The following is a 243,901-nucleotide window of genomic DNA, read 5'->3' as shown; positions in this document are numbered from 1 at the left end:
TTCCTACATCTGCCTTAGCTGTGGGCTTCCAATAACGCTGTGCCCCTCCACACAGATGGTTGGGAAGGGTGAAGAGCTGCATAGTTTTGCTAATTGAATACCAAGGCACATGTCCCCATCTGTACCCCAGCAATGCTCTGAGACAGAGAGGGAAAGTCCTGCTTCCATGGGAGTGAGATGGCCTCAGTTTTTCTCAGCAAAATGGCTTGAGAATAACTGCAACACAGCTGGACATTGCCCCTGGGAGCTGTGATGGGGATTCAATACAGTGGCAGTGTTTCAAAAGAAGCTCTAGGCAGTCTGGGTCTTCTCCTGTTCAAGACCATTCACGTCTTGGTTTTGGGGTATCAATGGCAGCCAAACTCTCTAAGCTTTTTTAAGGGTCATTTGTTTTCTTTCAGCCCACATTCCTTCCCCAGGCTCAGCTGACTCATGTAGCTTTCCATCAAGCTCAAACCTCTTGTGCTACGATGCTGCAGGATCCCTGCTCTTGCTGAGGACCACTTTGTCCTTAGCAGGTGTGAGTAGGAAAAGATGGCTGACAGCCCAGGTCCTTACAGCCAGGCTTGGTTTTGAGAGGGAAGCAGCCACAGGAATGTGTCTCTTGCTGTCCCACTCAATGATCTCCCATGGCCCAACATCACTGGCCTTGGATTTCCCCATTCTGCTTTCAAACCCTTGGTTTATTGCTGCTCTTGTCACCTCCTGGACTCTGCCTCCTGCCGAGACTTGTTCCAAGAGCTCCCAAAGCTGTCTCTGCCCGGGCTGCCAGAGTGTTTTCAGAGCAGGCAAATGCAAAAAGGCAGCTCTAGGTGTCCTTCCTGCCCAGGACAGTACAACTTCTGGTGATCCCCAGGCCCTTTCTCACATTTTCTCCCTGCCTTGCACCTAGTTCTCTGGCAAATGGCACCTCACAAGGGAAGGCAACCTGCAGAGAAGCAGACCTGTGGTGAGCCCAGCTGCCATGTGAGCACCCCAAGAAGGGAGAGATGTCTTGGCAGGGGTAGTGGGGAAGCAGAGTTCATTAATTTTTTTACACTCATTTTCGGGAATTAATTTGTAGAAATTATTTTGCCTCGGGTGGGAGGCATTTCCCTCCACTGCAGTTCACTGCTTGCTTGGGAGATCCTAGTGCTGCTCCTCCACACAGGGAGACAGGCAGGCACAAATGTATGCATACACAGGCACATGTATGCATGCCATACCCTGCTGAGGAAGGAAGCCCTTTCAGAGGTAGGAAAGGAGCTCTGAGGAGTGTGTCACATGGTGCTACCATCAAAAGTACCCAAAGGGTTGCATGCCCATCTTGCAGGCACCAGGCAGGATCTTTAGCCAATACAGAGCCCTAGTCCCACTTTTCCCTCAGCTGTCTACCCTCCCATGCTGGCTTCATCACTCCTTCTCTCACCTCCTTTTCTTCAAAGTAATCTGCTGTGGATGTTGACACCCCTGTGGTCTGGCCACAGCCTTCCCTGCTGCTGCTGCTGTTCTGAGTATCCCTGCAGCTCCATGAATGTCTGTTGGCACTAGCAGCATCTCAAGCCAGAAGAAGACAAGTTTCTGGGGTGTGGTGGAAGTATCCTTTCAGAATGGCCGTGGTGAACTCAGTCTGTAGGCCTCTGCCAAGGCAAGAAAAATTCCCTACCAAGCCAAATAAATAGTTAAGTCTGGAAGCTGTAACAGGAATGTACAATTGTCGTAGGAACTTGTACAAGAACACAAAATTGTACGGATGTCTCTAAAGAGGCAGTGATTGACCTCTGGCAAAGGGTTTGCTTGGATAAAAGAAAGAGGAAACCACTTACCAAACTGGGTTTGGTGTGAGAATCAAACCCTGCGGGTGGGCCTGGAACCTCCACACAGACTTTGAGGAGTAGGCTTGATTTGTGGGATGTGCAACAGAAGACGTCTCATGTGAGGAGACATGGAAATTTCCAAGTAATGGCTGTGCTGCCAATGTGAATGGTCTTGGGTAACTGAAAGAAATGGAGAAAAAAAAGGAAAATACTCTCGCTTCAAGAATAGCAGAATTTGCAAAATCTTCTAGAGGTTTCTACACGTTTTTATTCTTTTTTCCAGATTCACTTCAGGGGAGTATCATCTTGTATGTCACCCCAAAGTCCCTTCAGTACTGCTGGCTTTTGCCTGTCCCTTGTCACTGCCAATGGGCCACAGATCATACGGAACACATAACAGCAGGTTTTATCTCTGGGGAGGCATTAATTTGACTCTCCTCTTCCTAGCTTATCTTTAAAACAGAATAAGATATTTAAATGTATTTATCCCTTTGCCAAGGTGGGTAGCATGCTCTGGGGATGGATGGATGGATGGATGGATGGATGGATGGATGGATGGATGGATGGATGGATGGATGGATGGATAATACTGTTGCATAAGCTTTGTGTGCTTAGAAAATCAGACAAAAAGATTTTATTTTCTAAGAGGACATATTCCATTAAATTACCAAGCCAAATTTTCATCTTATTGGAGGAAGTTTCGGCAACACCAATTAGTAATAATAACCAGAAATACCTTTCTTTGGTCAAATATCATTGCTGCTGCTGGATTCCCCATCAGCTGTGCTTTCAGACATCTGAGAAACAATTAAATTCCCATTTGTACTGGTGGCCTCATAAATCGATGAGCAGCCAAATGCTACCACTAAGGACAAGAACCACAGCAATAATCTGCAGGAGGTTGTGACTGAGGAGGCACATAAGTGTGCCGCTGGCTCTTGTTTTGGGTCTGAGGGTGGCTGCAAGACACTGGCAGGAATGGAAACAGGGCAAAGGCCACTCCAGAAGCTCTGTGAAAGGACCCGTGGAGCAGTTGAGGGAATACTCCTGGGGCCGAGGGAGAGATGGTGATTTGACATGCACAGAAAACCCCTTTACCTGGCTCCTTGTAATGAGCAGGGCTGTATCAGAGGTCTGAATGTCTAAAAAGATTCTTCAGGGTCTTGAACTGCCAGAAAAGCTGTACCTACAAGTAACACCTCAGCAGTGTTGCTCTAGAGTTCACTTTGGGCCCAATGACACACCTCTCTAGAGAGGTCCCATTGGAGACAGGAGTAGAATTAGAGGTTTTAAAAGAGACATTTACATACTTTAGTGCCAGCAGAAGCACCTGAGCACTGCAGAAAGGCAAAGGGGGTCATGGGAAGATATAAGAATTGGTTGCTTAAAAAAACCCAATTCTTTCCAATAAAAATGTAAAAGGAGGGAGAGTATGGACTAAGGCAAATGTTGAAGGACCCACAATCCTCCCCTCAGGACTGCTGAATACACTCCTTGGGCAAATGTACTGAGAAGTTCAGCCAGCACAGCTGGGTACTGTGGGTAGCTGCCGCAATAGACCTGCAGAAAATACAGTGAAGTTAGCCCTGGTGTCTGCCAGTTAAATTGGTATTCCTAGAGCCTGGCCTTTTCCATCACATTAGGTGTATCCTTTTGTGTGCCATCCACTTAGGGCCAGTATAAGTTGGCTATGGCTGGTTGAGTCTGTGAGAAAATGTGCTGTTAAGGGCTGACTGGGCTTCTGAGTGATGGCTGGAGGAGAGCTGCCAGCACCTCCACTGAAATGGGATCACAAAAACAATAAAAACACATCTGATCTGACAACAGTGCAGCTAGCACAAGTGATGCAATCTGTGGACATGCCTGCATCTTTCCAGAGACAGCATTTCAACTTCATTCACTAAAGCAGCTCAAATGCTCTGCTCTCCATGGCAGGGACAGGGGGGCAGACAGACATTCCCTACTGCTATGACTTTACTCCATATTACAGTTTCTGATTCCCTGGGGCTTGAAGACAGGATAGTGTTGATGTAGCCAGCTAGTGATGTTACCCAAGCTCTTCTCGTGGGCAGGAGCTCATTGTTCAGGGATTCTGAATCAAGAGGGACATACAGTGTTGGTAGGAGACTCTGTGGATCTGGATGAGATGTGTATCTTCTCACTCTCTTCTCACTCTCAGATCTCGAGACAAAAATTTACAGATGTCCGTTGCAGAATTATTACTCAAACTTCTAGGTGGCAATTTAGATGATCTTTAATGTACTTTCCAAGCCAAACCATTCCACGATTCTATGAATTTTCTCTGAATGAATGTTTTTATTTTCTGAAGCCATAAATGCCAGTCATTTGCTGCAGCAGCTGCTGTGAAGTTCTTGGGTGCCTCCAGACATGTGGTCAGATGTTTGTTCAGCTTTCATAACAAGTTTGAGCCTGGGACAAAACCAGGGGGTCCAGCTGCACCTGGCACTGGACAGCTACCATGTTCCAAGTCACTTTCCCTTGCCAGCCTGTGATAAGAAGCAAAACTAGGCATATATGATAGTAGCTATCCCAAACATCAATTATGCCTGGCATGACTGAGTGACTCCAGACTTCCAGAATGGACTTGGAAGATTTCAGAAAGGGACGTAGATCTCTTGGCTGGCAGGCTGTGCTCCAGGAATGAGAGATGTGATCATGTCTCTTGCTCACAGGAGCCAGAATGCACTGACCATCTTCAGATTCTGCTGGCTCCAGCTTTGGATGGGTGGAGAGCACTGTAATAGCCCAGGGTTAGTATGGGACTGTTCTCCCTTAATGGCTTCACCACTCATGGTTGTGACTGGCTCAAAATCTGAAGAGGTTGTATCATAATTACAAATTCTACTAAACCAACTATTGTGTGATTTCTGAGCCTGATTAGATTGAGATCTAGATCACGAGGCTTCTCCAGCTAAACTGAAATTCTCAACCACCCAACCTGGCTAGGTAATTCTTTCCTTTTGGTTTCTATTGGGTTAAATCAAATGCATTTCCTTATGGAACCAAACACCATGCATGGTTCTGCTGGCCCGTGTCCAATTGCTGTGGCTCACAGACCATTGTAGGAATACCTGGTTTCTACCAACTCACACTTGCACTGTAAGGCTGAGCCTGGCAAAACGGACAAGAACAAACTGAGAAATAAAGGCACTTCTGTTGAAATACCACACTCAGAAAAAGAAAAGACCGCAGCACACGTAAGATGCTACTTCCCACACCAGGTTCTGAAAAAGAGTATCAGACCTTTATCCTCCTGTCTCTAGTCCTTTTCTCCATGCTAAAAATTTCACTGACAGGAGAGGAGGGGCTTTGTGTGCTCAAGATCTTACTTAACCAGCTGTTACCAGGGTATTTGCAGGGTTCATGAACTCTCTTCCCGTACATCTCTGCTCTAAGAGGAGGCTGTTTGCTTTCTGGTAAAATTCTGTGCCACTTAAGAAGAAAAATCCTATATTTTGGGGATGATAAACACTTTATAGGTAAGAAACCTTGTGCTGTTATCAACATTAACTTAGGAGGGACACACAGTAATTGTTGCATCACATACAAATAATGTCACTATCTTCATCTCAGCTAAAAAGTTAGCAGGCAGATGCAGACAGCATGTGTATCTCCCCGTAGCAGCCTGCACATCTTGGAGCTCCTTAGAGCCTTCCAAGAACTCTTCAGAGGATCTCTCTCCTGTTGTGTTTACAGCCCACGTGTACCCCAAACAGCGCACACTTGCTTTTTTTCCCCTACAAACACATGTATTTGTTATAACACCTTGGGAAGGAAAAGGGTGCTGCCTTTGCAAAGTTAGATAACTGGCCCAGTTCTTTGCTGCCGGATTGGCTGGGAGAGGCCCTGTAAAACCACGCTGGCCAGGCGCCCGGCCCAGCCCTGCAAGGCTGCAAGCTATTTCCACAATTGGCCACTTCAGAGTGGGAGAGGGGGAGGTGAAGACAGCTAGGCAAGCTGCATCTCTGCCAGGCTGCTCTCCTTCCTCCTTGTTTTTTCTCAACCAGAGTAGTTCGGCAAGCCCGCTCTGGGTGCCTCCGAGCCTGTCTAGAAACGCTCAGGAGAGTGGGGTGTAACGTTGGTGGCCAGGCACCTGGCCCTCCCTTACCCCTGCTGGCACAGTCTCAGGACAGGACATGTCAAGCTGCAACACCCCTGGGGGCCCCACTGCCCTGGACTTTCCGGAAGTCCTGAAGTCCCTACTGGAGTATTCCTTGCCCTGGACCAACAAGATGACAGGTAGGATTGAGGAAATATATACTAGGGGCTCTGTTTTGATTTCTCCTTCCCCTCCTTCATTTGCAAGAGGAGAAAGGGGCAGATCTTGTTTGCTGCAAGCCCTTTAAGGGTGTGTTTCCCAAAGTGTCCAAGTCAGACAGAGAGTTCTGGCACTGTGCAGGTTGTGCAGCTAGGAGGAAAAACGGCAGCAATGGATTGATTACAAAATCAGTCAAGAGTGCTGAGCTCCTGTGCTCAGCTACTTCTTGGAAAACCTCAAAGATTAATGCACAGAAAAGGCTTGGGCACAAATCTTCATGCTCGCATAGAAGTGATTTCCAGGATTGCCATTCATTGTTGTCCTATGGTTAATAACCACTAAACCTCCAGATATTGCCTCTTCCCAGACTCAGACTGTCCAGAGAGCCCAGCCTGCTTGGGGCAGCCTGATTCTGTGCAAACTTTGTTTGATACTGCAATTGTTTATTTGTGAAAAGCTGGGGTAGAGAATACGGTAAATGCTGCATTTTCTTTGCAAGAGCACTTCTGTACTCCTAGGCTTTCTCACTCTCTGCACAGCATCCTAGGAGACAAATGGAAAGGACCCAGGAGGTTATTTAGTTTGGGCTTTTGCTGTGCTGAACACTTTGCTCATGCTGCACTGATGGCTTTTCTAATGCTGGGTCTGCTCCAAGCACCCATCACACAGCTTGAGTACTCTATGATTTTGGATAGGATGCTACACACCCTTGACAAGCTGTTTTTGGTTGTTGTGTTTTAATGTTTGCTGCTGAGCACTGGGGAGGTATGTGGGAACAACTCAGCACAACAAGCCTATGTCCGGGCATGAGCGAGTTGAGCTCACAGAAACAAACATGCACAGAGCTCGCTCTTCTCTAGGGAGTTGCTACCAGGACAGCCAGGCAGCTCTGCAGTGTTGAGGGGCAGCAGGACCCAGGAACAGAAAAGCCAGACACACTGTGGAGAAGGACCCTGCTCTCGCTCCAGGGTCAATGGGAGAAAAGGCTGCTGCTGTGACAGTAAAGCATTCATGTCAGGAAAGGCAGCTGCCTACACCTGCTGCAATACAGTGAGCCCTATGGCACATGCACAGCTCCCTGTGGGAAAGGGAAATAGCACAAGGGGGAACTGCCCCACCCCTAAGGGGCTCGTTTTGTCACATTGCTCTGCTGCTGCCTCCTGTGAGCTCTCTCTTCTTTGCTGAGACTGCCCATGAACGGATGTGTTTACATACCACACCGTATGAAGTCCCACTGTTTGTGTGGACCACGGCATGTTTTCCCAGCTGACAGTACCCAGGTAGAAAGTGGAACTGTCTGGGAGGAGGCAGTAACAGCCAAGGGCAGCTTGTGGTGCAGAGCCTTGCTGTGGCTAAACTGAGTTTGGCTGCTTTTCTGGGATCTCTGTTCTCCACAGCCAAGTGGATTCAATTAATCCAAGGGAGGAGTGCTGGCAAGACCTATCTGTTTAGAGTAGGGGGTAGAGGAGAGATCAATGATTTGAAGAGAGAATAATTTACTCTTAACTCAATGTGACTTATTTGGCAGCTGAGAGTGCTGTTTTGTGGCAGCTTTCTTCCTCAGCTCCAGGACCACCCTGCCTCTCTGCATCACTTCCCATACTCCTCAGAACTGTCTTTATTATGCTGCCTTCCTCTCCAGTCCAGCATTCCCATCGTGGCCCTCTTCCCACAGAGCTCAGTTCTCTCCTCCTGGCTCTCCATACTTGGACAGCACACATCTGGATTTGCTAGCTTTCAGGCCTCTCTCTCTGAAATTCTCTATTCTGCTATTCAAACCTCTCAGTGGGGCTTGCTGTACATCTCCCCCTCCTCACACCTTGTGCCCAGCAGTGAGCTGCTTGCTGCTTGCCTCTCTCCCTGCTGCACCCCAGAATGGGCTGTTCTGTATCCTCTGGCCTTGACAAGACTCTCGGCAGTAACAGCCAAGGCCTCTGCATTCCTCTCTTCACGTCTCACTGTCCTCCACACTTCCTTCTCAGCTGCAGAGTGAAAGCCAATGTAAAAATCCCAGGCAGATGCCAGCTTAACTGAGAAGGCACAGCTTGTGGTACATTGCCTGCTTTCTGTTGGCAATTCCTTGAGCACCTAATCCCCAGATGCAGTGAGGAAAAGCTCTCAGGGCAGCCTCCCTCCTAGCTGGCAGGGCACTGCTAATGCTGGAGCAGGGTGATGTGAGGCAACCCACAGGAATGTTCCTCAGGAACTCCCTCCCTCCTGCCTTTGGGAAAAGCAGCTAACACTGTATCATCTAGACCCTCTCTAAGTAAAGTCACAACTGATGGTGGTGCATAAGAACAAACCTTAGCATAGTGGGGCACGGGTGGAAATGTGCTGAAGGAAGAACATTGTCAATCTAAAGGGAAAAATCCTGGAGCAAAAGCTGCTGAGTGGTTTTAATAACATTCCCTCATACAGACATTGCCCAGCAAAGCCACTGCCATTGAGCTCTGCAGGGGTGATGTGCACAGACCCTGTTCCTTGAAGGAGTGTTGTACAGTACTGAGGCACAGCATCATCCTAGGGGGCCACCAGCGTTAACAACAATGGAACAAAGTGACCATGAGAGCCACAACTGAAGGGGAAGCCTGCAGCCTGCCCCACTTTGGCTGCATCCACTTGCCTAAAAGCTGCTCCTTTGTGACCTCACTTGGCTGTGTTCTCTATCTACCACCTATCAGTAGCTGTTTCCTAGACAAAAGCACCACTGCGGGCTTGCTGCCCCTTGCCAAGCTGTGTGTGCTGCTTCTCTCGTGTGTGGTCTGACATCTGTGTCTCATTACCCTCTGTGAAGTGGCATCTCCTTTTCACACATGTGCCTTTTCTTCCTGCCAGCTGAGCTTGGCAAGGCGGAGGGAGTCTGTGGAGGGCACGTAGCGGCCCTGGAGCACACTGGGCAGTGGAGCATGACCAGCTCTGCCTGCTTCTTGCAACTGGATTTATCAGCCTTGATAAATGATGCATTAACCTGCGCCATTCCAGCCTATATTAACAAGGTATCCTTTTCCAAGCTTCCCGCTGGGCAGCACGTGTGCAGGAGTTGCATCGGGAATCCCACCCGTTCCCTGTGAAGGAGGGAGCAGATTTGGCTTCCCACACCACGCAAGAGAAGTAGCTGCTGGGTAGGGCAGCTCCACATCTGGACATGTCCCCTGGTCCTCATTGCAGTAAGACAATGCAGGAAAACATCTTTCCTGTGTGACTTCAAATCCATTCCTTTTCCTGGGGCATGTGAGGAAGAGTTTACACTCGATTTTTTTGTCACAAAGACCATCAGGGTTTATTAATAAGGATCAAGTAAAATTGTGCCTTGCCAATTAAATTTAATGTCAGAGGTTTGTGGCGGGGAAGTTCGACCAAGCAGATGCCCAACTGCCTACCTGAGAGGAAGATGTCTTTTTTCTGCTGGCACATATGGGAACGCCTCTGCTCTCGCTCCCGCGGCTCTGTTGGATGCAGACGGGCCGGTCCCAGCGGAGGGAAGGGGAAACCCTTCCCTTTCCCGGCTCGCAGCACTGCATAGTAGCTTCGCTGCAGCCCATCCTACCGAGGCAAGAGCAGCCACTGCTGACAGAAGAAGCCTGTGGCTGCAGAATCTGACACTTCTGCGGATTTATTCATTCTGTGGGAGATGCTCCTCAGTATCCATCTGTGCTCTCGGGAACGAAATTGGCAATATTTGCTCCCTTCGTGTGTTCAGAAGCTTAAATCCCATCACGGCATCCCTGCTTCTAGAGCAAGGGGGCCGCTTGGAGAATCACAAGAATTTCTTGTGATCATGACTATTTGGAAAGGCAGCCTTTCCTCCCTTCCCCCAGCAGCCCGCCCATGCCGGCACTGCAGTGAAGTCCCTCTCCCTGCCCGTGTTATGTAGGGCACGCCGCTGCGGGCATCGTGTGGGACGGAGGGAGATTAAATCCAGGGCACGCGCGAAAGGTGATTTCGGGATCCTGAACGAGGATATGCAAGGGCGAGCTAGAGCGCTGGTGCCGGGACAGGGCGGGGAGGGGGTTGCCAGGCGTCGCGCTGCCGGGACGGCCCTCACGGACCCCGGGTCGGTAGCGGCCCCCTCAGGCGCTGCCGTGCACGCGCGAACAGTCGGGCGCGCGGCGGGCGAGCGCGCGCGCCGCGGCAGGCGGGCAGCGCTCCCCCGCCGCCCACGCGCGCGCGGCCTCCCCCCGCCTCCTCCGCCTCCTGACGGTGACGCAGCGCCCGCGGGAGGAGCGGGGAGGGGGCGTGGCTCCGAATGCTAATGAGCCCGCTGAGGCCCCGCCCCTGCACGTGCCCTGGCGGGAGGGGGGCGCGTGCCCGCGCCGGCCGCGGGGAGGGCAGGGCGAGGAAGGCGGGGCCTGTCCGTGCGGGGCCACCCCCCTCGGAAGGCACGGGCCAATCCCAGGGCGCGGAGAAGCCGGGCCGGGGCGGCTCATGAATACTGAAGCACGCGCCGGGCGTCAGCCAGCCGCGCCTGCGCCGTTCGCTCAGCGCTTCGCCGCCGCCGGGTCCCGGGGAGCCGTCGCAGCCCCGCGCCGCTGGTGACCGCTGACAGCCCGCCCGTCCGCGGGGAGTATGCCCGGCCGCGCCGCGCACCAGGAGGCGGCGGCGGCGGCGGCGGCGGCGGGAGGACCAGAGCCCACTGCAGCCGGGGGGAGCGCGGGGGCCGCCGCGCAGCAGGAGCGGCGGGGCCTGGCGGGCGCGTTCCCGCTGGTGCTGAAGAAGCTGATGGAGAACCCGCCGCGGGAGGCGCGCCTGGGTGAGCGTGGGGGGGGGCGGCGGGAGCGCGCGGCGCCCCCCAGTTATCCACCCCCACCGCCCCCTTCCCGCCCCGTGGCTCGGAGGGCGGGACCCGCCGGGTCACGGCGGGACTGGCCGCGGGGGGAGCACCCGCGGGAGAGGCCGTACGCCCCGGCCCTCTCCCTCCTCCCCGTCCCTCCCTCCCTCCCTCCGCCCCCCTGGCCGGCCGAGCCAAGAGCCGGCAGCACGGGATCGTCCCCGCCTCCCGGAGATTGTCCTCTCCGGAGCGTGTAGGTGCCTGCGCTGGGCAGAACCGAGCGCTGCGGGAGCGAGGGGTGCGCAGGAGCCCAGACGCGACACACTGCTTTCAGCCCCTCGGCTCTCTGGAACCTCCCCCGCCTGTAGACGCGTAGCTGGGATCAGCAGTGAGAAGGTTTCGAGGCTTGCTTGACCTTAATTGCTGGGAAGTTGCCCGATGACACGAGTAAACAGCAGATCCCCTCAGATTAGGTTCGGTGATAATCCATAAGGGTATGAGTGACTGCCTGCACATGCGGTCCTGCATGGGCTGGAGCTGCCTTTCTGCCACTGGTGATGCGGACAGCAGCTGTGTAAATAACACTGCTAGTGCTTATAGTCTTCGGTGCTGATGGCACACTTCTTTTTTTTTCTTGTTTTTTTTTCCTGCTCATCTGGCAGTATTTTTGCCTTTCTGAGTATCTGTTTCATTTCGAGGAAAGCTCAGGATTATCTGCACTGTTATAATGCCCAGTGTACTGGTGTATAATAAAAGAAGTCCTTACACTTACTAATTTTGAGATTAAAAATATTTTTTTGGAACAGTGGACAACATCGAGGGTAAACCACAGCATAAGCAAGGTTCGCAAGATTGTTGGCAGTGAGGTTCCTACCTACCTTGCATGTCTAATATTGCACAATACCTTATAAATCCATTTTGTGATTCTGGAGACTATATTTTTTTCCTTTCTGCTAAAAATAAAATAAAGTCAGCTTCTGATAAAGGTTTTAGTTATGTTGCTATGGTGCAGGATGCTGCAGCACACAGAATCTTGAATCTACAAAATCATGGGATTTCTTAAGATATTTCTGCACCCAGTCCTTTTTAAAGACATTAGTGCCAGCAGGAGCAATTTCGGTTCATGTGTATCATGCTGATAAGGATTTAGTGACTGTCTTGGGGGTGATTTTTGTGTTCAGAATCATGTGATGTGGCCTATGGAGATGTAAAATTCTGAAATTAATACGATTGTGAGGTAGTGCATTTTTCTAAAATTAGGAACATTTGATACTAGATTGATTACTAGATGACCCCATTCCAGCTCATTAAGGTGTTCGGCTGGAGCCTCTAAAGCTTGCTAGTGAGTCCATTTCATCTTGATTATCCCTCTCCATTCATGGTGTGATAAAGTTCAAGTTGTTCTTGTTCTTAACATTTCTCCATAGATTTCCTTAGTTCACATTGTTCTGTTTCACTTCACACTTTGTAGAACTTGTTGCTTTCTGTTTATTTTGGTCTCTGATACTTTTCTTGTTTGCCTATTCAAGACAACAGAAAGAATGCCTTCATTTTCAGCAGGTACTTCCAAATTACAAAAGGCTTGTCAGTAGACTTGTGACTCAACTGTCTTCAGATGATCCTTGATTATTTTCTCTTCTTTTAACAGTGATACACTCAAAATGTTAAAAAATTACTCATTCACTTAATCCAGTGGTACAGGTTCAGCAAACTTTCTTAGAAAAGACCCTGCACTTTTGTCTGGAATGCCTATTCACAAAAACACAATTTTCTGTCTTATTCTTTAAGAAATTATATCAGTTAGCTGCAGTGTTTGTCCATTTATAGTCTCTGCAAGCTACCTGTGGCTTTTCCAACCACTGTGGGTAATTTGACTACCCAGTCAAAGCAAGCATCTTTCTAATCCTCCTGAGCAACAGAGGAGGGAGGTGAGGCAGTTCCAGCAGAATGCCATCCCCTAGAACGCTGTGCCATGTACCAGGTAAGCTCACCAGCCTTGCTGGGAGTTGTTGTTGTGTATGTTGTAAGGATTAAATAAATTAAAATAATGATATTTTTATAAAAAGGAAAAGTCCTGTGGGTTAGGGAAGGCACTTAATATTCTGGAGCAGGAGTGTAGGTCTCTTCCATTAGTAACAGAGCTGCTGCATACTCTCCAAAGGATGCCTTAATCACCAGTTGCATGCTGCTGTGGCAGGAGGAATGCCTCAGCAAACATCACAGTAATGGGCATTAGGGATACAGAACCCTACAACCTGCCTTGTTCCATCCTCACAAGTGGGACTAAAGATTTATGGAGCAATCAGCCTATATATATATAGACATAGTGGTTTCAGTATAATTTGATGGGTTTTTTTGTTGGTGAACAAGAGGAAGTTTGTCAAATAAGTATTTTTTTCTGTTTGTGGCTGGGATAGCTCTTGACAGCATGGTGGCCAAAATCTTTTGGTTGGTTTTTGGTTTGGTTGATTTTGAGGAAGAAACAGGACAGGAAATAAAGCTCTTTTCAGGCTGCTGCTTTTGGTTAAAACAGCCGTATTTCCAATAGTTCAGTAACTGGAATTGTTCACTTAAGTCACTGAGCATAAATTGGTGTCCTCACTGTTAACAGCAGATGTACAGCCCAGTTAATAGGTCACGGTAGCAGAATGAGGGGGCTAAATCGGACATGAGCCATCATCTGCAGAAGTACAGTCCAGATTTATCAGGGTGACCTTGAATTGCTGCAAATGGAGCCTCTTAGGATACTGCAGCTCTACTGTCAGGTAATACCTGTTTACACTATAAATATCTTAAGAGAATTAATCTCTCAGGTCCCTGTGCTGAGGTAGGCAGAAACTTCCGCCTCAAGATGCAAGAAGTTAATTAGTGTTCATTAGATATTGTGCACCCAAGCAGGATTTTGTGTGGCAGAAATGAAGATTAAATGAATTGAAAGAAAGCCTGTGGGAAAACATCAATGCAGTAATGATCATACGTAGGTTTTACCATGTTATCTATCACCTTTGAAATAGATGGGTTCCCAAAATGTGTGTTAACTTCTGCTATTTTGTTTCAGATACTGTTAGAAGTGAGGGAGGAGAGAGAGACAGCATAACTAAACAAAGACAGCGCTGGGGGCCTTGCTAAGTTGTCAACTTGTAGCAAAAGGACAAAAAATTTTGGATGCTTTTCTCACATGGAGGAAGGATCTAATCTGGTGTGAGCCAGGGGCAGTCACAAGAGGAAATTGGAGGAACCACAGTTTTTCCAGGTTACTGCAGGACAGCAGGATGATCATGCATATCCAAAAGGCATTAAAAAAATCTGAGAAGAGCCACATATTCCAGCAGTGTAGTCTTTTTAGCATCTTCCTTCTGAAAAATATTTTTAAGCTTTATATTCAGTCTAACAATCACTTAATGGTTTTTTTACCCTCCTCTCTTGTTGCAAAACAAAAGTACTGCTGGTTCGTATTAAAACTAACATAATGTATAATGGGCTACTGTTATTTTCAAGAGTAAAGAACTTTTATTTTTTTTAGTTGACATTTGGACTTGACATTTCACAAGTTTTTTATCATGTTAATTAAAAATAGTTATTTACAAAGAATTCATTATTGTTGCTTGAATTTGTTTTGGTACTATCATCCACAACATCCAGTGCAAATCTGAATTTGGTTGTGCTGGGAATGTTGGGGAATACACAATCTCTATTCACAGGTGAAATGTTGGTTCCAATTTGGCAGGATGTGCTCCAGTAGTAAGGGAAATTCTCCTTATATGTAGAGTAGATGCTGTTTCTTTACTGGGTTCAAGTAGGAACTGTTTAGAAACATTCTCATTATTTGCATAATTACTGTTAACCTACCTGTTTGCTTTGCCTAGGCAAAAGGTAGGAAAGTTGCAAAACTCCCTGCAAAAAGGAGTTTATAGCAGGAATAGGAGCTGGGTGGCAGTTCAGAGGCAGCAGTGTGAAGTGGCAAGGAGAAGACCAAAAGCTGCAAGGTGATGTTACCAAAGCTTAGGTCCAGGAGCCACTGGTCTGAATTTAATGTGTCCTTTAGGTACTTGCTCTTGGTCCCAAGCAAGTGGCTGGTGAATAGTTTCTCAGCTGCTTGGTTTAAAATCAGTAACTTCTTTTGTATAAAATATTCAGAATACGGTAGATAATTTACTTTGTGTGGCAGCACTGTTCTCTAAGCCATAAAAAGCTCTTTCAGTCTCAGTTCCACACCAGCTAAGGCAACAGCGGAAGGAATGCCACTTCTATCAATAGGTTTTATATAAAAAGGCTTTTCTGATTTAGAGCCGAGTTTCACCCCCACTTCCACCCCCAATAAAGAAAAATGCTCCTTTAGCATATTGTAGCCAGTCTAGAAAACCCTAATGCCAAAATTAGTGCATTTGATTCGGCTGATCTCTGTTAATACTGGAGCTCCAAACTGGCCCAATGTATGTCCTTGGAGTCTCTGTTCTATTGAACTGAGTATTTGTTGGCGTCCGTGGTAATGCTCAGTTTCCAGGTGATTAGGGTACAACTGGTGACCATGCCTTCCTTTTGACAGCAGTGCTGGCTCAATGCTGGCAGTACTAGCACTGCTTCTGGAATGCCTCCTTCACTGCTGATAGAACTGCATGGCTGCATGGAGAAATGGATCAGGAAAATGACTTGGATTTAATTTTTTTTTCTGCCAGCTTATTTTTATCTCTTAAATTATGTAATTATTCCATAACATGAGTTTTCTGCTTGGATTCTGTCCCAGACAATTGTTAAGATTCAGTAGCTATGGGGAACATAGAAACAGCCATTTTTCTGTAATATGTGCACTGTAGCACAGTAAATGGAGAAAAATTCATCAGTCTCTTGTGACTTGGGGGTGGGATGTGGGAGTGTGCCTTATTAGACATCTCCCCAAAGAGTGAAAATTGTATGTAGATACTCTGAGCTATCTATAGTGAGCAGCATTTGGAGCTATTGCTTTCTGTGGACATGCTGAGTCATTTCAGAGAGAAGTGCTTCTAAAATGCTGAACAACAGGCATCCAGGTCTCTGGTGTCCTATGGACCTTTTGACTGATTTTCAGACATAATCTGAAAACCCATATTCCTCTCCCGTTGGTATTTTAATTGTTGTTCTGCACATTCCTTCTTTGTGCATAGAATAAGCTATTCCGCTTCCTCAGAATTTTCTTAATGGTTTCCCACGTAACCCTGCTTAGGGACAGTCACTTTTGGTTTTTTTCTGAGATGGATATATGAAAACCAGGCTGTTCTGCAGTGACTGGTTAATAAGCCCCATGCAGCACTTCCTCACACTTCGGTAAGTTATCACAGCAAAGATGCTGGTCTGCAAGACTGCTCAGCTGTCTGTGGTCTAGCCATCACAGGGGGCTAGACTGTTTCATACGTAAATGTTGCTTTTCAACATCTGGTTTTCCAGATCATCTCATGAGGCAGAACCATGAGCTTACTGAATTTCCTTTCGTGGGGATTTTTTTGACTCTTAAACCTTGAGTCTCTCCTGTGTTTCGGCTTGTACAGTGACCTACTTGTATCTTTCAGATAAAGAGAAGGAGAAAATAAAGCTTGAAGAAGATGAGGCAGCAGCTGCCAGCACTATGGCAGTCTCGGCTTCCCTCATGCCACCCATTTGGGACAAAACTATTCCTTATGATGGCGAGTCTTTCCACCTGGAGTACATGGATCTGGATGAGTTCCTGCTGGAGAATGGAATTCCTTCCAGCCCTACTCACCTGGATTTGAACCAGAATCCACTCTTGCCTGTGGCTGAGCTGGAAGGGAAGGAATCTGCCGGTGCTTCCACTGGTTCTCCTGCATCATCCTCTTCCACTGCAGTTTACCAGCAATCTGAAGCAGCCTCCAGCACAGGTAGATGGAATAATATGGGTCTCTGAGGGACTTCTGTTGTTCTCATATTAAGAGGTGCCTCTTTAGATCAAAGAGGAGACATGCTAAACTGTCAGTGTTTGCTGTGGCAGATTAAATGATACAAACATGCTCGATGTAGAGCCTTAGTTCATGTATCAATTCATGTAGATGCTGCCTCTCCTTCCGCTCTTCCCATCCTGTGAAGAATGAGTGTCTATCAATGTGTAGTCTGTCTATCAGTGTACAGTCTGTTTTGATTTTGAAATTATAAGAGCTGAAACATGAACATAAAGTATTTGCTTTCTTGCTATTGCTAATGTAGTGAGAAGCTGGACATGTTGAGAAAATACTGTCTCAGGTTATTTTACAACAGATTTGATAGCTTGTCACAAGTCATTTTTACTACCTTGGTCTGCTTGGGTGAACTTATGTGAACTTAAAGTACCTCAAATAACAGTGTTAAATAGAAAAACAATGAAGCAGTCTTTTTTGTGGTAGCCTGGGAAATGTGAAAACAGACACTAGGAAAAGGTGTTTTAATGATGCAGTTTGATGTTCTGTGGCGCTTTGAAGTGGGAGTGGAGTAACAAAAAAACAAAACTCTGCTTAAATGGTACTAGGAAACTTCATTTGTAGTATGGAGATCTTCTCTATTAAAGAATTCAGCTGTTCAGTTTGCCCTAGATTTCGAGTTTAAACATGATAGCCATCACCGTACTATTTTATGAGCAAGCTTTACAGAAAGCATTTTGCTCTGGATCTCTTTTGTGAATCTGTGGGAAAGATAACATGAAACTCATAGGGTGTAGCTTTTTTCGAGGAGGTATATGCAAAACTTATTGATCACTACTGCACATTGCAGTGGCATGCAGTTTTGCAACTCACGTATATGAAGTTTTGTAAACAATAGATTAATATGATAAAATTCATATGAACACTTCCGATGTCAGACATTCTGTTGGGGCATTTGTTTCGATGTGGCAAATAAGAAGAATACAGTTGCATTTGTAACAAATGCTCCTTTATTTAGTCTGTTGTTTGGAAGTCTACTTGTCTGACCTTTGAAGGTCCTAGGGACTGGGGTCTTTGGGCAGGCTTGTTTCTGTAAGGATTTGTATAATACAAAACTCAGGCTGATATAAGTTTATCCCTTCTTACTGCTGTTGAAGATGTTTTTTATGTGTGCAAAGCATGTAACTTTTGCCAAGGATCTGTTAACTCCTGTCCTGCATCTGTCTACTCATGTCTGTTAGTCTGGCATACGTTCCTAGAGTTATATTACAGACTGGACTGTGAACTCTTTCTCTGTACCAGCAGCTGTACAGCACCCACCACACCTCAGGGAAGCACCAGCTATTGCTATTGAGTATTTCTCACAACAGGACAGTAAAGTTGGCTTCTCTCTTGAGTCTCTTCATCCTGCTGAATATATTGTAATTTCTCCTGTTGTTGCCAGAGTCCCCACCACAAAATGAGAGAAATACACCCAGTCCCATTGATCCTGACTGCGTAGAAGTTGAGGTGAATTTTAACCCCGACCCTGCTGATTTAGTGCTGTCCAGTGTGCCTGGTGGCGAGCTCTTCAATCCTCGCAAACACAAGTTTACTGAAGAGGACCTGAAACCACAACCTATGATTAAAAAAGCCAAGAAGGTTTTTGTCCCAGATGAGCAAAAGGTAACAGATTTATTGCTGCAAACTCTTCTAGGCCTTGATAAGAGTTTCTGACTCTTTGTTCAAACACTTTGACATACAGAGCTAATGCAGTTTACCTACATGATTGGGCAGAAGCACTGCCAAGAATAGAATTGGCAAGCCAGCTGCTGTGCTTGCTGTTTTGCAGGTTTTGGTATCATGAGCTAATTACTGGCAAGGAGCAACTGATCATGCTATATACAGAAATTAGAAGAACTATCAAGTCAAATCCTCATCACCTGCACTTTTGAAGGCCGTTGTCTATATTTGCCCAGTATTGTGTCCAATGTGGATTTAAGCAACCCAGACAACAGAACAGGTGGTTTTATGTAAAAGTTCACTCCTAATTGAAAACTAAGTAAAGGAAGCATTTCAGTTGGACAGTTTCTTAATACCCAAGTCTCTAAATCTCCTTAGTTCTAGCAATGCACTTGGTTTATCCTAAAAGAAGACTTGTGTAAAGATGAATCTTATAGTACTGCATGGTCTCTATTTTGATGTCAGAGCCCTGCAGACCTATGGAGGAGATTCCTCAATGTAGCAGTCACTGTGAATATCATTGTACAATAAAGAGGTGTCTCCGAAACAGTTGTCAGTTTGGCATCTTTTTTTTACTACAGGATGAAAAATACTGGACAAGGCGAAAGAAGAACAATGTGGCAGCAAAGCGTTCCCGTGATGCTCGGCGACTAAAGGAGAATCAGATCACAATTCGGGCGGCCTTTCTTGAGAAAGAAAATACAGCCCTGAGGACGGAGGTGGCAGAGCTGCGCAAGGAAGTGGGACGATGCAAGAACATTGTTTCTAAATACGAGACCAGATACGGACCCTTGTAAGCACACCCTTTTCCTTGTTAGGGCACTTTGTTTTAGCCTCTTAGACTTCTCTGCCTTCTGTAGAGACTCCCAGAAATAAAGTTTATGGAGGCTTTGCCATTTTGCATCTACACTAGAAAAAAACCAACAAAACACAGACAAACCCTGTTACTGTTGGCACAACTCGTTCCAGGCCCTTTCCTGATAAATCTGTTGTCCAAAATCTTAGTGTCCATATTTACAACCCTGTTTTCAACACCGATAAAACATTTTCTGATTTCATACAATTGAACAGATTCACCTGTCTGGAGGAATAAATGTGGATCCCTCCAGATTGGACAGAGCTTTTGCTATCTGTTCTAACCTTAATTTTTAAGTGGAGAAAGAGCCTAGGAGACTCTTCTCTCTCTCTCTCTCTATTTTTTTTTAATTTAATTTTCAAACTCTTGCTCTTTTCTCCTCTCCATTCCACCTCCCAGTAAAAGTGTAAAACATAATTTTAGGATATAAGTAGATGTTGCTGGGCAGCATCATGAAATTGTTTCCTCTCCCATTCAGAGGCACTAGAAAGTATCTGTTGTATAGAACTCTGTTCCTGTTGAAGAGGAATAGGGGAACCTTTAGGGACAGGAAGACAGGAAAATATTAAATCTCTTGTAAAAACAGAAGTATTGCGAGGTTCATCTATTAATGTTATGCAGAGTGGAGTCAGTGCAGTTTTTATTACAATACTGTCTAAATCTCTTGATAGGTTCTAATCCTGGATCACTTGCAGAAAGCAAGGAGAGAGAACAGTAGTGAATCACTCGCTTTACATATGTGGACAAAATCATTTGATGTGGGTTCTAGATTGTATTTCTACCACCACTCCTTTTTTTCCTTAGAGGGTCTTCCCTCTTGAACTGCTGATAAAGCAGCATGTTGCACTTAACTGAGAAGTAAGGGAGATTTAAAAAAAGAGGTCTGGCTCATCAGGCTGAACCTTGAGTCCCAGCTGTTAAAAAATGGCCAGCACCTTAAGCTTTGAAAGAAGGGGCTTTTTAAAACAAGTAAACAAGCCACTGCTATTTTACTGCACCTTACCTGTTGTGCAAGAGATTGAGAAAGAGTTTTGGTCCTTGGTCTCATGAACACACTATGGGATAAGCTACACCCACTATAAACACAAACAGTTTACCTCACTGTCTCCTGTGCAGCAGTATATCTGGTCTCTCCGTACTTGCTGGTTCTATCTCCAGCATGTTTCCTGACAGAAAATTAGCACACAAGACTTGCCCTCTTGGAAGTAATCCATTCTCAGCACCAAGCACTGCTTCATCAATATATGGTGTTAAAAGAAAAAATATGCTGTGTGTGATGTTGAGACCTTCTGCACGACCTACAACTGCAAGAACTAGAAGCTTTACCAGAAGTATATGTCTAGAAGTCCTCTTAACAAGAGAAGCTGTGTTAAGATAGTGGCTGTGTCAGAACTCTTAGGCTATACTTCCTGGGATAATATTTATATTAAGGAGTAAATGTGAGATGATGATGTTGAGGGTAGTTGCAGTTCCTTTACTGAAATCTGAAAGTATATTTTAAAAGCATTGAGGTTTATTTTCTATGCTAAAGACTAGCTTGTATTTTAAACATAATGTGGAAATCATGAGTTTAGAGCAATTTTGTGTTGATTTCTTAAGGAAGTGGAGAAGCAGGCTAATCCACAGTACTTAATGTATGCTTTGAACTATACCTCCCCCCTCTGTTATGCTCTTAATTTGACTAGAGTGGCTCTTGATGTGGTGTTGGTCTAATTTCTTTCAAACGTACTAAAAATTGTCACCCTTTCAGCAGGGGTTTTTTCTTTCACAGGGTGGTTTGTGGTGGTGATGGTGGGAAGTATGTTATAAATAAATTGTCACACTTAACACTTTGCTTTGTTTAAAGTGACTTATCTGATTCCGAGTGATGCAACTTTAAAGACTTTTAAAAACAAAGAAACTAAAAAGCACACATGAATCGCCAGTCTTCAGAGTGAGCAGTGAAATCTATGAGGTGTCCCAACACAAACAACTGATGATGACCCTGCCTGCCTCCTTGCCTGCAAGTACCCCATCTGACTACCCAGGGCTGGGCATGATGAAAAGTGCAAAGTCTCCTTAATTCTGTATATGGCTTTCTTATCTGTCTTTCTCACTGTAACTATGAACTACAATAAGCTTACCTACTGGGGTTTTGTCAAGACACTCAAAGTTCATGTCTCAAAGTCTGTTGACAGCCTGTGTGGTGAATAGTGACTCTTCGTTTTGGCACTCGAGTGGAAGAAGAGAGGGAGTTTTAAATGAAAGTGTCTGTATATATAAAGAACTGCTATATTTTAAGACTCTTTTCCCTGCAGTATAATGAATTTTATTTAATACTGCAGCTCACTTCTGGTGCAGTGTAGCGTATTGTGGAGTACTGTGAGTGCAGAACTAAAGACACCAGGAAGACAGCGGCCTATAATGTGTGAGACTTCAGTGCAGAAGATTACAGCAGATGTTCTGAAATAACCCAGAGAGCACCACAGTATGCCATACAGAGAGTAATAAACCTCTATCAAATGACCCATGTAATAGTAAACGAAGTCGGTTGCTTTCCTGCTCCACAGCTACACTGCTGTAACCTGCCTTTTCCTTTATTTCGTTTATGAGCCTCACTTTCTTTTATGGTATCTTGCTGAAACAGGATCTATTCTTCTGCTAATGACTTAGCAATCATGGGAAAGGTGCTATTCTGAGCTGCTGATCTCCAAATCTTTTGGCTGTCTGAAACTACCAAATGAGTATTAGCTCCAAGAAAGCAATGGCTCTTAGTTGCCATATTACCATTTTCTGTCTCTTGAGTGCAGGACAGCTGCGGTGCTGAAGGTGAAAAACAGCCAATGATATCCCACAGTTACCATGGGCAGCTTCAGTGTAAGGACCCTTGTGCCGGTGTGGGAGGGTAGATAAAAGCTTGGACGGATTGTGGAGATGTTTATTGTGTTTAGAAGATAGAGGAAGTAGGTGGAAGTTCCGTTGTAAGAATTTCATCAGTGTAACAGGAATCTGCTCTTATATTAAGGGAGGTTTAGAGCTAAATCTATGTGGGAAGAACAAGAGTACTTACTTGCTAGGAAAGGAGTACAGGGCCATGCTTGTAGCCAAAATGGAGCTTGTAAGACAGGAGTGTGTTCATGCCTGGAGATTGATGAATAGCATACACCTCAAGAAAAATAATCTTGAAAGCTTTCTGAAGCACAAGTGCCAAAATTATGAGGCATGACTAGTTACCAGCATAGCTCATTGCTATCATATTGAACAATTATTTTGACTTTGTGTTTACCCAAGAGATTCCACCCCTAATTTCAGAGCAGAAATGCAAAAAAGAAAAATGTGAGACGCAATGGCTAATATTGTAAGCTTAATAAAAAAACCAAAATACATTCAAAAGCCAGGATTCATAACTAGTGTTTGACAGCATAACCTTTGTACAGAGCTTATATATTAAATGTAGTTTTTGACCTATCATTTTTAATGGATGATGTACTGAAGTCAAGAAAGTGTTTTTAACTTTTTCCTGGTTACCAAAATATACCTATGAGTGTATAATTATAATTTGGGATTATAAACTCTGAGATAATCATGGGATATTTTTATCAAATAGATTAATATCTTAGTTCCATGCTGCTGAAATGGCAGCATATATCTCTACCTGTATTGAGTATTGCTGATTTGGATATTTCCGGTATGTACCGGTTTTTGCTTTATTTTAGTGATAAAGGCCCAAACCAGCAACAAAACAAACAACCATGACAGCATGTAAATGTAGCAACTTTTTAAATTTATAATTTCTAAAATTTTAGTTAGCACTGGCTGTTCTTAAATGTCATGCTTCCTGTTTAGATCACAAAGCCAAAAGCTAAATAACTGGGTAAGGAGTTGCTTCATTTGAATCCTACTGTGCTTAGGAATATCTTTTAAATACTTACATATTGTGTACAGGGTTTGGTTTTGCAGTATGTCAGGACATTTTGACAGCAAAATATTCAATCAGTGAGATTAGCATGTGCAATTGTATTGTTTTGTTTCTGTTATCTTAGAAGCTTACACAATGGAAATTAACAGTGAATGTTCATTAGAGCTTTCTTTCAGAGAAGACTGTTAGCGAACATTTGTGCTTCCCTGTAGGACAATGCAGATTTGCACAATCTGTGATTCATGTGTCTACGGGTTGCAAAACTGGAAAATCGCACTTTAGGGTGAGTGCAGCTCAACTTTTGTAGCTGAAGAAGTTGTTGTTATTAAGAAGCAGTATATTCAAAGATAGATGGGAAGGTAGTAACTATTTAAAGGAGTGCAGATGTTGCCAGACAAAAAATACTGTGCAATGCTGAATTCTTTTCTCAGTTTTTGCAGTCTCAGGAAGTTAAGTTTATTGCTCCAGAGCTCTCTGCTCCTCTCGGAATGATTCACTATATCATTTTGGTTCTTTGACTAGGATGACAATCCTATCTGTAAGTGATAACTTGGGTATGTTTTCTTAGTGATCATAAGAAGACCAATATTCTTTTAGCTTGATTTGAGTATTAAAAGATGCTGAATTGACACTGTTAGGGTTTGAGGTTCTCTAGCCTTGGAACATACTCTGTAGAGGCCATAAGTGTGCCTGATGCCAACCTACCCCATTCCAGCCACAAAGGGACCATCTCCAAGTGGAGAGAATAAAGGGCATGTGCACCTTTCAGCATCACTGCAGGGATTGCCAGGAAAGAGAGCAGTTTATGACAGAGCTATACTTTCATTAGGAAGTGGATTGACACCACATGGTCATTTCATAGTACTAACTTTGAAAATACATAAACTGTGGATGAGATTTGTGGACAGTGAATGTTGTTTTACTCTACAGAGGACAGCAGCTATGAATAAATGATGCGCAATATTTAATACAGTATTGCTTTCATACATGATGATCTAATCTACATGTAGTGGGTTTGTATCTAAAAATTCCAAGGAGCTTAATCTTTCACCTGTTGCCAAAATCTGCTCCCACTGAAGCTAGTAACAAAGATGTCATTATCTCCCACAGGAAAAAAGTCTTTACTCTTATGTGGTTATTGTGAAGTTTTAGCAAGTGCTGGAGTCATGGGTATCTTTGCTTTACTCTGAAGCATTTTGTGTTTGGATCAGGTGGATACATCTCAGATTGCAGGTGTAGTGTTGGTAAACTGGTCCTGATAGTTTTGATATTCAGATAATCTGAATTCTGCTATTTTTTTGGTTTATAGTAGTGTACTATAAATTTGTGTTGGTTGGGTTGTTTGGTTTTTTGCTAAGCGGCTTTTTGCAGTAACATTTTATGTCTTCTCTGACAATTCTCCATTTCCTTACTGTGCTGTTTGAAAGCCCAAGGTATTCTAACTAGAAATCACTTTCAGCATTATCTGCGGGCCTGCTACTAATTGTGCCTAATCAGTTTCAAGGTGGGAGGTGCAGTGGAAGGCCAGCAGCTTTGGGAATGCTGTAATAAAACCATTTATGCAGAAAAAAAGAATATTTTGTAGATAATAAAAATAATGGACCTGCACAGAGGAGACTGTTGCTGCTTCAATATTGTAAGCCACCTGAGCATAAAAGGGCTTTGGTTCTTGTGATCAGGTGCTTTCATTTTTAGTGAGAGAGAAAGTATTTCAGACCTTTATAAAATCCAGATAGGCTTTTGTTTGCCCTTCTAGTTTTAGCTGCTAAGCTAAGCTGCTAAGCACAAGATGAGAAATACAAATTTATCTTAATGCATAAATCTCATGTTTTTGGCAACATACACCTAAATCCATAAAGAGCAAAATAATTTGTTAGTGCTAACATTCTGCCTTTGCAGCACTACAAGACTCTGACTGGCTTTCTAGATGTTCAGATAATTACTCTGGTCTGTATATCTGCCACTGTAACATGGTGAAGATAGATAAACTCACAAATGAAGACTGGGAGAAAGGTAGAAAGAATAGGCTTAACTAAATATCTGTGAAGATGCTAACAAAATGCTAATTGAGAATTACAATGATATAACTCATGATAATGCAAATTGACATACAGATGTAATTTATTAATTTGATAGTCTGCTATCCCTCATTAGTCACTTTTGGAACGCAAACTTCTTCAAGTTCAGATACCTACAGGGAAAAAGGAATCCTTTGAGGAAGATGCATATAGAGACAGACATAGATACTTGGCAAGGAGAGCAAAGAATGAAAGAGGAAGAGAAGAGTAATGCAAGAGTCTGACCTGAGTGAGATTGCTAAAACTAACACCTCACTGTTTACAATTCTAGGCCAATTTGGATCCCCTCAGTTCAGCATCATACTGAAGATAAGTACTTGTTTAGGTCTTGGGAATCTCCTTGTCTTGGTCCTACTTCCACAGTCCAGAAGGAAGTGAAAGGAATATACAGATAGGGAGGAGAGTTACTGCAGATAGGCATGAAAAAATAGCTGTTGCTTCAGCTAAGTGTGCTGTTGCGCTGGGACTTGACCTGCTAACGTGAACTGGTCAGTGCTGTCTCATGAGGACATGAGACATGACCTCATGAGACATGAGGCTATCTGAGGCCCCAGTCTTTTAAGGCCTCAATTCTGCTGTCATGTCTTCATGGGAAGAGCTCTATATCTGTAGAGAACCATGTGGACTTCACAGGACCTGTTCTTGAATGTGAAGCTCTGCCCAGGCAGTCAGCTGCAGAATTGTGTCCTTAATACACTATCCAGTTGTAGCTATAGGGCTGTTGATATTAAGTGTCATTTGGGTGCCTGTTATATAGCCAAAACCCTTGTTACTTCATTTTCCTAACTAAGGCATGAGCAGAAGCCCTTTGCTGTACAACATCTGTAAAAACTTAAAAATGTACTTCACATACGTCTAGTAAATTAAGGCATGTGATTTTGGTCTGTGGGTCTCAACAAACCTTGCTCGTGTACCTTGCCTGAATGTTTTCCTAGATCTGCAGCTACGTTTCAGTGAGAAGGGATGGTGGGATTTGTTTTCCCGAGGGGGCACAATAGCAGCTCTCACCTGTCACATGTGGTGACCGCTCGCTACTGGCCAGGATCAGGGATGGATGCATCCTCCGCACTTTTATGTGAAGTTGTCTGAAATATGGTGATTAACATGATTATTGGAATACTGTATTTTGTATAACTTAGAACATGTAAATACACTTTTAAAACTAATCTGTTCTATGAAGTAATAAATAAGTGCTTCCATTGTAATATCTGAATATTGTTAATGCTTCATGTAGCTTGATTTGGGATTCTTTCTTTCCTAGAGAACTACCGAAATCAAAACAAAGATTGATGTTGTGGAATTCTAGTCTAGTTGTGATGCTTTTTATCAACAAAAATGTTTTAAAAATAATAATGAGCTACTTAAGCAGAGAAACTAAGATTTTGAGGGAACTGATTCTCTTCCAGTCTTTCTTTAACAGTAGTCACTGATTACATTCATATTTGTACTCTTCCCATCCTGATAGCTGGACAGTTGATTTGTTTGTGAGTAGCATTTGGAAAGTAGCAATATCAAATTATTTGTAAACTTTGGTGACTGAGGAAAACTAAAGCTGGGTGGGCTTTGTTGGGTGTTTTTTTAACTATTCTCTCTTTTGGCTCAAACAGATCTGTCTCCACCCTTCAGCCAGACTGCAGCAAGTTGCAGTGCCACAGTGAGTGACTGTTACTGAAGCTCATTTGTGACCTAGATAGTGTACATCTTTATTAGTTTCATTATGTGCATAGATGACACAGGTTTCCTGTTGTAGTGTGGAGAGAGACAGTGATTAATGACTTGTGGTTTTGTTGAGTACATGTTCACAGGATGCTGCACAGCTGGACCTTTCATCAGCTTTCATGACCTTTTCTATCTTTTGTTAAAAAGAAAAAAATAGAAAACAGTGGAGTGAGAATCACGAGCAGTCTGCTAGAAAATCTGAACGCTTGGGTTTTGAGGAGGAGGTGAGATTAATCCATCAGCCTTCATATAAAGAGATTAGCCTGTGATGATACTTTCTCCAGCCATAATTTAACTTTGTCTTTAATGCTGTACTGGAGCAGTCTCCGCTCTGGTAATAGTTGTGTCTGCAGTGTTCCATAAATGACAAAGCCACAGCTTTCGTAGTGGGCAGAGACAATGGCATCTCTTTTAATTTTCTTCTATTTTTTTTCCTCCTCTCTCAGTGTCTCTAGGCTGTAAAATAGCTACGAAACAGCTAAGCAAATGTGCAAGTTATTCTGAAAACTCTGTTATTGTAAACCTTTTTCAGACACATACAGTTTTTAACTAAATAATTTGAGGGAACTCCTATCTGCTAGATTTGGCCTGAAATTCTGTTGCCTCTTGGATAAAAGTATTTTTTTTTGTCTTCAGATGTGACACTGATCTGTCCCATTCGTTCAGTGGGATGGAAGATAAAACTGCACAGTATTTATATAAGATATAAATCTGATCTTAGTTTTACTGTGTGTTAAGTTGTTTAATCTCTTGGAAGTCTACTCCTTGAATTCCTGTATATGTAGCTGCTTTTTGAAGCAGTCCATCAAGTGCATTTGAGATCATCGACTGAAAAATTCCACAGAAGTGAAAGAGATAATAAAGCTTGTAAAGCGGCTGGGTGAAACTGTATTGCCATAAATGGTTTTAATTTATATATGAATCTTCTGTCCCAAACTGCTTATTTTGTACATAAACCTAAACACTCCTGGCAGCTGATGGGTGAAAATAAAGGTGCTTAAACAGCAATCTAATGAGGAAAGGGCATTTCACTATTACAGAGTTGGTATTATTTTATATTTCCATTTATTACACTTTTTTAAATGTATAAACCACAGATTTGAATTCTCAAAGTCTTCGGCTTGGATTTTGTGAGTAGTTTAAATCCTCTCACCTCTCTGCTCGTAACTGGTTTTTAAGAAAAAGAAAAGCTTTTGTTTAAAATGTAAAATTTTGACTGTATTAAATTCTGTTAGTACCCTTCCTTTTTAAGAAATAAAATGTATATTCCACTATGCTGAGATCCAGTAATTTTGTTCTCTAGACAGCATACTGTGTGGTGTACAGCTCCACTCCCAGCATTACATCTGCAATTTGCAGTGAAGTTGGTAGACACTAAAGCAGCTGATCACCTTTTGGGAGCAGGTTCTTGCTGTGCATTTCCCATGTGTTAAGTGTGCTGGTAATAGGTATACAGTTCTCTGCTTTTACTTTCTAGATTAACTGATTTCAAAAGCATTGCAAGGTTTTGTGTTTGTCTTGCAGTGACTCTTGGTTGAACTCTCTCAGGTAGGGGGAGAAATCTGAGAACAAGTCAGCCACAGACACTTGGACTGTGCTTTGTCTGTTACGAGAACATCCACAAAGTTATCAGAATTTTACTTTTTTTCATGGGAAGAAGTAAGGTTCTGAATAAGTAAGTTTTGTCCATGAGGACAGCTTTCTCTGCACATTGCCATTCTTTCTTTTTTTAACTAAACCTCAGTTAGTTGGTTGGTTGATTTGTTGAGGGTTTTGGTTGGTTAATTGTTTTTTTCATTGGTGGTGGTTGGGATTTTTTGTTTTTGTTCTCCAAAAGCTGGTAATTGAAGATCAGCCTGGTAAGAAATTTATGTCTTCTATATATTCACTGCATCTCACACATGCTTTCAAGGTAGACAAGATCACTGGTGCTTCAGTATAACCTCTAAATAAACTGCAGTAAGGATCTTTGTTACATCTTCACTTTTGTAAAAGGGATCTTGTATGATTAGTGATGGAGGGTGATAGCAAGGAACAAACTAAATGTCAGTGAGTTGTTTATCTCTGGCTGTCTTCCAGGGTCATGGCAGGATTAGTGACACAGGCAATTTGTTTATGAAAGCAAAAAACCTTCCTCTTTAGAGGGAGGGGCCTGACCTCCACCACATACCAAAGGCCAAGGACTTGACATAGTCAATCCAAGGATTTGCCCTAGAAACTGAGTGCATGCAAGGCTGTGCTGGATGTATCCTTCTAGTGTTACATGGCCTTAACATAGTGGAGGATATTTGGCATTTTTTCCCTGTTGGGAGGGATATCAGCTGGCAGCAGCACCAATATCTGTTACACTGCCTTCTTTTCAGGGAGCTTGAATGTTCTCTTGGGTGGGTGGGGAGTGAGTTTATAAATGTACTAACTCTGCACATTATATTACTAGTTCCCTTTGGGAAATGTTGCAGCTATTAGTGATGTGAAAAATGGCAACTGCTTAGTCAGCCTCCTTCTTGTTGTGTGTCGGGAAGATCCGCTGCTCTTGGGACTTTGGATACACTGGTACTCACTTTTGCCCCTGCTGGCTACACCAGGTCCACAGAAGAACAGAAAGGATGCATCTGCAGCACTCTGTAATGGCAGTGGAATGCTGTGGTTGAGAAATGTGCAAGAGCTGCATCCAGCAAGCACCTTGGAGTTTTTGCTTGCTCTTGGCTGTGGTTGTTGGCTGGACATGACCATTGAGAAAATGTGTCTTAGGCTTCTGAGGAAACTGAGAGCGAACTGACAATAAGAGAGTAAAGCCAGAAGCTGATGGTATAGCTATGATAGACTTGTGCTTAGGGGGGTGAGGTGTCCCTGGGAAATAATTGCAAAAGAGTAATATGGGACTAGCCTTCCTCCCATAAGGAAAGGAGAGGAGGTGAAAGAGACTGGCTTGGGAGGTAGAGTGGAAAGTTGCTGGCATTATTCCAGCTGTGGCAAGAGGCGAGTTCATGTACCTTAACCCTCTGTGCCTGATCACAGTTTTTATGATCAATACTGGCTCTTGTATGCTTTATTCCTGAAATATGCTTCCAGCTTGCAAGACCAGGCTCAGCACCCGCCCTACCCGCGGCTAAAGGCTGGAGCAGCAAGGCTTTGAGCCAGACCCACGTGTAAATTCCACGGTGGCAGTGAGGGCAGCAGGGCCCCCCCGCCCAGATTTTGTGCTGTGGCTGCGCCTTGTGCCGCGGCGCTGCTCAACCCACCTGTGCTGGAGAAGGCCGCGGGTGGCTCCCACGCAGCCGCTGCTTCAGCCTTCGTTGTCTGCTGGTGCATTCATTTTATCCTGCTGATTGCTTATTTGTTCCTAAAGCTTTAGAGGGTGTAAAATGTAAAATACATAATTTGAGGAGAAGTAACCTCATTTTCCCCTAAGTTCGCATACTGCCTCAGTCCATCAAGCCATGGTTGCTCCGCGTCCTGCTCGCTGCTTGCAGCCCCGGATAAGCTGCCGTTCCAAATCTTTATCCTGAAGGAAAGGCTAGCCTCATCAAGTCCTAAGACGGCAGTCGTACTGCAGGGCCCATCCCGTGCTGTGACACGGCCTGGGGGCGCGGGCAGGGAGCGCCCGCCGTCCCCTCACGGCCCCCGCGCCGCCTCAAATGGCGGCCGGGCCGCGCCCTCCCTCCCGCGGCGCCGCGAGGTGGCGCTGCCGCAGCGCGCACCGCCCCGTCCGGGCCGCGCCCGCCCCAGGGCCCGGCGGGGCCGGCGCCGCTCGCGTGGAGCTCGGCAGGGTGAGGAGCGGCCTCGGCCTCTGCTACGGCACCTGCCGGGCTCCGACAGCTCTCCGCAGTCCTCTGAGATGACTCCCCGCAGCCCTCACCGTGGCTCCTGCGTCAGGGCAGGTGTGCCCCGCAGCCCCCGCACTGAGGGGGACAAGGAGCAGGGAAAATAGCAGGTCGCGAAGGCTGAGGGTCTTGTGACAGTGCGGGCTCCCTACGGCGCTGAAACATTGGACTGAAACTTTGGGCTCTTTTGAGCCTGCCCGAGTCAAGACATTCGGGGACCATCCAAGGAACATCCTCACTGCCTAAAGGCACCCTCTCCCTTGCTGTGGGCAAGGTCCACAGAAACCTAAGAATGCGAACGGCAGCAGGAGTGAGTGGGAGAGAGTTGAAGTGTCTCTAGTGTTCCCCAAGCTCCTGCAACAAGGGAAAATGCAGCCAAGGAATCCCAGAACGGCATTGCCTGCCGTGGTGAACACCTCAAGCTCCCCAGGTTGCCACAGCACACCAAGCCCGAGGGAAATGCTTCCCGAGCCCTAGAGCTGGCTTTGTCCTGAGACTGAGCAAGGCAAACCAGCACACCCAAAGCGTAACTAAGAGCAGCGGGAGTGACCCTGTTCTCCTCTCTGCCTCACCCCAGCCCTGTGGCTACTGTGGCCAGAGAGGTTACAGGAATGAAGGAAATTAATTTCCTAAAAACCCAGAAGGAAAAGAGGTGACCTCTTTCTTGCCTCTTTAAAGATCTGAGAGGACCCTGAAGAACGAAATTAATGATATGTAACCAACCTACAGAGGATGCAACACACTGCAGTTTCAGCTCTGTACCAATACCTCTGGGGACCAGTTTGGGAACATCATTGCAGGCTTCATTTCAGACCTGTGTATGGCTCATTCTGGGCTCCCTTCTCTCCTGCCATGCAGTGACTACAAGCCTGCTGAGTCTCTTACCAAATTAGGCTTCTTCTGCCCACCTTCCAGCCTGACAGGCTGTCACAGAAGTTTATACCATGGCTGGCTAGGAACTTCTTTCTAATTTTAAGTCTAAATGTATTTATGATCTAGATGAGCTTTTAAGAGAACAAATTAGACTTTTGCCCTAGCGTATCTTTTTGATGCATGGATGCTGTCCCCTCTCAAACTCACCTGTTTTAGATTAAACAAGCTCCACACTCAAAATGGCCACTCACAAGCCTGCTCTGTACCTGCTACAAGTCAGCTCCATCTTTCCCGTGGAGGGGTGTCTAGAGCAGCGTCTGCAATGCCAGGTGAAGAAGTACCTGACATTTGCTTGTCTCTCCAGGTAATTCTTTGACAGGCAATTCCTTGAACCAAGTGTCTTTATTCAGAGCCAAATTGGCAGCACATGGGCAGTATCCACCCCCTGCCTTCCTTCTTCCAATGCTTCAACTTGAGGGGTGCCTTGTTTGCAGCATTCTGGGGCAAAACTTCTGGTTTTTGCAACTCTCCCTGTGACTGTCAGAGCCCCTTTCTTAGACAGCTCCTCACCCATTTTGCCTCTTCCCTACTGGTCCCTGTGCCAGCAGGACTCAGTGGGAGTATGGGACAATTATGCAGGCCCCTGCTCCTGACCATCTGTCTCTTGCCCTCACTCTGAGGGACAGGGTGGTGCTGAGGGATCATGTTTCTGCAGTAGAAGGTAGGTTTTTCCCCCTCCAGATCCCTACTGCTCTTCTCCAAGGAATCATGATAACCCTGTGGCTCAAGGAGGAGGGAATGACCTTTCTAAAGTTACAGAGAGAGGCTGGGGGAAAGAAAGGAACACTGCTGGTCCTGCCGACAAGCAGGGCTCTGAGAGGTGAAGGAGAGGATATCAGGGGATTGTTGATGGCCAAGGAAGGCTGGAAGAGGACATGTCCTTTGGGTACCACCAGCACTGTGCTGAGGTGCCACGTGTCCCTCTGTGGCAGTACAAAGAATTGCTCAGGACCTGTTCAGCAGAACCCAGCAGGACCAGTTGCCCCCATGGGCTGGACATCCACACAGCCTGGCTGAGGCTGTAGGGAACAGGGCTGGAGAAGGAGGGCAGGGGAAGGTTTAAAAATAGTTCCCTTCTCATTTTTGCAGCTGTCATTCATGGCGCACAAGCCAGCCCGAGGCCTCCCAGCTCCCATCCACATTACGCCTTACATAATGGGAGACACGCGGGCATTGCTTCGGGCCGGGAACAGGCATCAGGCTGGGAACAGGCAGGGACATGACATTTACGCTACTCTGCCAAAGCCGATGAGCAGCTCCAGGGTGTCCAGGCCCTGAAAACAGCCTGTAGGTTGGGGAAGGCAGCTCGTGTGGCTGTCAAGGGCAACCCAGCCACAGCCACAGCCACAGCCACAGCCACAGCCACAGCCACAGCCACAGCCTGGAGAGGAGGCGAGGGAGAACAGGATGCAACCTAGGATGAAGGCTGGCCTCAGTATGGGCTGCTGGCAAAAAGCTGGTCCAACCTGCCAAGCCACTGTGGTGCTTCTGGAGCAAACAGCTGTGGGAAGGGTTGGAGGCTGTGGGGAGGTCTGTGGGAAACACCACAGTAGGTCCTGAGGGGTGACTGTCTGCCAGAGGGGAAGATGTGGCCCCAGGCAGCAGACAAGGAGGGAGGGGTGCAGGGATGGCATCGAGAAGCAGAGAACAGGGATTGCAGAGCGGCCCTTCAGGGAGAGGAGCTGGAAAAGAAGTGCAGAAAGTGTGGGAGGATAGGTCTGGGGGAGGAGGAAAAGGACAGACAATGAAGGATAGGACAGTGCTGAGAGGAGCTGGTGTGAGAAGGGGGCCGAGTGGATGGCGAGAGTTTTGAGAGGGAGGCAGGGTGGGAAGGGCAGTGCTGGAACTGTTGGAGGCTGGGGAAATGGAGAATGATTGAAGTACTAGAGGGAAAGGTGAAGGTCCACTAGAACCACCAGAACTGCCTATCCTTTTCTGCTCTCTAGGTGCTATAGGACAAATGTTGCAAAGGGCAAAAGAGCATTCCACGTCCTCCCATGTCAGCCACACTGGGCTCAGGCACTGCTCCCGCATGCTTTTTCCCTACCCCTCCCAAGCCTCCTCAGTATGGAAAACTGCTAACTCAGGGAAATTCCAGAGACAAGGGGCTGCACATGTGGCAGCAGGTCAGGAGGACAGAGCTGGGTAGGCCACTGCTCTGCACCTGTGTGCCTCAGCCTCCCAGCCTACCTCATTTAGAAACGCTTCCATCCCTCCCACCTTCTGGCCAGGAACTGAGCCATATGTCTGCTCACTGTAGGATCCTCTCTTCTTCCAAAGATCACCGGCTTTCATGTTTTATATGCCAGCAGCCAGACTGCCTTGGGTAAGGCATGAGTCACTGTGGTGTGGTTATTTAAAGTGCGTCTCCTTAGCGCCAGCCACGTGCCTGTGCTGTGCAGGCTGAGAAGGAACGCGCTGCTGGACCCCAGAGTTTGCACACAGAGGGCCAACTGCTGAAAGAAAGGCTGAGACTGGGTTAGCTTCTCCCAGAGCAAAGGGAAACCTTGACATTTCTCAGCAGTCCCGTCAGTGGGGAGAACAATGCGGCTCATCTTAGTCTCAAACCTCACTGGGCTATTTCCACATGCACAAATCAACTATACTTCACAGGAGGTGACTGTATTGCCCAGGGACTCGGCAGATCTGGGGCTGGTTTGGCAGCTGTGCAGTCACCTGCTGCACAAGAGGCATGACCTGGACTCGCCAGGATGGTGCCAGGATGGTGCTTGGGTTCTCCTGATGCTGGAGAAGAAGATGGAGTCCAATCCTGACATTTCAAGCATCTAAGGACTTCTAAGAATTGTTGGGGAAACGGATGCCTTAGCTAGTAAATATTTACGGCATATTCTAACTCCTTGCTTCTGTTTTCCATTAGGACTGACATCCCAGAGCAGTGAGTAAGTCCCACTGTATGTCCTCCCTGGCTCTGCATCATTCATCTGGACCCGCTGCAAGGCTGCTGGCCTGTGAATGAGCCCAGGCATGGGGAAGCTCATTCTCCCCCTGCATCCCACTGGCACCACCTGAGATCCTGAGCACACATTGTGCTTAGGCCAAGCCTTGCCATCGAGGAGAGGTGGTAAATAACAGTCAGCCTTGGCAGGAGGTTTGAGGAGCTGCTGCTGGCCAAGCTGAGGCAAGACTGGGCATTTTCAGTGTATGGAAAAGGAGGTGTCTCTGTTGAGTGTGATATCTGTGTTGGCAGTCAGCACAAGGAGCTGAGAGAGCTGAGCAGAGTTTTGCAGAGGCACCACATGCAGGCCAGATAGACAGAAGATCTGAGTTCCTTCACACAAGTGATTTTCTCTGGCCCAGAGCAGAGACTGCACCTCTGCTCTCCCAGTCTGGGGCAGCGAAAGCTCAGAGCTGTTGTCGCTGGTTGCAGGGCACTGACATGCCAGGATGTGTCTGCATCTTTCTCTTCCTTTGGACCAGGTCCTCCAGGATCAAAACAGCTCTTGCCCAAAGCCTGGCTGCTTCTGCTGCCTCTTATGCAGGCCTGGACTCACAATTAGCCTTTCAGGGAGGGTCTTTTCACAGGGGTGAGATGCCTTGTTGAGCCCATGCAAGATCGCTTTTTCTCTCCTGTAACATATGTCATTTAGATTCACAGTATCACAGAATGTATCAGGGAAGGTATTTGTGGTAATTGCTCACTAGGCATTTTCAGAAGAAGCCGGGCTCATCTCTTCCAAGACAGCAAAAGCAGGAGAGAAATGTGCCAGGTATGGGAGCTGTTGTCCTCTTCACACCCAGGTCCTTCCTGCCTCCCTCCTCTGGCCTGTTGGAAGGCTGCTCTCTCTTCCATCTGTCTCCTTGTGTTACCCTTTGCTTTCCCCTGCCTCCATCTCCTTTGCTTGGCTAGACTTCCTACTGATGATATTGTTACTCTAATCTTAAGCATGCCACACTGAACTACGAGCCTATTTGCAAGCTGAGACACCTTAGGCCTACCTGGTATTAGGCCAGAAAAAACTGTTGTTGTTGGAATTGGCACCAATCACTTGGAAGCCAGCAGTGGAAGGCTCTGACCCTGATGCCCAGTTTGGATGGTGGACAGCCTTGAGCAGCGTTGAGGCAGGATGCTGCCCTGATACCTTGACAACAATGTGTCCAATTAAGCCCTGTGGTATTTTTATAATAGCAGAGCTGTGAATTGCAGCTTCCCAGCTAAATTGCGCTTGAGTAATGGTCTCATGACTTGACTATCTCCACAACATTTTAATTAGTCACTTCTGTCTTCCCTACCACGGCATGGTATTAGTACAAAATTATTGTTATTAGTACAAAATGGCTGCCGTGACACCCACTGTCACACAGCTCTTTTCAAGATGGGGCTGTATTTCAGCAGCAGTGGGTATTTTTGGAGCCACTGGGGGAAAGAAGCATCAATAGAATGGATGAAGACCCAAGAGCAGACTTTTGCACTTCTTTTCTTTGCAGCCCACTGAGGGCCTGACACCCAAGGGCAGTAATGCTCTCACAGAAGTCAGCTCTAATACTGAGTGCAGCAGAAGAGGAAACTGGTCCTGGGGAAGGATGGCAAAGACAGGAGCTTGGGATGGAAAAGATTCAGATTCAGAGGATCCATGTATCCTGATTCCTCAAGCATAAGCAAGCCGAGCTGGACCTATATTCCTGCTTTATGCAGAGCCCTGAAAGGAGCAGTTTGTACTTGCAGGGTAACACAGTATGGTGATCATAAAAACCTGCCTCCCATTTTGGCTTGAGCAATTATCCATACTCAATGTTTCCATTAGTAAGAGAACTGAATGATGGCATTAGGTAGTTTGACATAATCCTGTTTGCCTACAAAGAAGGTAAAAACTCCTGCTTCTGTAAGCACAGCAGGAGTCAAACTGCATCAACAGCTTCTTTGGTCATAGCTCTAAGCCTCTTTTTAACCAGTTCTTCACCCTGCTTGGAGAAAGCTCCTCAAGCTCTTGCTGCATGTCAAGTTGCACGTTCTTCACTGCACAGCCTGTATGCTTCTGGACAGTTTCCACCACCACTCTTCAGCCTCCTCTCCTCTCCTCTCCTCTCCTCTCCTCTCCTCTCCTCTCCTCTCCTCTCCTCTCCTCTCCTCTCCTCTCCTCTCCTCTCCTCTCCTCTCCTCTCCTCTCCTCTCCTCTCCTCTCCTCTCCTCTCCTCTCCTCTCCTCTCCTCTCCTCTCCTCTCCTCTCCTCTCCTCTCCTCTCCTCTCCTCTCCTCTCCTCTCCTCTCCTCTCCTCTCCTCTCCTCTCCTCTCCTCTCCTCTCCTCTCCTCTCCTCTCCTCTCCTCTCCTCTCCTCTCCTCCACCTTCCTTCTATAGCTTTGTTTTGGGATCAGTAATTCCCAAGTGCCTCAGGCCATTTGTGGTAGACACACAGTGCAGGAATTTGGTAAAACAGAACTTCTTTTATCAGACAATGACATTTATTCCCCTCTATCATCATGTTGCATCAACATGAGTGGTGTGTAAATGCTCTGTTGCCACTTTGCGTCTGATTAAACACCTTTGGGGTTTAATGAGTTTTCTTCCTGCTGTAAACCAGTGGCCATGCTATGGTCATTGCTATAATCCCAAAATAATTTTGGACATCCTGGGAGGGGTGGCAGAGCCAAATGCAGCTGTAGCATCCTTCAGAGGTTAAAGGTTGTTTTGGAGACTTCCACAAAGAACACACCTTGCAAAACCCATCATCCCAGCTGGTCAGCAAAGACTGGTCTCAACAAGCTGCTCCAAAAGTGCTCCCCTCATCTCCAGCCACGCTTCTGCAATCCACACATCTGCCACCTGCTCCATCATTAGCTCTTGGGCTGCAGCCAAAGACTGTGGCAACACCTGAGCTACTAATTGGGCTATTGCATCAGTGGTAGCAGAGCAGGGATGCTGCTGCCAGCCAAGCCAGCTGCTCCAGGATGGGCCAGTGTGCAGCCAGCGCTCCCACTGTGCAACTCAGCCACCAGCTCCTGCAGCCACCTGCTGAGGCTAATGTTTTTGGAAATACTGTTTCGCTGCATGGAGGACAGCTGTTGCCAGACAGGCAGGGCATATGTGGGAAGTGGAGAAGACCAAGAAGAGCTGTAGGGGGAGGAAAAAAGGGAATCACCTGCTTACGGATGAATGGCACAAGGGGGATGGGTACAGCAGGAGGCAAAGGGAGAGATAGGGCTGCTCGGTGATGGCAGAACTCTCCCTAACACCCTACTGCTGGCTGCTGTGTGCTCCTAGGATCAGGATACATCATTTAAGAAAAATAATCCCTTGGAGCAAGGAAGACAGAGAAGTGAGGGAGAGGAGAAGGCTAAGCTTTTGAAGAAGAATGCTTCCCAAGTTCCCCAAGTGGATGAGCTCCTACCTGGGGAATGTAGCACCCAAAGCGACATTAGCTGGTGTCATATCCAGAGGGCTGGGAAGCCTTTCCATACCCTTGGGGTCTTCCTATAACTTTTGGCAGCATGTGCATGTAACAGCAAACATTACAGGGGTGCAGTTGCATCTGTTCACCTTCCTTTCTACTCTATCTGCTGAACAGATCCACAAAGCAGAGCAGACACACTCAACTGTGAGCCAGTTTGAGTGTTTAATTCTGTGAGGTCAGACCTACTTTGCTTGGCAAGGTGTGAAGAGGCCAGCATTCACCCAGCACGAGTGAATGCTCTGGCAGGGCAGGCTCCAGGCAGGAGTGAAGACAGCTGCACCCCTGGGTAAGAGGCTTTTAAATGTTTGCGAGGTGGATAGCCACAGCCCTGCAGCCTTTGCTGGTGGAAGAGCCTAGAAAGCCAACCCATGTCACCACCAAGATGAGTAAGTGCCAATTACCAGTTACCTGCCAAGTGCCAATTACCTCTAGGAGGAGCAATTACTGCTTCCCCCACCAGTATTTGCAGGTAAAGGGAGTGGCCTCACCAGGCACGGGAGTAAAAGAAAAGCTCTCTGAGCATTTGGCTGGCAGGGGAGCAGCACAGCCTGAAGTGGAAACCCCTTTGTGCCTGCAGACCTTGCAGGGAGAGAGGATAACATTAAATACAGTGAAATAAATGGGGGGGGGGGGGGGGGGCTTGCTAATTGTACCTTCCTCAACAGAATTGTATCACAGAAAAATATTTGGGAAGGGTTTGTTGGGGGTTTTTGTGAGGTCAGAGCCAGCTCCCTGTACGCAATTCTGCCAAGGTTAACAAGCGTCACTGGATAGAATCGTTGGATTTTTGTCAACCAGGCAAACACAGTGACACCCCTTCCCTTTGCCCTTTTACCTCCCAGCTGTGGAAGCCAAAAGACACATCCAGCCATTCGTGGGAAGCTTTATCACACCACTGAGGTGACACGGTCTTCCTCCAGTATAGTGCTGTGATCTGGCTTCTGTGGCTTCCTCATGGGGTCCACTCCCACCAACTCTTGCAGCCTTTTGAGGGCAGAGCAGCTCTGGAGAAGATACTTGTGCAACTTTGTAGCACATTCCAGCTACGTTAAAAGAAGCTATCCAGCTCCAACCAGTTCTGGACTATGAAGCTCTACTGGCCAGGCAAGGCAAGGGTCACTATACAGTTACTAACACAGACCTACACTTCCTAATTATGCTTTGAAGACTGCTATTGTGGCCCTCAGATGGTCTCACTCAACCATGTCGTTCCACTTTCCAGGAAAGCTCCATCACAGGTAAAGATCAATCAGGTGGTGCTGGAAAACCCACAGGTGTTAGCAGTTACTCTGTGCAGTCATAAGATTAAAGAGTTCAGCCTAAGGCACCCCACAATATAAAACACTGGAGTCAAGTTTGGATGGACTCGGGTCCTTTCTTAGCGTTTTAAGGTACACACTGGGAAGCCTGGAGTTGTTTCTTTAAAAATATAAAGTAGAAAAATCTTTTCAGCTGTGAAGTTGTCTGTGTGTTCACATAAAGATGTGGTTAGTGGCTTTCTCCTGCAGTAAATACTGGCCTCCTATGACTGATGGAGTACCTGCTGGTTGTTACATGCTGCATTATTCTCTGCTGGCGATGGAGCTCTTGTAGCCTCCACTGTCACCTCTGTAACCATTGACTTTGGGAAGGTTTCTACTTAAGTTCTGTGACTGGTCAAAAAATTTCCATAACAAGTATCTCCATGAAAGAAAATTCGATTTTTCAAAGAGCACTGTACCTTTGGAGAAGACAATAATTCCAAGATAAATCAAAATTTATCAAAATAAAATAATCTTTCTCTAGCTGGTTTTGACTGGTTACTCTCAATGGTCAAGCCTCTCATATGAAGAAACAAGTGATGATGTCTCTCTTGCATGGTTTCATACACTCGATCTGTGGTGCGATTTATAATTCAGACCATAAGAAATTTTCTTTGTTTATGTTTCTAAAAACCAGTAATTTGTGGTTCCCTGTGCTGATGTGTTAGCACTTAGACTGTGGGTTATAGCATCCAATGCCTTGTCCAACAGTGACAGCTTACACTGCTCTCCTCAGCAGTGCAGATCACCTGCAGCTCTGCCTTGGAGCATCATAGCCCACCTGTGTTCATTCTGGTCTTAGATCCTATTTTGTCTGGGTTTGTCAAGCCCTTTCCTCAGTGATGGCTGGCAGCAGCATGGCTAGAAGGAATAAGCTGCCCTTCCCCAGCATGTCTCCGTCTCATCGCTTTGCATCACCTCCTTTCCCATTCAGGGTAGCTCCTGGCACTGGAAGATCAGCATGAGGCAGCAGAAGAGATCACTGGTTGCTGGCCCGGTGCTTGTACTCCCTGTGAGTGCGGTGAAGCCATGGCCTCTCCCCAAACCTCGCCAACTCCATGTCTGTGCTGGAGGCAAGGGCAGTACTGTGACTCATGGCCCCCCTGTGAGATCTAGCCAGGTCCCTAGAGGGGAAACACTGTGCCAGAACCAGCCCAAATTTAGAGTTAGAGGGGGATAATGTATGAGAGCGTGACAAGCAGGGAGCCAGGTGAGGATGGGGAGGCTTTGCTTGGCCGTGCTTGCAAGGAAGGAAGCCCAGGCAGCTGCTGCCCATGTTGGGTCACTGGGAACATGCACCTTTTCACCACATAGGGATGGGAAGAGGAGAATTCCTGCCTCCCTTGCCTCCCTGTGACATCAGCACTTGTGTGTAAATACCTCAGATATCCCTGGGGTGCTGTCCTCCTTCTCTCTTCTCCTCAGTCCTTCCTTGGCTCATGTTTGTGGTCTTCCAGACACCACTGCTTCTCTTTTCCCCGTGTTCTCCACTGTGCTGCCAGTCTGTCCCCACAAGGATGCCAACCCCAGTTCTCCCCTGGCAGATTAGATCTCTGTGGTTCCCCTCAATTTTTCTGTGTGCCCCTCACTTGCCCAGCGCATTGTGCAAGTGCTGCCAGTTTGGATGTTGTGGGGACGTCTGGAGTGTTGTCCTGGCTGCAGCTCAGCAGCACAGCAATGCTGGGCACAGGCAGGGACAGAGGATGACCTCGGTAGATTTTGGAAAGGCGCCCGAGGCCTGCTGTGACGCTGCTCATGCCTCTGAGGGAGCCTGCAGCAGCACATGTTGACACTGAACGCGACTGCAGGAAGATCAGGAAATGTAAGAACTCCTGTTGCTGAGGGAAGCTGGACTTAGTCCTTGCGTGAATTTGCTGAGCTCTGCAGCCAAGGCCCGTGAAAGAAGCATTTCCTGCTGCAGCAACATTGCCCATTGCCCTCCCTACATCTTGTGTGGGTAATTTCAGGTTCATTTTTGTCTGATGAAAACCCCAGCTGCACCTTCTGCAAGCAGTTTCTGGCTGATTCACTAGAAGGAAAACTTTGTCCTTGATGGAAACACCCTGCCAAGTGGGAGGGACACACTCCCTCCTGAGGATCTGCTTCCTTCAGCAGTCAAACTGTGCCAGCAGTGTGAGGCCAACAAAAATAAGCACAAATGCCCCCCCTACCCCCCAGTTAGGACTCAGCAGCTGCAGAATACCATGGGGACTACTCTTGCCTTCTCAGCATTCAGTGAAGAGCGAGAAAGTTCCCCCCACACTTTCACCTGTACCATTCCCTGTCCCTCCTCAAGGAAAAGAGGCAAAATTTAATCCTGACCCTCTTTTCCTACCTCACTCCTGTGCCTTCTGAGGGCTTCTTAGGGAACAAAAAAGAACACATTTCTTCCTGACATATGCATGTACCATGCTGGAGTCACTTGGCCATACACAAATTCTGCCCTTCACTGACCAGTACAAAAGCACCATGTATGACAGGCAGGGCTTATCCTTCACTGGAGTGTCTTAGGAATGGACGGTGAAAGGTTCATTATCCATCAGCTTTATAAAAATATCAAGTTTCTGGAGGTGACAACACAGGCAACAGTGGGGGGACACTGGAAGAACAGCTCTGCAAGGCTGAAGGTGAACATGCTCCCAGCTGTGTTTGAATTGGAGCCCTGCCACAGAAACCAAAGGAAAAAGCGCAAGGTTTTGGAGGTGGCTAACCTTGGCCACAGCCTGAAGCTGGGCTGGTACCTGAGGACACATGTGGGGTGGAAAGACCTGTCTGGCCCTTTGCAACCATGGCATCAACCTTGCCCCTCACACCCGCTGAGGCCACGGGCAGTGCTGTGGCTGCAGCCATGTGAGTATGGAGCAGGTGGCATTGGCAGGAAAACTCCTCAGGGATGCCAAGGACTCAGCGGGTCCTGGCCCCCCCACTAGTGGTGTTTTTCCACCTCTCAGTCCTGGCATGTCGGCAAGTGCTGGGACACGGGGAGGCACCCACTGTTGGCAGCGCTCATGCCATGTGTTATTCAATCCCAATAATCCCAAGTCTCCAGGAGGCTCTGGGGTAGCACGAGATGGTCTCCTGTTGAACGAAACTTGGGCTATTTTGCTGGACTAGCTATTTGCTGAATTTTAAACACAGTCCAGAGAATGGCTTTTCATGCTTGCATAAGGCTTTCCTCCAGGCACCAGCCCCTTCCTACTCCCCAAACAGCCCAATTCGAGTCAGACACTGCGGCTGCTGTTGCTGTCACAGACTAAAAAGCCCAAGGCTGAAGTGTGGCATTTTCTACCGGAGCTGTCTCCTCCTTTCAGGCAGGAGCCTGCCTTCTTGGTGACTCAAGTTGCAAGTTTCCTTCTTAATAACTGAGTCTCCTATGACGAGTGTCTAAACAACACCCCCACGCCCCTCGCTTTGGAGGTTTCAGGAGACAAGTCCCATCTTGTTGCCATGCCTTGCTAGAGCAAGCTGCTCTGGGACCGACTCGGTCACTGTCCAAACATCCAGCAAAATCCCACACCCAGGCACTACCCCACACTGGCACAACACAGGGCTCCAGCAGCTCCCCTTTGAAGGCTGATAGAAGGCAGACCCTCTCCCTGCACACTGCACTACATAAGGTTCAGCTCCCTACACTCTTCACGCTCCCTGAGACAGCACAGTGACAAAATACCTCGAGAGTATACTAAACCTCTCCCCTAATACCTGCCCAAGCTGTGCAGCTATCAGCTGTAAATCAACTCCGGGCCCTACCTGTGCCCAAAAAGGGAAAGGTTCCATGCCTCCCTACGTCACAGCTGAGCAAATGAAGGACAAGGATCAGGAAGGCACATAGTCGCCTTCGATTTTCTGTTTCCAGAAACATGTCTAAGGGCAAGCATTTGTGCGTGCTTTAGATAAATGATTACAAGGGGTTTGAGACACAAAGGGGAAAAGATATTTTGTTGCCTAGTGGAGTGTGACAGTCACGCGGCACACAGTAGGCATGAGCAGCAGCCCAACTCCTGGGGCTGGCAAAACCAAGGGCACAGCGAGCTCTCCCAGGAAGAAATTTAGGCTAAAGGGACTGAGGAGGCACGAGTAAGGATGCTAGTGGGAGTCAGCTCCAGTTCCTTGTTTGGTTTTCTCAAGGACATTCAGAGCAGCTCCCTTCAACAGCTTTTTAAGGAGGTGGCATAGGGAACTTGAGGCACCCATCAAGCAGGAGTGTGATAGGGCTGAGGAAGCTGGGTCATGCAGCCAGTGGCACATGTGGGGCACAACAGGCATTTCAGCACCTTCCTCAGCCATCTCATCTCCTTTTGCTAAAAAGGAGATGCTCTATTGAACAGAAATTCTGACTGAAACTGAGCAGTGAGAGTTTACAAAGAGAAACAAAATCAGACCACTATCATTGCTGCATGTTCTCATATCCAACCTCAAGCCCACCCCACTATGGGAAGTCTCCTTGGGTGAGCACTCACAGCAGGGAGGGTAGAGCCTGCACACATACCTTGATGCTCCGTTTGCTTATCAAGTACCCCAGCCACTCTAGGATAAACACAAACTGGTTTGTGCAGATGAGAAAGAAATCAACCTAAAAATCAGCACCTCTCTGCAGGAAGCACTGCCATGGGGAGCTTCAACCACCCCATGTAGTGACACCAGAGGGCACCTAACCTGGCCTTGTAAGTGATGGTCCTAATGAGCTGCCACAGAATTTGGGCATTTTAGGAACGCTGCTGCTTGACTGAAGGCTCCCAAAGCACCTCCCTTTCCCCCAGGGAGGGCAGCCAGCTCTCCTCCTCCTGCTCCAGGGAGCTGAATCATGCCAGGACCAGGGATGGCCAGGCACATCACCACTTTTTCCTATGTACTGCTATTCTTGGCAGCAGGAGAGGTCACTGAGACAGCTGTCCTGGCCATGTTGCACAATCCTGGGCATCACCAAGCTATTCCTAATGCTGTGAAACCAGGACTCTGCCTGCAAGGCTGACACTGAGCACCAGTTTATCCAAAGGCAGCTGTATCCCTCCTTACCCAAAACCAGGAATGTCCAAGGCGTTCTCTGCACTGAGCACACACCACACAACAAACGGTTATTATATCATGCTTTTAATACAAACTTAAAAAAATCTGGAACAATAGAAACTGTACAGATTTGATCAACCTTTTTGTGGGTTTTTTTGTTTGTTTTTAACTAAATCTCTAGACACACCAATATCCCGTTCCAAAATATTGCACAACATTCTGAATACAAAACTCTGATTGTATTCCTCCTTCGCTAAAGAAAAAAAAAAAAGAAGGAAAAAAAAAAGAAAAAGACAGAAACCCCCTGGTTCCCTCTCTCAGTAGTCCCCTTCTCCAAAAAACTCCAAGCAGAGCACACACAGAAACCCTCCACTCGGAGACATACAGACTTCTGTCCTCTTTCACTCCTCTCCCACAAGGCAACTGTCAATTCACTCCTTGGAGAGGGGCGGGAGGAAAGGGAGGCTGAGTGGGGAGAAAGGAATCTTCACCACTTCTTTTTTTTTAAAGTTTTTTCCTGAAAAAATATTTTCTCTCCTCTTTTTAAGAAAAAATCTTGAAAAGAAAAAAATTACATTTTTTTTACGTTAGAAATATACATATATTATATATACCTCTTACATTTTACAAATGTAGCAAATTATTCAATACAAACGGACATCAACAAAAAGAACATAAACCCATAAAAAATAAAAGTTAAAAAAAAAAATCTTCTCTCTTATCTTCCTAAGAAACCAGGTAAATTAGTGCAGGTTTTTAAAAAATAAAATTGAAGCTGAACGCCTACATCCAAGACTAGAAAAGACCTGAAAAGGCCATTAGTTTCCATTGCTGCCTGATGCTGGAGGAACATTTCTGAAGCACACTTTTTTCCTTTTAAGATGCAAAGAGGTTGGTCCCTCTTCTTTTCCTCCTTCCACTCACACCACTATTTTTAAAGCAGGTATAATACGTGTGGCAGGGCAAAGCAGCATCAAAGCTTCACACACATAAGCAGGTGGACAGGGAACATCCCCACTTCTTCCCTCCCTCCCTGTGCTGGAGAGCATGCTGTCTCACGGCAGTGGCTCGCAGGTGGCTTTGCCAGGTGTGGAGACAGTGGGGGGCAACTGGACCAGACCCTGCCATCAGGGGCTGAGCACCCCTCTGAGTCCCGTGCAGCATGTGGGGTGGCACCCAGCAGCACCCTGTTGAGGAGAAGGACTCCATGGCAGTGGTAGCATCCATTAAAAGCAGTGGGTTCAAAGGAAAGAAAGGGAAAAGCAACAGCTGGGCCATTCTTCATCAACTTGTCCTAGTCTGGAAACCTGCAGGGTTGAGGTTGTAGGCACCAGCTTTGGGGAAACTGGCTGGGCTCTGCTCTCCTCACCCACCTGCTGCATTGGTCATAGCTCAATAGCAAGCAGCCTGCTTGGGACCCCGTGCTGGGCACAAGGTCAGGACCATGCGCCCCATCACCCATCGAGGGGAAGGGTGCACTGGAAACTCTCCTTGGAGAGCTCTGGGCAGAGACAGTCTCCCTGGGACAGCCCATTACCTTCTGTAAACGTTCACTGGCAACACAACTACAAAAGGGCTGGAGTGCCTCCATCTCAGGGAAGGGAGCAGGAAAAGCACATGGCCAAGCTCATCTCACCTGAAAGAGAGATTTCTTGAAAGAGCACATTGGTTCCACAAGTGCAGGAGGAGTGGATTTCAGACTGTGCTCCAAGAAGCATCATTAGAAGAAAACCAAACCTCAAGTTTGGGAAGCAGCAAAAGCTTATTTTTCATTTAAACTGAGAACATCAAAGACTGGAGTTTCATCATCTCCATCTCTCTCCTCTTTTCACACTTCCATGCTCACACAGCGGCCTCCAAGGAGACCTCCCTTCCCACCTAGAAAGCCTCCACCCTTCCTGGACATGAAGCAGCCCTCCTTTGGCTCTCTGTGAAGGCGGGTTTTGGAGTTGTCAACACAGAAGGGATCAGAAGCTGAACAGCCACTACTGCCCGACTGCAGCACATCATCCTGGAGAAAGCTGCAGAGTCCCAGATTCCATCCCCGCTGTGAAGAGGCACTATACATTCACAGGCTGAGATGACCACTTGCCTTTGGAGAACCCATCACAGCTCTGCCCTAAGCTTGCTGCTGTCCATGCTGATGTGATCTGGCTGGAATGAGGAATTTATGATAGGTGCTTCCTTTTCTCACTGGATCAGCCACCTCCTCATGCTTCTCCAGAAAGGCAAGAGAAGGGATTTACTCGGGTGCATGCCTGGCTAAAAGCATAATCCCTTATGCTACCACTCAAGACAGCAGCTTCAACAACATCACCTTATCTTCCTGAAAAGTTGTGCTGCCTCACTAACTAAAAAGGAAGGAATTTCCTCTCTGAGACAAGAAGATAAATTCACAGCACATAATGAGAACTCTGACCTCTGAGGCCACCCCAAGTGAATGCTGGCCCCTGCTGCTGGGGAGAACATCTGGGAAGTGGGGGCAGAATCCAATTGGGGTCCAGCTGGTTCAGTGCCTCCTCCCCCAAGCTACAGAGAGAGGCAGATGGTGTTTCTACACCACAGGGCCTGTCATCCAGACTGACTGGTCAGCCCTGAGAGAGCATAAAAAGGACCTCTTGCTCAGGTACAGAAAGGTCCAATAACCAGAGCCACTAAGCTCAAAGCACTGTCTCCCCGTAGCCACAGCTGGAAGTGCAGATGAGGAAGGGAGCAGGAAGAAGCCAATTCACAGTAATGCTCTGCCCTGACTGTGACGTGCTGGGAGATGGTCAAGGAGAAGAGTTGGTGCTTTTCAGCACACAGTCAGAACAGCTGATGCCAGCTTGGGCTGGAGCCACAACAGCATAATGGTCTGCGCCCGTGGGCACAGGCGACGTTCTCCGTCTGCATGCTGAGCTCTAACAGAAAAAGCAAGCTCACCCACCCATTCTGGCTAGCATGCAACAAGAGAGTGTGTGTGTCCCCACCAACACTGACTCATCCTCTTCTTGCCCCTCCTCCAGCACGGTAGTATGAAGATGACATCCCTACACCCAGGTGGAAGGGCCCTGTGTCCAACATGGGGCAGGGGGTGGTGCAGGGAATCGGGAGCATTGTGACCTACAGTTGCACCAGTCTTGGGCTGGGGGAAGGGGGAACACAAACAAAAAGCCCAAGACTTATTTTAAGGAGTAAAAAAGTGAGTAGGAAAAAAGCACAGGTACTGAGTTAAAAAACAATTCAGTGCTTCAGGAGCATTACCAGCACAGCGCAACAACACTGAGCTCTCTCTTTTCCCAAGAACCTATATTTGTAAGGTTTTAATATTTTTTGTATATTTCTATTTTTCTTTTCTCTCCCTCTTGTTTGTTTTGTTCTTGTTTCCCCCCTCCCTCCCTGCCCCAAAATACTCTCCTTCCTTTATATTCAGTTGGCTAGGACGACGGGCTGGAACGACTGGCTAGGATACTGCATGGCATTCAGGTTGTAGCTGAGTCCTTCCACGAAGGGAGACTTCTCCAAAAAGAGGCTATTGGTGCTGCCACTGAAGACCTGAGCCATATCAAAGGTACCACCTGTGCTGGCATTGAACTGCGATGCTGGCGGGATGCTGCTGGCCTGGCTCTCACTGGCAACACCATCGAAGAAGAGACTGCTGGCTCCCGGCGAGGCGCCACTGTAAACGAACTCCTTGGCATTGGGGGAGAGCTGTGACTGTGGGGCTTGGCTCCCAGCGCTCCCGACGAAGTTCAGAGAGTGCATAGACAGGGAGAGGCCCTTGTGCTTCAGCAGGTTGGTGGTGGGAGACCTGACCATTCTTGGCTGCTGCACAGCCCCTGCTCCACCACCCCCTCCTCCGGCTCCTCCACCCTTCTTCATCTTGGTCGAGCCGAACTTGGTGGCAGCAAAGGTGGCAGTGGTGAAAGTGATGGGCTGCGCAGAGCGAGGGATGAAGGTGGGGCTGGGTGACTGGCCAAAGGAGGGGGATGGAGAGTTGGACAGCGAGTTGTCCTGGCTGCCGATAGGGACAAATACCTGGGCGTCGGGGTTGAAGCTGCTCTTGATTTCTTTGTCCAGCTCTGTGGCACTGCAGCCCTCACTGTCATCTAGGTAGAGAACCTTAACAGAGCCCTTCTCACCGATCTGGTAGGAAACCTCAAAAGGATCAATCCAGACACTCAGCTCTTCTGGCACATTGGCACGCACATCCTCCACAGCCAGCCCGCTCCGCTTGGCCGCCAACTCCACCACCGGATCCACTGTCTCCCCTATATGAACACAGCGATAGCCAGATCCCTTCAGAGGTTTCTCTGGGTACCAGTGACCTTCATACTTCTTCTTCAGTAGGCGCTCTAGCTCCTCACCAAACAGGTCTGCCCGCCTCCGAGGAAGCTTGTTGTACAGGTATGAGATGATGAAGTTAAGAGCAACTTTGATCTCCAGATGCATACTCTCTTCCCAGCAAGCAAGTCAGAGCAGTGTATTAAAAGTGACAAAATGACAGAAACATAGACAAGTTTTGACTCCAAAGAGACCTAGGGAAAGAGAGAAAAGGATGGATGAAGACTAGAGAAGACATCAACTCTCCACCTGTTGAGATAAACAACTGTGCCTTTTAATGAACAAAGCAGAATGAGCAGTTTGCACAAATACTAACAAGTAATGCTCTCTAGTACAGTCACCACAAATCTACTGGTCCTCAAAACAGAGGGATGCCGATAAGGAGAACTCTCCCTGCACCTCTTTCAAAAGAAATAAGGGTGTAGCCACTACCCGCACACAAGTACGTACATCACACTCGCCTCACTGCCAAGCACTGCTGCTGTAACCTGGCAGGCCACTCTCTGCTCTGGCAGAGCTCTGTCAGCACAGCTAACACGCCTCTCCTGCCCTGGCACTTGGCTGCTTCCAGCATGGCTCACCTGCACCAGCCTCTCCAGAGCACAAGTGCAGCACCTAAACAGCCTCGTGACTTGCTCAGCAGCTTTGTGCAGAGACCTGCTCACACTCAAGACAGCAGGGCCAACCTCTCCTCCGGCAGGCTAGGTGGTTGTGCCGGGTGCCACGTCCTGCTGGCACAAGCGCAGAAGGGACGAGAAGGAGCGAGGGAGGGTGCCGGGGCACCAGCTGCCAGCCCATGTTTACTATCCCCTTGACTGGCAGGCACATTTCTTATTAAGTGTACCCAACCGAGACTTTGCCTAGCTACAAGCATAAAATCTCAGTTTAAGTCTGCTGAGGGGGGGAGAATGAGACAGTAAATGTGCATAGGGTCTCAAAATACACGCATGCCAACAGCCTGTCCTATACAGTCCACATCACTTATCCCTGCACAGAGGAAAAATGAGCTCTCTGCCAAGATCAGGTACCTACTTAATAAAAACTGAAATTGCTTGCCAAAGACTGAAGTAATCCTCCCTCCTCTCTTTCTCTCTGCCTTGTGAGGAAGTCTCTGAAATGGAGAGAACCCACAAAAGCACAATGCAAAACCACAACACTCAACTCTCCCATTATACACAGATTAGCAAACAAAGTTTGTCTGGGTACAAAAAAAAAAAACAACCCAAACCAGGTACGTCAGCAATGCACTCTGTCACTCATCCAAAGAAGACGAATACCACAGATATTTTAAGAGGAAGCACACTTCTAGTAGCCTCCACACCTCTCCAGGGGAAAGAAGAATATCCAGTTTTTAATTGGCAGCTTAGTCAGAGGCCGCTCTGTCTTCAGCTGCCCTCACCTTGCTCAAAGAGATACACTGTGTTCAATCGTCTTCCTAAAATGGGCTTTAGGGATATTCTTGCACAGCACTCAAGCCAATGTTTACGATGTGTGACAATTATCTGAGGGTGGAGTACAAACATACGTAGTCAGCATTCCCCTGAAAAATCCCAGCAGCACAACCAGGTATCCATGCTGGCCTAAGTCAGAAGGAATTGAAAAACTGACCAGACTTGTTTGCTTGGTCTAGTTTAGTGGACAGGAAGGATCAAATAGTTTTAAAGAAGCCCTCAAATATTTTGAAGCTTTACTGCAAAAGGGGATGCAGATTCTATGCTTTTTCTGTACTACTCCATGTTCAGAGAAGCTCAGCTTTAGGAGATGGTAACCAGAAACAGACCCCATACCTCCAATCTGCCAACAAAGAGGCCAGTTCTGGAAGGAATCCCCTTTGGGTTTGACTCAGCAACATAAAAACACACAGGAACAAGGGAGAGGAAAAGAAGTCTTGCCTTTAAAACCTGCTTTAAGGAATTACTGTAATGTAACAAACTTTGATAGGTCACTGCAACCTGACCAAGTCAAAGTAAGAACAGAAAAACACCAAAGAAATAAGCAACCACAGTTTTTCTAAGAACAGTGAAGAAGAAGCCATTTTCAGAAGGCAAAAGTCCTGGCACAGAGACAGAGCCTTTTCCACAGAAATTAAGTATGAAGCAAACTCCAAAAGAGCACACCTAAACCCTAACAAGAGCTTGTATAGACTATACTACCTCAAGGGAGAATTAAATGGAATTTAGCTTTGAGATATTTAAAAGAGAGGACACCTTGGGATCCCAGCAAGTTAAGCAGGAAGAGAACAGCGAGTCTGTAAGTTTTTTATCTTGTGATAAATTCTATTCTGGATCCAAAATCGATTAAGAAATCAGATACTAAAGACTGGGAAAGGAAGAGTGCTCAAAATTTGTTAACATCCTCTTTGCTATACAAATGTCTCAATATACATTGAGGACCCCAGTTCTTCATCAACTTTTTGCAGAAAGCAGTGAAAAGGGACAATTACACATTATCTCCTTTTTTCCTAAAAAGAGAATAGTCTGTACCTTGCTTATGAAAAAGGTAAGTTAATTAGCCTAATAACACCAACAGCTGCCAAGGTAGTGGCATACAACCGACACCTGCCGAAGGCACAAAAAAGATTCACTGGCTCCTCAGGTTGTTGACATGGCAAGATGCACTCCAGTAGGATTCCCTCAATTTCTTTCTACTGCACTGAAATGTGATAAGATAATTAAAAAAAAAAAAACATTAAAAACCCCCAAACCCACCAAAATCCAGCTGAAGCAGCATGGATCTGAGAGAAGAAACTACTGAATATCAATTGTAAGAGGTGTTCTGAGCAGTCTTCCAAAAAGGCCAGCATTTTCAAAGTAAAGGCCTGCTGTACATGGGCAGAACACTGGGGTGCTGGCAGGGAACAAAGAGCTGTTTCTCTGCTCTGCAGAGGGAAGGCAGGAGCCCCCTCAGACTCCCCGTTTATCGGTAGGCTGAAGGGGAGAGGCCAGACCATCACTAACAACAGAGAAGAGCGAACACGTGAACGATTCCCTCTCCCGCAGGCTACACGGACAGATGGGTGGTGGGTGACCTTGTGGGCATCCCCCTTCGAGCTCCCGAAGGAGGCCTGGACTGGGCTGGCCGCCTCCTCGGGACTTAAACAGACGGCTTCCACGGCGGTCCCACAGCCGGACACACCCGTCTGGAACGAGAGCCCTTCTCAGCACACCACCAAGGGCAGAGAAGAGGCTCCCCCGCGCTAGACGAACGGCCCGCGGGGACGAGCCCCGTCCTCCCCTCCATCCCCAGCAGCGCGGCCATCCCCGGTGCCCGGCCGGCCCCGGCACGCCGGGAGCTGTAGTCCTCGCCCCCCCTCCCCGCCCCGCGACCTACTTCTCCCTGGACTGCGGCTCCCGGCGCGCCCCGCGCCCGGCCCGGCGCGTCCCCCGGCGGGGCAGGGCACAAAATTTTCCAGTGCACATGCGCGCTGGGGCCCGCCCGCCCTTCCCGGCGCTGCCCACGGCCGGGAACACGCCCCGCGGCCCGGGACCGCCGGGCAGCCGCCCCCTTCTCCCCTTCCCTTCCCCTCCCTCCCTCTCGGCAGGGACGAGCAGCCGCGTCCCCACCCCGCAGCTGCTTCCACCCCGCGGCTGCGGGACGGAGCCCGGGAGGCCAGAAGCCCAATATCCTTCTGTCCCTCTCCCCCGCCCCCCGCTGCTTGTCCCCTTCGCCCCAGTGAGGCACGCGAGGTCGCAAACAAGGTTTCCAACAGAGCGGCCGGATGGATGGGGATATGTCAACAAGGGCGAGCTCCTGGCCCCGCACACCCAGCGGGGCACGGCAGATCGGGGTGACCGAGGGAAATGGGGGGGGGGGGGGGGCGGGGGGGCAGCCCAGCCCAGCCCCGACAGCGCCTTTGTTGTCGCCAGGCTTCCCCCCCTCGGAGCTCGTCGTGCACGAAAGCGAACACCCCGCCGACATCCCCCTTTGCCGGGAACCCAGGCTGCCCATCGCCGCCCTCGGGCCCAGCCTGCCTTTTTTGGGGCTGCTAGGACTGGGGCTGAGCCGCATCCCGCTCCCGCCCCCCCCCCCTTCCCCCCCCGCCCCTCAAACTGGGCTGTAGGGACATGTGAAAATGGTGAATTAGAGCACTGCAAAGCGTTCCCGACCCAGTGACTTTCACCCCCATTCTTCTCTCCTGAAGCCCCATTAATCCCCCCAGGGACCATAGCCGCACAGTGACTCCACGGACGGGCAGATCGCTGCCCCTGGTGGGGAGAGGGACGATAAGCTCCCTCAGACCGAGCCCACAAAGAGGACGCGCGCTAGAGGGGTCCCGGCCTAAGAAGGGGTGTGGGGAAGGGAAGCATCCCCGGCCCCACTTACTTCGTCCTCGGCTCCAGGGCCGGCGGCTGCTGGCGGCTGTCGCGGGGGCTGAGGGCGCTGCCGGCGGGTTTTTGCTGTGCCCCGGATCTTCTGTCCCCTCCCTCCCTTGTCCCCGACGGCGCGGGGCGGGCCCGGTGCTGTGGTGTGGATGCCGCTTCTGTACCCCCAGAGCCGCCCGCGCCCTGGCCCCGAGTGAGCCAACTCACGGCAAACTTTCACCCTTAGCAACCTCTCGGCGCACGGATCTGCTCCCGCCCCGCGTGATGCGGCCGCGGGGGGCGGGCCGGGACTACTTCCCCCTCCCGTCGCCGGCCGCAGCGCCCCGGAATGGACGGGGGGGGGGGGCAGGCCGGCGAAGCCCCCTCTACTGCCCCCCGGGCTCCGGGAGTATCTCGGATCCGAGCTCAAGGGAAGGAGGGAGGGGACCGCGGTCTTAGCAAGGATTGACCTGAGGATTCCCCCAAGCGGCTTAGCTTGAGGCGACGGGGGGCTTGGGAATCGAACGGAGCGCGGAGGGACGGGACCGGCCGGTGTGGCCCCCGCGCACCGTGGGTACGGCCAAGCCCCAGCTCAGTGACAAGGCCAGTCCCGGGACTGCCGAAGGGGTCATTCCTCGCACAGCCCAAGCACGCCTGCGAAGACCCCCGTGGTGGAGCCCTCCGTCCCGCTACAGTGTAGGAGCTCGGGGAGACATGCCCACGAGCAATTCCAGCTCCCTCCATCGTTGCAAACCCCTCGGAATCCTTGGTCCCCGAAGCGGCCGGGAAGCCCGGGGGTCTGCAAGCACATCTCCCGGGGAACAACGGGGCAAGGCCAAACCAGGCGAGGGGTGTCACCGTGGGGAGGACAGGAGCAGCACGGCCACATCCGCGGCCCCGAGACAGGGACAGAGACCCCGCCCCCGGCACGGGCTCCCCGCCTATCGGACTATTTGTCACCGCACGCCTGTGTCCCTCCGCCTCCAACAGAGCAGAGCCGGCCCCGCCGCGGCGGGGACGAGAGACCCGCAAGGTGCGCTAGCGCCGGCCGTGCTAAAAATAACTGCAGCGTGTTAGCAACAGCCTTCCCATTGGCTGGCCAGGCCCGGCGGCGCCTTCGGATTGGAGCTCTGCCCCAGCCAGTAAACCGAAGGGGGTGTGTGCGGTGGGTGCTGCCAGGCGCGGCGCGGAGGCTGCCGGGAGATGTAGTCACCGGGGCGGCCGCGGCCTGTCCCGTTTCGGGCGCTCGCCCCGCACTGCGGGGCATTCGCGGGTTTGGACACGGCTTAGGGTTACAGACGGTCCTGGGGAAAGACAACCACGGTGACGGCCATCCCTGGGACCACTGGCCGATGGCGGCACCTCCATCGCCAAAGGCTGAGCTGTACCGCCCACCGGCAAGCTGAAGGCACTCTCAGCAAGCACACAAACAGATCCGCATCCTTTATTTCAAAGCAGACCCATTACTAGTTCCAGGAAAATGAAGAAAATGCCTACAGGCATCCCCAGGCCGTGTATGTTACAGTCCAAGATCACACCACCACCCACCCACACCACTTGGAAAAGCTGCTTACTGTCCACGCATAAAAGCAGCTTTTTGACCAAAGTAACTCTCCAAACTAGTGGAAGGGACACCAAGAACAGCGTTTCCAGGCTCTCCCAGCCACGTGACCTGCAGCGCTGACACAAGAAGTGGGTGACACAGGCATTACCACATCCCTTTTGCAGCACGGGTAGCTGGCCTGGCAACCATCTCTCCCAAGTGCAAAAATACAAAGTTCATCTCTTGCCCCATTCCCACAACAGTCCTCGGCTTCCTTCTGGGTAGGTTTGTCCTCCCTCATTCAAGAACATTTTACCCCAGGTACTGCCTTTGCCACAGAAGAGCATTTCTTTTGAGGCCAGGCAACTCCATGTGTTAAGAAATCTATTAATGTTCCTTCCCAGCCACAGCAAGCCAGCCTTGCTCATTTTCCCACTGGTTACAGAAAAAACAATAACTTTTGAAGTTGGTTTTTCTTCTGCAGGGGAAGGGGAAAGAGAAGGGTAAGATTTATGAGAGCTATTATGAGCAGCCTTATTTTCGTCACTCCTACTTTAAAAAGAATTTAGTTACAAAAGAACACCTTTCTTTTTTTTTTTTTTCAATTATTCCCTTGCTTTGCTGGAAACAAAATCATACTGTCAGCCACAGATCAGGAAATTAAAATGACTGAGCTATTTTTAGCATCATTAAGTATAAAAAGGCAATTACATTTCTAAAATTCTATTATTGTTATAATAAGGTGTTACTAAGAGGGTGTCACTAAGAGGGTGTCACATATTAGGGCTCTTTAAAATACCTGTGCTTTGACCAAGCTCTTTTAATTATGGCGTCGCCCTTGTACACATGCAGGCAGAGGAATTCTGTCACAGTATCTGCTCCTGCATTCTCAGCCATTTGGCTATTACGTCAAAGCAAAGCTCCTGTGTCACATGTGCATAGGGAGGGGAGCAATTGCCAAGCCACTGGGACAGAGCTCGTTTGGTTGGGTTATTTAATACCAAAGAAGGGGAGTCAGTATAATTAGGCATAATTAATATCGCCATACCCTGAATCCTCTGTACATTCAATTCAGATGACACCCCCAAGGAAATGAAAAATTCTTTCCTGCTATTGAAAGAGGCAAATATCTCCAGCTGATGCTGTAATGAGAAAATAACAGCTCCTGTGCAGATAAGGTTTCAGAAGCGAGATTTTGTCCATGCAGCTCCCACAGGAAAAGCTCACAGGCAGATTCCAGACCTCCACCTACCTTTTTTTTTTTTGTTTTGTCTCTTTTTAAAGAAAAGCAATGCTTGAGGCTCAAGGGCTTTGTCAAGACAAGGTCTAGGTGGTTGAGGGAACTGGATGTATGTTACAGAGCTATTTGCTGAGCTCAGCTGTAGTTGTGGCTGGCAGTTGGTCTGAAGGGGTGTGTAACAGTAACACCTACTTTTCAGAACACAGCAATGCCTTGTTAGTATTGGCAACAGAGTCCAATTTCTTAACAGGCCAAAAGGTCCCATGTTCTCTCCTTCAATGTAAATATTTGAAAAGAAAGGATTTTTTTAAACTTATTAGGCAACATTTCAATTAAAAAAAGGAAAAAATGACACTACCTAGAAAAGTAATGTCAGGAAGACACATTTAGCTCCTTGTATTCGGATTTGAAGACAGCACCCTGGAGGTTCAGCTGCAATGTTGACAAAGCTGTCCCTGTCTCTCCCACCCTCCCCTGCTGTTGCCACGCAAGTACTTCGCAGCTGGCAGCCAGGGAGCCCCTGAATCCGGCTGCATACAACTCCATGAACCGATGAAGTCCTCCCAAAGCTTGGCCTGCACACAGCAGCAGGACGTGTCTTGTCTCATTTTTTCCCCCTGCAGGGAAGCTCGCCCTTTTAGCACGTGCTCTGGTCTCCAGTACTGCAAGGCAATCTCCTTCTCCTGGACAAGTACTTTAAAATCTATTTAGGTGAAAAATAATGCACTTTTCTAAACGGCTTGCCTAGGTATCATCTACTGGTACACAGAAATCATTGCCAAGCAAGCAAGGTTGTGTTTTTCTGGGCTACACAAATGTGTCCATTACCCTTGTCTGAATTAGCAGCTTCAGGGCAATGTCCCATCCATGCTCTGAAAGTACCAGAAAGGCAGTGGCACTGAACTGATCTGCGCACCAGCAGCATTTGGCATGCTCCCCAGAGCTGTCTGAGCAAACAAGGCAAAGGGGAAAAAGCCTGTCCCTCCCTCTCTCCACCTGCCCAGTGACTCAGAACAACTAGAAATGGCAGCTTAACTCTCAGAATACAGACTGATATATCCAGCAGTCAGCGTGAGGGCATTGGGAGTGCCAACAAAGTGAGTATGCTCAGCTGTTTTTGGGGATGGGGGAAGGGATGGGGACACTGGTACCTCTACAGCAAGCCTTGCCTGGCTGATCTTGCTAAATGACTAGGAACAAGGGGTGGTCTAAAATTAGCTCACCATGGTGTATTGGTTCTGAGACAAAAAAAAAATCCTTACTTCATTTCCCTCTACCTTTACTGAAAAACTTTGTCATCTTCCAAATTTCTGGGAAAGAAAAAAAAAAACGTTTACAAACCTTCTGCATTCCTAGTGAGATAATTTGGGCGGCCTGACTGAGGGCAAGTGATAAATTCTGGTTGAAGTGATAAAGTTCCAGGTACAACAAATCTGCATGCCATGGCCTGCTTTTAAAGATACACAGAATTTAAAATGGCTGTTATCCTACATGGACTTCCCGGACTGCGGAGGCAGTTGCTTATTCCCATAAAACTGTTTTGGGAGAATAGGTTTGCTGTAACCAATGAGCTATATTGCTCTAAAAATCTTGGCAAATGGCATCCATCAGAAGGGGACAGATGTGTAGGGGAACCGTGGTGCAGGGAAGATGACATACTGATACTCTCAGAACTGCAAAAAGCTTGGAAGAGACACCTGACAATTAATAGCTGGTGGCAGGAGAGGGAGGAGCAGCTGAGATAGCTGTAGGGCCAGTGACAGCTACAGCCAGCTGCAGCAGGGAAAAATTACTTTTGAGGGGAGGATAATCACAACTTGTGTGCTTTTCACTTTTATCCAAATGGCCAGAGCAGGTAGAAGAGGTATTTAAGCCAAAGAGTAGTTAGAGGAATTGGTACTAGCCTCAAGGAAATAGCTGAAATTCTGGAAGGGGCACAAACCAAAAAAAGATCTTGGGGCTCAGCACCCCAAGACTGCAAAACACTAACCGTGTTAGTGCAGCACACGCTCTGCTCAGACTACAAGTGCTTGAAGGACTGCAGGGCACACTGAGCCAGGACCCTAATTTAACCATCTGAGGAGTGTACACACCCGTGGGGAACTCAGTTCCCCTCTGCACAAAGGTGCCTGTTCCCAGATCTTTGCTGAGCCAACAGACTGCTTTTAGCCTGTACTGGTATTTGACAAACAAGCAGCCTCTGGTTTCCAGCGCGCACACGGCCAATAGCCCAGAACACAATAGTTGGTTTCCCGTTACAGCAGGGAAGGCTTTAACTTATTCACAAGAACAGGATAGCGAGTCAAATAGCTTAGTAGGTTTTAGAAAGGGATTGGATGCTTGCATGGTGAAACAACATCCACAGCCGTATTAGCCGGGATAAGGGTTACAAGCTCAGCGATCCTCATGCTACGGGACAAAATGATCAGTGGCTGGGATCACAGGCAGACAAAAGCAACAGCCGTTCCCTGAAGCTCCTTGTGGCAAGGTCACGTGGTTATAAGCAGACACTGTCAGAAACCAGATAACCCATTGTGAAGTGCTAGCTGGGCTAATCCTCCGTGTCCCCAGAAAGCTCCAGAGAGGCTAGGCACAGAATGAACCAAAGAGAAATCCTAGTTGTACAAAAAATAAAAACCCAAAAGAAAAAACTTTATTGGTGTGTATCCTACAGAAATGGTTACAAGAAACGGCCTTGGAGTTATCTATCAAAGAAAACATAGAACAGCTGTGCTCTCCCTAGGAAGGTACCAGCCATGAACAGGTTCCTTACAAAACAGGGCAGCATTGAAATATACCGGAGGAAGGGAGGAGGGGAGCAGATTGGTGCTCTGTTCTTCAGCACTGATGGATGGGGCAATTTCAAACAACTGAGAGAAGGGCCAGTAAGAATAAGCTCAAGGTGTTTCTCCACATTAAAAACAGCACTTTCCATTTTTACATAGCTCCTCTACGTGTAAATGCTTGCGCACTCTGCGTTGTATAGAGAGCTGGGGCAACTACTAACAGAGCTCCTGCAAAGGCAAGAGACAGTAATCTTCATTTGCCCTCTCTTATCATTGGTTCTGATCAGGTTTCAGTCCCCACTCAGTCTGTTATTTCTCCAACCCCAAGTATATTACTGAATCTGTACTGCTTTAGGAAAATAAAAAAAATCCAACAGTTTTCAATAAGAGTAAAGTCCAAAGACGTTCCAAGACCCTCTTGCCAACCCAACAGGAGGTAGCCATGTACAAACAGGATCACCTCTTCTTGAAGCCATACTTTTTCCTTTCATAGAAAAGATCTGTCTTGGAACTGCCCAGGTTGACGATCTTAGGGCAACCATCTCTCTGTAAGAAAAGAAAATGCAAGTTAGGAAATGGGCAAACACAGAACAACATCACAGTTGTAGTAGGTTCTCAGTTCCCACACTCCTCGCCCCGTCCTCAACATATTTCAAACACCTATACAGACAAATTGCTCTCCAGTGCTGGTCACCAGTAAGACAATGGAACAGAGAAGAGGATGGAAGTCTTTTCAGCATTACTGTAGGACATGCTCTCCCTCAGGGCTGAAATGAAAAACAGCTCATATAACATCAGCCATTTAATGAAAAAGATGCGCTGTGCCTCAAGACTGAATTCTTTCTAAATTAGGATATGCAGGACTTCTAGGGCCCAGAAGAATAACCTTTCCCTCCCTTAGCCAAGAAGAATCTTGCTGCTCTAGATGTCACCAAACCATTCTTGTGTTTAGGAACCCTTCAGCTGTGACAGAACTGAATACTCAGATTTCTTGCATCTTGGATCTGTTACTACAAAGGCTGTAGGGTCAGCTACTCACAGTAGCTACAGATAAGTTCTTGTACCTGAATTCCAGTAGATGGTGAGAAAAAAGCCACAAGAAAAGCAAGGGGAGTAGGGTAGACCCTCCTGAGAAGTGTGGTTGAAAAACCAAATCAGAAATGTGCCTCTTGGTATTCCTGGGAACATTTGCCCATGGGCCACCTGAGCCCAGCATCTGCATAATTGTTTAGGGCAAAACATTATGGCTGGCCACAGCAGCTGCGAGGGGCCCAGCAGGCAGAGGAACACGTGTCCTTGGCTGAAGTGGAAGCCTGAGTGCATTAGATTTAGAAAGTCCCTGGGCAGATGTCAGATGCTGTAGAATCTGCACCCAAGCTGCCCGGCTCCCATGCCAAAGATGGAATCTGGTGGGGAGGACCTGCATGATAGGAATAACAGGAGAGGTGGGGAACAGAAATCATCCCTCCCCCATACACCTGCCACAACCCGTTTCTAGCTACTGTTTCCTTATTTCATTTTGAATCTCAATAGTAGGACTCTTTCAAGCCTTGCCTCCCACAATCCATGGAGTCTGTTCAAATCTTGACAGCCTTATTGCAGGGCTCTGTTCATTTTTCCACCTCCTCCTAAGGACACAGCTCATGAGCACCTTCCTTTCTCCAAGAAAAGATTACTATTTGCAAGCCACAGATGTCCTGGGTGACAAGGTGGGATTCTGGCCCTTACCCACAGATGGAAGTGGGCTGAAACAATATTTCATTCCTTCCCCCACCCGAATAAATGAACCAAGAGTAACCAGGTCCTTAGCTTTGTGCCCAATAGCATTCCACCTCTGCCATCCATCTTATTTGCTTTCTTGCTTCAGTATCTTTTCCAGACTTTCTCTGAGGATGATGAAAGTGCTGTGGCTGAAACCGTGGACTGTTAAAGCTTCAGGTACAGAGCTCTGCCCATTTGTTTTTCTTATTCACATCAGCACCAGATACCATAACTGCGACCAGCAGCAGCACACTTAATTTTTCTCCTTCTGGGTTCCCTACACCTGTGCCAGCACTTTTCAATCCTATAACAAATCATGTCAAATCTGCTCTTTCAGACCTGCAACTTCACATCTGCAATATGTAACATCTGAGTTTTCTGCTATGGAGCAACTTTCTTTACTCACAGCAGCATTCATCCAGATGTCAAAATACCCCAGACCTGTTATTCTCCTTTAGCTCTATGTTTTCTACAGTCTTCCCTGACAGAGCAGCTGGTTATTTCACATCTGAACCAAACATAATCATACAGGTGATCTTAGGTTTTGAAAAACACCTGTTGGGAATCCATGTGAATTGATAAAAATAAAACCAAGCTTATTTTACTCATGACTTATAAAGCCAGGCATCTTCATTCCAAAGGCAAGTGAACAAAACTGTTTCTCACAGCATTTATAAAGTAGGAGGCAGCACCACCATCACAGCTCTTATATCCATATTTAGATACAGAGAAAGATTATGGTCTTGTTAGAGCTAATGACTAAATTCAAATGAGGACCTGCTCTTGCTCTGGATTTGGCTACAGGCCTCTAGAGAAAACAGGCACTGGAGAGAATTAAAGCAGCAACTCACTTAGCTGAGGACACTCCTGTAAATCACTCTGAACCACTTTCCCAGCACGTTCTTCACAGTCATTAGGGTGTGTACGAAATGACATTTGCAAAGCACCAAACAACTTTTACCTAACACTCTCACAGCTACCAGGCCTATATTCTGGGATAGCAGAACTATAAGCATCCTGTTCTTCTTCTTCTTCTGTAAGGTCTTTCTAATGATTTGTTCCAGTTCAAGTCCTGCACTCATTGTGTTGGATTATTAACAAAAGCCTTACAAGGGGTGAACAGCAGCCTCATTTCACATGTGCAGTGGCTTTCAGCACAATATTATAAAAAGATGATAGCTCTGGCTATAGACAAAAGGGATCATTACACCAAAAAGCATTAGCAGAGAGATATGTACAATACAGACCATTCCAGAAAAGAAGAAGAAAATATAAATTGTACGCCATTGAAAATATACAAGAAGCATCAAACTTGTGAAACACAATTACCAGTGGAACCACTGGACATTAAGGACCAACTTTACCTTATTATTCAAAGGAAAACAAAAGTTTTGATTCCACAGGCCTTATAGTACCATATATGCTCTTAATCGGTAGCTCATAATGGACTTCTGGTGAGGAGCTGCTCCTGCCACTGCCTTGCATTGTCTGCAATATTTCTGACCCTAGCGAAACTTAGGCTGGAGCTGTAGTAAGACAATAACCTGAAGCAGTAACAAGCAGTGTGTGGAGAAAATGAACTGTGAGTGCGCAAAACAGTCAGAGATCCTTAGAATGAAGAGAATTACAATACCTCAAAATGTTTTGCAAACAGAGAGACCTATCAACAGGGGAAGAAAGGTCTGAGGTATCGCAAATGAGTGCCAATGTCCCAGCACTAATTTCGGCAGCTCCAAGCTCTTTAAAGGTAAGCATGGCTACTATGTAGCTGGGATGGCAACTTACATCCTTTTCTTGGATGGTGCACTCCTTGCAGTAGTAGGCGTCGGACACTCCCGGCCCTCCGCAGATGACGCACCGGCCCTGGTAGGAGCCGTAGTTACACTCGTCACAGATGCGCACCAGGGTGCAGGGCCGCACGTAGGAGTCGCAGATCACACACTTGCCATCACCTGCAAGCACAGTACAGCCCTTGCTTACAGAATGTCCTTTTTGCCACCCCTACATCAGAGGAAAAGCTTCCTGGTCAAATAAATTTCCTGTACAATCAAAGACAATGCAGCTGAACTGCAGAAATGTGCCTTACAGGCACAGGGCACAGCTTTGTACTGCACACAGACTTGAGAGGAACAAGGGCCGTGGCCTGCAATATTTGAGGGTTTTTTTAAAACTTTGTCAGACATTCACAGTCAGAGAAGAAACACAAAATTACTTCTTTGCTTAGATTGGACCACTACTTTTATTCTACAAGTTTTCTGGACTTATCCACTTGCAAAAGAAAAAAAGCCAGACTGACAGGCTGACAGGACTAGAGTCCTTACCTACACAGAAGCAGCAGTATAAGCTTCTCACACAGTGCCACATCAACAAAAGTCTGCAGTTACTACCCTCAAAGAGATAAGAGATTGTACTCATGGTCTCTTTAATCAAAGAGAATTATCAAAGAGATAAGAGATTGTACTCATGGTCTTTTTAATCCTTCATCTGTGAGAAGGCCAAAAAAAGGGCAAACTGGTATAAGCAGCCATTCCACAAAAGCTGCTCTTGCACTCTCACAAGGAACTGAGTGAAATTCAAGTACTCATATCATACAGGCAAGGAGTCATCAGATGCCAGTGACAGTTTCTTCAGAGCTGCACCTTAACCAAAACACTGACCTACGGATGAAAGGCTTCATGTCCTACTACCAGTTCCCAAGGTGTTTAATCCTGACTCCTCCAAACAGCTTGCCTAACCTGCTCTTAAATCTCAGCTACTACCAATGGGAATCTATTTCACTGTCAGGTGCTCTTGAAAATGATCTTGCTTCAGACTGTCCTCCTACCACTTTACTTATTCTCACGCTATTTTTGAGTCACAAACTACTCATCTCGTTTGCTCTGTTCCCCTGCATGACCTAACAACAGATAACAAGGATCTAACAACCGATCATACTCTTTCTTCCCTTTCACAGCTAAGCATTTATTTCTGTGGGGCTTTTTCCTGCTCTAACTTTAGATGTTTGCCCTCCATTTCTTCTTCTCCTAGATGCCAATGAGAACCTTTCTTGCAGTATGAAGCCAGAATCCAAAAATGCATATTTCCCCCTGCCTTGAAATGATCAGGATGATATTTTGGTATTACAGATTACAAGGATCCAATGAAGCAGTCACTTTAGCTGGCAGCGGGTATTCTAAAACTGCCTTTGTGTGAGAGTCTGTTTGAGCTTGCAACTTTTTAGGTATTCCTGGAGCTACACTTGCAACATTAAGGTAATTGTTCCCTTCTCAAAGAGTGACATCAAGCTTGTGTTAAAGCAAAAACAGATTCCAACCTTCGAATCCAAACTGCATGCTGTAACCACAACACTATGTTCTCAAGCAATTAAATGTGGATTCTATACTTACATTTTTCACAGAGTCTTCCGATTGCTGGAAAAAAAAAAGAAAAAATTATTTGAGGCGGGAGAAAAATCTAAGTAACTACAAGCTTGAATGTCAAATAATTATCTTCTGCAATGAGCAGTCTTTTAAAAAATTAAAGGTTAAACCACAGAAACAGTTTGAGCATAAATACAAACATTCATGATAAACAATATATACCCTCTTGGAAACATTTACCAAGACCAAAGATGCACTATGAATACACAATGACACCCCTGGGCAGTAAGAAAACCTACATTCATCATTCAATTTCAAACACAGCCAGTGTGTCTGACTGAAGGAAATGCTGTACATGAGTCTTGGCACAGCTTTTACAATGGTTTTAGTGGGGAAAAAAAATCAAGTGCTCGTTTAAAGCAGCACAAACACCTTCTTTGCTTTAGAACATGAATGTAGTTAAATGTATCTTAGAAGTCTTGTCACTTGTCTGGGACACTCACAACAATGATGTTAGGAACTTGGATAAATGCCATAAATATCAAGTTTCAAAGACTAGATGTCCACATTCACGAAGACTAAATAGTGATTTGGCTGAAGTCTGAGAGACAAGGGATTTGTCAGAATATGACTTTTCAACATAGACAAATAGAAGCACTATTCTAAAAAGAGATTTCCTATGGACCGTGCAGCTGAATATTTTGCGTTTATGGATCTTGCAGAAAACTGCTCATTAAATTTGCTATTCCAAGGAGTGACAAAAACCTGGAATGGATACCTCAACTTCTAATCTTGTAAAAGAGTTCTTTGAACCTTGCCCAAAGGCTGACTGAGACAGGACAAGGATAAATCCCGTTATCCGTATTACAGTGATAACCCAGAAGATAACTTTTGTCTCCTAGCCAAAAAGATGCTCCCAAACGCTGCTGGATCCGCAACGCGCCGCGGGACATCGAAACAAAATGAAAATAAAAGGAAAGAAAAAGACGGAGGGAGAGAGGGAGGGAAGAGAAGGTGGCGCGCGCCGCCCCTCCTCCTCCTGCCCCGCTTGGCCGGGCCTAACGGCCGCGCGCGCCCAACGCCCGGTAACGGGCCCACACGCGCGCGCCTCCCGCTCGCCCCTCGGCGGGAAAAGGGGCGAAGGAACCCCCCCAATCCTCGTCCCGCCAGCCCCCGGGACTCACCGACACCCGCCTGCTTGCGGCAAAAGATAAGGTCCGGGTGGTGCTTGGCCATGGCGAGGCGATACCCGCCCGGCGCTGCTGCTCTGGCCCTGCGGAGCGCTCACCGCCGCACCGCCCCCGGGTCCTGGCCGGGGTGAGAGCAGCGCCTGCCAAAGCGCCTCCCCCGAGCAGGAAAACGCCGAAGGATGCCGAGATAAACTCTCGCTCCTAAATCCACTCCATCTCTAACCTTCCTCCGCCCAGAACAGCCCCGTGTGGCAGCCGACGACCCTCTCCCTGTCGCGGGTGTCTCCCTGCCAGGACCCTCGCGGCCACGCCCCCGAGCGCGCGCCGGAGATGTCAAAGGGGCCGCGTGACGCCATCGCGGCGCGACTCCATCTTTGTCAGTGAACAAAATGGCGCCGTACTGCGTGCTGGCGGCTCGGCTGAGGGTGAGCGGTGGCGGCGGGCGGGGCAGGCAGCGGGCGGGAAGGGCGGCAGGGATTGTGGCAGGGACAAGATCACTGCCCGCTGGGCGGCTGAGAGGGCGGCCGCTCGTCCTCAACCTCGGAGTCGGGCAGTCCCCGCCTCCGCGTGTAGGTCAGCGTGTCCCCAGTGAGGCCTCACGCCCTGTTTCCATGGCGATGGTGGGGCGGCCGCGGCTTTGGCGGCGGCGGCGTGGCCGCTGCTCGGGCCCTGGGGCATGGCGTCTCCCGCCACCGGGCCCGGCCGGCCGTCAAGGTGAATGCAAGGTGAATGGGGCGGCGGGAACGCGGCCCGCGCCGCCGCCTCCCCCGTCCGCCCGGTCCCCGCCGCGGCGGACTGCAGTCGCTGTCAAAACCCCGGGCCTAGCAGGGCACGGGCCCGGACGGTGAAATAAAAAGTCTTTCCCCGGGGCAGGCATTTTTCTTTCCCTCGTCTTTTATTGCTTCCACTTATGGGCGTGCGGCATCACAAGGTGACTCCTTGTTGTGTGAGTGAGCTGCCTTTTGGCTACTTTGCTTCAAAAATCCTCCTTTTAATACAAAAAGAGGTCCCTGGGTGACAAAGATGCCAGCACCTCTGTATAAATGGGAGCTAGGAAGGCTGAAGAAGCAGGCGGGTCAGGCACACAAATTGCCCTTTTTTCCCGGGGCCATGATACAGTCTTGTCTGTCATGACCTCTAAAACTCACCTTTGCCAGTAATACGATCTTGCCACATAGATTGCCTTCCTTGAGACTTCGTAGTGTATAGTGTCTACTCAGTAATAAAGTTTTCATGATCTTTTAAAGCCTGTAAGGCAAATACCAGGTGCAATTTTCTGTTTAGGGCTGCTAAGGGATAAGGAAGCCTTTGCTCCCATGTGATAAAGACAGGCAGTGTAACTTCTCCATTTGCCACTTGTGACCTTGGCCAATGTATTTCCCTTTCTAAGGGAACTGAAGTAAGAATTTGGTTGGCTTTTAATATTTTGAAAGTCCTTTGTAACTCTTAATTCCAGTTTTGTTATCACTGTCTTACTTTAGAGGTAGATGTTTTAGAAAAGTATAGGGTTTTTAAAATTTAAATGAAAGTTACAGAATACCACCATTTCAGTTAGGTTGGTATATTTATTCTTAGCTGTTAAATAGTTTTTAGTTTGTACTTTGAACAGAAATGACTACTCATAAAATGAAGGCAAACCTTTTATTAAGGTGATTAATTGGTTCTTGTTTTATGGTGTGACATTGCATGAGAACAAGAAGTAAAATTAATTAACAAGCAATAAAATTAATATTGTATGATGCAAAACAAAGGCTGTGCTGGCACAGTCGATATGGGAAATTTAGTATTCCAGGAGGTTGTCGTCTATAATGAGGCCCATATTTCTTTCCCCCCTGTGAAGGACTAAATCTGTGATGGTAATCAAACATGCCTCTAGGTGATGTCTTTAGGAGGCAGGGTTTTTTTGCCCCTGTAGCAGCCTAGAGATTAATGAATGTGAGCATCATCTTGTCAATTACTGTGATAGTGCCAGCATTGACCATGGCACATATTACTATTATTGGTTCTGTTTTCCTCCCATCCTGGAAATGCTTTGGAACTGGAACTGCAGAGAAAGCTTGCCTCTGAGGAAAATAAATTGAAATTAGCCTGATTTGGACTGACTGTCCTACTTAAAGTATACTTCTAATAGCCTCAGAGGGTCAAGATCTCTTTTCTGCCTACCTGAGATAATGCTTTTAGTAGCATTCCATTTTTTGAGCCACACTGGCTGAAGATTGACTGAAAGGCAGGACTGTAAAGCTCTGAACTGCCTTAAATATTGGGTTTGTTGAAGGCATTGTGAGTAAGTACTGAAATTATACATGGGCAGCTTTGTGTATCTGGCAGAAATGTTGGCCAGGGCTAAAATGATCTTCAGAACCATAATTTTGGTTGTTCTTTTGAGGTGGGTGTAGAAAATGAGCCTGCATTTACAATTTGATTATACTGCACAGCTTTTTTTTTTTTTTTTTTAAGGCTGAATCATGGTGAATGTTGAAAACTTGGCCTGTGTTCTTAGATCAGGGAAAATGAGGAGAGATGGTTATTTTCAGTTTCAGCTGGAATTTCTAGGACAGATTTCCTAGATAGGAGTGCACATAACACAGTTGCTACTCTTCTGAGCAGGAGCTTTTGCTCACTGGGCTTGTCCACCTTACTGGCTGCCAAAATGCAAGTTATTTTCTGAATTCAGACTACCCTTGCATCTGGAACATTCACTGTAATGAGCTAAATGGAAAATAGCTACCTTAAAATCTGTAAAGAGCAGTGTTAGCTTCCTTACAGAGATTTCAGAAATAATGACCCATTTATCAGACTTTCTTCTGTCTTTTAAGCAAGCTTTTCACCTCATAAAATACCAGTAGGCTTAGGAGCCCTGTAATGATTACTGCCATTCCTTTTACTGAAATTTGAACAAGGACACTTCAGCTGGAATAAGGGATTCAGTGCCAGGTGAGAGGAGGTCACTTGGCAGCTGTTTGGACAGCCTGGAAATAAACACTTCCTGGATAAAAGGGAAAATTTATAGATTGGTGGCTGCCTAGTTCCTTTGGCTGTTGGGCTCAAGGCACTTCTCACTACTTAGTAAAAAAACACCATGGAAGGCCCCTCAAAGCACTAGTACATTCCCTCTCAGAGAAGAGTGAGAGGAAATGAAGCTGGGAACTGTCAGGCTTCTGACTTTTCCTTAATCCTGCAGTTCTGCCACCACATTTCTGAGGATGCAATAGAAGAAAGGCATGGGGAATGGGCAGGTGTGATGAGTAGATTCTTTATGAAGGGAGATCAGACTTTCAAACCAGGCAGTTTATGCTTGGTGGTGGGTGGTGGTGGAGCCTTAGACTTGCTGGGTGCCAACGTGAGAACAACCATATTGAATCAAGTTAATTCTCAGCAGAAATATGGGGTTAGATTTATATCCTGGTAAAATTAAGATGGCACTTTTTTAATAGGTGTCTTTTAAAATTCATATGTAGAGAAGAATGATTCTCTAGTCTACTGAAGCTGATTGCTCAAGGCATTTACCTTCCCTGGGCCATATTGGCCATTACAGAAACATACCTTCAGTTTTCCAGACTTCTCCAGATCTAGACAGAATCCTTCACCTTAAACATGCTCTCTTCCTGCTTCTGGTAGCTTAAAGCTGTGGTCAGCAGGATTCAGCTACTTCGTATTGCTGGTTTTGCGATTACCAGCTGAACACTGACATAGCATTAGAAAAAATATTTCATCTCCTTGTGCCATTTCATGAAAAGACCCATAGACTCATATGTTCAAACTGAAAAGATTTTACCTGAATTTTGTCTGAAAAGTTTTGTTGTATCTCTTTTTGGAGTGCCCTGCCTCAGCTTTCTATTTTAATCAGCTTTGGTCCCAGGCTAGACTTAAGATGCTATGAAGCCTCTCCTGTTACTTTTATTTGCATATCTGTTCTTCTTTATAATGAATGAAGAAGAAATTACTGCATTAAACCACAATACATTTTCTGGCTTGGGAAAGAGATTGTTTTTCCATGAACAATAGTTAAATAGCTCAGTGTTTTTTTCCCAGCCACTCCAGCAATTGGAGACTTTCACAAAACAGTGAATATCTTGTGAAGTAAAAAGAAAAAAAAAAGGCCAGAACAAAGCAAACATAAAAGTTACGTGGCTGTTAGGTAAAGAGCAGCTTTGCCTAGTTTGTATATTAAACAATAAGAAGCTATGTGGTGTTTGATTTGGTGTGGGTGTTTGTTCTGTTTTGGGGTTTTTTTTTTCGGGTTTTTTTGCTGGTGGAAGAGGGAAGAGTCTTAAGTCTGACACCTGTGACAAGTTCTGGAAGTTCTAAGGTTAAAGTGCAGCACAGTGAAATTTGATGCCTGGGTTTCCCATGCAGTCATGGAGGAGCAGTGCCCTCTTTGTACCACCAGGTTCACTTTCCTCAGATATTCTTTCATGGCAGTGGTGTGTAGCTGCTGCGGGTCTCTACTGCTTCTGCCAAAAGCTCTTTGTACGATGGCGTAGGATAGTTTGGTAAAAATGCAAACTGCACCATTATTGCTAGTGCGCTGAACAGTGTGATCTTGCCTACCTTTCCCAAATTTTTTGTTGCAGAAGATACTAACAAGTGTTATCAAAAGGACAATAAAACAAGAGATTTGGCTAAAAATTGGTGATGTCTCTTTGATCATGATTATTTCAGGCAATCTTTTTAATGCTGGCAACCAGAAAGCTAGAAAAAATATTCACAGGGAAACATTCTGAACAAGGAACATTTACAATCACACATGCAAAAGGAGTGTTTTAGTGTAATACTGCTGCATTTATTAACCTGTACTTATCAAAACTTTGTAACTCTGAAGTAGCGCATGAATAGAAAAAGTGGGATTAAGGTGTAATAGTGGAGGAGGAAGAACTCTGAACTCTTTTCTTCAGTCTTTTTCCAGACTTCTAGTGCTGATGAGTGAGACTTTGAAAGCATGTAAGAAATGCATGTGCCAAATCCTTGGAAGTTTTTATGGAGGCTGCTGTCTTACTCAGTTTTCAAAGCTGTATGAGAGCTTTTAGCCCTGGGCACTGACCTGTCTCTTTCAGGTTAGGTGTTGTAAAGGTGCCTCACCGTAGCTTGCCCTTCTCCTGTGTTCCAGGAAACTGTCTCACTATGGAGGCTGCCAGGTGAAATTTGAGCTTTTTTTTGCACTGGCACTTTCTTCTAATGCATTCAGCTCACAGTATAGTTCACCTGTCATGCAGTTAACTCACCTGTAGGGTAAGTGCAAGGCTTTTTGGAGGTGAAAGATGAGGGTGCCTTTGTGAGGGTGAGGAAAAGAGCACCTGGGTCTGTGCAGCCAGGCTGCTGGATCTGGTGTGCTTTATCCACATCTTGTTTCTCCTGCTCTCTGTTACATTGTAGACCAAGCCTTTACAACAAAGTCTCCTTGTGGAAGTGTAATAAGTTTTGTATCGTTATAGAGGGATGCTGCCAAGGAAACTTAGTGTGTGATGGTGGAACAGAGGCCTGTCCACTCAGACTCATGCTGTATCACCTGCCAGTCCTTCTATGTCAACTCAATGGCAGCAAGCAAATACAAACCTAGGGATAGTTTGCTTTAGAAGCAGCATTGGTTCTTCTCCACCATGACTCTGATGTATCAGGAGTATGGCAAATTGATGTTTTCTTGAGAACTGGCTCAGCATTGCCTGAAAGCAGATTTCTCATTTGAAAGCATAAGGCATCTGGTGCAGCAAATAAAAATGTGGAATAATTTAGTAAATGCTGCCTGTTCTGGGTACTGTGGTGTCTCACTGTTTAAGATAATACGCAGTATTGTGTGCTGAAATGTATTTGAGTGCCTTTAAAAACCTTTAGATTTTTCTGTTCCTTGGTCTGTAAAATACTAGTAACAAGAACTGAAAAACATTTTGATTCTGTAACAATTGATATATTACAGAAATTCACTCTGCAGGGTTCCAGTGCTAATACTCTCCTTTTTTCAGCATGCCTTGAATAGTGGGGTACGACGCTACCATGTTGCTCCTGTCCTGTGCCAGCGGGCCAAGGTGGCCATGAGCCATTTTGAACCTAATGAATACATAAATTATGAAAAGCTGGAGAAGAACATCAACATTGTCCGTAAGAGGTAAGAGTGAAGAAGGGAGGGGATCAGTGTATGGAACTGAGCTCTGCAATGGCAGGAGAGGAAGAAAAAAATGTCATGGGGCCCTGGCACAAGGAGCGTTTACCAGGGAAAGCAGCACTGAACAGAGGCAGTTGTAAATAAATTGAAGCATGGGTTTTAATGTCTCCTCATAATGGTGGGGCACTGTGGGGAGGTTTGAAGGATATCATGAAGCACTGTAGCATGTAGAGAACCAGGCCAGTGCAGAGGAGGTGCTAGAAAGAACTTCATCCTCTTTGTTTAATACCCTTGTTGAGGAGTCTTCACGTTGGCCCTTGCTTCTTTCTGGGGCAGCAGCGTGTGGGCAATGGGTGTCATAGGCTAATGCTCTTTGCACTGTGTTCTGGAGGCATGGAACAAAGGGCTAGGAATTCATAGCATATGTAAACATAGTGACCTTAATCTGCTGATAGAGGCTTGTGTGCCTGCTAATTTGTCATTCCTGCTCCACTTGCTGTGGCAGTGGTTTGTATGACTTGTCCTTCAGTCTTTGTGTCCCTTGCTAAATGCGGTAGCTCTCATTCCAGGGTGGTATGTTGATTTAGTTACTTCTCAGAAGACCTTGCTACATACATAAATAGATTCCTCAGCTGATACAGCTACTGGAAAGGTCTGAGGTCACGAAACTCCACTTAGTTGTATTTGCTGTGGGATCTGGTATTTGTGAATTGAGTCTGACCTCTGTCTCACATCTACTTTTGCTGTCCTGAAGTATGACTCAAGAAGTGAGCAGTCAATGCTTTTTTTACAGTATAGGAAGATTAGACAAGAAAGCATAAAATGACATCAGTTCATATGTTTTTGAACTTTATGAACTGAACTCTTATTTTAGCCATGTGCAAGTTGATATTTTAGTGCTGTAAGAAAGCATGACGGTTTCTGTGTGATAATAGGTCTTAACAGTCTGAGTGATATAGGGAAGCATTCTGTTACGTGCTTAAAAGGGCAAATGTTGAAGTACACAAAATGCAGATACTAAAATTACTCTCCCCAGGCTTGACCGCCCTCTGACCTTGTCTGAGAAGATTGTGTATGGACATCTGGATGACCCAGCAAAACAGGAGATTGAGCGCGGCAAGACCTATCTACGCTTACGGCCAGACCGTGTGGCCATGCAGGATGCCACAGCTCAGATGGCAATGCTTCAGTTCATCAGCAGCGGGCTGCCAAAAGTGGCTGTGCCTTCCACCATCCACTGTGATCACCTCATCGAGGCCCAGTCAGGTGGTGAAAAGGATCTTAAGAGAGCCAAGGTCACTATTGCAGAGACTTCTGTCTGTTTGAAAATGTCCTTCCAATTGAAGGAAGAGCTTATTTTAATTTTTTTCCCAGAAGGACAGCCAGGAATCAGATATGGTAACAAATTGCCTGTGGTGCTCAGATGCAGCGAAGAAACAGACTAAATTGATTTTTGGGAGGTTTTCAGCTCAGATTCATCTATTACATGGTTTAAAGGACCATGAATGTGGGAAAAGCTAGTCTTAAGTTATTAGTGATGGAAGCCCAGATCATGTGTGTTCTGGAGAGAGAAGATATTTCAGCTAAAGGAGAGAAAAAAATTATTTCAAAGCAAAGAAAAAGGAAGTCAGATTACTCTGTTGCAGTATGGCAGTGTGAAAAACTTAATGAACATATGTCTGCATTGCACTGGTGTATCCTGTGAGGGGGAGGCAAGTAGTTACTTTCCCAAACCATTTGCTAGCGATTATCTGAAGAGCAATAACTGAATCATGTGCAGCTTTCACGGCTCATGGGTATAGTATAAATGTGTGTAAAAGTATGGAGGATGTTGAGTTTTATTTGGGAATGTCAAAGTGTTGTTTGTCCAACTGCTGATTCACCATTTTAAAATTTTCTACTCAATTGTTTTACTGCTTATTCCTCCCCAAATGAATTCTGTAATATATAGACATATTTACCTCTGACCAACATACCACAATGCATCTGCCAAGGAAATCTTGTTACTCCAAGTGGACTTAGCCTAAGTCCACTGTCAGAGCCAGGTGGAATTGCACCTTGAATGTTGATACCAGAATTTACAAACAGTAAACAGATGTCAGCTGCATTTTAACATTTTAGTCCACATCTATTCTCAGAAATTTGTGGTGTTGAAGTATCTGCTTTAGGCTGTCTTCAGTGGGCCACAATAAAGGAACTTGCACCCTCAGGAGGGATTTGGGGAGTTCTTGCTCTGCTTGTCACAGTCCTAAGTTGTGCAATTAACAATTTGAGACTTAACTAAATCAGACAGTTTATTTTCTCCCATTCACCTCCTGTTTTCCCCTTTCCTCTATTCCTGCATTTATTCTCAATAGTGCAATTATATTTGCTGCAGCCCTGAATTGTGCTGAGTCCTTTCTTTGCCATCCACTCTGAGCAGAGCAAGTAAAGGTCCTGCCTTCTTCTGACTGTCTTCTGCTGCTGCCAGTTGGCACATAATGAATGCTGGCGGGCCAGAGGGTGGTTTGGATTTACTGGGGGAGGGATGCACAAACAGAGTGGAGTGACCCAACTCCCAGTGGAAAATGAGGCTTAAAGAGCTGCTGCTGCCTCTTGGGAAACTTCAGCAAATGTGTGCTGAGACAATTCTTCAATTATCTCGTTTCCCCTTTCCCTTTATTCTGAAGCTTAGCTGCATGAGAACAGTCTTTAAGAAATTCTCTCCTTCTAGCTTATCTTATCTACTCCAGCACTCTTCTGCCAAGAACTGTTAGGATATAATAGTGTCATACTTCCTTGGCAACCATGGTTTTTCTCACAAGCAATTTTCACGGTGTGACCTCCACTGACAATGGTGACAGTGCAGCAAGAAAGGCAGCATTGTGTGAGTCTAAAGAGGGGAGTTGCTAGAATGACAAATGACACTCACCAACTCCCCTGGCAGTGAAGAACTTCCAGTTCCCTTTCTTAATCTGTAAAAATAAAGCCAGAATATTTATCTAAGGGATTTGAAATATCTCCAAAGCATCTGTATAGGAAAAAGAACACCTGGTAGAGAAGGAAGGAGAGGAATAGGAAGAATAGGAAAAGTAAGCGCACAGCATTTTAAAATGCCTTATTGTCAGGGCTTTCCTTAAATTGTGCTGTTTGGAATTAGAAACTAAAAAAAAGATGCTTTAGTAGAGCTACAAGTGGGATGACATTAAATGGCCTTTTACAACTGTCTGTCAGACAGTCTTAATCTTTACCTTTTGGTTTTAAAAATTATGTATGTACACTTCCTTCTAGCTGCTGCAAAACTGGAAGCAAGCTATAGGCAGGCATGTGAGAGAAGGGAACGGTGTTTGAAGAAGCTTTTGATGTAAGGAAGGACAAAATGTGGTACTAATGATCTGTGCTTCTCTGTGTGAATAGGACATAAACCAGGAGGTGTACAACTTTCTGTCAACGGCTGGTGCCAAGTATGGAGTGGGATTCTGGAAACCTGGGTCAGGAATCATTCACCAGGTAAAGTGAAGTTTGCAGTCTTTGAACATGCAGTGGGTCTTTCACCTTAGGGTGGAGAGGGAGCTCAAGTATAAACTCTCAGAGAATTTCACCGGTTTACGGAAACAACTTGTTTTTCTTGAGGCAGGCGAGGTTTCTTACTTGCTCTCTCTCTCAATTATCTTGACAACAGTGGGGTTTTTTAAAGAGTTATTTTGGTCAAACTGTAACCTGATGTGTGATTAGGTAGTGCCAACAGCATGTCATGTGAATAACAGAAGCTTGAAATACCTTAACTGCTTGTGGGCTGGCTCCTCTATGTACAATTGAGACAGTAAGGTGAGGCCATGAACCTGGCTACATAGAGTTAATGTGAATTGCTTTTGGTGGTAAGGAAAGCAGCCTTGGGAACATATTTTTTTTAGAGGTATTATGTATGCATTTAGTTCTGTAAAACCCAGAAGAGTATATGAGGACACAACAGAGCAGCATACTTCAAGTACTCAAGAGTGGCAACACATAAGGAGTTGCTAGGTGAATTTGAATAAAATGCAAAACATTTTCCAAGTCTGAGATTTTCTTGTTATTACACTTGGATCTAAAAGAGAATATGACCGTCCCAAGGAAATTTACCACTTAATGAGGCTTTTTGTTTTTTTAAAAACCAACACCTTTGTCAGGATGCCCCTAACTTGCTTCTGGTTGGTTTACTTTGAGGGCCCAGTAGTCATTTTTCATTGTTCCTCTGAGTCTCAGGCAGCATAAGTTAAAGAGCAGCATGAAGCAAAAGGCGTGGAGAGAATGGATGACTGGTAAGCATCCTGTCAGCAGGGAACTTGTGACCAGGTGCAGTCAAGAGCTCTCTGCTATGTTTTCTTAGCTATGAAATGAGTTACTAAGACTACCTTAACTTAATGTGATGCAACAGATGAACTGAACTCTTCAAAAGGTTATGGGAACACCTCAGTCATTCCTGTCCTGAAACCACTTGTAACATCTGTCACGCGGCAACATAGCTCCGTGCTGTGGTTACAGTCTTCTTGTGGCTGACTTTCTCTGGCTGGAGGAAACTGGTCCTGTTGAATAGCTTCAGAGTACAACTCTGCCAAAGTGGAGCCTTGAAAGTGACCTTTCTCACACAAATACATTAATGTGGTTACAAGAATATAAAGCTGAAAGTTCTGAAAGCAAAGCCTCAGTCTTTTTTGTAAAAGTCTGCCTAAGTTCTGTTCAAGCTATTCTGTGATGCATGTGCTGTGAGTTCTGTGCTTCCCCTAAAGGCTGTCCTAGTGTTTGTGTGGCACATAGGCAGTGAGAAGTTCATTAGCTTGAGTTCTCTACAGTGTTGCTACCACAGAAATCTCATTTTTTCATCGAAGAATGGTTTTGTAGTTTTGTTAATAGTTGAAAAGTCTTGCATGGAACTGGTAGCAGCACTAAGGGAAGGGCAGCCTCTTGGTGTCTTGGTGAGAAATTTTTCTACATAATTAAGTATTTGCTGGCAGTATGGATTGGAGGACCTGTTGGTATTCTACTGCTATGGGAGTACAAAGGCTACAGAAGGTCTCGTTAGCATTGGATAAGTTAACTGACTTGCTCAGCTGTTATTTAAGGGTATGGAGATTATGGAACAGGTTCTTAAGCCCTAACAAAGGTGACACCTTAGCAAAAGCCTAAACTGGAAGGAAAAAGAGGAGATAGTTTTCTAATTTTTTTATTACCCTGGAATGAGCAAGGATCCTGGGGCTGAGACTTGGTACCTTGTTCTGTCATTACATCCTCCACAAGGAGTTTGAAACAAAAGAGAATTTCCAATCCAAATTCAGTTATTTTCTTCCTACTGAAATCTGGAAGTACAAACTGATCTAAACTCTTGTTCTTGTTTTCTTTCTGCTGTCTTCCCCCTCCTTTCCCACGAAACAAGCAAACAAACAATCAATTTTTATTTTCAGATCATTCTGGAGAACTACTCCTACCCCGGGGTTATGCTGATTGGCACAGATTCACACACCCCCAATGGAGGTGGCCTGGGGGGAATCTGCATCGGTGTGGGTGGAGCTGATGCTGTGGATGTCATGGCAGGAATCCCTTGGGAGCTCAAATGCCCAAAGGTAGGAGCAGAAGGAATACTAAGCTTTGATGCCAAGGGTGAGATATACGATGTGTAAGGAGTACTGATTTTCAAGCACTATGTGTATAAGGCACCAGATACCATTGCAGTGTGACAGGAGAGCTATATACTGTTACCTTTCTGACAGGAAGTGATATCAGTATTTTTTTTTCCCTCATTGATGTTACCCAGGTTATTGGAGTAAAACTGACTGGGAAGCTCTCAGGCTGGACTTCTCCTAAAGACGTGATCCTGAAAGTGGCCGGCATCCTCACTGTCAAGGGTGGAACGGGCGCCATCATTGAATACCATGGGCCGGGTGTGGATTCAATCTCCTGCACAGGTAAGTCAACACAGATCTCTTATCTGAGTGGATTGTTGGTGGAGCTAGGTGTTGAGCTATCTGTGCAGGCTGGGAAGGGAACTAAAGAAGAAGTATTAAATGTTCTCCCTTAGCCTAGCAGTTTGTACGTGGCAAACTGGAAGAGTGGTGTAACAAGATTGCACTCCCTCTCAGTGAAAAAGTGACCTCTCTCTATTAAATCTTCTTGTGATTTTGAGAACATGGAATTGTTAATTGTGAAGAATCCTGTAAGATGATGTGTCAGGATAAGAATAAGGGGAGATGTATTCCAGTGTATACTTAGAGGGTGGAGGTGTCAGCGATAAAGGAATACATTTTCATTTCAACCTAAAATAGGCTGTGAATAGAAAAACAGGTTAATGGGAATATATGTATTACAGCTGCTAAACAAAGAGCAGAGATTCTGAGACCAGAAAGCAGTTTGTAACATGCAGTTTATACTAGCTAATTGTGGATCTTGGGTGCTGAATTTGAACTAGCAAAAATTGCAGTTCTCTGTAATATGCTAGTTAGGACCAAATTGGAAGAAATGTGTCTTCCTTTAGCTTGAAGTGCAGCCTTCAAGCTGGACTTCTGCTCTCAATTTGCATGACTTAGCTACAACTTGGAATACTTGGTTTTACAAACTGATAGCAATGTGGGATTTTTCTTCTGTGAAATCAGAGAAATTTTATATCTGTTTCTAGCTTGTTAAATGTAAAACAGGAGCTTCTACAGCTTTATTGCTGTGTTCTTGAAAGGGATGGTTGATCCCAGTGTTGTGAGTAAATATTTGGGATTTTTTAATTGTATTCTGTCACTGGAAGCATCTTATTCAGTCCATTAAATTTCTCATGAATGCCTGGCTCCTCCAGTAAAGACAAATGGGTAGTAGGGAGGGACGGGACACTCATTGCAGATAGCAGACAGTGCAGTGGTTCCTTTTCATACTGGTGTCTGCAGGTGTCAGTGTAACTTTTGGCTCATTATTTCCACAAGAATCTGATTGCAGGCACTGTATTGATCAGAAACTTAGGGGCCTGACCCAGCCCTTATGTTGTCAGTGTCCTCTCAGCCGTGGCTTTAGGTTTCTGTGGCTGATGCCCTGATCTCTCTTAGCTTTGCCATCTTTTGCATGTACTGACTTTTGGAGACTTGGGTGGCCTTGGACTTTCTCATTTGACCCCGTGGTCTCTTCTCCCACTTCTCTAGGAATGGCAACAATCTGTAACATGGGGGCTGAAATCGGAGCTACCACGTCCATCTTCCCTTACAATGAACGCATGAAGAAATACTTGGGCAAGACTGGGCGAGCTGGTAAGCGGATTTGGAGATTGAAGTGGGTAGAAGTATGGGTTCAACTGAAGATGTATTCTGGGAGCAGTATCCTCCTACAGTGTTGTCTGATGTGAGTTTTGACCTTGTAGTAGTTTTGACCTTTGACCTTTTGATCCTGTAGGTCATCTGCTACAAGTAGGGAGTCTGTAGATGAAGTGGCTGGGGAATTACCCAGTGGACTGCCCTATGTTTAGTTGTTCTAGACTTTTTTTTCTCCTTCATATTTGCTGCACTTTTCAGATCTTCTTTATTTTTATTCCAGATATAGCTGCACTAGCGGATGAATTCAAGCAACACTTGGTACCAGATTCTGGTTGTCACTATGACCAGGTGATAGAAATCAACCTCAGTGAGGTAAGGCTTCCTTTCTTCTTGCTATTTTGAATGCTGTGATGTGATTCTGCTTTGTGTGAACGAGGACCAAGATGGGAGTTGGATGCAACACCCCTGGTGCTGTGCTGGAATATGTAAAATACATTCAGGTCTGCTTCACTGACAGCTTGTGCTCCATTGTTCATATAGGAGAATCCTAGTTAAACAGCTTTCAGATAGAGCTGTGAAAGGAGTTGATTTGCTGCTGTGTTTTGGGGTTATTCTTTGTTACTGTGATTTCTGACTTTGTCACTGTTTCTTAAAGCTGAAACCACATATCAATGGACCTTTCACACCAGACCTGGCGCACCCTGTGTCAGATATTGGGGCTGTGGCAGAAAAGGAGGGCTGGCCTGTTGATATCAGAGTTGGTGGGTAGCATTTGCTCTTTTCTCTGCCTTCATACTTGTGGCATAAACATTGTTATCTTGGGATAAGCTGTTGATCACATAGCTTGGGATCCAGTTTTTCACTGCTGCTGTATATCCTTTGACCTTGGTGCAGTGTCATCTCTTCATGACCAAAGAATATTCTGGGAAAAGTAGTGACCACATTGGGCCAAGTGTGTAGGATGGAGATCCAGGGTAGTAGGAAGGATTTTAATCTCAAGAGGTAGACCAGGTTTTCTTCCATTTTTGAAACTTTGGAATGTTTGGATTGACAGGAATGTTATCTATTGAAAATGGCTTTTGTTAAAAGTCTGTGGCATGGATTTGTCAGGAGCATAATTGTCAGCATTCCCAGCACTTGGCTGTTGAACCCTTGGGACGTAGTAAAGCTAGTACTTGCTGTCCTAAAAAACGGGCTTGGAAATGTATGTACTTGCTTTTGGGATGGTAACTTGTGGGCTGGCTTCTCAGCTGTTGCTCCTGGAGTGGAGGAAGGAATGAAAAGAATGGAAATACATTGTAAAACCATATCCCAGGTGGGAAGTGTATTATATGATAGTGTTACAAATAGGATACAGTTACAGTGGCTGCAACGGACAGAGAATTTTTATTTTGCTGCTCAGCACCAGAATGCTGTCAGGATGGTAAAGCATGTCCTCATGTGGTCTTCTTACTATAACAAAGATATTTTCTTTTCATAATTTCCTCCATTTCTTGCCATCTTGATTTGAAGCTTTTTCTGCCTTTGTGGAACAATACCTCTCTTTGGTTATTTGCTTAACCAAAGTGCAAGTAGGTGACACTCAGGTCTTGTAAAACAATAACCTAGTTAGATTAGACTAGTTACTGGGTAGTGTGTTCTGACTGTGCAACCTCCAGAGCTGGACAAGGGATTGCTTGTGACCACAGTATATTGCTGGGAGGCTTGGCAGTGTTAGTTCCTGAAACCCTTTCAGATTCCTTATCAACAGAAAAGGTGGTTGTCCCTTGTTTGTTCTTCTGGGAGATGGGTCAGGGAGAATCTTCCAAATACCAGAGCTGCAGTAACCACCACCCTGTTTCTGTCAAACACCACAGGCTTGATTGGCAGCTGCACCAACTCCAGCTATGAGGACATGGGACGCTCTGCAGCAGTGGCAAAACAGGCGCTTGCACATGGACTGAAGTGCAAATCCATGTTCACAATCACACCGGGGTCAGAGCAGATCCGTGCCACCATTGAAAGAGACGGTTATGTGAGTATGGCTGCTCTTTGCACTTCCAAACAGAAAGGGTTAAATTCTTCAGGACAGTACTTAGGGGACCAGAGTTAACTTATGGAAACCTCCTAAACTTTGTCTTCACTTATTGCTGGAGGTGCAATTACTGATGTAGTAACTCGTCTTGTTCTACTGTGCCTATGGGTCCTGCCATCATCTTGACAGTGTTTTGACCTGATACCTTTGCTACCTGGGCATGTAACAACAGGATTAGAACTGAACAAAGCTCAGGTAGTTGTCAGGATCTAGGGCCTTGAGGAGATAACAGTATGCATAGCAATGGATGCCTCATGCTCCTGGGATTCTGTTGATGGCCATGGCTGACAAAGGGCTGCAATCCACTTTTATCCCGATATATAAAGAGAGCATGCCCTTTTGTTGGAAGGTGGCTCCCAGTTTAGACCAAACTTACAGCAAAACTCATATTGGCTTTAAAAGGAATGCTTCTGTTGAGGAACCATTACCTACTTTCTTCCTTTTTTCTGTGCAGAAAATGTTGTTTTAATTAGCTTTACTATTTAGTAAATTTTAGATGCTGTCATAGTGTGAGGACCAAGTCTTTACATATGGATATGTCCAGCCAATGCTTGATGGCTCTTCCAACCAAGTCCTACCTTTCAAGTCACACCTTTCTTTACCAGCTACCGCCTCAGTTGAGTTGTTTGCTGAGTAGACTGAGCAGGCACACATACTTCCCTGCACTGTTGCCAGTTTTCTCCTTACATGAACAGGAAGTCCATGGAATATTAATCAGACCAGACACTGCCCTTCAGTCAAATGTCTGTAAGTAGCTGGATTGCTCAAGTTGAAGCAGGCAGAGAATGGGAACATCATGGCAAGTCATCCTGCGCTCTGCCCCAGTCTTAACTTACAGTCTTACTGGGGTCAAACCCCATGTATTTATAAAAATGACTCAAAACTGAAACAAGAAAAGGAATTTTCTCAGGCTTGGTGCTTCCCTGAAAGAGCAACCCCAGAACCTCATTCCAGGCATCCTACAGTAACGAAGTTGTTTTTTGCCCCCAGGCAAAAATCCTGCGAGAAGTTGGAGGGATGGTTCTTGCTAATGCTTGTGGACCATGCATCGGCCAGTGGGACAGGTAAAATGAAAGATGGACCTCACTCTAACTTTGTATCTTTTAGCTCCCAAAATGCTCTGTGAAGCCTGATTTGACTGTAAATACGACACACTGGTAATTAAGTGTTTAAAAACCAACTGGCCATAGCTGTCTGATACTTACTGGAGGAGGCAAAAGGGATTAAAGATTTATATTGAGCCTTTAGGTGAATAAAGACAAACATTCTGGAGGCTTTTTGTAGAAGGCAAAGAATGGGGAGAAAGATTTGCTGTCTGTGAGAGTGGACTGAAGTTTTTATGGTCCTTCTAAAATACAAAAAATTAATTGGTCCAACTTCAGTCATTAGAGTGGCAGGGAGAATAATTCCCAATAGAAGGGATGGGGGAGGCACATTATGTTGCTTTATCATGGCTGACCATGGGATATTCAAAAGCAACGTGCTTAGTTGATTATTGTTTAGACAGTTCAACACTGAACAACATGGGCTGTGAAAACTACTGCAAGAATCAGTGTTTGACTTGGGTTTGCATACATTCATTTTGGGTCTGTGCTTAAGGGAGGAAAACATGTACAGGCACCAGTTTATGTTTCTAAGATAGTGATTGCTGCCAAAACCAAGCTGGGGGATTCTAGCAGTGAGACATCTAGAAGCAGTATTCCATTTGGATCTGATAAGCATGTTTGCTTCTTTCACAGGAAGGATATCAAGAAAGGAGAGAAAAATACAATAGTTACGTCCTACAACCGGAATTTCACAGGCCGCAATGATGCCAATCCAGAGACTCACGCATTTGTGACTTCTCCAGAGGTAAGAAACAGCCAGAGGAAAGGCTGTGGAATAGTTCAGGATGCCTGCAGAAGAGGCCCAGTGTGCCTTGTTTAGTAGCTTAGCTGGTGGCTTTGAAACTTACATGTTGGACTTTCAGATGAAGTGATGGGAGGTAGAATATGCCTTCAAATTTGTAATTTTTGTTTTCTTTCAGATTGTCACAGCCCTGTCCATTGCTGGCACTCTAAAATTTAACCCTGAGACAGATTACTTGACAGGAGCAGATGGGAAGAAGTTTAAACTAGAAGCACCTGATGCAGATGAGCTGCCCAAGCTGGTAACTGCTCTGTCTGTGGGTAGAGGGAGGGAAGTGTTTTATTTATACTGAGGGAACTTACACGTACTTCTTTCTTGGCACATGGTGGTAGAATGGGCACAGTTGGCTGTATTGGCTTGTTCTTCATGTGCTGTTGGGGATGGTTGAAACTGATGATTTTCCTTTCTTCTTTGGAAGGAGTTTGACCCAGGCCAGGACACCTATCAGTACCCTCCCAAGGATGGCAGTGGCCAGCGTGTGGATGTGAGCCCCACCAGTCAGCGTCTCCAGCTTCTTGAGCCCTTTGATAAGTGGGATGGCAAGGATCTAGAAGACATGCTGATCCTTATCAAGGTCAGGAAGAAAGTGGGGAAGCATCAGCTATGACAGGTCTGCTTGAACAGGGCTTTGCACAGCAACTGCTAGAAGCTTTGAATGTACCTTTGAGATACCTGATTCCCTCCCGTACAACCACATTGTTACGGAAAGGGAAGCAAGGGTCTTCCTTTCTTCCAGGTGTTTCCTTCTGATACTTCTTTCTGTTATAACTAAGTGACTCTTCTCCTCTGGGCTAGTGGTTTGCTAGTACCATGCAAAAGCAAGCTTGTTACAGCATGTAATATGATCCTGCCCAAACCATGCAGTCTGCAGAATTTGTCCCAGTTACAGCCTGCAATAGAATGGATGGGTTCTTTATTTAGCATCTCTAATACTGACTGTTCTAAGATGTATTTTGTCTGAAATGAGGTTGGGAACTTCTCATCCATCAGTATGCGTGTTCTCTTCCCACTTTATAGAAAGAGAAATTACTTCACACTTGTTAAACATTGCAATTTGGTCTTTCAATGGAGACATGGGTTTCTCCTCACTGCCTGAGGTGAGTTAACAGATGTAAACTTCAGTTGGTATGGTGAGGGGTTCTGAAATGCAATCCCTTATGAACTGACCTTTGGGAACATTCCCGATTCTCAGTGACAGACTTGGAGGTACTCTCAAGGGCCATACTGCTGTGCAAAAGTTTTTGACACTGGCAATTCCTTTACAAGCACTTTAGAACTTACCAGTTGGAAGGCCATTATCTCTGGTTGGGAATTCTGTTCTTACAAGCTGAGAAGGCTTATGTGCAGTTTGGAAACTTAGAGGGCAACACTTGGCATCTTGATGAAGTTCATCAGCAGGGAGGCTGAGCTGTAGCAGGAAGAGCTTAGGCTTAATTGTTTTTTGTACCTGAACAACCTGCTGCTGAGGGAAGTGAGGACACAGCAGGAGATGTCATGGCTAAGCTAATTTTTGTCATTTACCCTTTGGAAAAGGGATGTTCTTCTTACACAATGCATGCAGAATGACCACTGTGTTCTGCTTTAGAGTGCCTTGATTCTGTAACTGATGTGCTTTTCTGGGGTTTATGCCTTTAAAAAGAGATATGATGATCACAGAATGGGTTAGGTTGGAAGGGACCACAGTGGTCATGTGGTCCAACTTCCCTGCTCAAGCAGGGTCATTCCAGAGCACATGGCACAGGATTGTGTCCAGATGGTTCTTCAGTATCTCCAGTGAGGGAGACTCCACAACCTTTCTGGGCAATCTGTTCCAGTGTGGTGACTGCACAGTAAAGAAGTTCTTCCTCATGTTCAGGTGGAACTTCCTGTGCCTCAGTTTTTGCCCCATTGCCACTTGTCCTATTGCTTGGCACCAATGAGCAGAGCCTGGCTTCACACTCTTGACACCTTCCCTTCAGATACTTATAGATATTGTAAATGAGAGGTCCCGTCTCATTTATCTCTTCTTGAGGCTGAACAGGAGATGCTCCAGCCCTGTAATCACCTTTGTCACCCTCCTCTGAACCTGCTCTAGGAGCTCCACGTCTGTCTTTTACTGGGGAGTCCAGAACTGGACATAGCATTTCAGAAGTGGTCTCACCAGGGCTAAGTGGAGCGATAGGATTACTTCCCTCGACCAGATGACAATGCTCTTCCTAGTGTACCCCAGGATACCATTGGCTTTCTTGGGATACCACACGGGCACACTGCTGGCTCATGGACAGCTTGCTGTCCACCAGGACCCCTAGGTCTTTCTGAACAGAGCTGCTTTCCAGCAGGTCAGCCCTCAGCCTGTGCTGGTGCATGGAGTTATTCTTTCCCAGGTGCAGGACCCCAAACCTGCCCTTGCTGAACTTCAGACAGTTCTCTGCCTACCTCTTTAACCCGTTGAGGTCTTTCTGAAGGGCTGCAGAGCCCTCTGGAGTATTGACCGCTCCTCCCAATTAATGCTTCACAATTAAAAGTGTTGAGGAAGGGTCAAGTACATTACTCCATCCTGAGACATTCTTCTATTATGCTTTAGGTAAAAGGGAAATGCACCACTGATCATATTTCTGCAGCTGGACCATGGCTTAAATTCCGTGGCCATCTGGACAACATCTCCAACAACCTGCTCATTGGTGCTATCAACATTGAAAACGGCAAAGCCAACTCTGTGCGGAACGCATTAACCCAGGAGTTTGGCCCAGTTCCAGACACAGCCCGTTACTACAAGGTAAGATGTTCCCCTAATACATCTATTTTAAGAGGATGTTTACACTTTGGGCAGTCTGTGCCAAAAATAAGGAGCTCACCCTCCTGCTCTCAAGTAACAGCAGCTGCAAATTCATTTGGCATTGAGGCATTTTCTTGGTACTTTCTCTAATGATTGCAGTTCCTGTAGGAGATTCTGTCCCTACCTGTTAAGGGGAAGAAGGAGGAAGATCTTGTGACTCAGAGAGGACCAGAAATCATAGATGAAAGAGGAAGAACTCCTTTAGGCTCTGCATGGGTGTCATCAGACTAACTAGATCTTGCCTCCTGGAGTGCTTTACCTGTGACTAGTTTAATGTTTAAAGAAATTATAGTCTTATCCCCTTTATTCTTTAACACTAGGCTTCAAATCTCAACAAATGTCCTTTACCCTCTGGACAACTTGGCAGTTGTTTCCGATTGGCTCTTTCAGTAGAGAAGTAAAAATTTTCCATATCTCTTCCAGAAGTAAAGCAGAGGTCATGGCTCGTGCAAACACTGGTCTGGCATAACACAATGGAAGGAGAGGTGGCAGGAAAAGGAAGGCAAAGATTTGCTCTGGATCCCAAGAGCAATCCTCCTCAGTCCTTGTCAGCAAGGATGGCAGTGCCTAACTGCTGTGAAGCACTAAATTCCTTTATTTATCTCCTTTCTCAGAACACAAGGGAGTCTTCTGGGAGAAGGTGTCATAGCATAGCAATGTCAGTGAAGTGCTGGAATTAAATGTGTGGGTGGGTATTTCTTGTTAATTCCTCACTTGAATGGCTGCACAAATGTAAATCTGTGTCTTTGCTCGCAGAAAATGGGTGTCAAATGGGCAGTTATTGGGGATGAAAACTATGGTGAGGGGTCAAGCCGGGAGCACGCAGCACTGGAGCCACGCCACTTGGGAGGAAGGGTCATCATCACCAAGAGCTTTGCCAGGATCCATGGTGAGTCAGGCTTCCCCTATGGTGTCTGTAAACAGGATGTGTTTGGTTTGAATGGAAGTGGTGTTTATACCTTGCCCAGGGCTCAACACCTACAGGCATGAACCCTCCCTGCTGACAGATGGCCAGGTCTCTCCTGTCAGGAGTCCTGTTACATACCTAGTTAGATATGCCACAAACAACGGATATGCTGATTTTGCTACCAAGGTAGTAAGTGTTGCTCGAATAGTACTCTGAGAAGTACTGGGCAGCCAGAAGGTAATCCTGCTTCCCTGGAGTGGAATGTTACAAGCATGGTTGGTGGCTTGTTCTCCACAGAAACCAATCTGAAGAAGCAAGGTCTACTGCCTCTCACTTTTGCTGATCCAGCAGACTATAACAAGATTCATCCTGTGGATAAGCTGAGCATTGTGGGATTGAAAGACTTTGCGCCTGGAAAGGTAACTGTCTGGGTGTCTTGCACTTAGGGGCAGGGATGTGCCACTGATGGGGATCAATGGTACCTGTGTACTTGTGAGGCAGCACAGGCACTAATGAGCAGAGCAGCCTGCCAGTCAGGTGAGAGACACAGTGGGCTAGGAGATACAGGGCAGGTCAGAATCAGTGATGTGCTGAACATTTAAGAGAAATCTTTGTGCGATACTCTGAATTCCTGGACTTGTTGACTTAAACATGTGTTCCCTAGAAGGAACTGCAACCTCACTTTTATGTTAAGATCCACCCTGAATTGCAATTTTCCCTTTTCATCCCTTTAAAACCATGTAGAAATTTTCCTGTGAGAAGCTTCAGATAACTTTCCTTGAAAGAGAAAGGAAAATAAAACGGTCTTTTTCCTTTAGCCCCTGAAATGCATCATCAAGCATCCCAATGGAAGCCAAGAAACAATCATGCTGAACCACACCTTCAATGAGTCGCAGATCGAGTGGTTTCAGGCTGGCAGTGCCCTGAACAGAATGAAGGAGCTGCAGCAGAAATCAAGCTAAGTGCGCACAATGCCCCAGTGCACTGGACTCGATTCAGCTTTGGCATTTTCATGAAAGTGCAATTCCATGCCTACTGTTGGAATAAATGTCTGATCAAATGTAACCATAGCTTCCTTTTTGTTATAGTACTTCCTCTTCACTGACACTATGAAAAGGGAGTGCAGCTAGGCTTACTTTTGTCTTTTAAATTCCCCAGCTCCCTTTTTCTATTTTGGCTCAATTTCAGTTTTCCCACAGTTATTTATATTTGGAAATAACCAGCGAAGGTGGGTTTGTCTGCTCAGTTGGTTGTTTTCTGCCCATTCACTTTACTGATGGCTAAAGACTTAAAATGAAAATAAAGAATGTGACCATCTCTTCTGTCATGTGTTATTGTATTCATCATCCTAACCCCTGTCATTGTTGCTGGGAGGGTGGGAAAGAACTTCTTGTAAATCACTGCTATATGGAGATAAAAACCAAATCAAACAATAACTCAGTGTGGTAAAAAAAGAGCCCTCACAACTGTCCTGGACTGTCCTTGACATTAACCTACTGCAGGCAACACTTGTGATTATGACCACCTTCCCCCCTACACTCCTGTCCAGGGCAACAATGCCACTATTGCAACGATGACAAACTTTCAAAGAACACCTGCTGGATCTGCTTTCCCAGCACTGTACACTTAGCTAGTTTCCTAAAGCACAACTTAGAGCAGATGTTGAGGAGTCTCATGAGAACAGCACACAAAACCACATCACCTACCACCTCACTATACTCCTGGGAGACCTGACTCTGTCCAAAAGAAGCTAAAACAGCTACCTGGAGTAGTTGGAGTGTTTTCTTCCCCTTGCCCTGGAACTACCCCATAACAGCCTGTGTGGAAGCTCCTCACTTGTTTCACCCAAATTTCCACCTATACAAAGCTGAGGGGTTTCTGCAAACAGTTGTTTCTACCACAGCTAGATGGTTGTATGTATAAGCACTGCTGCTCTGTAGGTGGCATTCAGTAAGCTTATTGTGTGCACAGATGGACCTCAGTTACTATGTGAACCTAAAGAATTCTAGGCTCCCTTTTAATTAGGGCATTGCACCAGGAATAACAGTTGAGAATTAAGGGGTTCGCTGCAGGGAGGGCGCTGATGACTCAGGCTTTGTTTTCACAGTTGGAGGTTAAGCAGACCCACTATCCCAGGGAATTACAGCTCCTTCCTGCCAAACGTGGCTGGCTTTGTAATTATGTGCAACATCACTCTCTTGGCAATAGGCCCTGCATAGATTTTACTCACTGTTTTGTTCCCTCCTTTCCTTGTACTGCCGTCAGGGAGGGTGATGGCAATTGTTTGTCATTGGCTGTTAGCATAGAGCAAAGCATTAGTCTCAAATCTGTCTGCCTTGAAATCCAAGTAGCTAAACTGCAGGAGGCAAGTGTTTTCTTCCTGCTAGGCAGGAAGCTAATAGTTTCCCCACCAATTGTACAGGAAGGCAGGCTGTGTGGTTTTCACTATTTATTTCACTTACGGTATTAACACTCCCCACAAGCAAGGATTTAGCTTGCTCAGTGCAGCCTTGGTCCATTTCAGTCTATAATTCCATATTTTCAGTCAAACTCCTGCAAAGTTTAGCTCATTTGTGTATAAATACAGCCCACCCAAAAAAGTCATTCCATTCAGCACAATAAGCAGCCTGTAGTTTTCCACAGCAGTCATTTCACTAAGTGAGTTGCTTTTGGGTAAACTCATTCCTGTTCCTTCTGGCTGACTTCATCCATGGGTAAAATTCCCATTCTTAGCAGAACATCACCACCACCTCCCCTGTTCTCCCAGCAGCAGCACTTTCCAGGTCTCCAGAGTACCACACCTCTACTAACTCTAGCCTTTTGCTGTCTCTTCTTCATTTCCTGTCAAAAGAATGACAGATGTCTAATCCTCTGAGATCAAGCTCCCAGCCTATGGAGTGGTACTTCTTGATAAGTATTCTCTTCTGCCTTTACTCACTGAAGTCAACTTCTTCCTTAATTCAGGCAAGCGAAGACCTCCACAGTTTTCCCTCCAGGGCAGGAGACCAAAGCTCCAGCTGAGTTTGTAGCTGCTGTGCTCAAGGCTTTTTGTGCCTGTAAATTCACTTCTGCACATCAGTGAAGATGTTACTTGAAAGCAACTGTCTCTTTGGCAGCTTGGAAGCTGAAGGAAAAACAGAGAATGGCAGGTCTAATTCCTTATTCAGCTTCAGAAGAGCAATGAGCACCAGCAGGGTCCCATTATCCCCCAAAACATCCACCGGAAAGACTTTCTGTGGAGCAGGCTCTGATGGCAGCTAACTGTTTGTCCACCACGATAGGAGGCCCAGGCCAGGCTCGCTGATTGATCCCTGTTCAGAGAGAGAAGACGAGAGCATGCAGTTGTAAACTGCATAGAGAATAGCGGAAAATGCCTAAAAATACAACATCTCTCCCTTTTGAGTTATGGAACACAGCTGCCACTGGTTAAGAGCCACCTTTCTCATGCATTGTACTCAGGTGGGTTTTATGCCAGAACACTGCAAGGAAAGACTGTTCAGCTGCCACATAAACCTTGATGTATTGCTCCCAGCTCTGTACTCTTCATGCATACGCAGTTTGCTTTAAATCAGCCTCCCAGGGGAAACCACCAACAACCACGAAGTGTTCCAGTGAAAACACTCAGAAAACAAAGCAACCACAAGAACAACCTAATTTCTCCCCTTTTCCACTCCTTGCATTTTGTGACTGCTTCACGGTCAGCTTAAAGCAATCAGTTCTTTGGAAAAGGGGTGCTATTTTAGACACTGAATAAACCACAAGACTCACAAGGCTGTAAGAATTAATGCACATAGTTACCACAAGAGTGTAGGGTGCCTCTTTCTTCTGGACTTCTTCTGCAGCATTTGAAGTGGAAGCCTCTGCAGAGCTTGGACCGGTCGGTGATGTATCAACAAATGTCTCATCCACAACTCGGAAGCGGATCTCTTCCCCAATATCCATGTAAAGGTCATGGGCCCCTTCTTCTGTCTCATATTCCCACACCCACACCTGCTCTGCTTCATCACTGGCCAAGGATTAAGGAGGGAAACAGTATTCTGCTTGACAGATCACTTTCTGACAGTTCTGAGAATAGACTGAACTCAAAGCCTTTTCACAGTTATTTCCCAAACTGCCATGTGCTGTCCCAGGTCATCATCTGAGCAGCCCAGGACCCCCATCTTTCTGATTTTCCTGCATCAAGCTGTATGCTGCTGGTCTACACATCCCCCCAAAAAACCCAGAAACAGAAAAATGCCCCAGAGAAGCAAAACTCCTCAGACCCAAGACAACCTCGCCTACCACACGAAAGTACATCAGACGCACATGCATGCAGACATTGCATGATGTGGCAAAACCTGCACTCTGTCTTCAGCCGCAGCCAAGACTGGAGGCAGGGATTACAGCTGGGCAGGGGACACTGCCATTCATTTCTATCAGCGGGCACAACGATCCTGCAAAACCTAATGAGCGTGAGGGCCTGTCTAGCTGTGATAACAGTCTGTGGGACTTGCCCGACAGAAGGGCTTAGCTTCTGCTGCTGAGCACCTTTATTGTTGCAGTAGTGAATGCTTGTTGGGCCAGCACTGCACAATCTTTTGAAATGAAGTAGTAAAGTTATCAAAGGTGATCAAAGGATACAACTTAGCTGGCTGCTGCAGGGATTCTGGTGGGATGACAATATCATCAAAGAATCCAATAGAAACTGCAGAGAAAAGAATTTGGTTACGACTGAAACAATTCTTTGCAAATGATGTTCCACAGCGATTCCTAAAATGCATTTCTAGGCTCATTCTCCTTCCTCTCTCAGGAAGGACACTGAGATTATGCAGGAATTATTCTTTGAGCCACAACGCTCAATTTCAGTTGGCAGCAAAGCAACCAGCCAGCTGAAAGTACATAGAGCAACAGAGGACACAGTCTTCATGCCTGCTGGGAAAGGAAAAGGTTGTTTGGAGCAGGAATGGAAATGAAAGCGTTCCAAGAAATGAGTCAGATGCTATAGAAGTCTGTGACAAAAAAGAGCTTAGAAATCACAGATGTAGTATGTTAAATAAAGACCAATATAAAGTTAGAACAGCCCCTACATCCCCCTTGAGGTTTCATGATGTTACATTTTATCAGGGAATGGGCCATGCCCAAATTCAGCAACAAAGCAGCCAAGGTAACCTTATTGTCCTAATTTAACAACTGAGCAACAGAGCTCCCTTGAATGGAAGACTCCTAAAGGACAGGAAAGCAACTCATCAATTCCATGACTCTGGCAGCACTTTGTGCTCACAAAGACATTTCCCTGACATGTTTTCAGGTATAGGAAACGAACATAAATTTGCACAGCACTATTGGAAAAATACATTAGACCAACACAAGCCAATAGTTCCACTTTGAAAAAAAAAAATTCTGTTAACTGAAGCAAGGAAAGGAATCCAGTCTACACTCCAGACAGGCTTGCCTGTTATTCTTGGGCAAAAGGAAAAGGGAGTGCGGACAAAACCATCAAGATCAGGGGAAGCTGCCAGGCTCAAACTACCAACCATCCTCAGATCAGAGCAGCAGTAGAGGCCTGTAATGGCCATTAACCAGCCCACAGAGAGCATTACGCCAGCTGAATCAGTGTCTCAACAGATCCAAGAACTCTGCAGCTCACGTGTCCCTAATATCAGAAGTTGCGGTTTACCGTGGACGCCATCCTGGCTGCAGCTTTTAATCTGTCCAATCAGAATTTCATCCAGGAAGGGATGGAAGACCACATAGCGGAAATGCACTTAAAAGAAAACAGATCATTAATGTTATGTTCATGTTAGTAAACTACAGTCCTCCCACAGGGTGGCAGCCATTAAAACAAAATCCCACATCCTGTATTGCCCTCAAAAACACCAAGCTTCTTTTACAACTTCTTGATAGGCACTGATTAGATAGAAAAACGAGAATAAGAGTTCTGATTCCTAACTGGTTTGTATAAATTCTGGCAGCAGCTGATCAGCAGTGTCCTGTTCCCAGCTCCTCAGTTTTGCAAGAAGTTCACAGAAAGAAAGTGTAAGATGATAAACATGGAGCATAGCCTCTGATTAAGTTATGATGGAAGCACAACGCTTCACAGTCAAGAGTATCAGCTGAAATTATACCTTCTCATAATACTCCTGCCTTTTGTCTTTGTCTGCAAAGCTGTATTTTCATTACATGAAATATTTTAAATCAAGTATTATCAGATTAAACAAGGTTCTCTAACATAACTGTATTTTTTCTCCAAGCTAGATAAAATGTTTCTAACTAAGCACATGGCATTTACTATTACAAAAATGCTACACTAAGACAATCTCAGGCAAACTATGCTTCTGAGAAATTTAACATCATTTTAGCTGTACCTCCTCAGTGCTCCTCTTTTAAACTAGGTAGTGCATTAAAGAAAGAGTTATTACCAGACACAGTGGGATTTATCAAAGTGCTATCCCAGATTCTGAAAGCAAACTTTTTTTCCGAGCTCAGAGAGAAAAGTTCCCTTCTTTCAGTTCAAGGAGTAATTCTAAGTTGAGAAGCTGAATGGAGATTAAAGCAAGTAAGAAAGCCTGGCATCCTCCTTCAGTATTAGAAAAGCTTTTATTTGCAGGAAATTAGTTTGATTCATTTTTTTCGGAGTTGAAATTTAGACAAGGGGAGGTACATATAGTCAGTGCAGCTCCCTTCTAGCAGGAGATATTTCATGTGCTCAACCTATGTTTCCACACTGTAAACTGAAACTAGAAAAATGCCTCTCTTACCAGTTTAAACTCTCATTTTAACTTAAAAGAAACTCCTTTATGCACTTCCAGTTTTTACTCAGACTTGCCAAGAGTCAAAGTAAAGAAATTAGTAATTTCTTATTAAAAAAATCACTAGAAACGTATGATGAACCAGATCTGTCTAAGTTTCAACAAAAGTGTCACAAAACTTCCAGCTAGTATAAGAACATTAAACGCTGTGCAAATGCTAAATGTAGAAACAGGTTTCTAGCTAGGGAAAATAGGCTTCAAAAAGAAAAAATATCAGAGACATGCAGACATTATTATTATTATTACAACTTATTTTCTGTGTCAGACTTTCAATAATTTTCAACTAAATTAACCCTTTCCTTACCCCACACCTATGGCTCTAATTGTAGAACAGAGATGGGCTGCTGGAAAAGGCAAGGACTGGCTATTTAAAGCTGTATTTGTACCCAAAACTGCAAAGAAAATAAGAGACTTTCACCATGTTCCTCTTGTCCTCCTAATAGGAACAGAGTTAAGGCTGTGAACTTAAAGTTGTTGCTTTCCCTAAGAACTGAACTCAGCTTACATTTCCAAGTCATTAATTAACCTTCTGCAACACAATATAATTGAGGAAAAGCTCTTACCTTTGGTATGTGATGCACCATCGCCAGGAAATATGTATGAATCTTCCAGCTTTGTGATATCATACAGACAGATGCAGAGCCCAACATTGTATACGACCTGATAAAAGAAAAAAAATTTAAGAGCAGTAAATCAAGCAACCCACCAGGTCAAAATCAAGCAAACCATGGAATTCATACATTATGCACACCTTTTCAAAAGGCAGCAACAAAGGGGGGGCAAGATGGAATGGAGGCTGTTTTGGAACACTGCCTTCAACACCACCAGCAGCACAGAACCCCAACCCAAGTGTTGTGGGAGCACATTTTCACTGGCACTGGAAAGAACATTGCTACAAAGAGAAACCCTTGGGGAAATTGTCAGCAGTGAGAGAACTTGAGCCGCCAAGACAGTAAGCAGCTCCTCATCATTCACCAGCCCCACAGCTTGTCCAAATGCTAAACATGCTTTTTGCTAGAGTTATGCTTTCAGAAGGCTCTTCTCTAGGCTTGCCCTTGTCTTATATTATATTTGCTTTGGGGAGACACAAGGCAAATTCTTGGTTTCTCTGCTACTTCTGAGACAGTTTCACTGCCTACAAAATTTGAGGCATCTACCAGTCAGCAGTGGATGAATGAAGACTTGTGCTTTTCATAACCTGCCAGTATAATCTGCTACTCACAACCCTTCAGGTTGCTCTTTTGAGCTCCTTTCATGTTGACAGCTGCATTTTGAGTTTTGCACCGGCCTCGTGTAGAAAGCCATATGCTAATCACAGTCCCAGGGGTGCACAGGGAAACTCTGACCTCCAGGTCCACCAGAAAACACTTTTTATATCCTGCACCAAAGGCCAGCTTCCTACTGCCACCATGTATTTCAACTATTAAGCAAAGACCAAATCAGCTATTAACAGGTTCACTTCTCTTCCAGCATTACTGTTCTACATGTGTTTATATAGTATTTTTTTCTTGAAATTCTCCATTGGATGGATTAGTTTGTATTTGTTTTTCAGGCTGCATTTTGGATTGCTCCTTTTAACACAAACCAGCAGCTGCTCTCACTTCTCTTCCATGCTTCTCTGCTCCATTTGGTGTCTCAGTATCTTCCCACTACAACATCAGCCATTACAAAAATGTCCCCTTTGGGATGATACGTGGCTGTCTCTTTGTCGCAGGGTTGGCCTTCACATCTACACCCACGCACCTCAGTAGGCACAAATAAAAGAAAGAAACGCTCGGGGATGTTGTGATGCTTGCATCAACCTATACGTGACCCACGCTTTACCTTATTGGCCAATTTCTTGTTAAGCTCTTCAGCAATGGACTCGTTCAGTTTCCTTTCAAACTGCCAGGGAGGAATTCTTACAGTGTCAGTCATCTCCACCAGGACAAACATGGTGGCGGGGGGCGAGGAGAGCCTCGGGAATTGGAGCACTGCGACCGGGCCTGGGAAGGCACGCCGAGGTGTGGCGCGGAGCCCGGCGGGGCAGTGTCGCGGCTGTCCCAAAGGAAAAGCGGCCGGGGCCGGGAGCGCCCCCTCACCCTCCTGCCGCACGCGGAGCCCAGCCGCGCCGCGCGCCCCGGCTCGCGCCGCTTCCGGCGCCGCCGCAGCCAATCGCGCTCGGCTGGCGGGTCGCGCGCCCTGATTGACACGGGGCGGGGCGGGGCGGCAGTCGCCGCCATTTTGTCCCTCCTCAGGCGGGGCGGGGCCGGGCTGGGTTGGCCTTGGCGCCCGCTGTCACTGAGCCGGGAAGCGTCCGGGGACCCTCTCGGGGGGCTGGTTTTGGTCATATAAATGTGGAAAGGGGTCAGCACCCGCGCGTCCCCAGGGACGCAGTATCCGCAGGGATGCTGTGTAATTCCGTCCTCCACCTGCGTACCCGGCAGGTGGGTCCCCAGGTGCTTTCTCCCATGCCACAGCTAGAGCAATTCTCAACTGCGATTATTCTCATTTAATTTATCATTTTCGTAAACTTCAAGCCAGATAGGGCAGCAAAGATCACAGAAGCACGGAACAGGTCAGTTAGGAAGGGACCACAATGGCGCATCTGGTCCAACCTCCCTGCTCAAGCAGGGTTGATAAATAACATAGAGAATAGAAATTTTCAGATAGTCTTCTATGTGTCCTATGTAGATAAAGAATGCCTGCTTTTCTAGTGCTTCAGATTGTGTTAGAAAGTTTATTTTCCAGCCGTTTTGGTTTCATGGTCATCCCAGAGCATGTGGCACAGGAATTGCATCCAGAGGGTTCTTGCATTTCCTCTCCACTGAGGAAGACTCCACACCCTCTCTGGACAATCTGTTCCAGTGTGGTCATTGCACAGTTAAAAAGTTCTTCTTCACATTCAGGTGGAACTTCCTGTTCATCAGTTACTGCCCCACTGCCTGTTGTCCCATTCTTTGGCAGCACCAAGAAGAGCCTGGCTCCAACCTCTTGACACCCTTCATGTATGGATACACATTGATGAAGTCCCCTCTCACTCTTCTCAAGCCTGAACAGACCCAGGTCCCTCAGCCCTCCCTCCTAAGAGAAGAGCTCTAGTCCCCCGATTATCCCCGTTGCCTCTGCTGGACCTGCTGCAGGAGCTCCATGTCCCTCTTGTGCTCAGAAGCCCAAAGATGAAAGTCTCTGCCTCTCTGATAGCCATTTCTTCAGCTGTTTGCCCATATCTCCAGCAGGTGGATTTATAATCCTTTTTGCACCTAGAAGTTCCTCACAGCTGTGTCTGCCCAATGCTTAGGTCAAGGTTCTTTTCAGGGACAAACTGCCACCATACAGAGCTGGAATAATTTGTGAGTGTTAATTGCCAAAAAGAAACCGACCCCCATCATGTAATTTTTGAGGCCTCGGTGTGTTCTGCAGTGAGGGAATCAGTGCGAGGGAGAAGCAGCATGAGAGATGCAGAAAACAAGGGGGTGTGCTAACATCTGAGGTTTGTCAGGGAAAATGAAAGGAAGTTGTTTGAAGTGTGTTTAAAAAAAGATCTGCCAGGAAAACCAAACATCCCTGGCTGACAGTGAAAACTGCACTGTCAGCATCATGGCTTTGATGCGAAGGCTAAGTGTGTCATCCCCCAGGCTCCCCCCAGCAGCGCATGGTGGGACAGTAACGAGCAGTTTAGGTAAGAAATCATTAGATGTTGAGCTGTCTGAGAAAGAGGGGGGGAAACAAAGTTGGAAATACCCTGGTTAGGCCTCATTAAGAAGATACCTGTCTTGGACAAGGAGGTGTTGATGTGTTCTCATTTACTGTTTCATCAGGGTCTATTGGGTTGTGAGGTTGTTTATTTTTTTAAAATAAATATGGCTGGTCTGCCCATGTTTGGCATGTGTGTATTAAATAGGGGGCCAGAAACAAGATTCCCCTGTCACCTGGGAAGAGCAGCATTTTTCTTGGAGAAGCATCTACTATCTCAGCAAGGAGCTCTGCTGCCAGCACAGCAGACACTACTGTATCAGAACACTTCAACCCAAATCCCCAGAGTTTCTTGCTCTTCTTGTCCTACTTCAGGGAGTCTTACAAAGGCTCCTTTCTCTCGCACTCCAGTCACGGCTGCGCTAATCTCAGCACAGCACAATTTTACTGGCATGCATGCTGCATCCCTTGCTGTTCTGTCCTGGCCTCATGCAGGTCTGGCAATGCAAGGCTTGACCTTTATCTACTGCAGCTTTTGCAGGTGTCTGTAGCTACTTTTTCAGAAGAGCAAATTGTTCTCAAGCCTGTCCTGATGGCAGGGGAAGAAACAGCTTTGGTATCACACAAGGAAAGAGAACTTAGGCACTGTTGGTTTTGGCAAGGTGGTCACTCTTGATGCTTGTATATAAGAACTGTAGGGTTAAGTGGGACATGCGTTTAGGGAATAGTAGACTGAAATACCTGGGAGAACATGGGAGATGGAGAGAAGTGGATTTGGACAGAGTCATATCATGCTTCTTTTTCTAGCCCATTCTTGAGCTAACATTTTCCATGCTTCCAATAACCATGCCTCATTGGGGGCTTTTGGGTGCCCAATATGAAGCAGGCACATCTCCCTTCAGCCACCCAAAAAACAGCGGTGTGAGCAGCAGGTCTGCAAGACCTCGCTTCATCCTGTCTTGGGCCTAGGACCCAAGTGAAGTGGGTCCTCTATGAGTGAGGTCTTTTGTGTGCTGTAAAGTGCAGGCACCACACAAGATGTGCGGAATCTCTCTCTCCTGTATCAGCTCTGTGATTGCCAACAAAGATTGAATGCTGTGGGCTGCTCCTCAGTAAGGACAATAAGATTCCTCTCCTCTGTGCAGCTGTATATTTTGGTGAAACTTGCAGGTACTTTGGTTTCGGGCTGGGGAAACTGAATTGAAATGTGTGAAGAGAAAGCTGGCGATGACAGTGTCGGATGAGCTTCGCTGCCTCTGGTACCAGGCTACAACCGCTCCAGAGCCAAGTCTGGCTGCCAGTGTTTCAGCCTCCACCAGCAACATCCCAGGCTGTGGGAAATGATTTCCAGTCTCACTTTCTTCAGGTAGCCCCTCCTCAATCCCAAATGATGCGTGCCTGGGCTGTTTACACATGACAGATGTTGCTCTGTTCCCACCTAGGTTATCTCCCTGGAGGAATTCCATATTTCATAAGTGCTGTTTTCAATGTGAAAATACAAACAAAATCCAAATTATGCTCTGTAAAATATGGATGCTGCCTCAACTCAGCTAATGGTAGTGCTCAGAGTTATGCTATATTTATTGCTGCTGCTGAAGTGTCTTGCTGTTGGAGATGATGTGAACAGCTTTGTTTTGCTGAGTTGTCTCCTTTTCTCCCCACAGTACTGACATAGTGAATATCCAGAAATCCACAGTGCCTGTACATACCTTTTTACATATAGCCATAAACTCTTTAGAGTCTCTCTCAGCAGTATTGGGGCTTTTTCAGTATTTCAGAGCATGGCTCTCAGTTGCTGGGTTGGGTTTTTTTTGTTTTGGTTTGCGGTTTTTTTTGTTGTTGGTGGTGGTTTTTTTGGTTTTATTGGTTGGTTGTTTTTTTGGGTTTTTTTTAAGCTTTAGCTGCTGGAATCCAGGGTTTGCAGATGAGTTTTTCTGTCCCTCAGAGAAAATACCAGACATTTCTCATTCTCTTGATTGTACAGGAAAACTGGAAAATAATATTTGAAGTTCCAATCCAGAAGGATTGGAACCTTTAAGGAAAATGTTAGGAGCCCCCAAATTACTTGGTTTAAGATCTCCTCTGTCCCCACATGCCCATGGCTCTTGGAGAAAACTGGCTCAGGGATGCTAAGGGAGGTGAGTGGTAATTTGCATCTCAACTGTTCTGGCCCTCCTTTGATTGACTCCAAAGGAATTATGTATCTTCTCACATAAAAAAAGTCCTCTGCACTCCTGCCTTTGCTTCCATCTCTGCAGGCATCTCTGGCACCCCTACTCCCACTCTCTGTTTGATCAAAGCTTCCCCTCTTCTCCTTTTATCATTTTTAAAGCATGCCTGCTTTAGACTCTCTGCCTCCTCTGCTGCAGCACATGCCCAGAGTCACCTCCCAGCCAAATGTGCTTCGAGTTCCCCGTGCCTTTTCCATCAAGAGCCTTTATGTGGGACAGCCAAAGTAGTCCCCCAAGAAAGGAGAAGTCATCTCAGGAGAAACTCAGAGTGGAGACTGAGAGCTGGCTGCAGACCTCCTTCTCTTCTTTTGCAGATCTCTGAAGAGTAGACTAGAGAGGTAAGATTTGTGATGTGTGTGGGGCATGAATGGGGCTCCTGTTCTGTCATGCAAAACTACTTGAAAAGCCACAAACAGAGCATGATGGGCAATGGCAGAACGCACTGGCACTTGGAGTTTCAGTGCTTCTTGTTGGCCTTGCCGTGAGCTGTTCTCTTCTGCCTATGAAGCTTTTTTTCTGCATTACAATTCATTGACAGGAGAGAGACAAGTGCTTTGTGATCTCATCCCTCTGTCAAAGCCCTTTGGACAGCACCATATAAATACTGGATGGATGGATGGATGGATGGATGGATGGATGGATGGATGGATGGATGGATGGATGGATACAGCCAGGTGGAGCAGTTGTGACCTTGTCTCCTGACTCTGTGCCACTCTTGTGCACCACCCTGTAACCCTGAGGGTTGTTTGTGGAACAGGTCCAGTTGGCATCACCATGTTCAACTACTTAGAATGTATCAAGGAAAGAGTTTAAGGAAACAAAAGCAACCGGTGACCACCTGGATGCCTGTAACAGCTCCCTGCAGCAATGACACTGCATGATGGTTGTTCGGGTTTTTGTAAATTTTATTCCAGGATCACAGGGACTTGCTTGGTAAAGTGCTGATGTCTACTACCTTTTTACTCCTAAATCCCCCCCAAGTTATGCCTACCAGCCTGTTCTTACTAGCCTCCAGTCATGGAGACCCTGGTGCTTGGCCAGGCAATCTACTTGAGTAATTAACTGTCTGTTCTGTTAGAAAGTGTTTCCTAATGTCTAACATCAATCTTACTCTTTGTAATTTAAACCCCATTACTCCTTGCCCTAATTCCCAGTGGCATCAGCAAACGATTCTGCCCTCATCCCACTGCCTTACGCACCAACTAGAGAAAGTCTCAGGCCAATCTATGGCATGGCCTCTGCCCGCCCAGGTGGCTCCCCTGAGCACGGTCACACAAGCACAGGGGAAAACAGAAAGGAAAGATCTTTTGGCACAGTTCGCTGATAGAAATGAGACCCTTAGGAAGCACCTGGATTTGTGATGGCTGGCTGTGAGCCCGAAGGGAGTGGGGCAGTAGGATGGGTTTGTGGCATGTGCCTCCTGTTCTCTCCTACTGCACTGGGGGTGCCTGCAGTACCCAGGGGTGCTTGGGCAGGCGGGAAGACCGGCTGCAGGGCACCAGTGAAACTTGGAAACCTCGCCAGGGGAGAGGTTTCATCCATGGTGAGAGACCCTGTCTACATCCCTGCCTGCAGTGCACACCCCATCCTGCTGTCCCTGCAGCCTGTGGGGCTGCCCCACCTCGTCCGGCTGTGCCACCAATGTACGTCACTTTGCGCAACCGGAGCGATGCAGCCCCCCGGGGCCGATCCTCGTCACCTCCTGCCCCCCATACAGACTTTCTCCTTTAAGCCTAGCTAGCTCAGAAATGACCAGGCTGATCCCTCCCACCTGCCCGCTCCCCCTGGCCCGGCCCTGACGTCAGGGGAAGGCGTGCGGATGCGTGTGTGTTCGAGGCGCACATCATCCACACATCAGATACCGCAGATCCATCAGCCGGCAGGCAGCCAGCCGAGAAAGCCCCCGGAGCTGGGCTGCAGGCGAGACCGCTGCTCCTCGCAAGGCAGCGGAGGAGCGTCCAGCCCCTCCGAGCACCGATGCTCTGCAGAGCGCAGCTCCAGGGAGCCCGTCGCTGCTAAGGAGGTGAGTAAGGGGAGGCACAATGGCCAGACAGCGCTCCCGGGCTATTGTAGCTGGAGATTAAACTTCACGGACCACCTTTTTCTCTGAAACCTGCATTTTTCTTTTGACGGTGGACAGGTGCGAGGATGAAGCGTGACTTCCCACCTCCGGTTTGATTATTCCCCACCAACCTCAGGAACAATAACTCCCCTGGGGGTGGCGGCGGCAATGTTGCACGTCTGCTTTGGCTTGGGGGCAAATAATCCAGGGCTTTACCACGGAGGGCTGAGCTCAGCTGGGATCCAGCTCTCTGATTGCCGAGTGAGCGGGAGGCAATTTGTGAAAAAATCTGACTTATTAAAGTAGGCTGATAGTGATGGGGGCTGGAATTGGGATTTCTTTGGGCTGGCTGCACTATTCCTGCCGATGGCAAGTTAGATCCACAAAGGAGGAAGGAAGGACACAGAAGAAGATGTTTGTGCCAGGTCTTTGAACAGATGCTATGCTAATTAAAAAAAACAAAACAAAAACCATCACAGGAAAGCAAACAAATCTCAAACTTAGCATTTGGAAATGAAGATTATGCATACAAGCTTAAAAGATAAATCAAGCCTCCATGATGGTTTCTCCCTTTGCTTCTCCTTTGCATCTCTCAGCCTTCTTGTTGTCCCTCATGGCCTCCCTGAGAACTGGGCAGCCCAGCTCCCCATAAGGGAGCTTTTTATAATCAATCCATAAAGGTGACATTCATATTTTAGCGCTAAGCATGCTGTATCGTAGGCGAGACTATCTCAGCAAAGATCTCTGGAGTTGGGAGAATGATTGGCTTAGCTGGGGAGGGGATGCTGTCAGTGTGCATTGCCCAAAAACCGCCTAGTTTTATTTTTCCTATAGTAATTTTTTTCTCATCAAATGGGTTTGTAATAGGCAGGGTAGGTGAGAAAATTGCTTTGCTTGGTATTTAACTCTTAACATGATCTGGTAACTAAAAATGGGAGAGGGGGGAGCTGAGAGGCTTTCATTAGCGTCGGACAGAGACAGCATTTATAAAAATCTGCCAGACACAAGGCTGTGAGCCTTCTCTGAGGAAGGAAGGATGGAGAAACATAGCCCAGCCAGCGTTGCGGTGGCCCTGCTCGCGGTAACCCCTGCCTGGAGCCGTCGTCGTTCCCCAGATGGTTCCTGCCCTTCATGGCAGCCCCCCTGGGTTCTCTACTGGTCACTATGTTGTTGGGTCCCTCGGCAGCAGCCGAAAAATGGGATTTTTGTTTTTGAATTGAGCTCTGGGGACACGCTCACGCGTCTGGAGGGGTGTAGCTCTTCTCTGTTTCAGCCTGTGTCTAGACAAGCTAGGTCTGGGGGGGCATCAGCCTCCCTGAGAATGGCAGCGGGCCAGAGCATTGCTTTCTGTGCTCCATAGGGTGAGGAGATGGCTGCTGGCAGCTGGCTGTGGAGATGGGGTGTCTTTTTGACATACGGAGACCTTTTTTCCACTGGGGCAGATTTAGAAGGGTAGTAAACCTGACTCCTGAGCTGGGGCCACCAGCAGTTGCAAGGGATGGAGAAAAGGTGATGATGTCGAGTGGCATGGAAGAGCCCGTGCAGGAGATTGCTGCAAAAGGCAGCCGAAGGAAAATACCTCCAGCTCCTTGGCTGGGGCGCGGGGAGCAATGGCACTCGGGAGAGCCGACTGTGGTGGCAGGCAGCATCCGAGCTGCGGATTTACAAAGAGAAGCGGCAGCGTGAAAGGGAGCTGCCCATAAAGGCGACGGTCTGGCCAACCGAAGGGTCACGTCCAGAGCCGGAGCGTGACGGCCGCCAGCAAAGCGGCCACCCATCCGCCAATCCATCCTGGGCATCCCGGGGGTTCCAGCGGATGGGAAAGAGCACAAAGAAACGCCGCACGGGAGGGCCGACTCACCGAGGGCGATTAAGCTAATTAAATATGTATTCCCCCGCCCGGGCGAGGGAGCGTGAGGATTTTTTTTTTTTTCCGCTGCCACTAATGAACGGGGAGTGGCAGACAGGGGCTGGTGCCTCTTCAAAAGGCTCTTTCCCCCCTTCTAGGGGACCTTGAAAGGCTGTTTAGTTAAACAAGGTCACAGCCAGCACCCAAGTCAATGTGTTTGGCTTTAAAGAAGGGGAAAGAGACAGTGATTTTATTTGATAAACCGCAGACCTTTCAGTCGCTGCCGATGAATGGGGTACTTGGATCTCGAGATAAAAGCTGATGTGTCTACTGCCTGTCTGCCTTAATTGGCCTAGGTTTCCTGCCTCCGCCTGCAAGGGCTTCTGACTGTCAGCTCCGCTTGCTCAGGAGCCTGCCCACCAAAAAATATAAAAGCAAAGCTGGCTTCTGCTGCCAAAGAAGACCCTGTCACCAGAGGGCTCTGGGGTTTGGCTTTGAGATGTTTTTTGGAGGGGGAGGAGGGAAGGTGGACAGGGTAGGAGCTGTTTTTTATAAAGAGCATCCTTCCAGGTGGCCCTGGGTTTGCAGCCACTTGCCTCCTTGGCTCGGAAGACTGTCACCCCGGGAGACCCTCGGAGCAAAGCCACCAAGAGGAGACAGGGAGGAGCGAGGTGGAGGTCCAGCAGTGGCGGAGGAGGGTGGCTATGCTGGAAAGGCTTCCCATGCCCCACGGCAGAGCCGGGCTTCTGCAGTCTCCGCTTGCTTCCTCAAGTGACCCGGATTTTGTCCCTGCACTCTATACGTGCCTGGAGTGGACATAGTGTCGTGGGGTGGTGTCAGCCAGGTCTGGAGAGACCTGAGGTGGGGAGAGATACTCTCATGTCCAGCAGAGATTACTGTGAGCACAGGAGATTGAGGAGAGGGTGAAAATGCCTCTTGTGCCGAGGTACTTCCTCCTTGCCCTCTGCTGGCGCTGCATCACGGAGAAATGGTTGGGGAGAGGATGGTGGGGTGGAGAGCAGAGAGGGAAGGAGGACAGTAGAGGTTTTCCCTGATCTGCATCTGGGCTGGGATGGGAGGAGACACTGGCGAAGATATGCTTGTGTCCCCATTCTTCTCTCAGCCTGCTTTTGCCCTGAGTTTAATTTCCTCAGTCTCTTTGTTTGCAGCAGGGATTTAAATGAAGTGGGAGGTAGGATACGGCCCTGGAGTCCCTCATGTGCCAAAGCTCTTATTCAGTCTCAGCTTCACCAGCACCACCAAAGCCAGGAATTCAGCTGCTGGGCACCAAGGCTGACCAACAAAGCTGGGATGCTTGATCCAGGTGCTGAAGGGGGGCAGAGTGCTGCCGGCTGAGCGAGACAGCCTCGGCATGGCCCCAGGGCAGGGATCTCTGCTCCAGCCCTTGCTCCAAGCAGGAGATAGAGCAGGCAGCTCTGTGACGCGTCCAGGCAGTGCATTTGTGAAGGATGTGGATCCCACAGCCTTGCTGTGCCCTGTCCCTGTGTTTATCCCAGTGAGCTCCCACCCTACACCGGGGCTCCCCCACAGCATCTCCATGGGCCATCCAGAGAACCCTCAGAGTGCCTGTGGGAAATTGCACCTCGCTTGTTCTCCCACAAGGAGCAAGCTCATCACCTGGAGGCAAACAGCAGCCCAGGAGAGCACCCTCTGCTGCTGCCCCCTCTGTCTCAGGAGCAGACCGTCTGCCTCCTCAGCAGTGCCCAGCACGGTCCCATTCTTCACCACCACTCGACCCCTAAAACAGGGAGCCTTCCAGGGCACCTGACCCTCGCTGGTCCCACAGGTTAACCTAGGGCAAACCTGCTCTTGGTTGCCACTTCACCAGCCCACACCGTTTTGTCCCTGCAAGCTCTCCCTCCTGCACCACCCCCTTGCCTCTTATTTTAATTTTGCCTCTGGGAAACTTCAATTTTTCCAGCCCCTTGTGGATGCCAACCAACTCCCTCAGCATACTAATAGTTTGCTCCAAGCATCCTTATTCAGGTTACATACCCTCCATTGTCCCTAAGCTGGTGGGGGAACAGAAAGGCCTCCTCTGTCAGAGAAAGCCTCACAGAGGAGGCGCACCATGGTGAAGCCATTTTCATAGTGACGGCTTCATGATGTGGCAGACAGCTGAGGGCCATTTCCCCCAAATCATCTCACTCCTCCAATCCTGACACCTCCTGGGAAGGTGACAAACCCCGCAACAATGCATGGGGATGACATAACTTTTTGCTGTCCTACAGTGGCCAGGCTGTTCCCCAGCACAGGCAGGGCAGTCAAATGGGGACAGATAGGAGCTGTGAAGCAATTTGGTGTCTGATCTGGCACTGGGGTGTCTTGCTTGGGTGCTCCCTGAGCCTCTCTGAGCTCCTTAGGCATGGAAGAAGGAGATGGTGAGCCTGAGCCTGGGAATGGGAGAAGGAGATGCTGCGCCAGGGTTTGGGAGAAATAGATGCTGAACCTGGGCATAGAGGCAGGAAATGCTGAGCCTGTCAGGCCAGCAGCTGAGCAGCTCCTGTGTGGGGTGGGATGCAGAGCAAAGGCAGATGTGCATGTGTTAGTTGCTGCATAGAGGAGAGGAGCCACTGAAGCACAGGAAGGGTTTGGTGTGGAGGTGGGTGGGGAGCCAGGAAAGGGGAAGATGGTTTGGAGGGGTTTACAGCCACAACTGGAAGTTGTCTCAGAGGGCAGAAGGAATGGGATGGTTTCTGCCTTGGAGTAGGCCTCTAGTTTGGTCCTTACTGCCTGGGCCTGGAGGTGAAGCTCTGCAGGGCTGAGAGGGGGTAGCTGTGAGGAAGCTGGCTAAGGCCCATATGGCAGAATCCAAGCTGGTCTCTCCTTGAAACTTCAACTGCTCTAGAAATCTTTTCCCATGTCCTTGGTGCCTGCTAATTTCAGAGTCAAGGTGACCCCCTTTTGTGCATCCCCCCAGGGCCTTTGTGTCTCAAAAGGCCACAGTGAATCAGAAGAGAAATTAAATATTCTCTGTGTTTCCTGGTGTGTGCAGGTGTTGTCCCAAAAGATGCTGCATGCCCCAGCGGGGTGGAAAAGGGCTGATGGGGGTGCTGGGGAAGGGGATGATAACTCCATGGGATATTGGGTTCCTCAGCTCCAGGTGATGGAAACTCCTGAGCCTGAGGAGCAATGGAAATGGGTGAGCCCCCACCCAGTGCACCCAAAGAAAGGTGCCCTCAAGCATCTCCCTGGCATGGGGCACCCTGGGACAGAGGCACCAGCGTCAGATGCAGCAAACGATTGGAATAAAATCAACAGAGCAAGGCCTTTCTGAGCAAGCCTTTCTGATCACACATCAGAGCATTTGGGAGGCTTAAAAATGCACAGCCCCTCCAATTTCATGCTGAGGTGCTTCAGCAATGACAAGAGTGCCCACAATTGTGATTGCTCCATCTGCAGGCTTTCTGCCCCTTAGGGCTTTAACTCCTTGCAAACGGCATGATGCCTTCAGAAACTGGAGCCTGATGATGGCGGCAGCAGGAGGTTGTGCTTGTCTAGTGGCTCAGCTGAGGTGCCTGAAAGGCATGAGGGCTGCTGGCAGCCTCACCACATTCTCCTGGTGTTCCTTCTTCCTGTGGGAATGTACCTGGATGGGAAGCAGCTGCTGGTTGGGGCTGGGGTTCTGTCCTAAATCCTATGGGGCTGAAGCAACCTCCTGTGCTGAGAAGACCTCAGACCCCTGACCTTGATGTACTGACCTGTTGTCTCAGCCTTTTTTCTTCACTTTTTTATCAGAAATCTCAGAATGGGGGAAGTTCTCAGAGTCTGGGACTAGAGGCCTAGGCATGCTGGCACTGCATTGGCATCCTTCCCAAAATGGTCCCTGCCCGTGGCAGCCCATCCTCCACTACTTCTTTTCCCAGGGTGTGCTTTTTAGTGACTTCATCTCAAACATGTGGGATTATCCTGGCAATTGAAAGGTTGAACAAACCAGGTACTTCCCTTGGGGTTGATTTTCTCGAACATCCCAGATGACTCTAAGCTAGGACAGGCTTCCTGAGGCAATTCCCAGTGCTGGAGGTTGGTGTACAACGCTGAAGGCTGGCAGCGTGCTCCCTGCTCCCACAAATGGCTGGGAGCCAAGGGACAATTCCTGACAGCAAATTGTTCCAGAAGCCTCACAGAAGGCCCTGTAACCCCCAGCCCCTTTTGCTCCCCAGGTGACCAGCAGTAGGCCCATACGACTGGGCATCCTTTCTCCTGCTGCACACCCACCCGATCCCAAAACGGAGGAGCCCACCGACCCCACCATGTCATCGGACCCCAGCGCCCCGCCAGCAGTGCCACCCCTGCACTCCCCCAAGTCGCCGGTGTGGCCCACCTTCCCCTTCCAGCGGGAGGGCAGCCGCATCTGGGAGCGAGGCAACCTCTTGCTACGGGATCTGCCCAGCCCCCTCCCCACCAAGAGGACCAGGACCTACTCGGCGTAAGTACCCGGCGGGTTTGGGACTGTCCAGTTGAGCCGTGGTCACCTGCAGTGCCTGCAGAGCCCTTGGCACCTGGTGCACTTTGCCAACGCCGTGCCCAGCATCACTGCACACACCTGCCCAGAGTGCTGTGGGTGGGTGCCATGCACTTGGCCCGGAACCATCGTGTTCATAGCAAAGATCTCTCCCTGTGCCGCCTCCTGGGCAAGTGCCACCAGTGATAAATCTTCCCTTTCCTCCTGTAGGACAGCGCGTGCCTCCGCTGGCCCCATCTTCAAGGGTGTCTGCAAGCAGTTCTCTCGCTCCCAGGGCCACGGGTTTATCACCCCAGAGAATGGCACTGAGGACATTTTCGTGCATGTGTCTGAGTAAGTCCCAGGGCTGTGCGGTGCCAGAAGACCCCAGGGGAGCGATGCCATCAGCATGGGGCTGGAGACGTGTGGGCTGGGGTGTGGATGTCTCCATGGGGTGGACATGGGTCTCTGCTTGTCCTGTACCCTCCATCACCTGTGGGTTTTATTTTTCAAGGCACAACTGGTGGGTCAGGTTCCTTCCTTCATTCTGGGTGGTCAGGGGCAGGGGTCCATCTCTTGGCTGCCACACTACCACCACCACCTCTCCTTTCCTCTCCTGCAGCATTGAGGGAGAGTACGTCCCAGTGGAGGGGGATGAGGTGACGTACAAGGTCTGCCCCATCCCTCCCAAGAACCAGAAGTTCCAGGCAGTGGAGGTGGTCCTCACCAACCTGGCACCCCACACGAAGCACGAGACATGGTCTGGCCAGATCATCGGCTCCTAGGCGCCCAGGGGGCCGCCAGCCACTCAGCCCCATGGAGCAAGCCTGCCCAGCCGCTCGCAAGGGGTGTGGGGGGAGCCGAGGCAGCGGCGGGGCCGGGGCTGCCCCCAAACATGCAGGCGTTTGCGTTCAGTGTCTTTTATAAGGTTATGGTTTCCTTTCTCTGTGTGTGTTTGTAAGTGTCTGTCTAGGGGACAGGGGAAGCAGAGCCCTCCCTGACTGTCCCCCAGCTCCGGGGCAGCACTGAGCCCCATGTTCCATTACTTGCTCCTGAGGCCATGGGGAACAGAGGAACCAGTCCTACGCCCCAGCCCTCCAGCTCTAGCGGGCTGAAGCAGGTGCTGAGAGCAGGAGAGGGTGGGGAGAGCCTGGGTGGCTCGGCTCATCCTCCTGAACTTCACTCTGGCAAGATGGGCACCCCACTTGGTCCACAGTGGGACGGCAGCAGTGGGACATGTCCTGGTGCAGGGACAACAGGGTGGTGTGGGGTGGCATATCACTGTGCGGGGTCTGGGTGGCTGAGACTCATCCCCATCTCTGGCAGCTCACAGCACCCACCTGAGCCACATCCCTCCACATGATCTCAGGTCAGCAGTGCCACAGGGAGGTGACTGGTCTATAGAAAGCAAAAATTTAGTTTTAAGAGGCAGACAGCTGCTGACAGGGCACCCGGGCTGTACCCGGGCATGGGGCAGGTGGCACTTGGCCCCTCTGTGTTCCCCACTGCTGCTGGGCAGTTACGCACTTTTCTTGGCTCAGTACTGACATGGTTTTGGGGAGACAGACACTTTCTCCTCTTTCTCTTTTCCCCCAGCCCCCTGGGAACCTCCTTCCCACGTATGTGTGTGTGTGTGTGTGTGTGTGTGCGTGCATGTCTGTAGCTTGCTGGGGTGGTGAGGGGCTGAGGGGTCTGAGCAGCCTCGGCCATGGGGCGAGCGCAGCCACCTCTTCCCCAGCCCCTCGGTGTAGGCAGGGTCTTGTATACGAAGCACAAACTTTGTTTTGGTCTTTTCTGCCATACCCTGGCCACGTGGGCTCCCATAGCCCCAGGGAGCAACAGGGCAGAGGGCACTGGGACAGGGACAACATGCACTGGGCTGGTCCTGAGCTCACCCCAGGGAAATGGTGCTGATGCTCCAGGAATTACCAGCATCTTAAGGGGTTCAAAGCAGGGTTGGGGACGGGGGGTGCCAGCAGGTTCCCCTGATCAGGGCAGGAGGTGACAGGCAGCTCCCTTATCACTGTGCCAGCAGGAGCTGCTGGCACTGCTGGTGCTCAGCATGGATGGAGTGGGGTGTTTGCCACCTTTTTTTGCTGCTGCTGTTGCTGACAGGGGTAAATGGGGAGAGAAGCAGAGCAAGGCTGGTGCCGTGCAGGACAAGCTGGGCCGTGCGGATTCGGGAGGACCACCCATACTGGTGTGGGGATTGCCCTGGGACCCTCCGGCCCCTCTCACTGCCAACCTGAAGCCTGGCTCTCCCAGGGGCTGTGGCAACTGTGGCTCAGGCTCTAGCCATCCCCAGGACATGCAGTCAGCTTGGCCAAGGCAAACTGTTGGATTTTTTTTTTTTTAAATAAACTAAAACCCTAGACTTGTTGGTGTTTTTACAACTCTAGTGTGGTTCCGCCTGTCTGACCATGAGTCAACCTTTGTAACATTGGCAATAAACCATTAAAAGTGACTTTCCCATGAGCCCTGCCCATCCTGGCTCTTTGTCCTATGTGCATGTGTCACAGTGATTCTGTCAGGTAAAGTACCTGGAGCACCCAGGAATTTATCAAGACATCAGAATGGACTCACCCACAGTATGTCCCTGTATGTCCCACACTCTGGGCCTGGGATAGGAGGCTGCTGCTCACCCTGAGGGGTGACCAGGAGTGGGACTGGTCTTCCCTGCTGTGGGACTTTGAAGTATGTCTTGCCTGTTGTCTGGCTGCCTTTCACCCCACACAGCCCAGCACAAACCACACACCGCCTCCAACTGCTGCGTGTTGTGGCTTTAATAGGATTGATTTTAATTTCTTTAATATACATACCTATGTATTTAAATATATTTCTCATTTAACAGTTGTCATCAGCCAGATAGGAGCTGCCCATCTCACACTGATATGAATCCATACAGCAGGACAGTCCTGAGCACGGGACCTGCCATGTCTGCTCACTCACATCCATGGGGAGAAATCCCCATTTACGCTGTGGGCACCCACCATGAGAGGAGCATCATGGTAAAGGGGTCTCAGGAACAGCCATGAAATGCCTTTCCTTTCAAAGATGCAAGTCACCCCAAGGCCACCACAATGCCCCACGATGTCAGGGCCAGACCCTGCTCTTCACTCATCACTAGCTCACTAGAGGTCCTTCTGGCTATGAACAGACTTACAGGAAAAATAAACTCCCCAAGACTCACACATAACCTGATCCACAGTGAAACAGAAAGGAAGGAATCACAAAACACATTTCCTCCATGAAGGTTGCAGTGGAGGGCCAAAACCCATGACTGGTGAAAAGGGTATCCTGCATACGAGCTTCTCCAACAGGTCCTCTTCTCCCACACAGAAATCTTCCCTGGGTAGAAAGAGGAATTTGTGGAATTGTTGGGGATATCTGGATGCCAGGCAGACTGCTGTGCTCATGCAAATGTGCTGCATCAGAGATCTGATGTGTTGTAGTTAGGAGGTGCAGTCAGGTGGAGGAGACAGCACCCCACCAGCAATGGTCATACAGTATCCCTGCTCCTGTGGCCAGGCAGCAGTGCCAAGGGCCACCAGGGACTCTGCCCACACCAATGTGGGAGCCCTGCCCTGGGTCTAAAAGCACCAGTGTCTCTCGCCTGAGGAGGATGGTGGTGCCTTGTGTAGGCGGCGGTAGCCAGCTGAGAAACTTCTCTCTGCAGTCCAGCTGCCAGTGGAAAATGGAGAGCCACGATGAGGGAAACTAGGAACAGAAGGAGAGAGAAAACAGGACCAAGAGACGGGGCAGTGCCATACCAGCAAGGACGGGGTGAGGAAGGCTCCTGGAGAACAATGCGGGAGGGTCTGCAGAAACCTCCAACATTCTCCAGGTCCACAAACACCAGATACGTGTACCCTGGGGAGCTACAAGCAGGACATCTCCCTGGAGGGACCCCTGAGCTCCTTTTGAGAACCAAGTTGTGACAAGTGTCAATGCAACTGCCGAGAATAAAAGGACAATGTGATGGAGAAGGTCAATGGCTGTAGGTTTGCAACCCACAAAGATCCAGGGAGAGAAACAGGACATATGACAATTGCACTGGACATCCTGTCTCCCTAAAGGTGAGCTTGTAAACTGAGTGTGTGGGATGAGACGGGGGGAAGAGCCAGCTTTGAGGGCACTGCTGAACAGGTACCTCCAGTAGCTCTATGAACCAGGTATGGCCAGTGTTGGCTCCTGCTGAAAATGTCTCTGGCAGCAGGATGGAAAGCTGAGCACTGGAGAGGGAAGGGGACTTGGTCTGTTACGAATGCCCTGGGTATGGCTTCATAAGGACACATCTGTCTTATGAGGAGAGACCGTGAGAGTTGGGCCTGTTTCGTCTAGAGAAGACTGAGAGAGGATCTCATTAATGCATATAAATATCTCAGAGGCAGATGCCAAGAGGATGGTGCCAAATTCTCTTTGGTGGTGCCCAACAAGATGATGAGCAATGGCCATGAACTATAAAACAGGTGAGGCTCCACTATAACATGAGGAAGAACTTCTTTAAGTTGAGGGTGGCAGAGCACTGGAACAGGCTGCCCAGGGAGACTGGGGAGTTTCCCGTTCTGGAGACATTCAAAACCCACCTGGCCACATTCTTGTTACCTGCTCACAGTGACCATGCCTTGGCAGGAGGGTTGGACTAGATGATTTCAAGAGGTCTCTTCCAACCCTAACAATTCTGTGATGCACAATTCCAACAGGAGTGGGAAGAGCACTGGAAAGCTGCCTACCCCAAAATGTTCCATAGCATGAAGTGCCAGGATCCTCCGGCTGTGCCAGACAAGGTCTGACTTGAAAACAGAGTAATATGGAAAATAAACCCGAGGTGTTTTCTGTAAGCTAAAGAGAAGAATTGTTTTCTTCATGGACCCAAACAAAGCTCAGAGCAGCAGCCCAGTCATGTTAAAGCTATCGTTCCCAGGTCATCTGCAGGGAGGGACTGGCACACTGTGGCAGTGAGGGGAAGGACATAGTGACCTCTCCATTAGAAAGCACAATGGTGCAACAAGCTGGGATCTCAGCTGCTCCCCCTACCATAGGCTTGAAGCAAACAGTCTTTCCGGCCTCCTGCAAAGGAGCAGCTCTGGTGAATGCCTCGAGCCTCAGCAGTCCCAGCCTCTCTGGCCAAGGTGCAAGGGGGAGAGAAAGGTGAGCCACACGTTCCCTCATGCACAAGTGTTAAGAGAAACCGAGTGGAAAAGGAGAGGAGACGGAGTGCAGGACGGATGCACACTCACTCTTTGGCCCTTTCAAATGCTTTCCGACCACAAAAGCATCTGCATCACTAACCACCACAGCTGAGCTGTCGAGAGAAGTTTCTCTGGAGGCGAGGAGGGTCTGGTGCCGTGACCCCACACACGGGGAGTGCTCAGCCAAGGCCCCCTCCTGCCACCCACCCACACTCACGTGTGACATCCTGACCAGCTCTGTCGAGTGTTGTTTTGGTCTACCCTGAGCAGATTCCTCAAATGAAGGTGCTTTTCCTGGTGGGGGGAGAGGGTGGGACCGGGGTAGGGCTGCAGGGACTGGGCAGTCAGCACTCGTTTGCTCTTTCTGGAAAGAAGATTTCGCGGCATCGCTGGACTGTGTCCTGGGGGGACTGGACACTGTGTCCTACAGTGCGGGGATCATCATAGATTTCATAATCGTTCCCTCCCTGCAGGGGAATAGAAAATAGGGACAGCATTAGCAGGGTCTTGCCAGAACAACCTCATCCATAAATCCACATTTTGCTTTGTCCTGTGGGGAGCTGGGCTGGGAGCCAGTGGCTGTGCAGGCAGGGATTTGCAGGCCCAGGGGTCAGAGAGGCTGGGCTGGGAGCTCTGCTTGCTCCCTCCCTCCCTCTTGTCTCCCCCTTCAGTACCAGGGGAGGAGCATAGAAGAGATGGGGAAGGTCACAGATCAGCAGAGCTTGTCCAGGAGTCTGGGTTAACTCCAAACTGCCTGTGGAGGGGCTAGCAGAAGGTGGGATTGGCACATTTGGGGAGCAGAGGCTGCCAGCATCTGGGAAGAGCTGAGTGGATGACCAAGCTGATCTACAGCAGTAAGGAAGTATCATCCCCACTGCTCTAAAGGGAAAGTGAAGTTGTTCTTGCTGTTGAGGAGTCTTCTCCTAAGTGCTGGAGGCTTGTGTTCTGGGTCATGCAGGTCACAGGAGTGGCTGCTGCCCTCCTGAGGGTGCTGGGGCAAAGAAAGCAATGCTGAGGTGGACCTGCTTCCCAGCACAGTGAATCCACGGTGATTTCCCCACAAGCCAGCAGAGCCATTATGAGAGCATCGCAAACCCACAGCACAGGGCAGCATCTTCCCCCCCCCCCCCACAGCATTAAAGGTCTGTGTTGGCACCAGTGGGACCCATGATGGAGCATCAGAAGAAAGCAGCCATGTGTGGGGCGAGGGGGGCATACTCACAGGGGTTGTCTCGTTCCCAAAGAAGTGGATGGTGTCAAATCTCTCGTCGTCGAGCACATTGAGGCAGTAGCGCTTGTCCCAGCCTTCCGGGAAGACATCAAAGCTGATCATGCCACCTGCCAGGAGAAGGAAGGGCATCAGGCAACGATGGACAGGGGATGGACGTCTCGTGGGAGTCCCCACCCCAAACAGCAGCCACAAACACCAGCTCTGCCTTGGTGTTCCTCTTGGCACATGGCTAGGATAATGGCAGAGGCTGTTCCTATGACAACAGGCTGCAGTGACATCAGCATGGCTGGGGTGACATTAGCACAGCTTCCCTGCAGGCAAGCATGAACCATTGTGTTCTTCCCGAGAGAGGCATCTTTTGGGGACAGAGTTTGGGTCATGCCTTGCACCAGCACATTCTGTGTCCCAGTACAAGACAATGACCATGGAGACTGGCACCAAACTCTCTCCCAGGCTCCTGCTAGACATCGCTGGCCCTTCTAACACCACTCTTCTGATGCTTCTTAACTGTGCAGGGACTGGGGTCTCCTGCAGGCTGTCTCTGCACATTGATCAAGGACCTTGCCATGGAGGTACACGAATCCATTGACATAATCAGGGCACGACCCTGACCTGTCACCTCTTGACACAATGAGGATTGTCAACATCTGGAGAGGCACCAATTCACATGTGACCAACAAGCAAGGGAGCTTTCCCAGAGAACATGTATATGGATATGGACACCCACAGCCACCAAAGGTTAACACACTTTCTAGCCCATGCTCTTAGACCAGGCAGAGTTTACCCCAGCAGTTCACTGCCTTTTGGGGGTGCTTGGAGGCAGCACCTTCCTCATCCTCTCAAGTTGCCCCACTGTGTCCACAGGCTACAGAGACCCTTGTCCCAGCACCATGTCAGGAGACATACTCTTCACAAAATAAAGCCTGCAACTTAGGGCACATGTATGTTTAGGTTTCACTCAGAGCCAGAGGATTGAGGATATGGGGATTTGAGCTGGTATGTGTGACCTCCTGCCAGTCAGCTTGTCTTCTCCAGGCAATATACTGGAGTATTCACCAGAAATCCTGAAGTTTCACATTCTCCTCCTTAAATGATAATCCTACCTCTCTAAGGAAGAGGGTGAGTAGATAGGTAATCACAGGGTCAGTTCCTGCTGAAGGAGAGGCATCAACACCCCAGGTTGCTCAGATATGCAAATCCTGATGCCATGTACTCCCCTTCCTGCCTGTTTGGAGTGACCCTATTGGTTTGGGGATCCTGAACCAAACCTCTTTGGAGCCTGAGAAGATGGGGATGGAGCCTATATGTCCACCTCAGAGCAGAGAAACTGGACAGGGCACTGTGATAGGGATGGGAGCAAATGCCCTATGAGCTCAGGGGTGGGGATAGCCTCAGGCTTGCAGCAGGATCTGGCATCAGAGCAGGAGCTAAGCTTGGTGACATCCTCTTGTTTTGCACCCAAAGCCATTTACCTGTAAAAAATACTGCATTTCACTGCATTCTAGCCTTCTAAACAGAGCTGGGCAGCAGGAAGGGGCTCCTGATGCCACCTGGAACAGGTAAGAAATCAAAGGGAGAAGACGTGGTGTGAACCAGCTAGCAGTGTTACTCCCCTAGGTAGAGCAGGGCCCTGGGGAGCTGCAGGGAGACCTCCCACCACCTCTGGCCTTGCATCCTCCACAGCCAAGGAGAAGGCACATGGAGCCAGCCTGGCAGAAGAGCTATGTTTCTGCATGCCCTTTTTTCAGATGCCTGACCTGAGACACCCCATATTTTCTTTGTGGCGGAGCAGGAGGTCCACATCTCCCTTTCATGTTTTTATACAACAGGCCTGGGCTCTTCATGGCAGCTTCCCAAAGCCCAAGGAGACAGGCCCAGAGTCCAGCTCTCACACCTGAGGGCACACAGCTGTGAGGACCTTGTCCTTCTCTGCTGTGACAAATGGTGTGTGCCAGTGCTGTGGGCAGCACAGGATGCCCCTGGCAGGGTGCTAAAGGCAAGCAAAGGCTCTCAGAGAAAAGGTCTTGTAGGATCAGAGGGCGTGGGGTGTCACCCACTGCCTCAGTCTTACCACCCCCTTGCCCTTTGGCTGGGCTGCCATATGGAATGTTCTTATCTCTCACCCCTGAAGAGGATCCTCTTCCAGCATCATCCTCACAACCCACACACCCTCGTTTTCCTCCCTGTCCTGGCCAGACACCCAGGATTGCTCAAGCCCCTCCTTCAGCTCCACACCTTTGGTAAGCTGGCTGTCAGAACCATCCCAAGAAGAAGCCCTACAAAAGCCCATGGCAGGGAGCTGCAATCTTCTGACCCCTTGTCAGCTCTCCTTCCAGGAAGAAAGATGTTTCCCTGGCAGCTAACTGCCCAAGAAAACCCCAGAGCCAAGACATGCATTAGGCTCCTGTCCCATTCCTAGAGAAGAGTCCATGTGCCTGGGGCTCTGCTGGCCCCCCTGCTGCTGATGCTTGAGCCAGAACAGATCCATTGGGCAGCAGTGGGTTCCACTAACTGAGATTAAGGCAGGGATAATGTCAGAGGATGGAAACCTGCCTGTCTGGCCAATTCCCAGGGAGGGAAGTCTGCAGCATGGCCTAGTCTCTGCTTGGATGCACACGTCATGGATGCAAATGTGACTCTCCTGTGGCAGCTCTCCAGGACTAAAAGCTGCTTCTGCTCATCCCAGGGTTTCCAGACACTCAGAGTGAACAGTTGGGATTCCTGCTCCCCTTCACAGAATTTTATGGGAAACATGATAAAGGCAAAGCCAAGGAAGCCCTCCCTGCTCACCTCGAGAGAAACGCAGGCCTTTGCCAGCAAATTCCCTCTGCAAGGCTGCCACAAACTTCTCCCGTATCCGCTCTTTCTGTGGAGGATAAGGAGGAAAGGGAAGAAAAGAGGGTTTGAATAATTAGATGTTGACAGTTTCCCAAAATCCAACATGACTTGTCTGCTGGGCAACTCTGTTCCCTCCCTACCTGCACTGGGCCCCAGTGACATTGCATTTAGCCAGCTTCCACCAGTCCTGCCCAGTGTCCAAGTAGACCACCAGCTCACTCCACTGGGAGGAGCAGATCCCAGATCTTCCTCGGCAATGAAATGCAACTGCTTCTGTTTCCCACAGCCCATTTCATAACCCAAAGCCTCCAGTTTTGCTTAAAACAGCTTGCAAAGACCAGCTGATCCCTCAACCCCAAGAAAGCTCCCCCAGGCAGAAACTGGTATAAGCATGGGCCAAATCCTCTAGAGAACTGCCCAGCAGATCTGCCATGGCCCTCCCAGTTTGGAAAGCCCATTAGTTCCAGCTCTGTTGGGGCTGGGGAAGTAGGAGAGAGAGGACAGCTGCTGGGCCATCTCTGGGTACTGTGAATGAGGAAACATACTGTTAAATAACTGCCTCATTCCCTGGGGCTCTCTCATAGCACAGGGAACCTTGCTGGCCACCCCCTTGCATTGGTGGTCCCCATGGAAATCAAATTTCTTCCATTCATCTGTGTCTTCCCCTGGGTTTCCTGGTTCCCAGTCCTGTCTCCACCTTGTTGCATATGCACAGCTCGAAGCTGGATCTCCCTTCTCCTTGGGGAGGGGGGGAGCATGTAAGACCTGAGATCAGTGGTCATGCAAAACCAGCCAAGAGGAGGTGAGCCTGGCCCTTGTACCTTGTCCAGCTCGGAGAACTCGATTCGCTCCTCCGGGGTGCAGCTCCGACCAATGGGAGAGATGTTCAACATTCCATTGCGAAACTCAATGAAGGTCCCTCTGTGGGTGGGCAAAGGCACAAAGTTACTGGGGCACAGAGAGAAAAACAACCTTTCCAGGAGAATGGCTGCTTAGCGAGGCTCTGCAAGAACATGCAGGAGGAGAGAAGCCATGCCCACTCCTGAGTGTGTCACAACAGGCGCAGATCAGCCATCAACAACTGCTTAGGGAACTCAAATTTTTTATGAAAAGAGGCTGTGACAGACGAGAAATAAGCAGTCCCTCTGTGCCTTGGGGATGAGCTGGAAGCAACGAGCTTAGGGGACATGACAGTTAACATTTTCTAAGGTTGTGATAACTGCAAGGACAGCTATTGCCTGGCCTGGACCAGCTGCCTGATGAGGCTGTGGCACCTTTACTCCATGAGGCTCAAGAAATGCTGTGTGGGCTGGGTGAAGCTGGCAGTACCTTGGAGCAGTGGGATGGTCAGTATAACTCGCTGTTCATGTCCGGCAGCAGGCTGAGGAGCAATCAGGGCCTCCTCAAGGGACACAAATCAGGGTCTTTGTATCTCTCTTTTGACCCCTACACCTTTGACTGCAGCTCTTATCTAAGCCTGCACAGACAGGATCCAGTTCCTGCTTGCCACCCTCACTTTGTGCTGGGGTCACTTCTCAGCCAGTTCCTCAGTGGGGTGGTTGAAAGCACTGAGCTGGCAGAAAACTGCTCCCTTCTTTTCTCTCTGGTAAAAACCCAGCTACTTCTGTTTGCTTATCGAGGGGTCAGACAGCTATCCCAGCACTGGTGGGGCAGAAACAACAGGGGATGGCAGCCCTGCCAGTGTGAAAACACATTGAAATTCTTGAGCTGGAGAGGGAGATCCCCTCCCCTGTCCAGCTGAGGACCCCTGAGCTTATTGTCCCTCCCAGCCCTGCCTGCATTTCTCTGTGATAAATTGCTTACCATCCTCAGTCTGGAGGAAAAGTTCTCCCCCTCCTATCTCCTGACACAGTGAAGAACATCATGGAATGGATATACAGGCATCCATGCCTGCAGCCTGGGAGCAGCATCCCTGAGGCACCGAGGGTCTGGTGGCTCATACCCCAGGCTAGGACTCAGGAGATGTGGGTTAAAGTCCTTGTTTTGTTAGAAATCCCAAAAGCCTAAATCCACAGAGCTACTTTGGAACTGAAACTCTGCTAAGGTTGTTAGGTAACCAGACAGCAATGAGGCAACCAAATAGCCTTGAGGATTCTGGGTCCCAGCCCATGCTTTCAGGGGCCTGTTCTTCCAGCAGTCTTGTTGCAAGGAGCCACCCTAGCCCCTCTCACTGGTCCTTGAACTGCCACATGGTGACTCATATTAAGCAACTAATCTGGATCACAGTTTAGCAACTTCTAACAAGTTAATTTCAACCCAACAGCTCACCTGCTTGGGTTCACTGTACAAACACAGAGGGAGAGCAGGAAAAAAAATCAGCCATGGCAAGGAGAGGGCAGAGCTGCTGCTCCCAACAGCCCTGGGTGGCTCATGTATTCTTGAAACTGTGGTCTGGAAACTGAGGTGAAGTTTGACCCTCCATCCAGGCTGGTTTAACTGCAGGCTGCCTCTGAAAGAGGCCCTCCTGCTCCCCCCTTCCACCATCATGCCATTGGTTCTCTCTCTCTTTCTGTGCTCCCAGAGTGAGCTGATCCAATGGAATGGATCCTTTCTCGTCCTGATAGTGGCCTGGTCTTCCTTCAGCAGAGGTGTACCAACCCAGCTCACCCTCCAGCTGCTGGATCTCAAGGGCAAGAGCAGAGAGGAACACAGGGTAGGGAGCAGAGCAGGGCCAGCCAGCGACACTGGGTTAGAAACAGTGTGAAACTCTGTGCTCAAGGGTTGGACTTCCCATCTTAAGATCCATTGTTTGCCTGGTTGGAAACATATACTACCAGTGATGCCTGATGCCCTGACCAGTAACAAGCTGGTACTATTGTCCTAAATGAGATACACACGGCGGCTGTACCCTGCTCGCCAAGTAGGAAAATCCAAGGAGCAAAAGAGCAGGCATTACGCTAAAGCATAGTGCACACTCTTCAGAACAAAGACACTCCTCCATTATATGCCCAAGGTGCCCAGCTCAGGAAGACAGTGATCCTACACAGTGCCTCTGGATGCTAAGATAAAACCTGGAGCAAGACAAGCTCTGTAGATCAGCTCTTTTTAGGAGAGATCTGAAGCCTAGCTCCCCAGAAATCAGTGCCATGACTTCCACTCGCAAACGCTTGAGCTGTTACCGTTTCTTGGGCAGCTTCAGCAGCGCCATGTAGTTGAGGCAGAAGTTGATCAGATCCTGCAGCAGCTCCTCCCCCAAGTGGTCCTGAATGGCCTGCAGAAAGAGAAGGGCAAGTGAAGATGCTTGACTTCTCATGAAGCCCACCTGGAAGAGGTAGCAAATGGGGAGAAGAGGCTGCTCATCAGCCTGGGTAGGGCAGGAGAGCCATGGCTGCACAGTGAGCTGGACTTACCTGCTTGGAGACCAGCTGCCCATTCTTATATTGCACTGTGCCGTTCTCTGCGAAGACGTAGTCAAACTTATCAATGACTGAGAAGGGAAGAAAAATAGAGGAAACATTACTACTGCCTGGGAAAGGGAGCAAGAAGGACTGGCATCAGGACTGAGTTCCTTAGTACTGTGCTTTCCACAGCTCTTGTGCTCTGCAAAGGGCCACTGGCCATCCTATGCTCCTTGCTTTCCACAAAGTGGATGAGGAGATTATCTTCTGCTCACGGGTGGGGAGGTGACGCATGCAGGGGGAAACGACCTGTCAGAGGTCACGGGCTGAATCAGTTGCAGGACAAAGATAAGGGCTCAAAAATGTTTCAACTACATACGTGCTACTCTGCTCTCTGCTGTGCCCTCCCCGCTGCCAGTCTGCTGGGGTGATGTGGTTATGGGTTATCTAACTCCAGCCTTCCCTGCAACCCAGACACGCAGCACTGGCGACTCAGCAATCAGCCTCAGACGGGAATTTCTCGGCCTCCCTCCACTAACGAAGTGGGAGGCAGAGCTTGGAGCCCTGTGGCGCTTGTCATCCATGCTGGAGATGGAGAACACGGTGGAGGAGGCAGGCGCTGTCCCCTTGCCCTCCCACTCCTTACTCTACCCCATGCCCCCATTGGAACGTGACGAGGAACCTGCGGGAGCCCCACCATGGAGCAGCACGAAGGAGAAAATTGCCTGGGGGACGCGAAGCTGTCAGAGCTCTGAGGTAGCTCGTACAAAACTGACGCTGGAGCCGGCGGCATGGATTGGAGCATCCCTGCCTGCCCTCCACACACGGGGACAGGGAGCCCAGCAGCAGCTCCCGTCCGGGCACGGCCAGCCACTCCAAGGGCAGCCTTGGGGTTGGATTTAGACCACAGGTGACCCCGGGAGACCTCGTCCGCCGCGCTCACCTTCGTCCCCTTCCCCTAGCTGCTCGGCTATCTTGGCATAGTCGGAGCCTCCCACCACGCCGATGTGCACCCTCTCCCGCAGCTCCCGCAGGAACGCGTCCACCTCCGGCTCGATTTTCTGGCGGGGAAGCAGCGGGTGAGGCCGCAGCCGGCAGATCGAGCTCCGCCTCGCCGGCCTCGTCCCCCCCCCGAGCCCCGCGCCCCCGCGCCTCGCTACCTGCCGGGCCGGCGTCAGGGTCCCGTCCACGTCGAAGAGACAGAGCACCCGGCCCCGCGCCGCCGCCATCCCGCCCGGGCTCTGCGGGCTCCGAGGGCGGGGGGCGGGACCGCGGGAGCTGATGGCGGCCGCCCGCCCTCCGGGGCCGCACGGGCGGGACGTGCCGCCCTGCCCGGCACCCCTCGCCTGCTCTCCCGCGTCTCCACGGCCCTCACAAGGACGCAGTAAGGTGCAGGTCTTGAACGGCTTCTCAGCTTCGGCTCTTTCCTTTACACCCTTTTAGAACCCCCTGGAGTCCGGGTGCGTGTGTGGCGCGTCTCTTCACATTGCTGTTATTACTGCAGTGTACCCCGGAACTGAGGGGCTGTGAGTCTGGATCGAGCTACCTAGCAAGCTCAGCTCCTCCGATGGTTTCTGTGTCCTAGTGAAGGGGACAGGAGCAGCACGCACTCTCCTAGTCAGTGCCTCACCTTGCTTTTTCCAGTAGAATGCTGTTAATATTTTTACTGGGGAAGCGAAAATGCCCTCTGCACAAAGCCAGTAGCTTTTGCTTTAACCTGCCTACCACTTACCCCACGAGTCATTTAGGATTTAATTAGACCATCTGGTCAGACCATATTAATATGGCGCCGTATTATGCTAGCATCATGCTGACAGCCCCCCCCCCCCCCCCCCCCCTTTGGTCTCTTACAATAATTCCTGAATTATTTTCCAACCTGAATTATTTTCCAAAATCAAAAACAGCCTATGTGGAACATCCAATGCTTTCTGCTCAATAGTTTGCTTGCATTCTCTTCCCCCAACAGTACTCAGTGTGCTGAGCTAGGTTGGAACTGGGGAGAGATTTATTCTTCTTTTATGGTCTGATTGTTTTTTGCCTCAGTATAATTTGCTCCAGGATGTCATGCAACCTCTTTTCCCAGTTCTCCACCAGATTCCTCTCAAAAGGAAGCATGCAGGTGGCTTCACAGATTCTGTTTTTTCTTCTTGTTCGTGGTTTATGATTTGCCTGCTCCCACTCAGTGGCAAGGGTATGTACAGAAACTATGTTAATAATTTACTTCTGTGCCATTGCCTTGGACAAGGTTTACCAAAATATCCTCAGCTACTTTCTGGGGGAGACATTAGTTGAGTCCACCAGGACAGCTATTTCCATGCTGTTTCTGTGAGTTGCCTCCACAACACAGCAAGTCAAGAAGTCTTGGATGGGTATTACGTGTGTTACTCACCCCAGCATTGGTATTTCTGCAGAGTGCGTGGCCTTCTGGATCAGACCCTGGTTATGGGCTCCCACCTCTGGAAAGGTGGACTCTTTTTCTCATATGCCTGGAAACTCCCAGAATGGTTTCTTAGCATCTAGCTACTCTGTATGCAGTTGGGTGCCAAGTTTTGAATTGAGTTTAGGGTTATGCTCATTCATAGGACTTGTTGAAGTGTGGTTACACATTTATCATCAGTTAATGTGTGGATTCTTACTCCAGAATATGAATCCTTGCAAGAGCGCCTACCATGGCATGCTGATAGGTGAGTAGAGATGCTTTCCTGGATTTGGGTGCTTGAGTGCCAGAAGCCAAGGAACTGTTCTTCCACGCAGCAGAGCCGTGAGCTAATGCCCAGGACCCTCAAAGGACAGCCGTGGGTCAGGGTTTCAGGAATGCAAACCTTTCTGTTTATAAACCATGACATGGTACGAGGAGGACACTTCCCATGTCTGGATGGAAGTGGTGTGGAGTTAGAAAACCTATTGTAGCAGCACTAGGTGCTTCTGTAGCCCAAGCTGCTCCATGGTCTTGTCTCCTGGCTGCTCCTACCTGCAGCTTTCTTGGCTGGGAGAGACCTCTCTCTTCCCTCTTGCACTGACATTACTATGGGCACTCCGAAAGTGGGAGCTGCTCTCCCGAGGCTCAGGTGCATCCCTGCACTGCAAGGCAGCAGTGCCACCTCGGGGCACTTTCCAGAACTGGGAGGTTTGCTAAAATACGGGACAGCGTTCACATTTTTCACACTCCTGCAGTACCATCGGGTTTATGCCACCCAGGAGAACTTCCTGAAACCTGAACTACCTGCTGTGCTTTCTCAGTTTGTCATGCAGCTTTAGGGAGTCTCTTCACACCAGAATGCCCCTTCCAAGAAGCACCTTGGAGGCTATTTGTATCAACTTGGTTTCCCTGGGAGCATAAACCTGCCTTGTGCTGAAGTGCACAGCTGTGGCTGCTCACTCAGCCGGGTTAGCTCTGAGAACAGGGACACTGTGGCTCTTCCTGTTGTTTAATACTTTGCACTCCAACCACCCCGATATATCCACTTAATTATAGGCAGGGAAAGGCCAGGAAATTTTGTTTGAAGTTTAGAAGGCAAGCAGCTTTGAGCGCTGGCTTACACTCTGTCTAGAGCTGCCATTAAGGTCAAGGTTTTCATTTTAGTTTTAAAATTTAATTTAAAAAAAAGTATTAAAAAAATTAAAATAGTTGTTTGCAGGTATTTTATGTGGGGCCAGTACTAGTACTTGGTAGCAAACCAGCACCACGTCTGAAGAACACAGCCAAAATAATCACAATCACACATCTCTGTTACAATCCCCTTCTGTTACAAGACCTCTTCTGTACTGCACTGATACAGACTGTTACACAAACAGCAAACTGTGTGGTTTATCATTTGGATGCCATCAATAAGCATGCAGAAAGCTGAACCAAGCAGAATGAATTTCTTTCCCAGGGCTGAATATTTTAGGCAGTGCTACATAATCCTCCCCAATATCCCAGAGGAAGCTCTAGAGGAACCCGGCCATGAAGTCTACTTCTTACTCTAATTTTTTCCCTTTTTTTCCTTTTTGAAAGTAGCATCAAGGCAGTCAGGAAAATACTTTTTTCCACATTAATTTTCCACATTAGGGCTCTTCTTCAACAGCAGTCCTTAGATGTTTCATACTTGCAGACTTAGGTGACCAAGGGCTGAACAAAACCTGTGCTGACAGAACATCTTCATTCACCTCATCCAAGCTGTGTCAAGCCTCAGGAATATGGTTTTAAATACCATGGTACTTACAGAAGAAAAAATTTCCTAAACTTAAATAAGAGTATTGCATTTGGCCAGTTCAAGCAAAGGGCAGTTGCCACCACTACTTCCAGCACCTGGCACAAGCTGCTTGGACAATTTCTCACACTTCACTTTCTAGGTGGGACCAGAGTGAAGATAATAATGACTTCTGGGCAGCTGCATTGGCTGGGCACATGCATTCAATCAGAAAAATGTGTTGTATTTCTTTTTATTGTAATAGAAAAAAACCCACAAGTAAATCAAAACATCACTTTCTGCCTAAAGACATTATTAACATTTTTAAAATGGCACGGGGGAACCTCAGCAATACAAGACAGATTAGTAAGTGTGGGCAGAAGGGTTCTGTTCCCTTTCAGGAGTTCAGTTTCCCTGCCCCTTTGTCCATCAGCTGGCTGAAGTTCATCATCTATATACATTTACATACACTTCTCAGTCTAGTTTGTTTTCAGCTGGGTGGAACGTTGAGGGCACAGTCCTGCAATTTACACAAAACCATCTTTGGAGAAAACAGGTTTCCTAAGAGTCCTACAGTGTACAGGGATCTCATTACCCAGTAAGACTAAGCAAAGAGGATTCCCCCTTACAGTTATTTTGCCACAAAACACAAGAGGAGGTTCAGAGCCCAGGAGCTCTTTGACTATTGCAAACAATGCAATTTATGGCTGAGTGAAATTTTATCCAGTGACTTTAAAGTAGGAGCGTTATCTCTGCAAAGGGGCTGCTTAGGAGGGGAAAAGGCAGATTGCAAAATGCACGGGGTGAATGTCTTCCTTTTCTTTCCTGCCCTGAGAGGATGCAAAAAGTCCTGAAGTAGGCAGCAAGCAGAAACTAGGCTCAGGACATCCAAAGTGGTGGACATACAGGGCATATCCTCATCATGTGTGTGGGGCAGAAACCATGGCACCAGTGCTTCCATCACAGGTAGCTGTGCCTGAAGTGACAGTTTGCTGAAAGGCAAGCAAGCACAGCTGTGCTGCTTGCAGGTACCAAAGGAGCACACCAGGATGTTGGGCTGCACTGTGTCAGCTCGAGTGTACCTGCTCAATTGAGGAAGCTCTGAGATCTCTAACACAATCTACTGCATTTTGTGGCACAGTCACATGTGCATTGAGATGGAAGGCTGGTTACTCTTCACAAACATGTATGGGAAAAGACTGGAGATAATACATATATTAGACAGGAAGACTAAGCTATGGCTTAGCAAAACCAGACACCAATCCTTCCTCCAGGAGCATCAAAAGGCATCCATAACTGACTTTCATAGAATGTTTTCTGCAAACAGGGTATTTGGAGGAGGAAAGATTGAAAGCTTTTGCATAAAGCCATCTGTAGTAACTGCTACAGTTATCTCTGAGTCCAGTCCATCAAATGAAATACTTAAGGAGAAGTTGATGGCACAAGTTGAGAATGACATGGAAAAAAAGCATCTGGGCTGCAGGAGCCACTGCTGTGCACTGAGAGCAGGTAAACATTAAACAGCAGAATGGCCTGACAATACCCTATTGCCATCTGTGCACCGACTTCACCAGGTGCAGGACAACAGAGTATTTGACAGTGACAAAATTGCAGTTTTCCTCTATTCCAACCCCTCAAAAATACAAACCGTTATAATCCACACAGAGTAACAATGTGATAAATTCATCAGTCTGCATTATTCTGGGAGAAAGAACCCAGTACAGGAAAGACATCTCCTTTAGGTATGTAAGAAGTTTCCAGTGCAGGAAGTTTGAGATGCAGAACTGAACTTGCAGCAATATTTTTCACAACAAAGCACTGGACAAAGGCTGTACATTTGCATAGATGCCTTTTTGGCAGCATCTGGGACGTGCAATCCCCATTTTTGGAGCATCAGCAGTGTTCTGGGGTTTGACTGATGTCTTTCTTATATTCCTTCCTAAACGTAACTGCTACAAAATTGTTCAAGAAAGTAGTGTATATACATGCATGAATAGAAAACATTGTGCCTATTTTTTCATTCCCCTGTTCTTTCCCACTGCAAGTAATTGCAAAGCTCTAAAAATCTTAATCTAGAAGATGCAGTATTGATATAATCAAAAGTTAATCTAAGGACAGGACTGTTTCTGCATTTACCCCAAGAAACTCAGTTGTTCCACAGAAAAGCTTAATTTTACTCTTCCTCATTTTCTTTACAACTGGGGAGACCTAGCACTTATTTCTCTTAAGGAGACCCCTAATGTGTTTGACTGCTTTGGAAAGGGCAGCACTATTAATGAAAGATGGAACTCCTACTGTGTCTGCAATTGGATATTGAAGGCAGAATTGATCCAACTGGTATTATCATGCAGTTGCCATCTACTCCTGCCTCACTGTACCGTAACTCTCCGTAAGGGGGAAAAAAAGAAGGAAACACAGTTCTTATGCATTAACAAGGTTCTGTCTATCTGCTGATAAGTTTATGTGTGAGAAAAGGAAACATTTCACTTCATTTACTTTCACCTGAAATTTGTCTCTACCACTTCTGCTCATGAGATTCTGTTCTTTCAGCTGGTTCTTTCCCATAACTCTTGGATTACATTACAAGGCTCTTGGTAACCTTCAGTTCCAGGTTCCCTCCCACCACAGCAAGTCCCACTGAATTCCAGCTTCTGTGTGAGACACTGACACATGGTTCAGCTTCATCACCTTTCCCATACACCTGTGCCACTGCAAATATTCTAATCAGATGAGTTCAGCTCTTCTCCTGAGCAAATGTCCGTGAAATAAACAGACTAATCCTGGGACACCTTCACTTCCTAGGCTACCAATACTTGCTCTGCTTTTTTTTGCTAGAACTGAGCAAATACCCCATAATAGAGGCAGTGACAAGTCAAAGAGATGCAAGTCTGCAAGGGATGGCCAGGACATCACCTTATTCACTTCAAGTTGTGTAATGGGCCGTTGAATGCTCATGGAATGAATTTCCACTTACCAGCATAGGAGTTATGTAGAAAGTGTCAGCCTACTTGGACAAGACAGCCTTTATAAATTAGTATAATACTATTAGAAATTATGGCAATATTTTTGGTAGCATTGTCGTACATGCACCCTGATAAATTCTCTCCCCAGGAAATTTTAAAACTTGTCTTGTAACTTCTTTAGAGTTAATTCTCATGAGAAATTATAAAATAGAAATCTGGTAGATTCATGTTTAAAAAGGAAGAGGCCTGGTGAGGCTGGGCACACTGGTCACTCCTGTTAGCTCTGTCCATTATGTCTGCTGAAGGTATTTCCTCCAGGTGGCTGGATCTGGATGGAGTCCAGGAGGGGCCTTAAAGCTTGTCCAAAAGGTCTGAGAAGGTAAAGAAATAAACATCTCAAATAGTTTACTTGGTCAACAACTCCCATTTACCACTGAAGTGCACTCTCTTCCTAGAATGCAATCAAACCAGCATTCTAGAAGCAAATTTGAAGAAAAGACTTCCACTACAAACTACAGCAAAGTAATTTAACATATTACTTTACTGTTCAATAACTAAGAAATGTAAACATGATTTTATATAAGGTAGTTCTGAGTCCTAACACGCCTACACTGCTAATGTAATACTGTCTGAAACCAGCTCTCAGTAATTCATTCTACTTAAGTGTGCAAACAAAATCCCTGTTATGCAACTGCAGTCCTCCATTAAGTACATCAATATTGAGGCCTGCCAAAAGAATAGCCTCTACTTACTTAAAAGACAACGGTTCAACACTCCCAGAATAATTTCTGTTTCAATCTTCAGCACCTGGTTTGTCTTTCAGTAAGACTCACTCTGTTACAGACTTTATCTGATTTTGAGAAATCTGAAGTGCTAAGAGTCCAGGGTAGAAGACACATGTCTCACAAATAATGTGCTATACCACTGTTACGAGAACTAAGACCTAAATGATGGAGCTCACATCATCCTACTGGGATCCTCACTAGCTGAGAGTTAAAAAAAAAACCCTAAAACATCTGAATTACCAGGCAGGAATTCTTCATTTCCTTTTTTTCATATCCTCTTTTTCCACTCAATCCTAGCTTTAAAACTGCAGCATTAATTTAAAAATTGTATCTCTACTGCCTCTTCACAAGCAAACAGACACCTCCGCTTCAATTATGGTGCTTACAGAAATGACTTTTAACAGATACTAGTTGTCTACGAGGGAAAAAAACCCTTGCACTGTTTTATGAAACTTTCCAAACTTGTCTGGTCACATATAAGAGGTCATCACAAAATAGCTAGTTTAAGTTAAAGGCAGAAGAACAACCTTCTCCTCTCTTCTTTGGAACACCAGTGCCAGTTAGTACTTGTCATACAGTGTTGCAAGTGTTGATGTAAAGAAAATTTCATCCTTTCCTTAATCTCATGCTGGTTCTCAGACAGATCCATCAGAAACTGGTATTGCTGGCTCTGTCAAATGTTTAAGCATTAGAATGAAGCAGCCACAGAGAGGGGGGGCATCCATACTCACGTGGCAAGAACTTCAGATGGAAGGTCAGTGATGTAGGAAGGGATTTTTTTCCCTGTCAGAAACTGTGCCACTTCATTACTGAAGGTGTTGCAGTTATGTTCAAAGAGGTTATAAGACTCTCCTCTGTGCCACAGAAAAGAAGTTGAAACAAAAAAACCCACAGATTCAGCAATAAATCTTACAAGCAGAAAAACTTACACCCTTAATGAAGAACATCTCCTTACACTAGCACTGCCTTCCCCCAAAGAATTCTAAGGCAAATAGGTAAAATACAGACATCAATTCACCCTCAAATTCAATTGAATCAGGGTAGAAAATGACATCTCTCCACATCCCTGACTTTAATACAACCATTTCTGGGAGAATCGGTCAGGTTTCTTCAATTAAAACCACAGTAGCAGTAACGAGAAATCACAGGAATTATTGACTCTGAGAGACAGCCAGAACACTAAATGTTGTGGTTTCCTATTCTTGTGAGAAGCAAAGTAGACTCTTTAACAGTTAAGACCTTGCTTCTACTCATGTGAAAATTGGCAGCTTTACTACAGTCTCTACCTATGACTCACAGGGCAAACTGCTGTTTACTGAGAGATTTCATTTTCCCTGGTGATTCTCTCATAAGCATTTCAGGCATTATTCGATTTTACAAAAAACATTGTGAAAGACTTCCCAGAAGAATGCTTTCCCAGCCTAGAAAGTGGCTTCTTGTGTGTATTGGTGCATCAGTCCAGTCCATATTTGAAGAATACCAAATGAGAGAGTAAGCAGATAGAAGCTCTGTGAGCTGGGTTGGTTTCATAACACCTTCCTCCATCCTGCACCTTTTTGATATACAGGTTTTCCAGTACAAGCTGTTACTTACCGGAACATAGATTCTCCCAAAGAGGAAAGGTATTCCAGAAAAATTTCTTCAGTGACTTCAGTGTTCCCCAGATCAACAACCGTGTCTGGAGGGCCCAGAAGTGTCCCTCCCTGTAAGAATGAACAGCCAGATGATAATGCCAAATGATTAGGCTGAATTCTTTAGGAGGACTCTACTGAAAAAAGCTATCATGGTTTGTCCAGACACAAAACAAAGAACTTTTGGTATATTTGTCGAGCAAAATTCTGCTTTAGAAGCATGGCCCATCCGTTTTACCTCTCTACGAACAGAAAAGTCTGAGAAAACATCATAGTTTGGGGCTTTTTTCACTCTTGAAAAGTCTGCATGTAATACTTAATGATACAAAATTAGACAAGATGTCACTCTGGCAAAGCAGTTGCAAAAGGTGTTCTGGATAGATAGACTCTACCAGAAGAAGCAACCCTCAACCTGAACTGAGATGGGCTTAAACCCACTGCCCATGCCCCCTTTACCCTCAGTATCCTTGGAAACCATGACAAGCAGCTGGCTTCAGCATCTGTCTGAATTTAGAAGTTTTTTTCTGCTTTTCTAAAAGACAGTAACACAAGCAATTCTGATCAGGTAACCCTATAAAAATTATCAGAAAATTAAGTTTAACTTACAGGTGCACAGCTGGAGATTCCTCCACTGCCATAGAAGAATTCATCCTTATGTACTATTATGGAGGTGTGCCTGCCACGGAGAACAAAAAAAAGTTGAAATAAAGGAAAAAAGTAAATAGCCCAGCACATAAATCACTGATAAATTTATGAACTCAAGGACATAATGAAGGGGATAACTGAAAGAAAAGGTCAATGCGTTTCTGTGAGTGGGAATAGGATCTGCTGGGGCATGAATGGATATGGAAGCAATGATTATCAAGCCTACTGCAATTCTGCAAGCAGTTAGGAAAGAACAGGTTTAGCTAAGAGCCCAGGCATGAGCCTCTGTCAGCTAACGGGCTAAGGGTCAGGTCAGCCCTCAGAGACAGAACGAGCCCTGCTGCTGCACTGACAGAGACTTCTCACCGAAGAAGCTGAGAAGCTGGTCAGACAACCACTGGAGATGGATCAGTAGAGAGGAAAATGAATGGACAAGGGTTTAGGGGTTTTCCTCTAAAAAAAACTCGAACAAGCCCTCTTCATGCATTATCAAAATTCTTGGTATGAATTATAGGAAATTAGGGAATTTTTTTTTGTGTGACTGAATGTAGATACTGCTCCTATATGACAGAAGACTTGATCCTGTAATACCTTCTTCCTACCTACTCTTTTACTCTCATGTTTAGTCCTGCCTGGAATTATAAGACAAAGTGCTTGGGACAAGGATGCTATCTTACCCTTGAAAAACTACATAGGTGCACAAAAACACAGCCACTTCTAACAGCACCCTTTTCCACGGGGTCCACTGAACTTTGAACAGAGTGGTTTAACTAGCACCTGACTGTACATCATCTTACTGTATTCAGGAACAAGAAGTGCCTTGGTCTCTCTTCCACAACAAAATGTTCTTAAGATCTGAAGCATATATAACTACATATTGAAAATACTTCCTACACCAGTGTTTTACACACATTATGCAATTTAAATCTAGTCACTTACCAGATGCCATCCAGCTGTTTCCCTGTATGCAGAGAAAAGAGAGTTATTAGCAATGTATATTCCAGATTTCAGCCTACTTTCTGTCAATCACTTAGGATTAAGTGATTAATGCTTATTATTTCACCATGACAGCAACACCAAAGATTTAATCCAGAGTTGCTCCTAAAAAATCCAGAATATCTCTCAAATTAACTACTCAATCCACACTACTATTGTACTTCTTCCCTCCTGGCAGGCAGAGGTAGCAATGCCATCCAATCTTGCCAGTGCTTACCTTCCTTAGCTGTTTTTCTAAGACCAAGAAAGAAAAGATTTTCCTAAAATTAGAGTCTTCCATCAGGAGCAGAAGAGTTGAATTTGACAGATTTCATTACTGCAGGCAGCTGGCCAGCAGAATGTATTCAGTTCTCTTTTTCAGTAACTGATGAGAGGTCTGACTTAAACATATGACCAGTGGTGGTAGCCTCTATAATGTATTCCACGATTTCCTCCTTTCCCTCCCTCCCCCTGCCCTTAAAATTTAGTTTCAGTGGGAACTGAGGTAGGAAAGTACAACACTGAAATTTATAAAAGTTATAAAACTATGTTTTTTTCAGAACACAGCAGCAAAGACTTGCTTGTCAGGCACCACTACACTGATAATATAATTGTGTCTCAGATAACGTCTCTTTTAAAATGTGTTTCCAGTTCCCAATAAGCAGGAGACCTAAACCTCTCTGTTGTTCATGGTAGATCTCAAGATTAAACCTCTTTCTAAAAGGTCACCTAGAGCTTTTACTGCTCTAGGCTCAATTATTTTATCTATTATAACCTAAAGTCTTGGTCCCTGGTACCCTCCTTTTGGGAGCTTGTAGGGAGCCAGTGCATGCTGTGGGAGATGTGCTATAATTTTATCTCCCAAACAAGGTGCATAACCCCCAAAAGCAGAACAGAAAAACCGCGTGCATACCAACGTTTGGTATTCTCTTGAAACCAAGCACTAGACTGAGTACTCCTCTGCCACAAGAAAAAGCAATCACTAACACATTTTTTTCCACTCAAGTCTGAAGCAAAATAGGTACCTGCTTCAGATGAGGGTCATGGAAGAGTAGAGGCAGGGAAAAGGCTGTTGTGACAGAGACATCAGCTGAGGTGAGCACTCATAGTTTTGAAGCAGGTGGACTGATCTGTCACTCCCATGGATGACAGCCAGGCAGCAACCACATTCCCTGTCAACCCATCGCACAGAAACGTAGGCTTGGAGTAGGATGAACACCAAAAAGAGTGGCAATAATGACAGAAGCCCAACAGTGTATTGCAGTGTCTTAGAAGCATCTCCTGGCCCTTTAGCATGTCCCACTGTTGTGGTATGTGATCCTTTGGCCCTTGTTCCGCATGCTCCCCACGAGGTTTCACCTCGCACTCCAGAGCTGCCAGCCCCCATTGGGCCTTCAGGCTCAGCACCACAGGTAGCACTGGCCTCTGGTTGGCTCTACCCTTTGGCTTTGCCCAGTTAGTGTTCTGTGTATCTATTAACAAATTATTACACATTTGCTCATGATAAATAACTTTTTCACTACAAACTTGAACTTTATCCTTCAGACCAGAGAAACAAAACATTTCAAAGGCAGCACATATTAGAATTATGCCTGTACTTTGCATGCTAAATTGAAAGAACATCTTAGTATTTACTTTCACACATACCTGCAGAAAACAATAACAAAATACTTCCCAGAGAGTCGCCACTTTGTACCTAGATTCTGTAAGCAGGTGAAAGAGCTACAGTAGACATTGACAATGTCACTACCAGGACCTGCTCGTGCAATTACAACACCTACCTGAAAAGATCATTGCAGCAAAAGCTACACAATGGGCCGCTCTAGCAAGGTTGCAGCCCACAGCTCAAGGGAGGTGACTCTATCCTCCAGTTTGACACATCTGGAGTGCTATGTCCACTTTTGGATCCCCACAGTACAGAAGACACTGACATACCAGGCTGGAGCACTTACTGTACTGAAGAAGAGTTGAGAAAACTGGTATGTTCATCCTCAAGAAGAGAAAGCCAAGAGTCTGTATTCCTGTCTACAAGTACCCAACAGGTATAGATGAAAGGGGACCCTTGCTCTACTCAGACAGAAAGGCAACAGGTACTACCTGAAATATGGGAAATTCACAATTCAGTAGGAAGCAGGGAAAACATTTATCATGAAGGTGGTCAAACACTGGGGCAGGAGTCCAGAAAGCACATAGGATTTCAATCCTTGAAGATACTTAGAACTCTGCTGCTGTCCAGAGCCCTGAAGAATTTGTTCTTGTTGGCTCTATCATGAGCAGGACTTCTAGAGGTCCCTTTTCACCAAAGTAATTGTCTAATTTGTACAAAACCCAAGCAGAATTCAGGAACTGGACTTTGCTTTGGACTGCAGTCCAATCTTTACTGCTACACATGAAGTCTGTAGCAGTCCAAAGGCAGCAACTGCCAGGGCAATAACAGAACAGCTTTTGGCAAGTGAAGCTGCCTATCTTCACAAGGCAGGTCTGTCTGTGGCTGCTCAGCTCTGTCAGTTTGTGCCAACACTGATTTGAAAATCTTAATGAAGCTGCAGACCCATTATTTTTCCTTGGCTCCCAGAAGTCATTAACCAAGCTGGCATTGTGGAAAACACACACCAGATCTGCAGCACTGCTGACAATAAGGCATCTGTGGTAGCTCTCCAGCCTGCTGCAGACAAAATATAATCCCTTTATTCCACTGGTAGACTGTGTTTGGTCAGAGGCAGTGCAAGTGTCTTCAATGATAACACTGGGAGAATCCCATGGCTAAGAAACCTGCCATTACTGACCACATATGCATCACCCAGAGACATCCAAGACTGAGAACTTTTGGTAAGCTGCTGCAGTATCCCCGGCGTCACAGCTGGCTGTTGTCATTTCAACTCAAACTGAGCCACAGAGGAAAAAAATCAATGGCCACCAGTTTCTGAGGAACTCAGGCAGTTCCCTTTCTTGCTGCTCAGTAAGAATCTCAGTGTTGTTTGCCTGTCATGTACGAGGTTATATACAGACCTTCACAGACACAATCATCTTCCTCCTGAAGTTTTGCCTCTGATGGGGATCCTCCTCTATGACTCTGCTTGCCCTTTCTCCCAGACTCAGACACTGCATAGAACAGGTGACAGCTCCCCACCACTGCCACCTCCGACAAGCTCAGGTAGAGCAATCAGGGCAGCCCACACTAAGGAGTTCTGTTTTGCCTTCTGCTCGACATTGCCCACTATATGCAAAATATTTTGCCCAGAGCCTCTGTGTGTTGATACACACCACAGCCCCAACAGCATGACCAAGCAAGGCTACAGCATTGAGTGCTAAGACACAAGCTGAATCTGGGTCTTGCAGAAACACTTTCCAATAAAGCTGCTTCTGGCAGCACTGTCCAGCTTAAAAACCAGAAGCTCAAGCTTGCCATGAACCTTCCCAAATAATCCTGCAGTGCAATAGAGCTCACATCCCATAGTCAATTGAGTTGACTGTAAGAAAGGATTGCAAACACTATCCAGGATACTGACAGATAGAATCATGTTTCCTGTTCTTCCACTACTTGCAGTAACACTCCAAACTCCTGTGGTCACTGCAATGTGGGTGCAACTGTGTGCTGGTACTGCCACCAAAACCAAGCCATTTACTCATAACCTGAGGCTGTCTATTACTATTCACAGAAGTCTGATTCTCCAGAAATTTCCATCAGAGCTGCAAAAGCCTTTGCTGCTTTAAATTGCAGGCATTACCCCTCACTCAATACCTACAGTAAAGCTAATCCAAAGGATGTACATGCTTATAATGCAGAACAGGAATGTCCTGATGGGATGATGCTCTTTTGGGCACTTACTGTATCTGAAGGGAGGGTATCAAGAGGATGGATCCAGGTTCTTCTCAGTGGTGACCAGCAATAGGACAAGAGGCAATGGGCAAAAACTGAGGCACAGGAAGAGCCATCTGAACATAAGAAGAACTTCCTTACTGTACAGGTGATGACACACTGGAGTAATTGCCCAGAGAGGTTGTGGGGTTTCTCTCACTGAAGATATTCAAGAACCATCTGGACACAATTCTGTGCAATGTGCCTGGGATGACCCTGCTTACATAGGGAGATTGGACCAGATAACCCACTGTGGTCTCTTCAAACCTTTCCTCTTCTGTGATTCTATTATCCAGGTAAAACAGGGAAACAGCAAGATGCTAACTAGTTTAAATATTTCAAGGGTCGGGGGCTGTTGAACAGGAAAGGTTGGTGCAAATTTAGATGTACACATTTAATCACACAACATTTACTGCATAAGGCCAGGCTATCAGGTATCACAGAAATTGCCTCTGTGCCAGCTCAGCCTGAAGTAAATGTGAAGCAAATCATCTTAGTTTGATCTGCATCCATTCCAAGTTAATGCAAGTCAAGGTACCTTGTTTCTGTCACAGACCATGAACATAGACATGAAAAGCTACTGTGTTATATTTGTGAGAGTTTAGGGGGATAGCCTGTCAGTCTTTGGAAATGTGATCATTATGACCTTTGCATGTTTTTTGCTTGTTTTTGTTTGGGAATGGTTTTGTTTGTTTATTTACTGTTTTCTTTTTTATTTTTCCCTTGCTGATGTGTTTCTGTGGCTCTTTCCTGAAAATACTCACTAGAACCTGGGGGGAGATGTCAATTCAGCATAAATTTGTGTGCTTAAGCATCTCAAAGATTCAATTTGTTTCAATAAGACAGAGTATCATCTAGCAAGTAAACAAGTTTTTATATTTGCTGTTTTATTTTTTTATAACATTCCTAGCTCAAATGTTTTAGTGGTGTTTACATGAGCCAGAAACCTATGAGAAAAATAGAACATAAACAATTCCAGGACCCTCCGCTTAGTCACAGGAACATGGAGAATGAAGTAGTTAAAATAGTTTCTTGTAAAATCAGTTCAGGAGACTGTAATTGTTTGGATATAGGGCTATTTTGAAAGAACAAGCATGCCCATATAATTTTAGAATACAATCAAACGGGATTACTTCCATGCTTAGATTTGTCTGGAAGGCCAAGCACAAGGGAGATTAGATGCTCACCAATCTTTTTTATCATCACAATAATTTATTAATATTGAGGGCCAAATAATGTTGATTATTCCTGTGCATTTTAAATATCAAATGAAAGTAGCACTTGTACATTAATCCAAATTATTATGCTGAAGGGCAGAAGAGTTCTGAGACACGAGGGAAGGAACTGTCTGTGCAGATGGGCACTTAGTTTACCCCATTCGGAATTTAGGCCATCCAACCCTCAGTGCAAGATTTATGCCTGCTGTTGAGCTATTAAGAAATAATAGGAAGCTCAGTATCTTTAACAATGTATCTGTGCTCTGCAATGGATATGCAAGCCCCAGAAGAGCATAAAAGACTCTAAAAAATAAAAGTAGTGAACTGGTCTTCTGTGGAATTGGAAGTATACAATTTGGTCAACCAACGTGGGTATATCTAGCAGCGCATTGCCTTGCATATTGTAATTTCCTTAGGAGAATCCATTAAGATTCCTGCCTTTTTTGAATTGAAAATTACTCTAATTAGGCAAGCACTTCCTTCGATGTGCTATCCAGGGTGCTCAACCAAAGCAAAAAAAAAAAAAAACAAACAAACCAAAAACCCACAAAACCTAACGGAGAGGGAGGAGCCTGCTTCAATTCCCTTCTCCTTTAGGTGCCTAGAGAAAGCCAGAAGCAGGCTATATTGGGGGAGGGTGATGCACGCGATTTTCATGAAATCCCCAGCAAATGCTGGGAGCAAAGCTGATAGAGTATCATGCCGAAGAAATTCAAAACTGTTCAGAACAGATGGAGGAAAAGGAGAGAAATGTGCTGGCCTGGGAAAATGGAACCAAGCAGAAGGCACCTCCTTTCAGCAGTTACCTTTCGCTCCAATTCCCTCTGGGCTGTTAAGTCCCCACAGCTGAATGCACCACTTAAAAATTTCAACCAAAACATACTCCCAGTCCACTCAACGTTAATTTATACTACACTGAGCCAAAGCTACTGTGGTTAACCAAGCTCCCAGCTCACTCTGTGAGTCACAAAAGCAATAACCTCAGTTACAGGACAGGAGAACTTTGAGAGCTGCTAGACATTTTTCTTTAAGCCTATGATGCAATAGGATTTTAATTTTCCTTAAAGACTTCTCTGCCTTTGGACATCTATTTCAAAATCAGCACTGCAAGCTGAACTGTTTTGTTTTCCTCTTTACCCTCCACAGAATCAGGTGGATTATGTTTTCTGTCTCGGCAACAGAAATCTTACTGCATTAAGGTCAACATTTCTTATTATATCATGAAGTTGAACAGACAAATGTAGTCACAGACTGAGAGTGGGGGAGAGAGGACCAACAGTAGCTATGGAGAAGATGCAATGTAGAGCAATATAAAAATTAAATGTACTACTTCTGATACTAAAGGCAATTTAACTACAGTTTTTGGTCATGTATACTTCAGAATATAAATATTCACTAAATTACAAGAAGCTTACAGAAAAGTAAGAAGAATAAAAGCAGTCTGGGTAGAAAAAGAGTAAACTTGCCAAGAAAAAGACTGCCCAAGGGACAGGACTAAGTGACTCTAAAGCCTGTTATGAACTGTGCTAAACATCTCTCCCTTCCAGATTCATCATTAAATGACAACAGAGAGAACTGATACTGAAAAAGTCAGTATAACATTTAGTAGTGAGAGCTGATCCCTGAAGGCTGTGCTGACATAGTCCACAATACCTCTGGACCCTCTTAGCACACCAGAAGACACAGTGCAGTGATGCTCTCGCAGCAGTCAGTCTCATAAGGCAGGATTCATCCCTCTCTGGCAAGGGGAGCAGAGCTGCTGCTTTCAAGCCTGACAGAAATTGATTTTAGCACAATCAATTACCGTATTCATTTTTTTTCTTTCTAAAATAATGTATTTCAGTTTAGGCAATATTACAGAATTATCACTCAAAGCAAATGCATTGTTTCAAACTTGGCATTGGTGAAAAGAATACTGTAAATAGAGATGCCAAGTATAAATCCTTTAAGAAATGCCTTCCTCTTTAATTTCTATGACTTTCCCCGATGACCTACAGTTTATGAACACCACTAAGGAAAGAATTTATGTTGACCTTTCGAAAGTTGATATACAGAGAAATAGCAAGAGTTTTTTTGCTGTTCTTCAAGGAAAGAAAGGTCTATGCATGAGTAAGAGGAGTATTCTCTCAATCACTTGGCTCTTGGGGAGATTTCCAAAATCATCTGTAACAGGCTGAGTGTGAATGCACAGAAGACACAACGGGAGGGAGGGAGGGAGGGAGGGAGGGAAGGAAGGAAGGAAGGAAGGAAGGAAGGAAGGAAGGAAGGAAGGAAGGAAGGAAGGAAGGAAGGAAGGAAGGAAGGAAGGAAGGAAGGAAGGAAGGAAGGAAGGAAGGAAGGAAGGAAGGAAGGAAGGAAGGAAGGAAGGAAGGAAGGAAGGAAGGAAGGAAGGAAGGAAGGAAGATTGTTTTACGGACAATTACATCACTGGATCCACACAATCTCAAATGTTCTGCAGTCTGCATTGTCACTGTGACCACGCGGGCCTAGTTGGCCACATTCCATGAACACATCTGAACTCAGTTACCAGGCAGTACTAGCAAGTAGCACTTCCCCTATTACCCAGAAGTGTTCAGGTTTTTAAGCTTTCCTTTTCACTGCTCAGACTCCCAGAAATTTACCACCAAACTCTATCACACGCACAAAGTTTTCAAGTTGTTGTTTGAACAGATTAGAAAGCATCAAAAAGGAAGTCATGCACTATGTTTTTCTGAGGAAATTCAGAAAGATCCCAAGACCGACTTTATAGGTAAGAAAAGAGCTTTTAAAAAGCCTTTTTGCTTGATCGATGTGAAGATTAGCATGAAGATAATTATAGTGGCAACCTGTCTCTATTACAGTCTTTGCTTGGACCAAAGCTTTGCAGTAAGAGTGGTTAAATTCTACTCAACTCAAACACAGGTAACTCATGCACCCATGTAATGTCAAGATTTATAACTCTTAGCACATGATAAAACATGGTTATTTCACCTGATAGGTGAAAAGCTACTTCCCTAAGGGCTACAAGAGAAGCAACTCTGACCACATAAAAAGTTTTGAGGTTATCCAGTACACAAAACACATACCTCCCAAAGTGGTTGCTGCTGTCTGGCTAAAAGAGCACAACACACATGATCTCTGTACTATTTTCTTCTCAACTTTGCAAACCTATCGTTGACCTGCATGAAACTTCACACAAAGAATTGTCTGGACTTTCATTTTAAGCTTGCAGGAAATCACAGAATCTCCTCAAAGGGCAGATGAGCAAAGTGAATGCCAACAAACTGTAAAACAAGATTACACAGAGCCATCTGTTCAGACACTGAGCCTGTTGAGAAGTCTCATCTCACACAGACTGCTGGTCTGACACGGGCCAGAATCTACTCGTAACAGGTATAAAACACTCTCTTGTTGCATTCCTAATTCACGCTTCCAAAACTTGAAGCAAAACCTGTTTCTTTTCCATCCCAAGTTTCAGGTTCGGTTGTAAACACACAGAGACATACGGCAGACTCCTACAAACTCTCAGGAGAGGGCGGATGGCTGCACATCACTAGCCCAGCCTGGCCTCGCCACAACATGGAGCCGTTCGAACTCAGCAACCATGTAAATAGCAGGCGTCTTTCTTCAGCTCAGCCTTCCTGCCGCGGCGCCACAGCAGCCGGGAAGTCGGAGCTGAGCTGTCCCTCCCTTCAGGGGCCAAGGAACACTTTTAATCTGCCGTTAGTAAATACCACCGCGCAGCGGCAACGGGCAGCTGGGGGAGAAGAGGCTGGACCCAGAGCAGCTGGATCTGCCGCACTGACAAAGCTCGTCCCGCAGACAGCGGGGTCAGGAATCTTGCAGCCAAACCCCGCTGTGTTCCCAAGCGCCCGGCCCCCGGGCCAGCCCGGCACATCCCAAGCCGTGCTGCGCCCGCCGGACACCGCCGCCGCCCGGTGCGCCCTCAGGGAACCTTCCCCGGCGGGCCGCTCCCTCGGGAGAACGATACCGGGCGGGGATCGCCGCCCCCGGGGCAGGACGCGGCGACTTCGGCCCCTTTCCCGGCGCGGCAAAGCCGGGCCTCGGCGGTCAGTGGCGGAACGTGAGCGCCCGGGAGTCGGTGTCCCAGTGCGCCCGCCGTGCTCTTACCCAGCATGAGGGGGCTGAGGCGCCGGGCCATGCCCTTGGACAGGTCGTACACATAGAGCTTCACGGGGTGCAGCGCCAGCGGTTCCTCCATGGGGGCGCGGGCGCGGCCGCCGGGCGGCAGCCGTAGCCCTTGCGGACAAGGCTGAACGGCCCTTCCCTCCGAGAGACAGAGGGGAACGGGAGGAAAGGACGGCCCCGGTGCCGGTCCCCGGCGCAGCGGCCCCAGCCGTGAGGTGACAGACGGGGAGGAAGGGGCGACACTGCCCGAGCGCATGCGCGGCCGCCCCGCGCCTGCCGGGCCGCCCCGTCGCTGCGCGACAGCGCCAGAGGGCGGAGCGACAGCCGGGGGCGGAGTCGGACAAATCCCTCTGTCATTGGCTGAGGCTCAGAGACGCGCTCAGCGCATGAGGAGCTCCCGCCTTCGCTACCCCGTCGCAGCCAATCCATGTGGAGGGGAGGGGCAACTGCCCCGGGTGGGGCGGGGCCCGGCGCGCTCCCGCTCTCGCCATTGGTCAGGGTTGTTACGGGGGCGGGGCGATCCGGTGAGCCGGGCCGTGCGGCGCGGCCGTTGCGTCTGGCGCGAGCCTCCCGAGCCCCTCCGGCGGCGGTGTCGCGAGAGCCATGGCGGGGTGGGGGTCGTTCTACCGGGGCGAGGGAATGGAGGAGGAGGAGGAGGAGCAGGAACAGGAGGAAGGGGCCGAGGCGGTCGGTAAGGGCCCTCCACCCCCTCACAGAGGGCAGCTCGGGGCCCGCTGCTGGCTTTCGAGGCTTCGCGGGAGGAGGGGTCGCTGCTAAAACTGTTTCCCCCCGTTACGTAGCGGACCAGAGGTTTTCGGGCCGGGACAGCCTCATTTTCTTGGTGGATGCCTCCAAGGCCATGTTCGAGTCCGACGGGAATTCAGAGACTCCTTTCGACATGACCATCCAGGTAGGGATGGATAAACTGCTAATGACTTTCACACTCCTTACTGAAAGCTATTTCCTTCTAGTTTTGACCTGTGTGCGTTTTTTTCAGTGCATCCGGAATGTATATACCAGCAAAATTATCAGCAGTGACAGGGACCTGTTAAGTGTTGTGTTCTACGGTACAGAAAACAACAAGAACTCGGCAGATTTCAAGCACGTTTATGTTCTTCAGGAGCTGGACAATCCAGGTAAAGTGGTATGAAGGTTGTGTAAAAAGATGGAGTAAGGAAATCGGTGTAGTAGCATTGTCAATAACTGATCTCTCTAAAATCAGAGAGCTATCAGATAAATTCTTGATACTTGATACTTATCAAATGCACTGTTGGTGGTGGGGATAGATTTAGATATTTATTGAAAGCTTAGAAACTTCATGAGATCCTAGTGTTTTCTTTTAGAGTTGATTCAGATCCTTTTCTATGCCTTTTTTTCTATTTTAATGTGATGGCTTCACTTGCTGTCTGCTAAACCTAAGAGTATCTCAACAGAACTCTTGAATGTCCTTCAGAAAAGTGTGTGTCCATGCTAAGGCGTCATGGATTCCAACTGATGGAGAACATCACAGAATGGCTGAGGTTGGATGGGATTTTGAAGGTCATCTTGTCCAGCCCTCCTGCTCAAACAATGTCAGCTAGAACAGGTGGTTCAATATGGTAGCCTGTTTGGAGTGTTCCATCTTTTATTTCCATATTAAGTTCTGCAGTTCCTGAATTTCACTCTCTTTCATTTTCTTAAGATTACATACCATTTACTTGATAACACGTGCTGATTGCTGAATTGGGAAGGCAGTAGGAGAAGTGCAAAAAATACATGCTAGTGGTGACAGATTGTCTCACAGTTGAGATTCATCTGGGGAAATTTTGTCTACAACTTTTAATAGCAGCCTTTATCTCTGAGGACTTTTGATTATATTTTCTTTTCTAGGGGGTGCAAGTTTAATGACACAGGGACTTCTTGAAAGAATTGTGCCTTGTCCAATTTTCAAAATTCATTAAAATGTAGACCTGACAGGCCTGCCTTAGGTTCTTCTCCCTTTTCTGGCAGACAGTGCATTATAGGTCTTGCTTTTTCATTTTCCTCTTCCTTCCCTGCTTGTCTTTTCTTCCATGTTAGAGGCAGTAGCCTTGCCATATGGATAAAAACAGTGCAGGTGAAAGGTGGGTGTTGTTCTGATGCCTTGAGAGGCTACCTGGAACAGAGACTAGACAGAGTTAAAGGAATAAAGTAGGTATATATTAAAAGCCCTTCAGAGGACACACCTTGGGCAGTACAAGAGCCTGACTGTGGCTCCACCCAAGATGCACGCCTAGTCATGAGTTTTCACACTTTTATAAGTTTTGGTCCATTTACATATTGGGGTTAATTGTCCACTTCAGGTTATGAAGTCCCATCCTCCCAGATTGCTCTTCTCAATTTGCTGTTGTTTACACTTTTTGGGACTGAAGCTGCTATGGTGTCTTGGTTCTCAGGCTGGAAAAGGATTGTTTTGTCTAACTACCCTGTGAAGAGAACTTGCTAACACTTTATATGAAGTTCAGAGTTATATACCAATGCAGTACAGAATCCGGAAAATATGAAAGCTAAAACTTAAGGCATCAGTCAAAAGGAACAGAACTGTGTATTTGCTGCTTCTGGAGAGCAGTGTGCTGAGGAGAAGGAAGAGATGCTATAGGTGGTTATTATAGAGTACATAATTATGAAGATTTACATGAGATGAAAATAAAATAGTAAAGGGAGAGGAAAACATTTTCAAATGAGATTTTGTGAATGCTATAGAGTTTAAGTGAAGGATAAAGGAAGAAACTCTGCAGAATGCAGTGGCTGAATGAAAGCTTGTCTCCCACTGTAGATTAACATGAGAAAACAGAACTTGCTGTTAGACGGGTGGGAAAAGAAGTTGAAGTAAACCTCAGAGCTGCAACAAGGCTGTGGATACCTGGCCTAAATGTTGCTGTGATCTGTAGGCTTCATCTCACCTCTGTGTGGATTATCTCTAACATGAGGGGCGAGGAAGGAGCATGCTATGGAGATGCAGGATGCATTTCAGGCTCCTCTATTTTCTGTGGTGGTACAGCAGTCTGCTGTTCCTCTGCAGCAGGTGCAGTTTGCTGCCTTTGCTGCTGAGCACTTGGCATTCAGTGGAGAGGATTTGCAATACTTTGATCCCTGTCTGTTTCCCTTCCCCACAGAAAGTGCCCACACTGGCCAGGGCATTTTGTGTCCTCTTGGCCCTAGCAGGTGCTTTCAGTGGTAACAGGCGTGTGATATTGCCGATGTTAGGTTATGCTGGACAGTTTTCTCAGCCAGGTGGCACCAGCTACAGAGGTGCTTGGGACCATTCCTTGGATGTCAGCTTCAAGGGACCCCCAGTGCATACTTAGAAGAGTTTGTGGTATTTCTCTCAGTATTTCTAATGCATGTGAATGCTGTCGCCTCTCCAGGTGCAAAGCGTGTTCTAGAGCTGGACCAATACAGGGGAGACGAAGGACGAGCACTTTTCCGGGAGAACTTTGGCCACAACTCTGACTATTCACTGGGTGAAGCTCTCTGGGCCTGCTCGAATCTCTTCAGTGATGTCCGAGTCAGGCTGAGCCATAAGAGGATCATGCTCTTCACCAATGAGGATGACCCTCATGCCAATGACAGTGCTAAAGCCAAGCTGGCCAGGACCAGAGCTGGTGATCTGAGAGACACAGGTCATTATTTCGCCTTTTAATTTTAGACACATTTAACGTGATGAATCTTTGCAGAAGATGTTAACTGCATTGCTAGTTTGTGATGGAAAAAGATGTAAAATCATCAGAACTAGGGAATGTTTCTGAAAGTTTCTAAACTAGAAATTTGGTATCTAATCTAAATTATGTGTTTTCTCATCTGGTATCCAGTAGCTAGCACTTGTTTTCCAGGATCTCTTTCTAGTTTGATAGCATAAATGGGAACATGAGAGGGTCAAGAAAATAAACTTTTTTATTACTGTATCATTTTCCAGGAAGGGAATAGTAATACCAAGTTAACACAAAAGGAAAATTAATGGTTCCATTTTGAATTAGCTGAAAGAAATCAGCCTGAGCTCAGAGAGTAGACAGCATTTGTTCAACTGTGTAGCTGAGGTAATCAGTGTTTTTGGAATTCAGGAGATGTCCTGGATCTAGAAGCTGTGAAGCTTCCTTAATCCATTAGCCCCTATAATTAAAGGAAAGGGGATTTTCTGAACTTGTTATTCTCCTCTATGCCTGAGGTAAGATTATGTTTTATAGGAGCTCATCAGAGCTATTTCATATTCAGTGCTGTCCAGATTCTTAATTAGAGAGGAAACATTTCCTATTCTGCCTTGTTTTGACTGAAGTCAAAGATTGTGTTTTGCCTCTTGCCCTAGAATTGCCCCTTTCTCTAGAATATTTCACACCTGGTAGAATGACAACTTGGAGCTTAGTCTTTCTTAAATTATTTGTGTAGATAGAGAAATCTGAGAGTGCTGAGATATATGCTGATGTAAGAAAAAAGTAGTTTCTGATCCTTTTCCTATCTCTTCCATGGTTTCTAGGTATCATCTTGGACTTGATGCACTTGAAGAAGCCTGGAGGGTTCAATATCTCTTTGTTCTACAGGGATATTATAAATGTAGCAGAGGATGAGGACCTTGGGATCCAACCTAAAGAGTCAGAGAAACTGGAACATCTCATGAAGAAAGTACGAGCAAAGGAGACAAAAAAACGGGCTTTAGTCAGGTTTGTGCCTAGTTATGACACATTATTCACTGGAGGCACCTGATGCTATTTTCAGACTGCATCTCACTTTCCTCTTCTGGGATGATCGGTCTTTAAAGGCATCAGTGCTTACATTCCTCAATCTTAATTCTTTAGTCCAAAATTGGTGTTTCTTCTGTAGTTTCCAAGGGTATTTTTGGATGAGAAGAGCAGAGTGGGTCTCTTTTATCCTCTGTGTGCTCTCTCCTGTATTGAGCTTGGCCAGAAATTATAATTTGTTTAAAAATTACATAATTGCCAAGTACTTACCTAAAAAGCTGCAACATAAAAAATAGTTTATAGTGAAATCTGATTGAAATTAGGCTTTTCTTGCCAATAATAACTTAAAAAAATTCATCTGAATGTGAATGCTAGGTATTTTGGTCTGTTATTAAATAGTGATATATTGCCAGTCTATCTAGGCACTTGGCATGGATTCACACAGCCTTAATATTTCTAATCTCCTACTAAAAGATTAGAGATACTTAAGAGAGATTAAAGGGATCTTGACAAAGCAGATAGAAAGTATTTTTGGAACCACATGCTCCATAACAATTGCTTTTTTAGGGAGCGAGTTCATAGCAGAATGATGTGGAAGCACAGTAAGGGAATGAACTTTAAGGCCTAATGTTTTTTTCCCAGTAAGTATTTATAAAGTATCCCAACCTGAGCTGTTGTCACTGACATTCTTGTTCCTGCTCGCAGCTTTGTTTTCTTTTCTGGGAATGATCCTCAAGTTTTCTAATAGCTGGGGAGGAAGAATCCCATACAGTGATACCTTTTACAAGAGAGGAAGTAGCATTTGTAGTAACTCACTGTTCTGCTCTCATAACTTGAAGAGTACCACTGTTTTTAAAATTTTATATCGAATTTTTTCTCTTAACATCTGATCTATATTTTTTCTTAAATCTTGGCATTATTTTTTCTTAGTGGGGTGTTTTTGTGGGAGAATTTTACCTTCTTCAAAAACAGCTACGAGAATTCATGGACGTCCCAATAAGCATGATTGGGGTACCCAAATGGGGACTTTGTCCTGTACTCTATTTGAACATAGCTGCCCTTCAGTGAAAAAAAAGGTCGAAGAACTATGGTAAATTATTTTTGTTTAGATAACTTTTATGACCAGAAATGATGATATTGCAAGAATATTTTTATGCAAGTGAGATTATATTTCCAAAGATATATGTGATTTTGGGGAAGGAGAACAGAAGGTCAGAGGAAATGATTACATGAAGAGATGATTTTCTTCTGCAGTAGTGATTTTTCAGGAATCTCAAGTCTGTATCTGCTTTTTTACACAGGCTAAATCTTCATCTGAGCAACAATGTGGCGCTTTCTGTTGGTGTTTACAACCTTATTCAAAAAGCTTATAAACCATATCCGGTGAAGCTTTATCGGGAAACAAATGAACCAGTTAAAACCAAAACAAGGATGTTCAGTGGAAAAACAGGCAGCTTGCTCCTGCCCAGTGACACTAAAAGGGCTCAGGTAACATATGATTATGTGCCTGCTTTTTCTTGTCTCTGCAGTGTGTGAGGGAGATGCCAATTCCCTTGCTGCTTTTGTTTGTATTGCACTTTCAAAATGAGATACAGAAATATTTGCATCTGTATGCACCTGGGGACGTGCTGGTTGTGTTTTGAGCTCTGCAGGGTGAGAGTGAGTTGTTTCCCTGGCCTGACTGTCATGGGAAGGCATAGCTGCTGGTGGAAGTGCTGTCAGGAACACAGGTCATTTCTTTCTGTAAGGCAGAACGAGGTTGTCAGAGCCTGACCTCGTGTGACCCTGTGCCATTGCTGCTGCCGTCAACTTTTGATTTGTTAGGAGCAGATTTGGTCCTAACTTGTATGTTGTTAAACATACAGGGGTGAATCACAGGGGAATTGAAGCTGTTTTCCAAACAAAAGGTATGTTACCTTTGGTGTGTTTTGTATAAATTTTTCTTTGTTTTGCCTTCCTGCTTGACAGTTTGGCTGATGTAAATGGAGTGTCACATTCTGATCAGGCATGGGTTTATTTCAAAGCAGGTTACGTAGTTATTAGGTATGCTGTCGCAAGTGCACTTTGTGTCTTCTTCCATGTTAATAGCTCTTAAAGTTATTGTCTTAAAATGAAGTATTAAGTCTATTTATAGTGGATATTAGTTTCTGGAAATAAAGTGTAGTAGATAAACAGAAAGCTGAGCATTAAGCACTGATGTACCTTCAGCAGCTGGACTATAATATGGTTTTGATTTTGTGATGTATGAGTGGTGCTACAGAAACATTGTTTCCCAGTCACTATTTCTGTCAAGAGTAGGTAGCTGACATGCATCTGCTGAAGCAAGCTTACAGTTGGGCAGGACCTCTGGAAAAGTCTGGTCGAGCCTGGCCCAGAGCAAGACTCACAAAACCAGATCAGGTTGCTCAGGATTTCTTTGGGACAACTCTGAAGAACTACAGAGATGAGATGTGACAGCTTCCCTGTATTAGAACTTAGCCATTTTCTTAGAAAAGTGCATTTTGCTTTTGTTCAGGTAGAATTTCCCTTGGATAATGGTCATGGACTGTCAATTGCCATTTCGATGTGCACTACTCATGAGGGTTTACACTGTCTTGTCCATAACCTTCTTTTAAGTAGTGGAACACAGCAATTGCATCCTCTTCCTGCACTTCCTGCCCTGTCCTGCCACCTGGTCCCCATTTTTTTTTATGCTGGCAGCCCTATCATCTGCTCTTCCCTGGTTTAGACATACGGAAAACGCCAGATTGTGCTGGAGAAAGAGGAGACAGAAGAATTAAAACGGTTCGATTCTCCAGGTTTGTTTCTGATTGGCTTCAAACCACTTTCAATGCTCAAACAGCACCACCATATCAGGCCCTCCCAGTTCATCTATCCTGAGGAGTCCCTGGTGAGAGGTAAGCAAAGATGGCAAGAGATTTACCACCTTGCTTTAGTGTAACCATGGTGTGTTTGAGCGGGGATCATTGAGTGTAAAAGCTTTGTCTAACTTAAAAACTTGCTAATGTTAAGAAGAACTGAATTAACTGTTATTGCCCCTCTCAGTCGCAGATATTTCTTGTATTCTTCTATAGCAGAAGAGCCAATTGTGCTTTATGTTTATCCATTGTGACAAGCAGCTAATTAAACCATGCAGACTAGTCACAAAGTACTTGTTTTAGCCATTCATGAAAGAATGATCCTAGAGAGAGAGATCCTAGTAACTGACAAGAAGGCAAAGATGGTTAAAAAAGCCCAAACAAATCCAACTAACAACAAAAAAAGAAAAACCTAAGCCCCAAACCGGGTAAATACTTGCTCTTTTTAAGTCCATATCACCTATGAGTGAAAACATGATACTCAAGAAGTATAGTTGAATTAACAGTGATTTACAGGCTTGTAAAGAGAGAAGGCAAGGACATTTAGAAATGCTTCTTTTTGCCTTTTTTATATGTATACATGTGTCTATTTATCTAGAAATACATCCCGAGCTGCAGTAGTAAGAAAAAGCCTTTAGCTCCTCAGTCTAGCATTGAATGAAGAGAGCTGTGTCTGACTAAAGAAGAACCCTTATGCTTGCTTCTCTAACTGCAGTTTCCTGGCTCAACCACTTTATTTATATATAAATTTTTCCCTGACCACCATGTCTGGTGAAATACACCTGAGGCAAACGTGTGCCTCAGGAAGTGTACTGGAGTTTGAATTCTTAGTGTGTTACTTCCACAGAAGGTCTCTGATGTGCTTCATTGTGATGTCCCACCAAACAGAAACAGACTTTGGCGATAAAATTTCACAGTATTCCATTGCTCAGATGGTAGTGATTTCATTTCTTCCACCAGAACTTGCACTGCTGGTCAGGAGAGACTCACTAACATTGTCCATTTTGAGTCTTCTCCCTTCCAAGATTTGCTTTTTACCTCCACAATAATGCAAGCATTTCAAAGAAGTCACAGGTTTTGAAACTGTAATATTTAGGGTCATATTCCAGAATAAAGGAGCAAAGCTGTCAGTCTGACCAATCCACTCTTTCGTTTGCAGGGAGTACAACGCTGTTTAATGCCCTGTTAATGAAGTGCTCGGAGAGGGAGATGATGATGCTGTGCAGATACACCCCTCGCCGGAACATCCCTCCTCGCTTTGTGGCCCTGGTTCCCCAGGAGGAAGAGCTAGATGAGCAGAAAGTGCAGATAGCCCCTCCAGGTATGGGAAGAGGTGCTGCCTTTCCCTGCATGATTGGATGTAGTCAGTGTAATGGTATCCTGTATTGAGGGAAAATATTCGTAGTGCTACCCCCACTTAAACTTTCCAACATTTCTTTGCTTCAGTTTTGTCAATGTAAGGATCTGATACTGAATCTATTTTTAAAGCCCCAGTTGCATCAGTGTTAGCTCAGGTATGACCTGGCTAGAGTGTTTTCCCTCCCTTCCACCTCTTTCTAACAGATTCAAATAACTGATGTAGAAATTAAATGCCTTTTTTTCCTCTTTGTCCTGTTATACAGAATGTCTTTTCCTGAATTATGTTGTATCCTTGAATACGTTGTAAAGTATTAAATAAATAATCTCACATATAGTGAGCCTCATGCCACGTCAGCTGAGTGGAGAATGATTAGGGAGCACGCTCTGCTGTTTTGCATTTTCTCACCTCTTTAAGTGCAAAAACATCTTCTGGGAGAATGTAAAGTAGGGAGGTAACACTGCTTGTGTACAAATTAAAGTATTTCAGGATAATGTGGGTAATAATTTGATTTTCAAACAAATCTTTTTCAAGCTCATACGCAGTAAGAGGTGGGAGAGGTATACTAGTTGATGTCCTGCATAAAAAGCAAGTCACTGGTATCCAACTGTGAATTTTGTCTGAATGTTTTTCACAAAGTCATTAGTGATGTTGGTAACAAACACTGAGATTGGGATTGAATGTCATGCTATAGGCACCTGGAAGTATTATAGATTGCTCTTGTTAACAACAGAACAGGTAGTTAGTTAGTTTGGAGTCATCAGACTTAGATAATAACCATCTTGATTTCTTCAATAAATTATTTTGAAACCATGCTTCTGTGTAACTGTTGTCTTCCTCCCTCTCTTCTGTATAGGTTTCCACCTGATTTTTCTGCCCTACGCAGATGACGTGCGTAATGTTGATTTTACAGAAAATGTGCCAGCCAGCCAAGAGCAGGTAGACAAAATGAAGGAAATAATTCAGAAGCTGCGGTTCAAATACAGGTACCTGGAGATAAATAGAGTGCAAGGGGTGGCATGGGGAAGAAAGCACAACCATTGCTTGCTCTGTTGTACACGTTGTTCCTGAGATGAGATTTTGATGTATTTTGATAGAAATTGCTTCTCTCTGTAGTAGCTTTGTCCAAACTTTATTCTTAATCATTCTGGATACCCAGGCACCACAATGCTTTATGTAGCACATTCTGGAGTTCTTTGTAGAATTGCTCTTGTTCTCTGTGCTGTTGTTATTTGTTGCAGAGGTATCACATTTTATTGTGGTTCTGCCACTCTACAGCAGATCAGACCCAGATCATTTAAATTAGACCACTTTAGAATGAAGAGTTAGGCCTTTTTTTCATTGTAGCTAGGATAAATTCTATGAAGTACTTTCATGGGAGATTTTTTTCCTAGATACGTGGAAGCCACCATAACTGTTACTAAAGTATAATGCCACATCTCCTTTTGCCTCATACAGCTTTCTAACTCTCACACAGCATTCTTATGTGGTTGATACATGACAGGATAGTGATTCAGCAGGTAAACTGAAAAAAGGAAAAGCAGTTCTGATGCGATAGATTGCTGTGTGGGAAAGAGGGAAGTTTTATTCTGAAATAAGTTGGTGGTAGATCTTAAATGTTTTGTCTGTCTTCTTGGCAGTATGCATTGACATTTTGGGGGATTCTTGACAGGGCTGACAGCTTTGAGAACCCAGTTTTGCAGCAGCACTTCAGGAATTTGGAGGCTTTGGCGCTGGATATGATGGAACCAGAACAAGCTGAGGATCTTACAAGTGAGAACTATTGGCGGGTGAAGGGAGGCAGGGTAGGGGACTCGTGACTTGGTTATAAGTCAAATATGTGCTACTACAAACCCATATGTCTTTTAAGAAATATTTCAGTTGTGTGCAGTTGCACTACGTAGGATTCTGGATGTGTCCATTTTGAAATATTGAAACCTTATTTTCTATTGCTGTCACTTTTAAGGTAAAGAAAAAAATTGCTCACTTTACCATCCAGAATTAAAATTGAAAAGCCTTTTTCCTATGGTGAGAAATGTTTTCTCTGAAATTCCTCTCTTCAAGATTCTCATTAATATTTCAGTGTGATGAATGGACCGAATAAAGAGAGTTATTCTGCGGGGGGCAGTGCTGCCACCTAGTGACTGGGAGAGTTTATCTCTAAGTGTCTTGTGTAATCTCGGAGTGGGTGAGGAGGGAAGGGACCACAGTGCTCATCTGGTCCGACCGCCCTGCTCAAGCAGGGTTGTCCTACAGCACATTGCACAGGCTTAGTTTCAGGTAGTTCTTCAATTATTTCTCCAGTAAGGAATACTCTACAACCTCTGTGGTTGAACTGAAATGGACCTTCTTTCAGTGCTCAGTCACCTTCCCAGTAAAGTTCTTCCTCATGTTCAGGTGGCTCTTCCTGTGCTTCAGTTTCTGCCCATTGCTTCTTGTCTTGTTGCTTGGCATCACCAAGAGCCTGGCACTGTGCTCTTGACATCCTCCCTTCAGATACTTAGATGCACTGATGAGGTTCCCCTTTCAGTCATCTCTTCTGGAGACTGACTAGGCCCAGTTCCTTCAGACTTTACTCATAAAGAAGATGTTCCAGTCCTTTAATCATCTTTGTTGTCTTCTGCTGGACCCATTCCAGGAGCTCCATGTCTCTCTTGTACTGAGGAGCCCAGAACTGGACGCAGCATTCCAGATGTTCAAACTCTTGATATTACCAAGAGCTGTAAATTTCTCATTTGAGAGTATCATAACACAAGTATCTGCATTTTGCATGCTTGCAGGACGCTTGCAGACTAGTTATTACACAAGCACAGTTGTGTCTGATGATGTTACTGAAAAATAGTCAGACTTGTTAGCACCAATGGAGCTTTAAGAAGCAGGTGTTCTTTATTACAGTTGATGCATGAGGGGATATCTCCACCAAAATCGTGCATCTCTAGTACAGAAAAAGCTGTTTATATAGGTTTTCCCAGAAGAAATATACATGTGGTAATCATTTCCCCAGAATTATTAACATGTGTTAGTTCCCTTTTGTGCACATGTTCTTCTGCCCTGGGGGTCTCTCTGGTGGTCATAGACCCTAAAGTTACAACTGAATGCTTGATGAACTGGTGTTATTTCCCAATACAGACTGGAGTTGGCATACCTAGGCTGGCTCATATTTTGTGAGTGCCTTCTTGGTGAATATTTAACATGATCCTGCAAAATAAAGTATTGTGTGATTCCATACACTAATGGTTTTGTAGAATTAATGTTACATTTTTCCCACCAGGTGAGCTGATAGTTCATCTGGCAACAGGGATGGCCTTGTAGACTTTCTTGTGATCACATTGTTTCTCAAAGGGCAAATCTTTTATCTTTTGCCAGTGCCAAAGTCTGAACAGATGAGCCACAGGCTGGGCAACCTCGTGGACGAGTTTAAGCAGCTGGTTTATCCCCCTGGCTACAATCCTGATGGGAAGGCTGTAAAGCGAAAACAAGGTAAGTAATGGTGATGCAGACACAAAACATAATGTTTGTATTCTGTTTAGAAGCTTCTGTGGTTTCAGTTTGTCTCGTAGTTTAAAGAAGCTCCTTGTGCAACAATTCTGCTGATCTCCACAATGAAGTATTATATCCAGTATTGATTCTTAGAGAATAGAGAATATTGTGGTATCCAGTTGGAGAGTTGCTGGAGTGACAAACTGCAGAGTGAAGTATAGGAAATAACATAGGTAAATGACTGCAGAATATGTATATATAATATTAGCAGCTTTCTATTTTACAACCGAATAGTGAGATCACTCATGCTTTCATTTTGTGTTGGTGAGGGAGCAGACTTTTATGCGTGGGCTGTTTAGCAAGTCCAAGTTGGGCATCTTAAGGGCTAAATGTGTAAGTAATGCTGAAGTCCATGTGTAATTTGGGAGTCTATGAAAGACTGCATAAAGTGAGTGTCAGTTAGCTGAGCCTCTGGAATCATTGTATTCTGATGTCTCAACAAGAATCCCTTAGAAGTTTTATTTGGAGGGTGTTGTTTTCATCAGAGCACAAAGTTTCATACTTCAGTTAAGATCACCCCTATCAATGAAATACTGCATGACTTACACAGTGACACCTGTATCTTAAAAGAAAACATGGAAACTAGGTCTGTGAGTGGTTGTTAAAGCACCATGTGCTAATGGCCATTAACTATGGTTAAACATTGATGTCTAATTTCTAAAATTCTAAAATTTTTGTAATCTAAAATGTATCTTTCTAGATTCAGATGGTCAAACTGAGAAGAGGCCCAAGGTAGAAGTCTCAAAAGATGAGCTGCGGAATCATGTGCAGAAGGGCACTCTAGGCAAGTTCACTGTACCTGTCCTGAAGGATGCATGTAGGTTTTTAAGGTTGAGGTGTGGAAGCAAGAAGCAGGAGCTTGTGGATGCTTTAACTGAATACTTTAATGAGCGCTAAGCTGGAGAAGAAGGCCCTGGTTTACTTCTGACTGCTTATAATTTTGATTGGCTTATGTGGGTGCTGTGTCTGTTTAATCTTGCTATGAAAGAGACTGCAACTAAATGTTGCTCTGTCTAGCAGTGGAGAAACTTTTTACTTAGTTGTGAAACATCTCTGCAAAGTTGGATTCTCTTGACAGTTGCTAAAGGCAGAACTAAATTCCCTGTGAACTCAGGTCACCCACTGCATATGGACAGAGTTGTGCCTTGCTGGTTTCTTAATAAAAGTTTGGACCTTTTCCTTTGCAACACTGACTGTGCCGTCTCTGCATTATAAAGGCAGCAGAACTCATTTCAGTGTAAGAAAACACAATCATCTGTGTTAATGGCACCACATGAATTCAAGCAGCAGGTTGAGTCTGTGTCCTAACAGAGGATATAAATATGTATTACTCTCCAAAACAGCCAGTATCAGTACTAGTAATCAAATTGGGTTATTTTCTGCCATCACCATTACAAGCCTTATCAGCAGATCTTAAAAAAATCATTACTGGGAAGCAGTATCCAATCCTTTGGGCAAAAAGTTGGCACTTAACAAATCTGCACACACAGGTCTTCCATTTTTAAATGGTGATAGCAAAAGCTGGTTTAAAAATGGAAAAGAAATTGTGTTCCCTGGAAGGCTGCAAGCATTTATCCCAATTAAATTACTGAGATGGCATAGAGCTTTTCCACCTCTCTAAGTGAGTATGAGTCAGACTATTGTGCAGGCTTCTGTACTCAAATCTGTGCTGTAAAAATAGAAGAATAGCAAGTTATGGAGAGAGCCTTTGTTACATACAGTATTTTTAGTTTTTTAGTCATACTTATGAAGGCTGCAGCTGCGTGTTTTGAGTTTTAGACTTCCATCCCTGCCATGTCCCACCTATCTTGCAGTGCAAGATGACTAAAACCAATAAATAGTTGCTGCTTTTGCTTTAGGAAATTACTAATTAAATAGTGAAAGTCTTAACTTTCTACGGGATACAAACAACCGATACCTGAGGTGTCCATTTTGGTCTGCACAGTGTTTTTAGTGTCCAGAGACTGCTGTGTGGCTCACAAACTGTCCTGTGACCAGTCTGTAGTGTGGCCAGCTGTGACCACCCTTCTGGCACTGTGACTGTCCTAGCTGCTGTGCCAGCATGCTGCTCGCTTCTACCTCCACAATTCCTCCAGAGCAGCTAGCCTGCATTGAGCTCTGCAGTACTGAAACTACAGTACCTGTTACACTTCCAATCAGCCTGGATTAGTTATTTTTAATAAAGATTTGCCTAAGCAATTTATTTTGCCCTTGGGCAAAGAAGTTATTGTAAACGCTTGTCTTAGCAAGGCTTGAAGAGTGGAATAGTGAGACTATCCTGCAATTTTGTGAATTGAATTCTGCAAATACCCATGTTAACGTCTCTCTTGGCTTGGTAACCCTCAGGCACAGTGTTCCAGGCTTTGGATGATTGTATGATTGTGGCAAGTTTGTTCTAGGTTATTAGAGCTGCCTCCTGGCTTTTTTTTTTTTTTTTTTTTTTTTTTTTTTAAATAGCAGGCTATCACATTAAGCAGAAGTTTAAAAGGGATGGGGTGCTTCAGAGCAGAAAAAGACAGTTTTGCTTGCTTAAGTATCCTTTATTTCTGCTCCTTATGTGCTTTCTCTTACATCAGCTGTCTTGGTACAATAGGACAAATCCTTGGCAAAGCTGTACTTCTGAACACAACTAGCTCAACAGTCAGCATCAGTAGAATGGAACAGGAGCTCTTCTAAACCTCATCTAGATAAATGGATTCTGAAGTATTTGTATCATGTTCACCTCAGCAAGGATTATTGGTATCAGCCATTTACAAAAATATACAAACACAGTATCTTCAGTCTTTCTGTGAGCTGACTTCATCTGCTTGGGATGAACTTACTAAAGCTATGAGGTTAGTGCCTCTGTGGAAACATTACAGGAAAATGTATTTTCCCTTCTGCTATTGCACCTCATGGAGTTTCCACAGTTTTGCTTTGGCATCCTGCAATAGAAATATTTGATATTCCGACACAGGGGTTTAAACTTTTCTGATCAGAGCAGAAGTGGATTTATTATACAATATGCATTTAACTAAAAACCAGGTCCATAAAACCACCACTAATCCAGACTGTGGCTGGTGCTCGATGCTGCTTTTCCAGGACATGAGATGATATAGCATTCTCTTCTCTTCTTAGCAGTAGCTAAAAAGCATGGCACTTTTTATAATTAACAGCCAGATGCAGGGTCCTTATCAGCTGCAACAGGCTGCTCTCTGCCATGTGTTTTGTACTTCCCTAGGAAGTCCAACCTTAGTGCTAAGTCCATGCAAAGAAAACTGAGTAGGGAGTACAAATTACTACAATAGCTTTTAGGTAACCTGTGAGCAGTTTAGCTTTATAAGCAGAAACACTCCAGTTAGTTGCAAATACTTCACCAAGGGAATGACAATTCTATTTAGCTTTGCAGCATTTTTATTTTTTTCTTAAAAAGTCAGTATTTAAAAATAATCAAGTTAAGAGAGTTCCCCTTGTGTACTGCTGTAAGATTTCTGTTCCCCATGCATCTCTTACAGAAGTCTCTTGTCTGGTTTCAAAAAGGGCTGTGCTATGTGTGCTGATCTTGGCTCCATCTGCTGCTACACAGTAGGTGCTGCCTGTCTTAGACCCGCCTGTGCTGCTCCATCACTTATTGACTCCAGCAGCCTGAACACAGGGAATCTTTTCCTCAGTAGCCTAAACCGTTCAGAAATGCAGTTACTCACACCTGCTGGAGGCTGAAGCTTAGCAGAAATACTGCAACACAGAGAAAGCTGACAAGTGGGTTGAAAAAGCCCTGAGCAGGCAGACGGGAAGACAAGGGGGGAAATTTTTTTCTGTCCTTTTACACATAAAACAGTTGTACAGTCACTTTTCAAGAAGTAATACAATGAGAATGAATCTGTTGGAGTGGAATAATAGAAAAGTGGGGAGCTAGGAGGCGGAAACACTAATAATTAAGCCATTGTTAAACAAAAATGTGGCATTTTGAAATGAAACACTGATATCAAAACTATCATCTGAACTGAAGCTAAACATTAATTTCCTGTAATTTGCACTTTTCTATTTCACACACACGCTCATGGGCATTTAGACCAACAGTCTTTCTATAGCTTGCTGTACAGACTGGATCTGAGGCTTTAGCTGTGATCCCTCCTTGATGGTGATGGAGCAGGCGATGACAGGCCGGGAAACACCACATGCCCGGCCCAGGGCTTGCTTGGAGCGCACAAACACGTAAGGTACATTCTTGTCCTCGCAGAGAAGAGGGAGGTGCAGGATGATCTCCAAGGGCTCTGCATCTGCTGCCATCACAATGAACTCTGCTATCCCTCTGTTCAGTGTTTTGGTGGCTGAAAAAGAAACTGGAGTCAGTCCAGGTCTTTCGGGAAAGCACATCTAAAGTAAAACAACTTCAGGAGATGTTGAAAGTGGCATCAGTGGGAAGAAGATTATTGCATGGGACATGGATTCTAAGAGGTTACTGAGTTTCTGTCCTCAGGGACTGTGGGTTTTTTACAAGTCTGACTAGGTGAAGGGAGCCACTCTATAAGGAGGTTGCACTAGAGGTACCTTCAAATCCAAATCTTGCATGGTTCTGAACTGTCTAGGTATCTGGTAATCCCAGTGCCACACCACTGAAGCATGCATGATTACAAACTATGCACCAGAAACACAATTTGGGAATCTACCAGAACTGCATATAAATGCTGAAAAGATTACAGCTTAGTTCTGTCCTTGAATATTGTTAAAGCAGGCTTGAAGGAGGAGAAAGGAGACACACACCTGCAATAGCCAGATCTATATGAAATAAGTGATTCACAGCTATAGTGAAAAGACAACCTCTACCTGTGGCATCTCACAAAATCCTTGTTATGACTTATAGCACACTTTTTAACATACAAGTCTCACCTTCATTGGCTCCTTTGCGTAGCTGCTTATAGTTGCAGGATTGCTGCACAAGATCCAGCAGTGTTTTGGTGAGCTGTGCATCAGCCAGCGGGTAAGCTTTGGGATTCACTTCTGCCTCACTCTAAAGGAAAAAGTAAAGAATATTACAATAGGAGCAAAGGAGGCTTTGGTCCAATCAACACTGCACAGGCATCGTGTCCACCACATACATTAATTTCTGGAGTTGTGTCTCATCTGCTCTGCCCATATAGAACAAACACCATTACATTTTACTCCTAAAAGAGTAAGGATTCTTCTTGTATCAAAGTAAAGGGGAAAAGTAAGAAAAACACGCTTCTCATCAAAGAAAAGAGTGTATCTACTCCCAATCTCCACAAACCAGCAGCAGTGCACTTAGTCTTCAGGCGTTTTGTACCACAAAGATTACACAAAATGAAGCACTTCAGTGCACCTTAACAGTGTAAATTAACACACTAAAAAATTTAAGAAATCGCCAGAAGAGCACGTACCAGGGTTATTTCTGTAAAGTAAAGCAGCTACCATAATTAGCTCCTAAACGTTAACACGGGCAGTGGGCTGGCACAGCAGCGAGGTCACAAGCGGTGTTAGCGACCGGCGCTGGCAGAACCGCGGCCTCTCTGGCTCCCAGCACGGCGCGGGGGTGACCCCAGACACCGAGTCCCCCGTCACCGGGTGTCCCCAGGACCGCCATCCCCCTGGGCCTCCTCCCTGCACACGGCCGCACCTCCGCACGGCCTCCACGTGCTGCCCGCCGTGCAGCCGGGACGCGGCCTCCCTCTAGCCCAGGCCCTCCGGAGGAAGAGGAGAAGGAAGAACAGGAGAAGAAGAGGAAGAGGAGAAGAAGGAGGAGGAAGAGGAGGCTGGGGCCCGACGCCACTCACCATGGCTGCGGCGCGGTCGCTGCTCTCCGCCCGAGCGCGCTCTGAGGGAAGAGGCGGGAGCGCCGCTGCGGCCGCCGGAAGGGAGGCGGTGCCGGGGGCGGCTCCGGGGCGGAGCCTCCGTCCCCGCGGTGGGAGGGCCCGCACGGCAGTCCCGGCAGCGGCCGATGGCGGCGGGGGTGGCGGCGCTCTGCGGTGATCATGGGCCGCGCTGGGCGCTGCCGCTCCGGCCGCCGCTCTGCCTCGCCTGCTCCGTGGAGACCCTGGGCGACGGCAGCGCCTCGGTGGGCAGCGCCCGCCCCGCCGCCCCTTCCCGTGTGCGGCTGGGCCGCGGAGCCCCCCCAGCGGGCCCCGCCCCGCCGGCCGGGCTGCCGCTCTGCGGCGCTCGGTTTGGGGCCGGGACCCGGCCGGTGTGGCCTTTGGCCAGCACTGTCACCTCGGCACCCAGGCCCCGGTGGTCCTTTTCCCCTCAGGGTGGTGGGAGCAGCGCGGGGCTCGGGCCCAAGGCCTAACGGGCTGCTGTGTTTGATCGTAGCTGGTGCGCAAGAAGCACGTCCTGTCCCGTCTCCAGGATGCCCTGGCCTGGCAGGCGCTGCCAGTCGTCCAGCTGCTGGCACAAGACGAGAGGGTGTGCATGCATTTAATAGGAACTCTCTTTGGTAAGAGCTCTGCTGAGGCCTGGGGCAGCAGCAGAGAGGAGGCAGTTACCTTTTGTTGAATACCTATGAGACTTCCCCACATTTGAAGCCAAAAATAGAGAGCAGAAGAATAGAGAGCAGAGGTGCCTACCTCCGTACTTTCACCGTTCTTTTAAGTGTGTAATTACTCCCTGCAGAAAGCTGCATGTCACTGATTTAAAATAGGTTAATTAATTTTCTCATTCCCCAAGGTGCAGGATTGGCATGTTCATAAAGCTCTTGCAATTTTCCAAAGTATCTTGACGTATCTGTAAAGTCCTGCAGAATAGGGAGTGCCTGGCATTTTGCTCTTCCCTGAATGCCCTCCATTCTGGTCGTATGCCTCTGGAGTTACATGAAGATTCATGCAGAAATCAAAGTGTGAGCTTAAAAACATGTTGCAGGATTTAATATCAAATATGCAAAACACAAATCTATGTAGTGGGGGTTTTTTACACCATCACTTTACATTTGTAGAAATCTTTGTTAGTGTACAACTAAAGCCTGCTGCTTTCTGGTGAGTCAGGCTCAGCAAAATAGTGTTCAGCAGGATGTCAGAAAGTGTCTTTTCAGTAAATCTCTGATCTTGAACTTCTTTTACTGGTTTCTGTTTGCATAGCAGGGGAATGTCTTTGAAATGTCTAAAATCTTGATGGAGAAGAAATAGTGGTCTAAATGAGGGAACAGTAAAACAAGTGGTTTAGTGTGGCAGAAGTGGGGATCCAAACCATATGATGCTATAGGTTGGAAGGGGCTGGGAAGTAGAGTTTCTTGTCTGCTGGGGTGTAGTAGAGTGAGACTCTGGTTTATTTTGACATACCCAATCTTACACTCTCATTGTAAAATTAACTTGTGAAGTGATGCCTTCAGATTCAGTTTAATGTTGAAATAGTTTCCAGATGATTTAAACCTGGTGCTCAGATTTGGTTTCAGGATTTTCAGTACTATAGAGAGAGAAGACTGACTACTCTTCATAGTAACTGATAAGAAAGGGGGACACAAAGGACAAAACTCAAAGCTGAGCTTTGACTTCCATCATTCCAGAGTGTTGTCGAAGATGTATAATACTGCATACACACAGTGAGATGTGGGGGTGGCAGCAGTTACATATTCCCTGACATAGGTGGAGCCATTGACTTCAACTATAAAGCACATAAAAAATTTGCAAGAGAACCAAGTGTCTCATGTCCCTGTGTCCTGCTTATGGAGGCACCATTTGGAATACTCCTGGAGAGTATCCACCCTCATCTGACAAGTCAGGCTGGCGTGAAACAGGGAAAACAAAAGAGTTCTGAAAAAAACGTTTCATCTCTTTTTAACAAGAAGGGATTACAGCACTGGTGATCAGAAGCAGGAATGAGTTCCATGACCTATTGTGGTTTATCTTGTAGGGATGTTGCATTCTGTGGAAGACAGCAGTGCCCTGAACCTATTAGTTGAAGGTGAGAAACAAATGCCACATATTACTGGCAGTTTGTGAAGGGGAGAATCTTTCTTGTCTGATACCTATAGTGAGATGCTCAGCTTCAACACAGCTTCAGTGGGGAAGACCATCTATATCCATGCAACAAAAATCTCCAATATTGGAGGGCAGGGGAGTGTGTGCATGTTTAAATACTCGACATTTCTCTCACAGGTTGTGTGTGTGTTATGAATTTCGTATCAGATGGGTAACACTGCCTCAACTTTGGCATCTTTGGACCTGACCAAATTGTCAAAGCAAATGGAAATCTATGGGATCTACTGCTTTCTCCTTAGGAGTAAAGGGTGTTTATGATTTAGCTGTGCAGGCTGTAGATTCCTCTTTGTGAGCACTCCCTCATTTGAAAACTGAAGAAAACATCTGCAGGGCTGACAAAGGAATCTCTGTAGTCCAGTTAACCCTGGGCAACTCTGCTGAGTCTAGAGATACCAGCAGTGCAATGATGCATTTAATATCCAGCCATAAAAAGTAAAAGGAGCTATGAAAGCTTCTTCCAGAGGGATTTTAGTTTTCAGACACTTGCTTGAAATGGGATTGAAAAGTGGAGAAGTCTTTCTGTCATGTAACCAGTCTGTTGAGAGATGGATGCTCTCTAACAGAACAATTTTAAATTAGTGTTGCCTAAGTCTTGCAAGTTTTTTTTTTTAAGTTTCTGAGAGTTTGGGGCAAGAAAGTGCTATTAAACCATCTATAAATCACCCATCTCAGACATGCTTCTGCTGAGATATGTAGCTCTGTAGCTGAAGTAGGTCTAGTATTGCCTTGGATATACCAAGAAATGGTGATCCCAAAAGTCTCTGGTATATCTTTTTAGAATGCTTTCCTAGGATACGAATCAAAAGTGTAAGTTTTCCAAATGAGTCATGCCATGACAGCAAGCTACATCCAAGACAGCCTTACCAAATCCTGTGTAGAAATGTGCACAGTGTCTCAGTAAAGGGGCTGTTGCTAAAATTTTATCTGCTGAACATTTAAGTGTGTTCTAAAAGTACTGGAAGAGGAACTTTGCTTCCTGCAGCTGGCCTGCCTGTATATGTGTGGAGGCACAGGCAGCCTGCCAGCATCAGGCAACTCCCTTGTGATTTTGTTAGGGAAACCCCAGGTGATGTGTTGCTACTGCCTGGCAAACATAATTTCTTGCTGGTTCTTTTTATTAGTAGAGAGCTGACAGAGTTCTTAAAGTTTCAGTGAACCAATAATAACAGCACTTACTTGAGGCTGAGAAGGTGAACAGCACCACTCTGGTGACTGGTGCCTTGCTTTCTGGTGAGGTGTATGGGATAACTGCAGTGGGGAGGAATGGCTGATAGACTTCACTTACCTTAGGGACAGTAGCAGCTGATGGAGGAGCTCTGAATGTGAATCTAAGGATCCTCAGCAATTTCAGTTCTGATATCTTATCTGGAAGGATGCATTTTTAAAGGCCAGTTTTCATACAGTAGGAAGCCTGGTCTATTCAATTACCATAGTTTTTTTATGCTTTTAAGCTAGGTATTTTTCCCCTTCCTTTTCTGATTCCTTGTGTTTACTTGCTGTCCTGAGGCTCAGTTTGTCGCTTGCAGCTCATTTCCATGCATGATTTGTAGTGGAGCTGAAGCAGGACTGTTGGAATGATGCCTCAGGGAGCTTGAGCTGGGCTATCAGAAGTAATAGTACTGGGAATGCTGCTGTAACCCTGCTCTCTCAGCACGTCTGTGCTCATTTCATTTCTAAGCTCTTTGCTCACTGGTCTGCTAAAGCCCCGTGGAAGATGGATTGTGAGTGCTCTTGTGTGTGCATTACTGATCCTGTTTTTTCTGTCTAGTTCTGGTGCAGCTTGTTGTGGAACTGAAGTCAGAGCAATACTTACACTGCATTTTGGATGAAAGTCAGAAGGAGGTCAGTGAAGATGAGTTCTCTTCCCCTTCCTTCCAGTCTTTCAGAGATTGAGGAATGAGTGGCCCTGCAAGACTGGGATGTGGCAGTGGGATCACAGAATCTTAGAGTGGTTTGAGTTGGAAGGGACCTTAAAAATCATCTAGTTCCAACCCTCCTGTCATGGGCAGGGACACCTTCCACTAGACAAGGTTGCTCAAAGCCCCATCCAACCTGACCTTGGATGTCCTAATGCCAGTTCCCCAACTGTGATGTAGGCAGTGTTAGTGTCTACCATGGAGTTCTTATGTTGTTCTCATGAAGCCTTGCAGCCATAGGGCTTCATGATACTCTTATGAAGCTGTATGGTTTCTTCAGATACTTGTTTTCCTACTTTACTGTTTCAGTTAAATAAGGAACTTTCCCAACCTGTGCCATGGGCTCTTTCTCTCCTTGTTCCTAAGTTTATGATGGTCCCACAGGGTACAAAAAAAAGGAAAGTAGCAAAAGTGGTGAGAAATTATTCTGTTTCATCTGCTCATTTAAGAGGTGAAGGGGAGAAAGAGGGAAAGGAACAGCAAGTAAGCAATTCCTTGAGTTCATTTAAAGACATTTTGGAGACTTAGTGTGGTATTCCAGGTTTTCCTGTGGTTTATCCTAAGTGGTGAAGAGAAGATGAGTGTCCTCATCAATGAAACATTTTCCTTTTATGTCTCCTCTACAGCTGTGCAAAGCAACTACCATGAGAAGCAGCCTGCCCACATTTTCTCTCCTTGGCAAGCTGGCAGATGCCATCCCAGGCTTTGCTGATATACTTGTGGTAAAGCACAGTGAGTAGTATGTCATGTCCTACTGAAGGGTGGTATTCACAGCTAGGTTGTGGGTCTGCCTCACAGGCAACATACATTTAGGTTTTTTTTTCCTTGATTCAGTGCTTGGGGGTCTGGTGAGCAAGCTGAACTCTTTGTGGAGGGAGCTGGGATGATGGATCTTCATACGGTGAACAGTGAGCTCTGCTAGCTGTTTATTACTGTACCTCTGCTCAGAGGGACAGATGGTGCTGAGCACATCACGTAATTGTGGCATTCATTAACCTGCATACACCAGTCTGTCCAGTAGGCTTGTGCAAGTTTTCAAGGGAAAAAGGTTGGTGCTTTTAAAATGTCAGTGAATGTTTGCTGTTCCTGTTCCTCATACTAGATAATTTGGTGGATCATCTGCTGATGGGCTTGACGTACCCAAATGAAAGTATAAAGGCTGCTGTGTGCTACTTGTATGGCAAGCTGTATTCCTCTCCTGTTGGCACAGAACGGCTCTCAGGACACTTTGAAGAAAGGCTGTATGGTGTCTTCTTGAATACTCTGGAGTGTGCACAGACTAAGGAGCTGCAGGTTAATTGTTTGGGTAAGGCATTGCTAAGAGAAACTGCAAGGTGCAAGGGAAGGCTTAGAATGAGGAAGAAATCCTTGGCTGGCTTAGATGGTCTAATGTGGGTTGTTCCATGGAGGATCTTTATGCTGCTTGTCCAAGGCCGTCAATCCTTTCTGTTACTCCATAACAATGAAATAGCCCAGACCTGCTGCTGAGCACCCCCAGGCCCACATGTTCCCTGATGCCTCACATTTGCCCACCACTGACTAATCTTCAGTCTCTTCAGAGCTTGTGCTCTGGCCTGATCATCCCTCAATGAATGCAAATACTGTACACAGGCAGGTGGGTTTTGTGGAGCAGTGGGATGGAGTCTAAAAAATAGAGTCTTTAGATGTGAGACATCATGTTAATTAGATACAGAGCTAATGTGGAAGTGGCACTTTCTTGCAGTTATCCTTCCAACTGCATGTTTCAGCTGTTGCTGGGGAGCACAATTTCAGCCTTTCTGACATTGCTTGTTTGTAAACCATTCAGGGAATTAATTTTTCTAGAAGGAGTCAAGCAGGAACTGTATTGCTTCTCAGCTTATCTGCTCAACTACTAGAAATAGATTATGATTCCTTTGAAAGTAGAATTCTGTAGCTCAGATGATATCTCTGTGAATTTGTACTGATGTGTACTGATGATTTTCATCAATACCTGTAGCAGTGATCTATACTGTTATACTGAGGGAGTTCTTTGGAGTGTGGGTATCCTGTAGCTGAACACAGCTGTTTCAATAAGAGCCTGTTAAAATAGGGGAAGGTAAGTGCCTGTTCTCTAGGAAGTGTTCTGGGGAAAATGTCTTGTCGTTGGGATCACTGGCTGCTTGGAGAAGAATGAAGGTCAAGAGCTCTCCCAAGGAGCAGTTTAAGGTGTGGTTACTAACAGAAGATAATGCAAGTAAAGGACTCCTGAGATGCACCCATGTACATACATGACTCTGAGAAGGAGCAGGGAGCAGATCAGACCAGCAAAAAGTATCAGCAATAAGGGTTGCTAGACATGGGGGTCATGGCAGTATCTGGGAATACATTGAGAAGAAGCTCCCTAAACTGGAGGTGAGGCCCTCCAGGAGAGGGAAGGAAGTTGGCAACAAGTCTTAGTCTGTAAATACTCGTGTGTTAATATAATCCTCACTGCGCTACTCAGTATGGTGCTCATTCTTGTTCCCCCTTTTTCAGGTTTGCTAAAGGAGCTGCTGAAATCTGATCATTTTGTATCTATTCTTATGAATAATTCAAAGACAGAGGAGGAGACTGAGAACCCTGACTTTTTAGAAGGGGAAAATCCACTGCCACTTATTCTCAAAAAGGTGATTGCTGAAGCAGTAGTGAATTGTTGGTACACACAAATAATTTGCTGTAATGAACCTGTAATGAATTTATCTCAGGCACTGTATATATAAAAAAGCAGAGTGTTCTGTTACCAACACCAGCAATAGAGGCTGCACTGAGAAATGGTGATACCTCTATTGACTGCCTTCTTGTTCTTCCTGCATCCTGGAATGGGGAAAATTTTACTCCTGGCCTTAGCTGATTTTACTCACTTACACATGAGGTCTGATACAGCACATGCAGCACCAGCATGACTAAGCCTGGGGGCAGAACTATTCTTACTCATGATCTACTCTGTTGTGGTTCTCATGTGCTTTTTAGAGTGTCTTTGGTTCAGTGTTTTATCTTACCTTAGCAAGTTTAATCTGTGAAATAAATGCCAAAAGAGAGATCTTAATTTATGGTTTATATTTTAAGAAGTAGAACAAACTGTTTCCCACTCATAGCTGCATAGGTGACTCCCTTTCTCCTTTTGACTTTTGCTCCCCAACAGCTCTTGTTGACCAGAGATGAGATGCTACAGGCAGCGAGTTCTCACTGTATGGCTGCAGTGCTGGTTCACTCTCCTAGCAGATATGCTCCTGCTTTTATCCATGCAGATGTCCCAGGTGAAAAAATGCAGTAGCATCTTATTGTTCATTCCCCAGTATCAAAGCTGCTCCTGGCTGTTTGGTTTAGGAATCAGGCTGGCTCCTTGAAATCCACTGGTGGCATAATGTGGTGGCCATTTTATACTAGGTGATTTTAGGAGTAGAAGGGTGGAGTATGCTTTCTACTGAAAGTTTAGGTGTCACCAGGCAGAACGGAGTTTCCACAGAGAGAATTTGGCCAAATCCTTGTGGTCAAGGTCCTTCTTAAGGACCTTAGATACAAGCCTAAGCAAACTGGGGTTCCATCTCATTCCACTAAATATTGTAAGTTTGCTCAGATTTTGGTTTAGGATTTAGCTTTAGAATGCAGCTATGGGAGATGGTTTATTATTTCTCTGTAATCCCAAAAGACAGAAATACTTTCGTGATACAAATTCTTTGGGAGATGAAAAAGTCATGTGGAAAAAAAGGTCACTGCATCTGTGGTAAAGCTTGCTTTGTGTCTTTTCATCTTTGCCAAAGGCTAGATCCACAATTCAGCTCCTTCCTACTGAGTTTGTGCTGAGATGCCTGCCCGTGGGCCTCTGCTCTCCAGTCACCTCTTTTTGAAGACTAGCATACCCCTGAGCATCTACTCTATTCTCTATTCCTGACGTTCATAGTACAGCCGTTCTCCCTATGGCTGTTGCTGTGTTCTTCCTCCTTCCTCTGCTCTGTTCTAGGAGCAGCTGTGCCATGCTGTGAGCAGCCTGCCTCTTACCAGGGTGACCTTATTTGTGTGTGTGTGTTTGCAGAGTTCCTCTTTGAGTGTCTGTTGAGCAAAAGTGAAATCCTCATCTGGTCAGTGTACTGCTGCCTGCTCCTCCTGACTGAAGAGCGCCTTTTCTTCTCCAAGTGTCACACCGTCTATGGTGAGTCATCAACCTTTCTGACAGAGTGACTGCAGTAATTCTTATGCCTCTAGCTGAATTCCAGTGCTTTACACACAATTACAATTTCCAGTCAGGATGGATAAAGGACTAAAAATAAGTACCTATCAGACATGGTTGTGATGTCCATTGTAGCTTGAATTTATAGTGTCATTGTCCTAATGGGTTTCTGATGAGCATTAATTAATTATAATAACCAGTTATTATGATTGACACTCTCTGAGTTACTATTAAGTATTTTTGTGTATATGCCAAGAGTAGATTTAGGAAGAATGGTTAAAGTCCTTCTGTTCTTTGGGACTTATCTCCATCAGTGAAGGCTGAGGCATGTTTTGAGGAAGCTGAGTGAACACTCAACAGTTTTGGACAGTTGTTTCTGTCAGTAGCTCAGAAGAATAATTGTTCAAATCCTTCTTCCTTTTAAAAATTAATTTTGCTCCCATTCTGGAATCTGAAACATTAAAAGCCTCTCTGTGACTTCTCTGAACGTGTACAGGCATTGAATCTCTGGTGAGGAGTCTCCAAGGTGTCCTGCTGCTGAATAATGTGGAGTTGCACAAACAAGGGCTCCTGCTCTTCACTGAAATACTGAAACGGTAAGGGAGTACCCTGTCAGGCTTGCACAGGCAGAGTTTGGTATCCCAAAATGGAGAGTGTGGGACTTTTGGTTTTTAAGATTTTCTTCCAAGACCAGATACCTACACACAAGAGCTTTTGTGTTTAAAAGATGGTGCTGAACAATCTCATCTCCTTTGTTCTTGCAAAGAAGGGCCTGATGGTTGTTTCTGAATCTCCCAGCTTGTCCTGTCTGTGCCTACATCCACCTCTATATCTTCCTCTTCCTGCTTCCTTGGCAGCTGGGGAGGTGAAATCTATTTTCAGCTGTAGACAGTGCAGGAGAGAAGTCCAGGAAGGTCCAGGCGTATGTGAGCTGGCCAGCTCCTGCTGAGTGTGCCTCTGTGACAAAACAAAGCATGTAAATTCCATGGCCTCTGGTCTTCTATCATCATCTGAACTAAATTCAAACTGCAGAAACAAATTCTAGGCTGAAATATTAATGTCTTCTGTCATTTTTTTCGTCTTGTTTTCTGCTAAGAAATAATATACACTGGCTTGTTTTTCTTCTGTACTTCCTGTTCTTGCCTCTATGATCTTGTTCCAGTCCTGTCATGCTAGTGACAGAGTCTCGTTTTTGCCACTTAGATCCCCCAAGAGAGCCCTTGAGCAGAATTTTGGAAATGTCATAGTCAATTTTGTAGCAAGTGGCAGGGTAAAAAGGAGAAGAAAAAGCAACAGTGCTAGAACAGTGTGATGTTGCCAGTGTGGGATCTGTCAAAAAGAGAAACTAGGATGTGGGGAACACTAATTACAGCATTTATGCTTGTACAACAAAGAGAACACTCTGTGCAGTTACTCTAATTTTCTAGCACACCCATTCTGTTTCTCTCAGCTTTGCCTTAGAAATAATGGGTTTTTTTTAGATATCTCATAGTGGGGAAAAGGATTTTGTGCCGGAGCCTCTCATCTTGGTTTTTGCTTGCAGCTGGATCCTCTTGTGTAAGTCGTCCACACATTCTGGTGAGGTCCACACAGGACGTACTGCTTGCCTTGGCAGTATGTCAGGAGTGTTGGGTAGCTCTCCCTGGAGTGACCTTTGTCTGTCCCATCATAATCCAAGTGGCAGGTGCAGTTTGGGACCCAAAGATGAGAGGTTGTAGGAAGCTGCAAGAGTGCTGCCCTTCACACTATCCCCCCAGGCCCCAAAGATATCACAGTGTACCATATTGAAAGTGGGTTTGTGCATCTTGAATGAGTCAGCAATACTCCTCCATCCCTTCCTCTCTGCATGAGTCAGTGAAGACTTTTTTCTTCCTGATGTGCTTTACTTCAGAAGGCCAGCGATTAAAGGAAGGCAATACAGACGATTAATAGAACTACCCAGTGTAAGTATAAGCAATTTGCAAGGTCAGTGCATCACTTGTGGCTTGGCTTTTGATGCCTGAGTTCCACAAGTTCTTTTCCTTGCCATGCCCACCTCACAGCTTTTTCTCACAGCAGAATGTGAGGTGGCTGCAAAGCTGGGTTCCATCCCACTGAGAGACTAAAAAGAGTGGTTCTTCCTCTGTTCCCTTTTTGCCATGTAACTGGGCTACTGGTGTAATTTCTACTGAAGTTCACTTTGCTTGCTTTCCCATTTGTGCATGAGAGCATGTGCTCCTGGCTTGCTTTAGTCAGGCACGACTGTGAAAATTGAATAACAGGGAATACTTTTGGCTCCCAAATCTGGCTCCTGTCATGCTGTGCTGCTTTTCTTGCTTCACTTTGGAGGGACCCTCTGGCAGGCTGTTAGTGCCTTTTGTCTGCATGTAGCTGCCTATCTTCCCCCTGCCCTCCCAGCTGTACCAGCTTGCCAGGAGCCAAATGAACGCGGTCTGCCATTTACACATCTCTGTCCAATAATGGGATTAATGGCCTGTTGTCCTCCATGCTTTCATGCTGAATGCTCAAAGGTGTTGGGCCACAGATAACCAAAATGCTCACTATCGAGAAAGATTGTCAAAACAGTTGATTGTATTTATTTTCCTGATTACTTTTCAAGTTTGTGAAGGTTCCTGTCCTGGCAGCATCTGGCATTAGGAATGCGTTGAGAAAATCTATTCTCATGGCATTATCCTGTGGACACACACAGTTAGAGAGCTAGGAAATTACAGCTTGGCAATTCCTTTCAGGCCTGGATTTCTTCTGTCTCTCAGGTCCATTCCCAGGCTGACAAGCTGACTACAGCTTCAGTTAAGGGAGGCAGTCTCCCAGAGTGATAACTTGGTGAAAAACAGAAGGGAACTCATAATAAAGATTAACACCTGGTATCTTTCCCATGGTACTTCCGGACATGCTGTCCCAGGGATGTTTGTCCCAGTTGTCCAATGAACCACTGTCCTGTCCTAGCTGCACGTAACACACTTTAAATACAGGCTGTCTGTACAATAAAGTTGGCCTTTTTTCCCCAAAAGAGATCCGTGTGTGTTGCTGTCTTTTCTCTCTCTTTGCAGCACAGTAACCACATTATCCTTATTCTAAGATGGTTTGCTTGGATATTTAAAAATATAAGTTGCTAGATGAACTCACAAATGCCAGAGCAGATGGCCTGAACGTAAAGTCTTAGGCACACAGATCACTGTATTTTGCAAAGCTTGTTTTTCTTGTGCTTTTCATGTCAATGTTATGGAGTAATCACACAGTTATCCTGGCTGTGGGTGTTATATCAGGATTTTGCTTCAGACTGGCTGAAATTTCCTCTTTATAGCAAATCCTCTACCTGCTCAAGTCTGAGAGTACCTCCTTGAGAGCAGCTGGCTCTCAATACTGAAAAACATGGGTGCAATCTCATGGCTCAGCTGTCCATTTGCTGAAATGAGGGAAGGGCACTACAGTTACCTAACTCTGACAACATTCTCCTTGCTTACTTTACTTGTTCTTCACAGGCAACCAATGGAAATCAAATTATTCACAAACCGAGGTGTCTGTATAGAAGCCATTGATGTTTTGATGGAGACAGTGAACTGCCCAGTGCTGGAGGTAGCAGTGGAGGCTGTGAAAGCTGTGGCAGCTTTCCTGAGGTAGGCAGGAATGTATTTGCAGACTTTTCTTCAGATGGATCTGTTGATACCATCTTGGGCTTTGCAGTTCCCCTGTGGCTGTGTGGGTGAATGTGCTCTGCAGTGGGACTTGTGGCTGAGGCAGGCGTGGGTACAGCAGAGCCAGCTTCCCACCCGCCTCAGGAAAGCTGCCAGAGCAGTGAAGCTGTGGCAGGCAGCAAGGACCTAGTGTTCCAGGCAGGCTTGTACAGCAGCTGCTGTGGCTTTGTCACTCTGTGCCCCATCCAGATTGATAAGAATAATAAACATAAGACTCTGGACAGTCGTGGGCTTCCTGACTGTAGTGGAAACAGACAGAGCACTGAGGGTATGTTTGGGCTCTGTGTGGGTGAAGGCACTATTCAGATGTTGTGACCTTACTATGCTCTGCTGGAGAGAAGTGGCAGTGGCCTTTTTCCATCAGAAGAGCAGTTATTTCTGATGGCGTTGCCTTCCTAGTGGAATGTCTCAGCGGGGACTGTGCATCTTGTCTTTTTCTTAAGATTTGTTCCTTCACTTGTTAAGGAAGGACCATCTGAGCTGCCCTCCAGTCCCATATGAAGAGCTGCAGAAGCTTCTGGAGGCAGTGCTGAAGCGATGTGCTGACCTTTCCCCACCACAGAGTAGTAAGAGGCATGCAGTAAGTCAAAAGCTGTTGCTTGTTAGTAGGACTGAGCAGGACAGGGATGATCTTCCTAGGACACTATGTGGATGTTTTATATATGTTCCATGCCTTACTTACATCCCTCGTGGCTGTTTGATTCTCTGCTGTTTCTTTTGATCTTCTTGCTTTGAGATGTACCGGACTCTGAAGCAGATGAAGGTGGATGCTGGTGAATGTTACCTTTCTAAATCAGTGAAGTTCTGTGGAACACCACTTGAGCATGCTGCTCTCTTTATTTGTCCAGTACTCCAAAGTCATTTGAACTTCCCCTTCTTCCCACTCCCACCTTGTAGGCTACATTAGTTAATCTATTTTTTCAGCAGTGAACATTTGTTGTTCTACATTCAGATCAAGAGTGTCATCATATATGCACTGTGATCCCTCAGCAAGGAAGTTGTTAGCCACGATTTGAACTATAAATCCTTTCCTGTTCCTAGTATCTGTTGTTAGTGTGATGTGCTCCTGGGACCTCTGCAGTTCTGAGAAGAGCCCCAGGTGCAGATGGCTAATGAAAAGACAGGGGCTGAGCCTTTTTGCTGTAGCCTTCGAGCCATGTAGATTTAGATTGCATGCCAGTAGTGACAAGAACACCTCAATGCTCAGAGTAGCAGCACTCCAAATTCTTGATGAACTGCTTTTAGACCTAAGTTCTGTGGTACCAAATTAGGCCTTCTCTGCCTGAAGAAGGCAGAAGTGTTTTCTGTCCCATAAGCAGATGTTGGCCAGTCAGTTTGCACACATATAGAGCTAGGTGTTCCTTTCAGAGTTAGGAGCTTCACAAGAAGGAAGTTAGACAGATAGTGAGGATATCCAGGAGAGAAAAGGGGAAATTATGATGCATCTGCCAAGGGTATCTCAGCATGAAATGGAGAAGGAGTTCTGAACTACCAGGCACCAGTGTGTAGCTGTGGCTTCCTCTGCTATTATGGAGAAGACCACCACAACAGATTAAGGCTTAAAGGCAGATTTGGAGTTTCAAGTTGTTCCCAATTTGGGAAAATTATTAACTCTGATGCTTCAATTGGCTTCAGGCTTAACTCAGTGGGATACTGTGTGGGAACAAGAATTAGTACATGGATAGCCGTTTAAAACTCTGAGCCAAAGTAGAAGAACTTCTAAGATTTTATTGTTAAGCAAGGTGCAGAAGTATTCTGTGTTGTCTTAAGAGTGTTTGGAAGAAGAAAAATTTTTAAAAATACAAAGTTTTCTCAGAAGGATTTAAAGCTCCATTAGCTGCAATGCTTAAAACTCAGATTAGATCAAATAATGGTAGTACAGACTCTAAAGGCAGGGCAGTGCAGAATTAGTAACTCTGTAACTCTGTCCTCCCTAGGAAGAGCACACAAGCTGTTTACTTCTGCTCTCTCTGGGGAAAGCACAGTAGTAAAAAAATTGCGTGAAGGAGTGTAGTGAAATCTGTTGTTCCTCCTGCTGCTGGTGTCAGAGGAGAAAGCTATTTTTTTCTGAAAGTGGACATAAGATTTTAAAGACTTCTCTCCTTCAACAGGGCGATCTCCTATTCTCAGTGTCTCAGAGTCACCCGACAAACAGGAATCTTGGTAGAGTTCCTCAGAGACAGGGTCAGTTCTTGCTCAATACCCTGGAAAGTTTCAGAAACGCTTGCAGGTGAGGACAAGTCAGGAAGGTGTGTGGGTGGGTGGTGTGTGTCCATGTCTGTCCATTCTTCTGTCCTTGTGACTGTATTCCTCCAGCCCATCCCACCACAGAAATATCACAAGTGCTTTCGGTGCATGGCACTGCTCAGTGAAACAGCAGAGTGAGGGGTATATATTAATAGTGGAAATTTTGTGACACCTGGATATGTCTCCCATGAAATTTGCTTGGGACCTATCAGTTTATTTCATATCTTTGGGCTTTGAGGAACTGCTTAAAAATTCACCAAAACTGCTGATAATGTAAGAACTATTGGAAGGTATGTGTGAAACCAGATTCCTGTGCTATGTGGTTTCACTGCCAGAGTGGATTAACCATTTAACAAATGTGTATCTGCTCCCGATGCTGGCCTTGGATTTGCTCGTGCCTGTGACCTGTCACCGAAAATGGCTTTATAGGCACCAACTTTCCCTCTTTTGCTGGATTAGAGCTATTTGGCACCCTTAGCTGCACAGCAGACAGTGGTAGATGAGTTTGTGTATGAATCAGGATGATTCAGGATCAGTTTTTAGAGTGGTGGGGCCAAATTAGTTTTTGCCTTGGATCACTTGGGTTGGCTGAGATAATTCAGTCAGAAGCATTCACACCTTTCTGCACTGACCCAGAGTCTTGCAGTGGTGTTAGAGGGCACTCGGGTTCTGTAATGGATTTTATATCAGCTAAATGGTCCCCTGGCTGATTTTCACAAGGTTTGCTATATTGTGCATCAGGCACTCTGGTATGGCTGAAAACCAGTCTTGCCACACCAGAACTTCCCACAGCAGATGCTTTCTTCACAGAAACTAAGTCTTGCTTTCCCAACATGTACTGTTATGCAACCTTAATGACTTTAAATAGCTTCACTCAAGAGGTGAAGCAGATTGTAATTGCCAGATTCCTGTTTCTAACCCATTGAGTGTTTGTGGGTCTTTTATGGTGAAATTGTGATGATAATGTAGTATCTCCCGGCTTCCTTTAGAGAATTGAGGAGGTTTCTTCTTTTCTCTGTTATCCATTGTGTGTTTGTAGGTTAGCAGTGCAATTCCAGGGTGATTTCATGGCCCAGGAGAACGCTTTCACTGCCCCCAACTCTGAGAGAAAAGACACACTAAGCAACTTCTCTGAGTTCCTGTTGAGGATTTGTGACAGTCTCTGCATCCCCATGGTCATGGTAGGATTTCTTTTGATCCTGGTCTGTTCCATGGGTACCTGGAGAGGTGCTTTCAAGCATCTAGAGTGGGTTGCACAAATGGTTTCTTGGGGAAGAGAGCACATCAGATAAACTGAGAACAGCTGTGGCATTGGCCATATTTCCATAGCCAAGTGTGGAATTATATAGTTCATGAAAAATTATATAGTTCATGCACCATAGTGTATGGTTTCAAAGGGTACAGAAATTAATAAAGTTTCCATGTAGATGTCATTGTCTTTCTTCAGACTGTGCAATCACATAGCCTACCTACCATGCTGTGGGATCCATTGCAGCTCCAGATGTTGCAGAAAATGAAGAGTGCCTGAACTGTTGTTTCCCCTTCTGCCACTTTTTCAAAACTTGCCTGTGTCCCAGAGAGCAGCCATGTTTTGCACCTGCAATTTCATTTTTATATTTCTTCCCAGAAGGTACTGATGAGGCTGCCCAGTCTGCACAGCAAGGGCAGTATTAAGCATTGTGCCTCACTAAGGTGACATGATTTAAAAAGTAGCTGTGGAGACTCATGAGTGCTTTAGTGCTCCATACAGGCCTGTCCCCAAGACATTTCAAGCAGAATTGTCAAAACAATGGGACTTTTGTTGTGGTTCCTAACATTTAGAAAAGTTTGCTTGTGCTTTGTGACAGATACAGGTGTATAGATTGTTGCAGTTCTTAGGAGCTTGAAGATGTTTTTGGTTGGTGTTTTTGTAAGCAATCTCTTGGTAGGCAGCTGCAGTGGCACTGCTGTTCTCTTCCCTGACAGGAGGGTGCAGTGCATGTCCAGTTTGGCAAAGCTGGAGTCAGTGTGTGCTGTTTCTTGCTCATTGAACTTGAGTAAAAATTAATGAACTGTGAGAAGATTGTCCTATAACCTTCAACAAGAGTTGAGTCATTCTGTTCTAAACAGTTCAGTATAGAGAGCTCAAATGCCTGTATTTGCCACTGCTCAGTGGAATACTGAAGCCCAGGTGTTAAGTGTTGCTGAAGTCAGCTGCACTTAAACATATGTCCTATGTTGCATAGGAGAATTAGCCATCTGACCTGTAAGAGCAGTAACTTCCAGGGCAATGTGGGCAGTAATGGCAGTCAATGTGCATTAAGGCCTATCTGGTTGACTGCTGGAGTCCAGAAGAAGTTTCTTGTCTGGTGTGATGTCTTGCAGAGTTACCAGCACAGCTCATAGCACTGGCAGGAGGGAGTGTTAGTTGCCTTCAAAGTGCTCTGTGAGCCTGCTCTGCTGCCAGGCATTTTGGTAAAAGAACTGCTACTCCATTTGTTTGGATTTAGAAAGGTGATTTTCTGGGCAGGTAGGAGGCTGGAAGAAGGCTGATGCCTTCAGTGCTTATAGCATCTTGTGCACCTGATCTCTTTGTCTTTCCACAGAGCTATCTGGAAAGGGCTGTGAGCCCATCAGTGACAGAGGTTTTCATCTCAGCACTCAATACCCTCTTTACAGTGGTGCCAAGCATGAGGAATAAGTTCTCCAAGAAGCTGGGTATGAGGGTATTGTGGGATCGTGTTCTCTGTGCTCTTAACTGGTGGAACTTGCTGCTGCTTCATATTACTGAGGCCGTGAGCCTAACATTGAGACTTTATGTGGAGGATTCTATTACGTGTTTATATGAGTAAGAATAGAGTGCATTGTCATGTTCAGCAAGATGGAAAGGTTATTTGGTCTAGCAATGATGATGGGACAGGTTTTATTTTGGATAAGAGTGTTGTGTCAGCTTTATCCTTCCCTCTGGAATAATTCAGAATTGAATTGGCTGTTCCTGTAGACAGGGATTATGCTGGAATTGTAGGTGGGATTTTACTATGTAGAAATCCTGGTTTAGTCTATGTGTGCCTTATTCTTCACACATCAGAGAGGTGATGTAGACAATTCCTCTGTTTTAAACATGTGAAACTGGCAAATCTTCGCTTCTCCTCCTGAGAAAACAAATGAGTCTCAGATACTCCCCTCACAACCAAACTTGGAGTAGTTTACTTAGTTTACTCTGAGAGGCAGCCTAATATATGTATTCTTACTGAGATGGCCTGTCCTCTTCACCAGGCTTGTTTGGAGATGTGTGGGGCTGATTATGGGACCTGCCTACTCTTTTTCTTATCATACATCTTCTGTGCTCCTTTGACTTTTCTGTCTTGCTTTCTGTCCAGCATCCTCGTCCTTCATCCGACTGACACTGGAGCTGAAAGCCAGATTTTGCTCTGTGCAGAGGTATTGTGACATGTGCATTGTAAGTGAGCCAAAAATTTCCAGATGGGAAAGTAGATCATGCCTTATCTAATACACCTGATTAGGCAAGACAAGATGCTGAAAGACTCAAGAATGGTTGTGTCTTACTGAAAAATGTAAATGGTTACTGACAATGGAAGAGCTTGATGTGGGAGAAGGGAGAAGCAGTTTGGTAGGGGGCGGATGGATTTACACAGCATTGTGATAGAGATAAAGCAGCCTGACTTTGGAGTAGTCAGATCAATGGGTGTTCTGAAGAGAAGTACCAGTAGCACCAGTTCCATCTCAGCTCTGGCTTCCTAGGCATATACTACCACTGTTGTTGTTCCTCATGGTGTGATAATGTATTAGAAATGGGGAGGAGGAGGATGACTTCAGTAGCAGGTATTGCAAAGGGTCTCCTGTAGTAGAAGCTATGATTTCTAGGTTGAGGAGTATTTGGGGAGACTCTGTGGGTCTGCAGAGATGTTTTACCTCCTCTTTCCTGTGACTGTACCTCATTAAAAAAGTAAACAAAACACACAGCACTCCTAGTCCAACTTACTAGTGTGGAATTTGAGTGGGGGCATTTGTGCCTGTGAATGGTGTGTGGTGGGAGTGGTTTAGGTCCCCACATAGAGCACTGTGCTGTGCCAAGGATGGTGTGTTACAGATGTCTGGTTATGTCTTGTTCTGCGAGGAAGTGGTTAGAGAGAGAAAAATACCTGGAAATAGCTGTTCTCACCTTTCAGTTAATATTTTGGCATTCTTCAGTGTTCATCTCTGGCAATGTCATTGCTAAAAAAACCTAAGTGTTGTTTGTCAGTGGAGTCACGTATTAAACATCTCCCATTCTCTGCAGTGTTAAGGGTCCTGTCCTTATGTCTTATCCCTGTGTAGACAAGGTGTGATGGTTGTGAGAGAACCCCACTACATTCACATTGGCCCAAAGTATGAACGTGTTCACTGTTGTCAGTGCACACACTCACCACATCTGTGAGCTGACATTCCATTGGGAACTCATTTTTCTGGAAGCCTAGGCTGGCTCCTAGAGTCTTCTAGTGATGGGGCAGATGCTTGTATGTGATCATTCAGTAAAATGAGTTTTTGGCAGACAGTGTGTGATATTAGAAGTAGGAAGAGGATATTTCTAGCCTTTTTTACTGTCTCTTTCTGCTCTTCTTCACAGTAATCCTGTCCTGAATCACACCTGTTCCAGCTTCCTCTGCAGCTTATGCCTGAACCTTTACTCAGCCACAGAGAAGAGGAGAACTTCTCAGGAGGGCAAGTTTGGGGAAAAAGAAAGATCGTTTCATTTAATTTGAATCCCTCCCACCCTCTATTTAGGCAACAGGTGAAAAAAAAACAGAAAAGGAGAAAGGAGAAGGGAAGGGAGGACACACATAGCTTGAGAGATCTCTTCCCCCAGCTTGTTTTTAAGCTGGTCCAGCAAGGACCAGCACAGAAAACACTCAGAAAATGCCTTTTGAAGAGTTTGGGACCCTACATGAAAGAGTGCATTTCATCTGCCTATGGTTTTGTTTACATGGGGACATTTATTAGCACAGCTGTGTATGCTTAATTGAAACAAAATTACTTGCCACATAGTCACTCATATCTGCTGATTAAGGTAATTTTTTCCTCTCTGGCATGCTCTATAAAGCTTTCCTGTCTATACTGAAACTTTCCATAACAGGTAAATCCCAAACAAATGAGACAAAAGTTTCTACATCAGAAAAGCCACTTTTCCCATTGGCAGTGGTTGGTGACCATACAGGCAGCATCAGCAAAGGGCTGGGAATCTCAAACAGAAGTGTCTTTTCATCCTTAAAGTCAGCTTTGTTAAGACAGGTCTCACACCACTATTGATGCCAAATTATAGAGGTGTGCTTGGTGTGTGCAGACTGTGGAGTTGTTCCATAGACATTGCTTATCATTTCCTGCCTGCTTATATTTTTATTTCTAGAGCAAGAGATGTCTGAACTCCTGCTGAAGGGTCTGCCTCAGTTAAACTACACCATTGCTGAAAGCCTTCTCCTCCTGTCTGAAACCCCTGAGCCTTACTTTTTGGATCAGTCTCTTTGCAGCCACCAGCACTGTTTCATACTACTCTTATACTTTGCCTACACCTTTGGGGACAGGTGAGCCAAGAATATACAAAGCAAGTGGGTTTGTGGCCATTACATACCACGTATTGGTGGGTAAAGCATATCTATTGTTACTGTTTTCACTCCCATCTCCTTCAATGCAGGTTTGTTCCAGATGCAGAATTATTTCTAGCTGTAAGAAATTTTCTCCTATCAGCACAGGACCATGGAGACTGTCCCCCTCCACACATACTCAGAGCTGCACTTTACCTCCTTGCTGTCTGTCAAGACAAAGGCAAAGCCCTGGATGTGGTAAAAGATTTCATTCTTACATCTTGGAATCTTTTTGTTGAAACTAAGGTTTCTCTTCACTCACATCAACCTTCTTGCAGAAAGTATTTTGGCATAGATGGTGAACAGTGAATGAGTGAAGACTATGCAGCACATCTACACTCTGGAAAGTTAACTATAAAAAATCCACAGGGGAATATAGATTTGACAGAATAAACTTGTGTATGTGTGGGAAGTGTAATTGCGTTGGATAGGCTGTGAATTCACATACAGAATATAATAAATTTCATAGCTTTGGTCTCCCAAACACATCTCCAGCCTCTGCAGCAGGCTTTCTAGTGTTCCCATATGGCTCTTTGCTGCTGCACAGCTTTGAGCTTGGTATAAAGCCTACAAGTTTCTTAGCCTTTGTGATGCAAATGGGCTTCACAAAATTATATTTAACTGATGCATTTGATTGTCTGCTCAAAAGGCAGTGTGACAATTTCTCATAGTAGTCTCATTGCTTCAGGTGTTTTATATTCAGTATTAGTGATTATTTTGTTCTCTGTCCCACTTCCCCTTTCCCTCATATCAGAGGTCTTTGTCTACAATAAAAAGGATCCTAGATAATCTTCCAGATCTGAGCTTGGTCTATGTCCATTGTCCTCTCCTGCTGAAATTCTTCCTGCGCTACCCTGAACTTATGGGGAGATTTGGACACCAAGTCCTCCAACTCTGGTTTTCCTGGGAAGACTGCAAGCAAACTGAGGCTGAAGAAGCTGATTGTGGCACATCCAGTCAACTGAACACTGCTAACCCATTGCTTCCCATACTGAAGAGCAATTCCAGCATTTTGCTTATTTTACTGGTATGTGGCTTTCACAAGGAAGGGCTGCTGTCCTGGCCATGATTCTCGGGGCTTTTTGGTTCTTAAAGCTTTTAGTGATGTTATGAAGCCAAGGATTTCGATAGAGGGGGCCATGTGTGTATACACAACCTTCCTGCCAGGGAAACCTTATGTGGAAAATGGGACTGTGTGTGTGTGTTATCTCTCTCTGTCATCCATCTACTATGACAGGAAGGGATTCTCTGAGAACTGGCTGGAGGGGGATCTGAAGGGTCCTGCTGATGTATGCCATGAAAAACCCTGCTACTTCCTCTACTCAGGTACACATCTGGGTACTTCAGATTCTTCAGTGCCAGCCTTTGAAGAAGCTGTTTTGCAGATTTGAGGGCAATACTTTGCTGCTGATAGATGAGAAGGGTATGATGAACAGGAACTTTGAAAAAGCAGTGTGCAGAAAACAGGTCTTGAGGACACCGCTTTCTGTTTGAGGTTTTCATTTTGTCATTTTCATTTGTTTGAGGTTTTAACTGGAGACTCTTGTCAGAGAATTTTGAAGTACTCTTGAGTTTTCAGGACTGCAAATAGCATGTTTTATTGCTCTTAAAAGATAAAATAAAAGTCTTGTGACAGGGAAAATTAATCAGTGCAGGAGAGAAAGGGGCCTTGAAGTAGCAGGCTAGTGTGTTTGCCTTTAGCTGGTGTAATGAGTTCTGTTAACCCATGTAATCATGACACAATCTGTGTCCTGATGGCTGCTTAGAGGCCTTTTCTCACTTCCACTGCTCTCACCTTCCTGTCACCTCTCCCCACCAGTGGCCTCTTGTCCCGTGACTGTTGAGCCAGTCACATAGTAAATATTTGCTAACTTTTCCACAGAAGAACATGAGATTTGCCTGTAAGGGCAAAAGCTAAGAGCTGTGATATTTTTTTCTCCAGTCCATTAGAAAGATTAAAACTAACTGTCATTGAGAATGCAAACCCATGTCAGAGATGGTAAATAAGTCAGAGGAAGTAAGGTTTGACTCTGCGTGGGCATCCATTGGGCATTACAAAACGTGGTTGTTCTGATCTAAGAGGCTATGGAGTAAATGTTAATATCTGAGGTTACTGAAATGACTGACAGGAGGGCTCTCATGTAGGGCAGTTCTTTCACAGTTGGGATGATATTGCCGAGTAGGTAACAGCATCCAGGCATTTGATACCATTGCAGAGCATTAGTAGAAGTGATCAATGAGTTTACATATCAGGACAAATTAAGGAGATGAAGTGTCCCATGAGGTTTGTCCACACTATTACCTTTGCAGTAGTTCTGGAACCTGTCACTTTGTAAACTGAAGCAGGTCTGTAAATAAGCAAAACATAAACAGCGTCTCCTTTTGCTGAATGGTACAACAGTCCTGCTTTCCCTTTTCTGTCTTGCCGTCTGCTCTTGCAGAAATAAATCCAGCTCTGTTCCAGTCTTTAAAGTGAGTTGTAATAAATCACAAGCTTTGACAATTCACCTTTCGGTTGTGGAAGAGCATAATCAATCTGAATTTAGGTGGAGTAATAAAACAGTGCAATATGCAGGGATAAATATACTGTCAGATGTAAAGAAAACTTATGAGATGAATAACCTAAGCCTCAGAATGTACTAGTGGAGTGGAAAGGCTTCTGCATGGTACAGTGAAACAAAAATGAATGTCCTTCCAAGGATGACTTATTTGCTTATCTGATTTAACTAATTGTCTGGATTAGATATAACAGATGGTTAGTGACTTCATCTGAGACCTTGAGTTCTGGGTAGGAAGGAACCTATTAACACAATGGTGCATTTGCCAGCACTAGGAAGTCTGTGGCCATTGGTTCATGTCATTTTGTGCTGTGTCTGTTCATCTGGGAGGGAATGTAGTCATGATGACACACTGTCCTGCTTGTCTTCTCCATGCTCCAGGTCTGAGGTGCTCTCTCAGAGAACAGAGACATTAGATTACATTCCTGAATGTCATATGGAGCAGATCTATGTCAAAAGAGATGATTGTGCAGACATCTCCCTGCCCTTTATTTGTGAAGGTCTGTGGTAGAGGCAGGAATTCACTCAGAACTAGAGAGCTTTTTCTGGCACAAACAGCCTGTTCTTACCTTATTTACTTTCCCTGGGTACGGAGTCCCACAGCCATTTCCTCTGCATCATCAAAGTCTGGATGCATTAGTGCTGTGTGATAGGGGAAGGCAGCTGGGAGAGGCAGCAAGCTGTCCAGGCAGTCTGTCAGCTCCGTTGCTGAGACCAGTTTCCTGTTTACCTCTTCAACTCTACCATTTGCAATGCAATAGCCAGGACTACTGCAGGAAGAGAGGAAAAGTAGTGCTGACCTAATGTGCGTTGAGATTGTTATATTATGTCAGCACTACCAGGCATTTTCTGTCTGATATTTATACAACTGCCTCTGTACATGCTGTGCAAGTGAATTGAATGTTACACACCTCAACATGAAGACTATGCCCAAACTAAGGCTGCTGGCTGTGGGATTCAGTTCAGAGACTCCAGACAGAGTCTCGTAGCCAAGAGGCAGGCTTGTGAGTTGTGTACATGACTCTTCCCTTTCCTGTGATTCATTGCTTGCCCAGCTTATGTATGTTTCATGCAGTTTAGTTATGTTACTACTGCACGTACCAGGCTGCCAGCCTTTTGAAAGTTAGGAACTATGGACTGACTCAGAAGCTTGATTTTAGGCAAGCATCTTTAATATGCAAGCAGATTTTCCAAAATAACAAGGAGAGCAGAGGTGCCAGAGGTTCTGTTCTCTTGTTTAGGTCTCACTTGTCTAAAACTGTGACCTTAAATGTATTTTTATATTACAGAGCCAAATCATTCTTTAAATGGGATATTACTCAAAGGTGCCTAACAGACATGAGTCCTTCTGATTTATTCACTTCTCTATTTAATCAGGACATACTTAATCCGAATGGTGCTTTATTCAGTTTTTCCCAAGTTTCCCAAGGCACCAGATTAGCATAATGGTATTAAATAGCAGTGACTTCTGCCTACTCACGATGGAAAGGTAATGTGTGTGTTTGTTCCTTTGCAGGACCTGGTCAGCTCAAGCTCCGTGGAAGTGGCTTGGAAGGTGTTGATGACTCTGAGGACCTTCCTGGAAAGAAATGAGGATGTCCTTGTCTGTGACCTCCTTCGAAGCCGATTTTTACAGATTCTGCAGCAGCTGCTGGTAGAGAGCAGCTCAGCCACCCTACAAGGTGACCCCCACCTCTGTGACTTGCTCTTGATGTAAGAACAACTAGCTGTAGGGACACAGTCTGGGATAAAGTGGTTTTGAACTGCTGATGCAGCTTCAGTACTTACCTGCATGAGGAAATTTATGGACACAACTGTACTAATTTAGTTTCCTTTTTCAGAGATTCATTTTGAAGTGAGAGACTTTTTTCTAATTTAGGTTGTTCTGGCTTCAAACTGTGATTGTTAAACCAAGGCAAGGTTCTTGTATACTGCTGTGAGTGTTCAAATGGAGAGCTATGCTGGTAAATGTTCCTGCTTTAATGGGGGCCCAATTGGTGGCTGAAAGGCATCCTTCTTTTTGCCTCTTTGTGCAAAACAGCTGGGTGTGCCTAAGTATACACAGTTCCCAGGACACAGAGACCAGGAGCAAGGATTGAATCATTCATTATATTGATCCCCAAACAGGGATTGTGGTATCACCAGATCTTACAACTCTGTTAAATCTTTCAAAGGGAGCAAGGCTGTGACTGGTGAAAATCCGTTTTCCCCACTAACCCTGTCTGTGATGTTGGAACGGTTGTCCCACTGTGAAAGGTGCTGTGATAAGCAGTCTGTGATCTTCAACTGAAAGAGGGAGCAGTGCTAGGATGTCCTTGGCTCCTTTAGGATAAGGACTTAGCACAATTTTTACTTGTTCCAGGGGGCCACTGATGCTTTTGACAGCTTTGCTCTGTTTCAAGTGTTTTGTTGTCCAGCAGTTGGGACGGAGACAACAAGAGGGGAGTGGTTTTGCCTGACCTCCAGCAAAGTCAGTACACTGGAGAAGAGGGGCATTGAAAGCAGGAGCATGGTAGAGCATGAGGCTACAAGATCTGCCAGATCTTGTTTGGTATTGTGCACATTTGGACTCGTCTTGTCCCTCTGTCACTGACCTAGGGATGCCAGGAGCTGTGGGGAGGCAAAGTATCCATTTCCTATAGTGGGAGTCAGACCTATTCCTCCAAACCACTGGTGATGGAGGTAGGACACTGAGCTAGAGTAGCTTTTGCAAGGTTTGAGCCGTTCTGCTGCTACTAATATGTGTAGCTCTTCTTCATATTGTATCTTGAACTTGTTAACTGACATCCTGGCAACCCATGCAGAAAGTCAAACACCAGATGTACTCTGGAGATAGACTTCCTTGTCTCCCAGCACACAGGCAGCTCTCTGTGAGGCCTGAGGTAGTTAAGTACAGGGGATCTGCATCTCTATTCAAACAACAGCCTGCTTTTAGACAAGAAAGATGCTCAACAGTGGCACTCCATCAGGAGTACGTTAACATTAAAGACACCCATAAATGTTTCCTCCTCAAAACTGAAAACTAATGAACCTTTGTGAAAATGTTTACTGGAGGTGATAGTTGCTTGCTGTAGGTGTGGCTGCATACAATACAAAATTTTTACCTGTTTACAGCACTGCAAAAAAAGTTAATAGTAGGGAGAGGATTTCTCTGGGGGGTTGGTGGTTTTAGTAATCCCATTTTCTTTACATACAGGCTTGCTGTGTGAAGTTCTCACTTCTGTCTCTGCCCTGCCCTGTGAGATGGGATGGAAAGCATTTTTCCAGTCTTACAAGATAGAGGAGAACAAATGCTGTGCAGCTGCTGTGCTGTTGCTGTCAAAAGTGTGACAGTGATGGTCAAGTGGGCAGGAAGAGAGCAGTCTAGAAAGGGCTAATGACTTCTAGCTTATTAGCAGTATCATTTTCAAAGTGTGAGGAACTACATGGCTCATGATGGGTGTAAATGACCCTAGCCTCTTTTTCCCCTTTCTTTAGTTGCTCCTAAAATGGTGTTCACAGGACTCAGGTGTAACCAAACCAGAGTGGCAGAAAGGGGACCTGATCCAGAAGGGACTATGAGATGAGAATAAAGTTGGGGCTCTGTGTGCGTTTGTGTCCTTATTCTGAAGCCAGAAAATTAACAATTCCTGGCACACTTTAAGGTACAAAAGTTTGGAGTTCACTAAGAAGCTAACCTGTCTGTGCCCTCCTTAGCTAACAGGAACCTGCCTGTTTTGCTGAGCCTTCTTTTCCTGGTGCAGCTGCGGAGCAAGGGCATAAGGGAGCTGGACAGCACAGACTTGAGGCTGCTTCACCAGGGTGAGTATATGCATCCATCGTCTCCCAGGGAAGTAAGTGTTTGTTAATTGCTCCATAAGATGTTTAGGGGCTTGCTCTTTGTCCTTTGAGAGAAGATTGACCTTGCATTATAGTAATGGTTGCTTTGAGATACTTTCGTAGTCAGAGCATTGTAAAGAGTTGTGGTAACTTATTCAGTTAACAAAACCCGGGTTCTCGTCCTCTTGCTTTTACAATACATTTTTTGCCTGAAACCTCACAAGGTGGCTAAAGTATTCCCCTGACCACGATATGATTTCAGGGTCAGTGACTGTTGTTGGTTTGGCACATAACTGCATGGCTGGTGTGCTTCCTGAATTATCCTTTCCTGTCCATCCTTGCTGTAAGTCTTGTGGAGTTCAGGCCACAGTCATGTCCTGTTAATCAGGGACCAGCAGTCTAATGAAACTGGGCTTTCCTTGGATTGTGAATCCAGAGGATATGGCTCTCACCCAGCTGCAGGGCTTGCCCACTTCACCCCAAAGACAGAAGAGCAGGCTATATTTCTTTACTGTACCATAACCTGCTGCCTTGTCTGGTGATCCTCTGGTGTCTGGTGACTTCTGCCTTCTTACTTGGCTATTGGAGGTTCATATAGGCTGTGAGAAAGAATAGATACTAGGAAGAAAATTCAGCTGATCCATCCTCTCATCTCTTCCCTGCTTTGACAAATTAGTCTCTCCAGCAGACTTTGAAGGACTATCCCCTTCAATTTGAAATGTTTCATATCTCAGGGCTGCCTGTGTTGTCTTGTAAAGAAGTGGCATTTCTCAGACATTCATTAACCAAATGAACTGGGGGTGTGGAAGAACCATGGCCTCTTTTTCCCAGCCTTTTTAGCTGCTGTGATTTTAGAACACAGTTTCTCCCAGGAGTCAAAAGCTCCTTTTGCTCTTGCTTTCTGCTTTGTATTTTTCCACACAACTCTCTCCCTACCCCAGCCACCCCATTTATTCCCCCCTTGGCTTCCAGACTGTATTCTCCAGGGGTGGATGTGCAAGACACTCTTCTCTAATGAGGCCTCTTAGATGGAAGGGGCGTGTTGATGCGTGTTTATTGAGAATTGCTTACTCAAATTGTAAGCTCTTCAAAAGATCTCCAATGACAGTTTTGCTGAGCCCTGCAGTCCTGGATTTCCCTCCCTAACTCTTAACTAAACCTTGTTGCTAAGTGTGTAGTGTTTACAACAAACATGACGTTTTATTCCTAGTGTGAGGAAAGTTGGTGAGAGTGGAGGGGCACAGCTCTCCATGGCTTTCCCCAGTCTGGTCACCATGGGAGACAGTCACATCTGTGTTTATGCTTGTTCTAGTACTAGAATCAAACTCACACTGTGGAAACAGATAAGTCACACTGCAGATTTTTTTTGCTGTGGAGACAGATAACCTAAAGTCCATTGCTCTTGGGTTCATTACTGCCCGATGTGATATATGCCCTCTAATATACCCTTTTCAATTTCCCCTCCCCATCATCCTCCACTGCACTGTCCATTCTAAAGCAAACACTGTAGGGCAGATGCCTGTTGCTTTGTCTGTACCATGCTCTGTTTATTTTACTTTGTCTGAATTCCCTCCCCACTGACTGACTTCTTCCATTTGCTGAGGTGCTCTGTTAAGTTGATGTCCTTGTTACACGTGTTCTTTTGTTTCCAGTCAGTAATCTCTGTGGGAAATGCAGCCCAAGGGACACTGACCTCCTGCAGCCATCTTTGAATTTTCTGTACTGGAGCCTTCATCAGACCACACCTTGTAGTCAACAGAGAGGTGAGGGAAGATTGTATTGATTGCTAAGTTAATTTCAGTGAGGTTGTTGCTTGACAATCAGAGACTGTATTCTAACTGTTCAGCAGGTAAGGTGGATGTTTCCCCATCCAGACACAGCATTATAATTAAAGACAATTTCGTACTTTGGATGAGGTTTTTTAGGTTAAGGAGTTTGGTTTGGTTTTGCTGCCTTCTGATGATTCAAGAATTGGCTGCTTGAAAGACAGAATCACCGTATTTTTCTTGTTCATAAACACAGCAGTGAGCCTGTGATGCCTAGCTTGAAATATCCTGGTATTGTCATAGTTCAAAAAATTAAACAATATTAGGGAACAGCTCTAACTGACTTTCCTACTGTGTTGTTAGCTGATTAACTGACTGAGCAGTTGCTTGTGCTCTGGGAGATGAATACCAGTAGCTGGACAGCCTTACTCAGATGAGCTGTGGCAGGTGGGCTACCTGACTGCAGCAGGAGTGTGCTCTGCACTTCTCTTATGCTTGTCAAGCTGGTTTAAGCTGTGCCATCCCATCACCCTCTCTGATTATGTTTCTCCTGTGCAGCAGTGGCTGTGCTGCTCTCCAACGTGTCCTTGCTAGAACTCCTGCAGAAGGTTTTGGAATGCACCTGGCTATGGTCCCCTCCTTCCAGACCTGCCCACCTGTCATCTGAGGATGCCTTGCTGTGCTCTGGATGGCTGTTGGTGGCATCCTTTTTGCTTATTCAGCATCGCTACAATACTGAGGTCAGAACCACTCTATATCTATCTATCTATATATATATATATATATGAAAGTGTTCTGCTTTGGCCTATAATCTGATTGCATCAATTTCTCTTTTGTTATTGTCCGTGAGTTATTCCCTGCTGCACCTCTCCAGCAGGACTGGAAGCTAGCATGTCACTGAAGGTCTGAGACACGAATGATTGAAGAGTTAAAGAAGGGAACAAATCCTGCGGGGAGAAATGCATACCCAGCCTTCCTGATCTAAATCACTTTGCCCTTCAGGACAGAGCAAAATAAATTTTAAAACCTTTCTCAAGGGAAGACTTGGGGTGGAAGGGACAGGTCCCATGTTGTAAACTGCTTTTTTGTTACTAAAATGATCAATAGTGAAATACAACCTATTATTGGCAAGAAAATGTTCAATATTAGCAAGCTCTTATGCATGTGGGCAGTATTCATTGTATTTGATGCTTTGCTGATCAACAAGACATCTAAGCTGGAGTTGTCAGCTAATAATGGAATTACAGCTTTGAAGTAAGCACTTTCCAATGACAATACATGGGAAAATGTTTCCATTTGAACTATCTCTATCTAGCCAGACATCTCCTGATATGGAATTAGAGAGCATGTCATGAATTGTGAGCTCTGCTCTTGCAGTTATGCCCAGCAGAGTATGCTCTTTGGGAGCTGGTACACCTGTTTGCACATGATAAAATCACATTAAGGATATGCATGCATGTGCACAGAAAGTCAAGGATTGGATTTCTGAGGGAAGATATTTTCCAGAAGACCAGCCCAGACAAAGTCTGTGCCCATTACTTCATCAGCATGCAGCCTCTGCTTAGGGCTTAGAGCATGGTACTTGTCAGCTGAGGGAATGCAGCCTGACCCTGCTCTGCGAGCTGCTAAGTACAGCCTGCCTTCTCATTTTTCAAGTCAGGGCTGTGTCTGGTGTTGTGCCAGTCCCAAACGACATTCTAGTGTCAAGTGTCAAGTGTTGAGCTTCATCTTCTGGGAGTGATGCTCTCAGCTCGTATTGATCCTTGAAGTGCAATCATTTAGCAGCTTATAAGCCTGTTGCTTGGTTTTATCAATACCACTGGCTTGATGTGCTATGATATACAACCCAGAAATGTTTTTGCATCAGAGATGAGGAAAGAAACTACAGATACAGCTGGGAAATGGAAACGGTTCAAGACTGCTTCAGTGTTTCTAAGCTTTGGCATTTCTAAGTGTCAGTGTTTCTAATCTGCTGAAGGGGAAGAAGACGAAGAGTCACTTGCTTCTTTCTGCTGTTCAGTGTAGCGGGAGCTGCACAAAGCATCCTGGAGACTCTCCTAAGAGCACCTTTTTGGCTGTGAATGTGAGCTGATGACAGACTGTCTCCCTGAGCCTGCAGTTTTTTTAGAGAAGAACAATGGCTTCAAGAAATGGCCACATTCATCTCAGGCTGATGTTAATAGTGGGGACTTGTCTGGCCATAGCTAACTTACATCTTAACTGTGTTAATGCTGCTGGCTTTACCCTGTGAATAAACAGGGCTTATGGATGGTAGGCTATTAAAGGCTGGCTTGTCAGTTCTAAAATGGGTGCCACTGCCACCATGTTGCAGGAGCTACTCCTAGTTCTCCTGTGGAGTATTTCTCTCTTCAGAAGAGTATTTAAGGGAATCAGCCATGTGATCCTTATGCCTGCCTTCCCATATCAGCTTTCTGGCTTATTGAAGAGTTTGAACCCTTCTAGTGTTCTCTGAGGCTTCATGCCCTTGCTTTTGAATGGCTTTTCTGTGAAGGAAACAATGTATTGCAGATTTCCCTCTCAAGCTGACCTTTCTTGTTTCACCTAGCTGCCAAGTCCCTAAACTCCTCTGCTTCTTTGACCCATGCAGTAGTTCCTATCCCTGGGCTCTCAGTGGGCCCCAGCTCCTGCAGGGAAGGACAACTTCTAGCCACTGCTGGTTTTTGGCTGCCTGGCTCCTCAGTCTTGCTGCCTGGCTCTATGGCTAAGGTAAAGCCATGTTTGGTGGTGGCTGTTCCTGCCACTTCATGTGCTTGGCAGGCTGACAGCCACATGCTAGAGGTCCTGCAGGGAGTAGTGAGAACAAGATAGACAAGGTAGATTGTGGTTTGGAAGCTGTGCAGCTCAGGGAAGCAGTGGTTAGTGAAACGTGAGGGTCCAATGATGTAACTCTCCCTTCTGTGTCAGCCTCCTGAAACCCTGTTGCTGTTCCCTTGGTTTTCAGTGGTCACCATGGGGTAGTGTCTAAGAACTAGAAGTATATAATGGAGCTTTCTATCTGCTCCAAACCAGCACCACTTCTTCTCTTCTATTTAATTCTCTTCTAGGTTCACCAGACACTCTCTGTAGACCTTACAGAAGTCCTGAATGCAGTCATCTTCAGGAATAAGAAGCCAATCCTGCTGTTAGGTATTTTGCATCTGTAGGGAGGATTTGTCTGGAAGCAGCCACTAGTACCATGATACAAACAACAAGGGAAAACTGGTGACTATGGAATGGATTGGTGGGGGTGCTGGAGGGAATCTGGAAACTGTGGTCCATTTAACTTTGTAAATGTGTAACTGGTGGTGAGAAAGGGTGAAAAGGAACTGTCTAAAGTTCTTCTGTGTTTCGGCAGATCTTCCTTGAAGGTTGGTAGTGACATCTGGAACTGAGTGTGAACTGTGTTAGTGTCTCAAAGAAGGAGATGAACAAAGAAACTCATGTTGCCATTCCTGTCTATAGCTGTCAGCAGCTGCCAGACAACTCTGGTGGGCTATTAAGCTCACATTTTCTCTTGTCACCCTCTCCTATGCTTTTGCACAGGCACTAACACACAGGGTAGAGCAGAGAAAAACACTGACATACACTAATAAGCATCTCCCTATCTAGTGAGCATCATGCAGTTCCTGAGAGCTGTCCTGCGACAGAACTTCTCCTCCTCCCTGCTGGTGATTGTTGGCCAAAACAAAGCCCCAGGTGCTACTCAACCACAGCCATCATCACTGCAGGACACTGCCTTGCATCCCCTTGCCATGCAGCAGGTCTTCTCGCTTGTTGTCAGTCTGCAGAACCTTCTGGTGCACGTCCAGTTGCAGGTATATAAAACAGGACTCTTGGAACAACAGTAGTGTTGGGCATCAAGCAGGAACATTAACCTGAGGAGAAACCACGCTGTTGCAGAATCAAAGAGGCTGCCTGTTTGTTTTTTCTCCTGCCTGCATTTTCCACCCTTACAGAGACGTGTGATGAGGAGGAGGGAAAATGCTCTTGCTGCAGTACAGTGCAGTGAGAAAGAAGGTAAATCAAGCTATGCGGTGCTCCCTGCTGTTGAACTGGGTAGCTGAAATTCTGGGTACTGATGACGATTTCTGTCTTCCCATCTCTTTCTCTGCAGGGATGCCACATCCATAGGGACAGATGTGGGAAAAGTATAACAAATTCCAGTCCATCCCCCATGCCCCTGGCAAGGTGCTTTTGGGGGTAGTAAGTGCATGAGCGTACATATAATTTGCTCAAGTGATGCTGGGCTCCAGGGGTAGTACATCAGTTTACATTTAACTCTTAAGCTATGTTGGGCTCCTATCTTTATTCTTTGGAGGCTGTTACTTATTATTTTTTAGTCTCAAAATAAGCAGCCGTACCTCTGTCTGGCTCCTTGATGTGACAGATAATTTGCAGCACATTGCATCCCTTGAAGGAGATGAAAGGTGTTATTTTCCTGTGCTGCATACTCATCTGATCTTGGCACTTTATAAATTTTCCTCTTGCAATAGCTGTTGATTGTTTTTTGTTTTTTTTTCTTGATATTCCAGAAAGACTTGCTGCTCTCTCAGGCAGTGGTTGCCTGCCTAGAAACCTTAGTGGAATACCTGTATGTGAAGAACCATGATGTTGGTAAAGTCTTCATGTTCTTTCTTCTCCTAGTTCCTCTCCTGCACTGATTTTGAGCTGTTTGTTCTCTATCCAGTAGCACTCTGGAGAAAATGCATAATGAGTTTATGCCAAATAAGAAATTTTTTTGGTGTGCCTAAAGTTAATATTGTGCTTTGTGGGATGAGATCACAGTGCCTGGCTCCCCTTCAGGCGTGAACCTTCACTTTGGCTCAGGACACCAAGATGCTTTCCAGAAGGTAAAAAGTAGTTCTCCAACCCTGTAAGAGGGAAAAGTTTAGGAATAGAAGGAGTATAGGAATAGTCTTTGACTTTCAAGCCAATTGTATCAAACCTTTAGATCATAAACGTATGGGAGGGAGGATCTGAACATGATGTGTCTTACAAAAGAACACTGTTGGTCACAATTTGGCTCTGAAGGAAGGCAAGGGAGAACAGAGTACTAGTCAGCCTTAGGGAATGGAAGATGGAAATTCTGGATTTCTGGGCGTGAATTCCAACCTTGGTTTCCAGAGCGCATGCCAGACCTAACATATACAATGTTTTCAGTATAACATAATATGACTGCGTTGTACAACTGGGGGGGAAGAATAGATCCTTCTGCTTATTGGCAGCCTCCTGCCATCAAGTCCAGATGCTGGCTCTGTTCTTAAACCAGAAAGTTCTCTGTACGCTGACCTGTTCACTTCAGTTGTTTAAACACTAATAGAGAAGGGAATGGAGTGAATGAACACCCAGCAAAAGGGACACCGGCAGGAGAGAGGAAGTGGTTGGATAAAGATATAATACTGCAGATGAATGACAGACAGTAGCTGAAGGGAGGCTATTTAAAGGCCGAATTAAGAAAAAAATAAAGTTATGGGGAGGCTCTGCTGATTTGGGATTAAACTAATGAAATGCTGCTGCAGCAACAGCTGAACCTGTCACTTTGGCTGCTGAAGTTCATAACAGCAATAACAAGAGTCTCCTTATTCCAAGCAGAATGAGGGTCATAGCTGTATTTGGCTGAAAGATGCAAGAACGCTGGAAAGAGTGTCCTGGACTCTGCTTCTAGGAGTTGACTCATTGAGGCTTTCTAAAACCCTCTTTTGCTCCAGAGATATTTCCAAATGTGTAGAGCAGGCTCATGCACAGTGCTGGTACTTTCTCATTTTCCCCAGACGAAAGATATCTCCCAAATATTTTACATTATTTTTCAGTGTTGTTTTCCTATAGAAAAGATTTTTGTAATGGCAATAGGGAGGTTACGTGACTGCCAGTGGAAAAGAGACCTTTTTAACACTCTGGTGAGTTGCTACAGTATAACAAGTTATATCAGCTCATCTATTTGTCCATCCCATGCTCCTAACCTGTAAAAAATACAAGGTAATAACATTTTAATTTCAGCATTCAGTGAAAGACTTCATGCCATCACAGACTTATGGCCTTACCTAATATATGTTATTGTGTATGTTCTTTAGTAAGAACGTTTTCTCTACTGACTGCATTGCCACCATCAGCCTGGCTGGTCCCCATAGTCTGTTATCTGATGCAGATCCAGGCTCAGTGTGTTCAGCTTCTGTTATAGGGCTTTCTTCATTACCCAAAGGGTATTCTGCAGCTAAATAAAAACTGAGGTCAGGAGAGTTGTCCTCATACTGAAACTGGAGGGTATTATTTTTAAAACCCCAGGCTAAAGATATTCCTTCACTGTTTTATGACATGCACCCCAGGGGAAGGTTTCTCTTCTTGTACCAGCACAATGATGGACAATATGTATTTTCTGCTTTGAAAAGCTATTAAGCTTTTGTCCTCTTGACTGAACTCTTGTCCAGAGAGTGACAGATTAAAAAGCAAGTAAGAACAGTGCAAAATATCCCCTTAGTGTTTCACGGCATGGGGTTTAGGAGAGAAAATTTGGGGTCAGTATTGAAGACTGTCCTTAGCTGGGTTCAGCCTGTCACTTGGTCAGTTTTACAGCTCTCTTTGATTGACTTCTCCTTCTCTCCCAGCTCTACACGTTGCTTCACAGCCATGGCACCGATTCCTGCTCTTCACACTACTCAGTGGGGGCCAGAAGTCCTTTCTGCAGCCAGAAGTTCTCAGGCTGATGACTTTGGTGAGCAGAAGACGGGTGGGCTGTTCCCCATCTTTCCTAGTATGTTGATACAATGCACATGGGCTGGTTGTTGGTACTTAAACTGCTATGCAACAGAGTTCTGATACTGCTGTGGCTTTGTCTGGGACTATATTCGTGGCCTGTATTGATAATGATACTTTCAAGCGAACTTCTGCACCCTGCAGAAACTGACTGTGGTCAGTGAGCACCTCCTGTTCTTCTGGTGTTGGGAACATTTATTTATATCATCTAGGACCCCTGGGAAGGAGAGGGGGAAACTTGCAGAGGACATGCAACTGCTGTTATCAGTCAGAGATCAAGCTGGCTGCTTGGCATCGCAGCTTGTCTCCTGTCTCAACTGCACAGACCTGACTTTTCAGGGCAGGGAGTTAGTGCAATATACTACTCTGCTCTACGTGGGGTCTGTGGGCTAGAGAGGGAATGTAGTCCTACCCAGCAGAAATACTAAAGATACAGTGGCAGTGAATGAGAAGAAGGGGTTATTAAAGTGAACCTTCACCATCCAAATATAAGATGGATCTGTGAGTATTTGCTGTTCTTATTTCAGTTTTAAAAGGTTACCTCATTTATTTTAGTTTCTTCCCAGCTTAAACCAAAATAAGTCTGGCTATAAATCAGAGCACCATCAACATAGATACTTGCACTGGTTCCATTAGAAGTGGTATAAAAATCAGGTCTGTGGTTAGAGGTGCTGCAGTAATGGTACATAGAAGAGGTCTTTGCAAGTGATGAGTCACTGTTGCACTCTGTGGGTCTTCCACTATTTAATGGCTCTATTTTTTCCTTTGTTCAAGTTTGTGAGATATCAGAGCAACAATATTATTTCTCAAAAAGAAATTAGCCAGATTATTCAGGAGGCAGCAGAAGCCAACATAGCAGAGCTGTCCGAGGCCACATCTTGTGCTCTTCACCTCTTCCTTTCTCAGGTAAGAGAGCAGTGACTGGAAAATGGGAAGGGAATACCCAGGTGTTTCCTTTGGCCTTTGAAGATCTCATTGCTCTGTGTGGAGATGAGGGAGGGAGTATGAAGGGACAAGTCCAACAGTTTTATATTACTCTGGAAATAATTCTTTTTTCTGATGCCTCAGATTCAGAGCAGTCATTACCATGTGGAGCCAGAGCAGTCAGAGATCATTCAGACTTTGCTGGATCGCCTCTTGGGACAGAGGACCACGTGTGTAAAGCATCAGGACATTGTGTATCCTTGGATGGCTGATGTGTGTGACAGGTGTAACACAGGTAGAGCAGATACTTAATCTAATGCTTCTTCTCTTGTTCCAGCTGAAGGCAAACAAAACTGAAAAACTCTGAGTGGTTTCTACACTTGGCTAATTTTGGGATGAAAGACTTCATCATGTCCTAATCTGAGAAAACATTTTGGAAATGAAGAGACAATTGGGATTAAAGATGGGTCTGTGTGCTAGGTTTGCATTCATCTATAAAGCAGAGGTGATCTGATGAAAGGGAAGGAGGCTTGTGAGTCTCTGGCTTCAAAGCAGTGACAATCCCTGTATTGATTTCCCTGGAGGATGAGCGATGAGTTAATCTCTGTTTGCATGCCATCTAGTGCCAGTATGCCCATGAAGTAGTGGAAACCCAAATATGACTCGGGCACTTTCAAAATGCAGAGAGCATTTGGGAACCACTGAGTAGAGTTACCAGATTTTATTCTGTTCAGGCCTAGAGTCTACATCTGTGAACTAAATCCTCTTCTCTGGCGATGGAGGCAGGGGCCACTACTAGATGCCTTGTGGAGAAAGAGGGAACATGCAGTATTTGTTTTTTTCTCAAACTTTTTTTTGCCTTCCTGTTTTCATGACGCTGCATTGCCTCAAACATGTAGCAGTGATAGAAGTGGCCATGGCAGCAATTTCCTGTGGGTGTGGGCACTTCCTTCACTTGTGGGCCACTGTCATCAGCCATGTGTAGGGTACATGGTGGGTGAGGTGTTTATCCTGTGAGGAGTAGCTTGTCCTCATGCTTACCCCAGTGTTATATTACTGCTCCGTTATGGGACACTGAGAGGGCAAGTTGTCCTGGTAGAGGCCATCGAGCTCCACTCCATTTTGTTTCTCTGTACAGGGATGAAGGAATTTGGATGGGAGGTTTTGTTACATTGCTGAAGTTACTTTTCATTTGTGACTTTTTGCATGTATTAAGAAACCTTCAAATCTTGGTGGTTAGAAAGGATCTTAGATGCACTTGAAGTGCAGCAGTGGGGCTACGTGAATAAGATAGTCATGGACATGGAAGACAAAATCCTCAGGTCACAACGGAGTTTTGAATTTTCTTCAGGTTTACCTACACTGATGTTTCTCAGATATGTTGGGAGGATGTTTCTCAGATATGTTGGGAGTCAGGTTCCATGGCTTGGGAAGGGTTGGTTTAGTAATGAAAACCTCTTGTCAGTGATATGTCAGATGTGGGAATTCCATAGGATGCATGCCTTTCCTTTGTTTTCCGCTCATGCTGTCAATGGTAGATGTCTGGGAAGCGTGGCAGTGTCCCTCTCACACATCAGAGATTGAAATGAGACGATACAGTGCGCAGAGCAGAGGAATAAAGCAAGAATGTAGCAGGAGACCCCATCCTTCCATTCATTGCCAGTGAGTAGTAGGGAGAAAATGGACAAAGGAAGTCCCTTGTTGCTCATTTTGAGAAAAAAGTTCGTTGAAATTAAAAAGTTCTGTTAATGAAACGGCTCAGTTTCCCTTCTGTGTGGGATAAGGCTTGGTTGATGCCCTTCATCTATCAGAATACAGGTCTGCCTGGGGAAACGACGTCGTACAGGGATGCTGTGGAAGAGGTGCTCTGCTCACCCGCCTTGGCTGATGGGGCTACGGGATGGTCCCTTTGCTCTGGGCTGGAAGGGGCCGCGGAGCAAGCAGATACGCTCCGTGTCCACGGGGATGAGGAGGCTTCTTCCAGATCACGAGTGACTCCTTCGACTGCAGCCCCAGCCCCCCCTGTCCCGTTGCTTCCAGAACCTCTAAGTGGTCGCCGGTGCGTGGCAGGTGCCGGTGCTGGGGCGGGGCGGGGGCTCAGGAAGTGACACGGCGGGGCGGAGCGGCGGAGCGGCGGCGGCAGCAGCGGCGGCAGCAGCAGCAGCAGCATGGCAGCGCGGCGGGCGTGAGCGCCGGCCTCGGCACCCGGCACTCGGTACCCGGCACCCGGCCCGCAGGTGGGGACCGCCCGCGCCGCCCGGGGCCATCCCCGCCCCGAGAGGCCCAGCGGCGCCGAGGGGAGCTGCTCGGTCGTGGCGGGGCAGGAGGGAAGGGTGGGAGCAGCCCTGGGGCCGCTCCGGGGGACGGGCCGGAGGTGGCTGGTGCTCCCCGAGCGAGACCCAGGAGGGGCCCTCCGTCCCGGGCAGCGGGGGTGGCCGATGAGCGGGGCGGGCAGTGCGGCCCCCTGGGTTAAAGGGCTGAGCCCGACGGGCTCTGCCTGCCATCGCCGCCTGCTCGCCCCGCTCCTCGCCCCGCGCTGGAGCCGCGGGAGGAGCGGAACGCCGCGGCTCCTGGGAGCTGCCGTCCCCCCGAGGGTTCGCACCCTCCCGTGTGCCGCCTGCTACGGCCACTTTACACGGCTCCGGGTGGGTTTCCCGCAGCGGGGCCGGGGTAGGCTCAGCTAAATCCCCTTGCATTCCACCGTCCTTGTGTGATTGCCTTTACTTTCGGCTTGCGGGAGAATCCCCATCTCCCCGTACCAGCGGCCGCCCGAGCTCCTCAGGGTGCCTCTTGAACCCCTCCGACACGACGGGAGGAACGAAGGTGGGCTGGGATGGATCGATTCCTGCTGGAAATCACAGCAGGAAATCGAGGCTCCCAAACCTTGTGGTACGCGAGCTTCTGGGTTTGGTGGTTGGGAGACTTTGGAGACGAGCAGGTGTAAATGGCCAGTGCTGTTTCAAGTGAAGCAGCTCGTCGTGTAAGCCCCATATCGATATGTTCTCCTAGAGGAGTCTGAGCAGCGGTGTTTCACTTCTGAAGCTTTTGGTTCACATGTACGAGGGGATTAATCCGTATCTGGTTGTTGGAGGATCGCCTCGGGAATGGATTCATGGGGCAGAGAGTTTTCATTCCTTGTTTTGCCACAGCATGCTCCTGGTGAAGGATGATGCTTTTCCCCCTATATTTCAGAACCTGTAGAGGGGAAGTAGCGGGGGGGGTCATGCAAACATTTCTGCTGGGAACCGAAGCATTGCAGCATGGCTCTGCCTTGCGAACTCATTAAGTGAATAAATCTCAGGGATGCTTGATTCAGATGGGGCTCCTGCAGGAAAATTTATAAAGTAATTGAAAACATTTTAATGGGAAGTACTAACCATGTATTACATGGCATCTGTGTTGTCATGTCTTTGGAAAAACACATCTAAATTAAGAGGCTGGGAGACAGTGAGACAGACTGGTGGGCTTGCTGCTGAAACAGCCAGCTGGCCAGGGCTGCAAGGCAGTGTTGGTGGAAACTCCTTTCCATCTGTAGCATCAGGCCAAGCCCTGGCTCCCTGGACTGCTCTGGGAGCATCAGGCAGAGCTGTCTTTGGCAGAAATCAATTCAGGGAGGAGCAGGAAGGGAAGAGAGGAGCAGGTCTGCAGTATTTCTGTCTCATCCCTCAGCGGGTGTGAAGACACAAGAGAGAGTTTGTGGAGAAATGATGGAGGAACATCTGCAAGGAGCTTTAATATCTCTGCCATTACATAGTGTGGCCTGGAGAGGAACGAATGTTCTCTGCTGTTAAAATGGGGTGAAATTGCCAGGGCAGTGAAAGGAAATAAATCTAGGTGGTCCCACATGGCATCAGCAGTCCCAGGTTCCCTATGGGTGAGAGAAACAACTGGGCCCTGCTTCATTTTCACGGCATGTTTTAGCCCTGATGGACAATGGCAAATAAATAGCTTTGATGTGAGAACGAGTGCCAGCAGATCAGATGAAAAGGTGATGGGCTTCCAGTGTGGCATGGTTCTCCAGTCCTCTACTTCTGACCTTGTCCCATGGGACAATCTTTAGGGCTGGTGTAGGAGAATCTGAATACATTTTCATTGGAAACATTGACCATCTCTACCCCAGCATCTGCTGTTGTGTCTCTGAAGAAGGTCATCACTGTTCCGAGACTCAGAAACAGCCAGCCAGCCAGGCTCGTGGACCTTGTGCTGCAGCAACTGGCTGGTCAGTAGCTGGTTCAGCCAAAGAGCTGTGCTTTGCTCTGCTGCTGCCTTGAACAGGGCTTTTTGCAGCTCATCTTTCCCCTTGTAGCACCTGTGGAACATCCTCTGGCTACCCAACTCCAATGTTGGAAATACGGAATACAGCAGCTGCTGACCTAACCAGGCATGCTGGGACTGCCACAGGCAGCATGCAGAGCTGTTGTGGGCAGCATTTCTGCTCTTTGCCTTCCAGCCTGGTCTGGAGGCCACTGGCTACCTCTTTCCAGTTCTCCATGAGCATGGCAAATAGCCAGCCTAGTCCTTATGATGGTGTGTCTGATCTGAGGGGCAAACAGGAGTCTGGGTCCTCAGGGCAGTCACTCTTTGTGCTTTTGCATTGCTGCACTTCCTCCCCGAGAGCTTGGGAGGTAGAGAGCAGCTGTGGGGGGCTCTGCAGAGGAGAGACCTGTGCCATCTCACTGAGCCAGGCCCTGGGTCCTTGGTCATGGCTTTTGGCAGGGTGAAGCAGTCTCTTGAAAGCTGACCAGGCTGGTCAACAGAACATCTGTTTGCCTGGGCTGGAGGATTTTCCTTACAGCCTTGGCTTGTTGGTGTGCTTTGTGGCATTCAGGATGGCTGGAAAATGGCTTAAGCCTCACACCACATTGGGAAGAGGGGACAGATCCCAAGCCTGGAATGGGGATTTGTGCTGCTCTCCTGGCTCTGCACCGTGTCAGAAACATGGGGCATGTTACTGAGCCCACACCAGAGGTGGCCAGGTCTTCTTCAATAATTCTGGTTGTATTTACTCTGGTCTGTTCCTTTCCAGGGGTGTTGCCTTTTACAAAGCAAAACAGCAAAATATTTCAGAGGGTTTCCCATGTTTGTCTGACACTGTTCCCCTGCCTTTGCCAGGGGTGTGAAGATGCTTGGCTTGGCTTCGGCAGGAGGTGCATGCTGATCCTTGCAGGGCTGGGAGAGCTGCTGGTGCTTGCGTCTTTCATGGGCTTGGAGTTGAAGAAATTATATTTGTTTAAAAAAGAAAAGCAGCAAGAAAAAAACAAGAAGGGATTTGGTTTTGTTTCAGTGTTATGGCGTTACAGAGACAGGTTTGGCTGGGCAGGCAAAAAGACTCAAGAGGGCAAGAGGACTCAAGGCTGTTCTGCCTCGCAAACCCAGAAAAAAAGCTAGCTGTTATTTTTGGAAGAAGCAGTAGAACTTAATTTTTCTGCCGGGTCAATGCTGGGTCAGATGCCTGGGGGCTGGCAGTGCAGGCAGGTAGAGAGAAGAGGGAGACCAGGGCTTCACTTACAGGGGAGAGCAGGCTGGCTGCAGCATCACCATGTAGCCCTACTCTGGCCACTGTGTCCCTCAGACCCCTCATGGGGACAAGGGAGAGGTGGTCAGTGTTTCATCGGTCCCTGTCATTGTGTGACTTCTGGTAAGTCTCCTCACTGATCATTGGTTTTGTTGGTCTGTTTTCTTCCAGGCTGCAGAGGCCAACATGGATTTTCTCATCATCTGCCCCTTTCTACTGGCATTGCTGCTTTCCCAGGGCAGCTTCACAGACCTGGAGAAACAGAGAGTAGACTCTGGCTTGGAAATCTGTATCCTCTTCAGCCTGCCCCTCGTGAGCACGTATGCACTAATGGCTATGGAGGCTGGACGGAGTGCATGCACAGGGAAAGGGTCAGAGACGATGGAAAGGGGCACAAGGAAGTGGTAAAGAGAGGATCCAGAAGCACTGGGAAGTTGCTGCTTTGTCCTTCTGCAGATGGGCTTTAGCCAAGCTGCTAGGTTTGCTAAGCAAATGCCTGGCTTGGTGTAGGAGCAGAAATGGCAGTGATGCCTGGTGTTCCTTCTGCTCCATTGTGCTGGACACTGAGCATATTTCCCAGTCTGCTGTTGGAATGGGCATTGCCAGCCAGAAGGCAAAGCATACCTCCACGTCTCAGTGCTTTGCAGTCACCAACTGGGATGGTGGAAGAGGACTCCTGGGCTTGTGGCACTTGGTCTCCTCTGTACCACAGGCACTTTTTGCCCATGAGGAGGTGGGCTAATGCAAGCCTTTCTTAGCCCACAGCAGTAACCCCGTGTGAACAGGCAAAGTATGCAAAGATAATGAGAATGTGGAGACACCCGGGGAAGGTGGCAGTTCGTGTTCCTCTCCAGCCCAGCAGCCAGAACATCAGCCAGAATATGGACTGGCAAGTAGAAAGTACCCCACAAGCTCTCAGCGTTGCTAAGGGCCCTGCTGGGGTGTTTGGGCAAAGGGTTCACTGGAAATCTGTGTTCCATCCTGGGTCAGGTGCTTCCCCTCAGACACCGCATGGAGAACTAGGGGGGCTGGGATGGTGACAGGGGCTCGGTGGAGGGGGAGGAGCAGCAGTGTGGTGGGAGAGTATCAACAGTGCCCTTGACAGTGGTACAGATAAGAAGCTGTTTGAGGTGAAGCGCAAGGACCAGATGAATGCTCTGAAGAACTTGATTGAGCTCAATGACGTCAACCAGCAGTACAAAATCATTGACATCATGCTCAAAGGACTCTTCAAAGTAAGCCACAGTGCAGGCTGCACTCTCAGCCCACAAGGGTGGGCAGAAATTAGAAGGGCTGGGGGCTTCTGTGGAGGATGTGGCAGGTGAGCTTTAGGACCTGAAGGAAGGATGCCATGGGGTTTCAAAGTGGGGCAGCTGTAGCAGCACCTCCAGGGTGCAGGACAGGGCTGGCAGGACAGGGCAGTAACCAAGGGCTCTGGCAGGTGCTGGAGGACTCCCGTGCTGTGCTCATCGCTGCTGATGTGCCTCCTGATGGGCCCTTCCCTCAGGATGAGAAGATAAAGGATGGTAGGTCCTCTCTGGTTTTTACCCCCTTCCTTTTTCTGGTGCTCTGGCGCACCACAGATATTCTTCTGGGATCAGTGCTGGGGTAGGTACAAAACCCCTGTGTATCCAGACCAGAGCTGGGCTGCTCCCTGTCTGTTGGGGAACCCTATTGCTTCCCCTCTGACTAGTTCATAGGGGGACTCTATTAGTTTGCCCTCAGCCTGTGCTGACGGGGCTGGTGGCTGTCCCCACAGCATATTCCCACGTGGTAGAGAACACTGCTTTCTTCGGAGACGTCGTTCTGCGCTTCCCCAAGATTGTGCACCACTACTTTGACCGCAACTCCAACTGGAACAGCCTCATCCGCTGGGGCATCGGTTTCTGCAACCTGACGGGTGTGTTCGAGCAGGGACCCCACTCCCAGGTCCTGCGGCTGGTATGGCTCTTTGTCCCCCCTGCCATGACCCCTCCGCTGCTAGGCTGGGGGAGGTGAGGGTTTTGGTGTAAAAGGAAGGCAGGGTCCCCCGTGTCTGGGGACTGTCCTTGAGCTGAGGGATGGGGGAAGAGTAGAGAGCGTAGATGGGACTGGTGGGAGAGCAGGGGACCCTGGTCACACAGTTGGGGGATGCGAGTGGGAGGCACCACTCCCCAGTGAGGTCTCTCCTTTGCTCTGCAGATGGCTCAGGAGCTAGGAATCAGTGAGAAATCTCCCGATTACCGCAATCCCTTTAAAACGGACCAGTCAGAGGTAAGATGGCAATGCTGCCAGCTTGCCTCATGGGCTTCCCCATCCATGTTGCAGCTCCAGGCAGCTGCATCCAGGGGAATGGAATGGGTGGCTTGTGGGAAATGGCCAAAAGCCCCTGTCACTAAGTAGGCATGTCTGAAACACAAACACTGAATTCCCCATCTGTGGTCTACTTTGGGCACCTGGTGCCCTCTCTTCCCTTCTGTGGCTACCTGCCTTGTGGTCAACACTGCCTCCTGCTGCAACTGTGCTCAAAGCTCCCTGGACTGTGAGGCTTGTGCGTTGGCTTTGGTGGGTTTGGAGGGGTTGTGCCTCTGAGAGGCTCATGCTGACCCCTTGCTGTCAACCCACAGTTTTTCCCCAGTGCTGACACCTTTCAGAAGGCGCTGCGGGATGAAGAGAAGAGGAGGAAGAAGGAAGAGAAGCGGAAGGAGATCCGCAAGGGCCCACGCATCTCCCGCTCACAGTCGGAGCTGTAGCATGCTGGGACTTGGTGCCTTGCAGTGGGGGTGACACCACTGGGACACAGAGTGGCTTGCTCCCTTCTCAGCAGCCTTGGGCCGGTGCCTGGCCATTCCCTTTCCATTTGTGCTGTGGTTTTTGTTTTGTTGCCTTTAGTTTTTGTTCAGTGGAGGTTGGGTGGTGGTGCTGGTGGGTTGCCCCAAAGGGGCTAAATTGGGATACCCTTTCCACAGAGGTAAAGCACAGACATGACAGCACCAGGGCCATCCGCTGTTCAGGATGTTGCTGCCTGTGGGGAAGTAAGGTGTGGGGACATGCCTCTGGTAGAGCCCAGGGATCCCTCTTCACTGCAGCACACCCAATGCTGAACGTGCCTTCTCCAGCACGGGTGGGCTGGGGAGTGCGTCACACCAAACAGCCTCATGAGCAATGCTGCTTCTCTCAGTTTTGCTTTTCGTTTTGTTAAACGGGTGATCTCATTGGCACCCCCCACTGGGCTCTACCTGGTTTCTGCACAGCTGCTACCTCTGCCAGATCAGACCTCCCCTTTTCCCAGCGGCTGTTTTACCGAGCAACACGCGTTTCATTGTCCAGACGTAGTTGAAAATGCCGATGGCAGCTGTTCCTGGCCGATGGCAACCCGTGGCCACCGCAGGTCGTTCCCACAGAGAGGCAAATGCCCGGTGAATTTTTGGACAGGAGGAATTTCGGTACTTGGCCTCTTTGGAGCCAGTGGGCGGCTGTAGTGCAAGCAGTGCTGATGCTGAAGATGCTGGGGAACCAGCCCTGAACCCCTGAGAGCCTGTCGTGCAGCCCATGCCCCGTCCCTTCTCTCTGGGGCTCGTCCTCTCTAAATGAGTTCCCGAAGCCCCTTGTCAGGGGACAGCCAGATGAGGGCATGTGGTGATAGCAGGGCCAGAGTAGGGAGGGACCCAACCGAGTGGCTGCGACCCTCCACCGGGTGTCTGGGCTGCCGTGGGGGCAGAGGTGAGGGGTTGGCCCCAGTACCCGGCACGGCCACCCTGTGATTCCTCTCCCCTGTGCTGATGGCCTCGAACCAGAGCAGGCTTTTGCAGAGGGACCTTCCCCAGGAGCGGGTGCTCCGTGCCGGGCTGGCGGCATCGCAGCCTTTGAGGAAAGGGAAACGTCCCGAATTTTTTAACAGCAGAGCCAAATCCCTCCAGTGGGGGGAGGGGATGGCAATGGGCGCATTTGGTTGTTCTTGAATAAAATTGACTTTATTATTTTTTTTTTTAAGTAGAAGATTCCTGGCTCTTGCTCCCGTTGCTGGCGGGAGCGGGTGTGCGCCAGAGAGCGTCGAGGCGGCCCCTCAGGAGGTGAGGGTCCGTGGGCGCCGCGGAGGGAAGGACAAACCCCGTGCGCTCTCCACCGCCGTGCAGCTGGCCTTTCCGCCGTGCATCCCGGGGCGCGAGCCGTGCCCCGGCCGCGTTTCCCGTGGGCGGTGGCGGTGCCGCCCCCTCATGAATATTCGGGGAGCGGGGGCGGGGCGGGCTATGCTAATGGCAGCTGCTGATCGCTGACGCGCCATCACACCACGCGCCGCCGCGGCCGCCCATTGGCCGGGGGCGACCTGGTCTCATTGACAACAAACCGCGGGGGGCGCGCGCGCCGGGGCCGCGGGGGCGGGGCCGCGGGCCGGCCCAAGATGGCGCGGGGTCGGCGGCGCCCGCCGGCAGCGACAGCCGCCTCTGCCTGAGCGCCCGGGGCGGCGGCGGGCCCTGCGCCATGGAGGGCGGCGAGCTGGCCGCCGAGAGCATGGACACCCTGACTGAGCTGGGCGACGAGCTCACCCTGGGCGACATCGACGGTAGGCGCCGCGGGAAGGAGCGGGGGGGTGGGGTGGAGACGGCGCGCGTGGGCTCCCCACGCGTGTTGGGGAGAGCGCTCGGGTCTGCCCGCGCGGGCCCGCGGCTGCTGGGGAAGGAGGCGTGGGTGAGCGGTCCTTGGATCGTGCTTCTGGAGTGTTCAGGGTGGGTGCGCTTCCCATGCGGTACGGGATTCCCCCGTCCCGGGTGGGTACGGGCGGGGGCGCGGAGCGCGTCCCGCCGGGCAGCGCTCGCCTGCCGAGCGGCCACGCCGTGCCGGGGGAGCGCTTCTGAGCGACTTTGGTGCGGCTGCCGCACGCCTGGATCGAGGCCGTAGCCGCAGGAAGGCGGTGGGGATATCGGGGAGCGAGCCGCCCAGCCCAGCCTTCCTTCCCCCGGTGTCCGGCGCGGGCAGGGTTTGGGGAAAGTGCTGACCGTGTCCCCTTGCTCCTGCCGCAGACCCGCGGAGCTGCCCGCGTTCCCCTCGTATTCCTCTTGGCTCTCTTAGAGTAGCTGCTAAACGATGGCTGAAGCTGTGCCTCCACCAGTGCCCGTGAGAGGCCGAGCCTCCGAGCCCTCCTGCATCGAAACAGCTCGAACTGCTTAAATTTCCCATTTTCCCTGTCATCCTAAAACTTTGCTGCATCGCTGGCACAGCTCAGACCTGTGAGAAAGCCCTTGTTTTCCATCGAAGTGCAGCAAAATGAAGCGCTTGCGTGTGACGCCTATTTTATGTATATTTTTGGCGACACCAAGAAGCTCTTATAAACCCCATTTAAAATGACATTTCTCGGTGTGGTCTGTGCTGTAGGCTGGTGGAGATGAGTTTCTGCTTTAACTCATTGCTCTGCTGGGCTGTAATCCCAAACAGAGCTCAGTTTTGGCAGTGTCCAAAATATCCTTGTTTAGCGGCTAGGAGATAAAATTTTATCAGTACTTTTAGATTTCTACTTGACACTGATTTGCCACATAGCTTGGGATAAAATTTATAGTCCTTTTTTTTCTTTTGTCATGAAAGAGGAATATACCTTATGAGAGTGCAATGGGCTTAGTTATTGCTCTTAAAGTTTGATAGTGCACATTGAAGGTGGTGTTTGCTGTTGTTCAAGCACCACGTAATTAGTTCTCAGGTTCCACACGGAAACTGAGACGAATTGAACCCAGCAATGGCTCTGAACCGAGGTGTGCCCTGGGAGGTGTGATTCAGAACGATGAGTAACTTAGGAAAACGAGCTTCACTTTCCTCCCCACCTCCAGGGGCAGATTTTCCTGGGGAAGGCAGGGAGAAGATACATGACAATCCTGCTTTTTTTGTGCTCCAGCATGGATTCATCTCAGGATTTGAAATTTTGCAAGGATTTTCATTTGTTTTTTAAATCCTCTTCTGGGTGTTCCTCTCCCGTTCAGTCTGAGGGGCTCCTCACTGCCTGTTGTGTGGATTTTGATTCTTTGTGGTGGACGTGCTCTGGGATGTCAGTGCTCACTGGGTTCATACTTCAAGACATGGCACAAGGGTGGCCAGGGGGCCCCAGTGCTGATCCCAAAGTCTCTGCCCCAGCACAAGCTCCTCCACCAGCCGTGGGCATCTTCCTGCTGGCAGGGCACTGCTGGGTAACATCGGAGCATGAGGGTTTGAGTCGGCTGGAGGTCGAAGCACATCAGGGTTGAGGACAGAGAGGTTGTTTCTGTTGAGGTTGGGATCTCTGCTGATTTCTGTTTCTCAGAGCACAGCATCTCCAGGAACGTGAGGAAGAGCAGCCTCTGTGCTGGAGAGCTGAGCCACCGCCTGGGAGAGGCAGCTGAAGCCCAGCCCTTGCCTTTCTGCCAGGTATTCAGGCCCTAGGCTGGACAGAGTGGCAGAAGCCTTTGGTGGGCTCAGTTTTGGTTTTGTAATACCTTGTTGACATTTTTTAGCCTTGGGTTGGGCTGGGATTTTTTTTCTGCAGTAAGGTCTCTCTGCTTTAGGGCCTGAGACTTCTCCAGCACAGAGGGTGCAGGTGTTCTAGTGACACTGGGTTTATCACTGATGGCTCCAGAAGCACCTGAGGTTTCTCACAGTCAGTGTAGATACTCTGATTTCTGGGTAGGCAAAGGTCTTTTAAAAAGCAGAGATTTAGATTTTGGGTGTTGACTGTTTCTCTTGCTTTTTGTGTGTTGTTATTAGGAGAGCTCTCGAGCCCTTGAAAAGAGGTGGATTTGATCCCCTAGCAGTCTTAATTCTTAAAACTTAAGCTTTAGATTTTTTGCATTTAGTCAAAGTTAAGTCTGCCATAAAGATGTGATTTAACTTGTGAGAGCAGGAGTAGTTTTTAAAATAAGATATTAAATCTGCTGCCTTGAACACGAGGTTCTTTGAAACGTAGTGCTTGAAATTTTGTTCTTATGCTGGAATTTACTCTTCCAGAGCAAATCTCGTCTGATTTAAGTTTATTCAGTACTTGCAGTTGTGCTGTCTGATAGTGAAATAGCAATAACATCAAATGCAGAGTTTGGGAAGTACTTTGGATTATCAGTTTTATCATGGTGAGGGTTATTTGGGATGGTCTTAGCTGAAGTCAGTTGGAATGTGAAGAGCTGTTTAATATCCATCCAGATATTAATCTTGAAACAGCCCTCCTTGCTCTGTTACTGTTTTGTGGAAGCCAGTTAAGGCAATGCATTAAAAATACCCCTTTCATTTCTCTAGTGAAGAGTGGAGACAAGGGTTTGTTTGGCCCAGCTGGTCCCCGAGGGTGGCTGCTGCCTCATGCTGGGGGAGCTGTGCGTCCCCACTCAGCGTCAGGTTATGAACAGGTCAAGAGGACACATCTCCTCCCAGGCTCCTCCCTCCAAGAGACCCTAGTTCTTGAGAGCAGTGGTCATGGCCACTGCTTAAATGTGTGTCAGGGTATGGAGGGATTGCTATCAAAAGGGGAGAGTAGTAGTGTCACAGAAATATGTTGAAATGTGCGTTGAGAGAGCAAGAGGCTTGGAGGAGGATTCATCCCTTTGCTCTGTTTCAGACAAAGGAGTGTCAGGCAAATTAATTGGATAATGTGTGGGTGGCATTTCAGAGAGCTGAGCAAATTAATAGCCCTCTTATTGCTGGGATATAATCCATGGAAACTTGTTAAAATTGTTTTTACTGCTTCAAATTTACTTCATAAATCACAGCAGTGACATCCTTTGGGATTTGTGACTGAGAAAGGTCTTGGTGTAAGGAGCCCTTTGCCATATTTTTTTCTTATAAATCAGAAATCCGTTTTTTGCTTTCTAAACCCATATTTTATTATCTCTCTTAGGTTTGTGGGTCCCCTTTTTTCCTGTTTTCAGAAAATAAAAAAAATAGGACTTTCAGAAAACCATGGAAGAGCCAGTGTAACGTGGGCAGGTCCTGGGATAGGGAAGAATATCTGATTCCTCACACCGCTGCCTGCATACAGATCAAGGAAATCATTCATATGTCTTAAGGTGCCTAATTGGATTAAATTGGATTAGATGGAGGGAAGAGGAAGCTCTGCTTATGAACAATGATCTCTTGGTTGTGAAATCTTCATCTTTGGGGGAAGACCTAGAGTGTTGCAGTAGGAGCCTCTTGATGTGGGTTCATAATATCCTGGAGAAGGTGGGATGGAGAGAACCTGTTATGCAGTAATTGCAGGCAGAAAACCAACAGAAAAGGTTAATTCTGATGTTTTAAACACATGCATGGATTTTTCCTGCTACAGTTTTATAAAGTGATGTTTCCTTTCATGGTTTTCCCCCAATTTTTTGTTATGCTTATAAGTAAAAGCAAGATAAAATGAATTCTTATCCTTTCTCTTCCTTTTCCAGATACTCAGTGGGGCAGTACAGATAGGGTACTTGAAAGCTCCCAAAAGTTGGGTGAGAGAATGGTTAGTGCTGGAATTGTGGAGATGCTTGGTTTCTTCCTTCTTCAAGGGTTAGACTGAAGGAGTGATGGAACAAGACCCTAATATTTTAAATGTATATTGGAGAAGGCTTTAAGTTCTAGCCTGTGCTTGGATCTTGTTGTCTGGAAAAGTGTTGTGGGAGGATCTTACTTTTTGCACTGAACAGCAGCAGCAGTGCTGTGCTGCTGGCCATGTCCTGGTCTCTCTCTGGAGGTGTCGCATTGTTGTGATGTTCTCTGAAGGTTTTGAAGGACCCAGAGCTCCCTTCTGTGCATACACACTGCAATTCCATTATGTAAATGCCAGGTGTCAAAGTATGCAGGTGACAAAATAGCGTTGAACCAATTTTCTTCTGTTTTACAGAGATGCTGCAGTTTGTCAGTAACCAGGCAGGAGACTTTCCAGACCTGTTTTCGGATCCCTTGTGCAGCACCTTCCAGGGCAGCAGTGGCAATGGCAGCAGCAGTGGGGCCCTGGAGCCGCAGTTGCAGCGTCCCTACAGCCAGGTGCAGCTCCAAAGCTTCCCACCACCCCCTGCATCCCCCCAGCTCCAGAGCCTGCCGGTGAAAGCAGCGCAGACGACACCTCCAGCCCCTCCACGCTCGGCCCCTGTCCTGCAGCCACGGCCCTCGGTGCAGCCTCAGCTCCAGCAGCAGGCCGTCATGATTACACCAACGTTCAGCTCTGCTCCCCAGACCAGGATTATCCAGCAGCCAGTCATCTACCAGAATGCCGCCACGAGCTTCCAAGGTAGTGCTTGCAGTGCTCAGGCTACAGGTGTGTCTGGTGCACACAAGATTCCAGGATGCTCAGGCTGTGGATGTGCCTGGTGTCCTTGCAGTAAATGGCATCAGTGTTCAAACTCCAAGTGCATCCTCAGCCAAAACAAACCTGATGATCCTTTCCTTGTGATGCTGCCTTTTGGATATCCCTTCTGCCTATGTGGCATTGGAGTTGGGGAGCATGAGAAATTGTCAGGAATGAGATCATAAGTGTTTTTGTGTGACCCCTTACCATAATTGTTGTCTTGCTCTTCTCCTCTGCCTGGCCTTCTGCCCTATGGTTCTTGGGAGGCTTGAGGAAAGATGTCTTAAAACATTGTTGGCAACCTTGTTCTCCCACTGATGCGTGCACTGGGTAGATCCAGTCTGTCCCTCACAGCAATCTGGAATGGAGGCACATTTTATCTACCAAATTCTGGAGCTCAGTACTTGCACTGAACAGAGACACCTGTAGGAATATTTAGCCATCTTCCTTTGTGAATGCTGGATGACTTGATCCTCTTCAGTAGGTCTTGAGTCTTTACATGACAGATAGGATCTTACAGTCCACCAAGACCAGGGGGAATGGGAAAGTGCAGGTTGGATGTCCTGTATAATGCTACTGAAGCAGAGTCCTGTGCTATCAGACTAAAGGGTTTTGACTCTATTTTCTCTTAGCTGATCCTCTCTGCCTCCTGGAAAGCTGCTATCCTAGGTGCAGTGTCTTCTTGCAGAAGGCACCGAAGCAGCTGGAAGCTTCCCAACATGTGGGATGTGTTAGATGAATGCTGCCTACTAAGAAGCTCTAGGAAGAAGAGGAGTGATGCTAGGAGCATTTCCAGGCTCCAGGAAGGAGCCACTTCTGACATCTCTTCTGTTTTTCAGTTCTCCAGCCTCAAGTCCAGAGCCTGGTGACGTCCTCGCAGGTTCAGCCGGTTACGATCCAGCAGCAGGTGCAGACAGTGCAGGCCCAGCGAGTGCTGACACAGGCTGCCAACGGCACCATCCAGACCTTAACGCCAGCCACGGTCCAGACTGTTGCTGCACCACAGGTCCAGCAAGTTCCAGTAAGTAAAAGTGTGGAATTATGCAGGGATCTAGCAGAACCAGAAAGTACTTTTGTGGGTCTGGTCCCCTGGCTTGCCTGGGGAGAGGTGGTGAAGCTGTAGGGCTGGCGATCCTGGTTAGGATTGCTTCTGCACAAATGTTTTTAAACCTGAGGGGTATTTCTAGCCAGCCTGTGTCCCAGAAGCATTTTACTTCATGCAGGTCATGTGTGAGAATCCCTGTTGTGACATGTGATGTGACTTCCAGGCAATGCTTGGCAAATGTTTTCAGTAAAACAGTAACTAAATGCGGTCTAATTTTTTTTTTTAACTTGGTACTTCCAAACCCAGTTGTAAACTTTACTTGAACAGTCTTTCTTTGACTTTTGCCTACTTCTTTGCACGTCCATCACCTCTACCACATCTTAGGAAGACTGTTCGATACTGGAATGTGTTCATCTAATCCTTCTGTCATGTTTTTTTAATATAGTTTTACTGTTACAGTGCTTTGTGATTTTTTTTCTTTTTCACTCTTGTCCATCTTTGTATTAAAGAAAAATATTTGTCTGTGAGACTCAATATGACAAAGTTGCTATGGTTCAGCTGTACTATGCTATCTCTGCTGTTCTCAGGGAGTCAACAAGGTATTTGAAAGAAATAAGAGCAAAATAACTTACAGTGGATTTTGATCTGCTTGATGTTAAAGGTACAGATCCTTTCAGTGAAAGTGCAGGGAGACGCTACTATGGGTATTTGCCAAAGCAGACAGTCCTAGCTGTGTTAGACTGAATACTCAGACAGTTAATGTAGAGAACTAATTATAGGTGTAACTGGAGAGGGGAAAGCAGCTTTTCCATCAGCTCTTGTGTGTTTTTACGTACTTGTTTACTTCTGGTGACTGATTTGAAAACCGCTGTCCTGGTGGTTCCTCTGCCCCACTCTATCCAGTGTTGTTCAGACTCTCCTGCTCAGAGTTTGCGTTGAGGCTGATGGAAAGCATCCAGGTGATGCAGGGTGCAAGTCAGAGAAATACTCACCCTGCTCTTTTGCCAACCACTGAGTTGTAAAGCTTTTACAACTCTGTCAGTGCTTACCTCTGGCTACTGAGATCAGGAAGGAAATGTGTGCCTGCTCTCCTCTTCACCTGTAACTCTTTTCAACCTAGGTTCTCGTCCAGCCTCAGATCATAAAAACGGATTCCCTGGTCTTGACAACCCTGAAAACAGATGGCAATTCTGTTATGGCTGCAGTACAGAACCCAGCACTGACAGCACTCACTGCTCCCATTCAGACCACAGCTCTGCAGGTACCCTATGGATGTCTTTCCATCCTTCTCCTCACTGATGTCCTTTCCTATTAATGCAAGTAGGAGCTTTGTGCTTTAATGTTCTGCAGTGGTGCAGACAAGAAGGGGTTTTGAGGGCTGTTATACACACGTCTAGGGCGAGTAATACCCTGTTTCTGTCAAGGCTAAATACACAGATTGTACTGTTTGGCAGCCTTTCCATGGCCAGTAAGCAAAGATCAAGGGCACATTTCTGTTTACCTTTTTCTGGTACTACAAGGAGAGGAACATGACCTAAAAACTCAGTCTGGTTTTTAACTTTAAGCCCCAAAGCTAACTTGCTCAGAGTACCTATGGAACTTCCTTCTGCCCCTCAGTAGTGTCTAATAGTAGTATATTAAATGTGACAACTAGTTAAACTACTTTTCAGAGAGCATTTGCAGGGAGGATTTGTTATAATCATTTGAAGTGGCAATTGTGCGCCCAAAGAAACATTTATTATGATCTTGTATGTTCTGAACAGATATCTTTGTATAAATATTTACTGGAGGAGATAAACTTGACAGTGTGGACCTAAATTTTGACTTCTTTTGCAATAGCATGGTCTGCTTCTTAGATACTTGTTAGCAGCCAGGCTGAAATCTTCAATTGATCTGCTTGCTTTTAGGTGAAATTTTCACACAGCTTGAGGCTTACGAGGTTTTGTCTATCTGAGACATGTTTGAACACATCGAAATTAGGTGGATATTAGCCAAGGAAAGGTGTAGGACTTAAATTCACTTATTTGTCAAATTCCAGCTTGAAGTGAAAGTAGATTAATTTCTGATATCCCAATTAGAAGACTATTTCAGAGTTGAATTTGTTTCTGAAATTGCTTATGGCTAGTTTATTCTCATGGCCAGCTGCTCTAGGCTAGTTATTATGATATTTGTTGTTTGCACACAAACAAACATACACGTATGTGTATGTTTGACAGAAATAACTCTTACTCTCCATAGCTACTTGCTTCCCTGATCCTTGGTGTACTTCAGAGAACAAATGTGTCTTTCTAAATTTTACTTTACTGGATTAAGCAGTCTAAACTTTCTTTCATTACAGCTGTCCTAGGAGCCTCTCTTGCAGCTGTTCTGGTGGGATTCATCATGTTTTGTCTCTAAGTACATACTTTAGTTTGCTGTGGATGGTCTGTCCTACATCTAGATGCCCAAGTCTGAGCTTTTCATTCTGCTGTATATCACTCATTAGTCTTAGTTCCTGATATTAAGGCATTTTTATGGGTTTTATGGTTTTTTTCTCTTAATTTAATCAAATTCAAATATTTGAACTGCCTTCCTCAAGCCAAAGGTTGTTTTTTCATGGTTGGAGCCTTTCTAGCATTGTTGTTACTAATGTCATTGGAAGTAGTGCAGGCTGTTGCTGTTTTCATGACTATTTGTCCAAAAAAAGAGGTGGATTTGGACACTTCGAGTGCAGAGATTGTAGGAACAAGGAGGAGCTTTAGTCCCTTTCTCTATATAAGTGGATGAACAGAGTGTAGTATTGGCAGGAGTGTTGATGCGCTTGGAGAACAAGAAATGTTCTTATTCCACAGTGGCCAGTGTGGGAGCCAGAGTGACAGATTTTTCCTGTGTTGTTTGCCAATGCTTGTGCCAGCTAAGAAAGAGGGAAGGAATTTGGCACCTCACACATTTTCTGAGCTGTACCAACTTTTCCTGATTCTTCTTTGTTTACTCCTCTTTCTTTTGCCATCATAAACCTTTTCTAAATTGGCTGATTGCTCTTGACACTTGTTACGTGTGGTCTTTGTAGACCCTTGTTGGGAGCAATGGGACCATTTTGACCACAATGCCGGTGATGGTGGGACAAGAAAAGGTGCCTATCAAACAAGTTCCCGGGGGTGTCAAGCAACCTGAACCACCTAAAGAAGGAGAGAGGAGAACAACTCACAACATCATTGAAAAGCGCTACCGGTCATCCATAAATGACAAAATCATTGAGCTGAAGGACCTTGTCATGGGGACAGATGCCAAGGTAAAGAAGGGGAATAAGGGCAAATGTGGTGTCATAAATACTTTCAGTCGAAGTGAAGCATTTGGGTACATGCAGCTGTTAATAGGTGTGTTGGAGTAAGACTGGTGAGAATCACTGGTGCTTGATAATGGTATTCAGGAAAGATCATCTGTTAAATATTAACTTTACTATGCTAGTGGTATTGCTTCTTGAAAATAAGCTATACCTTATGCATTTGTTCTTATATTAGGTCTAACTTGGATATTCTACCGAGAGAGCCTATTTTAAGTGGATGTTTTTGATCACTCTGCCAAACCAGACCTTGATTCAATTAAAGTTTCCTTTTCCATGTGACTGCAACAAGGATGAGGGTTTACGGTGCTTCCCAATTTATTTCCTTTAGACATTGCGCTGTAAAAACTCCTACTTGCTCAAATATTGGAAGCTTTCTTGCACCACATATTTAGTGTTTGTTTTAGTTAGTTTAGTTTTAGTTAGTTAGTTTAGTTTTAATTTTAGTTAGGCTTCCTCTCTGTACCTCATGCTGATGAGGCAGGCATTAGTATTCTTGATACCTTCTGTGACTACTGCATAAACAAATGCACTACTCAAGTCACCTCCTGTTGCTGGAAGTGGAAGCTTTTAAAAACATGGGTAGTGTGCAGTGGCTTCATAGTACTTTTAGGTTGTGTTTAGAAGATAAACTTGCCCACTGCTGCTGCAAGCAAGGATTTGCGTGGAGATGGCCAAGCGAATAAGGCAAGGAGGGACTACTTATCTCAGAATTTAGCGGTAGTCAAGCAGCAGCTTGTTCTATCCCAGAATTGATCCATTTAATTTACAAAGTGTGGTACTTTCAAACACTGTTTCTGGCTGAAACCTGGGTGTGAACTCCTTGGTAATTTGGATGTTAATCTGTTTCCATTGTACTGCTTCTAAAAGATCTTAGAGAGACCTTATCCTTGTGTATCTTTGATAATTTGCCCACAGAGCATGCTCTCCTAATGGTTCTTGTACAGATGCTGAGAGGTCCTTTATACCCTTTTCTTTCACCATATGATACAAAGGGTTATGGTATTCCTACAGGCAGGAGTGATCCTTTGATACTCTTAATATAAACTGCTTTTTGTACATTTAATTCCTTACAGATGCACAAGTCTGGAGTCCTGAGAAAAGCCATTGACTATATTAAGTACCTGCAGCAGGCTAACCATAAGCTGAGGCAGGAGAACATGGTTCTGAAGCTGGCTAACCAAAAAAACAGTAAGTTGTGGAGGCTCTGTAGCAGAGGGGAGGCAGTCAGCATGGATGTAGGATGTATCTTGCAGTTTTTTATGCTTGACAGAGGTTGTATTGATAGTGTCCAGTGTTGCTCCAGATGACAGAGCCAATCTGAGAGCTATTGACAGGAATCAGAATGGAGAAACATGTACGTAATGCACTCTGATTTTTTTCAGAGCTGTTGAAGGGTATTGACCTGAGCAGTCTGGTTGACAACGATGTAGATCTGAAGATAGATGACTTCAACCAGAACGTGCTGCTGATGTCTCCTCCAGCCTCTGATTCAGGATCCCAGGCTGGCTTCTCTCCCTATTCCATAGATTCAGAGCCAGGAAGCCCACTCCTTGATGATGCAAAGGTATTTGTGACTTTAATTGTCAGATTCAAGGTATCTCCTTCAGGATATGCAAGAGCCAGAACTTAAAATCTTCTTATTCTCAAGAGCGGAACCAGCAGACATCTGGCAAGCAGATTTGTAGGGCTTAGAGATCCTTTGTAATGATGAGGAAGGTGCATGTGTGTGTTTTATCTTTCTTTAAATTATTGAGACTATTTCCTGAGCTTTATTACCTGAGCCCCACCTTAGCTGCTGGAGGAACTGTGCTTGTCCTTCAGCCCTTTTACAGTCTCTGTGGGCTTACAGTGCATGTTCATTACCCAAGGAGCCCATGGCTTTCCAAGATGTGTATGCCTAGTGAGTAAAGCAGGAGAACTTGGAAATGGATGATGAGATCAGTTGTGGTTAATGAGACCATAAGTAATCAGAGTAACAAAAAGCTGTTGGCTGTCTTTGGCTTACGAGTTTGTTTTTTGGATATCAGAGGTGGTTTTCTGGGAAATCCTCAAAAGAGTAAGGGCAGCAAAGGTTAATCCTAGCCTAGCTGAGGGATACAGTTACAGTTAATACCTGAAATGACTGGACACAGAAGGAAGTTGAAGGCAGTCAGATATTTCAGCCTTATCTTACTAAGCTAAGAAAAGCTTTACTGAGTTCTCACTCATCTGGAGCTCAAAAGCAAATTTATACATGTGCCTTGAGCTGGGCCAGGATCCAGGTATGAAGAATGTCTTCTTGCACAGTCCAAGAGGCACCTTTGACAGCACGTGACACGTTGTGATTGCAGTTTGGTTACCATCATCTTTTAAAAGATGGTCTGTGAGTGCCAGTAAAGCCAGAGCCAGACTCTCTTTCTGTATACTGTTAATTAAAGCTTTTACCTGGAAAGGAGATGCCATGGTGCAGCTCAGTTAGCCAGGGCAGACTAGCTTGTCTCTGTTGTTCAGGATAACCCTTTGGCTGCTGTTTGTGAAGGTATCTTTTTGGCTTCCTTTCGCTCAGTTAGGTTTTTTTCTCCTTTTTCTCTCCGTTCCTATTCCCTTGAAGGTTAAAGATGAGCCTGACTCTCCTCCTGTGGCGCTTGGCATGGTGGATCGCTCTCGAATACTCCTCTGCGCTCTCACATTCCTTTGCCTTTCCTTCAATCCACTGACGTCCCTCCTGGAAGCCCGAGGAACCTCTGAGCCTGACAGCCTGGTGCGCCATGGCTCCGGCAGGAACGTGCTGACGATTGAGTCAGGTAAAAAACTAGGATGGTTTGGCCACAGAGGGTGTCCAGCCTAACGTGGCCTCCCTAAAAGCCACCTGCAACTGCGAAGGCTGCCAGTCATGAGGTGGAAGGTGGCTGTGGTTCAGCAGGATGGGTTTGTGTGTTCAGGGAGTTGTATGACCTTTGTTTAATGGGTGGGGAGGGGCAGTAACTGCAGGGCAGGGCATGGAGGGAGAGCCAGCTTGGATATGGCTCCAGTTCAAATCCAGTGTTCTTGCATAAAACCAGCCATGGCTCAGCATGGTGAGGTTGAGGTTACACCTATTTGTAGCCCAGCAGCCTGGGCTTTTGACACAGACTCTTGAGAAGAGATTCAGGGTAAGGGGCGTCCTCCTGTCTTCACCAGTCTTTGAGGCATGTTCACTTTGTATTTGATTTCAAGGTAACTAACTGATTTTTGTCTCTTAATCATAAAGTATTACTACATTGTTGCTATGGAGTCTTGCAACTGGCTTGTTGAGAACACTCATTCCATAAAATTAATAGTCAAAAGTACAGCTGAGGAGAGAGAGGGGGATGCTGTAGGCATGCAGTTCTTTTCCTGACTGGTAAATATGGTTCCTTGATGTTGCTTTGTAAATTTAACTAAGACTGGAAAATTATAGTGGTGTACTGAGTACCTGTGGGTTTGTCTTACAGAAAAATCAGAAGAAAAATCACTAAGTGCTGATTCATTTTTTTGCATCAATCTTGTAAAAATAATCATTTAGTTGGGAACGTTGAGGGCTGGAGTTTGGATAAAGAGGTGTTGGTATAGGTGTTTCCTGATTGAACTGCACTCTTTGCAAACACTGATTAAACATGTGGCAAGCATGGCAAGACATCCTTCAGGGTCCATGCTCATCATGTTGCCAGGCTTTTGGTGTCCAGGTTAGATTTTAATTTTCCCTTTTGGGATATCCATTGTAGATGCAGCTGGTTGGTTCGGTTGGATGATGCCCACCCTAATCCTGTGGCTTGTGAATGGAGTGATTGTACTGAGCGTGTTCATAAAGCTCCTTGTGCACGGAGAGCCGGTGACCAGGCTGCACTCAAGGTCCTCGGTCACCTTTTGGAGGCACCGCAAGCAAGCAGACCTGGATTTGGCACGGGTAAAGTTGACTCGTCATTTTGCATCAAATGCATCTTTTAGATGGGGTTGTGGGTAAATGTTTCCCAATGAGGCCGTGGCTTGGCACTTGCAAGAGCATGGTATTCCTTGAGTGGATTGTCTTGTATGATTTCAGGAAGCTGTTGCCAGGTTGTTCTGAGCAGATTACTGTCCTACTCAGCCTAAGTTAGTGAGGAATGGAAGCAGTGGAAGAGGCTCCTAACTTCTGTCCTTGTTGCTAGCTACTGCATCTTGTATCAATTTTTGGCAGCAACATCTTGGGTTTTGCCCAGAATCTGGCCTCTGCTGTGTCTCTGTCTGTTGTCCTCCAGCCTCCTGGAAGTCCTGTTTATTGTTAAGGAAACAGTTGGTTTTTAATACAGGGACCCTGAAATTTCCATGGTGTTTGACAAGGCAGGAAGCTTTTTTTCATCTCGTGCTGATGTGTCTCACAGGCAGCGCAGGATCAGAACCATGTGTAGAAAGTACGTTTAGGGCCAGATTTCAATCTGGTTTAAACTGCTGTTATGTTTTAAGTTTCTACGTTGATGTCCCTCTGCTAAAGATCTTGTCTTGACTTGCACGTCAGTGTCTTGTTCCCAGTACCAAGGAGGTCCCAAAGTGTCTCTGACTGATTTTTACTGCTGAATTTTTCATTGTGTTATTTGCAGGGTGATTTTGCTGCAGCTGCATCAAACCTGCAGACTTGCCTGTCAGTACTCGGACGAGCCCTGCCAGCTTCCCGGCTGGACTTGGCCTGCAGCCTGTCCTGGAATGTGATCCGCTATAGCCTGCAGAAGCTGGCACTGGTGAGGTGGTTGCTGAAGAGGACATCTCATCAGTGGCGGGCAAGGGAGGCCACTGCAGGATTCGAGGATGAGGCCAAGACCAGTGCTCGGGATGCAGCTCTAGCTTATCACAAGCTCCATCAGCTCCACATAACAGGTGAGAGCAGGGGTGGCAGATCTTTCTGGTTTTCCTGAATGAGACGACTCAGAGGTGATCCTGGAGCATACAGGGAGAGCACTACAGCCTCTCTCCTCTGGGAGGGCTACTGTTAGAAATTGGCCTGACAAATTTTAGGAGCCACTTATTAAAACACAACAGAATCATGCAATAAAAGAGATCTGTAAGAGCAGCTGAAGGAACAGCAGTGTAATCTTCTCGTAATAACAGGTCCTTGTTGTTTCTTTAGGATAGTAGCCCTGGAAATTATGATAGTATTTAGTAGCTGGTATTACTGATTAAGAATTAACACTTTTCCTTCTCCTGCTGGTACAGGTAAGCTTCCCTCCAGCTCAGCGTACTCGGGCTTGCACATGGCATTGTGTGCTGTGAATTTGGCTGAGTGTGCAGAAGAAAAAATCCCACCCAGCACAATGGCAGAAATCCACCTGACAGCTGCAGTTGGCTTGAAAACCCGCTGTGGAGGCAAGCTTGGTTTCCTAGCGGTGAGTTGTGTTACTTTCCCCAATCACACCCTTGAGTAGAGATCTAGGAAAGCCTGGAAGCTGGCATTGCGGTGTCTTGGAGAGGGCATCTGCTAACACTACAATTATTATATGACCTGCAATTATGATATGAGCTGTAATTATGATACGATCTTTGTCCTTAGTGGTGCTGCTGCTCTTTCCCTAGATACTGTTCTCAATCTTGTCCTCTCCTTTCACCAGAGCTACTTTCTAAGCCAGGCTCAAAGCCTGTGCAGCTCAGAGCGAAGTGCCATTCCTGACTCATTGCGTTGGCTATGCCACCCCCTGGGACAGAAGTTTTTTGTGGAACGAAGCTGGACAGTGAAGTCTGCTGCGAAGGAGAGCCTGTACTGCACGCAAAGGAATCCTGGTGAGAGCTGCTCATTTCCCAAATGTGTGGCATCCCAACACTTTGAGCCTGGCAGTCTCTCCACTCTTGTCTGGGACAAAAGCAGGTGTCATGTTTGAGAGTGTGTTCTTTTATCCCCACCCTGCTTGTGGTTCTGATGTGTGAGAGGAGGAGCTGAGACGTCTCCTCAGCCTGCAGGGTCTGGCTTGTCTCCCTTTTTATCCTGCACTGTGTCATACTGCTTGTGTCTTTATCTGCTGGAACACACCCCAAAGGTGGCCCTGAGTGTCTGGGGAGTGATTTTGGAGTGACCAAGGTTTATCCTCTGCAGAGCAGTGTCCTCACTGTTTTGCTGAGAGGCTGAAGTGCCAGAGGGATCTTTGGCCAAAGGCTACAGCTTTACAAGTGGACTGAAAGGATAAGAAAGCCCTAAAAACTTAGTCTCTAAATCAGTCCATTTAGTTTCATGAGAATTTCTCTCTACTCTTTTCCTCATGCTCTTTCCTGCATTTTGATTCTTCTTTTTGAGTGTATTGGGAGGTGTTGACAGCGATACGCAAGTTAAATGGTTTGGTTTTTCCTTCTTGTCCAGCGGATCCCATTGCACAAGTCCATCAGGCATTCTGTGAGAACTTGCTAGAGCGAGCAGTGGATTCACTTGTGAAGCCTCAGACTAGGAAAGAGGCAGCGGGACAAGAGGAGGAGGAGTCATGGTGAGTTTGTGTGGCCTGCTGGGCACTGCTGGCCACAGCAGCAGAGCTCATAACCAACCACTGACCGAGTGCTGTGGGGCAAACTGGGTGGTTAGTCCTTGTTAAAGGCTTGGAATGACAACACTAGTCTGACCACCAAGTTTATTAGCAGAGCACTCTGCCTCTTTGTATTAAAACCTCTCAAGTCAAAGGTGAACCTGGGAGTGGTGGGGATTTCTGGTGTTAGCTGGGGTAATTCTGGTTGATTGCTCAACTAAATGGATGGCACTTTCTCTGCTGAGACAAAGTTTAATGTTCAGGAAGACTAAAATTTGTGTGCACCTACCTCTTCTATAGACCAGGACATATGTCCAGGGCTTTTAGAGTGTGAAGGTCTGGCGTGTCAGAGAGTGAACCCACCAGCTTGCTAGTTTGTGCATGAGTGTTCTTCTCACTGAGTGAGACATTTACCCTTAGTAAAGAATCAAACAGACGTGTGGCAAGAGGAGGAAAGATGATATTGAACATAATTGTCATTGTCTCTAAGCTCTTTCACCAAATGAAAGGGGAAAATAGGGGGGGAAACAGCAGCTTTTTTTATTGAACTATATCCGACTTTCTCCTGGACTCCACAGAAAGCAGGAGCCTAGCCTTTGCCAGTTATTCAGCGCTGTTTCTAGCTGATCTCCAGATAGGCTAGTTCCATGCAAATGTTACATACACATATGGGAAGCTCTGTAAGGATCCTGTCCCCAGAAAGTGTGGGTAAAAGCCCCAGATGAGAAGATAACCCAGTTTCCCTACCTGTGCAGGAAAAATACTGTACCTTTAGCTTAGGGTTTTTATCCCAATCTCATCTGTTTCCTGGCAGAGAAGTAGTAACAGTTTGGTTTAATTGCTTGCAATCAGATGCTGCTGTTGAGAGAAGGTAGCAGGATTTGTATAAGGGAGGTGTTCGCTCATGGGAAGGACTAGATTTAGTAAAATAACAAGCTTTTTGGTCCCACTCTAGGGGTGGAAGCTCAAGATCTTCATCTGTAGCATGTCCCAGTAAATTAGGTCATTGCTGCATATGCTATTTTCTCTGACCAATGCTGAGAACATGCTGTCACTTCCATTCGTACATATTTGCATATATGCAAATAATCATAGAAGTGTAGTTCAGCCTCTTTTGGAGGCAGTGATTGAAAAGGAGCCTGTAATCAGCTTGTAACATATGCCTATGTTTGGGGTGAGACTTGAGGTTAAATCTAGTTCTGTGCTGGTGGTCATGAAAGGAGAGATGTGAAGCTGTTCCTCTCAGAGCATCCCTCTGCACTTCTGCTTGTGGGGTGGTCTCTTCAGTCCAGCAGTGTTGTGTTACTTATGGAGCTGGAACTTTCTCTGGGCTTAATGGGTCAGCACTGTTTAAACATGACTTGTGAACAAGAAGTGCCTTGGTCTCTTCTGCTTGACAGCATAGCAAAGATCTCCCTTGTTCCTTGTTTCAGTGAATTCTCAGGTGCCGTGGAGTACCTGAAATTGCTCAACTCTTTCTTGGATTCAATGGGAAGTGGAGCCCCACCCTTTGCAAGCAATTCTGTACTCAAGTCTGCCCTTGGTAAGTCTGTCAGAACGGAAGCTCTTTAAGATGCAGGATCTACTGCCAATTCAAATTCCCCTCTCCCTACCACCTCCCAAACTCTAGTCAAGCAGAAATACAATCCTTGGAGGGAGGCCTGATTGCATGCCAGTGTGGTATCACAGCTCAGACTGGAAGAAGGTGATTAAGAAGGCTTATACATTTGGCCCTGTGTTGTAGCCAGGGACTGCTGCTATTTGTATTGTTGGGCAATGCTTTATTTCCAATCTGAACCCTGTGCCCTCACCTGAGAGCTTGGTCCTAGCAATGCAAAGCAAGAGGAAGGGTGGAGCATATAAACCAACATAGCAGCCTTGCAGTTGAAGTACAGGAAGGGTTTTTTTCCACTTAATTACCTATTGAATTGGGTTGTCCCCACTTTCACAGTGGCTGTCAGATATTTTTCTTAATCTCCAGAGACATGCAGCCTCTACCGTAGACAAGCTCTGGGCCTATATTGGGAGCTGCTTGTTTTGGTCCCTTAGGGTATATTTAGTGGGACAGCAAGGGCTGCAGAATCCCTCTGAGCCATGTGCTCATCTGGTCTAGGTTGGTAACAGGCTGCTGGAGTATTTGTTTTGCATGGTGTTGGTACAGACACCACCTGGCAGCTCACTGGCATGCTGGTGCAGCTTTAGACACAGACTAACTTCTGTACCTAAAATGTGTAGAGCAAACATAGAAGGAAAATGAAATAATATTTTTTTAAAGGGAAGTCTGTGCTTGGGTCAGTATTGCCATAGAATTGAAAAGCAGGTTAGAGTAGCAGAGCATATGTCCTTTGGCCCTAAGTAGGCTTTGGGAAGTTTTTGAGGGGATGCTAAATAATGAAGGAAATTATATAGGGAACCTGATGTAATGTCTTGATGGTGATTAGTGCCAATCATGAGCGTATATACGAGTGGAGTTGTTATTTTGGGATGGTGAGTGGACATCATTGTCAAGAAAGAAGTCAACAGATTTCTAGACAAGTTGGTGGGACACATTCTTGTTGACAAGATACAAACATGCCATCCAAAATTCTGCTTGCAGTCACATGTAGGGTGTTTGCATGCTGCCAAGCTCCTTTGTGTTCTTGCAGCACATTTCAGCATTCACATGGATAGTTGAGTTCCCGTGGGATCAGTTTGGGTTCATTAGCATCAATCCCAGCAGAAGATGCTGGCAAGGACCTGTGATACCTGTCCACTTCTCCAAGTGTGGGGGAGCTGGGTGTGCTCTCCTGGGCTGCAGCCCCTGGTTCTGTTCTGCAGGTCCCGACGTGGTGTGCCGGTGGTGGTCAGCAGCCGTGGCTATGGCAATCGCTTGGCTCCGAGGGGATGATGCAGCTGTGAGGTCACATTTTGCAGAAGTGGAGCGCATGCCAAAGTCCCTGGAGATGTCAGAGTGCGTAGGCCTCGTACACTTTTCAAACTGCTGCTTCTTCTAAACAGGGGTGACTTCTTCCCCTAATACTGTCCTATCGGGTCACACCTACCTGTGTTCTGGAACTGCATGTCTCTTGTGCTCTGCAGGTGCCAGTGTGCTCAGCAGTTCATGTGTAGGTCAAGGCTTGCAGACGTATAGTAAAGCTGTGGACTGGAAGTCACTGTCATACACAGTTGCTTCTTTAGGGATGTCTTTTGGCTTTATTCTAATTGCACAGTCTCCCACCTTCCAAAATCAAACAAAACCCACATGACAATGGAAAGGATGGTGTCACCATCTCTGTTCTTTTGCAGTAAAGAATCTTTGCCAGCTTTCTCTCATTTCTCTGTGCTGTCTGTGTAGGCGAGGAACAATTGCCATCTTTTTTCTGTCTAAAGAGTGATGATATCTCTTGAAGGTGGGAGAGTGAAAGCTGATGCTGTGGCAGCATGACATGGTATTGCTTGAAAGCAACCTACTTTCTCTTTCAGGAATGCCCTGGTGAAAGCTACCTTCTACATGTGTAAAGCCATGCAGGCCTCTCTGTCTGGGAAGGCAGATGGACAGCAGAGCTCCCTGGGTCACTGTGAGAGAGCCAGCAGTCACTTGTGGAACAGCCTCAACATGAGCAGTGGCATGTCCAGCACTGTCCTCAACAATGTAAGCATTATAAGTCCTGGGATAACACATGAGCCCTTGGTTGTAAGGTTGGTCTTGCTGCGGGTGTGTCACTTCCCTATTGTAGCTGCATTCTCCATTCACTCTGTGTTTCATGGGATTAGAGGGGAGACTTCTTCCCCATCCGTGAAAAGGGCATTGCCATTGTTCTGTTTCTGCTGCATGGAGGAGCAGAGCCACAAGTACGGTGTTGTCTCCCTGGGCATGGTGTCAGCTCTCGCTCCTCTTGTACTGTCACCCCTTTCTGGTGGTTTGACCAGTTTGAATTTGGCCCTGCACAGATGGAAAATACCCATTTCTCTCCTTCAGGTCAATTTGGTGATACCTGTAAAACAGGACATCGCTAAGTCAAGACTGCTCTGTTTCAGGCCACCCTCATGAATGTTTTTGAATCCTCTGACACGGAAGTGTGAATATGCTGTGCTACTCCTGAGTTTGTGTGGGGGCTTGTTTCTCTTCTTTCCAGGTTTACATAAAACTGGAGCTTTCCTCCATGGCGTATGGGACGTGGTTCTGGTCCCTTTCGTCGTTGCTGGGTGGCAGCTGTAGTGCATTGTAGTTGCATTGCATGTTGTGGCAGTGACTGTGCAATGTTTCTGCAGTGCAGTACAGAGGCACTCTCTGTTCAGCAGCACAAGCAGAGAGCCCTCCCAGGGCCGTGAGCAGTGCTAGGGGGCAGCAGCAGATGGGGAAAAGGGGTTTGGCAGCTGCTGTCGGCTGTGCCAAGACTGCCTCCTTTTTCTCTGCGGGTAGCACGGCTGTCTTTGCTGTTTCCCACTAGTTAGCGTCACTTCTTGGGTAGGAAAGCCTTTGCAGAAGGCTGTGTTTCCGTGGGATCAATTTCTATTTGTTAGCATTGATCCCAGTGAAAGGTGCAGGCAAGGGCATGTAACTGATACAATGTGCCCTTGGCACATGTTTCCTTGAGGTCTTGGTTGAGAGACACCACTTGGGCGAAATGCAAATGCCTGCTTCCTTTGTGCATTGTGGTAGGGTGACACAGCGGGGAGGGCAGGGGAGCCCCCCAGGTGGGCAGGAGGTGCTGTGGCTGCCTTCCCATGGGCCGTGTCAGCAGCCATGTAGCTTGTTACTCACCCAATGCTACGTGTTACTAAAAGTGTGTGCCCGGGCATCTTGGCTCTTGCAGATGATCCAGCTGCTGGCCTGTGACTTGCTGCTCTCCCTCCGCACCAGCCTGTGGCAGAAGCAGGCGAACGCCAGCCAGGCGCTGGGTGAGACCTACCACGCCTCGGCCCCCGAGCTGACGGGCTTCCAGCGCGACCTCGGCAGCCTGCGCAAGCTGGCCCACAGCTTCAGACCCGCCTACCGCAAGGTGATGGCTCGCCTCTCCCGCCTGCTCCACTTCCAGCTTACCTATGGCCCTTCCTGGGGACGATGGGAAGCTGGTGCCCTTGGAAACAGGGTGTATGTGAGCTTGCATGGTTTGGATACTTAGGGTGGGATGCTCTTCCACTACCAGCTTCCATACTTTCTGTTGGTGGGTGATGAGGGAGGCTCCCATGGGAATTCAGTGCATATGGGGAAGCATCCACTTTAGTTTCTGCATAGAAAACCATCAGCACATGTGCATTGTCAAATACCATGGCATTCTGCTTATCGAGGTGGCTTCAGACTGGGTCTGTCCCTCTGGGAGTATGGAAGGAAGCTTCCTCAGCTGTTTTGGCTCTGCTGAGTAGCTGGAGGATCAGATGCTTTCTGCATCTGTAGAGCCCCCATGCTTTTCTGGGCATTTCCCCGCTTCTGTTCAGTTCATCTAGTTTTAAGCCTCTGTAGAGGAAGTGGAGTCTAATACTTTGGCACAAGAGTTGTCCTGGTATTGTCCAAACTCTGGATTTCAAAGTTTGATGTTGTTACCAAAGCACTACACTAGCAGCATAGGTTGAGAGTCCTGCCTGGACCACAGTGCCAAAGTTTGCTCTCAGATTTTTCTACTCTGTTCCCTGCTCTCAATCCTCCCCCTTTCCAGGCCACTCACCGTTAGGTGTCAATTTTTTTTTTCCTTCCTCATGGTTGCCCTGACCTGCAAATTCCCCAGAGACAGGTGGAAAGATGAGGGAGGAGCGTGGAAATGGGTCTCTGCTTTTGTCAAGGTGTCAATGCTCTGTTCTTGAAATGTGGTGGCTGAGAGATGACAGTTCAGCCACAGCATCGTACCTGTGCCAGCCCACCTCTCATCTTCCATTCTGCCTTCTCTTCCAGGTCTTCCTCCACGAGGCCACTGTGCGCCTGATGGCCGGTGCCAGCCCTACCCGCACCCACCAGCTGCTGGAGCACAGTTTAAGGCGGCGCACACCCCAGAGCAGCAAACAAGGTCAGCCCCAGGGCCCAGACAGTGACCCACTGCCTGTGGGGCTGGTAGGGGTTAGTGCTTGGGCAAGATGTGGGAGCATAGATACAACCTGCAGTATCTTCTGCTGTGTCAGGATAATGAGGTCCCATCAGCCTGTGGTTCAAGGCAATGCTTCTGCCAGGTTCTTTACAAAACAGCTAATGTGAGCTACCAGCCCTGGGCTGGAGGTGTTGGCGACCAGACTGGAAAACGTTTGCCTTCGTGAAGCTAGACCTGCATGAAATTTGGCAGTCTGGAGTTTCGAGCAGTTAGTGCAAAGGCAGAAGCTGGGAATTCTCAAAGGAAGAGCCAAGAGATGAAAGATGTAAGGGAATGGGTAAACATGCATGCCAGTGTTGGGATGAGCCCTAGGAAGTGAACGGAAAGGAACTGTCTGTAGAAGACAGGACTGACAGTTCCTACCTGACTCTAGCTCAGAGCGTTCTCCTCTGCTAGCCTAAAGGCCCTCAGGGTGCCCCCTGCTCTAGGCTTAGCCGGGGGATGCCAGCCAGAGAAGCCTGTGCTCAGTGGTGGCAGTTGAGGGCCTGTGGGGTGGAGTTTTCTCCAGCAGGTGGTAGCTCTGTTATGAGTTTTCTCTCTTTACTCTTTGCCCATAGGTGAGCTGGACACCTTGCCAGGCCAAAGGGAGCGAGCCACGGCCATCCTGTTGGCTTGTCGCCATCTCCCCCTGTCCTTCCTGTCCTCGCCGGGCCAGCGAGCGGTGCTGCTGGCCGAGGCTGCGCGCACCCTGGAGAAAGTGGGGGACAAACGCTCCTGCAACGACTGCCAGCAGATGATCGTCAAGCTCAGTGGGGGCACGGCCATCGCTGCCTCCTAATGCCAGCATGAGTTCCCTTTGTGCAAAGACAGCCTGGTTGAGCATCAGCCTGGACTTCCCTTCAGGAGCTTAGAAGAAGTGCTAGGTTAGGGCTGTGCTGGTGGGATCAGGATGGGGTGGGAGAGGGAGGGAGGGTTTTGGGTTTGATTTTTTTCTAAACTTGCCCCAGGTTTAGCTTTACTAGCCTTCTTGCCTGTTCTCAGGCATTGCAGCAGGAATCTGTCTAGTTGTGGTTTTTGTCACTATGCCTGGGGCTGTTGAGAAGCACTGCCCCGACACAAGTCACCCATCCTTGCTTGGGAGAGAAGCCCACGGCATAGAGAAGTGGCACATCCTGTGTCTGTCCTCAGGGGTATTTTGTTCCCTTTCCAAACACCTCTGCAGAAAGGAAATCTCTGGGGAGGGCAGAGGATCTGTTCAAGCATTGTCCTGTGGGGCTGCTGGGGCCTAAGGCTGTTCCCAAAAGAGAGAGGAAGGCACCAGCTTTCCTTGAGTTGTGTGTCAGGAAACTGAAGCCCCCTAGACCCAACTTACCGAGGTGCTCTGGGAGTATCGTTTGGGGCCAGTACTGCCTGGAAAATTTCTCTACAGTTTTTATACAGGTTTTTTTATAGGAATGTTTGTGGCTTTACAAAAACATGGGGAACAATGCAGCAGATTTTCCTTCCCTTCTGCTTCATGCATCTTTTCCTGTGATAGCTGCCCCTGGTTTTCAGCAGGGGGTGTGTTTGTAGCGGCCCGCAACAAGCGGAGCCTCGTAGAAGACCTTGGCATCCCTAGTCATCTGGTGCTGGGTGGCAGCAGAGGTGGACATGCTGTGCCCTGCACTTGGCATGAAGGGTGAATGCTTCTCTGGTGCCTTTTCGTTGATGCAGAAACAATTTTTAGAAACAGTTTTTTTATTTTACTCAACTCCTAGTCCCAGAACTTGTCTTCGGTTGTTTCTCCTTACTTTCTCCAACTGCTCCACAGCTCCTGCAGGAATTGGGAGGCATTGGTTCAGGGTGCAAGTCTCCCAGCTTTGCTACCGTTGCTATTCCGAGCAGTTTGACTTGCAGGTGTTGAATTGCCTGTGACTTTCCAGGAGTGGGAGGCAGATTTGGGACAGGGAGAGAACGGTTTGCCCTCTTTCTCTGCCTTTCCTGTTGCATCTCTCCAAAGAAGTGCAGAGTGGTTGCCCTCTCACATGTGCATATGTGGAAACCAGCCTTTATCAAGTGGGCATTGCTGTTTCTCCGTGCATACGGCCAACATGTTCTCCATGTTGGCAGCTCGAAGCATTTAAATACAGGCAGCCATCCAAACACATCCTGTCCCAGTCAAGCCTGTACTGCCCAACTCCTGCAAACTTGGACTGTTTTGCAAGAAGCTTTTACATGTATCCAGCTTTTGTAGAGAGGCATGAGCTCCTTCAAAATGAGAGGAGAAAGATAGGGGCTTGTGGTTTCCCTTTGCACGGCGTCTTTTGGCATCTAGGAGGGCCATTTCATGTGCTACAGTAATTGAACACAGGTAGTGCTAGTCCTGGAGTTGCCCAGCTTCAAGAAGATGGAAACTGGGGCCAGGAGAAACCTGTGTCCCAGCAAAGCCTGTTCCCAGTGATTGTGATCAGTAGCTGTGGACAAAAGTGGGGGGACCAGAAGGTGTTTACCTCCCTTCCCCACTTTATTTGGGGACTAGCTGGTAGATACCCAGCTGCAATGGCTGGTACTGTCCTGCTGGCAGAGGTGTCCCTTGCTTCCTGGAGTCAGTGGTTGGAGGGGGAGCTCATTTTGTGAGGGGAAGAGGTTGTTCTCAAGAGTATCTGATCAGTGTAGGGGATGCTCTGGTGGCAGCAACTTCAGCTTTGAGCAGGTACCCTAAGCGTGCAGAACAGCTCTGAGTCTGTACACATTTTGATTGCTCATTCCCAAGTTCCCTAGCTTATCAGTGATCCTGTTTTGGGGGGGTAGATTGTTTCTTCCTGGTGTTTATCTTCTTCCATGGCTTTCGTGCTGTCTTCCTTGTCATGGAGTATTTTTTCCTAAAATACAGAAACTCCTTGCCTGTGGCAACCTCTGAGTTATCTTGCCTTTCTCCAGGTCTGCGTGCAGCACACGGGCAGTTCTGTGCTTTAGTAAAATGGGAGGCAAGGCTTTGGGAAAGCAGTGATGCTGAGGTTTCACTTTGTCACTAATGGGTAGTCTGAGCCCTGGGGGCTGGGCTGCAGGGAATACTGGCTGGGTCAGGAGCTGGGAGAAGCTGTTGGGCTGAAACCCAGGTAGTAAATAGCATGAAGCTCCAAGGGTCCAGCATGGCTAGTATGTCTCTGCCCCCTCCAGAGCCAGGGGTCTTTGCCCTGTTTTGTTTTTTCTACACTGTCCAAAAATTTGCTGTCCATCTGTCCCTACAACTTTTTTTATATGTGTGTGTATATACTGTAACTTTTTGGTTTGTGGGTGAGAGGAAATTGTTTTATGGATTATGTGAAGAAAGTCTATTTATCCACATGGAGTTCAGAGTAGGGATGCTTTGTGATATGAGATGCAACTGGTGGTGGGGAAGTTCCCCAGGGAACATATCTGCTGTCTGAAAACCCTGTTCCAGGGCTCCTGAGCATCTGTTACCTAATAAAGATGAATGTTACCACCACCTCCCACCTGCCCTCTTTCTCTTGGCTCTTTTCGTCCCACCCAGCAGCTGCTCTTAAGCAGAGGTGAGCTTGAAAAGTCCTTTACACACATAAAACCTCGCAGGTGCCTCGGGAAGCTGTCAGTCCTTTTTCTGGATAACCTAGAGAACAGAACTGTATGGCTTGCAGTCAGAGTCCTTTGGTGGAGCAAGTGTGGTGTCTCCATGCTCCTCTGGAAGCAACTCAAGGGGATGATGGCTTGAGCAGAGCCAAGCAAGGTGGAGCTGGGCCAGAAGCCTGCAATTTTAGGAGCTTCTCTGAGGGAGGAAGGCTGTTACCTGACCTTGCTTTAGAACAATGTCCTTTCGCTCCATCTCTTTGTTTCTCTGCTCCCCCTGGTAAAACTCTGTCAGAACCATTAAACTTCAGACAGAGGAGAGTTTTTTTGTGCAGCTGCTTGAAGGGTTTTGCAGTTGGCCCTGGAAGCTGTATTCCCACCCTGTCCCCCATCGCGGGGGGTTCCCCAGCCCTGTGGGAGAGTGGGCTTTGCACCCTGCTGCCCCCGGGGAAGGTTTTGTGAGCAGTGTCAAGTTGCTCAGCCAATTCATACCAAGGCCATACAGTTTAATGTGTTATTTATTGACAAGGTGGAGGCTGGGACAGTGGGGAAGGGAGGAGACTGGGGAGGGAAAGGGGCTGCTCGGGCTTTGCAGTAGGGGCGGTGCTTTGAGTCAATTGCTTTTCCCCGCACCTAGTCAGAGTACCAGGTGCGGGTGCCTGGCCCCAGCAGGATCTGTTCCCAGTCTGTCCAGCACTGGTCCCCATCCTCTGAGCAGGGTACGGCTCTGCCAGTGTGTCCCCGGCTCAGCCTTTCCCGAGGGTGGGCTGAGAACGCTTGAAACTTGTTGCCCGGATAAGTCCCCAGTGCCTCCTCGATGGTGAAGTGCAGCGGGCAGCCGCCATCCCTGGCGCCGGGAAGGACGGCGCGTCTCCCGCTCTGGCCAGCGTCGCAGTTTGTGTAAGTCCTGTGATGCTCTCTCTCCTCCGGTGGGCTGAGGGGGCAGCCCAGTCCCCGGTGGCACTGGCCGTCAGACGGTGACCTCGGTCTTGCTGTTGGTGGCGAGGTGCCGCGGGTGCTGCCCGTACAGCGAGGTGGAGGGGCCCAAGGCCTCGGGTGGCCCCTCAGAGCGCAGGGTGGCCAGGCCCGGCCGGCGGGGGCCGCGGTGGGGGCCCCCCTCCCAGCCCCCTGGGAAGGCCAGACCCCCTGGCACCTTGGGGCCCTTGGCCTTGGGCAGGGGGCAGCCCTCGGCCAGCACCGGGGTCTCTGCTGGGAAGGTCAGTGTGCTGGCGGGGGGTGGCTCCAGCCCCCCAAACCGCCTGTAGAAGTCCTCGGTGGCGCTCTCTGTGGGGACAGGCGTGCAGTGTCACCCCCGCCAGGAACACCCCCTTCTGCTGGCACAGGGGGGACCGGGGAGGGTGCAGTGGTGGAGAAGGCTGGGATGGGGCTGTAGAAGGGATTCTGGGTGGTAATTGGCTGGGGGGTGATATTGGCAACGAACTGGCTGGGCAGTGCTTTTGGGGGAGATCCCGGGGACCCGACCGCTGGGCAGTGCAGTGTGTCCATGTGGATCCTGAACGCTGATGGGGTGGGCAGTGCTTCAGGTCTGTGTGGGATCCTGGGTGCTGGTTCACTGGGAAGCACAGTGGATCTGTGGGGGACCCTGGGCCCTGGGCCCTGACTGGCTGGGCAGCACAGCTGGCTGGTGAAGTGGTGGAGAAGCTGCAGAGTTTTTGCTGTGAGCAACCATCCCAGGAGCACTGGGAAACTGGGATGCTTGTCCTGCCTGTGTCCTTTTGTGAGCCTCATGCCCCTACCCATTTGGTTTTTGGGGTAAACAGGGTGCATGTCCCTGGCCACCATCCCACCCCACATGGCAGCAGCACTCACCTCCAACCTTGAGGGTGGTGTAGGAAGTGTAGTCCGGGGCTGACAGGGCCAGTGGCAGGCGCTTGCCATGGCTGTGGGGCCTCCCCACTGAGGGGGCAATGGCCACTGCATTGTTCAAGGGTGGCTTGTCTGGAGGGGCAGAGATGGGTAGGGGCTCAGCTTTAGGCTGCACCCTCCCACACTGCATTTATTCACTCAAGGGAACTTATTTTTCCCCACCACACCAGCGCCTTACCTGTGCTGTTTCTAGGGGGCCCCCGGGCCAGTCCCTCTCCCAGCGGAACCTGCACACCTCCCATGAGGCTGTCCATGTTCTCAGAGGGGCTGTGGCTTGGCTGCTTCAGCAGATCTGTCAATGTCCTGAAGAGGGGTTGAAGGCCTGTTAGAACAATATCCTGCTCCCCTGGGACCCCTAATGTATCCCAGCCCTGAACTCCCCTCTTTGAAGGCAGAGCTAGGCAGCCTGGGGCTAGGAAAGCCACTGGGAGCAGTGCACCCAGAGTGCACTCAGGCTACTAATCCAGCTTTTGCACGAAGGCTCTCTAACAAGTGTAACAGCTAATTGGGATCTGGCTGGGGCTGAGCCCTCCCAGAGCCGGCGGTATCAATTGGTAAGAGTGGTGAGGGAGATGCATGGCTTGGAGCAGGCTGCAACGGTATGGTGAACTGAGACAGAGGAAACTGATCTGATGGAAGCTGGAGCAACACCTCTGGGATGTTCCCCTGGAGTGAGAGCCTGGTGCAACAGGGAAGAGGAGGCAACGCCTCTACTCAAGTCACTTCAAAACAGAGAAGACCCCAAGGAAGGGAGAGAGAGGCCACTTGTGCCCCTTCAGGGAAGGAAATCAACTAGTGGAAGCCTCTAGCGCAGGCACTGTCTGTGCATAACACCCTCCTTGTAAGTAACAGCATTAAATATTAAACACCATTACATAAGATAGAGCCCTATTTTGTTTAACATTCATGGACAGAGATTCTGCAGTCCCACCACAGCGTGCTGGCAATGCCAGAGCGAGGCACAGCAGCAGTGCCAGAGCAAGGTAGACCAATGCTGGTGGTGCCAGAGCAGGGTACAACAGCAGTGACAGAGGGAGCACACTGGCAGTGCTGGAGCAGGACCTAGCCACGTGCCACTGCAGCCTTTGGCAGCAAGTTCCAGGACAGGATGGGATGCTCCTGCTGGCACAGGGCTTTGTGATGGTGTGATGAGAAGACACACCATTCCCCCTGCAGACACCATCCCTGCAAGACTGCAGGGGTGTCCACTCAGAGCTTTTTTTGGCTCGCTAATTCCCAGCTCGCTGTCAGCATGCCTTGTGCTTCGAAGGCTCTGGCTGGCTCACAGACACACACCGTGAGCTGACGGTTAGCGAGCAGTTGGACGATAAAACAGCAGATTAAACTCAAAGTGCATAAATGCAAATTGGAGAGGAAGCGGGGAGTAATCCTGACTTGGTAGATGTGTCAGCTCATGGCACCGGAGTGCTCAAAAACCTAGCAAACATGATGCTTGGAATTTCCAGGAAAAGCAGTGAGAACAAAGGAGAAAGCAATGAATTGTGCCTGGGGGATGCTTATGCTTGTGGGGACCCGAAGGAGCCTTTTCTCTCCCAGTTTGGATTCAGTGAGCATCACAGGGCAGGGGCAAGAGTGAAGCTACAAGGAAGGGTCACTTGCCCTGTGGGTTCACATCATTCTTGGGAAGCTTTGTGTAGCAATCCCTCTGGGATCACTTAATCTCCAGATGGGCCAAAAGAACCCCGATAGAGCTAAAGAAATTGAAACGAGCGAGAAACAAACCCTGGCAGCTGACCAGCTGGAAGGCAGCTTGACGGAAAAGGGCCTGGGGATCCTGGTGGACACCAAGTTGACCATGAGCCAGCAAAGTGCCCTTGGGACAAAGGCACTGAATGGTTTCCTGGTCTGCATTAGTCAAAGTGTTGCCAGCAGGTCTGAGGAAGGTGATCCTTCCTCTCTGCTTGGCACTGGTAAGGCCACACCTCTGGAGTGCTGGCTCCAGCTCAATACAGGAGAAGCATGGATGTACAGGAGAGAGTCCAGGGACGGGCCACAAAGATGGCACTGGAGCATCTTTTATATGAGGAGGGGCTGAGAGAGCTGAGATTGTTCAGCCTGGAGAAGATATGGTTTTGGGGGAATCTTACTAATGTATGTGAGTATCTGAAGGGAGGATGGAACAAGACAGTGTCAAGCTGACAAGAGGTGACAGGTGCAAAGAGAAACAGGAAATATTGTTTAAACAGAAGAAACAACTTTTTTTTTTCCTGCAGGAGTAATTAAATGCTTGACCGGGCTGCCTGGGGAGGCTGTGGCATCTCCATCCTGCGGTTATTTAAAGCCTGCACCTCCCCAGGAACTTTTCTGCAAAAGACTGACCCAACCAGGGTTCCGGCCATGGATGCTGCAGTCAGAGAAACTCTGGGCACAAGCCTGGGCGAGCAGTGGGCTGTGCCTAGGCAGGGCAGGGGGAGGCAGGTCCCCCGAGGCCATGGGTGTGGGCTGTCAATTCGGGAAGCTGCTGCCCTGTCAACTCCCACCTTCCCTGGGGTGCACTCACCAGCCCCTCCCCAGTGGACGCTGCCTGCTTTTGCCTGTCCCCAGGGCCAGTGCTCAAACAGGCTTGTTTCAACAGGAAGTTCAATGCGATTTGACCTATTTTTTAAATTATTTTTTCTTTTCCTCGGGTCTATTTATGAAGCTTGAGCAATCCTTTCTCTATGACTTCTCTCCACATAAATCTGTCAATGCTCTTTCTCATAAACGTGCCCTCCATTCTGACTGCTTGGGGTGTGTGGACAATAACGTTTAACAATGGCTTGAGCAGCAATTAATGAGCTGCTTTGCTAAGGTGAGAAGCACACATGAGTCCCAGCACCAGCAACACTGGGATTCACCCTGCCCTTGCACCATGAGTACTGCCACTGGCCAGGGCTGCCAGTAGGGCTCTGCACCCCTTCCCTGGCTCATCCCCAGGTGATGCAGTGCAGGGAAGGTGGACATGGAGAGTGACACTAGGGAGGAGCTGTTGTCTCACTGAACATCACCTTGGGGGTTTTGAGCCTCAGTCTGTTCCTGTGGCTGAGGGGTTTGAGGAAGATCAAGTCACATCTCCCTAGGTCACCTGGTGGTCTGTGGCACCAAGATGGATCTGGAGTGCAAGTGGAGGAAGGGAACAGAGAGCAGATGTAGCTGTAGACCTGCACTGCTCATTTGCTAAACGTTCTGATGAATGGTGCCACGGAGGCCTCCATCCACACTCAGGCCATGGATGCAGAGTATGGGAGGCCATATGTGCGGGTGGCTTGCCATCCAGCTTGCCTGAGCGTCAATTGGGCAGGCATGCAGCCACCTCCATGGCAAGTCTAGTCCTGCTTAAGGGTTCAACAAAGTTGCCCCAAACCAGCCCAGTGCAAGACCTGAGACCAAGCACAAGAGACAGATCCAGAAGCAAGAATGCTGGAGGCCAAAAGAGCTTCACAGCAGAAGCCATGCATGAAGCACTCAGTGCTCCTGATCCATCCCCGAGGGATATGCCTGTGTGGGAGCAGGATGCTGACCTGGCATGGCAGCCCAGCCCAGGGCCTGACTCACTTTTGGAAGGCCCAAGCCCCATATCTGGCAAGCCTAGCAAGATGCAAGTCCTAGCAAGGGGGCAGGGAGCAGTGGGGGGAGACAGGAGTACAGCTTCCAGAAGAGAGATGATGGCCTAATCGGATGAAGTGACCTTGCCATAAACTGGAGTGAACCCTTGGTGGGAACACAGAAGGTGGCAGCCACTGGATGAGTAGGTTGATGAGGTTTGGAGCAGAGGTGCAGCATTTCAGGAAGCACAGAGCACACTGCAGCCACAGGTGAGCATCCCGGCTGGTCACACCACCTCTGCACCCAGAGAGGCCTCATTTTCATCTCCCAAGAGTGCCATTTCCCTCAGCTTACAGTATGTCTGCTCAAGGCAGGAGTGCCCATCCATGCAGCTGAGCAGCACAGGCACTGTGGAACACCTGCCCAGTGGGGCTGGTACACTCAGGGATGCTCAGGATGGCGTGGGATTATCAAGATGTCTTTGCAAAACGGGAGTTGCAGTGGTTGGTACTGGAGCTTAGGCAAAGTGGAAATGAGCATCCCCAAACATTACGTTTAGTCTAGGGACAGACCTGCAGGTCTCCTTCCCTACTGGAGCTGGATCCTCTTTTGTCCCCCCAGAGAGACAGAGCAGCACATGATAGCACACCATGCTGCCTGCAAACTGTTTCTAGGTCTTCACCACTACCTACTACCATGGACATCAACTGCAGGCATGGCCCTGGATTTGAGCATTGCCAGAGAAACACCCAGCATAGCTGGAGGCACATTTGGGGACCCCAAATAGCATGGGAGACCAAGGAAGTGAAAAGCCAGAATTGAGCACTCATCTACTGCAGCTGCCAGGGCACCTGCTCCTGACAGCTGTTTTGCCCCTCTCCAGAATCCCCCCCACTCTCTAGGAGGCTGCTCCTTGCCCAGGGGTTATTCACACCAGCTACACATTTGCAGTTCCCACCCAGGAGGTTTTCTGGGAGAGGTCTGGGGCGTGTGCTTGCTCTCAATGTAATGGTCACAGACAGATCCTGGAGGCCCCCAAGGACCCAACGTCCTCGGAGATCCGGGGACTGAAGAAAAACACAGGCAGGTGTTCCTGACTCAACGCAGGGTTTGGCCAGGCTAAGCGAGTGCCGAGGACAGATGCCAAGCATGAGCCGAGCAGGAAGGAGAAGGGATTGCGGGAGCTGCCATAAGGCCCTGCAGGAGGAAGGCGGATGAGGATGGGAGGACAAACCAGGTAGCTGTGGTAGCTTGAGCACCCACTTCCCTGGGTGGACCAGCAGCCAAATCCATGAGGAGAAAAAGACATGTTGGAGATGGCCAAGGTGTGAGGAGTCTCAGGATAAGCTGGACACAGACTCAGGTGTCTCCATCAGGGAGGAGCTAATGGACCTTTTGCACCTGGTCACTCTTCTTGGGTTTGGACCAGGACCAGAACCATGACAAACAACATCTGGAGGTGCAGAAATGGTTGACCTTACTCCCCAAGCAAGAAACCTGCAAGTAGCAGCAGTGGGAGCTGTCCAGGGTAGCATGAAGTGCTCCCCAGGAGCGGAAAAACCCTGACGGGAGGGAGGAGTAGGAATGGAAATCAAGACGACTGTGCAACAGGGAGCTGGCCCAAGGCCATGATGCGGTGCCCAAGGAGCAAATGAGAAGCTCCTACCTGAGGTGCCGGGAGGGAGGCGAGGTGGCACTGCTCATGCCTTGGACCATGTGTGGGTACAGTGGCAAGGCAGGTAGAAATAGCCCTGCTGTCTCAGAGGCATCAAGACAAAGCATATATTCCCCCAGCTGCACAGGCACAGTGGAATGGAGATGGCAGCATCTCTTTTTGGATGCTGATGCCATGTACCCAGCCTTTGGCACTGTCTCCATCAGCCCAGCACCCAGGAAGTCATGTCAGCCTGGTGTTTTGCCTTGTTCCTTGGGCTCTGCACCTGATGCACCACTCCTGCCGTGCCACAGCTTTCACCATCCCCGTGGAACCAGAACTGCTCACAACTTGCACGAAAGGACACAGGGCACAGAAGAGGGCAAGACTTCTCCTGACTTCTGCAGTGATGGAGGTGCCCTTCTGATTTTGCCCCTCAAAGGTGGACGAGAAGAGCTCACCTTCTCCTGGTCTGTACGCTAGTGCCCGAAAAGATCTGTGGCTTTATGGAGAACAGGCACCTATCTCTCCAAACTCAGTGGGAAAATTCAGGCTTGCATGAGTTTAGAGGGAGGGGGAGACAAGGGGAAACACACGACTTCAGCAGCGCAGAATTGAGACTACTCACAGAAGACAGCCCCTGGTGAGTGGCAGCAGTCCTACTGGAATCTGGTGGTGGGAGAAGGCAATACCCGATGGCAGGGGATGAGGACATGGGTCTGGGTGTCCCAGGGTCTGACCCCTCCCCGAGTATCTCCTTCCCAGGAGGTGGGGGGGATGACCAAAAAAAGACGCGGCGGCAGGCGAGTGGAAGGGGAGTCAGGAGGCTGGCGGAGGCCGTATTGATCCTGTCAAGGTGCCAGCACTTCCTCAGGCAACGCAGGGGGAGGTGCGGGCACATAGCAGCACACAGCCAGGCTCCCTGCCAAGGTGGGCGCACAGCATGGATCCCCCCAAAACTGTCTCTTGTGTCTCGGGTCTGTGACCCTCCTCCAACCAGGGGCGATTAGCCTCTGCTTCCCTGGGTGGGTGCAAGAAGTAGGATGGGTCTGGATTTGGGGTGTAGCACCCAGTGGCTGCATAAGCCTCAAATGGGCAGGGGAAGGAAGGGTGCCTCAGGGGAAGGAGAGAGTGTGTTGGTGCTGGGGGTTGCAATCTGGGCAGCTGCCTGATCCTCCCGATGAAATAATTTCCACTAGCCCTGCTTTTCCTTTTTTAAAAGCTAAAATCCCTTAACAACATAGCATGAAAATGGGTATCTCCTCAGGCTTGATGTCCTCACCGGGAAAATGCAAAGTAGAGCCCCAAAATGGAGAGAGAAGCATGTATTAGCAGCAGGAGGAAGAGGGGAAGATGCACTGACAGTCACCGCAGCAGCACAGGAGTTGGGGGAGATGCGGGGGGTGTCCAGTGCTAAAGTGTGTCTGACACCTTGATCTTCCCCCCACCAGCCCTGTGCTCAGCCCCAGGAGTGGGCTGAAAAGCACAGATTGGAACCACAGAGAATGGGCTCCAGGAAGAAGCTGCCCAACTTTCCACTGAAGGGTGTGCTCCAGGGGGTATAAGAGTGGACGCCCCCTGCAAGGGCAGTGTCCCACGCTGGTGCACAGAGCAGACACCAGGGCACACCCATGCACACATACACATACGTGTGCACGCGTGCACACGGAGTTGGCACAGCAGCCACAGTGGAACTGTCATTGCCACCTCGTCTCCCCCAGCAATGCAAGCAAGGCTGTAATCAAGGGGACTGCAGTCCAGAGTCACCCCATTCACAGACCCCATCTCACCTTCCTGGGACATTGGGAGCCACAGATTTGTTGTGGGGGGGAAAGCCACATCCTATAGCTCACATATCACCCACCCCACTGGCTGGTGGGCTGGCACTCCTGAGCCAGGGACATGCCTCCTCAAGAGACAGAGCAGGTCATTTTGACAGGAGATGGGTGTACAGCCACCCCTTCTCGTGGAGGCTGTCCTGGCTGCCAGCCCTCCCTACCAGGTTAGTGGGCTGCAGCCAACACACCCCCTGATGTATCAGCATGCTCCGGCAGGGATTTTAGGGATCACCTCACCCTCTTGGCAGTCCCAAGGTGAAGCCAGGGCTGAATCTACGCAACGGGCTAGGAACATGAGCTGCCACCCATGGGGAGAGGAAGCAGGGAAGGTGGGGGGACTGGACCCGTTTACCTGGAGACGGTCATTTCTGTCTGGGGACCCTGTGCCTTCTCCAGGCCCAGCTTGGTGAATATGCCCACCAGCACCATGATGGCCACCACACCACAGATGATGTAGACGATCATGTTGGTCTTGTCACGAGTGGGATCCTCGGGGGTCTCGTCCACCCGGGCAGGCGGCTGGCCCGTGTTGACCCAGTTGGGGGTGTCGTAGTTGGAGCAGCCACTCTGGTCCAGCCTCCCGGGCTTGAACTGGCAGCAGAAGCGGTACCCGCAGGTCCCGCAGCAGTACTGATAGATGCCGGCGTTGCAGTTGAACGGTGGGTCCCACTGCCCCATCACGTCGTAGTACCCGCGGCAGCGGTCCCCCCCCGGTGGTGCCGCTCCGGTGGGCGCGGGAACCGTGGTCTCCGGCGGCGGTGCCTGGCTGCTATTCCCGCTCTCCCCGGGACCCCTGGTGCTGGGGTCGCCGCTCCACACCCGAGCCGGCTCCAGCAGTACCAGGCAGCAGATACCCACAACATAGGTCGGCTCCATCCGCCCGCGGCTCTGGGGGGCCATCCGGGCGAAGAGACGAGTTAGAGCCGCTCGCCCGAGACCGGCCGCATGGCCGCCGAAGAGCCCCGATGGAAGAGAAACGGGCTGGGGAGAAGGGGGGGCGTAATCGAGGGAAGGCAAAAAAGGGTAGAAAAAAAGAAGTGAGTGGGAAAAAAAAGTGCGAGGGGACGTACCCCCTCCCCGTTTCTCCCCAGATCGGCCGATGAGCAGAGATTCAGAGCAGGGGGCGAGGCGGGCGGTATGGGAGAGCCGCCGCCTCCCGCCGGCCGGGGAGGGGACGCGGCGGCGGGCGACGGGAGCGGGCGGGCGGGTCGGGCGCCGGCGGCCGCCCCATCCTCGCTCCTCTGCCTGCGCCTCCCGGCACCGCGCTCCGCCGAGGAGACAGGGAGGAGAAAGAAGGGAAAAGCAGCAAAAGCCCTTCGCACCAGGGCGGGAGGAGCAGCAGCAGCAGGAGGAGGAGTGCGGGGGAGAGGGGGAGGGAGCCAGCGCGGCCAGGGAGGCGCGGGGGGCTCGGCTCCCCCGCCGCCTGACAGCCTCCCGAGGAAACCGGAGAAGATCCTTCACCGAGTCCTCTGCCAGGCTCCCCGCCGCCACCGGGCGGCAGGACACCCGCTCTCCCCGTCGGGCAGCCGCCGCGGGCGGCCGGGCACGCGTGGCACGCGCGGCACCCCCACTCGTCCGGACCGGAGCTGCGGGGCCACAAGCTGGCACTTGGTGGTACAGGAGGGGTGTATGCTGGGGGGACAGAGCCCCCGGGGTGGTGGGGTGCCCTTCTGCAGCCCCTCAGCGGGGGGACACTTAGGGAAGGGGGGAGAACAGCAGTCCCAGTCCCTTGTGAACATCAGAGCATCCTCCAAGGGGAGATGTTGACGGGGAGGCTCTAGGATGGGCAAAGTGGGGGGCTATTGGAGCACCCCTAGAAAGTCATCCTCCACAGAGTCACAATGATTTTCAGCCAGCCACTGGCTGGCCCTGTGTTTGGACTTCGAAGTTCAGACTCTCTGGGGAATGTGCACCCACTGCTCTGGTCTCTGGCTGGTGCCACCCAGCCAGAGTGGTATATACCAATAAAGGTATACCACCAATAAAGGTGATATTCATCCTCACTGCCAGCTCCTCTTCCCAGAAGGGCATGATTTGCTTTCCCTGCTCTGAGACCATTGCGGCAAGAGCAGGGTGGGGCAAACTGAAGGGCCGTCGGGCCCCTTGCCCAGCACTAACACATTGTACAGCCTGTAACAAGGGTGGCTGGGGTGAGGGGCAGTGACATATGGGAATTGTGGCTGCAGCCTCATCACCTCCAGACAGACCTAAATCCTGTACCAGGGAAGGTCAGCAAATCTGGCATCGCCAGTATATTCTTGGGCATATATTCCCTCCATGCTCTGTGGTAGAGAAGGTGAATGATGCATTGTCTAGTCTTGTTGGTACTCTAACCTGGGGAATGTGGCTGCCCTTGGGCTGCATAGTGCTGACACAGGAGACCCCAGCCCAGGGGTGATACAAAAAGAAATTATAATGATGGAGGTAGGATTAAACAGGTCGGGGAGGCTCAGCTCCCTCTGGCAGATGCCTCCTTCAGGCCAACACTGATCCCCATGGACCAGCCTGTCCTCAGGAGCCGTGCCTTACCTGACACACCACAGGGGGTAGGCTGATGGTCTCACATGGGATGAAATACTCCATCATCATAATCCTGCGTGTGCATCACGGCAATCCGATATTTCAGGCTAGAGCTTTGCACAAAAAACTTCCTACCCCACAGAGGGTGAAACATTTGTGTGTTTTGCTGCGGGATGGATTTAGAGGATAAAATATCCTTTCCCTATTCACCAAGCTTGAGCCCTGCACGCCCCGTTCGCTTCCCATCTGGAGTCTGGCAAAAGTCAAAGACATTGAAAACATGGATGAGGAGAGCAGCTGGAACCCGGGACGTGTCCGATCGGCCCCCAGTGCCTCAGCCTAATAGAGATCCATTAGGTAAGGTAGCTTGTAACCTCCAGAGCTTCCTGAAAGAGATGGAAATCTAGTGAGGCGAAAGAAAACTGCTCGCCTCCAAAAGCCACACTTTCCCTGCATCTGGGAGGGCTCTCTGATGAAAGGTCCTATCGTCTGGAAGTTGCAGACATGGGGGTCGTTACCACTAATAGCCTAAAGCAGCATCGGCCTTGAGAGAAGCTGCGCAAGCAAAGTTTGCCCAGGTAACGCCAGCAATCGTTTTCCCAGCACCGGGTGATTGCTCCCGACGTGTGTGCGAGCAGAGTCGCCCCGGGGGCCCGCAGAGTTTAACAGACTGTTAACAGGCAGAGCGAAAAACTGGCCAAAATCGGGGAGTTTGCTGGAAAATGGTTGCCTGGCATGACCTGGGAGAAAGGGAACGCTTTTAAGGAGGGGGAGGGTGTTTACTGAGTGTGAAGCAGCCGATTTAAAGGGTCTGCGGGTGCTAGAAGGAAGGAGGAAGAGCCGCTCGCAGGCGTTAGCTGCGTGCATCAACCCAGAAGGAAGCCAAAACCAAGGGCATGGTGCAGAGGGGGCACCCGCCCGGCACGTCCCCGGCGCGCAGGGCCGGCCAGGGCTGGCTCCGTGCAGTGCTGGCACCAGGGGCTGCAGCCCGCAGCCCCGCTGAGCCGTCAGCTCATCTTTGTCAAATAAGTGACCCAGCCACTAGCTGCATCCCCAAAGGGAGGGGGTTGTGAGAGGGAAGTCCTGTAGCCCGGCACCTACACCCTCACATCATTGGCAAGCAGCGGCAGGACCCGCAGAAAAATTCAGGTCAGCAGGGACCTCCGGAGAAAAAGCAAAAAACATTCTTGCAACATCCGCGAGCGCTTCTAGGGACGGGGATCTGGGAGAAGAGCTCCATTAGACTTTGACCACTAGCCTTGGAGGATGTCACGGAAATATTCCCTGTAGTGACAATGCCACCCGGACTACAGAAGGGTGTCTCTGCGCCTGCAGAAATAGGATATACGGGCGGTTCAACACCGAGCGGGGAGGGATACGCCGAGCGCTGACACTGTAAACAGATTGTTTCTGGCAGGGCACGGTGATCTGGAGAAGATCCTCTCTGTCACAGCCAGAGAGCCCGACAGACCTAGATCCCCGCTGCTCATGGGGGTGCAAGCCTAGCAGAGCTGCCAGGCTCTTGCCCGAGGAGCAGCAGGAGGAGGGAGCCATCACCATCATCAATGTGAAGTAAAGCCGTGGAGCCTCTCTGATTGTGGGAAGATTTGGGGTGCAGTCAGCTCCTGAGAAAAGCTATCAGTGGGTGTTTGGATCCCCAAAACTATCCAGCCAGCCCCCTCCTCCCCCCACCCGGGGAATCATAGACACTTTGCCCCCCAAAAAAGTGATTTTTACTATGCAGGACTGAGCTGGACCCAGGGCCAAGGGGTGAATGAGGGAAAGGGTGCTGCTGTGGGGTGGATGCCCCGTCTCGAAGGGCTGTGCTGTGATAGGAGGGCTCCAGCACCTCTTGCTTGTGTGTTGAGGAGTGCTGCCAGAGCGGATTTTGCTGCTTGCAAATCAGCAGCTAACACCCGACATCATCAGCTAGGAAGAGCTGAAGGCGAAGGAAAGCTGTCAGGCAGAGCTTCCAGCATGCGCAGCGACACTGTCCCCTGCCTGGAGGCAGAGGAGAGGCAGAGCTCCTGCCACCATCCCTGAGGGTACATGGAGCATGTGCATGCTCCCACTACCCCCACCATTCCCCAGGATACACCAGAGAAACCTGCTTCCCTCCGAAACTTCAGCTACTGAAGCTGGTTCTGTTCCAAGCCAGGGCTAAAACCGAGGAAGAGTCTCCCTTTGCCTTTGTCTCTGTGAGGGAATTTTCTTTGGCCATCAGCATTCTACTCAGAAGTTCTGAGTTTTCTCAGACCCATTGTCTAGGACTGGGATAAGGGACCCTTGGACTGTGATTAGGGATCCCTGGGGTCTAGTGCTGGGCTAATGTGCAATAAGATGCTACTCCCCTCCTCAGATTATCAGAGGCTCAGTGGATTAGGGGAAACCAAAGCAGATCTTGGGCTCCTGGTGTTGGAAAACTAAATCAGGGCAAAGCTAAATGCACTGGGGGAGGCATAGAGTTGAGATGTCTGAGCCCAAAGCAGCCACCATCCACCCTATTTCCAGCCCAGTGTGCACAAGGGTTTTATCCTCCTGCCTGTGCTTGATGGTCTGGCTGTAAAACGGCTGTAAAAGAACAATTGTGCCTCATAACGGCTTATAGAGAACACAGAAGCATATGTGCTTTACCATTACCATCATAACTGCAAACATTCAAAAGTTGAGATTTGCAAGCTTCCAGCTTCCCAAAAGCAGCTGTATTTGAATCCAAATGACATCCAGAGGAATGAGGAGAAAATCAGCTCAAAGCAAGGGCTTATTTTTAATTTATGTCGCAGTATGGGTAAGCAGGATTTGGGCTGGAAGCCCGAGCTCCCTCAGCTGCCACTGTTACAGGGCAGCCGTGCCTCCAGATACAGCACAAAGGTCCATGAGCATCAGCTGTGACCCTCAGGCTGTCTGCATATGGACTTTGCATTTAGGATTAAGCTTGGAGACGGTGCTGGTAAATGCTCCTCCTTTGCAGGCACTTGGTACCCATCAGGTCACAAGCCCAGGGGTTTTGCTGGAGCAGTCTGGAGGTTGTGTTGGGGATGGCTGCAGAGACTTTGCAGCCCCCTTTACACACATCTGAGCTTCAGGGCAGCCTGTGGGACGTGTGACCCAAAACTGTCCCCCTCATTGGTGCCTGCAGGCTGAGCAGGAGCACCCCAACATCAACCCTCCTTCTATGCTGGGTTGTGCAGCAGGTCCCTGCTGCTATCCTGGGTGTAGCCCGAGTATTTACTCCTTTCCTCTTTAAAGTAAGTTTCTTCCAGTTTTTCAGGCATTAAAAAGCCATATAAACGCCTGGAAGCAGCAATGCGCAGCCCAGCTTACTTGCAGTGCAGTGGC

The 243,901-nt window shown here is 47.2% G+C and overlaps 14 protein-coding genes across 20 annotated transcripts; 7 read left to right on the top strand and 7 right to left on the bottom strand.

The window, feature by feature from the left end:
- The first annotated feature begins 5,695 nt into the window (after positions 1-5,695).
- Positions 5,696-28,272, top strand: TEF (TEF transcription factor, PAR bZIP family member). Of its 3 annotated transcripts, none has more exons than XM_014882650.2 (5): positions 5,696-6,056; positions 16,387-16,713; positions 18,170-18,390; positions 19,029-19,240; positions 21,150-28,272. In XM_014882650.2, exons 1-5 carry the CDS (start codon positions 5,954-5,956, stop codon positions 21,169-21,171), a joined length of 885 nt encoding a protein of 294 aa, XP_014738136.1. In that variant the 5' UTR covers positions 5,696-5,953; the 3' UTR covers positions 21,172-28,272. The 3 variants fall into 3 exon arrangements, with proteins under 3 accessions (XP_014738136.1, XP_014738138.2, XP_088021383.1); XM_014882652.2 differs by lacking the exon at positions 5,696-6,056 and adding an exon at positions 10,591-10,825; XM_088165257.1 differs by lacking the exon at positions 5,696-6,056 and adding an exon at positions 11,169-12,824.
- A 16,267-nt stretch (positions 28,273-44,539) lies between these two features.
- TOB2 (transducer of ERBB2, 2) lies at positions 44,540-53,367 on the bottom strand. The gene is made up of 2 exons (XM_014882671.2): positions 53,118-53,367; positions 44,540-48,988 (listed from the first exon to the last, which is right to left on the bottom strand). The coding sequence occupies exon 2, from the start codon at positions 48,900-48,902 to the stop codon at positions 47,880-47,882; it is 1,023 nt and encodes a 340-aa protein (XP_014738157.1). The 5' UTR covers positions 48,903-48,988; positions 53,118-53,367; the 3' UTR covers positions 44,540-47,879.
- Positions 53,368-58,509: 5,142 nt separating this feature from the next.
- PHF5A (PHD finger protein 5A) lies at positions 58,510-65,108 on the bottom strand. 2 transcript variants are annotated; one of them, XM_014882640.2, is made up of 4 exons: positions 64,969-65,108; positions 63,812-63,835; positions 62,211-62,377; positions 58,510-59,210 (listed from the first exon to the last, which is right to left on the bottom strand). In XM_014882640.2, the coding sequence occupies exons 1-4, from the start codon at positions 65,018-65,020 to the stop codon at positions 59,121-59,123; spliced, it is 333 nt and encodes a 110-aa protein (XP_014738126.1). In that variant the 5' UTR covers positions 65,021-65,108; the 3' UTR covers positions 58,510-59,120. The 2 variants fall into 2 exon arrangements, with proteins under 2 accessions (XP_014738126.1, XP_088021381.1); XM_088165255.1 differs by lacking the exons at positions 63,812-63,835; positions 64,969-65,108 and adding an exon at positions 62,747-62,907.
- A 184-nt stretch (positions 65,109-65,292) lies between these two features.
- On the top strand, positions 65,293-87,333 carry ACO2 (aconitase 2). Its single transcript, XM_014882637.2, has 18 exons — positions 65,293-65,399; positions 70,932-71,074; positions 72,108-72,366; positions 74,468-74,560; positions 76,492-76,650; positions 76,842-76,992; positions 78,205-78,309; positions 78,593-78,684; positions 78,968-79,073; positions 80,169-80,326; positions 81,377-81,450; positions 82,126-82,237; positions 82,413-82,535; positions 82,713-82,868; positions 84,858-85,049; positions 85,866-85,998; positions 86,314-86,435; positions 86,835-87,333. Exons 1-18 carry the CDS (start codon positions 65,364-65,366, stop codon positions 86,976-86,978), a joined length of 2,358 nt encoding a protein of 785 aa, XP_014738123.1. The 5' UTR covers positions 65,293-65,363; the 3' UTR covers positions 86,979-87,333.
- Positions 87,334-88,450: 1,117 nt separating this feature from the next.
- On the bottom strand, positions 88,451-94,935 carry POLR3H (RNA polymerase III subunit H). Its single transcript, XM_014882686.2, has 6 exons — positions 94,629-94,935; positions 93,368-93,464; positions 91,673-91,759; positions 90,637-90,700; positions 89,815-90,022; positions 88,451-89,327 (listed from the first exon to the last, which is right to left on the bottom strand). Exons 1-6 carry the CDS (start codon positions 94,737-94,739, stop codon positions 89,274-89,276), a joined length of 621 nt encoding a protein of 206 aa, XP_014738172.1. The 5' UTR covers positions 94,740-94,935; the 3' UTR covers positions 88,451-89,273.
- A 5,425-nt stretch (positions 94,936-100,360) lies between these two features.
- Positions 100,361-109,561, top strand: CSDC2 (cold shock domain containing C2). The gene is made up of 4 exons (XM_014882626.2): positions 100,361-100,733; positions 106,806-107,071; positions 107,318-107,440; positions 107,709-109,561. The coding sequence occupies exons 1-4, from the start codon at positions 100,530-100,532 to the stop codon at positions 107,869-107,871; spliced, it is 756 nt and encodes a 251-aa protein (XP_014738112.1). The 5' UTR covers positions 100,361-100,529; the 3' UTR covers positions 107,872-109,561.
- A 293-nt stretch (positions 109,562-109,854) lies between these two features.
- PMM1 (phosphomannomutase 1) lies at positions 109,855-121,006 on the bottom strand. The gene is made up of 9 exons (XM_014882625.2): positions 120,867-121,006; positions 120,650-120,767; positions 119,719-119,795; positions 119,488-119,579; positions 117,169-117,268; positions 116,300-116,375; positions 113,501-113,616; positions 112,496-112,745; positions 109,855-110,434 (listed from the first exon to the last, which is right to left on the bottom strand). Exons 1-8 carry the CDS (start codon positions 120,933-120,935, stop codon positions 112,623-112,625), a joined length of 771 nt encoding a protein of 256 aa, XP_014738111.1. The 5' UTR covers positions 120,936-121,006; the 3' UTR covers positions 109,855-110,434; positions 112,496-112,622.
- Positions 121,007-124,115: 3,109 nt separating this feature from the next.
- DESI1 (desumoylating isopeptidase 1) lies at positions 124,116-140,389 on the bottom strand. The gene is made up of 6 exons (XM_014882627.2): positions 140,064-140,389; positions 130,842-130,863; positions 129,864-129,933; positions 129,220-129,329; positions 128,358-128,480; positions 124,116-127,212 (listed from the first exon to the last, which is right to left on the bottom strand). The coding sequence occupies exons 1-6, from the start codon at positions 140,335-140,337 to the stop codon at positions 127,119-127,121; spliced, it is 693 nt and encodes a 230-aa protein (XP_014738113.2). The 5' UTR covers positions 140,338-140,389; the 3' UTR covers positions 124,116-127,118.
- A 188-nt stretch (positions 140,390-140,577) lies between these two features.
- On the top strand, positions 140,578-153,714 carry XRCC6 (X-ray repair cross complementing 6). Its single transcript, XM_014882624.2, has 12 exons — positions 140,578-140,772; positions 140,882-140,991; positions 141,079-141,217; positions 143,468-143,722; positions 144,571-144,754; positions 146,074-146,260; positions 147,501-147,669; positions 148,790-148,951; positions 149,844-149,973; positions 150,660-150,760; positions 152,354-152,467; positions 153,228-153,714. The coding sequence occupies exons 1-12, from the start codon at positions 140,685-140,687 to the stop codon at positions 153,422-153,424; spliced, it is 1,836 nt and encodes a 611-aa protein (XP_014738110.2). The 5' UTR covers positions 140,578-140,684; the 3' UTR covers positions 153,425-153,714.
- A 2,183-nt stretch (positions 153,715-155,897) lies between these two features.
- On the bottom strand, positions 155,898-158,350 carry SNU13 (small nuclear ribonucleoprotein 13). Its single transcript, XM_014882628.2, has 3 exons — positions 158,299-158,350; positions 157,397-157,517; positions 155,898-156,837 (listed from the first exon to the last, which is right to left on the bottom strand). Exons 1-3 carry the CDS (start codon positions 158,299-158,301, stop codon positions 156,575-156,577), a joined length of 387 nt encoding a protein of 128 aa, XP_014738114.1. The 5' UTR covers positions 158,302-158,350; the 3' UTR covers positions 155,898-156,574.
- Positions 158,351-158,818: 468 nt separating this feature from the next.
- MEI1 (meiotic double-stranded break formation protein 1) lies at positions 158,819-195,706 on the top strand. 3 transcript variants are annotated; one of them, XM_088165252.1, is made up of 30 exons: positions 158,819-158,954; positions 160,364-160,414; positions 162,260-162,333; positions 163,034-163,139; positions 163,510-163,713; positions 164,904-165,034; positions 165,550-165,664; positions 166,441-166,557; positions 167,072-167,171; positions 170,058-170,192; positions 170,736-170,850; positions 172,382-172,500; positions 173,557-173,698; positions 175,103-175,214; positions 175,877-175,937; positions 177,124-177,218; positions 177,901-178,075; positions 178,186-178,333; positions 178,890-179,162; positions 182,210-182,375; positions 184,390-184,494; positions 186,165-186,275; positions 186,840-187,018; positions 189,344-189,425; positions 189,888-190,093; positions 190,811-190,892; positions 192,881-192,987; positions 193,803-193,934; positions 194,097-194,206; positions 195,491-195,706. In XM_088165252.1, exons 1-30 carry the CDS (start codon positions 158,930-158,932, stop codon positions 195,534-195,536), a joined length of 3,624 nt encoding a protein of 1,207 aa, XP_088021378.1. In that variant the 5' UTR covers positions 158,819-158,929; the 3' UTR covers positions 195,537-195,706. The 3 variants fall into 3 exon arrangements, with proteins under 3 accessions (XP_088021378.1, XP_088021377.1, XP_088021376.1); XM_088165251.1 differs by having other exon boundaries at positions 158,820-158,954; positions 186,837-187,018; XM_088165250.1 differs by having other exon boundaries at positions 158,820-158,954; positions 186,837-187,018; positions 194,097-195,706.
- A 345-nt stretch (positions 195,707-196,051) lies between these two features.
- CCDC134 (coiled-coil domain containing 134) lies at positions 196,052-203,439 on the top strand. The gene is made up of 7 exons (XM_014882622.2): positions 196,052-196,189; positions 199,639-199,756; positions 200,581-200,702; positions 200,909-200,993; positions 201,227-201,408; positions 201,649-201,720; positions 202,074-203,439. Exons 2-7 carry the CDS (start codon positions 199,654-199,656, stop codon positions 202,197-202,199), a joined length of 690 nt encoding a protein of 229 aa, XP_014738108.2. The 5' UTR covers positions 196,052-196,189; positions 199,639-199,653; the 3' UTR covers positions 202,200-203,439.
- Positions 203,382-229,019, top strand: SREBF2 (sterol regulatory element binding transcription factor 2). Of its 2 annotated transcripts, none has more exons than XM_088165253.1 (19): positions 203,382-203,519; positions 208,265-208,651; positions 209,548-209,729; positions 210,874-211,014; positions 212,803-213,024; positions 214,152-214,266; positions 214,461-214,642; positions 215,669-215,861; positions 216,801-216,982; positions 217,653-217,926; positions 218,263-218,432; positions 218,655-218,823; positions 219,395-219,515; positions 220,985-221,094; positions 222,369-222,501; positions 223,014-223,182; positions 224,348-224,533; positions 225,421-225,532; positions 226,168-229,019. In XM_088165253.1, exons 2-19 carry the CDS (start codon positions 208,267-208,269, stop codon positions 226,386-226,388), a joined length of 3,267 nt encoding a protein of 1,088 aa, XP_088021379.1. In that variant the 5' UTR covers positions 203,382-203,519; positions 208,265-208,266; the 3' UTR covers positions 226,389-229,019. The 2 variants fall into 2 exon arrangements, with proteins under 2 accessions (XP_088021379.1, XP_014738139.2); XM_014882653.2 differs by lacking the exon at positions 203,382-203,519 and adding an exon at positions 203,866-204,010.
- Positions 229,020-229,617: 598 nt separating this feature from the next.
- Positions 229,618-239,230, bottom strand: SHISA8 (shisa family member 8). Its single transcript, XM_014882571.2, has 4 exons — positions 238,395-239,230; positions 231,183-231,307; positions 230,948-231,076; positions 229,618-230,401 (listed from the first exon to the last, which is right to left on the bottom strand). The coding sequence occupies exons 1-4, from the start codon at positions 238,940-238,942 to the stop codon at positions 230,088-230,090; spliced, it is 1,116 nt and encodes a 371-aa protein (XP_014738057.2). The 5' UTR covers positions 238,943-239,230; the 3' UTR covers positions 229,618-230,087.
- Between the last annotated feature and the right edge of the window lie 4,671 nt (positions 239,231-243,901).

The sequence above is a fragment of the Sturnus vulgaris genome, chromosome 5 (genome assembly GCF_052056855.1).
Source record: "Sturnus vulgaris isolate bStuVul1 chromosome 5, bStuVul1.hap1, whole genome shotgun sequence".
Classification (NCBI taxonomy): Eukaryota; Metazoa; Chordata; class Aves; order Passeriformes; family Sturnidae; genus Sturnus; species Sturnus vulgaris.
This window is presented reverse-complemented; position numbering and strand designations above follow the sequence as displayed.

Bases quoted from the DNA above. Each gene is read 5' to 3' on its own strand.
- CSDC2 (XM_014882626.2), top strand. From the start codon at position 100,530: ATGCGTGTGTGTTCGAGGCGCACATCATCCACACATCAGATACCGCAG. The intron at 100,734-106,805 runs GTGAGTAAGGGG...TTTGCTCCCCAG, and splicing joins AGCCCGTCGCTGCTAAGGAG to GTGACCAGCAGTAGGCCCAT. The intron at 107,072-107,317 runs GTAAGTACCCGG...TTCCTCCTGTAG, and splicing joins AGGACCAGGACCTACTCGGC to GACAGCGCGTGCCTCCGCTG.
- SNU13 (XM_014882628.2), bottom strand. The intron at 156,838-157,396 runs GTGAGACTTGTA...TTTCTTTTTCAG, and splicing joins ACGCAAAGGAGCCAATGAAG to CCACCAAAACACTGAACAGA.
- PMM1 (XM_014882625.2), bottom strand. From the start codon at position 120,935: ATGGCGGCGGCGCGGGGCCGGGTGCTCTGTCTCTTCGACGTGGACGGG. The intron at 120,768-120,866 runs GTAGCGAGGCGC...CTTCCCCGCCAG, and splicing joins CCCTGACGCCGGCCCGGCAG to AAAATCGAGCCGGAGGTGGA. The intron at 119,796-120,649 runs GTGAGCGCGGCG...TTCCCTTCTCAG, and splicing joins GCTAGGGGAAGGGGACGAAG to TCATTGATAAGTTTGACTAC.
- SHISA8 (XM_014882571.2), bottom strand. From the start codon at position 238,942: ATGGCCCCCCAGAGCCGCGGGCGGATGGAGCCGACCTATGTTGTGGGT. The intron at 231,308-238,394 runs GTAAACGGGTCC...ACCCCTCTTCAG, and splicing joins ACAGAAATGACCGTCTCCAG to GACATTGACAGATCTGCTGA. The intron at 231,077-231,182 runs GTAAGGCGCTGG...CTGCCCCTCCAG, and splicing joins GCCCCCTAGAAACAGCACAG to ACAAGCCACCCTTGAACAAT.
- TEF (XM_014882652.2), top strand. From the start codon at position 10,642: ATGCCCGGCCGCGCCGCGCACCAGGAGGCGGCGGCGGCGGCGGCGGCG. The intron at 18,391-19,028 runs GTAACAGATTTA...TTTTTACTACAG, and splicing joins TTGTCCCAGATGAGCAAAAG to GATGAAAAATACTGGACAAG. The intron at 19,241-21,149 runs GTAAGCACACCC...CTTTGTTTAAAG, and splicing joins GAGACCAGATACGGACCCTT to TGACTTATCTGATTCCGAGT.
- DESI1 (XM_014882627.2), bottom strand. From the start codon at position 140,337: ATGCGCTCGGGCAGTGTCGCCCCTTCCTCCCCGTCTGTCACCTCACGG. The intron at 129,934-130,841 runs GTAAGTGACTAG...TCTCCGTGGCAG, and splicing joins AAACAGCTGGATGGCATCTG to GCACACCTCCATAATAGTAC. The intron at 128,481-129,219 runs GTAAGTAACAGC...TCTGTGGCACAG, and splicing joins TTGGGAGAATCTATGTTCCG to AGGAGAGTCTTATAACCTCT.
- MEI1 (XM_088165250.1), top strand. From the start codon at position 158,930: ATGCATTTAATAGGAACTCTCTTTG. The intron at 160,415-162,259 runs GTGAGAAACAAA...TTTTCTGTCTAG, and splicing joins CCTGAACCTATTAGTTGAAG to TTCTGGTGCAGCTTGTTGTG. The intron at 192,988-193,802 runs GTGAGCAGAAGA...CCTTTGTTCAAG, and splicing joins TTCTCAGGCTGATGACTTTG to TTTGTGAGATATCAGAGCAA.
- SREBF2 (XM_014882653.2), top strand. From the start codon at position 203,929: ATGGAGGGCGGCGAGCTGGCCGCCGAGAGCATGGACACCCTGACTGAG. The intron at 217,927-218,262 runs GTGAGAGCAGGG...CTGCTGGTACAG, and splicing joins CCATCAGCTCCACATAACAG to GTAAGCTTCCCTCCAGCTCA. The intron at 225,533-226,167 runs GTCAGCCCCAGG...CTTTGCCCATAG, and splicing joins ACCCCAGAGCAGCAAACAAG to GTGAGCTGGACACCTTGCCA.
- TOB2 (XM_014882671.2), bottom strand. From the start codon at position 48,902: ATGCATCTGGAGATCAAAGTTGCTCTTAACTTCATCATCTCATACCTG.
- POLR3H (XM_014882686.2), bottom strand. From the start codon at position 94,739: ATGTTTGTCCTGGTGGAGATGACTGACACTGTAAGAATTCCTCCCTGG. The intron at 91,760-93,367 runs GTAAGAGCTTTT...TTTTCTTTTAAG, and splicing joins TGGTGCATCACATACCAAAG to TGCATTTCCGCTATGTGGTC. The intron at 90,701-91,672 runs GTAAACCGCAAC...TTTTCTCTGCAG, and splicing joins CAGCCAGGATGGCGTCCACG to TTTCTATTGGATTCTTTGAT.
- XRCC6 (XM_014882624.2), top strand. From the start codon at position 140,685: ATGGCGGGGTGGGGGTCGTTCTACCGGGGCGAGGGAATGGAGGAGGAG. The intron at 140,992-141,078 runs GTAGGGATGGAT...CGTTTTTTTCAG, and splicing joins CTTTCGACATGACCATCCAG to TGCATCCGGAATGTATATAC. The intron at 147,670-148,789 runs GTAAGCAAAGAT...TTTCGTTTGCAG, and splicing joins TGAGGAGTCCCTGGTGAGAG to GGAGTACAACGCTGTTTAAT.
- CCDC134 (XM_014882622.2), top strand. From the start codon at position 199,654: ATGGATTTTCTCATCATCTGCCCCTTTCTACTGGCATTGCTGCTTTCC. The intron at 200,994-201,226 runs GTAGGTCCTCTC...CTGTCCCCACAG, and splicing joins GGATGAGAAGATAAAGGATG to CATATTCCCACGTGGTAGAG. The intron at 201,409-201,648 runs GTATGGCTCTTT...TTTGCTCTGCAG, and splicing joins ACTCCCAGGTCCTGCGGCTG to ATGGCTCAGGAGCTAGGAAT.
- PHF5A (XM_088165255.1), bottom strand. From the start codon at position 62,840: ATGAGTACAATCTCTTATCTCTTTGAGGGTAGTAACTGCAGACTTTTG. The intron at 62,378-62,746 runs GTAAGGACTCTA...CTGTGCTTGCAG, and splicing joins ATACTGCTGCTTCTGTGTAG to GTGATGGCAAGTGTGTGATC. The intron at 59,211-62,210 runs GTAAGTTGCCAT...CTTTTCTTACAG, and splicing joins GCACCATCCAAGAAAAGGAT to AGAGATGGTTGCCCTAAGAT.
- ACO2 (XM_014882637.2), top strand. From the start codon at position 65,364: ATGGCGCCGTACTGCGTGCTGGCGGCTCGGCTGAGG. The intron at 72,367-74,467 runs GTCACTATTGCA...CTGTGTGAATAG, and splicing joins AGGATCTTAAGAGAGCCAAG to GACATAAACCAGGAGGTGTA. The intron at 79,074-80,168 runs GTGGGTAGCATT...CAAACACCACAG, and splicing joins GCCTGTTGATATCAGAGTTG to GCTTGATTGGCAGCTGCACC.